A 288,358-nucleotide genomic window follows, 5' to 3' on the forward strand; every position below is an offset into this window, starting at 1 on the left:
CAACTACTTTGGATGACGTCAGTGGGACGTTAAAAATATTCCTGCCTTTGTACTTCGGAATACAAGTTGCATTTTTCGGTGCCATATTCGAGTTCTGTAGTAGTTACCGCAGTACGCTTCCTGATCGAACTAGAATACCAGCCTACATCAATAATACGATGAAATTACTGCTCGAAAACATGTTTATTTACCCAACTATTGTTTTGAACACAGCTAATGTACGAGTACAAACTGAAAACTTCAAGATTCATAAAAAAGGTACTTGATTCTAAATAAAGTTATAATGGGGTAACATTTCATGAGAGTATTCATCTTCTTTCCCCCTCCCATTTCAATCTGGACAACATCCGCTTGCTACTCTGTTCTTGGGATCACTTCGTTCGTCGATTAGATTCGTAAAAACACTGCGTGCGTGTGTAAATCCCCATTTTGTCACACATTTTTGCCACTGTTTGTCAGTAACATACTGTCTCAGTAGAGTTTATTATAAAGGGCAATCAAAAAGTTTGCGTTCGAAGGTCGTACAGTCCAGAATCGGTATTCCAATCAGGCAAAATCGCCTTGAGCATTGAGGCAATCATTCCACTGATGCAACAGGTTGAAGATGCCCGTTTGGTAAAACACCGTGTCCTGCTGCATCAAGAAGTCCGTAACTGCCTGCAGAGCATCCTCGTCAGAAAGAAATCGTCGACCGTTCAAGGCCTTTTTTTATGGGACCGAAGGCGAGAGAGTTGCAGAGAGAAGATAAGGACTATAGGGCAGATACTGGTGAGTCCACCACATGTGTTGGCGTAACTTCAGCGTTACGACATTTGCCATATGGGCACATACGTTATCATGAAGCAGCAACACCCCTTGTCGCTCCATTTCACTTGGTGGTTTTTTATAGACATGCTGCCCCCTACACATTCATCATTCTCCAATGGATTCCCGCCGGTGTTTGTCATTCGGCAACCAAGGGAAGAATAACAGCATCTGGTGATAATGTCGCCATAATTCACGTTTCCGCATTTACCGCGCACAAGTCAGAAAGAGACGAATGCCACTCTAGACCGTTGCCTACATATAGCTGCTTCCACACCCACATCGGAGTCGTGCTGCGTAGCATAAACGCTGCAGCAACGCCCTCAAACGAAAACGTTTTGCTGTGCCCTTATAGTTACACTTTTCTTGTGACATACATCCTCCTTATGAGTCTTTAGCAGCACATCTCTCCTATGTCTCCATAAAACTGCAGTGCATCTCCCCTGTGACTTCACAAAACTTTTTTTATACTTCTGATTGGCAACCCTTAGTAAAAAGTGATTGTTTACTCCTCTGCAAAGATGTACTTATTTCTAAATCTGAGTTACACATGATTTACTAGTGAGCTAGTTATTACTCTCACGAGTAACGGCGTTAGATACACCAGCCTAATAGCATTCAGCACCCCATTTCGCCCCCATGACGTTCGTGCTGCGTCATGCTATGAGCTTCACGAGTCATTGAAAGATTTGGAGAACCACCCTGATCCATGAACACTATGCCGCAGCTCACAAATCACGAGTAGTCGGAATGGGATCGAGGTCTCTATACTCCACAAACCGTCTTATGAGGGGGCGGAGTCTAGTTAGTGTACCACTGTCACTTCCCCTTTACCAGTTCTAGTTGTGAATGGTGCGCGGGAAGAACGATTGCTAGGTAAGTCCTCACGTGAGCTCGAATCTCTCTGATTTCATCTTCACAGGCTTTCCGCGAGATAGCTGTATTAGATAGCAGGATACTGGTTGGCTCTTCTAGGGACCTACGCTATCAGACGTTCGCAGTAAACATCACTACGATGCACGCCTCTCTTGTAGTGTTTGCCACAGAGTTGGGTGAGCATGTTCGCGAGGTTTTCGTGATTACTAAATACACCTGTGAAAAAGGGTACTGCTCTTCTTTGGATCTTCTCCATTTGCCACATCAATCCAACCGGGTAAGGGTCACATACTGCGAAGCAAGATTGAAGTATCGGTCGAACGAGGTTTTTTTAAGCTGATAATTCGACCAATGGATCTGCCTAGCATCTGCCTTTCCTCCGATTAGTTTCATGTGGTCGTTCGAGTGTATATCGCTCCGTCAGCATATTCCAGATATTTAATGGCTTTGAGTGTTGCCGGTGAGGCCTGTCTGTGCACCCTCCGTTTTGACTCTACGTGTAATAACTGTACAGAATTTAGAGATGAATAATGTTTACATTTTAAGGTACAACCATGCCCACCGACGAATTCTTACTCTTGTTAAACAGTTTCAGCCACGTGGAAGGGACGGCACTGTGGGCCTGCGGGAAGCTGGATGGGTGTGTAGACGTATTGCTGCTCATGTCGGGCACAATGTACCGGTGGTGTGCCGCTTGTTTCAGCAGTGGTCTGTGAAAGATTCCCACACCTGTAGAGCAAGTTCTCGACGTCCGTATAGTATAGACGTACGTGTAGATCGACGCACTGTGCGGGTAGCTGTGTCCGATCAAACATCATCCAGCGCCGGCCGAACATCACCCAGGGACGAAATGCGAGCGCATGTTGCACCTTCTGTGTCATCAGGGACCTGGGAAAAGTCTGCGTGCAGTAGGATTGAGACCGTGCGCGCATGTGGCCTGGCTACCGCTGACACCACGACACCGCCAGGCGTGGCTACTCCGGTGTGAAAGAGTTGGCTGGAGTATAGATTAGCGCCCCGTTGTTTTCAGTGAGAATAGCAGGTTCCGTCTGTAATGGACGTACACGTGTATGGCGTAGACCTGGTGAGCTGCCTATTCCAGAGTGGGACGCACAGGTCCCATCCCAGGCTTCTTGGTGTGGGGGGGGGGGGGGGGGGGGGGGACCTTCAATTGCAACTAGCGGTCACATTTGGCGTTTCTGCATGGTAAAAGGTAAAGTAGCGAGTGCCTGCTGCATCGCACAAGCTGTTACCCAACGCTGCTGCCATTTCTTCGACAGGAAGATGATGTGCTTTTTCAGCAGGACAATGCACGTACACATACACAAATGCTGCGACACTACATGCTCTTCGTGGTGTACAACAACCGCCCTGGCCAGCAAGATCACAAGATGTATTTCCAAACGAACACTAATGGGCCACATTGAAGCGGGGATTTACTAGTTCGCCACGGCCTACAACAATCATTGCCGAATTGCAGCAAAAGGCACAAGATGCTTGGGACAATCCGTCAGAGGATGCCCTTCGGCACCTCTATGATCGCTTACATGCGAGAGTAAATGCCCACGTTGCCGTGAGAAGGAGCACACTGTGTATTAATGAGACTGTTTGGGCATCTTTTGCTGTGACAAGTGTGTATCATTTGGTTTGAATTTGTCATCGTATACTCCTACAATGATGAACTATCATCTTACTTGTCAATAAAATGACCTTGTCCTTGAGGGTTCCGGCTGTGTATACAGGGTGGTCCCGAATTCATGGTACAAACTTTAATGGTAGGTGCAGGACATTGTAACAAGGATATATTGTATAGGAATGTATAGTCCCAGGTGACGCGGTGAGGCGTAAACAGGGGAAATAACGGCCGAAAGGAAAACGAAAGATTTTATTGAAATCGTTGTTGACAAGTGTCATGTTTACAGTAAGTGTTCAAAATTGCGTCCACCATGAGCGATACATGCTTGACAGCGTCGGTGCAGCGATTGGCGTACACGTTCAAAGATGCCTGGTATTTCACGCACACCTGCAGCAGCTACAGATATGCGAGCAACGAGATCCTCATCTGAGTCAACTGGAGTCTCATAAACAAGACTCTTAAGATGTCCCCATAAAAAGTAATCGAGGCAAGAGAAATCAGGAGATCGGGGTGGCCAAGGGACTGGTCCACCACGCCCAATCCATCTAGCACCAAACGTGGCATTCAGGTAATTCCGTACAGCAGTGCTGAAGTGTGCTGGCGCTCCATCGTGCTGAAACCACATGCGGTTACGAATGGCGAGCGGAACATCTTGCAGCAGTTCTGGTAACACTTCTTGCAGAAAAATAAGATAGCTTTCGCCACAGAGTCGCGTGGGTAGTAAGTATGGCCCAATCAAAAAGTCGTTCACAATACCAGCCCACACATTAATACCGAAACGTTGTTGATACGCATGTGGACGCGTTGCATGTGGATTATCTGTTGCCCACACATGGGAATTGTGCGCATTAAAGACACCCTCGCGTGAAAATGTCGCTTCATCTGTAAATAGCACATGACCTACGAAATCCGGCTGCAACGCACATTGCTGCAACAACCACTGGCAGAAGTTCACGCGAAGAGGATAATCTGCCGGATTCAATGCTTGTACTTTTTGAAAATGGAAGGGGTGTAAGCGATTTTCATTTAACACTCTGCATACAGTCTAATGACTCACATGTACGTCACGCGCAACAGTTCTTGTGCTTGACTCGGGTCTATCAGCCACTATGTTCAAGATGCGTTCTTCCAGTCTTGGAGTGCGTACAGCTCTTAATCGACCAGCGTCATGTCTGTTGACGTCGAACGTACCTGTTTCACAAAGTTTACGATGTAACCGTTGAAAAATTCTATGATCCGGCATTCGTCGATTAGGATACTCCGCGCGATACATTCGTAACGCAGCTCTGGCGTTACCATTTGCACGGCCGTACATGTAATGCATGTCTGCTTTTTCTGCATACGTAAAGTCACCCATCGTCTACGGCAGCACAATTGTGTATGGCGCTTGTCCCTACTGCGATACATCATGTTCATCTACTGCCCTCTACCGGCAGTGACACCAACCGATCACTCCATTTCTCTTTCCCCTGTTTACGCCTCACCGCGTCACCTGCGACTATACATTCCTATACAATAAATCCTTGTTACAATGTCCTGTACCTACCATTCAAGTTTGTACCATGAATTCGGGACCACCCTGTATACAATACGTTAAATTTCTTTATCCTTCTTCCCTGATGCTGTCTAATCTTGCTAAAATGGCCTCCTGACTTACAGCTTGCTTTCCTGACCGTGATGAAGCATCAGCCCCGTCTTGTACATACAGGAGTAGCTTTACCATGGTCCTGTTTACAAATGTGCGTATATAAGAGTTGTGGATATACTCAAGAACACGAATTTTATTGAATAAAACCCAGTGACACAGATACAAGAATCTCATTGGCACAGCTGGTGAGAAAGAACTGATATGAGTGGAAAAGAGAACGTAAACTAATCAAATTGGACAGGTTAGTGGACCAACAGCCATCGGTGGTCAACAGAAGAAAATCACACATAATAAATGCTGAAATATCCGGGAAATGAAGGTGAGTAAGAGACAGTATCTGTAAAATGATACTACGCTGACAAGAAATTTTACGGGTTTCCTGAGATGCAACACAGATGACTCCGAGGTCCGAGTGCGGTTGTACTTTTGGGCTATTATCACAATACTCTATGTACATCCTACACGGACGAACAACAACATGCTTAAAGTCTTTGATCGTTGAAAACCGGCATCCTTTCATAAACTTCTGAGATTCAACACGCAGGAAGAGTGCTACAAAATGTTGCCTAAACTGATGGTCCATATGGCCAGGAGGCTGACTGTACCTGTCGCAGAACCCCTCTGTAACACCAAAACTCAAATCCTTCGGTTCTCTTCTGTTCCGGTTTTCCTACAGTCCATTTTTCACTACCACACAATGTTGTGCTCCAAATGTACGTTCTAAGGAACTTCGCCGGCCGGAGTGGCCGAGCGGTTCTAGGCGCTACAGTCTAGAACCGCGAGACCGCTACGGTCGCAGGTTCGAATCCTGCCTCGGGCATGGATGTGTGTGATGTCCTTAGGTTAGTTAGGTTTAAGTACTTCTAAGTTCTAGGGGACTGATGACCTCAGAAGTTAAGTCCCATAGTGCTCAGAGCCATTTCAACCATTCTAAGGAACTTCTTCCTCAAATTAAGGCCTATGTGTAATACTAGTACACTTTCTTTTGCGAAAAGTTTTGTGTGTCATTTAAAAAAGGTTTCAAGAAACTCTTCAGTACAATCACAAATTTGGTCTGACATTCTGTGCGCTCTTACACTGTGCATTTGTTGACAGCGTGGAGTTGTATCAGATTGCTTCTGGCGATCAAGAAACATATCATTAACCTGCACATGCACATTGCTCTCGAGAGTGTCCAGATGTGTTCAGCGGATTTGGAGGCAAGCGATCTGGATGTGAAGAAAAGGCCCCGCCCCCATCTTCATGGAGTGTTTCTAGAATTATTCTGCTACAATTCAGGAGTGATGGAGTGTTTCGCTGATTCAGTCAAAACGGAAGCGGCTAATTTAGCAGCAGATCCGCCCTCTGTTTTAGCTGACAATGAGACTAACGTGGTACCGATTTAATACATACAGATTCGTATACCATTTCTGAACCATTATAGCGTCCTACATAAATTGTAATGGTTCAAATGGCTCTGAGCGCTAAGGGACTTAACATCTGAGGTCATCAGTCACCTAGAACTTAGAACTACTTAAACCTAACTAACCTGAGGACATCACACACATCCATGCCCGAGGCAGGATTCGACCCTGCGATCATAGCAGTCGCCCGGTTCCGGACTGAAGCGCCAAAACCGCTCGGCCGCCGCGGCCGGCATAAATTCTAAGACCTGTCTACGTTACCTCTTTGTTTGAGATGGAGATCAAATCATGTAGGTTTTAGTACAATCAAAGTAAGCTTTGTCAGACGAAAAGATGACGCGAAGTATCTCCGAAAATTTTAAGTAGTCACTTATCGATCCATATCGAAGAATATGCACGAGAGTACGCAGATGCCAGTCTCAGGATAGGTATTCCGTACAGAACTCAAAAGAGGTAACACAAGCCAAATTATAGGTACGACAGAAGTTCAGCAGAAGTGGATAAAGAGATGTCAAAGGTCGAGCGAAGTAGTATTACGCAAATGATATGAAAGCAGTTCACTTTGATTGTAGCAACATCTATCTTTACCGTTGATGGCAGTTGTTTACTTTCTATAACATTTGTTTGCTTTCGGTTTTGTGCACCACATCGACCACAAATGCTCTATGATTAATTACCTAGCTAAGAGTATTATGCTATGATTATCTTATAAATAAGTACCTAGACCATAGCAGATCGGGTACTGCATAATACAAGCCAACATAATGTTTCACAAATAATGAGAGAATAGGGAATCTTTGCAAGAGGATTCTGTATCTACGTAAAAAAATTGAGGCAGGTGTTAACACTCAACTTTAAACGCAGACAGGTCAAATGATGAGCAACAGACGCAGAAACATAAGCTCTGATTAACGTTTTCATTACCAGCAACCTTAGCGAGTGAACAGATGTGAAAGTGCAGTCCCACACACATTTTATAATTGTATTGACGGAAATCATTCTCTTTGTCAATGGGCGGCTACATTTCATAACTGAGTAGTAATTCTAAGAATGTTCTGGTTTCGGCTTAATAGAAATTTGATCAATTTCATTGTAATTTTTGTTTCTATAACTAACCATTGTCAAGTGTAAGGAAGAAGTGCACAGGGAAATGAAGAGAATCAACCGCACAGCAACTGATTATAAGCAAAGTGGAGAAAGCCTAGAGCACGTCAGATTGTACGAGTATTTAGGAGTAGTGCTAAGAAGCGTGTAAAATGGGACGATTACGTAAAATAAATATTAGGGAAGGCGAATAGAAGACCTAAATTTGTGGGAAAAAACAATGCGTCTCTACATGAAATCACATGTAAGACGCTAGTGCGACCAATTCCAGAATACTGTTCCAGTGTTCGGAATCCTTATCAAGTAGGCATGACATCAGACACCGAACGATTTCACGGGCACATTGCTTGGGTCCTAAGAAGTCGGTAGAGCTCATACAAAAGTCTAGAAGGAATGTTCGGGGAACTTAAAGGGGAATGCTTGGAGCAAAGACGACATAATTCTTGAGAAACCTTGAGGGGTAAATTTAGAGACCCTATATTCGAAGTATACACGACCTTTATGCTACACCAACGTATATCTGGCATAGGCTTTAGATGTTTAAGGTAAAATAGATTACTAGGAGTACAGAGGTATAGAGACAGTCATTTTTCCCTCGCCGATTACACCAGTGGAATGGGTTAGAAAATAAATAATATTGATACGTTGTACCGTCCAACGCGCTGCGCATAGAAGCTTGCGGGAAATGTAGAGGCGCGAGGGTGTGCTGAAACATAATGACTATGAATTTTTTTTCTGTCCACAAAGAGGTTGTACTACATGTCACGCGTATTATTCGATCGAATTCCCCACTTCGCTGACGCAAGTTGCATACCTTTGCCACTAGACGGCTCCGAATGGTAGCACGTAACATGGCGGTGTTTAACGTAGCTACGTCGGTGCATGAGAAATACTGTGCTGTAATCGAGTGTCGAATTCAAAGAGTTTGTCCACTCATGGAGCACCCTGTCCTTCAGCATGACAAACCCATACCGCACACGAGCACTACTAAATGTGCAACAATCTGGCGGCTTGGGTTCTCTCTGATCGAACATCCTTCATACAATCCCGATTTGGCCACATCCGATTTTCATCCGTTTCCAGAACTTAAAAAAATAGCTTCGAGGGCTTCCCTTTGATAGTGACGAAGCGGCTCAAGCAAAGGTGAGGTTGTGGCTATGTCAACGAAGTCAAACAACCTGCGGTGACGGTATCAGCAATCTGGTCTCTCGCTAAGAGAAATGAGATTATTCCAATGGTGACTATGTTGAGAAGTAAATACGCAGAAATGAAAAACAAAGATGGAGAATGTTAAAGAAGTTTGTTTTATTTGAAACGCTTTAGGAGTTCGCATAAGATATTCGGACGTACTACTTTTCAGCACGTCCTCTTATGTAGATACTATTCACTTAACATTGCTCCATCAATCGACGTTGGTAGAGACAATTCTTCATTAAAGAAACAGAGCTTTCTTAACGGTGAATAGGAATAAGACGTGCCAGCTCTGTCGGAAATATATAATAGCTGACGTGCAGGTTGTGCGACTGAAGCGGCCTGTGCGATGATTAACACACAATGACAGGTAGTGCCAGGGTGCGCCAGGGGTGTGGCCAGGACTTTGTCGCTCGCCAGCCGCCAAAAACAGACGTCATCGTATTTTACTACCTCCGCTGGTGTTCGGACTTAGATGTCACCTGCATTGAAACGATTTTTATCTCATAAAAATATAGAAATGGACAAAGATACACTTACTTGTGTTTCAAACAACACGATCTTCAAATCGCACCACTTTAGGTGTGCCACATCGGCACTTTATAATGAATAAAATATTTTATCATCGTTTGTCTTTCTCTATCCGCCTGTTGCTTTTTACGCACTGAAACAGAAAAGGGCAGCAGAGTGGTCAATAAGACTGAGCCTGCCAAGATCTCCAGCGATCTCATGTCGATTGACGGCGCTGTCAAGCAGCAAAGGGAACAAAGTTCACATCAAAATACGTCCGGCGCTGCAATAACGCAGTTACTAATGGTACATTACGTTACAGGTTACATTATTATTGATGATTATTGAATTAATACATATTTGCAAACATGGATGACTAGTTTACAGAACTTCACGTAAGCTGAAGCACAATGGTCCGTTAACCTTTCCAGAAGCGAACGAAGATGGTTTATGTCTTCAGTGAAGCATATGAAAACGGTTGTTAGCAGACAGCATCAGTCAACATGCAAAACCTTAGCAACCATTCTTCGGCGTTTGTATGATCATAGGTTCTTTCAGAGAGATGAACAAGCTGGGCGGCTGAGGGACGTTGGGTACTGCAGCTCTGGAACACCAGATTCTAAACGATAACGAGACCAACTACAGAACATGCTCCAGATATATGGCCCATCAGCATTGATTAAGCCAAAGGTCGTTGCTGTGTGTCCTACATGAAAGCCATACAATTCCTATGATATATTAGGTCTTCTGGGATTATCATATTGTCTTTCTCGGGGAAGGTTTCGTCACTGGTTGTTGTAAGAGATCAGCATCTTTATGGAATTTCTGTTGTCAGTACTCTGCATGAGTGAAGCGACCTCTGGTACAGATGCCGTCATAAACGTACACAATTGTCGTAAGTGGGCTACAGAAAACCCTTGGGAATGATAGGATCATCGCATCAGCGACGGTTTGGCATCAGTGTTTGAGCCTTCGCGGCCTCCTACCTGAACTATCTGTTTTGCCACAAACCCTTGTCAGAATCACGCATGTGGGATTCTCCCTGCCGCTTTTGCAGGAGAGTGGGCCTTTAGTAAAAGGACAGGTAATGTGGCTGATGCAGTATGGAGCACAAGCCCACTTCCGTACCTGTGTTCATCAACACGTCTACATACTTCTTAGGAGATGCATAGGACAAGGAGGTCCTTGTGTCAGGCTAACTACATCACCCCTCGATTTTTAGTCGTCGTAGCATCTGGAAAGTACTGAGAACGCTAAAAGAGTTACTGACAGTGGAGACAGCATGTGTCTGCAGCATCTGAGCACTTTCTAGCTGCAGCCCAGAACATTCGAAAGAGTGACTGAGTCCATGATGGGAGCTGTTGTGGCACAGGGTTTGGGCGGAGTGGAGTTTGACTATGGTTGTGCAACCGTGGGCTTATATTTAATATTTCCTTTATGAAACAATACATTACAACACAGAGCCCATTTCCTGCCATTTGCTCCCCGCCTTTGTACCTGGGCTCCGCCCTGGCCTAGTGTTCATCCGTAAGAAAATTCATTTCCCAACAATTCTTGCCTACATACGCGTAACGTTACAGACTTCAGTATTTGTTAAATACAAGTCTATACATGCGGGCACATTTTACGGTTCTCCAACTTACTGCATAATATCATTCTACATAGCAAACGTTCCATACGATAATATATTTTACTCCGCTGACTGCAATGAAAAGTTTTTGGTATGTCCTTCATACGATTCCAAATGGCAAAAAAGAAGATGAACAGTTTCGGTTTGACGGAAATTAATGTCACATAGGCCACAATTTAAAACTAGAATCATATGTTTCATTGATTTCTGCCCAGTAGCTCTCTGCACAAATGCTGAAATTTTCCATTGGGGATACTTAGCTTTTTCACATGGAATGCTGTCTCAAACATTCACTTTCTTGTTGCTGTATTCCAAAGAATTCCTGTGATTTTGTGTTCAATCATTTCGCCCTCGGTGACAGAATAACTATAATAGTTTATACCAGGAAGAAGACTTCAGCAACTTTAAATACACTTCAAACTAAGATGGAAAACAAGTAGATGGCTTACACTCTGGTGTCTAGCCTGCTGAGCGGTCGACAGGTGCAGCTCAGGATTCATCGCACACAGCCATGTGGGGAAGAAATTCTCAGCTTTCCATATAAAATTTGACGCCTTTGCACTCAATTTCAAGAAAATTTCACGAATCTAATAATACAATAGACCAAAATAATATGCCACCGCAACAGAAATACAGTAATCTTGTCTCGTAATGCGCAAAATTAGTGTACAGCTGAAGTTACGCTTAAATACCTCTACACAGGATATAAAAAAATAATTTTGCATCGACACAGGATAGAAAATTAACATACAACTGAAGTTAAGCTTAAATACCTCCATACAGGATATAAATAAATTAATCTCGCTTCGACACAAAATACACTCCTGGAAATTGAAATAAGAACACCGTGAATTCATTGTCCCAGGAAGGGGAAACTTTATTGACACATTCCTGGGGTCAGATACATCACATGATCACACTGACAGAACCACAGGCACATAGACACAGGCAACAGAGCATGCACAATGTCGGCACTAGTACAGTGTATATCCACCTTTCGCAGCAATGCAGGCTGCTATTCTCCCACGGAGACGATCGTAGAGATGCTGGATGTAGTCCTGTGGAACGGCTTGCCATGCCATTTCCACCTGGCGCCTCAGTTGGACCAGCGTTCGTGCTGGACGTGCAGACCGCGTGAGACGACGCTTCATCCAGTCCCAAACATGCTCAATGGGGGACAGATCCGGAGATCTTGCTGGCCAGGGTAGTTGACTTACACCTTCTAGAGCACGTTGGGTGGCACGGGATACATGCGGACGTGCATTGTCCTGTCGGAACGGCAAGTTCCCTTGCCGGTCTAGGAATGGTAGAACGATGGGTTCGATGACGGTTTGGATGTACCGTGCACTATTCAGTGTTCCCTCGACGATCACTAGTGGTGTACGGCCAGTGTAGGAGATCGCTCCCCACACCATGATGCCGGGTGTTGGCCCTGTGTGCCTCGGTCGTATGCGGTCCTGATTGTGGCACTCACCTGCATGGCGCCAAACACGCATTACGACCATCATTGGCACCAAGGCAGAAGCGACTCTCATCGCTGAAGACGACACGTCCCCATTCGTCCCTCCATTCACGCCTGTCGCGACACCACTGGAGGCGGGCTGCACGATGTTGGGGCGTGAGCGGAAGACGGCCTAACGGTGTGCGGGACCGTAGCCCAGCTTCATGGAGACGGTTGCGAATGGTCCTCGCCGATACCCCAGGAGCAACAGTGTCCCTAATTTGCTGGGAAGTGGCGGTGCGGTCCCCTACGGCACTGCGTAGGATCCTACGGTCTTGGCGTGCATCCGTGCGTCGCTGCGGTCCGCCCCAGGTCGACGGGCACGTGCACATTCCGCCGACCACTGGCGACAACATCGATGTACTGTGGAGACCTCACGCCCCACGTGTTGAGCAATTCGGCGGTACGTCCACCCGGCCTCCCGCATGCCCACTAAACGCCCTCGCTCAAAGTCTGTCAACTGCACATACGGTTCACGTCCACGCTGTCGCGGCATGCTACCAGTGTTAAAGACTGCGATGGAGCTCCGTATGCCACGGCAAACTGGCTGACACTGACGGCAGCGGTGCACAAATGCTGCGCAGCTAGCGCCATTCGACGGCCAACACCGCGGTTCCTGGTGTGTCCGCTGTGCCGTGCGTGTGATCATTGCTTGTACAGCCCTCTCGCAGTGTCCGGAGCAAGTATGATGGGTCTGACACACCGGTGTCAATGTGTTCTTTTTTCCATTTCCAGGAGTGTATAAATGGGCTCCAAAATAATATGACAGGTAGTATCTGCCTGTGATTAACTTTACAAGTGTGCACCAAAAAAGGGATAAACTATTTTCTACCAATTATAACGCTACAAGGGCCAACTAAAACAAACCAGGACAAGGATCTGACTCACTATAATCATCTACTTTATATTATCACCAATGTCTGGCCCAACAGGCAACGCAACTACGTGGAACAACAACAACTATATCGATGACGAGAACATGCAGATAAGCCAAAAAATACAAAAACAGAAAATGCAGGTAAGTAAAAGATACAATAATAGAAAATGCAGAAGCAAAAGATACATTAAGTATTACTAGTGCACTTTCATTGACGAATGGCCTCACCATATTTACAATTTCGCAATTAAACAGTTACACTCTGTGTCACCATGGCCTTGCCAAGCAAAACGCTAGACAATAGTTGTAGCACCATTCAATCCCTCACAGTCTTTCATACAACAAACTGAATAAAGCCAACTTCACCTACCCTGGCACACACCACTACAGTACAATGTAGTCAGCCAAACTCTGACAAGTACAACTGCTTGCAAAATCAGTGCCACTTCGTGCTCTGCACTGTCTTGTCGTAATCAAATTCTCCGGTGTTCCTCCTCATTGACTCTGAGCTGCCGTCTTCTCCTGGACACCAACAACAAAACGTCGTGCGCTACCCCAGCTCGACTATATCCACATTACGCTCCGCACTGACCGCTGCAGTATACTGCTGCTGTTTTCATGTCGCTCGCAGCTACACTGTTCTGTCCTCCCCAGAGTTTGTCTTGCTTGGTGGCCGTTCACGAACTCTTCCATTGCGACGCCTTCAGTATATAACTGCGGCCAACGTGTTGGCCAGCCACGTTGATGCAAGCCCAAGTCTGGTGGGTGGGCCAAAAACGCCCCGATGCTCTCCTTGCTGCTGGCTGCACAGACGCCAGAGAGATTTGTTGAATAATGTTTATTCCAGAATGGAAAGCGATCTTACAATAACCAATCATAGTTTACACAGAAAGATAAACTTATGAAGTGCAGGAGTTTAGGAGATTGGTAGTAGAATCCGCTAGTTAAATAGTCGTCCAAGAAGCATCAAAAACTATGTCCATTTCACAAACACAATACATGAAATAATCTAAAACTCAAAATAATTCAGAGTTCAGTATAATTTACACAGTAACAAGCGAGAGTAACGAGCATGATCTCACATTTTTTCTGCTCTTAGCTTCGGTAATGCAAGCAGAAAAGTTAAAGATGTGCACTGGAGCACATTCAGACCTCGCGGAAGTAAGAGTCCCTTCAAAAGTTAAAGTATTGTAGCGGCCGTTCACCGCTCACAATCGGTCAACTAGGCGACCGAATCGGCAGGTCTGCCTTCTTCAAGAACTCGCCAAAGCTGGTGCGATACGATATGGCTGCTGCCACTTCTTACTTCAGACTCCCGCTCTTACTGGTGACTGTTTCCAACGGCGACTCCTTGGGCCAACCACACCGTCGTAAAACAAGCGTGACCAGTCCACCATAGAAGGCTCCAGTCAAGTTGGTCCTGCTTCCGCCAGAAACAAACTGCGCCTTCACTAGAGCACCACTGTCCATTCCTCAAGGGACAGGCAGCGCCCTCTTTCTAGCTCGCAATCATCACCAAATCGGAGGAGCAGTACAGCGGGCGATTTAAAATCGGTGGGACGCAACTAATAATAACGAAAATTTTCAGTAACGGTACAGTTTACATATTAATCATCAAGATAAAGATATCAAATATCGGTTTTGCAGACGCAATTACACCATTTTTGGACACAAACAATTTTCTGAGAAATACAGTGCCAAATATTTACGTCTGACAATTAAAGACTACCAATGCGTTTAAAATGAGATTTCTCTGAAGCTCCCGCGACGAGATTAATCTCTGCTGCTGTTAACCCAACTTCATTCACAAGACGAATGAGCTGAGATTTATCACCTGTTTCGATATTACACGTATAAGTAACTGGAGTAAACTTTGGTACATCATTCGCTGTGTGTTTAAAACCTGGCAAAGACGAACATTCAAGCATGAGATTGCATCTTACAGTACCCATTTTATTTATTTCCTTTAAGAACGGTATAAACTACCACGCTGCATAGTATTCAATTTTTTACAACAACTGAAAAATTGTTCCACTTTCAAGACATTTTTTACTCTACAGTTACATGCAATTTGTCCCTGCAGAAAAAGGTCTTCTGGAGCCAAAAGTAAAATTTTTTATTTGTTTGGAAAACAACGCTGACGTCTTTATCTCGCCAGTTAATAGTCAGATACTGCGGGCTGTTGGACTTTTCATTCAGTTTTAAATTTTAATAGTTTTAACACATGTATACATACATCTGATATACTGTACGAATTGCACAACCAATTATGTGTAGTTAATAGTAAGGTTATGTAAACTCTTATTTTATGAGCCTCTTGTGACTCTTTACGAGAATGACTTCTGCACTTCGAAGTCATCGCCTGCTACGATGAATGTGACTTCGCCCAGGAAGGTGGGAAGCTATCCCGTATGTGTGTATGATATTCCACGAATATTTAAAAACTGAGAGAGTTGGACTTAGGTCATTGATTAACTCGCACACGCAGGTAACTTTCGTTACAGCAAAAAAGTTTTCCAACGGCGTCTTGAAGCAATGTCTCAACCAAGGTCAGAACAGAAAAGTCACATGAACATCTGAAGCAAAGTAGTCTTGGAATGCATTTGCTTTATTGCGCACTTTCGTCATTTCCTGATGCATATTCTGCTGAGTATTTTCTCAAATCATCATCCCACACGAGCAAACCAATTTCGTATTTACCTGATGTTACTCGCACATAACGTAATTGTGCTATGCACAGCTTCATTTAAAAAGAATAGCTCAATAATGTCGTAGGGTCCAGCAGCATACATTTGCTTTCATATCCAGCATCTAACTCGCTGTAAATAATAACCTTTAGCTGTGATCCTGCAATTAAATAGCCTGCTAGTTCACGCACACAAAAATCCCGCATCGACCCACGCCCGTATTTGAAACTTCGTCCATTCAGGAACTCATTATGAAGTCGTGTCTGCTTCGCCTCACTCCAGAATTTGGTCAGGAAACAACTCTCAGACACTTCATAGGTGGTAAATGAAACACACATTTAAATTCGCCCATGACTGTGCTTTGTCCTGAAGATGCCTGTTCGCTAACTTAAAATTTGTCTCTTTAGACATTCCTCGCACAAAACCGTCTCTGTATGCAGCAATAAAATCAACTGGTTGGTATTTTGCATCATTTGCAAAACACTTTGTCGTTCCTGGATCATCCCATGGGACACCTATCATAGTAGTAGCCTGAATCCCTTCTAAAGAGTTTAATTTTGCCTGTACATCTTGTTCCCAATGTAGAGCTTCATTATTTATTCCTGATTCAAATTTTTGCCTATTTTTAATTACCTATTTTCACACTCTATCATCTACATGACACATTTTTAACAGACTTATTGGTCACTTCCTCAAGAGTTTTTTGGCTAAGTACACAATTCTTAAAATTGCCACCCAGCTCGTCCTGTACCTCTTGCAATTTATCCCCAAAATAATTTTCTACTGCGTCGACTCTGGTGTTAACCACGCCAACCTCCTCCGAAATTTCCCCCACGTGTGCCTATAACCTTTAATTTTGTGTCAGTCATCGATTCATTATCTGATTTAGTCTTTCACACAGCTGTTTTCACTCTTTTGCTTGAGCGCGCCACTCAAAAAGTGTCTGTCTCCACTTTACTCCAGCCGTGTTCTGCCACTGTCTAATTCTCAATGGCTGAAGGCCATCCCCACCAAAAATGCATAACTCTTAAATTCTGCAGAAGTGATTTTGGCTCAACTTGTCCACTTTCCACACTAAACTAACATATTAGAAAATACTAAAATAAAAAAAAATCGTTATAAACATTCGGTCACACTCAGTACATTCACAATTAATTATTTACTGATGGTTTGTTCATAAATAAATAAGGTAGCATTCTTGCACAAGTGAGCTCATATTAAATGACAACAGAACATCGTTAAATATTGTATAAATGATTATTTATGCCTGCTTCGCGGAAACGTCTTCACTCTCTTTTCGGTAGTGGTGTCAGCTAACAAATTAAAATGCGTTTTCAACATCAATTGTAATCATTTTTAAATAAAGTTGTTGGAAAAAATATTAATATATTCTTTAAATAACTACACAAGTAGAACAAGATATGAGACATTCATGGTGCATTCAGTTGCTGTGTTATTGTGGAGGATACGATGTTCTGATAAACATTTGCTCAATAGAAAAGATATATGAACATAATAAACCAATAAACAAAATAGTTACAGATACAAACCTTTCAAGGATGATAGCTATGGTGAAATGCTACCATCTGAGATATCATTTGATGAAATCACGTGGAGTATGTAGAAATTTTCTAAGGTCATTGTGAAAATATATATACACTATAAAATATAAACTTTTATAGTTTTTAAGTTATTGCAGATAATATAGTTTCATTAAATACACGTCATTTTTTTAGATCGCAGATGTCTTCAGATTTGCTCTATTATTAAGTTGTGATTTATTACAAATTTCTAAGAGCTGTAAGCAGGCATGTTTCAGGCTGTCTTACGTTCTGCCATTTCTGGAGCACTGTCCGTCCTCCGGCTAAGCAAGCGACTGCTGTTCACACGCCCTTTGGTTTACCCATTTCCTGCCACACGCTCCCCGCCTCTGTACCTGGGCTCTGTCCTGGCCTCGCCGCCTAGTATTCATCCGTAAGAAAATTCATTTCCCAACAATTCTAGGCGGCCGAATAACTTGCCTACGTACACATAACGTTACAGACTTCAGTATTTATTCAATACAAGACTATACATATGGGCACATTTTACGGTTGTTCAACGTACTGCATAAAATCATTCTACATAGCAAACGTTCCACATGATAATACATTTTACTCCGTTGATTGCGATGAAAAGTTTTTGGTATGTCCTTCTCACGATTCCAAATGGCAAAAATGAAGATGAACAGTTTCAGTTTGACGGAAATTAACGTCACTTAGGTCATACTTTAAAACTAGAATCATATGTTTCATTGGTTTCTGCCCAGTAGCTCTCTGCACATATGCAAATATTTTCCATTGGGGATACTTTGCTTTTTAACATGGAATGCTGTCTCAAACTTCCTTGTTGCTGTATTCCAAAGAATTCCAGGGGATTAGCGTTCAATCATTTTGCCCTCGGTGACAGAATAAATCTAATAGTTTATACTAGGAAGAAGACTTCAGCAGCTTTAAATGCGCTTTCAACTACGATGGAAAACAAGTAGATGGCTTACACATTGGTGTCTAGCCCGTTGAGCGCTCGACAGGTGCAGATCTGGATTCATCGCACGCAGCGATCTGGGGAAGAAATTCTCAGCTTTCCATTTAAAATGTCTGAGTTACTCGACACAAATGTGGACGGAGATCGAGTTTATGCGCTCGGGTTTCGTCAAACTAAGTGCTGCTACAAACTGGTGGCGCAGTACAGCATACCATATCTCTTACTGGTTTCAGTATCCATAGTTACAAATTGCTACACAAAAGCATGGTTAAGAGACACGAAACATTATTAACCACTCCGCTCACATGAAATTCGGAAATACTATAGGGCGTCATTCAGACTTAACGATATTAGTCACTGCTTTGCAGTTGCCTTTCCGTTGCTCGTGAGTCCAGCTTTCTGCATTCCAGCACATCTGACGCGCAGATACTACGGACGTTACCACTCTCTCACAGACACTTGACGTAATGCGAACATCGTCACTCACTGAATTTGGGCTATTAACTACGTCCTTGTTAGACTACACTGAGAGTTCATAGAAGAAATTCCCCAACTGTCACCAGATAGGTTGGTTAGTTTGGGGAGGGGGAGGAAACCAAACTGCGAGGTCATCGATCGATCTCATCGGGTTAGGGAAGGATGGGGAAGGAAGTCGGCTGTGCCCTTTCAAAGGCACCATCCCGGCATTTGCCTGAATCGATGGATGACTTAGGTTAATGGGGATGCCCAGTGACCTATTTTCCCCCCAAAATTTGAACTTCCCGCCAAAATTTGACCACCAGTTACTTAGGTTATTGGAGGTAGCACAAGGGATGTTTCTCCAGCCAAAATTTTCCCTTCATTTTCTTGGGGAGCGGAGGGGATAGGGTAGAGGATGGGAGTGGGAGTGGAGGGAGGGGGTTAGGTTAGTGGAGGTAGCCCAAGTGACCTACTTTCCCGCCAAAATTTGAAGCTTCCACCACAATGTTATTGCAATGTGTGCCACATCTATGGCTGCCATCTTGGATACGCCACCTTGAATAAATTCGGCAACAATGCCGAGTGGTTCAAAAATGGTTCAAATGGTTCTGAGCACTATGGGACTTAACATCTATGGTCATCAGTCCCCTAGAACTTAGAACTACTTAAACCTAACTAACCTAAGGACAGCACACAACACCCAGTCATTACGAGGCAGAGAAAATCCCTCACCCCGCCGGGAATCGAACCTGGGAACCCGGGCGCGGGAAGCGAGAACGCTACCGCACGACCACAAGCTGCGGACAATGCCGAGTGGGTCCACGTCCTTGTTGCCCTACTAATGGCGTTTCTGTGCTAGCAGTTTCAGTTCCGTCAAATGTGTAATGAATCCATTAATGTTCCACTGCAGTATGGAAGCCATTTTAACAGTGAGGTTTTACTCCTTCTTTCGCTTTCTCGTTCCACTATGGTGGCGAGACTGCAACTGAAGGGGTGGGTGGATGCGTCCGTTGTGGAGCTCGCCTCAGGCAAACGTCGCTGCCCATACTGGCGATGATATGATCATTGTCAAATCCATCACATAGCAACAAGCTCGTGTGGTCCAATGGTTTTTAAGTGGATCGCTTTGGCCGTTTGACCTTCCTGCTCAGCTTGGATTTTGGAGACTGTTGAAAGGCTGGCGTGACAGAGACACTGTAGTGGATGTCTTCTGCCATCTGCCATGAGGGTTTGCTATTTACGCTGACATTATGTTCAGTAACTTTCAGTTCTTCAGCTATAGGACGACTGGGCTGAGCGACCAGCGGCGTTGGCTGACAGCTCCATTTACAGGTGCAGGTAGATGTGCCTTGCTCAACCATCATAATCTGGGTGCTAACAGTGACCTTCTGGACAGGCTGGTCCAGTGCTGAGGCAGAAGACTTGACGAAACTATGGCATCTGAGTGGCCTTAAATTCCTTCTTTGCGTCCGATTACGAAACGCGTTGGGTGACTTTAAATTTCTGAATCTTCTTTTCTTCAGCGAAAATAGGACAGGCCTGCCCCAAACCGGAATTCAGCTACCTCAGCAGCAAAATAACCCATGACGGTCGGAGCAAGGAAGACATCAAAAACAGACCAGCACGTCAAAAACGGCATTCCTGCAATGGGAAGTCTACTAGTATCAAACACAGGCCTCAATTTGGGGAAGAAATTTCTAAGAATGTACTTTTGGAGCACAGCATTGTATGGTAGTGAAACATGGACTGTGGGAAAATCAGAAAAGAGGAGAATCGAAGCATTTGAGATATTGTGCGACAGAAGAATGTTGAGAATTAGGTCGACTGATAAGGTACGGAATGAGGAGGTTCTCCGGAGAATCAGTGAGGAAAGGAATATATGAAGAACATTAACATGAGGAAGAAACAGGATGGTAGCGCATCTATTAAGACAACAGGGAATAACGTCCACGGTGCTGGAGGAAACTGTAGAAGGTAAAAACTGTAGAGGAAAACAGAGGTTGAAACACACACAGCAAATAATTTGAGGACGTGGGTTGCTACTCTGAGATGAAGAGGTTGGCACAGGAGTGGAATTCGTGTCGGATCGCATCAATCCAGTCAGAAGACTGATGATTCAAGAAAAAAAATTGTAGTTGACGACTGAGACACTCCCGATTGGTTTGGATATTACTAACCAGAGAGCAGCAGCCTATTAAATGAGTTATACTGTGCCCTACATATAAGGCACTGATTGGCTAATAGTGCTGTGGGAGTTGTTTCGTATCTGTGTTTCGGCTGCTGAATTATGCACTAACACAATCAATAAATTTCTAATGTAATAACACTCACTACGGTGTTTCGCTGTAATTAAGTGTTACATTCTTGATTTTACGCAAATGTTTGGTAGTTACTCCCTTCGCCCTTACAATTTAATTGTGGTTTTACTTATAATAGGTTTCTCTTTGATATCTTTACAAGATAGCATGAAGTAGCACAAACACACCACAGTCCTCATTGAAATCTAACTATAAGTCGCCGGCGCGGTTGACGCGAAACGCGTAATCACGGTGCGCTGTAATACTTAATAAAACAATTCAGAATAAACTCTTTTGTCATGATAAGGAGATTGCTGTGGGTCAAAAATCCGCGGCGTCGGGGACCAGCTCAGTCGACAATATGTGTTACGGGCGGCCTTCCGCCAGCACACCACGTCCTGCTCCGTCAGAGTTCTTTTAGCGACTGTTGCCCCCACACATTGCCTGCACTCCACTTAACTAACAATTGCAGTATCTGTCGCGCTTGTGGCGGTCAACTATCGATATCTAGGCTACCACAAAAGAACTGTTTATCATGTGATTAGAAAGTGATGAACATCTTGGACAAGTCACATCGTATCATTATTTAAGGTTAATACTAAAAAGTCATCATGCAAAATTAGTATTAGGAAGGTAAATGGGAGAGTCATATGGTAACCCAATTCATCTGTAAAGAGAATCACATACGAGACGATAGTGTGGCCAATTGTAGAACAGTGTACCAGTATTTAAAATTCTTATCAAAAATGTATGACAGCGAGGATAGTGATAATTCAGAGATGCGCTACTAGCCTTGTACCAGATCGGTACAGCCCATATGGAAGTGAAACAGAAATGCTCGGAGAATTTAAATGTGAGTCCTTGGAGGAAAAAGAAGTAGTTCCTGCGAAATCCTGTTGGGTGTATTAAGAGAATGGTTCAAATGGCTCTGAGAACTATGGGACTCAACTGCTGAGGTCATTAGTCCCCTAGATCTTAGAACTAGTTAAACCTAACTAACCTAAGGACATCACAAACATCCATGCCCGAGGCAGGATTCGAACCTGCGACCGTAGCGGTCTTGCGGTTCCAGACTGCAGCGCCTTTAACCGCACGGCCACTTCGGCCGGCTATTAAGAGAATACTACGCGGCATTATTCTGCTACCATATAATATCCCGCGTACGGATCATGAGATGAAGAGAACAAAAATTAGGGCGCGAATTGGGCCAGACACCTTTCCCTTGATCTATACGCGAATAAAATTGATAACATTAGTACGAAGTACTCTCGCCACGCAGTGTACAGTGCGGAGTATTTATTTAGGTATAGACTTAAGTTCAAGGAAGCCCTTTGGTAGATTCCAAGAAGTAATTTAGGGCCAATAATTATGAAGTAAGGTAGAGGAACAGCTATCCGAATATCTATTAATGTAACTTCGGTTAATCGAAAGTATTCCAGCAGCAAATTTTGCCTTCGTGCTGTGTAGAAACTCAGCAGGCGCTAGGGCGAGCAATTCAGCTTTTTACCCCTCGCTGTGAACTGACATTGTTGTTCCGTGTGCAGAGTGGAAGTCTGAACCTTCTGTTGTCATAAATGGTACTGCTGTTGCACCGTTCGCAATGGGAACTTAATTCAGAAGCAAAAACAAACATTGGACTTCTTTTTCTAAACAGTGAATCTGTTTTAATGACCATTATGAAATTTTCAAACTACGCGTGTTATCTCTAATACATGTATTTTAATTCACTGTTTCTTTTTTTCATACTCCTACGATCACTGGTGCAATAAGTTTTCCTAACTGAACGGTTATCCGAAACATCAGTTATATGAACACCCGGGCGTCTCGAGCTGTTTCGTATAATCGGCATTATTCTATATTACGGTTTCCCATGTGAAGTGCAATATAGCATGCCAAGAGCGTATCACGGCTCTCATTTTGGGGATAGAAGGAGAGGGGGCAACTCATATTAGTTTCACGGCAAATGGCAAAAGAAAATAATGGGTGTATCACAGAGGGCTTCTCAGCTTTGAAAATTCATGTTTATTTATTCATTTAACTTGTTGTTGTTTTGGTCTTCAGTCCAAAGACTGGTTTGATGCAGCTCTCCATGCTGCTCTATCCTGTGCAAGCTTCTTCATCTCCGAATGACTGCTGCAACCTGCGTCCTTCTGAATCTGCTTACTGGATCCATCTCTTGGTCTCCCTCTACAACTTTTACCCGCCACACTTCACTTCAGTACCAAAGTGGTGATCTCTTGATGTCTGATAATGTGTCCTACCAATAGTTCCCTTCTTCTAGTGAGGTTGTACCTTAAATTTCTTTTCTCGCATATTCTATTCAGTACATCTTCATTAGTTACGTGATCCACTCATCTGATCTTCAGCATTCTTCTGTAACACCACATTTCGAAATCGTCTATTCTTTTCTTGTAGAAACTGTTTATCGTCCACGTTTCCCTTCCGTACAGGGCTACGCTCCGCACAACCACTTCCTAAAAAGATTCCCTAACACTTAAATGTATATCAATTGTCAATCATTAGTTATTTTATTGCCCAAATAACACAACTCATCTACTACTTTAAGTGTTCAAATGGTTCAAATGGCTCTGAGCACTATGCGACTTAACTTCTGAGGTCATCAGTCGCCTAGAACTTAGAACTAATTAAACCTAACTAACCTAAGGATATCACACACATCCATGCCCGAGGCAGGATTCGAACCTGCGACCGTAGCGGACGCTCGGTTCCAGACTGTAGCGCCCAGAACCGCACGGCCACTCTGGCCGGCTACTTTAAGTGTCTCGTTTCCTAATCTAATTCCCTCTGTAGCACCTGATTTATTTCGACTACATTCCATTATCCTCGTTTTGCTTTCGTTGATGTTCATCTTAACCCACCTTTCAACACAATGTCCATTCCGTTCCTCTTCCAAGTTCTTTGTTGTCTCTGGCAGAATTACGATCTCATTGGCACTTTTAACTAACAGACACTGTGTGGTGTCATTTTATAGCAAAATACATAACATTTTTTACCTTGTACTCGAACAGTTTCAATGTGACTTCTGTTAGTTGCAAGGTAGATTCTAGCTCTGGGCTCTCGTAGGGAAGCCGGTAAGGATGGAACGAATACGGTAACCTCGATGAATTCTCAGATGAAAAGGTCAAGAGGTGTGAGGTCCGGCGAACGTGCGGGCCGTGCAATTGGCACACTCCGCCCATCCAGTTATCTGGAAAGCGGATATTCAGGAAATCCCGGACACTGGAACGGTACTCTGTCGGCGTGCCATCTAGCATAAACTATACGCTACGTTCTTGGTCATCATCGTCAATCAGGGTGCTTAAAAAGTTTGTCTCACTTGCTCTCGAGTCGTCAAGCACAACAGGATGACGTGAGGATCTGCTGTGTCTTACTTGAGTCAAACTTCATCTGTTTTCCTTCATGATGACACCAAGACTAAGTCTGTAGTTCGAATGAATAAGGTTGTACCAATCTTCAAAATAGTAAAGCTATTCTTGATACACACCGTAATTTTGAGATCTCACGACAGACCCTTCTGTGCACACCTGCTACCAGTCCACTCCGTAATGCACCTTTCTTCAAGCTGATATTGAACTGATATGTCTGTCTGTGTGGCGCGGCAGAATTCAGGTTCGGTTTGTACAGACTGGTACCTTCCGCTGGGTACGGGAGTGTAAACGTATAGTGAGGTGACAAAAGTCATGGACTACCGATCTGCACAAATACAGACGGCCGTAGTATCGCGCACACGAGGTATAAAATGGCGTTGCATTGGCGTAGCTGTCATTTGTACGCAGCTGATTCATGTGAAACGTTGTCCGGCGTGATTACGGCTCAAGACGGAAATTAACAGACTTTGAACGCGGAATGGTAGTTGGAGCTAGATGCATAGGACACTCCATTTCGGAAAACGTTAGGGAATACAACATTCTGAGATCCACAGTGTCAAGACTGTGCCAAGAATACCAAATTCCAAGCTTTACCGCTCACCACGGACAACTCAGTGGCCGACAGCCATCACTGAGAGCGGCGGCGTTTGGATAGAGTTGTCAGTGCTAACACATACGCAACCCTGAGTGAGATAATCATATAAATCAATATGCGTAGTACGGTGACCGTATCCGTTAGGGCACTGCGGCGAAATTTGGCGTTAATGGGCTGTGGCAACAGACGACTGACGCTAGTGCCTTTTCTAACAGCACAACATCACCTGCAGCGCCTCTCGGCACGTGATCATATCGGTTGTACCCTAGACGACTGGAAAAACGTGGCTTGGTCAGATGAGTCCGGAATTCAGTTGGTAAGAGACAATGGTTCGAGTGAGGCGCAGACCCCCACGAAGCCACGGATCCAAGTTGTCAACAAGGAACAGTGCAAGCTGCTGGTGACTCCACAATGGTGTAGGCTGTGATTACTTGGAATGGACTTAGTCCTCTAGTCCAACTGAACCGTTCATTGACTGGAAATGTTTATGTTCGACTACTTGGAGACGATTTGCAACCATTCATAGTCTTCATTTTTCCAAACAACAATGGAATTTTTACGGATGACAATGCGCCACATCATCGGGCCAAAATTGTTCGCGATTGGTTAGAAGAACTTTCTGGACTATTCGAGCGAATGATTTCGCCACCCAGATCATCCGACAGGAATCTCATAGATCATTATTGGACATTAGCAAGAGGTCAGTTCGTGCTCAAAATCCTGCACTGGCAACACTCTCGCAATTTTGGGGGGCTGTAGAGGCAGCAGGGATCAGTGTTTCTGCAGGAGGCTTGTAACGACTTGTTGAGTCCATGTCACATCAAGTTGCTGCGCTACGCCAGACAGTGGGAGATTGGACACGACATTAGGGGGTATCCCGTGACTTTGGCTCCTCAGTGTACAGGGTGGTCAATTGATACTGACTCGGCCGAATATCTCACGAAATAAGCGTCAAACGAAAAAACTACAAAGAATGAAACTCGTCTAGCTTGAAGGGGGAAACCAGATGGCGCTATGGTTTGCCCGCTAGATGGCGCTGCCATAGGTCAAACGGATATCAACTGCGTTTTTTTAAAATAGGAACCCCCATTTTTATTACAAATTCGTGTAGTACGTGAAGAAATATGAATGTTTTAGTTGGACCACTTTTTTCGCTATGGCTCACAATTTTAGACGAACAGTTGGTAACAGGTGGGTTTTTTAAATTAAAATACAGAACATAGGTACGCTTGAACATTTTATTTCGGTTGTTCCGATGTGCAACATGTACCTTTGTGAACTGTGGTACAACTAAAACATTCATATTTCTTTACGTACTACACGAATATGTAAAAAAAATGGGGGTTCCTATTTAAAAAAACACAGATGATATCCGTTTGAACTATGGCAGCGCCATCTAGTGGACCAACCATAGCGCCATCTGGTTTCCCCTTCAAGCTAGACGAGTTTCGTTCTTTGAAGTTTTTTTCGTTTGACGCTTATTTCGTGAGATATTTGGCCCGGTCATCAATGGACCACCCTGTATACGGTTTGAAGCAGCTTCTGCTAGGACCTTTGTTCCGAGCGCAATGGTCGCATCATTCAGTCGCGTTATGCATGCGCTCACGCTGATTCACCGGCACAATGCCGCACATGCGTGTGAGAAACTACCGTAACCGGGGAAGTGTTTCCTCCGCGCCGCTGGCGGGTTATGTTATGGTCACCCTCCGGGGCGGTACAGCGGACGCGTCGGGGCGGTGAATGGAGAAAGCTCTGCCGGCCTGCATACCGGCCGTGCTCCTCCCTCCTCCCGGCACTCGCCTGCGCCTTCGCTGTCGCCCTCGCAGTCGTCTTCGGCGCCTTCGAGGTTCCCGCTCGGGGCTCTCTCCGGCGGGACTGGCACTCCGCTATGGGACGCCGCGGCCGCCGGACGTGGTTGCGCATGCGCACGGGCATCGCCAACTTGCCGCTGCCACTGCTGCTGCTCGTCATCATCGGAGTCTGCCACTGTTCAGGCCAGCAACAGGTGCGTGCCGCTCTTTAGCGAACGATAGGCTGATAATGTGTGCTTCCAAATACATTTACGTACAGAATGAAGAAGTATTTCTGGTCAAACAGTAATAGCAGCTATAGTGTATTAATTACGCCGTAGAACTCGAAATGGTGTTAAAGAGAATTTGGCACTTACATTTGGCAGCGAGAACTTTTGTTAAATGATTGTTCCAGTTTACAGCTGGGCAAACCACTTAATAAAGCTGATAAAAGCATTTATGGATGTTCTGTGTTTGGGAAACATGCTGAACAAAAACGCGCAGTCTCTACCAGGGTAGTTCGCGTCTCATCATTAGAGCACTAACTGCTTCTTAAGTGCCGTAACTCGTCACAGTCTTCAAATCGTTTAGGAGTACGACGCGAAACTTTAAGGATGAATAGACGGGAATTTATATCCTACTCCTGCAACATATGTGTCCAGCATCTAGTAGCACTTCACTCTGTAGCAAACGTACGAAATGCCACAAAATTGTTCAGATTTTCGTGGTCGCTTGTTGACATATTGCTTGTTGGCCTTCGTCTCGGAATCTTCAAAATGGCTCAAATGGCTCTGAGCACTATGGGACTTAACATCTGAGGTCATCAGTCCCCTAAACTTAGAACTACTTAAACCTAACTAACCTAAGGACATCACGCACATCCATGCCCGAGGCAGGATTCGAACCCGCGACCGTAGCAATCGCGCGGTTCCAGACTGTAGCGCCTAGAACCGCTCGCCCACTCCGGCCGGCTCTTGAAATCTTCTGCTGAAGTTTGTTTGCTCATCCTCTTCTGACGTCTCGCTAGTACGAGCAATGGAGGGCGAATATTTGACAATGCAGCCACTAATGACGGCAAAATGTTAGGGAAATCATTGTCGGAAGACCGTTAGACGAAGGTCAACAGGCAATAAGTTAGGAACTATTACCAACTGCGTAAGGCAACTACGTTCACATTTCTATATAAAACATATGTAATTAATAGCCATAATTGCGTGATGTGGTGCTAATGACCTCTATAATAAGTGTAGGTGGAAGAGCAGTTTCTACTCTTGTAAGAATCAAGCGTGCCACGGCGTATCACATGAAGTAAAACCACAAAGACACAACCCAGGAGATAAGCGTTACTTCTGTACACTGAAACAACAACTAACTTTACGCGAAACGTAAATTGTTTCTTTCCGTTCTGTGCCATTTTGCTCACACTCTCTAGCATTACAAACCGTTACTGGTAACCTACGATGACTATACTCATATTCATCTGTCTATACGAATACTACTCACCATTCCTATACCTTCCATTCCAGATTACCTGTAATTGTGACACCCGGTACTTGCAACCAATTGGTCCTTTTGTAACTGTTCTTTACTTTTAGTCTCAAGTGAGCAATTCTTTTTGAGCCTTAGCACTGCTACGATTGCTTATAACAATGTGACTCCAGTTTTGAAGTTTTCTTTCGCCCCACTTGACAAGCGATATAAGTATTACGGGGTGAGAAATTTCTTACCTTTCATAAACTACTTTTAATAACTTTATCATTCTTCATTTCTCTAATTATCCTCAGTCGGAGTAGATTTCACGTTCTCTGTCTTGTTCTCCTCCGAAATCTGAAAAGTTTTTCAAGTTTACTTTGCCGCTGTTTTCCTCATGTCTGAAAACGCCGTGAGTGTTTACTTTTCTTAGGTTACCGAGATAATATAATTTTCATGATTACCGCTTTCACTGCTAACCCTAATATCAGAAGTACGTCTCTTCTCAACCCTTTGATTATTATCACGTATCTCTACTTCAATATTTCTCTTTTCGATGTACTGTCCAATAAGTAATTTAGAAGTGTTAGATGAGTAAGTGTTGTTTACGTTTGAATGGTCCCAAAATGTGAAAGAGCTTGTATTTTAAAACTTTTATCGAAAAACTCTTTTGTAATTACCCATAGTCCTTAGTAGAGAGCGTTAGGTGTATATCAATGAACAAATACACGTCATCTGTCAGAATTTTGCGCCACGGAGTTGAAACACCAATCCGCTCAAACGAAACTACACTTATTAAAACTGATTTCCAATTGGCATTAAACACGTTCCCATTAAAACATTTTTCCATTAATTTAATTCATTTTATGATATGGCATTAAGGATATTTTTCCGTATTATCTTTTGTACATAACAGAAATGTAAAGTTCACCCTTTTTATATTAAGGGCGCAGTGCGCATTTTTTTAAACCAGCGTGAGATTGAAGGAACCGCTAATATATGATCTAAATGCGAACATATATTATCATACTTTACAGTCACTGATGAGACGCCATGTAGGCAGAACGTGTTACAAATCGAAGAAAACCGTTAGTAAGATGCGTATTTTACAATTTCCATTACGACACCTACTCAGTTAACTAGAGAGAAGGCTTGATGGAAAAAGAAACAAAGCGAGAATTACCTAAACGACTGCCGATTTATTGAAGATACAGAGTGCCATTCCAGTGATTATTTTGCGTCTGCCTAACTCGCTAGCAAGACTCAGAATTCTGCTCGCCCTCTCACTTGGCTGGAAGCGCACTCTAAATTTAAAGCAAGCGACACATCGGCGGTGGATGTCGCTGCACACCTAACGGTTTGCCTTGCGGTGGTCGGAGGTGCGCTGATGTCTGAGCTACATTCAAGAGCGCACTGATAGCATGGAAACCCTCCAGCTCACCAAAACAGTTTCATAAATCGTAGTCGGTTCGTACGCATCTATCTGGAAACGAAAAAGTCACAGCGAACAACGTTATTTGTTTGTTTATACCCAATATTGTCCTCATTTACCGTAAATATTACGTTAGCAAGAGAATTATCCAGCCACACGATCTTTCTCAAATGAGCATCTTGGTACGCAATAAAGATCAATTTTACGAGTAAATCCACTTTTTCATTAGTCCCTTACATAACCATCCATGAACGTGGATACTGGTTTCTTAGTCAGTGGCCACCACTAGCTTCAAACACTCGTGTTCAGTGCAACTAAATATTCAACAAAGCTTGCATTATTCGTTGAAATGTGTGTATGGCACAAATGGCTGGCAGTCCTCGCCTGGTACAAGTGTTTTTATTTGACGATATTTCTAAAAGATGACTATAACACATTATACTATTGTTAATTGAAATTTAGATGCAGTGTCAGATAATACTCTTCCAATGTCGTCGCTTGCAACGGGACATAAAACCTAAAAATAGTTTTTCTGTGACATAGTAATGTATAAAATGAAAACTAACATTATCAGAGTAATAGTGCATGCGTATCGCAATGAAATGACGACTTTTGCGATGGTGCAGTCTTACTACACATCCGTAGACACAGCAGTCGGGGAAATTTTGTGACAAACGACAACTGAAATCCTAATATAAAGACATTTTTGATTGAAGACAGTATTTCATGCAGGTCCTATCAGTAGTCTCTGTTAGCAGACAGGAAGAAATTCTACAGAAGTAATCGAATTATTGAACCAAGTGGCCGGAAGCTTAAAGAGAGATAAATGGTAGATTTATGCGATAGTAGCTGCTTTATAGTGAATGCCTTGAGTAATGCCGCTCTGGTGTCACATTTTTCCTCTTGGATTCGTCTGTCACAGTGGCCACAAATAACTGATGGGTGAAAGGTGTTCGAACAAAATTCTACGTACGAATATAATTAAGCAGTAATACCAAGCAGCCGTGGCACATGTTGTACAACGAACAGAATTAACCGTGTTTGTGAAGAGCATTGGACGGAGAGGTCTGTCTCCACTTCTAAATTTCCGCAGTTCCTTATGAGGTCAGTAAGCTAACACAATTATACTTTTTGATAATGTGTTCGTGACTGTGAGAGACAGATTTTACAAAAAATAACTGAAAATACTAATAATGACTAGTACACACTAATAAATGAAGTGAGTGTTTTATTGTAAAACTAAAACTAGGATGGTCAGATGGAATTATTGTTTGTTTGTGTGTGTGTGTGTGTGTGTGTGTGTGTGTGTGAGAGAGAGAGAGAGAGAGAGAGAGAGAGAGAGAGAGAAATCGTATTCAAAGAAGACAGTAAAAGAATGCAGTAGAGCGCTTAAAAAATGCTTAGCAGATAAAGTTCACGCATAGTAACCTGAGCTGCAAGATGCCACATGTGGTGGAACTAGCAGACCAGTTCGACGACATACCTGTTTGGACGAAGAGCGCGTGCGTTCCAGTGCCAAACAAGCCGGGTCAGTGAGACATCAGGTGACCGGGAGAGCGTGGAAAGTTTGCAACATGATAGACGTAATTGTGAGGGAATATATCTAACAGAAACTGTTTTCATCACTCCTAAACGTGGCCTCTGGATACTGGTCATGTAAGAAGAACAGGATTGTGCCACTGCACCATTTGGTCTAAGCCCAAATGCAAAGAAACTGACCATTACGGACATTCGCTTCAACGATACGCCGTCTCTTCTACATATTACTGTCTTACCGTGTTTCCAGTTTTTCATTCTGTCTTCTTCTATTCATTAACAACTGTCGTGCTGCCCGATCAACGAGTGATAATGTTTAATTTTGCTGTCCGCTTCGAGGTCCGCTGACGACTTACAATAGGCGCAAATCAAAAATACAATCGCTTAGCTTAAGCATCTAACATCACCACAGCTGTACATGAGAAACGACAGAAGTATTCAATGTGTCAAGCACACACCACCCAGTGCCACAACGAAAATGAGTACATTAGAATTCCTCGCAGTAGGAATGGCTCAAATCAACTCAGATTCTGAGTACACTGTTCGTCCAAAATTGTCAGAGACTAATTTCATTCCTGGCCTATAAGCGACGCCTGGCCTATAAGCGACGCCTGGCCTATAAGCGACGTCAGCACAGTAACTACGGTGGCGACTTGAACTAAGAACTATAAACAACAGATATGCATCCAACCAGTTAGTTGTGAGCTGTCAGTGTTTTAGTAGTGGACGTGCGGCCGTAGTGTGTCAATATCGTTGTGTCACAACTCACAATGGACCGACATCTCTAGATCATGCGCTCTCAAGACATTATCCAAAATGTTTTGAAGAAGAAAAAAAAGTGTGCAGAGTTTGTCCCGCACACCGTCACTCACTCCCCACCCTCTGTCCCCATTCTCCCAACAAAGAACCGCGGAACCGCGTGGACGCCTGCCGCGACATGGCTGAAATATCAAAATGGTTCAAATGGCTCTGAGCACTATGGGACTTAACATCTGAGGTCATCAGTCCCCTATAACTTAGAACTACTTAAACCTAACTGACCTAAGGACATGACACACACATCCATGCCCGAGGCAGGATTCGAAGCTGCGACTGTAGCGGTCGCGCGGTTCCAGACTGAAGAGCGTAGAACCGCTCGGCCGCACCGGCCGTCGACTGAAATATCGAATGTGGACAAAGTCATCACAGATGATTAGACTTAGTATTATCAATAGGAACCTACCTCGAAACGACGAAGCGCAGAAATTCACATGAAGAGTCAACGTGTTGTTGATGTAACTTACAACGAGACAATGTGGCACGTGAGTTGAACATTATACCAAAAATGGATTTTCCTGACAGTTTTACGTGGTAGTATGCACGTTCTGTGCGTCACGCTCGAGTAGGGCTGGGGGCAGCCTATGTAGGGCACCTGCGGCATTAAAACCACCATCTCAACTTCACTTTTTTTTATTAATCCAGCCTCTAAATTTTTTGGAACTTCACTGCAATAAGAGGCTGCAAAACGCTGGAATATGCAGAGGCAACGCAGTGTCCCTCGAGTTAACGGAAATGTCAGTGTTGTAGCAGTATCAGCCCATGAAAAGTTGTCAGAAGAAATTAAAACGAGAAAACAAGCGCCAGTATGGCGCGCTGACACCAAAAGGAAAGAATGACAGATATCGAGAAGATAGGTTTTTTATACTGGGATATTTTGAGTGGTACAGGGCATGTTGCTAAGACAACGATGAGAGAGTGGATCCAGCGCAAAGAACAGGATCGTAAGCAGCGATGAGCTGACGCTGACCCCACGCTATGTCATCACACTGTGTAACGCCTGTCATAGTGTTCATGTGGCCACCAGGGACTGCAAACCTACGTCCACACAGTTGTCTTGGTGCTAGACAGCTGCACATTGTAAACTAGGCTGTTGGCACACGTGCCATTACCTCGGCTTCTATTGCCCAGAAACACGATCGCCACAGACTATAATGTGTCTGTTGTGCGTGTGAGAAGGCCTTACTCGAGTGTCGGACGCAAAAATTTTCTGTTTTTTTTTTTTTTCGAGTACATCAACAATAACATCTACACTGCGCAAGGCACCTTATGGTATGAAGCGCATGATGTACGAAGGCACTTCCCTCCTATCCTGTTTTTTCGCGAATGATCCGCAGGAAGAATGAATGTCGATAAGCCTTCTGTGTCAGCTGAAATCTAAGCTTTCTGTTCAAGCTCTTCTGGCGAGGTACACCTAGAAGGAAACTATGTATTGTTTGACTCTTCTAGGAACGTACGCTCTCGTACTTGTGACAGTAAACCATACTGCGATGCACAACACCTCTCCAGTACTATCTACCACTGAAATTGGACGAGTAGCTCCGTGACAGTTTCGCCCTTATTAAACGAACCAATGATGGGACCTGCTCCTCTTCAAAGAGTCTTTCTATATCCGATCTGTAAAGGGTCCCATGCCGAGGAGGAATATTCAAGTATCGGTCGAACGAGATTTCGTTAAATTTGTTAATGTTGAGGGTCAACTGCCAATCCACGCACCAAGCGTCGATGCTATGCAAGGGTTCTTGCAATTCGATACAGTTTCCTGGAACTGCTCTTCTCTGTATATAACAGCCCCTTCCACGAAACACCTCATGGAACGTCGTTATCCATCAAGTCATTTACATGTATTTTTAACAGTGATGGGCCTACAACACATCTACGGGGTACGCCAAAAGTTGTTTTTACCTCCTAAGGTTTCTCTCCGTTAAGAATGATGTACTGTTTTCTGTTTGCTAGGAACTCTTCGGTCAAACCTAAAAGCTCGTCTGATACTTCGTACGTTCACACTTTGTTCATTAGCAGACAGAACGGAACTATAAAGCCAGTCTTCTAGACATCAACAAACATTGCATCAACTGAGCGCCTGTATCTACTCCCTTCTGGGTCTCGAAGACGAACAGAGCGAGCTAGGTTTCACAGGATCGTTGTTTGTGCAATTGATGTTGATTTCTACAGAGAGAATTCCGGTCTTTGAATGCATTATAATCTAGGTATAGCTGCGATCAAAACGAAAATTGTTTGACTACCACCGACCTTTACTTGGCGTGGTACTATTAGAAGTGGTGTGCCATTGCCTTCCTCCGACCTATGAACTGACTAAGACAGGCAGTTACTGGGACATCTGAAGTTTAACATGCGCTCCGAACTACAATAAAACTCGTGAACGTACATTCCCAGATATGAATGAAATAGTAAGTGTCAAATAAAAATCAGTGGACCGGCTGGGGATTAATACGCGGGCATAAACTGTCTTCAAAATTGCTGCAATATATCGACGTTAGCGATATAGGTCTATAGTTTTCTTTACATCTTTTCGACGACCGGCCGCGGTGGTCTAGCGGTTCTAGGCGCTCAGTCAGGAACCGCGCGACTGCTACGGTCGCAGGTTCGAATCCTGCCTCGGGCATGGATGTGTGTGATGTCCTTAGGTTAGTTAGGTTTAAGTAGTTCTAAGTTCTAGGGGACTTATGACCACAGACGTTCAGTCCCATCGTGCTCAGAGCCATTTTGAACCATCTTTTCGACGAACCTCCTTCAAAACGGGAATGATATGCGTGTTTTACCAATCATTTTGAACGCTTCACTATTCCAACGCTAACTGCTTCTAACAGACGAGTAAGTTCTTTCGCACAATTTATGTACGACAGGTGTCCAATAAGTGATACAACACAGTTTTTTTCAAGGCCGAAAAGTGGAATTTGTTGTGGGTTATCGCGGAATATTCTCGCTTCAGCCCCTACAGTTTCATGATTTCCGATAGGTAGCGGCGCTATACATAGCCTTCAAAATGGCGTCTGTAACGGAGGTGCATTCCAAGCAGAGAGATGTCACTGAGTTTCTTTTGGCGGAAAACGAGAGCATCGCACGCTTCCAGAGGCACTTGCAGAATACCTACGGAGATCTGACAGTCATGAATGCACGGTGAGTGTAGGGCGAGGCGTCTTTAATCATAGCAACAATGTCACACACACCTGTCCGATCTCGCACGAGCCGGCCGACCGGCTGCACACAGCTGTGATTCCTGCGGAGTGTTCGTCGCCAAAAAAATGCAAACGAACTTACGCTTCTCTATGACAACACAAGGAGTCACACAAGTCTCACACCAGAGAGGGACTGTCCTTTCTCATCCACCCTCCACCCGGATCTCGCACCCACGGACATCTCTTTGGCCCACTGAAAGATACACTCCGCAGGAAGCAGTACGTGGGCGATGGGGAAGTTATTGATGCAGCAAGGCGTCGACCAGTAGAGTGGTACCATGCGGGCATACAGGCATTCCCAGTAAGGTAGCGTAAGGTCGTCGCATTGAATGGAGATTATGTTGAAAAACCTGTTTTTGTAGCAAAAAGAGTCGGTAATAATATGGTATAAAGAAATCATGAATAAAATCTTACTGGTTTCAGAAAAAGAGACATATGGTGCATAGCTCGTAGGCTCGAATAGGTATCACATCAGCATTAGCTGCACTTCCTCTGTTGAGCGATTTCATTTTCTTTTTCTATCTCGCGGTCCTCTTCAACATGCCTTGCAGTAATTGTTCCTTACATGTTACACACAACCTTGATAATCTCAGTATGGCAGTCTACATTGTTGGCCGGAATTGCTGAAAAAGTCATGTGTCACTTTCTAAGAACGACAAAGATAGAAGATTGGATCTCGACTTCCACATATTCTGTGGTAACTTCTGCATCGTCGAAGTTTTACTAATTTATATAATACGCTTCATTCTACAGAAATGCGCTTTATTCTAAACAAAATATTTCAGCAGAATAAGCCCTCATCACATGTGGCAATACACGTACAAAAATCTTCGATCGACGATAGTTACCACTGATTTCCTGGCCTGCTCTTTCGCTTGCCACGTCGCTAATCGAACGGGGAACACGGATGACGGAATTGTTCGTCACGGAGCTCCAACAACCATTGTCTATACGTTGTCGTGTCGCATACCAACTAAGCCGAGAGAGATTCTTCAGGAATACATCGAAGCGCTCCTTCATGCGACAATGTTTAAAGGCTTTGATTCAAGCTCATATGGGCCTTACACCATACCAAATTATCAAAACCAGAGATCATCTACAATTCTGTAATCCACGCTGTTTATTTTTGTGGCCGTAGAGTCCATAGTTTCTTTACAACTGCTATAGGCATTTATCTTCAACACGTCATTTGTGTATTAATAAGTACCAAATAACAGAATGTTTTGACGCAGTCTAATATTGGACTCTAATTAGGGAGGACAGTGGTTCAAATCTCATCCGACATCCAAATTCATATTTACTGATATTTCCCTAAATCGCGTAAGTTGAACACGTCATGGTTCCTTTGGAAGGGAAGGGACGATTTCCTTCCCCAATCGGAGCCTGTGCTTTTTCTTTAATGGGCTTGTCATCTAAGAGGCGTTATGCCCTGATATTCCATTTCTATTTCCCTTTTAGGGTTCCGTGCCTCAGTCTGAAAAAACGGAACCTTTACAGTATTTTTTATTCTCCGTCCGTCCGTCCATCCGTCTGTCTGTCTGTTTCCTCAGGAACGGCTGGTCATATCCAGTTCAAATTTAACATAGTCCCTTGGCGGTGTAAAATTTTTGAGCTTCTAAGTCAAGCATAAGATACGGCGATTTATGTCGCATGTTTTGAAACTCGCACACTCACTCACTAAATAACACCCGACTGTCGGATGTTATTGCCAAAGATATATATATATATATATATATATATATATATATATATATATATATATATATATATAAATGTGTGTGTGTGTGTGTGTGTTTGTGTGTGCGTTTATGTGTGTTTGTGTGTGCGTGAGTGTGTGTGTTTGTGTGTGGGGTGTGGCTGCTTGTGTGAGAAGGATGATTTTTATCTTATCATTTCTTTTATTAAGTGTAGTAGCGCCTCTGTACTGATGTGTGTCTCCTCATTTATCACATGGTTGTTTTCAGCGACGGCTTTCTGGTTTTGGAAGTTTTCTTGCATTTGTATAAGGTATTTCTCATGGTTGTTTATTCTCATTATTTTCAGTTCTTGTTCCATGTTTTTGGATGGTGGTTATGGTGTTTTAAATGTTCTGAAAATGTGGAATGGTTTGTTTCAGACTTCCAACACCTAGTATGTTGAACCTTGTTTTATGATTCCTGCATGTCATGCCTATGTATACTGCATCAGAACTTTGATATTGAAGTTAATATATCCCTGATCCCTGGAATTTATCCCTCTTGGTAGTTGGTTGGCTTACGTGTGCTGGAAGGATTTCCCCAGTCTTATAAGCTATTTGGAAGCCCAGTCTCTTTAGTATGTTTTCCGCTCTGTGTGTTAATTTATATGTGTAAGTCATAGTGTACCATCTGCTTCTTTCCTGTGTGTTGTTGTCATTGTGTGTGTTTGTTGGGTGTGTTTGTGAGTTTGCAATTTGTGGGTTATCTTGTATTCTGGAAGTGTTGTGTTTGTTTTGTATTTGTGTTTTTATTTTTTCATGGAGTCTGAGTACTACATATGTGTCACACCCATTGTTCCTAGCTATTTGCGTGACTGTACTCATTACTTTTTTATAGTTTCTCTTGTCGAGTGGGATCCTGTTTGATCTATATAACATATGTCTTAGTGTAAGGCGCTCAGTCCGGAACCGCGCGACTGCTACGGTCGCAGGTTCGAATCCTGCCTCGGGCATGGATGTGTGTGATGTCCTTAGGTTAGTTAGGTTTAAGTAGTTCTAAGTTCTAGGGGACTGATGACCACAGATGTTAAGTCCCATAGTGCTCAGAGCCAGTTTTTTTATGTCTTAGTGTTGCAAGCTTCTGGTTGTGGCGATGATTAGGTGTGGAATGTATTATTGTATCTGTACCTGCTTGTTTTCTAAAGATGTTAAATGTATGTTTGCCGTTTTCTTTTATTCATGTTATGCCAAGAAAATTTATTTGATTTTCTTTATCTTTTTCAGGTCTGAATTTTATATTCTGATGTGCTTTATCGATTTCTGAGCGGTGTTCATCTATTGTTTCATTTGGCTCATCTACCAGACAAATAATGTCATCCACATATCTGTACCAATATTAGATATTAAGACTTTCATTAATGGTTATCTTTTCAAATATCTGATTTTCTAGATGACTGATAAAAATGTTTCCTATGTCCCTGACATTGGGGATCCCATGGACAGTCCTTCACTTTGTAGGTAATATTCATTCTTGAACGGGAAGTAGTTTTGTCCAGTTGTCCGAGCGTATTTGTTATTTCTTTTGCTGCTTCTGTGGTGAGGCTGCTGTAGGATGTGAAATTTTTTTCAACGATTTCTATTTGTTTCTGTGATAGGGATGGAGGTATACATATTTTCTATGCCGAATGAAATCAGTGACGCTGTGTGTGGTATCTGTATGTTCTGGATGTGTTCTATTAGCATTCCTGAGTTTATCACTGTTCTGTTGTATGAGAACGAAGTCTTACGCGACGGCACTTATATGTAAAACACTCTCAGTTTTCTTGCCGCGTCAATTCGGGATAAAATCTCAAGCTTTCGACGGTAGCCTCCATTGTCATCGTCAGGAGCAACTGACTCTTGTTCCTGACGATGACGTTGGAGGCTATCGTCGAAAGTTTGAGATTTTATCCCGAATTGACGCGGCAATAAAACCGAGAATGTTTTACATACTGTTGTGTTGTTTTCTATTTTATAGTGTTTTGTAATAAACTTTTGGAGATGTTTGGCTATGTGGTATGTTGCGGCTTTCCTATAGTTAATAACAACACTCATTGGAGTACTATCTTTATGTATCTTTGGTTGGCTGCGGAGTGTTGGTGCTTGTGGGTTTTTCTGTGTTATGTACGAGGTATTTCTGTTTGTCTGTGAGTGTGTGTTCAATGTTATTCAGTGCTCGCTTCAGGTTTGGCTGGTATCGTGTCGTTGGATCTGACTTCAGTTTTTGTATGATGTTGGTATTTATGTGATCCTTGGTTTTTGTGATGTATTGCTCTTTGTCCATAAGAACTGTTACATTTGCCTTGTCTCCTTTTGTGTTACTGTTTTCATGGTGGCTGCTTCTGTTTGGTTGTTCTTATTGTGTGTCTGCTGTGTTCATTTTATTAAGCCTTTTATTTCTTTTTTAACTAGTTCTGGTTCAAATGGCTCTGAGCACTATGGGACTCAACTGCTGAGGTCATTAGTCCCCTAGAACTTAGAACTAGTTAAACCTAACTAACCTAAGGACATCACAAACATCCATGCCCGAGGCAGGATTCGAACCTGCGACCGCAGCGGTCTCGCGGTTCCAAACTGCAGCGCCTTTAACCGCACGGCCACTTCGGCCGGCCAACTAGTTCTCTTGTCGGTCCTATGTTTATTTCACAATTATTTTGTATTTCTCGCGTGTAAGAATTTGTTCGGTTTCTGCTATGAGATTTTTGGTTGTTTAACTTGCTATTGGTACAGTTCAAATGGTTTAAATGGCTCTGAGCACTATCGGATATCTGAGGTCGTCAGACCCCTAGAGCTTAGAACTACTTAAGCCTAACTAACTTAAGGACATCACACACATCCATGCCCGAGGCAAGATTCAAAACTGCGACCGTAGCCGTCGCGCGGTTCCAGACTGAAGCGCCTAGAACCGGTCGGCCACACGGGCCGGCTGTTGGTTCAGTATTTCAACCCTTTTTCCAAGAGCATTTATTTCTTTTTCGTGAAGTTGAGTCTCTGTTAGATTAATTATAGGTGTAATTGTATTTCTTGTTGTATGTTCGGCTAGTCGCAGGAACTACTGTAGAGATTTTGATACGAACATGGAACTCCCGGGACCGATATCCTGCCATTATCGATGTGGATAACAGGCAAAAATCGTTGATATTCTCGTTTCCAGGATGGATGAAAGTTTGTACAAAACCCTCAGTGTGCGAGTTCTACTGGCACTTGGACAACTGATTTAATTAAATATGTAGTCAAAAGTCATTTCATGCTGATGTCTCCTTCTTGCGATTTTCGTAATCTCTGCAATATTAATGCAGTTCTCCAGTACAGTCTAAATAGATGTCTTTACGTAATAATAATCCGCTTCTATAACACACCGTAAACCAGTACGACAAAATGATGTTGTTAAAAGGTTTGGCATATCGTAGACCCTAAATCTGTAATATGTGGAACTTTATCGCCCACATCACCCAGGTTGTATGACCCCACTGATTTATTAGAGAAAATGATGAAAGATAAGCACCTAAAATTCTTATTATTCCTGTTGATTCCTCTGTGTGTTTCACCGAGTTACAGTAGAGTGAAAAAAAATCAATCAGGCTGTATGTTGCTGTATGTTGCTGATGTCTGATGATTTTACACTGAGTTGAGTAAAGTCATGAGACGGCCATGTGCAAATATACAAATTGGGGTAGTATCACATACACAAGGTATAATAGGGCAGTGCATGGGTGTAATTGTCATTTGTACTCAGATGATTCATGTGAAAAGGTTTCCCACGTGATTATGGCCGCACACCTTTAATGAACAGACCGAATGCCGCCCGGTGGCGTTGCAGGTACGCAACGCTGGAAAGAAAGTGTATAAACGGAGCAGATTTATTTATTTATTTAGCGTATGGCAAGTACAAATCACGTATGAAAAATCTAAAAGTACATAACACACAAAACAGTTACAATATCACAAACAAACATCTAGGTTAGAAATATAATCGATTGCACTGTTAGTCGCATCCATGAAGTCCCTTGTTGGCCCAGGGTAGGCCCTCAGAGGGCATTCTACCACGATATGGTGAACTGTCTGCCTGTCAGCGCCGCAGTCGCACTGTGGTGATGGCACTATGCTCCATTTGTACAAGGAGTCCGCACAACGTCCGTGGCTCGTCCTGATCCTGTTAAGGGTAGACCAGATTTTGCGGGGCAAGTCAAAGCCCCGAGGTCTGTTAGATGTTCCCAATAAGGTGTTAACCTGAGGCGGTGTCTTTTCCTCCCATTCTTCTCTCCAGCGGTCCTCAAGAATAAAAGCGTTCTTTACCAGATCTTTGGCACTTGCGAGAGGGGGGGTGTCTGGATTTCAATCTATTTTGCTCAATTCCATTACTCAGGGTGTGGATAGGAAGATCTGGGCTATTTTGGATTTTTCGACACTCCCTGACAAGTGCGTGTTCTCTGCGCAAATGTGGCGGCGGGATATGGCTCAATACAGGCAGCCATTGGACAGGAGTTGACCTGATCGTTCCAGAGATAATCCTCATCGTTTGGTTCAAGACTGCATCCACCTTCTTGATGTGAGCACTATTTAACCATATTGGGGAACAGTACTCTGCTGCAGAATAGACAAGTCCTAGTGCAGAGCTACGCAGAACGGAGGCAGTGGACCCCCAACTAGTGCCACAAAGCTTTTGGACAATGTTGTTTCTAGTTCTGACTTTTTCAGCAGTGTTTACAAGGTGTTGTTTATAGCTCAATGTTCTATCGAGTGTCACGCCCAGATACTTTGGTGTTCTATTATATGGAAGAATGCCGCCATCAAAGCGGATCTTGAGCTCTTTGTTTGCTAATTTGTTATTCAGGTGGAAACAAGTGGCCTCTGTTTTGGATGGGCTGGGTTGGAGCCTCCAGTCACGGAAGTATTTTCCTAGAGTGGTCAAATCGCTGGATAGTGTGATCTCAGTTTCCTCCATCACTCGGTGTTGTGTGGCCAAGGCCCAGTCGTCCACATATCCGAACATTTTGGATCTCATCCTAGGCATATCGGCTATATACATGCTGAAAAGCAGTGGAGCCAGTACTGAACCTTGGGGCAGGCCATTATTAAGTCTCATGAATTTACTTCTGTTGTTACCGATGACAACCTGGAATGGTCTATTGCAGAGCATTTCGTTGATAAGGTTAGCCGTTTTTAGACATGGCACGATGCGGAGGAGCTTATAAATCAGGCCCTGTCTCCAGACAGTGTCGAACGCCACCGTCAGGTCAACAAATACCACTGATGTTTTTTGCTGTCTTTGGAAGCCCGCCTCGATGTAGGTTGTTAGAGCGAGGACCTGATCCGTGCAGCTTCTTTTCGGCCGGAAGCCCGCCTGTTCTACCGGTACAGCCTCCAGGATGACTTCGCTCATTCTGTTGTACATAAGTCTCTCCAGTAATTTATAGATCATGCTGAGTAAGGCGATTGGGCGGTAGCTCTGAGGTTGGTCACTCGGTTTGCCCGGTTTTAATATGGCAACAATTTTAGCCTTTTTGAGAGTGTGCGGAATTTTTCCAGTTTGCAACACGTTAGAGAAGAATCGCGCAAGCCATAATCTTGCAAATTTACCAGTGGAGCAGAAATTCTGGGTGAATCCCATCAAACCCTGGGGCCTTTCCTGGTTTTATATCGTTCAGGGCCATATTTAACTCTTCGACTGAAAAGGGTTGGGAATAAGATGTATTGTTCTCTGCTGTCGATTTTAGCTCTTTAAGCTCCTTTTTAATTTTTATAGTAAGGGCTCGTTCCTTTGGGGCCCTGGACGTCTTGCTGATGTGAACCGCAACTGTATTTGGGGACATAGCGCTGGTCATTCGCAGATTTTTACCTCCACCTCCACCGGAGCAGAGACTTACTTTAACGACGATACTGCCCGAAAATGGGGTAATCCACTGCCACAAGCGACTTTGACACAGGGCAGGTTGTCATAGCCCGACAACTGAGAACGGGCGTCTAGGAAATGGAAAAATGGAAATGTGTAGTAAGATCTTATGTGACCAAACTACAGAGGTCATTGGTCCCTAAGCCTGCTCTCTAGTTAATCTAACTTAAACTAACTTACGCTGTGGAGAACACACACACTCATGCCCGAGGGAGGACTCGAACCTCCGACGTGGGGAGCCGCACGGACCGTGACAATGCGCCCTAGGCCGCGCGGCTACTCCACGCGGCTTCTAGGAAATGGCGAAGTTGGCCGTCTGTTCGCGTGCTACTGTCTTACGAATGTATGTAAAGAGGTTGAGGGACGTTGAAAGCACGAGTTGGTGACAAGACCTTAGACGTTCCCGCTTCATCACAGAACACGAAGGTCAGACACACGGCTGCTCCCTAAAGCAGTACTGAGAGCAATCTGTAGCAAATCTGACGACAGAGCACGGTGCTGGTCTAGGCACAAGTGTTTCGGAGCTCGCCGTTCAGCGTATGTTGCTGAACATGGGGCTCTGCAGCAGACGACCTACGTTCCTGTCTTGACCCAACGACATCGCCAGTCACTATATCAGCGGGCACAGTTTCATGGAGATAGGACCGTGGATCAATGTAAACCTGTCGCCTGGTTGGATGAGTCAAGTGTTTTGTTATGTCAGGTCGATGATCGTGTCCGCATATAGCGTCATCCAGGCGAATATCGGCTCGAAGCTTGTACTGCACCAAAGGGGCAGTATATGCTATGGGGGACATTCATCTGGGCTTCCATGGAACCTGTGGTGCTAATCAAAGGCAGCATTACAGTTTTGGACTATGTAAATTATTTCAGGTAATTTATTGCATCCGTTTATGCTTAATATCTTCCCCGACGGCGATGGCATCTTCTAGCAGACAATTCTTCCACAAGACCAGAATTGTACTATGATGGTTTGAGGAGCATGATAGCGAACTCACGTCGGTGTATGAGCATCAAATTCGCCTGATATGAACCCAGTGGAAAGCGTATGGGATGCTATGGGAAGCCAACTCCACACAGACGAACCATCGATCCGATATTTATGAGAATTGTGTGAACAGTGTATAGACATCTGGTGCTACAGATCTCCGGAAACCTACCTAGGACTTGTCGATCCGTGTCACGCAGAATCGCTGCTGTACTGTGTCCCAAAGGTGGTCCATCACGTTGTGAAGCAAGGTGATCGTAATGTCGTGACTCATCATTGTATTTCGATGAGTGCATACGCCATAACTATTTCAACTCTGTAAAGCCTAGTTTACATTCGCAGGGCACTTAAATAACACATGATTTAAGGAAGAAAGCAAGTGTGGGATTTAACTTCCTGTCAAGATCAGGTTATTAGAGTCGGAGTAATATGTTGGACTCGACACGATTGCAACACAAAATTGGCGGTCTTCTTTTTTAGGGATCCGCACCTAAACCGGTAAAAACGGAACCCTTATAGTATTACTTGTTGTCCATCTATCTGTCTGTCCAATTATTCAAAATCCTTTTTCTTAGGCACGGGTAGACGTATGAAGTTGATATTTATGTCGCACATTGACGACTACGGTCCATTACCGGTTTATAGAAGTGATGCTTTTAAATCAATGCAACCTGAAGATACAGCCATTTATGTCACATATTTTCATAATCGCAACTTCACTGATCAAAACCTACAGTGTACTTCACGTTGACATAGAATCATGATATTTCGCGAGAAGTAAGATTGTTAATTTGTAATTATATCACACGAAAAAAAATTGTCATTTGTTATCAGACTGTCTGTCTGTCCGTCCGTCTGTTAAGCCCCCTTTTTCTCAGTAACGCTTAGACGTATCAAGTTGAAAGCTGTGTCGTATACTAAGGTCTATATCACGTGGCGGTATGAAATGTAGGCCTGAGCTTCTAAGTTAGTTCAACCAAAAGATACATGTCTTGATGCTCGCAAACTCACTCATCAAAACGTATAGGGTATTTCCCGTTGAAATTTACCAAGAAGCAAGATTTCACATTACAGCCAAAGGAAAAAAACCCGAAAATTGTTAATTTGTAATTATATCACTCGAAAAAGATTACTTTTGTCATTTGTTATCCAATTTCAAACTTTAAATTAAGGCATTGTTGAAAGTCTTGTAATCTCTGTGACCGATATTTTGTCAGTATCAACGTCGATAATGTAAAAATCGTCGAGATTCATAATTCCCGAAATCGGTGACCTGTCTGTATATACAGTTAAGTTTGTACGGAACCCTCACTGTGCGAGTCCAACATGCACCTGGATATTTAAAATAAAAAAAAGAGTCATAGTATTTGCCCGAAGTGACATCATAGGTATGTTAATGCCGGTGTTTTTTAGCCAGTGATCCACCTAGCATGTTACTGATGAATACTGTACATCGGATATAATGGACTGACTTCCAGACAAAGGAAGACAACCGTTCCTACACAGCCACACAGGGACACTGACTAATACTCAGATATTCTTGTCGCGCTGCTGCCTTCCTGGTAAATGCACAGGACGTGTTTTGTATGCGCATACCATGGTCTCAAAAGCCGTTGTTAGCGACCTAACCACAGCTTCGGACAGTTGCATTGGCTTGTGCTCGGAAATGGAATAAGTGGATACCCACCTAAGTCTTTATCATGCTGCCGACAAAACGTATATCTGTCTCTACCGTTCATTCTTTTTATTAGCAAATGAAACCTAACTTGTTTCGACTTGGGTGGATTCCATCTGCAAACAGGTCACATGCTGTTATTTATTTTGCAGGTAGGAATAACTATTACTCTTCTTTTGTAAATGAATTTTAGTTTAGTTTCTTAGTCAAACATGTTCCATCGAATTGTTTTAGACATCTGTATTATCATGTATTATCACAAAAATGATAATTAATAATAATTATTTACTTCATTATATTTACATTGTTTTGAATCGTTTATTATTTACTTTCTAGATCATTAAAATTGTCGAAAACAATTAGATACAATATATTTGGTTAAGAAACAACAATAAAATTCAGTTGCAAAAGACGAATAATAGTTGGCCTTATCTATAATTTAAACAGCGTAGAGCTAGAAACTGAGGAAAAATTGCTGCGACCATTAACCACACAAGTTCATTCATTCTTAGAGTTCATTGAAGATCATGTTAAGGCCTGTTAGTGGGCGCAAATAACGCACTCCTGCAACATAAGCCGGCCGCTGTGGCCGAGCAATTCTAGGCGCTTCAGTCGGCGCCGCGTTGCTGCTACGGTCGCAGGTTCGAATCCTGCCTTGGGCATGGATGTGTGGGATGTCCTTAGGTTAGATAGGTTTAAGTAGTTCTAAGTCTATAGGACTGATGACGTCAGATATCAAGTCCCATAGTGCTTAGAGCCATTTGAACCATTTTTTTGTAACATACTTGGCTAAGCCAACAGGCTATTAGTTTCATACATAAATTCACTGTTCTGGATATATCAATGCGAGACATGTCACCATCTTCAGCTCTTCCTCTTTCATAAACGAAAGCTGGTGATCCATCACACTATCCTCTCAACAGTCTGTCTCCATTCTTCCCCATCTTTCTCATCTCTGAGTAGCTGCTTCCATGTTTGGTGTGTCTTCTCCTTTATCTGGTCCATCCAAAGCCTCGATGGTCTTCTCTGCAATCTTTTCCCATCGACTTTGCATTGAATGATCATCTTCTCCAAGTTATCCTCCTGTCGTCGCACTGTGTAACCAAGCAACTGATGGATTCGCTGGAAACAAAGGCTGGAAAACCTATTCTTTATCCAGAGTTCTTTGATTGTGTTGTAGGTCGATTTGTCCACCCATGTGATTCTCAGTAACATCCTATATGTCCACATCTCAAATCATCAATCCTTTTGCGGTCCCCTCAGTTATTGCCAACGTTACCACTCCATAAAGGAAAACTGGGAACACCAGAGATTAAGCACTCTCAGTTTGGTTGTCTGGTTATTGCTCGATGTTTCCAAACCGCTGTCAACTTCGATGCAGCATCCCTATCCTGAAAAATTGCACGTCGTATTTCCTGTGTAGAGCCACCCTCTTTTTGAACCATTGAGCCCAGATAGACAAAGTGATAAACTTATAAACTGAGAAGTGTCAAATCGCTACATAATTACCATCCATAATTTCCAGAAAAACTGATAATCATATTTTGCTGTCAAAGTAATCCTTCTGAATGCGAATGTTACGGTGCATGTTCATAAATGTTAGCGGAACATACTGAAATTCGAAGTAGAGTCGCTAATATTTTTCGTATCATCGTCGTTTCTGTATATTGCGGTGGCCATTGTGATCTAGCGGGTAAAACACTTGACGCCGGCCCTGGAGCTCCGGGTGCAATGTATGGTAGGGGCGGATATTTTTTTCTTCTTCCACTCCCTCCAAGACACTCCCAGGCCCCCCAGCCTGCTATGAAAATGTGGACCTGGGATCCTTTCTGGGCGTAACATACGGGTGTCGTTGGCTTTTCTACCATGGCCTTAGCGACCTGTGACGTCAACGTGGTGTTTCCGATCACAAATATTTTATCTGCGGGTTTTCCGACCATCACAGGAAGCTACAACTGTGGTTGAGGCTCAGCCAACCGTTTTGTACTAAGAAGACTCCTTCACATTTTATCCAGGCTTACGAATGGCTGTGCACGTAGTACACAATAATGTTTAAAAGTTTTATTTTTATTTTTACCGTTCTAATTTTGTTTTCTTTTTACCACTTTTTTCTTTTTTGAATATATCTGAAACGAAATTTTGAAACTTCATTCTTATTTTATGAATTTTAATTTCTCACTCAATTTTTTGTAAGAAACTCAGAGATTTTAAACATCATCTTAACTCCACCACTTACAGTGTCTTTTAATTTTTGTCGAGATGTACGTATATTTTTCTTCTTTTTCCAAGAGGCAAGCAATTCCTCCTTCAGCTTATTTATCAGAATGCGTACGTTCAGATGTTTTTGATTTACTGAAGAATTTAGTTTCCTGTGCCAAACTTCGACTGTGTTCATGCTCCTGTGCCGCTGTTTAAGAACGTTACATATTTCAGTTGATGTACTATGATTTTTCGTCCATTGATTGACCATTCAGACTGCGAATTTCATGACTTTTCCCAACTACGCATTGCCTCCGTTATTGCCATCCATGTTCACCAACACTGTTTTGTGGGAGATGTGTCACAGCAGCACACATGCTGCAAAACCATCAGCCTCCTACTCTAAGCTTGTATTGCTCCTTTATTCCCAGTTCCTGTGTTTTCTTCCATAGACATTAGTTGAAAATTGCAACCTGAAACGGATGCTTTAATTGTAGCCATTTCAAAGTCTACCACTGCAGTATTCAGTGAACACCCACGCATCTTATTCTTCAATCCAGAAAAAAGGTTTTCATGTGTACTCTCTAAGACAAAAAACATACTCTAGGATCAAAAAACGGACGCACCGCGAAGGAATTAGCTGGATGTGACGGAATCCCACCTCTGCCTGTGGTGTCTCCAGACATGTCTTCGTTGGTCATCGGGCTTCACTTCGAAGCAGGACTCATCACAGAAGTCAATGAGATTCCAGAGCGACGATGTGTCTGGAGACGACATGGACAGCCCTGACTGTTGCCCGCCATACAGCTCGACAACCAAGAGTGATGGTCAGGGGGGGGGGGCAGGGGGGGGGGGGGGGTGCCGTTTCTTTTCATAGCAGGACCCCTTCGGTTGTCCCGCGCGGCACCCTTCAACACACCTCTACGTCGACGATGTTTTGCGCCCCGTTTTGCTGTCCTTCATGACGAGCCACCCCGGGCTTAAATTTCAGCGAGATAATGCCTGCCCGCACACGGAAAGAGTTTCTACTTCTTGTCTTCACACCCTACCTTGGCCAGCAAGCTCGCTAGATCTCTCCCCATTTGACAACGTTTGGAGCATTATGAGCAAGACTCTCCAGCAGCTTGGTGATTTTGCCGATCTAAAGCGCCAGTTTGACAGAATTTGACACCATAACCCTCAATCAAAGCCAAGACGAATAACTGCTTATATAAGGTCAGAGGTGGACGAAAGCGTTATTGACTTGTAGAACTTTTTTGCTTGAATAAATCATTCAATTTTTCTGAAATTGTAATCATTTGTTCTTCTGTACATGTACATCGCATCTGCCGATTTCCATCCTGTTCGGATAAACTCCTTCATAGTGCATCTTTTTTTTATGCCTTACAATGTACATCAACAGAACTCGAATCGGCTAATTTTGAATGAGTATGGAATGTTAGTGATCGCTGCTACAAGCAGATTACCACACGACACGAATTAAAATGTAAGTACGCATTAATGGCTTATATAATAATAGTGAGATCATAATATTAATAATCAAAATTTCTGTCATCTTTTGAACCATAGTCGTGACAAAACTACCTGCTGGGACCATTTTTAACAGGGTACAGCAGAAAATTTACTGATAAGCTATCACAATCTTTGTTGTTGTTGTTGTTGTTGTTGTTGTGGTCTTCAGTCCAGAGACTGGTTTGAAGCAACTCTCCATGCTATTCTATCCTGTGTAAGCTTCTTCATCTCCCAGTACCTGCCGGCCGTTGTGGCCGAGCGGTTCTAGGCGCTTCAGTCAGGAACCGCACGACCGCTACGGTCGCCGGTTCGAATCCTGCCTCGGGCATGGATGTGTGTGAAGTCCTTAGATTAGTTAGATTTAAATAGTCCTAAGTTCTAGGGGACTGATGACCTCAGATGTTAAGTCCCATAGTGCTCAGAGCCAATTGAACCATTTTGAACCCAGTATCTACTGCAACCTACATCCTTCTGAATCTGCTTAGTGTATTCATCTCTTGGTCTCCCTCTACGATTTTTACCCTCCACACTGACCTCCAGTACTAAATTGATGATCCCTTGATACCTCAGAACATGTCCTACCAACAGATCCCTTCTTCTAGTCAAGTTGTGCCACAAATTTCTCTTCTCCCCAATTCTATTCAATACCTCGTCATTAGTTATGTGATCTACCCATCTAATCTTCAGCCTTTTTCCGTAGCACCACATTTCGAAAGCTTCTCTTCTCTTCTTGTACAAACTATTTATCGTCCATGTTTCACTTCCATACATGGCTACAGTCCATACAAATACTTTGAAAAAAGACTTCCTGACACTTACATCTATACTCGATGTTAACAAATTTCTCTTCAGAAACGCTTTCTTTGCCATTGCCAGTCTACATTCTATATCCTCTCTACTTCGAACATTATCAGTTATTTCGCTCCCCAAATAGCAAAACTCATTTACAGCTTAAAGTGTCTCATTTCCTAATCTAATTCCCTCAGCATCACCCGATTTAGTTCGACTACATTCCATTATCCTCGTTTTGCTTTTATTGATGTCCATCTTGTATCCTCCTTTCAAGACACTGTCCATTCCGTTCAGCTGCTCTTCCAGGTCCTTTGCTGTCTCTGACAGAATTACAATGTCATCGGCGAACCTCAAAGTTTTTATTTCTCCTCCATGGGTTTTAATTCCTACTCCGAAGTTTTCTTTCGTTTCCTTCACTGCTTGCTCAATATACAGATTGAATAACATCGGGGATAGGGTACAACCCTGCCTCACTCCCTTCCCAACCATTGCTTTTCTTTCATGCCCCTCGAGTCTTATAAGCGCCATCTGGTTTCTGTAAAAATTGTAGATAGCCTTTCGCTCCCTGTATTTTACCACTGCCACCTTCAGAATTTGAAAGAGAGTATTCCAAGTCAACATTGTCAAAAGCTTTCTCTAAGTCTACAAATGCTAGAAACGTAGGTCGGCTTTCTTTTATCTATCTTGTAAGATAAGTCGTAAGGTCAGTATTGCCTCACGTGTTCCAGTATTTCTACGGAATCCAAACTGATCTTCCACGAGGTCGGCTTCTATCAGTTTTTCCATGCGTCTGTAAAGAATTCGCGTTAGTATTTTGCAGCCGTGACTTATTAAACTGATAGTTCGGTAATTTTCACATCTGTCAACATATGCTTTCTTTGGGATTAGAATTATTATATTATTCTTGAAGTCTGAGGGTATTTCGCCTGTCTCATTATATCTTGCTCACCAGATGGTAGACTTTTGTCAGGGCTCCCAAGAGTGTCAGTAATTCTAATGGAATGTTGTCTACTACCAGGGGCCTTGTGCTGTGTCAAACTCTTCACGCAGTATCATATCTGCCATTTCATCTTCATCTACATCCTCTTCCACTTCCATTATATTGTCCTCAAGTACACGGCCCTTGTATAGACCCTCTGTATACTCCTTCCACCTTTCTGCTTTCCCTTCTTTGCTTAGAACTGGGTTTCCATCTGAGCTCTTGATATTCATACAAGTGGTTCTCTTTCCTCCAAAGGTCTCTTAAATTTTCCTGTAGGCAGTATCTATCTTACCCCTAGTGAGATATGTCTCTACATCCTTACATTTGTTCTCTAGCCATCCCTGCTTAGCCATTTTCCACTTCGTGGTCTTACTAATAATATAATAGCAATAAATCAACGCATAGCTCTAAAGAACGTATTGTGTTGTTGGCTTTATTATGACAGAATACGGAAATGAACAGAGAAGTAAATTCAGATTAGTTGCCGCTAGTGATATGTTTCATTCCATAGTTATTCGTCGTAAATATGATCCACGTAACATGTAAATAATCAACTAAATAACCGTCCTAAGGACTACTCTCCTCCGAGAGTTCTAAAGTGGTCGACTCGCTCGATAAATAAATCGGCATCTGTAATTATTTGTAACTTGTATAGAGTGCGGTATGATTTAATTAAGGACGTCCGCGCATGATTTGGTACCACGAGTTACAGCTAAGTTTCAGTAAGGAAAATTGTTTCCTCCAACAATATCCGAAACAGCTGCTATTAGGACGATCATTGACTTATAATAGTGAGCTCTAATGTGTCAGTAGTAAGGCACAGAACAAACAGCTGAGTAAAACAAGACACATAAAAAGGAGCAAAAAAAGTATGATTCTGGAATGAAATCCGACACTATTAGCAGGCTGAAAGGATGAGTGTTTTTCCTTTTGTGCTCTGAAAACGATTGTTGATGTAAGGTACGGAAATTTCAAAGTATGAGCTCGCTTTAAGATTGTTCAGTTACTTCCGTGATATGGAACATAGTTTTGGGTAAATTTTAAACTTGGACACAAAGCATTCATCAAAGGTCGTATGAGAACAATAAGTGAGTCACATCATTATATCTCCTGTAGCAAATACTTAATAAATTATGATTACTGACAACAGTCTCGGTTTGCCTATAAAGTCCGATTAATAATGAATACATAATCCCCGCGCAAGATTAACTGAGCGGTCTAGGGCGCTGCAGTCTTGACTGTGCGGCTGGTCCCGGCGGAGGTTCGAGTCCTCCCTCGGGCATGGGAGTGTGTGTTTGTCAATAGGGTAATTTAGGTTAAGTAGTGTGTAAGCTTAGGGAGTGATGACCTTAGCAGTTAAGTCCCATAAGATTTCACACACATTTGAACATTTTTGACTACATAATCGATAAAATTACAATGTATTTCACTTTGGTTTTGTTGTTGTGGTGTCTTCAGTTCGTAAACTGGTTTCATGCAGCTCTCCACGCTAATCCAACCCGTACAAGCCTCTTCGTCTCTGCATAACTACTGCAGCCTACATCCATTTGAATCTGTTTACTGTGTTTAGCCCTTGATCTCCCTCTATAACTTTTATGACCCCATGGTCGTCGTCAAATATAGGGTGTCTAGGAAACCTGCTTTCTCGGATCGCTTAGGCAACATTCAAAAAGATCGTATTTATGAGTTTTATTGCAAAAAAGTAAATGACGATACTTAGCTTTGACAATTACACAGAAGTGTCGCAAGTAAAGGGCGACATACGAAATGGGCAATATTCTTCAGTACAAACCATCACAAATCTGTGCTACATAGACAGTACAAGCGAAGTAACGAGCGTTGACCCTTCTGTCCAAGTCATTAGTCTCGAAGCCACTATTGAACTGGGACGGCGCCAGTCGGTCGCGGCGCTTATGACCTCTTCACATAAGGGCCGCTGCTGTCGCATTGTCGTCCTGGAGAGGGGTCGGTCAGCGTGCGATTGGCTGGCGTCTTCTCACAGCCATCTCTTCTCTTCGTTCCCGATTGGCGTGCCTGCGCTTGACTTTACGCCGTAAGAATAATTCTTACAACCTACACTTTTCTCCATCACCAGATTAACAATTCCTTGGTGCTTCCGGATGCGACCTATAAAACCATCCCTCCTTTTAGTCAAGTTGTGCCACAAATTTCTTACTCCCCAACTCTATTCAGTATCTCCCCATTAGCTAACCGATCTATCCACCTAAACTTCAGAATTCTTCTAAGCACTATATTTCAAGAGCTTCTATTCTCTTCTTGTCTGAACCGATTATCGCCCCCGTTTCACTTCCGTATAACGCTACACTTCGGACAAATACCGTCAGAAAGAACTTCTTGACATATAAATTTATAATCGATGTTAACAAGTATCCCTTTTCCAGAAATACTTTTTTCTTTAGTCAGTCTTCATTTTATACCCTCTCTACTGAAAAATGAAACTTAGCCATCAGCAGTTATTTCGGTGTCTAAATAGCAATACTACTTCTATTGTCTCATTTTCTAATCTAATTTCCTCAGCATCGCCCGATTTAGTTCGTCTACGTTCCATTACCCTTGTTTTACTTTTGTTGGCGTTCACCTTGTGACATCTTTTCAAGATACTGTGCACTTCGTTTACCGTCTCTTCCAAATCCTACGCTGTCTCGGACAGAATTACAATCATCAGCAAATCTCAAATATTACTTTTGCACAAAATGAAACAAAAAAAACCATCAGTACACACTTTGTTTACATCAAAAGTACATAATAATAAAAGTATTTTTTTAAATACGTGCCTATACTGCTGAGTCCATCTGCTACAGCATTCACTTTGAGAATGGTACGCTTCTTGGTCCGACTGGGCAGATGTGGACCCTGACAACAATCTATTGGTTATGAACTGTAGATTAAAACTGAAGAAACTACAAAAAGGTAGGAATTTAAGGAGATGGGACCTGGATAAACTAACTAAACCAGAGGTTGTACAGAGTTTCAGGAGGAGCATAAGGAAACAATTGACAAGAATGGGGGAAAGAAATACAGTAGAAGAAGAATGGGTAGCTTTGAGGGGTGAAGTGGTGAAGGCAGCAGAGGATCAAGTAGGTAAAACGATGAGGGCTAGTAGACATCCTTGCGTAACAGAAGAAATATTGAATTAAATTAATGAAAGGAGAACATATAAAAATGCAGTAAATGAAGCAGGCAAAAAGGAATACAAACGTCTCAAAAATGAGATCGACAGGAAGTGCAAAATGGCTAAGCAGGCATGGCTAGAGGACAAATGTAAGGACGTAGAAGCATATCTCACTAGGGGTAAGATAGATACTGTCTACAGGAAAATTAAAGAGACCTTTGGAGAAAAGAGAGCCACTTGTATGAATATCAAGAGCTCAGATGGAAACCCAGTTCTAAGCAAAGAAGGGAAAGCAGAAAGGTGGAAGGAATATATACAGCGTCTATACAAGGGCGATGTTCTTGAGGACAATATTATGGAAATGGAAGAGGATGTAGATGAAGATGAAATGGGAGATATGATACTGCGTAAAGAGTTTGACAGAGCACTGAAAGACCTGACTCGCAACAAAGCTCCGGGAGTAGACAACATTCCATTAGAACTACTGACAGCCTTGGGAGAGCCAGTCCTGACAAAACTCTACCATCTGGTGAGCAAGATGTATGAGACAGGCGAAATACCCTCAGACTTCAAGAAGAATATAATAATTCCAATCCCAAAGAAAGCAGGTGTTGAAAGATGTGAAAATTACCGAACTATCAGTTTAATAAGTCACAGCTGCAAAATACTAACGCGAATTCTTTACAGACGAATGAAAAAACTGGTAGAAGCCGACCTCGTGGAAGATCAGTTTGGATCCCGTAGAAATATTGGAACACGTGAGGCAATACTGACCTTACGACTTATCTTAGAAGAAAGATTAGGGTAAGGCAAACCTAAGCTTCTAGCATTTGTAGACTTAGAGAAAGCTTTCGACAATGTTGACTGGAATACTCTCTTTCAAATTCTGAAGGTGGCAGGGGTAAAATGCAGGGAGCGAAAGGCTATCTACAATTTGTACAGAAACCAGATGGCAGTTAAAAGAGTCGAGGGACATGAAAGAGAAGCATTGGTTGGGAAGGGAGTGAGAATGGTACGATGTTGTTCAATCTGTATATTGAGCAAGCAGTAAAGGAAACAAAAGAAAAATTTGGAGTAGGTATTAAAATCCATGGAGAAGAAATAAAAACTTTAAGGTTCGCCGATGACATTGTAATTCTGTCAGAGACAGCAAAGGACTTGGAAGAGCAGTTGAACGGAATGGATAGTGTCTTGAAAGGAGGATATAAGATGAACATCAACAAAAGCAAAACGAGGATAATGGAATGTAGTCGAATTAAGTCGGGTGATGCTGAGGGAATTAGATTAGGAAATGAGACACTTAAAGTAGTAAAGGAGTTTTGCTACTTGGGGAGTAAAATAACTGATGATGGTCGAAGTAGAGAGGATATAAAATGTAGACTTGCAATCGTAAGGAAAGCATTTCTGAAGAAGAGAAATTTGTTAACATCGGGTGTAGATTTAAGTGTTTCTGAAAGTATTTGTATGGAGTGTAGCCATGTATGGAAGTGAAACATGGACGATAAATAGATTGGACAAGAAGCTTTCGAAATGTGGTGCTACAGAAGAATGCTGAAGATTAGATGGGTAGATCACATAACTAATGAGGAAGTACTGAATAGGATTGGGGGGAAGAGAAGTTTGTGGCACAACTTGACTAGAAGAAGGGATCGGTTGGTAGGACATGTTATGAGGCATCAAGGGATCACCAGTTTAGTATTGGAGGGCAGCGTGGAGGGTAAAAATCGTAGAGGAAGACCAAGAGATGAATACACTAAGCAGATTCAGAAGGATGTAGGCTGCAGTAGGTACTGGGAGATGAAGACGCTTGCACAGGATAGACTAGCATGGAGAGCTGCATCAAACAAGTCTCAGGACTGAAGACCACAACAACAACAACAACAACAACATTGCTCAGTCCATCTGCTACAGCATTCACTTTGAGAATGGTACGCTTCTTGGTCCGACTGGTATTACATTACCTTCTAATTGTGCTTAGGTTAGTAGATCGGCTGACGAAGTTAGACGGAAATGTGAAAAACAACACAGTCTGAAAGCGAAAACTTCGATCAACTTTGATCGAAAGCAAAATAACGCGCGCGTGCAAATGCAACTTCATACTGTGCAAGTGTTTTCAGGAACAGAGGAGGGTACAGTGTATCATCTGACTACTCTCACAGAGGTGGTGGTAATCACAGTCACACTATGGGAAGCACTGATACAGTAAAAGCTGATACATGTAATAATGTTTTTATTTTTTGTAGGGATGGAAGAGCAATGCGAGGATCTAATCCTAAACATGGTTTTACAAACCTGGATCGTAAATGAAATGGAACACAGTACAAAGCGTATGCATTTAGCCCTTCTTTTGTGTTTTGTCTGTTCGTAAGAACGTGAATGTGATCCCTTAATGTGAAAGATAGGGTTGATAGATGAGATAGAGAAGATCCAACGGAGAGCAGCGCGCTTCGTTACAGGATCATTTAGTAATCGCGAAAGCGTTACGGAGATGATAAACTCAAGTGAAAGACTCTGCAGGAGAGACGCTCAGTAGCTCGGTACGGGCTTTTGTTGAAGTTTCGAGAACATACCTTCACCGAAGAGTCAAGCAGTATATTGCTCCCCCCTACGTATATCTCGCGAAGAGACCATGAGAATAAAATCAGAGAGATTAGAGCCCACACAGAAGCATACCGACAATCCTTCTTTCCACGAACAATACGAGACTGGAATAGAAGGGAGAACCGATAGAGGTACTCAAAGTACCCTCCGCCACGCACCGTCGGGTGGCTTGCGGAGTGTGGGTGTAGATGTAGAAGATGGATCGACTAAAATCGACTGATCAGTTACTTACCATGAAAGAAAGACTGAATGATCCAACGAAACTAGACAGCTTAACGAAACGCGAGTTTTCTGCACTCGACACGGCACTCTTTGAGACTCGCGACCGGACCCCGCCTTTTGGGCAGAGCTTGGCGCACCCCTGCGTACCGTTGCCGCACCCGGAAGCGATTCCCCACGCCCGGCCACGGCTGCAACTACAGCTCCGTTCCGCGGCAGTGATTCAGCCCTGGCGAATTGGACGTCTCTCTGCTCGCGGGTCGGCCTATCGCGATTTACACGCCGCCCTGCAGCGTAGATCTCTACCGGAACGGGAATAACTGACCGCCAGTTCAGGTTTTTCTGGCCCCAATCCTATCTGCCCGCGCGGTTATTCCTAAAGGTGACGCGTAACACGAACGGTCGCTTACATTTACACCATTTAGCCCACACGGGAATCCCTTATTCCACACGACTGGCAGAAAACTTCGACTTAATGTCTTTTTTTTAATACTTAGCATAATCTATCATTTTATTTTCGGAGTCCTATCGGTGTATATGCAGCATTCATAGAATAGACGCCGTATAACAGCTGGAATACGTTTGTAGCTTCTTCGATGTACCATCACCCAACGAGATCGTACAAAATGTACACATGCACTTAAAAACTTGCTCGCATTTCGGAGCTATGAAATGGACAGAAAACCAGAGGTTTTTTAAGCAAACCTACTCTGTATGAAGCTTAAGATAGGCGCACCATGGGAGACTGGTTTGACCTAATAAAATTAAAATGGAAAATTTACCGGTTGTAAAAATCAATTCTACAGTCGGGCACTCTGTTCTGTGACTCAAGCATGTGTAAAATCATGTGTAAAATCATTTCCTATCTTCCATTAGAGTTTTAATTAACAACTTACTTTGTGAGGGCTTATATGTTGAGGGAGCAGTGCATAGAACTACACTGCTGTCGGTAACTACGCTGCGTCTGGATGCATCTCTGTCTCGATATCATAGAAATATTCACAGCATCATAAACAGAGGAGAATATTGTGGGCGCCAAGGTCTTTGAATTACTGCATGCAATAAAACGTGAGCCATAACAATAGAACTTACTTCACGCTTAGATGTCAAAGTCGTCAAGAATATCTACTGCAAGCGTTGCACGGTTTATAGCGTATTGTATGATATCCGTTGCCAGACAATTTCTGCTACGTCCTGCAGATGACCTCTACATATTAATGTCACACTCCCAACTTATGATGAAACCCCGATAGAAAAGGGCAAGAACATGGGAAGAAGAAGAGCATATTGCACGCAATTGTTATAGTAGTGAGAAAAGAAAGCAATATCATACGGCATGGAAGACCGCTCAATTGAAAATGTTTTTCTCCTCTCACGCACAATGGCTCCTTTCCTACACGAAGAGTGAGTGTTGTGTCTTACGTGTAGGTGCTGAATGTAGGTGACTACAGTGGATGTATGTACAGTGTAGTTTCGTGTTGCGTTGTATGATAATAGAAGAAGAAACAGGGTGAAATCCAATGTCGAAACATACCCTACTTGAGTTCGTTGATACAAGATATCGTAGAAAATTATCACTGACTACTGAAGCATCACTTGGTACATACAAACACGAACAGTTCTCCTAAAGTACGACGTTCAACATTAACACAATTACATGTTCCACTGAGACTTCGACTATCACTGACCAGCTACATGGCGTTTGTTGCTGAAGCATAGGTCACAAACTGGGGCAAAGCACTTCCTAGATCATCTCTATAACGACCTCAGTACGAGGGCGCTGCAGAAGGGGATTGCAAATTGCAGAGAGCCCTCGCTAGTGTCTGTGGTATCGATTCACGTTGACGACTTTGGTGTGCTATCATGATCTTTAGACGATACCAGACATTTGGAATCGGTAACCTCGCAAAGGGTCACATAAGGCTCCACGTTTTCAGTGGACCATACAACACAGAAATTGGACAGCAGCTGACTGGTGGCATGTACTGTGGTCTCACAAGTCGTGATTTTGTCTTTTTTTCAAATTCAAAATGCACCGATGGCCCAATGAGGCATTTAACCTGCACTACATGTGTAGATCAGGATAAAGGTGATTCTTTGACATTTTGGAAGCGTTTTTTGTACTAAGAGTTGGATCCATTCATTGAGATACTGTAAACATGAGGCAGGATGTTTATTCCAACATTCTCGGTGAACATGTGTTACCCTCGTACATTCTCGTGTCGACTGTAATGTGGATGCTTCCATCTTCCAAGATGACAACAGGTATATTGATGGGGTTGCATGTGTACATTCCAGGTTCGACGAACATTAAGGCATCTTATCGTACTTCTACTGACCGGTTTAATCACCTGACCTTAATCCTATGGAGAATGTCTAGAGCTATTTGGATCTTTGAGTGAAACGCAGCAGTCAGAATCACCACAATCTGGTAGCTCTACAAGATTTAATCATCAGACGGAAATGGCATACCTGGAAACCGCAATGGCACACCGAATTGAGATCATTAGCAGTGATAGAGGTGATGCTACAGGTATTAGCCTGATGTCTTCTGGGGGAGACATAATCTGGGATATGTCACCCTCTTTGGCATCAATATGTCTGTGGCATATCGATATACCTCTGATTTCTCCGAAAAACGAAAGAACAACTAAGATGGGGGCTTCACGTCCCATTGACGGAGGCAAGCTCGTGTAGGCCGAAGTGTACCACTCTCAAAGAGGCAATCCCGACTATCGCCTTAATTATTTTATGGAAAGACGGAAACTGAAATCTGGATAGCAGCAGTGGGATTTAAAACCAGTTCCTACCTAAAGCGAGTTCCGTGCGGTTAAAGCCTTGCGGCATTTCACTTGGTAAGGCACTTAGAATATCGTGACAAAACTGGTTGCCTCGAAAAACTTCCGTAAATATACCACAGATTTGACTAAATAAGTTTTATAACTACGAGAGCTATTAGGAAAGTAGGTCCGATCGATCGCGAAGTGGAAACCACTGTGAAAATCACAAATGTTTCATTTGCAACAGTAAGCTACACTTTGTAGCTACTTCTCTACGTAGTAGCCGCTCCGACTGCTAAGACCTTTGATGTAGCATTGCACTGATTTCCAGACCCTCATCAGAGAAGGAAGTTACACTTGTGATCAAAAGTATCCTGACACCCCCTAAAAACATACTTTTTTCATATTAGGTGCACTGTGCTGCCGCCTACTGCCAGGTACACCAGATCAGCGAACTCAATAGCCATTAGACATCGCGAAAGAGCAGAATGGGGCGCTCCGCGGAACTCACGGACTTCGAACGTGGTCAGGTGATTGGGTGTCATTTTTGTCATACGTCTGTACGCGAGATTTCCACACTCCTAAACATCCATAGGTCCACTGTTTCCGCAGTGATAGTGAAGTGAAAACGTGAAGGGACACGTATAGCACAAAAGCGTATGGGCCGACCTCGTCTGTTGACTGACAGAGACGGCCGACAGTTGAAGAGGGTCGTAATGTGTAATAGGTAGACATCTATCCAGACCATCACACAGGAATTACAAACTGCATCGGATCCACTGCAAGTACTATGACAGTTAGGCGGGAGGTGAGAAAACTTGGATTTCATGGTCGAGCAGCTGCTCATAAGCCACACATCACGCTGGTAAATGTCAAACGACGCCTCGCTTGGTGTAAGGAGCGTAAACATTGGACCACTGAACAGCGGAAAAACGGTACACAATGTGGCGATCTGATGGCAGGGTGTGTGAACGTCATCTGCCGCCGTGTGTAGTGCGAACAGTAAAATTCAGAGGCGGTGGTGTTATGGTGTGGTCGTGTTTTCATCGATGGGGCTTGCGCCCCTTGTTGTTTTGCATGGCACTATTACGGAACAGGCCTACATTGATGTTTTAAGAACCTTCTTGCTTCCCACTGTTGAAGAGCAATTCGGGGATGGCGATTGCATCTTTCAACACAGTAGACCATCTGTTCACAATGCACGGTCTTTGGAGGAGTGATTACACGACAATAACATCCCTGTAATGGACTGGCCTGCACGGAGTCCTGACCTGAATCCTATAAGACACCTTCGGGATTTTTTGGAACACCGACTTCGTGCCAGGCCTCACCTACCGACATCGATACCTCTCCTCAGTGCAGCACTCCGTGAAGAGTGGGCTGCCATTCCCGAAGAAAATTTCCAGCACCTGATTGAACGTATGCCTTCGAGAGTGGAAGACGTAATCAAAGCTAAGGGTGGGCCAACACCATATTGAATTCCAGCATTACCTATTGGGAGGGGGGGGGGGGGGCGCCACCAACTTTTAAGTCTTTTTCAGCTAGGTGTCCGGATACTTTTGATCACATAGTGTACCTGTGGTTTTTGCCAATTCTCTACGCTGATCTGCAGCTTGTGCCAAAATATTGTCTTCGTAACCAGTGGTTCATGTGCACAGAGATGAAAATCAGAGCGAGCCAAGTACGGGATGTATGGAGGGTGATCAAACACTTTCCATCGAAATCGCTGCAGGAGCATCCTCATTGCATCTACAGAGTGCGGGCGAGAACTGTCATGAAAAATGAAATACTTGGCATTTATGCAGTGTTGGATGTATGAAATCAGACAAAATCTCTCAAAGGTACTCAGAACTTTGGTTGGTTGGTTGTTTTGGGGAAGGAGACCAGACAGCGAGGTCATCAGTCTCATCGGATTAGGGAAGGACGGGGAAGGAAGTCGGCCGTGCCCTTTGAAAGGAACCATCCCGGCATTTGCCTGGAGCGATTTAGGGAAATCACGGAAAACCTAAATCAGGACGTCCGGACGCGGGATTGAACCGTCGTCCTCCCGAATGCGAGTCCAGCGTCTAACCACTGCGCCACCTTGCTCGCCCACTACTAGAGACTTTGCCAGCACATCTACGCAAAGCTTCATCCGATTTTCATAGTGGTTTCTATTTCGCAATCGATCGGACCTTACTTTCCGAATAGCTCCTGTAGCTGTGGAAGATTTCGTGCTCCATTCAGCCCCTCTCGTCTTTCGATGAGGGGACGAAAGTCTTCAAAATCCTTGCTGTATTAATGCGTCACTTGTCCATCATCGATAACACAATCTTATCACTATATCTTTACCGATAAGCATGAATGCTTGCATTTCGAAAAATCTGCAGTCCGTTTATTCATAGCTCTGTGTTAATCAAGTTCGGTACCACTGCGTTGTGTATTAATCATCGAATTCAGAATTATATTCCAAGTCATGTACACGCTTAGGAAACACACTTCACTAATTAAAATTGGATTACTGACACTTTATGAGACGTTAATGCAAGAATAATGAATTAAACGAAAATATGCGACACATAACTGTACCTCTGTGATCCACACATCGTACATAGCTCTGTCAAATATGGACATTCATTTTGAATGCGGTAGTGCAAAAATCTAAATTTGGATATCAATTTTTGAAGGCTTTCTTGACACCATACAATATTTTGTTCACGGTCTTGTTCCTCCTACGTAATGGCAGCCACGCGTGAGTGAAATAATACAGCAAGGTGAAAAGTAACCCACCTGACGATGAAATACCGTTTTTGATGCAGAGACTTAATTTTGAGGCCGCCCGGTGTTCTAGGCGCTACAGTCTGGAACCGCGTGACCGCTACGGTCGCAGGTTCGAATCCTGCCTCGGGCATGGATGTGTGTGATGTCCTTAGGTTAGTTAGGTTTAAGTAGTTCTAAGTTATATGGGACTGATGACCTCAGAAGTTAAGTCCCATAGTGCTCAGAGCCATTTGAACCATTATTTTGAACTTACTTTTGATAGTAGCCGCCTCAGAGGTCACAGGACTCAGACCATAGTTTTGCCAATTCTGTCTTCATAACACCCTTTCATGGCTGCATCGGTTCACTGGGTCCAAATTTTTTACAGCCACAAATTTACTGAAATGTGGAAATTTTTGGAGGTTAAAGGACACCAAATTTGGTAAATATGATAGATGTTCGAACAGTTTCTCCTTCATATTATTTTTTTTCCATTTTCCAGATCACATTTGTGAGTGGATTCATTGTCCTGATGAAAGAAGCTTTTTCTTTAATTTATAGTGCTCGCATCTTCTCAAGCATACGTATTTTGAATTCAGAAGACATACATATTATTTTTTGTTACTGTCTGATCTTTCGTAAAGTAGTCTGCATCACTTTTGTAACCCAGAGTTTACTGCCCAAAGCAATTCCGAGAGATAAAATCGACTTCATTTTTCTTCGTGCATGGCCAGGGCTCGCTTTGGTTGCCGTTTATTTTCTGGTATGAACTAGTAGGCTAAAGTATCATTCACAGTAATAAAGCAGCGCGTAATAACAGCTGGACTACCTTTGGTCATTAACCATAAAATGTAGCTCTCATTACCACTTGCATATGCATCAGCATAGTGCTACCTCACAGCCAAACTTTCATCTGAAATATAATGTTCTATTCTTTCTCTGAATCTGCCTACGACATGAGCTAGTTCACACGTATCTCACTGCAGTTAGACCCGTACCAAATACTGCAAGCTATTGATACTTTACTCTGTGGTTGAAATTATGGGATGTCTTTCGGTTGTGTCACGTTCAAACAAATTAAGTCCATATTTGATTGCAATCGTTCATTTCTTTGTTGTTGAAAATAAAAGAGCAAACACCTTTAGAAATCGTGGATAAATGTCCACCGCTCAAATAAATAATTTTGCTACAACGGAGTATTCCTCTTTAATTGTTTGAACGAAACACACGCAACACAGCTTTATGAAGACATGTAAAAAATGGCTCTGAGCACTATGGGACTTAACATCTGAGGTCATCAATCCCCTGGAACTCACAACTACTTAAACCTAACTAACCTAAGGACATCACACACATCCATGCTCGAGGCAGGATTCGAACCTGCGACCGTAGCAGTCGCGCGGTTCCCGACTGAAGCGCCTAGAACCGCTCGGCCACCGTGACAGGCAAGACAAGTAAATTAAACTATTCCGAAAATCTAGGTGACACATGGTTCACGTGATTTCGCAACATTTACAAACATTAGGAACAACATTTCACTAATAGCAACGCCGCCTCTGTGCGAATCCGGCGACCTTTCACCTTGCGCTCGTGACATCCTTACATCACAGTAGTAATTTTTCATATATTTCATAATAATTTCACTTCGGTGCGTTATCGACAGACTATCTACAATCCAAAGATCATGACAGTTAACATTTCGACGGCATCGGTGTTTACTCTCTGATTAAATAATTTAAGGTGTACTAATTTCATACATGAAACGTTTTTATAGTTGAGAATATGAACAACTATCAGCTATACAAGGGAATGATGACAAAGAAAATTTATGCGGACCGGTACTCGAACGCGGTCGAGAGCGATCGCCTTAACAGCTTTGGCTATCCGTGCACGACTCACGGGCAGATCCAAGCTTCCATACGTCGTTGTTCATGCGTCACAACCTGTACTCAGAGACACATTATGTAATTCCCATAAAGGGGGAGGGCATTTTAATTGGAAGTCGCTGCCTAGTATTGGCAGTGTTCTCAAGAAGAACGATACAGTGTCCGAAGTAACACTGCATTGTTCGTCTTAACAATATACGCAGTGTAATATCGTATGTATTATTTCTATTATCTCGTTCACACAAGAAACTCGTGTCAGCGCAATACAGACGCACCATCCCACAATTACGGTAACATCATATACCACAACAGATGAAGTTGCTGTTGCATCGGTGTCATAAATAAATGGTGAAGCTGAAACTGATAATAAATGCCACCCAACCATTTTCTTCTGGCCTGTACTGTTATTAATGACAGACGTGTGCTCATTTCATTATTGTCAAAAGACAATAGCCATCACAGTGGAATCACAAAACGGGGATTCTCATAAACTTCAGCTTCCACTGATCGTAATTAGAGGAGACCTAGAAGCGTAGACTGTTCACACATGACAAGCATGTCTCCACACTGCCTCATAGTCCTTGTACATTCATACTGCCATTCCACATCCTCAGCCCACTCCCTAATATGTGTCAATGTGAACATGAGAGGGCTTAGACTGAAATTCACTTCTACACAGCAATGAATAGTAACTGGACTGGTTTGCCAAATGGAAATATGCATAGAAAGAAGCACAGAAACATTAAAATTATTAGACTGCAGTAAAAAAAGTGGCAAATACTACACAGTATTAGGCTGCAACAGTGCAGATCTTCTAATGCTCACATCAACAGGGCTTTTCCTTAATACACCGTTCTTAAAAACGGAAACTGACTCTAGCTCTTTTCATCGCTCATTTCATTTATTGCATACTGGAAGACCCGCTGCCTATTTTAAAAGGCAGGTCGTACATTCTACAATTTTGCATGTTACAATACATTGTTCCACATTTATTTCCACAGACGTCCTTAAATCGTGAAAGAAATTTATTTTTTGGGGGCGATTGTTGTGTACTGTTAGCGAAGGATGGCACGATGCACTACATCGGCTACTACATATACAGGCAGGCAACTTTGGTAACGCATGTTTCGTTGTTATTGCGGAACTCACAGGTCTCACCGGTCAGGTACATGCAGCGGAATTGACTGCAGATTGCACTGAGCACAACGTTGAAGAATGCTTAGCGACTTTTCGCTACTTCACTTATTATTGGAATTGAAGAAATAATCGAAAGTGAAACCAGACTGTAAATTCTCTTCGCGCAATATACTGTCCCAAATAAAGAAAATCAAAGGAACAATTTCGGACACCTAATTGAATAAAGTGATATGTTACTAAAAGAATGGTATTGAAATCTGGAAGAATTCGAGTTCAAATGGCTCAGAGCACTATGCGAATAAAGTGATATGTTACTAAAAGAATGGTATTGAAATCTGGAAGAATTCGAGTTCAAATGGCTCTGAGCACTATGCGACTCAACTTCTGAGGTCATCAGTCGCCTAGAACTTAGAACTAATTAAACCTAACTAACCTAAGGACATCACACACATCCATGTCCGAGGCAGGATTCGAACCTGCGACTGTAGCGGTCACGCGGGTCCAGGCTGAAGCGCCTTCAACCGCACGGCCACACCGGCCGGCGAAGAATTCGAGTATTCATCACGTTATGACATTAGCATAAAGAGTCGATCACCTCAAGGATACAGAAAATGAAACATTTTCTAAATTTTCAAACCCACTTGTTGATAGATATCTGCACAAACATGTGTCTTTAAAGTACTTCTTATTTCTGGTTTGAAATGCCTTTGTTAGCTCCGAGAAAAGGATAGTACAAGTTCATCTCCTCAGACGCCATATAATAGCATGAAAGTATAATTGAAAAGCTAAATTCCATTTGTTAAATTTAGTTTCGATAATTCGAAATCTTAACGACGATTTTGTCACCCTAAAAAATTTTGTTGCAGTTCTCATGGATGATTGCACAAATACAAACGCTTTAAATGCCCATAAAGACAACTGATTTCGGCGACTACTGTGTGATTCGAATATTCCTCATCAATTTTTGACGAGTAAAGAGTAAAGGTTTAATTTTTTTCTATTTTTCTGCTCTACCAATTAAAATTACGAGGGGGTTCCAGAAGTAATGCACCACATTTTTTTCTCAGTCAGTTTCGCTTGAAAAAATGTAAAACTTGTTGTGAGACATCGTGGAATATTCCCGCTTCGGCTCCTATGGTTTCATGAAGTTCCAATAGGTGGCAGCGCTATAAGTAGCCTTCAAAATGGCGTCTGTAACGAAGGTACGTTCCAAGCAGAGTGCTGTCATTGAGTTTCTTTTGGCGGAAAACTAGAGCATCGCAGTTATTCGTAAGTGCTTGCAGAATGTCTACGAGACATGGAAGTGAACAACAGCACGGTGAGTCGTTGGGCGAGGAGTCTGTCATCATCACAACAAGGTCGCGCAAACCTGTCCGGTCTCCGGCGTCCAACCGGCCGCACATACCTGTGACTCCCGCAGTTCGGGAACGATTCGTCGCCACAAAAATGGCAAACGAACATTTCTTCTCCATGACAACGCAAGACCTCACACAAGTCTCCGCAGTAGAGAGGAGCTCACAAAACTTCACTGGGCTGCTCTTCCTCATCCACCATACATGCTGGATTTCGCTTCTTCCGACTTCCAATTGTTGGCTCAATGAAAGGCATTCTGCGGGAAGCAGTACGTAGATGATGAGGAGGTTTTGACGTAGCAAGACGTTGTCTCTGACGTCGACCAGCAGAGGGGCACCGTATGGGCATGCAGGCCCTCCCAGTAAGGTGGCGTAAGGTCGATCCATTGAATGGAGATAATGCCGAAAAATACGATTTTGAAGCTAAAAGAGTGGGGAATAATGCGGCGTTTTGTAATCCTGAATAAAAAACCTGCTTTCACAAAAAAATATATGTTGTATCACAGTCTTGTGTGTGACTAGAGCCTCCCGTCCGGGTGACCGAGCGGTTCTAGGCGCTACAGTCTGGAACCGCGCGACCGCTACGGACGCAGGTTCAAATCCTGCCTCGGGCATGGGTGTGTATGATGTCCTTAGGTTACTTAGGTTTAAGTAGTTCTAAGTTCTAGGGGGCTGATGACCTCAGATGTTAACTCCCCTAGTGCTCAGAGCCATTTGAACCATTTGAAAACTCAAAAAGTTTTGTATTGTTGCAGCTGCACTTCAGATTTCTGCCACTAGAACGCAAAATTGAGCAGTTAGACATGACTAGAAGGCGTATGCTTTGTTTGAAATACATTCACATCAGTCTGCCATAACAGTGCAACGGCAGTTCTGAACGGAACCAGCTGCTAACTCCATTCGGCGATGGTATGCAAGCGGAAATCGACGGGTCGGCCTGCAGTGAGTGAAGAAACGGTTGACCGAGTGCGGACGAGCAGTCCACAGAAGTTGACGAACAGAGCAACCAGAGAGCTGAACATACCACAACCGACCGTTTGGAATAACTTAAGGAAACGACTGAAGCTGAAGCCTTACCGCTTGCAATTGCTACCAGCCCTGACTCCACATGACAGATGTTTTGAATTTTCGCCACGGTTCCGAGAGCTTAAGGAAATGAATGGATTTTGTGAAAAACTCGTCTTTAGTAATGAAGCATCATTTTCGGTGAATGGCGTAGTGAACAGGCTCAAACTGCGAATCTGAGGGACAGAGAATCGCCGCGCTATCGAGTAACGAGTTCGATATTCACCAAAAATAAATACGTTTGTTGCGCGGTTTGAGGCGTTATGTCACGGACTGCGCGGCCCCTCCCGCCGGAGGTTCGAGTCCTCCCTCGGGCATGTGTGTGTGTGTGTGTGTGTGTGTGTGTGTGTGTGTGTGTGTGTGTGTTGTTTTTATCATAGGTTAGTTTAAGTTAGTTTAAGCAGTGTTTAAGTCTAGGGACGGATGACCTAAGCAGTTTGGTCCCTTAGGAATTCACACACACTTGAACATTGTAATGTGTTTTTTGCAGTCTCGCGGTTTAACGTTTGCGTTCCCTTTTTCTTCCGCGAAAAGACAGTTACAGGACACGTATATGTGAACATGCGAACATGCTGAAAAATTGGCTCATGACACAACTAGAAACCGACAGTGTGGACTTCATATCAGCAGGATGGTGCTCCACCCTACTTCCATCGTGATGTTCGCGAATTCTTGGATAGGGAAGTGGGAAACCGATGGATATGTCGTGATGGGTTTGATCATCAGCAATTCATGTCATAGCTTCCATGTTCCCCCGACATAAACCCCGATTTTTTGTGTGGTATGTGAATGACTCTGTGTTAAGGCCTCCCTGACAACAAAACTACCAGGAACGGCGAGCTTCGTCAACGGTGCTTTTGAACAAATTTATACAGACATGCTGTGCCGAAGGTGGGCAGCATTTGATTATGGACTTGATTTTTGCAGAATCAGTAGGACGGTAGGGGGGGGGGGGGGGCGCACATATGGAGCCCTTGTGTAATATGTCAAAGAAAACTTTTTGGGTTTCCTATGTGTATGCAAAGACCTCTCATAATAAGTCAAATAATACAGCCGCAGCAAATCTTTGAAATCGCTTCAATCATTCATAGTAATCACGCACGGGATGGCCAAGTGGCCAAAGCAAAAGACGCCCATTGTTAGACGGAACATGATATACTGATATTTGAAGCTATCTGAGTGTTGTTATTTCTTAATGCTAGGGCGGCGCTCGAGCGACGATTTAGTGATCAGTTTAAATGCGAACATTTTAGGTTAGGCTTTACCGTGACTGTTATTGATATTAAATGAAACAACATGTTTACTGTTACCAATCAATCTTTATTTATCTCCACGACACTTTTCAAAGGTTTAAACCTCCATCATCAGGTGGATTTACATTTGTTTGTATGACATTTACACAACACACACACAAATGTCACACTAACAAATGTAAATCCACCTAATGATGGAGGTTTAAACCTTTGAAACGCTTCGTGGAGATAAATAGTGACCGGTAACAGTAAACTTGTTGTTTCATTTAGTGCTCGGTGCTGCGTTGTCAGTAATCAGTTTGAAGCTTGTTGTGAATACAGTCCTGTAGAATGCCTTTGTCAGTCGAACAATGAGTGTTTTATTGTTGAAATTGTTTTTGGTTGTAAATCTTTTTTAAACATTACATGAAAGGTTCACGATAAAATATCCACAGACAGCTGCTCCCGCAAAAAATCTTGTGTAGAAATTGATCACTAAATTTAGAGAAACAGGTTCAGACGTTAACGCCAAAAGTGACCGTATAAACAAAGTTTGTTCACCGGAAAATATTGAACGTGTTCACGAGACTGTGGTAAGAAGTCGACAGAAATCAACTAGATGTCTATCGTCCCAACCAAACATCAAACGAACGTCATATTATATACGAGCATACAAAGCAACCGTGATGCAAGCATTAAAGTCTGCGCATTACGCACAACAACAACACTGTTGCAAAAGGTTACTCACGCATGACGCTAATTGTTATCTGGATCCAAAACTTACTTCAACTCATACGAAGCATGATTTCACCTTAGCGGATACGTAAACTCTCAAAACAGACGCTATTGGTCAACAGACAATCCCAGGGAATGCTCTGAAGTGCTCTGTATCATCCGAAAGTAGTCGTTTGGTGTGCTGTTTCAGGCCAGCAGATGGTAGGCCCCATTTTCTTTAACAAAACCATGAATTCTCAGGCGTATGTAACGGAATTTTTGCAACCATTGGTAGCGCCTCTAATGGAGAAAGACTAAGAGTATGCTTTATTCCAGCAAGATGGCGCTACGGAGGTTTTCAAGGTCCATGAAGCTTTCGGAGAGGTACGCACAGTTTCCGCAGGTTTATGGCCTCCCAGATCGCCCGATCTGTTTACCTGTGATTTTTATTTGTGGAGTAATTTAAAGGATAAAGTCTACAGTAACAAGCCGCAAGCAATTGAAGAGTTGTAAACAAACATTCGCAATGCGATTGCGGAAATCACACGAAACGAATTGGCAAAAGTTTCCAGACACATGGTGTGACGTGTTGAGTTATGTATCAAAGTTTATGGTGAACATTTTCAGAACCTTCTGTGAACTACTGACCTAATGGATGTCTGTACATTGTTTTCCGTAAAAATGACTTACTACTCTGTATTCTGTACTTACAATAAACGAGTGAACTGTCTGTATGTTGTTTACAAGACATAAAAGGGGCCTCTACTATTTTGGCCATCCTGTATAAATGACCTAGCAGATAATGTCGGAAACTCCACGAGGTTGTTCGTGAATCGTGCTGTTCTATGTAGGGAAGTTGCACCGTCAGAAAATTGCAGCGAAATTCAGGAAGACCTGCAAAGAATCGACGCATTGTTTAGAAATTGTCACTTCACTCTCAGCATTAATAAATGTAAAGTGTTGCGCATAAATAGGCGGAAAGACCTGTTACACCAGGATTACACGACTGTAGAACAATCCCTTGCAGCAGTCACGCCCATTAAATGTCTAGAACATTGCGTACGGAGCGATTTAAAGTGGAACATGGAACGTTAAATTTCTTGCAAGAAGGACAGAAAAACTGATTCACTCGAAGTATCCTCAGGAAGTGTGGTCCACCTACGAAGGAGGTAACATACAAAACCTTCGTTCGACCGATACCTGAATATTGCTCGTTGTTCTGTGATCCGCACAAGAAAGGACAGAAAGAGGGGATAGAGAAGATCCACAGAAGCACTGAGCGTCTGGTCACATGTTCGTTTTGTAAGCGCCAAAACGTCACGAAGAGGCTCACCTAACTTCAGTGGCAGACGTTACAAAAGAGGCGTTCTGCATCACACTGTGGTTTACAAATTCACTTTTTCTATAAGAGTCCAGCAATACACTGACCAACGGAAAAATGCTACTATCGGAGCACGAAGTATGCAAATACGTTCATGTTTATTTAAAAGACTCGGACTGAAAAATGGGGTACCAGCGTCTCATTCTACTTTTCACAGCACCTTTAATCATTTTCCCAAAATTGTGGCTTGTAGACATATTCGCGCTTTTTTTTAACATGCAATACACATCAAACTCCCACAAGTTCCAATAACTGTAACTCACTCACACCCACTAGTCCATCACTGCAAGTCGCTCATACACATCCAATCGCAGTTGCCCTTTCTCATGGTCTCATTCAGCCTAACCCATTGTCATTACCTCTTTGTGTCTCTGTGTCTTTGTCTCCCATGTCACACCCACTGCCTCCGTAATTCTGTCCTACTGCTACAGTCTCCTCTCGCTACCACTGCCTCCCTCTTACTCTCTCTTACTGCTAATATCTCATTTCGTCCTTCCTACTGCTGCTGTCTCTTCTCACTGTCACTAACTCTCTCTTACTCGTTGTCACTGTCATATATCCTGTCTCTCATTATCACTGGCTCTCACCCACATTCACTTTCTCGTTCTCTTTATTCGTCCCCCACTGGCACTCTTCACTTATTTCCTAGCTCTGTTCTGTCAACTATGTTACACTACCACTGCGACCTGAGGAAGGTAAAGTGCGGCAGCTAGGACCTCACTTTTCAGTGAGAGTCTTTTAAATGAAAAGCAATATATTCGCATTTTTTGTGCTCCGATAGCAGCATCTTCCCGCTGGTTCCCTTCTTTTCTTTGCTGCAGCATGGCATGTAACTCATATGAAAAAGAAATCTATTGGTCAGTAAAATTTAAGTAGTTTAATTACGTGAAACTGAAGTAATTGAAATTGAAATAACGCAGACCGGATTTTACGTGCTGCAGTGCTATAACATGGGGTTACCAGATGATAACAGAGAGCATATTTCTCCGTACTACGTCACTTATTAAACTGTTTTTGCCTCACACCGGATTTTACCTGCGTATTTTACGTATAGAAGTAGGGTAACTTCGAACCCCTACATCTCAGATACGGATACAGATACGAACAAAATTTTTAAGGTCGTTCGTGATCTGGATCTTAGAAATACACCGTAAAAATTAGTCAGCTGCTGTGCATAGCCGTCTTGCAAACCTTGGCTGCCCTTCCGTCCGCTGATAGCGGCGAAAACATAGTAAAATTCAATTTTTGTGTGGTTCTCCAAGGAACCCCCCATGAACTAATGGTGCCTAGACAAGTCCCATCAAGCCAGCCTAGACTACATGAACTAATGGTGCCTAGACAAGTCCCATCAAGCCACCCTAGACTACATCAAATGAAAAAGGAACCAACCGATTTGCTCCATTTGCCTAAGCAGGAGGAAGTGTGTAATGTTTATACTTTGACCTTGTACTGTAGCACAGTAACACTCAGACGATCCTTCTGTTGGGTATACAAACTAAAACATACTGGCAGATTAAAACTGTATGCCGGACCGAGACTCGAACTCGGGACCTTTGCCTTTCGCGGGCAAGTGCTCTACCATCTGAGCTACCCAAGCACGAGTCACGCCCCGTCCCCACAGCTTTACTTCTACCAGTACCAGTACCTCGTCTCCTACCTTCCAAACTTAACAGAAGCTCTCCTGCAAACCATACAGAACTAGCACTCCTGAAAGAAAGGATATTGCGGAGACATGGCTTAGCCACAGCCTGGGGGATGTTTCCAGAATGAGATTTTCACTCTGCGGCGGAGTGTGCGCTGACATGAAACTTCCTGGCAGATTAAAACTGTGGGCCCGACCGAGACTCGAACTCGAACTCGAACTCCCGAGATCGGGTCTCGGTCCGGCACACAGTTTTAATCTGCCAGGAAGTTTCATGTCAGCGCACACTCTGCTGCAGAGTGAAAATCTCATTCCGGGGTATATTAACTGTCCCTACCCAAAGGGCAATCCAAAAAACTTCATCCTACCATTTTATCACCAACAGAATCTGAAATATGAGCATCGAAAAATCCCGTTTTATTCGCGGCGTTTTGGACCATATTTGGTACACATGCTGTCGCATGCATGCCGATTCCTCCTAAGCATATTTCACGTAAAACCGTGAAGATAAAATTACAGAGATTTCAACTTACACAAAATCCTACGAACAATTTTCCTTCCCGCATACCATTCGCGATGTAACAGGGAAGAAGGGAAGTGACGGTGGAACACGAAGCAGCTTCTGCCACGTGCTTTGGTGTCCGGAACATAGCTCTAGACAGAAGACATTCAGACTTCTCCTAGAAGCGCTTCCCTTTCAGTACAGTGACCCGTCGAGATCTAGCGCTTACGTAAGACAACGCAGCGACTCGCCTACGGGTCGCATTAATACTGAGGCAGTATGTCGACGCCGGCAGTGACCGACAAAGTGTGCAAGTAGGGTAGCGAGCGGCAGCCATCCAGGTCAGCCAGACGTTACATTCCGCCGTGACGTCGACCGTCACGCACCGTCGCACGCAGACGGCCGCTACGCATGTGGCGCCAGTCTCCCATGTGTGCTCCTGTTCGCCGTTACTTGACTGCACGAAATACCTTCCTCGGCGCCGCGGAACAGAGCTCTGGACAAGTCCCCATAACGCATACTTGAAGATGAGGGTAATTACATCCAAAAGGTGTCACTGAAACTGTTACGCATTTATGGAGCAGGTCTGTGCCAACGCCAGGAAAGTACACGCGCTTCATCAAATTTACCCATTTGCAAAGGGTGTCCCCCTATGCGGTTTTAGATTCCCACACATGGTTCGCTCGATACGCAGAATAGCTCTTTACTAAAGAAGCAACATAAATTCTGGGTTCACAGAGTTACAATGAGAAATTCATGAACTTATGCGGATTACCTTGGAAAAGTCCTTCGGAAAATCCATCCCTACAGTGTGATGAAGAAGCTCTACTGCTTGCCGTGACACTAAGCACCTTTCGCGCACGCTTCTTGCCAGCTCTTGCCGTCTAAAACCAACTCAACGAGAAAAGGAACAATTGCAGTGAGGCATTGGTAGAGGCAAGTGGACAGTGAGAAAGAGCGCAAAAAAGTGATGTCTGCGAATTTAGTTATCCGCATAGTGAGTTCAACTAGGCAATAACGAACCTTATAAATGCGACACAACGCATACAGTATGCAATTCTAAACTTATTGATTATTTCTTTTTGAATGTTCTAATCACCCTAAAAATGTAGAAAGCAGTACTATCAACGTCTAACTTTACCACTTACAATATCACTCATACACCCCCCCCCCCCCCCACTTCCATTTCTTCATGTCCGAAATCGCTGAAGAACTGATGAAACTCGTATATAATTAAATATGTAATAGTGACTGCTCTTGCCGGCCGGAGTGGCCGAGCGGTTCTAGGCGCGTCAGTCTGGAACCGCGTGACCGCAACGGTCGCAGGTTCGAATCCTGCCTTGGGCATGGATGTGTGTGATGTCCTTAGGTTAGTTAGGTTTAAGTAGTTCTAAGTTCTAGGGGACTGATGACCTCAGCTGTTAAGTCCCATAGCTCTCAGAGCCATTTGAACCATTTTTTGACTGCTCTTATATGCCTATAATTACATTACCAGACATTAAAATTGCATCATGAAGGTGAAATGCAACAAAATGGATATGCAAATGATTAGCATTTCAGCGCAAACGCACACGGTAGCCGCGACTAACGTAATTTACATTTTGCAGCTTCCCCCCTTCCCCTCACATAAGGAAAAATTACGCAGCGGATTTGTTACTCACAAATCGCATTTGAATGTTGGTTATCTGTGAGAAGATCGTGTTATGCCTCGAGTTAAGAAGGAAAAAATGTGGAGTCTATGCGCTCATTAAAGCCATTATCAACGCCATGCAAGATCTCATTGGCCCTATGCGACTAGTTCCCGAGAGGACAGGTACGAAGGCAGCACAGTTTTTTTTTTTTAGTTTTAAAAATTTTAAATGATTTTGTTGTTTTTCAAAATAATCTGCTTCAACATCAACACGTTTTTGTATTCAATGAAGCCAGTCAAAGCAGTGATTCCATTGGTCATGAGGGGCTTCTGAAGCCATGTTTTATAACGTTCCACTACGTCCAATGTCACCCTGATAAATTCATAACATGTCCGTCGATCTTCTTCAAGTATGACGAAAAAGTAATTGCACATATTTCATCCTTAATTTTTGAAAACAAGAAGAAATCACAAGGTTTTGGGAAAAAACGACATTTTGTCCATGGAGTGAGTGATTGATTATTTTGTAAACATTTTTTGTTTATTTATAGATGCAATCACATTCTTATGGCACAGTCATAACCGGTTTCGGCCATACAATGACCATCTTCAGATTCTAAAGGTGGCATACACTGAACACAGGTTCATGCGTTGTCAAAACTCATTCTTATCAGCACTGTGAATTCGTCGGACTTTTTCAGTTTTAGGTTCTGTAGGACACATCGAAAAAAGTAGTTCTGTGTTGTTTTGACACAAATCGAGTTAGCGTTCGACGATCTCTGCTATTTAGTTTTGCGCCCACTACTACGTTTACATGATGATGTCTTTCCATGTTTTGTGTAGGCTGTCATGACTGCTGAAACAGCTGCTCTTGAAACATTCAATAAGTTGGCTGTCTTGGTTACTGATGCTCCCACTAATCGGGACCCCACAATCTGCCCTCTTTGGAACTCTGCTAGGTATTTCATTGCACGTCGACCTCCGATTCTGAATGGAAATACGAAGAGTGCACTACTCGTAAACAAGCTGCACTGACTTTTTTTTCGGACGTCACATGATATCCGTTCAAGTTCGTTTTTGTTGATCTTTCCACTCAGTTATATATATATATATATATATATATATATATATATATATATATATATATATATATATATATATATATATATATAGAGGCCAACGGGCTCTCCGACCGAACACGCTGAGCTACCGTGCCAGCGGACTTCTAGTCCGTACTGAACACGCACAGTCCAGCGCGACACCTGCCTTACCTGGGTTGTTGACTGCCAAACACAACCATCCCATTACTAGCATTGTTCACGTTATTTTGCCTATTCCCTGTATACCTGTATTCTACAAACCACTGTGAAGTGCATAACACAGGATACTCCCAATTGTAACACATATAACACTTTCTTCCCATCCCATTCGCGTATGGAGTGTGGGAAAAGTGGCAGGTTGAATGCCTCTGTGTGCATTGTAATTAGTCAAATCACGGTCCATGTGAGAGTCACACGCAGGAGGCTGTAATATAGTCCGACACTCCGTACTTAATACTACTTCTTGACACTCTGTGAGTAGGCTTTCGCGCGATAGTTAGCGTCTAACTTCAAGCTACGCCAGTTCAGTACTGCTTTCTTTGTATACGTTCGTTATCCACTGTTACTCTATTTTGTTACGTGTGCCCCACACTGGGTAATATTATACGATGGATCGCAATACGGGTGGGAAACATCGACCAGTTAAAACTGATTTTAACTCTGAATAACCAGTATTTTTCTTCGTCTGTTTGGTCTCGGTCATAATAGGTGTTTCTTTTATTTTTTACTAATAGCCGAGTAAAAAACGGAAATATCAATTAGCCAGTGCTAACATTTTTCGTTTTTAAATAAACCGTTCTTTAAAAAAGGAGTAATTTGTATTTTTAAAATTTGTAATTGTTTGAAATAATGCGTTATAATAGAAAATGGAAAAAGCGATCAGTGGTATTTTAATAACAATGCCTACAGCAATGAGTTACATGCACATAGCGTAAGAATTGGTACAGTATTGCTGAAACAATTATGTCCCTGTTGCCGTGTTTCGTGTCTTGAAGTACGCCTTTAGTGCAGTGTGCAAGACTAGCCACTACCTGATCTGTGCGGCAGTTTCTCGCTGTAGTCGCCGGACATCCATTGTACTGCAGAATGGTACCAACCCCAGTCTCGAATCATTTTTACGAGGTGACGTAGCAAACGAAGCACAATGGTTCATTTGCTTTCATAGATTGAATATTTGTCTGACATTTCTACAAAATAATAGAAGAGGAAGGAAATTGAAGTAACAGTAATATATCAAAAACTTATCAACAGGTCATTCTTAGTAGGCAATAAAAAAAGGGTAACTGATCAGCTGCCTGTATCTTCATGACATGCCTTTATCTGCCTTTAACCTTTGAAAACGGACAAATTAACATGAAAAACAACATTCTTCAACGTCAGTTTTCACCCTTCGGCACTGATTATTCGTAACACCCAAATAGTGGTATGATCCCCAATTACAACATGACTTTTGAGCTGCTTTTCAAAAATTAGAAACAAAAGGAGAACATTGGTGATTTTTTTATAATATTCAACCACTGATCACTTTTCGAGAAAAGTAGCGCATGGTGCACGGACTATAGTTCATCCTATTTGCCTATTTTTGAATCTTTGTCCAATTTCTACGTTCATTATAGCGAAAAAATAGGAAAAAACCGAAAATCGGTTATTTCAGAAACCGGTTATTTTGAAAAGTCAGTTTAAAATGGAGTGAAAAAAAAACGCACACACATAACTGAAACCCATTAGCTTCAGCGATAACCCCTATCCCTAGATCGCAGGACAGTTTGTAAACAGTCTCCTTTGTAGATTGATTGGATTTTATCAGTTTCCTGCCAAAGAACCGAATTCCGCTAACTGCCTTAAATACCACTGATCACATGTGATCATTCCATTTCAAATCCCCACAAACTATTACAACCGGGTTTTGGAATTACTTAACTGATTCCATTTGTGACTCAGTGATACTGTAGCCATTAGAAGCTATGTTTCTGCATTTTGTGATGTGCATAACTTTATATTTCTGAAATTTAAAAACAAACTTGCCTACCAAAAAATCACCAATCCAGTGACATGGTCCATGTGATATGCAATATTACCATATTTTCGTAAAACGTTGGTATTTTACTGAGTGAAATATTATTTCGAAAGTCAAGAGGTACTACATCTATCTTATTGCATTCGTTGATGACTTTCGCGCTGCTGTGCGAGAACAGTCCGTGATACGTTTCGCAAGACCGATATTATCGGAATCCAAGCTGGCTGACATGGAAGATGTCATTCTGTTCAGCTTACCTTATTACGTCTGAGCTCAGATTCTAAAACAAATGGACGTCAAGAACAGTGGGAAGTAGTTCTGGGGATTGCTTCTGTTGCCCTTCGCTTTTTTCCAACTGCTGCACATCGTTTTACGTTCGAAGGACACACGTGGGCCTAACTCAGTAGCAAATTCTGTGTGGAATTCAAATAACCCACTGACAGTCAAACCCGTTTTATTTAGCATCTACAAAAGGAAGATACTCTTATAAAGTGCTGTGGTTTCCAGAGGATTCCTCAAGTAAAGCTTTAGTTCAAAGTAGTGGCTGCAACTATGAAATGAATTACGCTTCCAAGAAAGGCCTGCAATTTGAATAATTCGTATTGGGCACCAGATCATCTTGTCCTTTTCACGCAACCCGCTGCACGTAACTGCAACTCATAGGAGTCTAAGTAAAGCAAAATCTGGGCAGGAAAGATAATAAGGACCGGAAAATTGACCAACAGGCACTAAACGATCGGTTGTCCACCTTTCAAGATTCCCAGGGCCAGTTCATTCCACAAGCAATCGTCCTATGTCCGACAAAATAGCTGCCAAACTTCTCCATGATAAGGAACTGCATTACTGTCTTCGCTGACACTTTCTCTCTCAAGGACTACAACGTAAATCTACGTTGGAATGATACTAGGTCACAGAATCCTATAAAGACGCAGATAAGTCAGGCGTGACGTCCTCCAACGAGTTCCTCTTCTGTATAGGAAGGGAAATACAAGCAAATCCGTGGATATAATAAAACTCACAACCGTCAGATGACGCGATCCACTGTGATTCACTGTCGAGTGTTAGTCATTCGAAGACATTATGTCGTGCATGATGTTCACTAAAAGCCCCTTAGCAGCAAACCACTACGTTGAAGATACGCTGTATACAATTGACCTACCGTTGTTGGCTGCTTTCTCTGAAGCAAGCTTCCAACAAGTTTTCTCTCAGATCTTAGATACTGTTCCGTGATATGCAGCAACACTCGATGGTTCCTAAATATAAATCCAATATTTACTGCGTAATATTCTGCAGCTGTGCCGGTATTTCCGGGATGGTTTGGTTATAACAGAAGAGCCTCAGTTCCCTGTACAAATGCATCCAGCAATGTCTTGAGAAATGTTTGCGAATCAGAATGGCTTAAAAGAATGTGTGTGAAATCTTATGGGACTTAACTTCTACGGTCATCAGTCCCTAAGCTTACACACTACTTAACCTAAATGATCCTAAGGACAAACACACACACCCATGCCCGAGGGAGGACTCGAACCTCCGCCGGGACCAGCCGCACAGTCCATGACTGCAGCGCCCTCCAGTGTGTGGAGGTGAGAGTGAGGGGGAAGAAGGAGATGGACTAATAGTAGATATGGATAAATGCATACACAGGCAACGTCGCGTAGTCAGCTAGTTAAATTCAGCTACATTCCATACTTTCTGCTTGTTTTGGCGGATATATTACATTGCATACTTGCAACTGATATTCTGCTCGAAAATACTTGTCAGTAGAACTGATTGTTGATCAGAGACTTTCTATTCTCAGGGCGCATGCTTGTTTTGTATCTCTTTTTACTTAGGATGGCGACGAATAATATCCACAGATCCGGGATATGCTGGTTCGTTTCAAATGTACCTACGAGGATGATCTGTAAGCAGCACATCATGGCACTTCGAAAACCCATTCAACATCACCTCGCCCACTGGCGGTATGGTCTTCGCCCTTTTTTTTTTGTGGAGGTGAATCCATATGTTTCCAGTGCTTGATTTGCACCCAGCATTCGTACATCTACATCTACATCTACATTTATACTCCGCAAGCCACCCAACGGTGTGTGGCGGAGGGCATTTTACGTGCCACTGTCATTACCTCCCTTTCCTGTTCCAGTCGCGTATGGTTCGCGGGAAGAACGACTGTCTGAAAGCCTCCGTGCGCGCTCTAACCGCTCGTACAAGGTGATCAGTCGACTACCCTGTTACTGCTGTCTCGGTTCGGTGGGCTTCGAGTGTGGGTGTGAGGAGTCGCGAAACCCAGCGAGCACCGACCTTTGTAAGTCTCAGAATGTCGTACAAGATGTTGAAAACTGATCTGAACATTGGCCACTATCGCGTCGATTGTGATACGCTGGTCTTTGAGTACAAGAGCATCCAGGTCTATTGCTATTCCTGGTTCTTCACAGAGAGATGGTCTGCCATTTCGTTCTTCGTCATTCAGACTTGTCGAAACACAAGGAAGCCTTGCGCCACCTCACCACCATGTCATATTATGGAACACCGTTGCAGTACACTTGCACCAAACCAGTGTAGATTGTTTCAGTGTTGATTCCTTTCAAATGCAGAAGACGAATTACGGCGTGATGCTCCAGTTTATCAATGAGCTGCATGATTTTGCTTTTGGTCGTTTAGCGGCGTGCTACTATATTGTGGAGCGGGAATTTCAGTGTATGCCAAGACTGCACATATGTAACTGAACAAAAAAAAATTATTGCGTAACTTTAATTTTTCGAAGTGATAACTGAAACTTTATGACTATCTCTCCTTCCATCATATGTGAAACGCTCAATCGTTTGTCGTCTGAACAAAAGTACGAGCACTTATAAATTATGGTAGCACATGACCATCACAGTACACTATAGGTCAAAGTTGCGTATATTGGGCTTTAGAAACACATTTGATACAACAGAGAAAAGAATTAAATGAAATTTTGAAACTGCTGATAAAATTTCAGATGAATGGAGAGCTAGTAATACAATTCTCATGTACAATAAAGAAGGTAAGACAGACCCATCCAATTACGTAAGGATAAATCTACTCTGTTCAGCTCTTAAGCTCATAATAAAAATAATACGATATAAAAGAAAAAAAAGATACAATCCTTGCAGAGGAGCGGGATGGTTTTAGATCCGACAGGTCATGCGCAGATGCCGTATTCATTCCTAGACAGGTAGCACAGATGTCAAATGGCTCTGAGCACTATGGGACTTAACTTCTGAGGTCATCAGCCCCCTAGAACTTAGAACTACTTAAACCTAACTAACCTAAGGACATCACACACATCCATGCCCGAGGCAGGATTCGAACCTGCGACAGTAGCGGTCGCGCGGTTCCAGACTGAAGCGCCTAGAACCGCTGGGCCTCATCGGCCGGCGGCACAGATGTCCATTTTATACAACAGATCGTGTTATCTTGGCTTTATTGACCTACAGAAGGCTTTTGATAGGATTCAGTTAACAGATGTGATAAACCAGCTCTACAATCGGGGCATTATTTCCAACATAAAAATAAAACGTATGAAGCCATTTATTTCAACAGCTACATCTAGGAGAAAAGATACCAGGGTAACAAGCTGTATACCAATTAACAGCGGTATTAGACAAGCTGACTCTTTGAGAGCGCTACTTTTTAATATAATCACGGACGAGATGACAAAGAAGGTTTTGGCCGGTAGTGGTTATAGAATGGCGTGGGGAGAGAGGAAAAAACTGAAAATCATTTATTGTGCTGAAGATGCAACTTGTCACCAAACAGTGGAAATTACCTGTATAAACAGTTGCACATATCTAACATGACAGTCAAAAACCTAAATATGGTCGTACCCACTCAAAAAATAAATGTATGGCCATATCTGTGGAACCTATTACATGCAAACTGAAAGCTGAGGGAAAAGTTATTCAACAGTTAAAGGCATTTAAATACCTTCGTATTGGATTTTCCAGCAAGGGAAATGTCGAAAAGGAGTTTAGAGAACAAGTAGCAAAAGCAAACGAACTGGCGGGGTGTGTAATGATACAATTTGACAAACAAATATCTATCATTAAATGCAAATACAAGAATATAGAAAACAATAGTAAGACTAATTATGACAACGACACTTGAAACAAGACATAAAACATAAAAAACTAGAAGAGATTTGTGAACAACTGAATTGAAAATTCTGTGGTGGATTGCAGGGAAGAGACTGAGAGAAAGAGAGAGAACTGAAAACTTCAGCAAAGAATGTAAAGACGAGCGAGTTGGTGCACTCGTTAGCCCACTGGACTGGCTTTTGGGAGGACAACGGTTCAAATCCGAGTCCGGCCATCCTGATTTAGGTTTTCTGTGATTTCCCTAAATCGCTTCAGGCAAATGCCGGGATGATTCCTTTGAAAGGGCACGGCCGGCTTCCTTTCGTAACCTCCCCCAATCCGATGGAACCAATGACCTCGCTGTTTGTTCGTCTCCCCCCCCCCCCCCCCCAAAAAAAAAAAAAATCAACCAACCAACCAAAGTATGTAAAGAGAGCTCCATCAATGAGTTGGTAAATAAGAGATAGCATGAATGGAACGAACACATAGGCAGGATGGATGAACAGAAGGTTTTGAAGATCTGAAGAAATTAATCACCAGTTGGTAAAAGAGATATAGGCCGTTCAAGGAAAAGGTAGAGTGAGAACCTTAAAGTACAGTAGGATGTAATGAAGGAAACACGCTTTGGAGGAGGAAGAGGACGACGAAGAAGAAGAGGAAGATTGTAGATCACAGCCGATATCAGTAATGGTAAAATTGAACCAGTGATTGCTGTACTATAAAAAAATTACAAATAGGATTGTACACTGTCTGACAAAAAGGCGAAGCACTCAGAAGGGGAGGAGGAAACGAAGCTTCACGCGTTGAGAGGGCATGTGATGATATCGTATCAAATGGTTCAAATGGCTCTGAGCACTATGGGACTTAACATATGAGGTCATCAGTCCCGTAGGACTTAGAACTACTTAAACCTAACTAACCTAAAGACATCACACATATCCGTGCCCGAGGCAGGATTCGAACCTGCGACCGTAACGGTTGCGCGGTTCCAGACTGAAGCGCCTGGAACCGCTAGGCCACACCTGCCGGCTATATCGGATCAGATTTACAAAGAAATTAGCGGTATGAGCTCACTTATCAGCATGGCGTTGGACCTCCTCTACCCTCGATGCATGCATTGATTCGTTTAGGAAGGGTGTCATAAAGCCGTTACATCATCTTCCGAGGCAAACCGGGCCCTAAACTATTGTAAATGATCACTGATATCCCGGATACTGCCACAGGGATGATGTTCATGTCCGAGCTGGTCTCACACATGTTCTGTTGGGGACAGATCGGGGTATCTTGTTAGCTACAGGGCACCTTAACATCAAGCAGACTGTTAATAGAGACTCGTGGCATGTGAAGATTATCTTGTCCTGTTGAAAAATGCACCACGATGTTGCTGCACGAGAGGTAACACATGATGAAGCAGGATGACCGTGCGCTATTACTACCAGCCGTGACATGACGCCCGCTCGACGACTTCCCACAGCATGACACCACGAGTAACAGCGCTGTGCCTCTCCAAAGCATTTTAAGAACAGGAACTCTTCCAAGGTCGCGGCCATACTCGTCCACGTTGGTCATTTGAGGCAGTACAGAACAGCGATTCCTCACCAAACACAATGCGATGTCATTAATCATAAGCTCATGCTTCCTGGTCACGACAACGCTCCAAAAGCAGCTGTTTGTGCAGTGTTGTTAACAGCATCATACGAATGGATCAGTAATTCCCTAGTGGGATTGCTGCTAGTCCCTGAAGAACGGTACGGGATGATACAGAATGTTGCAAGGAGTCCCGAATGGCAGTCGCAGATGTGAGGAGGTTACGATAAGCCTGGTGCACAAAACGACGATCCACCCTTGTATTAGTCAGAGGTAGTCGACCGGAATCGTGACGACAAGTATGCCTGGCCTCACGCTTCCATGGACTCCAACATCGGGCAAGTCACATTCGAATGTCCCTGGAATCTGGATATTGCACTATTCGACCAGACAGCCGAACAGGGGCGCTGACAGCGCTGTCCCACACGGGTACGTGACACTCCGTTTCTCTCACAGTGATCACTCACGATCTGACGCTAACAAGTCCCTTAAATGCCTTGCCTGACCTGGTAATAACATTAAACACAAACAACACTAATGTACTCTGGTGGTCATTCTACCTGTAACAGAGAATTGCAACTCTAATTCTTTACGTACCCGCCGATAGTAAGCACATGTAGGAAGTTACATTGACATCCGACTATGTCTTCTGGGTGCTTAACATTTTTGTCAGCCATTGTACGAGTATTTTAATCACAACATACTCCCACATTTCACTGAACGAATCACTATTTAACAAGCCATTGATGATCAAACGTTCCGTATAACTAAATAGTCAGGAGTCAGCCTCAAAAACCTTTGAAAATATGTCCACAAGATTTCGATTCACGCTGTAAACTGGAGGACTATGAATTACTAAACTAAGAAGGAAATGATATATAAATATTTAAGAAAATTGTTCATGTAGTGAAGTTCGGCTTATTTGTGTGTGTGTGTGTGTGTGTGTGTGTGTGTGTGTGTGTGTGTGTGTGTGTGTCAGCGATCAAGTGTCCGACTGTAGGAGAAAGTTCAAATGAGGGGATCAGCGCAAGACCAGAGAGATTTCGCTTAAGTAAATCCAATGTGTGTGTGCCGCTGTGAGTTAGTAGCAGCCGACATAACGGTGACCAAGCGAGTGGCAAATGTAGCGGTACTGAGTGGCTTCGCAGAATAGCGAGCAGCCCACACGGCCCAACTCGTGAACACTCACCGCAGGTAGACACAGGCTGACGTACTACACCGACGGAAAAAAATCGCAACACCAAGAAAGAATACTGCGACATAAACAAAAGTTGGTGGGCGTGTTTCTACGTCTGAAAGATGTCTATTCAAATTTAGCGCCAGTCGCGTCAGAGTGACACTACTGGCGCCAGTATGAGAAATGTAAATCAGGCTCGCTTCAAATACACGCTGTAACGGTCGTGAATGTTAGTTACCTTTGAGGCTGGGCATGGTGAATTGCTGTTAGACAAGATTGCCTTTAAGGCGACAAAGACGCCATTAGGAAAACCTCACTGGTAGTGTAACACAGCTACGAGAAGCTGGATGCTTCTTCTGCGATATTGCGGAAAGACTTGGTAGGATTGCAGCTACTGTACATGATTTCTGGCAGCGGAGGTCATGAGAATGTCGTAAGAGGATCGGGCTCCAGACGGCAACGTAGTACTACCAAGTGAGACCTTTGTCTTTGGCTTATGGCTCTGGCGCATCGTACTGCAGCTGGAGCAGCAATCTGAGCAGCAGTTGGCGCCACAGTGACAACGAAATGTTACAAATCGATTACTTCAAGGACTCCGAGCCAGACCCTCATTCAACGACCCCAAATCACTGCCATTTGAGATTTCAGTGGTGTCAAGCGAGAGCTCATTGGAGGACAGACTGGAAGCCTGTTGTGTTTTCTGTAGGAGGAGGCCAGTTGAGGGCCTGTCACCATCTGTCTGCGTTATAGACACACTTTACCTACATCTGGCGTTATGGTATGGGGTGCGATTTCGTATGACAGTAGGAGCACTCTCGTGGTTATCCCACGCACCGTGACTGCAAATTTATACGTCATCCTGGTGATTCGACCTGCTGTGATTCCAGGGGTTGTTATCCAACAAGAGAACGCTCGCCCACATACCGCTGTTACAACCCAACGCGCTCTACAGAGTGTCGACACGTTGCCTTGGCCTCCTCGATCATCAGATCTATCTCCAATGAGCTCATACTGGACGGCAACTCCAGCTTCATCCACAATCAGCATTAGCTGTCATTGTATTGACAGACCAATTGCAACAAGCACAGAAATCCATCTCACAAACTGACATCCAGCACCCGTGCAACACAATGTATGCATATTTGCATGCTTGCATTCAACACTGTGGCAGTTACACCAGTTTCTAATGTACCAGCATTTCACATTTCCAATGGCTTATCTCGCGATTTTGAGCAGCAATCTTGCAATGTTGATCACTTATATATGTCACTTAGACAAATATATTCCCAAAATTTCATTAATCAACATTAATTACACTACTGGCCATTAAAACTGCTACACCACGAAGATGACGTGCTACAGACGCGAAATTTAACCGACAGGAAGAAGATGCTGTGATACGCAAATGATTAGCTTTTCAGAGCATTCACACAAGGTTGGCGCCGGTGGCGACACCTACAACGTGCTGACATGAGGAAAGTTTCCAATCGATTTCTCGTACACAAACAGCAGTTGACCTGCGTTGCCTGGTGAAACGTTGTTGTGATGCCTCGTGTAAGGAGGATAAATGCGTACCATCACGTTTCCGACTTTGATAAAGGTCGGATTGAAGCCTATCGCGATTGCGGTTTATCGTATCGCGACATTGCTGCTCGCTTTGGTCGAGATCCAATGACTGTTAGCAGAATATGGAATCGGTGGGTTCAGGAGGGTTATACGGAACGCCGTGCTGGATCCCAACGGCCACGTATCACTAGCAGTCGAGATGACAGGCATCCTATCCGCATGGCTGTAACGCATCGTGGAGCCACGTCTCGATCACTGAGTCAGCAGATGGGGATGTTTGCAAGACAGCTCGGAGGCCACGGCTGCGGTTACCCTTGACGCTGCATCACAGACAGGAGCGCCTGCGATGGTGTACTCAACGACGAACCTGGGTGCACGAATGGCAAAACGTCATTTTTTCGGATGAATCCAGGTTCTGTTTACAGCATCATGATAGTCGCATCCGTGTTTGGCGACATCGCGGTGAACGCAAATTGGAAACGTGTATTCGTCATACTGGCGTATTACCTGGCGTGATGGTATGGGGTTCCATTGGTTACATGTCTCGGTCACCTCTTGTTCGCATTGAAGGCACTTTGAAAAGTGGACGTTACATTTCAGATGTGTTACGACCCGTGGCTCTACCCTTCATTCGATACCTGTAAAACCCTACATTTCAGCAGGATAGTGCACGACCACATGTTGCAGGTCCTGTACGGGCCTTTCTGGATACAGAAAATGTTCGACCGCTGCCCTGGCCAGCACATTCTTCACATCTCTCGCCAACTGGAAACGCCTGGTCAATGGTGGCCGAGCAACTGTCCCGTCACAATAACCCAGTCACTACTCTTGATGAAGTGTGGTATCGTGTTTAAGCTGCATGGGCAGCTGTACCTGTACACGCCATCCAAGTTCTGACTCAATGCCCAGGCGTATCAAGGCCGTTATTACAGCCAGAGGTGGTTGTTCTGGGTACTGATTTCTCGGGATCTATGCACCCAAATTGTGTGAAAATGTAATCACATGTCAGTTCTAGTATAATATATTTGTCCAATGAATACCCGTTTATCATATGCATTTCTTCTTGGTGTAGCAATTTTAATGGCCAGTAGTGTATTTTTTGGTGTTGCGATCTTTCTCTGTCAGTGGACATAGTATGGGACTTGTTCCCAAAAGACGTCTGCTGGCAGAGGGAGGCATGAATTTAATTAAATAAGTATGGCAATAAGGGTGACGACCAGTCGCAACCTTATTGCCCACACTGGGAGACACTGTAGCAGATAGTGACTGGGGAGCAGTTTTATCTACTACCCACCCTCCTCCCCCTACGTAAGTGAATTACCAATAAGTAAAAAACCACATTAAGCAGTATGACGGATGCATCTGTGTGTTATGAGGCTTGTGATGCCGCAGCATTGGTACGGCGCTTGAAATCTTTTCCTTTTACTGGAAGTTTCCTGCTCTGAAGAATATTAACAATAAGACATGTGGGCTTGACATTTGCTAATGAATATCACAGATGTGCTTGGAACTTGCCTCAGCTGACTTCGATGCAGCGCTTTGCTCGATTTATCAAACTATGAGACTCGCGAAGCAACTCTGCCTGGACGACACTAGCAGTAGCGTTTTTGGTGTTCTCCTGTAGCTCTTCCAGTGTGCGACGATTATTCGAGCACACCTGCCCCTTTAATCTTCCCCACAGGTAAAAATTACAGAGAGAGAGATGAGCCGATGGAGCCGGCCAAGAGACAGCACTGCCTTTGCTGGTTGTCCTCTCCTCATCGATCACCTAATACACTCGCGACAAGGTTGTCAACGCAGTGTGTGCTATTGCTCGGTCTTGCTGAAAATATCCATACAGTCGTTCATTTTCTAAACATCAGGGATTGTAGACTATCACCGTTTTCATGCAGAGGTACTGTGGAAAAAGGAAGAGTTGCAACATACGTAGGACTTGGACTCAGAAAAAAATGATTCTTGTGTAGGTCAGGCCTCTGAGGCATTTTACAGGCCTGAGGCAGGTTCATATGAAGCGCTGGTTGTTAAAAGTACTTATGGCTTCTTGTACACTGACTGACTGTCCTGTCTCCCATTTGACAACGTCCCATATAGTTTGGTTTTCTGAAAACGGACTCTCCTTTAATTTTTATAAAACAGACTATGTTCAGTTCTGTACAACGAACAGAGTCATACCAACGATTGATGTAGCACATGAACAGGAGCTAGCAACAAGGATAGAATGCTCCAAATGTCTGGGTATACATATTGAAGAAAACTTGAACTGGAAGTGATGTATTGCTGAGTTCTTCAAGTAATTATGTTCCACTAATTTTGCTCTTCGTATAATTGCTAGTCTTGGAAACAAACGAATCAGCACCCTGAAATATTTTGCATATTTCCACTCAATAATATCTTACAGAATAATTTTCTGGGGCACATCATCACTTAGAAAGAAAGTATCGATCGCACAAAAGCGAGCATTTGTCATATAGGAGGAGTTAGGCATTTTAAACGCACATTACAATAGATATATTCACAAATGGAATTCGTCGTGAATAATCCAACACAATTTCAGAAGAGTATTGATATCTACACCTGCAACACTAGAGAAAGATACACCTTTATTATGCATTATTAATGCTCTCGGTCGCTCAGAAAGACGTTCAGCACGCAGCAACAAAAAAATCTCGTCGTTTGCCCAATAACATAAAATGTTTGACAGGTAGCAAAGCAAGTTTTAAATGTAACGTAAAATCATTTCTCCTAGATAATGAGCAATTTTTTTCCGTGGACGAATTTCTATTTAAAAACCAATTTTATGTATAACAGCATTCCGGTAAAAGAACCGTTCAAATAATCTATGGAAAAGTAACAATAATTAACAGTTTGATGAAATGACTGTGTTACGATGCGGACACCAGACATTGCGCACCAATCACGAGATTATGCAAAGGCTCTTCAAAGTATTTATGGGAGAATACAAAAGTCCTGATTCCACTTCACTCACAATCCACCGGCAGAATCCACCGGCAGAACTCAACACTCGGAACTTCGTCTGGACGCTTTAACACTTGCACAACAATAAATTTGTAAGGATACAAAAGCAGGTCGTTTTTGATAATATGTCGACAGGACGATTTCTTAGTCCCCACTCGCACAAATAAATGGCGTTGCGATTTCGTTGGACATTTTCAGGCTATCCTTCACTATAGCAATGTTTTCTGGTGTTACAACTCTTTTCGGACAGCTACGACTTTATTCGTTAAAGAGCCAGTTTCGCATATATTTGCCACAAGTTTTGTATTGCAGACTTTGCTTGAGGTTTTACATAAACATTTCCTCTTAAACTGTTGCGCAAACACGAACTGTGCTTCGCGTAACACTCGACAACGAACATGTGCTGTTTTATCGTGAGCACCATTTTGTCTTACACTCAGCTGGTCACTAAACACGTCTTCTGCTCGTACTCAGTCAAACGTAATGACACAGCAAAATATTTGAGAAAGAGCATGCGGGAGATGTGCATGTGTAGGCATGTGATAGCAACCGACTGACGCATCAGAATCATGGTTTCTATGATAAGCAGGTCTGCTGTTCATTAACGAACGTCAATTAAGCGCCAGTTTTATTTTGAACATCGAGTATATCATCATCTTATGCTTTTAGTTTTATTTATTAATTGTAGATCTGCGGTTGGCTGCTAATTAGAAATCACTGTAACTGCATAAACTGCAAAGAGCATAAAAGCAGTTACTTTTGAATACATTGTGGGAGTGAACAGTGATCAATGTGTTACAAATATTTACTATCAAAAACAGTCTTGATCACAATTTATTTATTACGGTGACCGGTTTAGTGATTTACCACCACAAGGAGGTTCTTACTCACAGTTCTGAAGATGACCACAATAGTGGTCGAAACCGGTCACCGTAATAAATAAATTGTGATCAAGACTATTTTTGATAGTAAATATATGCATAAAAACAGACTAATGCGCAGTGTAAGATCCAACTTTATTGCACTTCCCAAATCGTAAGGAATCCACTAACCTGCTGGATATGTATTTTTAAAATTACTGTTTGTAGTCTTTTCATGACAATAACAAGTTAAGTACAGGAGGCTGATGCAGGCAGAGTGGATAATTCCGATGATTACAGAGTATACTACACTACCGGCCATTAAAATTGCTACACTACGAAGATGACGTGCTACAGACGCGAAATTTAATCGACAGGAAGAACTTGCTGTGATATGCAAATGATTAGCTTTTCAGAGCATTCACACAAGGTTGGCGCCGGTGGCGACACCTACAACGTGCTGACATAACGAAAGTTTCCAATCGATTTCTCGTACACAAACAGCAGTTGACCGGCGTTGTCTGGTAAAACGTTGTTGTGATGCCTCGTATAACGAGGAGAAATGCGTACCATCACGTTTCCGAATTTGATAAAGGTCGGATTGTAGCCTATCGCGGTTGCGGTTTATCGTATCACGACATTGCTGCTCGCGTTGGTCGAGATCCAATTACTGTTAGCAGAATATGGAATCGGTGGGTTCAGGGGGGTAATACGGAACGCCGTGCTGGATCCCAACGGCCTCGTGTCACTAGCAGTCGAGATGACAGGCATCTTATCCGCATGGCTCTAACGGATCGTGCAGCCACGTCTCGATCCCTGAGTCAACAGATGGGGACGTTTGCAAGACAACAACCATCTGCACGAACGGTTCGACGACGTTTGCAGCAGCATGGACTATCAGCTCGGAGACCACAGCTGCGGTTACCCTTGACGCTGCATCACAGACAGGGGCGCCTGCGATGGTGTACTCAACGACGAACCTGGGTGCACGAATCGCAATACGTCATTTTTTCGCATGAATCCAGGTTCTGTTTACAGCATCATGATTGTCGCATCCGTGTTTGGCGACATCGCGGTGAACGCACATTGAAAGCGTGTATTCGTCATCGCTATAGTGGCGTAACACCGGGCGTATATGGTATGGGGTGCCACTGGTTACACGTCTCGGTCACCTCTTGTTCGCATTGACGGCACTTTGAACAGCGGACTTTGCATTTCAGATGTGTTACGACCCGTGGCTCTACCCTTCATTCGATACCTGCAAAACCCTACATTTCAGCAGGGTATGCACGACCGCATGTTGCAGGTCCTGTACGGGCCTTTCTGGATACAGAAAATGTTCGCCTGCTGCCCTGGCCAGCACATTCTCTCACCAATTGAAAACGTCTGGTCAATGGTGGCCCAGCAACTGGCTCGTCACAATACGCCAGTCACTACTCCTGATGAACTGTGGTAGCGTGTCGAAGCTGCATAGGCAGCTGTACCTGTACACGCCATCCAAGCTCTGTTTGACTCAATGCCCAGGCGTATCAAGGCCGTTATTACGGCCAGAGGTGGTTGTTCTGGGTACTGATTTCTCAGGCTCTATGCACCCAAATTGCGTGAAAATGTAATCACATGTCAGTTCTAGTATAATATATTTGTCCAATGAATACCCGTTTATCATCTGCATTTCTTCTTGGTGTAGCATTTTTAATGGCCAGTAGTGTATATAGTGCAAAAGCACCTAAAAAATGAGTATCTAAAACGCGATAATAACAGCTGTTATAATGCAACCAAACTACTCATAATTAGAGTACTCGACCAATTTTTTTTTCCTCTTGTAATTGCTTAATAACGGTGTTACAGGGTATTTGTAGTTCGCCCACAAGGAAACACCGCCTAAATTGTGAGCATGTAACATCTACAGGGCGATTGCCAGACTATGAATTTCGAAGATCGACCAGTGCTGTTAACAGGCTTATAGCCTTGTAATCTGAGGAAGGAATTTCCGCTCACGCAAAATGCTTCGCGAAATTGCAGTGCAAGCTGGCCGCTTCTGACCTGTACATTCGCTCTATGAAACCGGCTTGCTGCAGCAAATCAGTTCATGCACAAATTGTGGTTCGCAATGGCCGACCGGTAAACCAAAGCGCGGTTCGTAGATTCCTTCACAAAGGTGATCTAGCAACAGAACAGTTAGCTAAAATTCATCCACCTTGAGCGCTGCAGCCTAATCTTCATTCTCTCAAGGAGAAGTTTTATTACTTCTTTTTCTGCTCCTAGACTTTGTTATGAGAAAGGAGTGAATGAAAGAATTTAGTCTATGCCCAATGACGAATTCGTCGCATTGAGAGGAAAAGATGGAAGAAAATGAAACTCTCACGTATAACAGTGCATAAATAATGCTCTCCGCAGACGTGTCGACGTTACAGCATTCGGCTTCGCAAGGTGTACACATATTCAACTGTGATATCACAGCAGCGATCATTTACAAACTCACTAGAATGACAAATTTAGAGATGTGTGATGGTAGACGATAGACGGTTACACGAAAATTATCCAACAAAAGAAAAAGATCGAAAATAAAACAGTAATACAAAAGCGTTGCGCATCTAAGATTTTAGCATAAGGACGTAAGCATGGATGCGGTATGTATAACAACTACAGAGCTTTCCATATAGCGCCAGTAAGCGGTTTCCTGTTGTGAGTCAGGTTGTTCCCTGCCGGCCGGAGTGGCCGAGCGGTTAAAGGCGCTACAGTCTGGAACCGCACGACCGCTACGGTCGCAGGTTCGAATCCTGCCTCGGGCATGGATGTGTGTGATGTCCTTAGGTTAGTTAGGTTTAAGTAGTTCTAAGTTCTAGGGGACTTATGACCACAGCAGTTGAGTCCCATAGTGCTCAGAGCCATTTTTCAGGTTGTTCCGTAGCCAGTTATTCGCGACACGGGGTTTCGTGTACATCTTCATGCTGTTGTATTACACTAATTGATATATGGTACAGATGAACTGGGTATTTTGTAGATGTTCCTCTGTTCAAAACAGTGAATGCATATGTTGACAAAGAAGAACTGAAAAGCGGGTGGAGGCACCACACTGTCACCTTAAGTACAGGTGGGATAATTTCCTGCATGTAGAATCTGCCGTGATCGTGTAGCGTAGTATGAAACATTGCGAATCTTCTATCTGATTGCGGATTTCAAACTCTTATCATGCGGATCTCAATATTCCCGACGTTTTACTGTGCGTTATCTGCGCATATAATATTCAATAATCACAGATTTTCAATTTCTGGAGAGAGTAGGTATCACTTTTCCAGAGTAAAGATGTATATGATATCGTTTGCTTTTCAGCGCAGATGAATGATTTTTTCGCTTGGTCTGTGGTTGAAAGTATGCAGGAACCGTAATCGGTACCAACACCAACAAGAAATCATATTCTTCACCCTCATAAAATTGTAGTAGAGTTTAACAGATATCCTTTCCATTAAGGAAAGTGGTTTCGATAACAACCCAGCAGGAAATTTGTCGGGTATTGTGTTGAGCTATGACTTGTTTACATTCTGCATCAGTTTTGGCGAATCTTATTCGCTGATCGCCTAGCATCTCTCGGCTTATCAAAACATCAGTTCTCATTCCACAGAAACATAGGCAGAAATTTTCTACATATTTCCCCTCTTGATGCCTCCAAAGGGACCACCAATTTGCTACAGCTAATGACATTATACTTCCAGTCGTACAACCATTTCTAAAAACTACAACGAGAAACCATTATGCGAACTTTATACTTTATGATATTGTTCTTATTATTAAATTGAGGTAAATTTTGAGTCAATGTCGTGGTCAGTGACTTCAGATATTACGATGCTTGGCTCTGGCTACCTAAGCCCCGGCAATCTGCGTGTTAAGTGCTGTTTACTATCCGCAACCACTTGTAACTTAGCAGGAAACACTGCCGATGCAGGGTTCTCGGTTCTCATATTTCCTTATATTTTTTAAATTATTCGAGTACCAAAATCAATAGAACGTTACCATAAGTACTGCAGTCTCTAATCCGTGAACGTGTATTTTATGCTTTCCTAGAAAGTCCCTGTTCTATGTTTCAGATTCCAGAGACGCATATAGCCTCACGGAAACACTCTTCAATTTTCTTTTTTTTTTTTCTTTTGTCTAATTTCTGCTGTACTTAGTGCGAGGGCTAGAAACAAAAACTTTCAGTACAGTTCATACAGCGTAGCTATAAGTAAAATTACACAATTCGCAATCACACGACCACAGTTGCCCTTTACTCCACACAATACGAAACCACACACAGTTCCATCCCCACATCCGTTCACATGTAGATACGAATAAAAAATCGACTGTCTGGACTACAGAAGAAGGCAGTACAAAGTACGATATGCTACATCGATAGAGCACCAGAATAATGAAAGAATAATGAGAGATTTGCAGAACTGTAGGAGTAATTAGCAAAACAGCAATTATAGTAAGATCAAAAAGTCTCTTACATCATATGTGGAAGGACGTCAATGTTAAAACTGTTACTAATGATTTATCGGAGAACAATGCACAGAAAATTCGGAAACTACTTGACTAAGGTAGCTGGAAGCGATGCAAGTAGAGCAAGTTAACTAACAGAAAAATAAAACAGAGTATGGACACAATAAGAAAGCGTAAATGAAAAACAAAATTGGCACGTAGCTTAAAGACGTGATGCTCTGAATGGCTATTCTGCAGCGGCCTTTCTCAACAGCTTTCACACGCGTCGCTCTGGGAATTTCCGGGTCTAAGAGCCCTTGCTGACCGCAAGGCTCGTCTGTCTGAATGTGAGACGGAATAAACTCTATTCGGAACAAAAATGAAATAAATGACACTGAGTGTAACGGAAAATGATCGGCGAGTAAAATGGAACAGCTATGCGGGCATTGCTCCTCGGGGCCGCCGACCTTTCATAAAGTTCTACAGCAGATCTGCACGTTCTTACGTAGCTGGTCAGTTACTTGTTTCATGGATCATACTCACGATACCATTACAGCTTAATTGTTCCAAATGTGTCGTTAGTTTGTAAAATCTATTTTGTTTTGTTCCTACCGTTCGCTCGTTTTGTATGTGTTGTTACATGCAAGCTTTTTGCCGGAACCTGGACACCAAATTGGAACTTATCGTAACTCCTCAGGTATAATCAGTGAATACAGGTTCAAATGGCTCTGAGCACTATGGGACTCAACTGCTGTGGTCATAAGTCCCCTAGAACTTAGAACTACTTAAACCTAACTAACCTAAGGACATCACACACATCCATGCCCGAGGCAGGATTCAAACCTGCGACCGTAGCGGTCGTGCAGTTCCAGACTGTAGCGCCTTTAACCGCTCGGCCACTTCGGCCGGCAGTGAATACAGGAAAGTCAGTATACTCGTAGGCTAGCATGACCTAATCTGGAGCAAAATCCAGTAGGTCAAATAAATGATGTACGCAAAACATACACTTATCCTACACTTGTGAAGACATTTCTCTTGAATAAATCACCCATTTTTTCTAAAATAGTAATCTTTATTTGTCTATACATGTACAGCACATCGACCGATTTCCGTACCACTCGTATAATTCCTTCGATGCTTTTTTTTTCCATCAACAGAATTTGACCCATAAAGAAGGCAAATGCCAAAGGACTAGTATGGGTTACTGACGTAAAACACGCATGAGGATAACAGGCGTTTCACAACTATGAAAACCTTAGCGCAATATTTAATGTTTCAGTACGAATTTAGTTTGCGTTAATCAACAGTTGACAATAAGAACAGCGCGTACGCCTGTACATTAGTGAGTTGTGACACCATGTAATTAAAACACTGGAAACGAGTTACATGCCAGCCAAAAGTACAGGGTGGTTCAGCGCACTTCATTTGTTGCTTCATTGGCTCCGAAAGCATTTCCGGTCATCGTGAAATGACTCATGTCGTTACATTGTGGAGGCAGCTCGTAAATTCGTGAACTGATGTCCGATAACTTCGTGGGGATGTGCGAAGAAATTGTGTCACGCTGTTTTGTAGGCATAAAATTATAAAATTTTCTTTCTGATTTATTAATTTACAGGATTTTTTTAAAGTGCTCATATTTATTGGTACTTTAACATTAAAAATGAACTATGTAGTTCTTTGGACTAGTTCATCGAATTAGTTCAGTAAAGAGGACTATCTCAAAAGGAATAGCTCCATAAAAGAACTACTTTGCCGATCTCTATATTCATTTCCATCCCCCCCCCCCCCCCCCCCCCTCGATAGCAGTGCAATCACCATACGACACTGCACATGCATTCACTACACTCATCCACACGAAACAGTTACACATGACAGCCTATACTAACAAGAGAAGTGCCCCAGCTTGAAGAGCTATGACAGAATAAAAATTAGTTTAAAAATCGCAGAAATGTCTGTTCCACCTCTCTTCGTGGTTATTCGACTGTAAACATGTTTGGGTTTGCACACAATTGTTGTTTGAAAGTTAATGATTCTAAAGACTGCAGAAGAACAGGTCGAGAAGCAAAAATACCAAGCGACAGATAATTATCACCATGAGATTCGCTGCTGTCGTAAATGAGGTATTATTTGGATAAAACTGATCATTTACTAACACACGCACTACCTACAGATCATTTCACTGACATCGATTTGTTGTAGAATCATGGAACATATTTTGTGTTCAGACATAATGACCTTTCTAGACGCTGAGAAGCTCATATGCAAAAACCAGCACGGTTTTAGGAAAAAGCGGTCCTGCGAGACACAGCTGGCCGTCTTTGTGCATGATATACAAAAGGCTCTAGATAACGGCTCTCAAGGTGATTCCATATTCCTCGACTTTCGAAAGGCATTCTACTCATTTCTGCACTGTCGCTTGCTCCAAAAAGTGCGCGCTTACGGTCTAGCCGATGATATATGTGATTGGATAGAAAGTTTCCTAACAGACCGAGAGCAGTATGTCGTCCTGAATGGGGAGACTTCAACAGAAACAAGCGCAACGTCAGGTGTGCCCAGGGCAGCGTAATATGTCCGCTGCTTTTTACGATTTACATAAACGATCTGGTTGATGATATTGATATCGGCATTAGACTGTTTGCCGATGATGCTGTAGTTTACAGGAAAGTATTATCACACGAAAGTTGTGAGCAAATCAATGAGGATTTGCAGAAAATAAAGGCGTGGTGTAATGACTGGCAGTTATCTCTCAATGTAAATAAGTGTAATCTACTGCGTATAACAAAGCGACAATCCCCATTAATGTAAGAGTACAAAATAAATGACCAGCCTTTGGAAGCGGTATTATCCATCTGGGTGTGACTATTCGAAATGATCTCAAATGGAACGATCAGATTACACAAGTAACTGGTAATCTGGTTTATTGGTAGAATCCTGAAGCGATGCAGTCTTCCAACAAAGGATATTGCTTACAATACTTTAGTTCGTTCAGTCTTATGAGTATTGCTCATCTGTATGGGACCCGTACCAGTTGGGTCCGATTCAAGAGATTGAGAAGGTCCAAGGAAGAGCGGCAAGATTCGTGACTGGTACATTTAGCCATCGCGAGAGCGTTACAAATCTCATAGAAAGTTTGAAGTGGGACCCACTTGCAGACAGACGACGCGCTAAACGGAAGGGGCTGCTCACTAAATTCCAAAATCCGATCATCGCCGAGGATGTAGGGCATATATAATTACCACCTACTTTCATATCGTGCAATGATCACCATTCAAAGATAAGGGAAATTAGAGCTCGTACTGAGGAGTTCAGACAGTCGTTTTTCCCTCACGCAATCCGGGGAGGGGGAGGGGGGGTAGATAGTGCCCTCCGCCTAGCGGAGTATATATGTAGTTCTAGATGATCGGTTCAGTTGTTGGACCAGAGGACCCAGTCCATTCCATACAAACACAGCCCACACCATATCAGCTTGTACAGTGCATTTTTGACAACTTGGGTCCATTGCTTCTTGGCGTCTGCGCCACATTCGGACCCTGCCACCAGCTCTTACCAACTGAAATCGGGACTCATCTGACCACACCATGATTTTCCAGTAGTCCTGGTCCAACCAATATCGTACGAGGCCAGGAGAGGCGCTGTCGTGCTATTAGCAAAGGCAGTCGCGTCGGTCGTCTGCCACCATAATTTCGTCTCACAGTCCTAACTGCTACATTCGTCGTACGTCCCACATGATATCTGCGGTTATTTCATGCAGTGTTGCTTGTCTGTTAGTACTGACAGCCCTATACAAACGTTGCTGGTCTTGGTCGTAAAGTGAAGGCCGTCGGCCACTGCGTCGTCTGTAGTGAGAGGTATTGCCTGATATGTGGTATTCTCGGCACTCTTCAAACTGCGTATCTCGGAAAATTAAATTTCCTAACGATTTCCGAAATGGAATGTCCCATGCATCTAACTCCAAATACCATTTCGCGTTCAGAGTCCGGTAATTCCAGTCGTACGGCCATAATCACATTGGTCACCTTTTCACATGAATAACCTAAATACAAATGACAACTCTGCCAATGCACAGTTCATTTATATCTTGTGTACGCGATACTACCGCCATCTGTATATGTGCATATCGCTATACCATGACTTCCGTCACTTTACTGTATGTCTACAATAATTATTATAATAATAATAACAGTGATGTTTAAAACTCACCAACTGTTTTCAATGGCTACAAAATAATCCTTCGAAAGACACAGCCACCTGAAGAGTAGAAGCTTCTGTAGTTTTCTATGCATTGAACCCCGCGTGCTGCACGACAACAGGACAAACAGTGAACCAATTTAGAGTAGGTGTCGCCATGATGACGTGCCACCTTGCAGGCCACGCCGAAACTGATGTCCCCACATTGCGCTGTGATCGTTAACGTAAATTCACTTGAGCACGTCGGAACTACCGGCTCCAGTTTCTAACTGGATGTTTTGAAATTACTTTTTTTGTACAAAAGCACGTTAAATCTCTGGTAGTTTTATTTCATGCATCATTTCAAAAATAATTATGGCTCTGCATACCACATGAAACGGTTACCTACTGTACCACTGTGCTAGATAATTCATAAACACAAGGACAAAACGATTCTTTGAGTCACAAAAGTCCCAAACTTTGGTTTGTCATGCCCCCCTTCTGCAGAAAACAAAACTTCCGTGCCCCCCCAAATAAATACAGAGATTTTTATTAATTATCAAGAAACCAGATGGCAGTTATAAGAGTCGAGGGGCATGAAAGGGAAGCAGTGGTTGGGAAGGGAGTAAGACAGGGTTGTAGCCTCTCCCCGATGTTATTCAATCTGTATATTGAGCAAGCAGTAAAGGAAACAAAAGAAAAATTAGGAGTAGGTATTATAATTCATGGAGAAGAAATAAAAACTTTGAGGTTCGCCGATGACATTGTAATTCTGTCAGAGACAGCAAAGGGCTTGGAAGAGCAGTTGAATGGAATGGACAGTGTCTTGAAAGGAGGATATAAGATGAACATCAACAAAAGCAAAACAAGGATAATGGAATGTAGTCTAATTAAGTCGGGTGATGCTGAGGGAATTAGATTAGGAAATGAGGCACTTAAAGCAGTAAAGGAGTTTTGCTATTTGGGGAGCAAAATAACTGATGATGGTCGAAGTAGAGGGGATATAAAATGTAGACTGGCAATAGCAAGGAAAGCGTTTCTGAAGAAGAGAAATTTGTTAACATCCAGTATTGATTTAAGTGTCAGGAAGTCATTTCTGAAAGTATTCGTATGGAGCGTAGCCATGTATGGAAGTGAAACATGGACGATAAATAGTTTGGACAAGAAGAGAATAGAAGCTTTCGAAATGTGGTGCTACAGAAGAATGCTGAAGATTAGATGGGTAGATCGCATAACTAATGAGGAAGTATTGAATAGGATTGGGGAGAAGAGAAGTTTGTGGCACAATTTGACCAGAAGAAGGGATCGGTTGGTAGGACATGTTCTGAGGCATCAAGGGATCACCAATTTAGTATTGGAGGGCAGCGTGGAGGGTAAAAATCGTAGAGGGAGACCAAGAGATGAATACACTAAGCAGATTCAGAAGGATGTAGGTTGCAGTAGGTACTGGGAGATGAAAAAGCTTGCACAGGATAGAGTAGCATGGAGAGCTGCATCAAACCAGGACTGAAGACCACAACAACAACAACAACAACAACAACATCAAGAAACTATTGAAAAATTTGTGATGGTGACGTCATGTAACATGGTGGGCTGTTAATGTATCGAGTCGCAGTTATTACGTCATCAGTCTAGTCTAGTGATTATAAGCCACTCCTAAAGTAAAGAAAGTCATTGGTAAACAAGGAAAAATATTTGCGACCTTTGCAGATTAGTGGATGCGGGCCATTATTTTGAGTATAGCTTATTACTTTCACTCATTATCAAAAATAATCACTCAGTCACGGTGTTAACGAACATCACTGATTTGTACGGCTATAGCGGTCCCCATTGTCATTGCGCATAGGTTGGCATTTATGTCAACGGCGACAGTTACCGAACGGCGACAAACGCCCAGTTCTCAGAACCAGACAAAACATAAAAAATACGTTTTACGAAATAATTTTACAGACTACACAGAAATTTAAAAAATATGAATAAAACAACTTCCTTACCTTGATTACATTCCCCTGCTGCACACCATTTCTTCACCAGTATACGATTTTAGGACTACTCTTCGTTTGCCATATCTAGGATGAACTTTTGCTGTGTCTTCATCCAAAAGAAATACTATTATTAGTTGAAATAACACGCTACACGTAACATCATAATCCATAAGGATCGCACGCCGTGTTTATACTTAAATCAGATTCACTATGTTTATTTTATATTGTTTCTTCGAAATAGTTTTTTATAATTTTACAGTATTACCTACATGTAAGGACAGTTAGGAGAAAAATAACAAGTTCTCTTATAATGTGACGTATTTATTATAAAAGTATTATTTCCACACACATATGGCAAGAAACAAACAAATAAATCAATGTGAAGGATGAGCTTGGATATTTTTTACAAGATTTTGAATTTTTGGCTGAATAGCAGAAACTGCGCAACGTAAATCATTGGCAATACTGAGTTTGCTTCTAAGCTTATTTTTTATCGGCACTACCGCTGAAAATGCTCTTTCGCACAAATAAGTGCTTGAAAATGGTAAATACAGTTTCAATGTTTGTTCTTCTGTGCTGGGATACACCGTGAGATATTTCACCCAAAATAAAGGCTTATCCATCTTCTCAAAGTCGTACTTCGCAGCAGAATCATTTTTAATTTCTAAAACTTCCTCTTGTAGTCTGTCTGGCAACACATCCACGTCAACGTGAAATGGATCCGTCGCTAACCTATAATTAATTTTATCATCACAACTGTTAGGGAAGTATCGTTCGAATTCATCAATGAGGTGCTGCAAATGGTTCGATATTTTACTCTTAGTATCAGTATCCTTAAAATGGTTGTGAAATCGGGCTTCTTCCAGGATTCCAAGCAATCTGGGAAAGCAGGAATAAGTGCAGGCTAAAATTTTACGTTTCCATAGTTGCAACTTATCAGTAAACGCTTTGATGGCATCCCGATGAGAAATTATGTTTGACTCTCCACCTTGTAATTTCAAATTCAATGTGTTTAAAGATTCGAAAATATCTGACAGATAAGCCAATGCAACATGAACACCGGGCTTTCTAAATTCAATTCAGTTTGTTTGTTATTTTCCAAAAACTGCATCACTTCGTCTCGAAGTTCAAATAATCTTCCTAGCATATTTCCTTTTGAGAGCCAGCGTACTTCTGTATGAAATAAAAGTGTTTTATACTCTGCTCCCAAGTCTTCACAAAGAGCCGTAAATAACCTGGAATTTAACGCACTCTTTTTAATACGACTCACGATTTTGATGCACAATTTCAAGACATCATTGAGTTCCTTTGGAAGTGTCTTAGCTGCCAATGCTTGACGGTGTATTACACAGTGGATAGCAGTAAAACTAGGTTTTTTTTTCTCTTACCATCTGCACGAATCCTGAGCGACATCAAAGCATTGATGTGGCGCCGTCTGTGCATACGCTATCAGTTTCAGCCATGATAACTCATTTTTACGAAAGAATTCAGAGACGGCTGCCATTATATGAATTGCTTTTGAAGTTGTCTGTAACTCTGTAGAAAACTGCAACTCTTCTTTAATTGCTTCATTTTCTATATAGGGAACGGAAACTAGCAGTTGGCAACAAATCGCAACGTCGGTACTCTCGTCTAACTGTATTGCGAAAAACTGCGATTGTTTGACGGCCGTAATTAATTGATTTTGTATGTCTTCAGCCATATCATCAATCCGACGTTTCACAGTATTGTCAGAAAGCGGTATTTGTTAAAGCTTTTGTTTACTTTCTGACCCAAGAACAATATCAGCAGCTTTCAACAAACAGGGTTTGACTAGTGTCTCTCCGATAATATGACTTTTCTTGGCCCTTGAAATAAGTAGCGATAACCCATACGAGGCTTCCAGTACCTTTTCTGATGTCTGAGCGAAAGATCCAGCAGTGTCCAACTTCATCAGCTTCAAATTATCACATTTTGCAGCAAAAAATTCCTTCGGCTTCTCTTTCAATGCACCATGCTTTGCCCACAAATGGAGTTCCAGACGAGAAGGTCTCATGAAATCATTGCTCAATACCTCATAGCAAACAACACATTGCGGCTGGTCAACGCCATTTTTTTTGTATAGAAGCAAAACCGTATTTGATATAATCATCATTATATTTACGTTATTTCACGAAACTCATGATGAAGTTAAAAAAAAGAAAACAAGAAGTTAACAGTATAATTTCGCACTAACACTGATTTTACTGAGGCACAACTGTGAAAGATTTCAGAAAAATCCAATACATCAGATGTGTAAACAACTGCAAGCAACCACCTGAAATAAGGAAAGCTACTGTCATCTGTCGCCACCTCAGATGACTGCCTGCGAGGAGTGGAGCGCAGAACGGGGAAGCCCAGCCGCAGCGTAGGTAGTCAGTGCACTGTCTGTCTGCGACCTGGTGGCCGAACAGGGCTCTTGCTGGGAGAAACGGGCTTTTCCCGGATTAGGGCGGTAACAGCCCACAGGCACCCTAAGAATTTGCTACCTGTTCTGCGGTGCTGTTTTGAGCAGTGCAGCCTGGGGTTTTATGCGAAAATCGTTTTCGTGCCCCTATCTTTCGTTACTTATAAACGAAACGTTATAACATGAGACAATATCAACGAATTGGTTGTCAAATTTCACAGTAATTAAGTAAGGTCATGGATACACCTCACACATCCCTGGAGACTGTGTACAGTGCCAAGCAGTTATCTCTGTACTCGTACCAAAAGAAGCCATTATCGCATCAAAGAACGTACACTAATTTCAAACGAAATTATGCCGTATTTCAAAACGGCAGAAGAAATATAACTGTTTTGTCAGATAATTAATCCAAATGAAAGAGCTGTAGCACTAACTGTTCGAAAAAAAAAATAGCCTCACTAATGGACTTCATTGTCTACCTAGCTGGGTTATATTTCATTGTTAGCACTCACGACAATGTTTCCAGAATGGCGTGAAGTACTCTGCTCAGAACGAACACTTGTGCTAGTTTCGCAATCACGTCGTGCACATTTTTCTGGTGAGAAAGGGCATAACCCTGGCGTCCAAATTACGAACCCGCCAGTTCAAAAAAATGGCTCTGAGCACTATGGGACTCAACATCTGAGGTCATCAGTCCCCTAGAACTTAGAACTACTTAAGCCTAACTAACCTAAGGACATCACACACATCCATGCCCGAGGCAGGATTCGAACCTGCGACCGTAGCGGTCGCGCGGTTCCAGACTGTAGCACCTAGAACCGCTCGTCCACCCCGGCCGGCCCGCCAGAAGTAAGTTGTTTACAAATCTGATATATTAGAATTAACGCATACCGCCTTCGTAATTTTGAGAGTTTCTGTATGTGACATTCTAAACGTGACATACTGAACGTTATCTTCAAAAGCTGTATGTTCTAGGATATGTTATAGAGATAGGATTGCGGGAAGTTGGACGCCAAACGATTGCATTTAGCACCATAATCTATCATTAATACCTGCACATTCATTTTTATTCCCCTGCTTAGGTAAGCATTGCTTGTCAGTTTACATACTGACGTCCGTTTCTATACATTTTTCGAAAAAGACTTCCAGTCTCTCATAACGTGGCAAGATATGTAACAAAATGCTTTCTTACAACTAATTCGTTCCGGGAAGAATAAGACTCCTACCGTTTATCGCTGATTTTTATCTTTTATCCATGCCCATCTCATAAGCCTACCAGAAACTTTACTCTCTACTGTTTCAGGTTGATGGTTCGGGAACGAATGCAGTGGAGCCATCTACCAACGGTAGCACCAACGGTAGGACACTCTTTGGCGTCTTTTCGAGGCCAAGCTCGTTGCAGAATGCAGCACCTCCTACATGTTCCTGCAGTAAGTTCACTTTTAATCCACGTCTATCTCTAATGTCGGCACAACGTGAAGTGATTGTAAAGAAACAAGCTGAGAGATATTTATGCATCTTATCATTCCATAAAACATTATACAACAAAAGTCCGGCAAATCAGTCATTCATGGATCACATTCAACACACGGACAGGAACTGTGTAACGAGGTGGCCTAATGGTAAAGATATGGACTCGATTCAGTATGGGCTGTTTCTAGAAGATATTCACTGATTTCACTAAATCACATCATATATACCGTTAAATAGTAAGTATAGGCTTACATAGTTAATAAGTAATATATGTAACTAAATTTCAAAAACTTTATTGACCCAGGGAAAACTTGTTTAATTTATTGCTGCACATTAGGTTTAACGGGGAGCTCAATGGTTATTGGTCTGAAATGAGTTCGGGAAACCTTCTACAAATCACACGAAACCAGTCTGTGTTCTAGATGGCAACTGTTTATTCAGATGCGCAATCAAATCGGAACTGACTCACCTCCTCTCTCGAAAGTAAGCATTTAACCCACATTACTCGCTGATACATATATTAAATGTCGCCACTACACGAAAGATAAAGCACATAACTTCAAACAACACTCGCTTGCGCCGTAATCACTACTCTACAGATAGGGAAGACAAATGATCGTCTTCGGTTTATTGGAAGAGTTTTGGGAAAGTATGATAAATCTGTAAAGGACACCGCACATCAGACGCTAGTGCGACCTATTCCAGAGTACTGCTCGAGTGCTTTTGGGAGCTGCAGCAGGTCAGATTAAAGGCAGGTATCGAAGAAATTCAGAGGGGGGCTGCTGGATTTGTAACTGGTAGTTTAGAACACCAGGCAAGTTTTTCGGAGACGCATTTGGAACTCACAATCGAATCCCTCGAGGGAAAGCGACGTTATTTTTGAGGTACATAACTGAGAAAATATTGAGAACCGGCATTTGAAGCTAACCGCAGAACGATTCTACTGCTGCCAACATACATTTTGCCTAAGGACCAATAAAATAAGATATGGGAAATAAGGGCTCATACGGAGGCATATAGACAGTCGTTTTTTCCTCGCTCTATCTGCGAGTTGAACAGGAAAGGAAACGACTAGTAGCGTACAGCGTATCCTCCGCCACGCACCTTACAGTGGTTTGTGGAGTATGTATGTAGATGTAGACGTAGAATTATATATGAGGCAACGTGTGTAACAGTACCAGAGATGTGTTTTGTTGTCAAAGATATCAGTTCATGCATATTGTTTTCAGTGAGTTGGGTTCTGATGTCCTTCTCTCTTTCTCGCTTTCCTTAATGGATACTTAACATGTTCAAAATAGTATGAATTTGTACTGTCACCGAGAACCAAGTGCAAAAACTTCTCTTCATCTAACATCATTCAGTTACCATACCAGTACGGCGGTTTCGAAAAACTGAGTGATTCTTGACCTGTCGCCCTTAGCTCCCCCAACTGTCACCTTTTGCAACTGCTGCTTCACACGACATTACAATACGCTGCCAGAAAAAAAGGAAAGAAAAACAGTACACCATTTTAGAGGTTGCCAGTTCACTGAAGACTCATTGTTGCAACAGTGCAGAATGGAGTACATGAAACGCTTACATTTATAGATGGCTCAAAAAAATGGTTCAAATGGCTCTGAGCACTATGGGACTTAGCTTTTGACGTCATCAGTCCCATAGAACATAGAACTACTTAAACCTAACTAACCTAAGGACAACCATCCATGCCCGAGGCAGGATTCAAACCTGCGACCGTAGCGGTCGCGCGGTTTTAGACTGCAGCGCCTAGAACCGCTCGGCCACCCCGGCCAGCTTACATTTACAGATCAATAGCATAAGCAGTTCTGAGGTGCCAGATATCGACCCATGCTGAAACCCACATATCAGTACATGGTGTAGCCTCCACAGGCGTCAGTGCAGATGCTGACTTTGGATATCCAGTTGATCGTACAGAAGGCGAACACTGTCCAGGAATATTTTATGCCACATCTTCTCGACCTGTTCACGTAGTTCTGTAAGAGTTGTTGGTTGATGAGTGACATGAGTCACTACTCCTCCCATCACATCACACATATGTGCTCGATTGGAGGCAAGTCCAGAGATTGTGCTCGTCAGGGAAGCTCCTGCACGTTTTGCAGAGCACGTTCGGTTTCACGGGCAGTGTGTGGGCGAGCACTATTATATTGGAACAGCACATCACCTTCCTGGTGCAAAAACAGAAAAATAATTAGTCTAACAACACTCTGCATGTACCGAGTGCTGGTTAGCCTCCCATCTAGAAACAACAAAGGTGAACGAGAATTTTAGCTTATTGTAGCCCAGACTGTACAGCCTAGGGTGAGGCCAGTGTGTCTCGGATGAATGCACCCTATGAGACAGCGCTCACCAGGTCTACATCGTGTGTACAAACGACCATCAGTCATACGCAAGCAGAATCTGCTATCATCGCTGAAGACCACGGATCGCCACTCAATCTTCCAAGTGATCCTCTGACAGCACCAGTCGAGCCGCGCACGTCGATGCTGTGGCGTGTGTGGAAGACGGGCTAAAGTGTGCGTGCCCGTAGTCTCACTGCAACGGTTCGTGTGACGTGTCTGGGTTCATAAGCCCTTTTGTCTGTGCTGTGGTAGCTGTACGATCTGCCACTGCTTTCCTTACAATACGAAGATACTGGTGGGCGTCTGCGCTGCGTGGACGTCGCACTGCATGGACGTCCACAGCCTCTTCTATGGGTGCGAGAATGTTCACGTGACCACTGATATTAGCGTCAATGCACAACTGACGTAGCATGTCCACCTTGTGTGGCAATTCTCCGAGAGAACCATCCCTCCACTTGGAAGGCCACAATTTTCACCCTTGCAAACTCGGTTAGCTGGCTGTAGGAAGCATCAGTGCATCTCCGTGATATGATTGCCTGCTTGCTTTACACGTTTGCATCACAGTGAGCCTTCAGGCCGTGAACATTCCCTATTAAAGGGTAGACACAGATGGCGCTCTGCTAGCTATCCCACTACGCTATCCGTTGGCGGACGACGTTGAAACCATTACCAGAACATCCACTATCCTCCAAGTGGCACATGTCGTCATCGGATCAAAATCGACGTCATTTTTCCAAGTGTACTAGCTTCTTCCTGGCAGTGTAGATGTTGCGGCAACTGTTGCCCATAATCCACATGTTACCTCCAGTGATGAGAGTAAGGGTGTTGTCACCTGGCCCGCGCGGTCGCCTGATTAGACGCCACTGGACTCAATTTTAAAGTCTATGGACGAGCCCTGAAGACTCAAGATCACAGTTTCCAAACTTACTTGCATTAGCGACTGCAGAAGTGTTGTGCACTGCACGGTGAGCATTTTGAACATTTGATGACATAAATGAAATTTTAGGAAATGTTTATGATCACATTCTTTTGTGATTTCTTATTTGTACACGTCACTGATATAATATTACAATGTAAGTGTTTCCTGACATTATACTAAAAGTTATTATTTAACAATACTTATTCCTCAGTTCCTTGTTTCACAAGTTATTCAATTTTTGACAGGCACCTTTCTTTCAAGGTTATGGTAGAAACGAGAGCAGAGTCCGGCACGGAGGTTTTAGACTTTTCAAGACATTCTAAAACATTTATTCTTTTAATAAATTTCGATTTCTAGATTTCTCAAATATTACAGATACAGTGAAAAACACATAAAACACAAACAAGAATGCATTGTAATTCATGTGCGAAAAATGACGTCATCCAAGTGGTGGCCGTTCTTGTCCAGCCATTGTTGCACACGAGTGTAAAAATTGTCCATACACCTTTCAAGCACAACAAGGAAAATTTCTCGAGTACTGACTTCTGAAAGAGCGTCACGAGTCCGCAGTTTTTCAATGTGAACCCGAGATTTCAGGTAGTCCCACAAGAAAAAATTGTTCAAATGGCTCTGAGCACTATGGGATTTAACTTCTGAGGTCATCAGTCCCCTAGAACTTCGAACTACTTAAACCTAACTAACCTAAGGACATCACACACATTCATGCCCGAGGCAGGATTCGAACCTGCGACCGTAGCGGTCGCGCGGTTCCAGACTCTAGCGCCGAGAACCGCTCGGCCACTACGGCCGGCAGTCCCACAAGAAATAATCGCACGGAGAAAGATCTGTAGATCAAGGAGGCTAGTCCACATCCCCATGCAAAGAAAGAAGGCGACCTAAAAATGTTCCTTTTCAACAGCCATGGGTTGTCTTGAGGTATGGGAAGTAACTCCACCCTGTTGAAGCCACACTTTATTGAGGACAGTCTTTTTATCTTCTCAGTTCTGGCATAAAAAATTCTCGCAACATCGTGAAGTACCGTTGTTAGTAGACAGTCACAGTGCGTAAATTTTCTCGGAAAATGTAGAGTCCAGTGATATAAAATCGGGCTAATCCGCACCGCACATTTACTTGCTCACTATGCAGGGACCTCTCGTGAAGTTCCCGTAGATTATTTTCCGACCAGTACCGGCAACCTTGTTTGTTCACAACGCCCGATAAGTGAAAGTAAGCCTCGTCACTCATTAGCAGAAAACCGTCAATTTCCAAGGTTTTCGGCATCCTTTCTGAAAACATATGCCGCCGTACACAGTCATAGTTGTTCAACCACGATTATATTAAAAGGGTAAAAGTGGAGGTCGAAGTGCAAAATGTGGTTAACTGATCTGTCTGAAATGCGCAAAGCGCGAGCATTTTGTACAGCTAAGCGCCGACGACTGTCCTCGACAGCTTGTCGAACTTTATTGATGTTTTATGCTGTTCTAACTATCAGAACACCTCCCCGAGCTGTTCCAGGTGTTACAGTTCCTCTCGTTCTGAAATTGTTGAACCACGTTATTATTGTTGGGCGAGGTGGGACAGCATTGTGTCGACCAACGCTGAACAGATTGTAAAATCTTCGATGCGTCTGCACTGCCGAATGACTGGTTCCAACAAAAGTGCCGTAAACGAAGATATGTTGTTCACTTGACATAAGCTCCATGGCTACTGAAATGAGAACTAATAACGAATGTATATCAACCATAGCGAGAGCGTTAGTTCCCCCCATCACTTAACTTATGGCGGACTCTAAAACGTAAAACCTCCCTGCCTGACCTTTTAGTTCACAGGTAAACGATGGAATGAGCCCATCTTTGTTTGCAATCTTCTGATTTTGACAAAGAGCAGACACACCTTATATTGGCAAGCTTCACTTTAAATCACCAGCATAATATATTCTTGTTGTTGTTGTGGTCTTCAGTCCTGAGACTGGTTTGATGCAGCTCTCCATGCTACTCTATCCTGTGCAAGCTTCTTCATCTCCCAGTACCTACTGCAACTTACATCCTTCTGAATGTGTTTAGTGTATTCATCTCTCGGCCTCCCTCTACGATTTTTACCCTCCACGCTGCCCTCCAATACTAAATTGGTGATCCCTTGATGCCTCAGAACATGTCCTACCAACCGATCCCTTCTTCTAGTCAAGTTGTGCCACAAACTTCTCTTCTCCCCAATCCTATTCAATACCTCCTCATTAGTTACGTGATCTACCCACCTTATCTTCAGCATTCTTCTGTAGCACCACATTTCGAAAGCTTCTATTCTCTTCTTGTCCAAACTAGTTATCGTCCATGTTTCACTTCCATACATGGCTACACTCCATACAAATACTTTCAGAAACGACTTCCTGACACTTAAATCTATACTTGATGTTAACAAATTTCTCTTCTTCAGAAACGATTTTCTTGCCATTGCCAGTCTACATTTTATATCCTCTCTACTTCGACCATCATCAATTATTTTACTCCCTATATAGCAAAACTCCTTTACTACTTTAAGTGTCTCATTTCCTAATCTAATTCCCTCAGCATCACCCGATTTAATTTGACTACATTCCATTATCCTCGTTTTGCTTTTGTTGATGTTCATCTTATATCCTCCTTTCAAGACACTGTCCATTCCGTTCAACTGCTCTTCTAAGTCCTTTGCTGTCTCTGACAGAATTACAATGTCATCGGCGAACCTCAAAGTTTTTACTTCTTCTCCATGAATTTTAATACCTACTCCGAATTTTTCTTTTGTTTCCTTTACTGCTTGCTCGATATACAGATTGAATAACATCGGGGAGAGGCTACAACCCTGTCTCACTCCTTTCCCAACCACTGCTTCCCTTTCATGCCCCTCGACTCTTATAACTGCCATCTGATTTCTGTACAAATTGTAAATAGCCTTTCGCTTCCTGTATTTTATACCTGCCACCTTCAGAATTTGAAAGAGAGTATTCCAGTTAACATTGTCAAAAGCTTTCTCTAAGTCTACAAATGCTAGAAACGTAGGTTTGCCTTTTCTTAATCTTTCTTCTAAGATAAGTCGTAAGGTTAGTTTTGCCTCACGTGTTCCAACATTTCTACGGAATCCAAACTGATCTTCCCCGAGGTCCGCTTCTACCAGTTTTTCCATTCGTCTGTAAAGAATTCGCGTTAGTATTTTGCAGCTGTGACTTATTAAACTGATAGTTCGGTAATTTTCACATCTGTCAACACCTTCTTTCTTTGGGATTGGAATTATTATATTCTTCTTGAAGTCTGAGGGTATTTCGCCAGTCTCATACATCTTGCTGACCAGATGGTAGAGTTCTGTCATGACTGGCTCTCCCAAGGCCATCAGTAGTTCTAATGGAATGTTGTCTACTCCCGGGGCCTTGTTTCGACTCAGGTCTTTCAGTGCTCTGTCAAACTCTTCACGCAGTATCTTATCTCCCATTTCGTCTTCATCTACATCCTCTTCCATTTCCATAATATTGTCCTCAAGCACATCGCCCTTGTATAAACCCTCTACATACTCCTTCCACCTTTCTGCCTTCCCTTCTTTGCTTAGAACTGGGTTGCCATCTGAGCTCTTGATATTCATACAAGTGGTTCTCTTCTCTCCAAAGGTCTCTTTAATTTTCCTGTAGGCAGTATCTATCTTACCACTAGTGAGACAAGTCTCTACATCCTTACATTTGTCCTCTAGCCATCCCTGCTTAGCCATTTTGCACTTCCTGTCGATCTCATTTTTGAGACGTTTATATTCCTTTTTGCCTGCTTCATTTACTGCATTTTTATATTTTCTCCTTTCATCAATTAAATTCAATATTTCTTCTGTTACCCAAGGATTTCTATTAGCCCTCGCCTTTTTACCTACTTGATCCTCTGATGCCTTCACTACTTGATCTCTCAGAGCTACCCATTCTTCTTCTACTGTATTTCTTTCCCCCATTCCTGTCAATTGTCCCCTTATGCTCTCCCTGAAACTCTCTACAACCTCTGGTTCTTTCAGTTTATCCAGGTCCCATCTCCTTAAATTCCCACCTTTTTGTAGTTTCTTCAGTTTCAATCTGCAGTTTATAACCAATAGATTGTGGTCAGAATCCACATCTGCCCCTGGAAATGTCTTACAATTTAAAACCTGGTTCCTAAATCTCTGTCTTACCATTATATAATCTATCTGATACCTTTTAGTATCTCCAGGATTCTTCCAGGTATACAACCTTCCTTCATGATTCTTGAACCAAGTGTTAGCTATGTTTAAGTTATGCTCTGTGCAAAATTCTACAAGGCGGCTTCCTCTTTCATTTCTTCCCCCCAATCCATATTCACCTACTATGTCTCCTTCTCTCCCTTTTCCTACTGACGAATTCCAGTCACTCATGACTATTAAATTTTCGTCTCCCTTCACTACCTGAATAATTTCTTTTATCTCGTCATACATTTCATCTATTTCTTCATCATCTGCAGAGCTAGTTGGCATATAAACTTGTACTACTGTAGTAGGCATGGGCTTTGTGTCTATCTTGGCCACAATAATGCGTTCACTATGCTGTTTGTAGTAGCTAACCTGCACTCCTATTTTTTTATTCATTATTAAACCTACTCCTGCATTACCCCTATTTGATTTTGTATTTATAACCCTGTAATCACCTGACCAAAAGTATTGTTCCTCCTGCCACCGAACTTCACAAATTCGCACTATATCTAACTTTAAGGGGCTCCGGAACGCCCTATACTTGCAATGATAAAATAACGCTTATAAACTACATCTTTCCTCACAAAGTATTTGAGGTAGGAAGTTGAACTTTTTACAGATTATTTATTGGAATATGGGCTACAACTTAACACAGGGATTTTACAAAATTTTAGTTAAGTTATTAAAGATGATTTTTTTTCAATTGTCATGACAATTCACAACATTTTTTTGCAATTTTTTATTTATATATTCAAAAATATACAGTTTTTTGGAAAAAGGCTGTGTTAAATTATGCAGAAGCTACTGTGTAACATTTACTGAAAGTTTGAAACAAATATGTTTGGAAGATCCTTAGAAAACATGTAATTAGTATGAGAAAAAAAAAGTTTTGCGAATCGAGCGACAAAGATTGGATTAACTTTTTAGTGCATTCCAGGTCCCTAGGATGGATTATCTTCATCCTCTGCAAACTCCTCCTCCAGCTTCCTCTTGTTCCTCCTCCTGTTTACTCTTGCTTGTATTTCTAGACTCTTTACAGCCCTGTCTGCAGCTCGAAGGCGTTCCTTGTCTAAAGCAAGCATCGCTCGTTGTAGTGTTCGTAGATTTTGCTACCATTTTCTTCAGTTGCAGTTATTGCAACACTGTTCCAAAAGGTGGTCATGTATGAACACTTATCACATTTCAGTTGTATTTCACAAGCAAGTCCTACGTGCTTTATTATGGAGACTTCCAGACCAACTTCACTACAATGAATACATCTTACACAGTTTGAAAAAATTCCTTTGAGAACCGAAATATCAAATATTTCATTCACATCCGATTCACCCATAAAACATTCATAGTTTTCACTCATTGAACCAAGCTTCTTCTGTGAAGTATTTTCTTTCCCACTTTGACTGCTATGGGCAGGTGTACTTGAGAGGTTAGGTTCACTCACTTGGTTATCGTCTTTATTGTTTACAGTAATAACACATACCTTTGGCTTTCCAACATTTCTCCTTTTCTTAAAAGCCTTTAGAGGGTTTCTAATAACTTTACTTTTACTCATTATTATACTTCAACAAAACAGAGACTCAAGAAACAGAATTAATTACGAATATTTTCGAGATAACGACAGAGTAAATAAACATGAAACAATCGACAATCACACCAGCGATATACACTCCTGGAAATGGAAAAATGAACACATTGACACCGGTGTGTCAGACCCACCATACTTGCTCCGGACACTGCGAGAGGGCTGTACAAGCAATGATCACACGCACGGCACAGCGGACACACCAGGAACCGCCGTGTTGGCCGTCGAATGGCGCTAGCTGCGCAGCATTTGTGCACCGCCGCCGTCAGTGTCAGCCAGTTTGCCGTGGCATACGGAGCTCCATCGCAGTCTTTAACACTGGTAGCATGCCGCGACAGCGTGGACGTGAACCGAATGTGCAGTTGACGGACTTTGAGCGAGGGCGTATAGTGGGCATGCGGGAGGCCGGGTGGAGGTACCGCCGAATTGCTCAACACGTGGGGCGTGAGGTCTCCACAGTACATCGATGTTGTCGCCAGTGGTCGGCGGAAGGTGCACGTGCCCGTCGACCTGGGACCGGACCGCAGCGACGCACGGATGCACGCCAAGACCGTAGGATCCTGCGCAGTGCCGTAGGGGACCGCACCGCCACTTCCCAGCAAATTAGGGACACTGTTGCTCCTGAGGTATCGGCGAGGACCATTCGCAACCGTCTCCATGAAGCTGGGCTACGGTCCCGCACACCGTTAGGCCGTCTTCCGCTCACGCCCCAACATCGGGCAGCCCGCCTCCAGTGGTGTCGCGACAGGCGTGAATGGAGGGACGAATGGAGACGTGTCGTCTTCAGCGATGAGAGTCACTTCTGCCTTGGTGCCAATGATGGTCGTATGCGTGTTTGGCGCCGTGCAGGTGAGCGCCACAATCAGGACTGCATACGACCGAGGCACACAGGGCCTACACCCGGCATCATGGTGTGGGGAGCGATCTCCTACACTGGCCGTACACCACTGGTGATCGTCGAGGGGACACTGAATAGTGCACGGTACATCCAAACCGTCATCGAACCCATCGTTCTACCATTCCTAGACCGGCAAGGGAACTTGCTGTTCCAACAGGACAATGCACGTCCGCATGTATCCCGTGCCACCCAACGTGCTCTAGAAGGTGTAAGTCAACTACCCTGGCCAGCAAGATCTCCGGATCTGTCCCCCATTGAGCATGTTTGGGACTGGATGAAGCGTCGTCTCACGCGGTCTGCACGTCCAGCACGAACGCTGGTCCAACTGAGGCGCCAGGTGGAAATGGCATGGCAAGCCGTTCCACAGGACTACATCCAGCATCTCTACGATCGTCTCCATGGGAGAATAGCAGCCTGCATTGCTGCGAAAGGTGGATATACACTGTACTAGTGCCGACATTGTGCATGCTCTGTTGCCTGTGTCTATGTGCCTGTGGTTCTGTCAGTGTGATCATGTGATGTATCTGACCCCAGGAATGTGTCAATAAAGTTTCCCCTTCCTGGGACAATGAATTCACGGTGTTCTTATTTCAATTTCCAGGAGTGTATATTGAACCATCACAGGTTAGCCACAACACATACTTTATCTCACATCACTACAATGTACCTGATGAACACAGACGTTAATAATAACACCATTTGACAGCAGTTTAAAAGCGCCACAGTGGGTCACGCCCATGTAGAACACATTTCAAAAAAAAATTTAAAAATATTTGTCTTCGGAATTGAATAAATTATATATCTATTAAAAGGTAATAGTCTGCAGATTCAGAAGACGCAAAAAAGTAAAAATTGAACTTTTCATGATTTTGAGCCTTTCCAGAGCCCCCTAACTTATCCATTTCCCTTTTTAAATTTTCTAACCTACCTGCCCGATTGAGGGATCTGACATTCCACGCTCCGATCCGTAGAACGCCAGTTTTCTTTCTCCTGATAACGACGTCCTCTTGAGTAGTCCCCGCCCGGAGATCCGAATGGGGGACTATTTTACCTCCGGAATATTTTACCCAAGAGGACGCCATCATCATTTAATCATACAGTAAAGCTGCATGTCCTCGGGAAAAATTACGGCTGTAGTTTCCCCTTGCTTTCAGCCGTTCGCAGTACCAGCACAGCAAGGCCGTTTTGGTTAATGTTACAAGGCCAGATCAGTCAATCATCCAGACTGTTGCCCCTACAACTACTGAAAAGGCTGCTGCCCCTCTTCAGGAACCACATGTTTGTCTGGCCTCTCAACAGATACCCCTCCGTTGTGGTTGGACCTACGGTATGGCCATCTGTATTGCTGAGGCACGCAAGCCTTATATATTAATAATTATTGTTGAAATGATATTTTGAACCATTAGAGTTGATAAGACCAACGCTAGTATTTCATTAAAGGGGGTACCACAGGCATATATTTGTAAATTAATGCAGCATTTTTTCCACTGAGGCTGTTATTTATTTAAACTTTGCTTTCATTTCATAAAGGTTTTATGCCACTGTCCAGTGATTTATCTGACTCATTTACTATTTTTTTCGAAAGAACAATACAACTAAGCTGCAACACGATCCTAAAAAGAAATTTAATTCACAAATCATGAAAACCTGTAAAAATAGACAGGTTCCCCTTCACAGATAAAGAAGCATGAGAATATCTGATTACAAATCCTAGAAGCACATGGGTGCACAACCAAAAATTCATAAAAGCTATGTGCCTATCTGACCTATTGTTAATAATATTGGCAGTCTATCACATATTTTATGCAAAAAACTCAATAATTTATTCACAAAATACTATACATATGAGAAGAAATATGCAATAAAGAACACACAAGAATTAACTGATCAAATCAAAATATGGTATTGGTATTCCTAATAATATTAAACTTGTTTCTTTCACTCTTGTTATTCTTTACACAAAGTTTCCTTAAAAACCATAGATATAATTGAGACTAACTTAATTAAATGCAAGAAACTAGGTCCAGCTTTGATTTGTGATCTTATTCAGCTGTTGCAGCTTACTCTATCTTATAACTGCCTTAGGTTTCAGAATGATGTATCTCACAACTGCACAATTTAATCACAAGTAACTCCATGTCAAAAACCTTGGTTGACGTATACCCTACACATTAACCACACTGAAGAAATATTTTCTGCAAAATTTGAACAGATAACTGACCAAGTCAATTACAACAAATGTTATTTTGGTGACAACTTAGTCCTGTCTAATGCTACGGAGGAGGATAATATTCATTCACAACAAAAATAACTAAATAGTAAGGATGATAAGACAAAATTCACCATTTAAGTTGAAGTAAATAACTGCATTAACTTTTTGGATGTTTTAATAATGAAAATGGATTGTTAGCAAAAGTTTGAAATTTTTAAAAACCAACAACTGCAGACACATTGATGAATAATATATCAAACCAACTAGCAATGCATAAGATATTAAGCAAAAGCCACCAATGATATTAGTCTAGAGAGAGAAATGGTGAAGAAGACTGATTTAGCAGTTTTCTAATATTACAGCGATCATTTAAATAAAATATCTCAAATTCTTAAATATACGAAAACGAAAATTGGATTTCACACGGGAAAAATATTACATTTATTATAAAACACATCGTCCATAGAAGAGAACCATTAAATAATCCGGAATATATAAAATTGGATATGACATGATACACTCAAATTTAACAAAACTAATCCAATGCATACATGAAGTATCTCATACATAGCAGCCATGTCCCAAAAGATGTAACATAAATTCCAAATCCTTCACCATGCAAAGAAGGCGAAGGAAATGATTATTCTAGAGGTAATTGAAATTTATAGTAATTTAAAAATCAACCACATATACCTACCAACAAACAAACTGAACTATATACCTGAAGATATCTCGATAATCCAAAATAGCAATTCCAGTCGTAGTCCCCACATTAACAGATACGACTAATTGTTTGTAGTTACCTCATTAACACATAAAGTTATTCATAATGTCGATATACTAAGTGAAATTTTAATTTTCCAACTAATTTTGGTACACCTTCTTAAGACCACTCTCACTTTTCTTTCTTTGATCAACATTGAACTTATCTATATTTCCGGCATTATGTGCAAAAACTATGAAAACATAAAGAACAACTAAAATTTTTGTAAACCAAAACGAATGGAAACTCAATTTTGTTTCTATTAATGGTAACTTTCCTAGGTAACTGTCTTTCCTCTATTTTAGTTACACATCATTCTGCTTCCCATTTCGTAGAGATAATATAATTGCTTTTAGATACATATAATAGCTGAACAATGGCTTAAAAAGCTGAAACCAGTTGCGAAACTACAGACAGTTTAAATAAACAGCAGCCTCACTGAGGAAAAAAAATGTCTCATTCATTTATGAGTATTATCTACCGAATCCTCCTCTGTCCTTAACTATGCTTCCTGGGAGCCACTGATAAATATTGAATTTTATTCATAAGAAAAATCACCATTTCTTAATACTTGCAAATTTGTCAAGACAAAAATAAATTCGAAGTAGTGCCTGTAGAGCTGTAACTTTACTCATATTCTGTTGCAGTGCAATGTACTATCTCGTAAAATGTACGCCCTTACTCTTAAACTTAAAGAGAAATATGATGTACGAGAACAAAAACAGCATATTAACAGTCTGTGTGACCCTGTTCTACAGAGAAGTCAGACAACTGCAACAAGGTGAAAGGAACGTGTTGTTGCAGCTTGTGGTGAGCGGAATGACGGATCGCGCATCGTCGGTGGGCAGGCGGCTGACGTGAGCGAGTTCCCTTGGATGGCGCGGCTCACGTACTTCAATCGCTTCTACTGCGGAGGCACGCTCATCAATGACAGATATGTGCTGACGGCGGCGCACTGTGTCAAGGGGTGAGTCCTGCCGCCTGCTTCTGTTAAGGGATAATGTGTGAACTCTCGGACAGTATGCTTTTTTTTGGATTGAACCCTCAAATTTTGACGAAGAGTTCGTCAGTATCGCTGAACGGTGGGACTGTCAGAAGCAAAGTATTACAAATAACCTTACTAACTGATCTCACACACACACACACACACACACACACACACACACACACACAGAGAGAGAGAGAGAGAGAGAGAGAGAGAGAGAGATAGAGAGACAGAGAGAGACAGAGGGGGGGGGGGAGGGGGGAGAGAGAGAGAGAGAGAGAGAGAGAGAGACTTAATTTAATTTGTGCATTCAATTTAATATTAAATGTTAATGCAGGGATGCATCCCAATCCCTGCAAAGCATGCAGACGCAGGGTGTCCCAAACTTTTAAGGGGCTCCGGAAAGGCTCAAAATCATGAAAAGTTCAATTTTTACTTTTTTGCGTTTTCTGAATCTGCAGACTATTACCTTTCAATAGATACATAATTTATTCAATTCCGAAGACTACAACTATTTTTAATTTTTTTTTTGAAATGTGTTCTACATGGGCGCGACCCACTGTGGCGCTGTTAAACTGCTGTCAAATGGTGTTATTATTAACGTCCGTGTTCATCAGGTACATTTTAGTGATGTGAGATAAAGTATGTGTTGTGGCTAACCTGTGACGGTTCAAAATACACTCCTGGAAATTGAAATAAGAACACCCTGAATTCATTGTCCCAGGAAGGGGAAACTTTATTGACACATTCCTGGGGTCAGATACATCACATGATCACACTGACAGAACCACATGCACATAGACACAGGCAACAGAGCATGCACAATGTCGGCACTAGTACAGTGTATATCCACCTTTCGCAGCAATGCAGGCTGCTATTCTCCCATGGAGACGATCGTAGAGATGCTGGATGTAGTCCTGTGGAACGGCTTGCCATGCCATTTCCACCTGGCGCCTCAGTTGGACCACCGTTCGTGCTGGACGTGCAGACCGCGTGAGACGACGCTTCATCCAGTCCCAAACATGCTCAATGGGGGACAGATCCGGAGATCTTGCTGGCCAGGGTAGTTGACTTACACCTTCTAGAGCACGTTGGGTGGCACGGGATACATGCGGACGTGCATTGTCCTGTTGGAACAGCAAGTTCCCTTGCCGGTCTAGGAATGGTAGAACGATGGGTTCGATGACGGTTTGGATGTACCGTGCACTATTCAGTGTCCCCTCGACGATCACCAGTGGTGTACGGCCAGTGTAGGAGATCGCTCCCCACACCATGATGCCGGGTGTAGGCCCTGTGTGCCTCGGTCGTATGCAGTCCTGATTGTGGCGCTCACCTGCTCGGCGCCAAACACGCATACGACCATCATTGGCACCAAGGCAGAAGTGACTCTCATCGCTGAAGACGACACGTCTCATTCGTCCCTCCATTCACGCCTATCGCGACACCACTGGAGGCGGGCTGCACGATGTTGGGGCGTGAGCGGAAGACGGCCTAACGGTGTGCGGGACCGTAGCCCAGCTTCATGGAGACGGTTGCGAATGGTCCTCGCCGATACCCCAGGAGCAACAGTGTCCCTAATTTGCTGGGAAGTGGCGGTGCGGTCCCCTACGGCACTGCGCAGGATCCTACGGTCTTGGCGTGCATCCGTGCGTCGCTGCGGTCCGGTCCCAGGTCGACGGGCACGTGCACCTTCCGCCGACCACTGGCGACAACATCGATGTACTGTGGAGACCTCACGCCCCACGTGTTGAGCAATTCGGCGGTACGTCCACCCGGCCTCCCGCATGCCCACTATACGCCCTCGCTCAAAGTCCGTCAACTGCACATACGGTTCACGTCCACGCTGTCGCGGCATGCTACCAGTGTTAAAGACTGCGATGGAGCTCCATATGCCACGGCAAACTGGCTGACACTGACGGCGGCGGTGCACAAATGCTGCGCAGCTAGCGCCATTCGACGGCCAACACCGCGGTTCCTGGTGTGTCCGCTGTGCCGTGCGTGTGATCATTGCTTGTACAGCCCTCTCGCAGTGTCCGGAGCAAGTATGGTGGGTCTGACACACCGGTGTCAATGTGTTCTTTTTTCCATTTCCAGGAGTGTATATCGCTGGTGTGATTGTCGATTGTTTCATGTTTATTTACTCTGTCGTTATCTCGAAAATATTCGTAATTAATTCTGTTTCTTGAGTCTCTGTTTTGTTGAAGTATAATAATGAGTAAAAGTAACGTTATTAGAAATCCTCTGAAGGCTTTTAAGAAAAGGAGAAATGTTGGAAAGCCAAAGGTATGTGTTACCACTGTAAACAATAAAGACGATAACCAAGTGAGTGAACCTAACCTCTCAAGTACACCTGCCCATAGCAGTCAAAGTGGGAAAGAAAATACTTCACAGAAGAAGCTTGGTTCAATGAGTGAAAACTATGAATGTTTTATGGGCGAATCGGATGTGAATGAAATATTTGAGATGTCGGTTCTCAAAGGAATTTTTTCAAACTGTGTAAGATGTATTCATTGTAGTGAAGTTGGTCTGGAACTCTCCATAATAAAGCACGTAGGACTGGCTAGTGAAATACAACTGAAATGTGATAAGTGTTCATACATGACCACCTTTTGGAACAGTGTTGCAGTAACTGCAACTGAAGAAAATGGTAGCAAAATCTACGAACACAACAACGAGCGATGCTTGCTTTAGACAAGGAACGCCTTCGGGCTGCAGACAGGGCTGTAAAGAGTCTAGAAATACAAGCAAGAGTAAACAGGAGGAGGAACAAGAGGAAGCTGGAGGAGGAGTTTGCAGAGGATGAAGATAATCCATCCTATGGACCTGGAATGCACTAAAAAGTTAATCCAATCTTTGTCGCTCGATTCCCAAAACTTTTTTTTTCTCATACTAATTGCATGTTTTCTAAGGATCTTCCAAACATATTTGTTTCAAACTTTCAGTAAATGTTACACAGTACCTTCTGAATAATTTAACACAGCCTTTTTCCGAAATACTGTATATTTTTGAATATATAAATAAAAAATTGCAAAAAAATGTTGTGAATTTTCATGACAATTGAAAAAAAATCATCTTTAATAACTTAACTAAAATTTTGTAAAATCCCTGTGTTAAGTTGTAGCCCATATTACAATAAATAATCTGTAAAAAGTTCAACTTCCTACCTCAAATACTTTGTGAGGAAAGATGTAATTTATAAGCGTTATTTTAACATTGCAAGTATAGGGCGTTCCGGAGCCCCTTAAAGTAATAAGCATACTAATAGTAGAGGGTTATAACTGAGTAGCCTAATTTGAGATAACAAACTAGTGATCGAAATGAATATTTAACTTTTGATTGACAAAGATCTGCACCTCAGAGCAATAACTTAAAACTCATAGGAACTGTTCAAAATGTGTTCATTATAGATGCATAACTTTTAATTGTTGTCCTATCAGTACTCTCTCCACTATTATTCGACGTTTTTATTTCAAAAGCAAGTTGACTGGTTCTTATGGATGAATCTCCTCCCAAAAGACCTATCACCACTGTTCAAATTCTGCTGTACGAACCTTGACCAGCTCTCTTGTAGCTTGAACGACCCAGTTCCTATCCATGGCGAAAAATTTCTCTGAACTGATATGACATATTTTGTTAATCTCTCCGTTTGTTTTGCGAATCTCTCTGCTGCACATTCGTTCGTTATCTGTGCCCTACATCCAGTTGGACCATACATTAAACACTTCCAAATTACTCTCAAAAGTAAAGCTCCGCGTTCGGTAGCCAGCCTTGAGCTATGAACATATAATAAACGATTTCGTATTGTTTAAGACAGCTCCAACAAATTCAATGCGGCAGACAACTGCTTGCTATGAGATATAAGCAGTTTATGAACAAGTGATACACGCGCTTTTCATTCAAGAACGTGCACCGCCAGAAATATTCATTTCGTACCATTGACCCCTACAGTAAGATACTCATTTTGTGATTCTCTACAGCGTTTATACTTTTGGCCCTAAAGTTTGAGACACCCCGTGTACCTGCTGATTTTGGCATGTGGCCCTGACTCGTAGTTCCTAGTGCTACCACACTAAACATTCGGAAGATGTTTAATTCAAGACTTATGTTGTTGTTTATAAAAATACCATAATTTATAACGAAGAGAATAATAATTAATAGATCTTGTTAAATAAAACGACATTAAAATTGCATATAAACAGCGTTACAATTTACAGGATGCTAACTATAACTGTTTACTACGTACCACACGGTGTAGATGAAGGCGGGACGAACAAATTGATACTAGGTACTTGTGGCCTCTCAAGCCGGAAAACCCTCTGAAATTGGCTACAAAACTCACCTAATTTATAGTACCTGCGCACCACGCGAGTTTTTGACGGGAACATTAATAATACTACACTAACAAAACGTAAAACTGGCTTTTGTGTAAATATTACCTCAAAACACTGAGAATTTAAACAACATAAAATTAACAATTACATCATTTTGTTTGTCTGGCTTTCTCATTACGAAACTATTGCGCTTGTACTAACAAAATGTAGAATTGGCGTTCGTGTAAATGTTAGCTCAAAACGCTGAGAGTTTTAACACCATAAAATTAACAATTAAATCGGCCTTCTTACTACGAAACCACTACGCTTGTACGAGTTAAGTGTGAACTGAATTGTGTACATAATTAGTTTTTGCATACCGTTTACAAAAGCCTCTCTTTTACTATCCTCAAGGCAAAGCTGAAATAATAATTTTAAAAAAATTGCCGACAAAGCCAGTGGCGTAAGTGAGCCAGAGAATATTGAAAAACCCACGCGGCGCGCATACGCTGTAGCTTAGATCAATTTGAGGTGGGTTCTGGGCTTCATCGCAAGTTTCCTGCATCGAACTGTTCGCCTCGACATCCCCTACTCCACTGTGGTAGACTGCAAGCAGTTGGCATTTATATCCTGTAGAAGACCAGAACAGTTCTTGCCGTAATACGCCATGCTATGATAATATATTAGCCTATAACATGCATTATATGATTGGCGGTTAGAAACGAGCATGATGGAAACAAATCCATAAGAGCAGCGATACGTATCTGAATGTAACTAATTGGTACTGAACCCAAAACCTACCAACTAGGCCTGCAAAGGACTCAACATCCGTACAGGAAAGAAAATAAACAAGCAATGAAACGAATTAGGAAGTGCCCAATCGGTAAATATTTAAGTGATAAAATCATCACACAATAACAAATACATGAGTTACAACAACCCTGAATCAGTACGCCAACATGTAGGGGTTGGACAAAAATATGGAAGTTATTTGAGAGAATCTACTGAGTAGCGAACTTGAAGGAGGGAACGTTGAGAAAACGCTGTGCACATTTTTCTGAAAGTGAGAGATTAGCATTCCTTTCTCAAAAGTTTAACAAAGACTGCTAATGAACCAAAGATGTAATGCAACGTGTTGTAACTGAAGTGGTGTCCCTACGGAACCAAATTGCTGAGGTCATCGGTCCCTAGACTTATACACTACTTAATCTAACTTAAACTAACTTACGCCAAGGATAACACACACATCCATGCCCGAGGGAGAACTCGAACCTCCGACGGGGAGAGTCGCGAGAACCATGACCAGGCGCCTGAGACCGTGCGCGGCTAGCCCGCGCCGCTTTGCAAGCGAAATGGGCAACCTGCACGTTAAATGAATTATGTTCTTCTTGTGTCTTCGTTCAATGTAACACATAAATGAAATGCACTGACAGAAATATCTTATCCGACAGGTTCATGTGGTTCATGATAAAGGTGACTTTCGGCGAGCATGACCGCTGCAACTCGACAATGCGGCCAGAGACTCGCTTCGTATTGCGGGCGTTCACAGGAGACTTCAGCTTCATGAACTTCGACCACGACATCGCGCTGCTCAGACTCAACGACCGGGTTCCCATCACGCAGGACATTCGACCCATCTGCCTGCCACCAAATGATGGTAAACACAACGCACACTGCTGATACGCTTTAACACTCACCAATGACTGAGGTCATTTTAGTCATCTATAAATAACTCGTACTAATCGTATAAATAATTGAAAATAAGTAATACAGTAGCTTTACAAACAAATGTCATTTATCCAGATTTCGCTTACATATTAATTTGATTAATTTTCAGCAATCATTCGGCTTGAATGTCATTTTTCATTAAGTTTAATTCAAGTTTCATTAACATGAAGGACGTTACAAACGATGCCTATAATCTTCAATATTCATTATAATGTGGCTTTACGATCTCCACCCATTGGGCGTAAGCCGACAACTAGACGAATATGAAGCTTGGTGCTAGAAATATTAGTCAGTAGTCTCAAAACAACAAAACTACATAGTTTCTGCCTTTGTAGCATAACTGTCTGCTCCCAATTTTACATTGTTCTCGGCAAGTCTGCTTTCTAAGCAAAGTAAAAATTATAACGTTATTCGTTGGGGTCACACTTATTAGATCTTGCGACAGTACTTCGTTGTGCCCGAACTATTAGCTCTTGTGACAAATTTCAACAGCAACAGCACTCCATAACAACGCCTAAAAAAATGGTAGTCAGTTAAATATGGCCTTATCCTTTTTCCAACCGAAAATAATATGTTATAAATGCTGCGTTTAGGTGCAGAGTAGCTGTCTTAATTTGGTTTAATACGCCGAATGTGCTTGCATTAGAGCCCTTGAAATTACACAGTGCGCGCGCCACCATTTCTTCTGTTATAACGATGACTTCGGGACAAATGGAAACATTCAGCTCGTATAATGAACGAAGTTTACGAACATATACTTTGTACTGAGGTAATTCAGAAAAAGAAAACACAGACAAAGGTGATGACGGAAGTAAAGGAACTTGGCCAAAACATTTTGAAACAATAAGTTGCATCGCACTGCTTGTCTTAGTTGCCAACTTGTAGGAATCATTCCTTCGACTCTAACTGTAACTTTTTGAAATTCTAAGACCAAATAACAAGAAATGCATGACTGGTCGACATCAAAATCGCTGTTATCTCTTTTCTTAAACCAAGTCAAGTTCAACGGCTCCAGCATTCCACAAAAAAGGAAGATTAAGTTTTAACGTCCTGTCGACATCGAGGTATTACAGACGGAGTACAAGCTCTGAATGACTCAAGTTTTAGAACGTATATCATTCGTGGCCTTCCGTAGTACCCATCCCGATTTTTGCCTGGAGCGATATAGGAAAATCCAAATCTGAATATCCGGACACGGATTTTAACAGTCGTCCTCCCGAATGTGATTTCAATGTTCTAACCACTGCGTAACTTCGCTCGTTTCCTACCTTCGACTGACTGTAGCCTTTTTCAAAGGAAAGATGATGTTGGTGAAAATCGACAGTTTTGTTCAAAATTGCTCTCAGCACTATGGGATTTAACATCTGAGGTCATCAGTCCCCTAGAACTTAGAACTACTTAAACCTAACTAACCTAAGGACATCACAAACATCCATGCCCGAGGCAGAATTCGAACCTGCGACCGTAGCAGTCTCGCAGTTCCGGACTGAAGCGCCTAGAACCGCACGGCCACCGGGGCCGGCACAGTTTTGTTCACTCACGTTATAATCCAAGTGTAAAGGGGTTCTTCGCTTACCATCAGCATAACATCAGTATAGAAAGCATTACGAGCATTCGTTTAGAAAAGTTTGCTTTGGACAGAAAGCCTTACAGCATATTTACAACAATCACGATTTTATACAGACTGAATAAAAATTCGTTGCGTAGAATGTTGTATGGAGAACAACGAGACTGGTTCAAATTTGAACATAACCTGTAGTAAAATACCCCGAACTCTCAAGGAACTGCCGTTCCTTTCAGGAAGGAAAAGATTATTTCCTCTTCGTACTTCAATGTAGTTTCATAAAATGATCACCATCGCCGACTTCAGAGCAAGAAAATCGGAACACCACACACGCATACATCACATGTAATACCAGTGTAAATAGATGCACTTGGAAATAAATTCCTGCAATGCATCGTGATGTAAATTTAAAAAAAAACTTAACTGGTGCTGGTTTTATTATTACGTAAAAATTATTTCCAAGCCTTAGCACAATGTTATTTGCAGTGATGGTTTACAATCCAAGTCCCGTATGTTTAAAAAACGGATTATCTTTTACTTATGAATATTAAGGTGGATAACAGTTATAGAAATAAGTAGCACAACTGGAAACACTTACGAAACGGAGCATTTGTTCACCTTCGCTACTGTGGAATACATCTCTTCTACTGAACAAGAGCTCATAGCTCTTAAGCTATTCATTTAGAGCACATATTTACTGGACTTCTTTGTTTTGGTCAGAATTATATGATCCAAAAAGTGAAAAACCACAGCGCTTGCATTAGAAGAGATGTGTTTCGCAATATCGAAAATGAACTCGTGCTAGGTGCTCATTTTAAATCCCACGCTACCATCTTTGAAAGTTGCCTGCTCAACAATATTAACAACAGTATCGGTGCATGTATTCCCCTGTCAGAGGTATTAGAACGATTTTCGCTTATAACTTTCGACTCGGACGATCCCGGACCAGAACCTTTAATTGAAATGGATTCATTTACTTTTCTCCATCATCCCAGAAAGTTTGTAGTAGAATCACCCTGTATAATCTTCCACAATTCACATACTGACCTTGGGCTGTAGATTAACTTATTCTTGTGTACAGCAATACAGTTTTAATACAGAGTGTGGACAAAAACATTACCAAGCCTAATGCAGTGAAGGAAACGCGTTGGTAGTCAAAACGGCTTCCAGTTGCCTCGGAATGGATAAATAATAATAACGTGGTTTTCAAGGAAATCCTACAGTATTCTTCCTGCAAAATAGTGGCAAGTTCAGGTAATGATGACAACGGTAGATAGCTATATCGCACACTTCTCTTTAAAGTACACCACAAAAGCTCCATAATACTGAGATCTGTTGACTTTGGTAGGCAGGGCATATGAGACAGTTCATCCTCCTGCTCACAAAACAGTACCGGACGATGCAAACTGTATGAAAAGGCGCTCTCTCGCCTTGGAACACAGTGCCACCACTGGGGAACAAACAATGTACCAAGTAACGGACCTGATCAACCAAAATGGTCACATAATCCTTGGCAGCAATGCAACGTTGCAGAAGCCAATGGAATACCACGATATGGCTGCCCAATCATCACTCCGCCAGAAATTGGAAACAGTGTGCAACAAGACTCATCCGACGAAACGATTTCTTTCATTCCTCGATACTCCAGGTTTTATGACTTTGGCACCACGTTTTCTTGTAACGGGCAGTTGCATCCCTGACGAACAGTTTTGGAATTCCACCTCACTCTGCAATTCCCTGCTTCTAGAGCCCCTTCGTGTTGTTTTGGTGCTGATAGGATTTGCGAGTGCCACATTCAGCTCTATAGTGACTTTTGCAGTTCTCGTCCTCTTTATTTTTCGCCACAATCCTCTTCAATGACCGTCTCTCATGATCACTCAACAGACATTATCGTCCGTGTTGTGACTTAGCAGATGATTTTTTTCCCCTTTCCCGGTATGTGGTATAAGTCTTCGATATGGTGGCCCTTGAAACACCAAACATTCAGCTACCTTGGTTACGTTAGCGCCCACCATACGGGCACCAACGACTTGCCCAAGTTCGAAGTCACCCTTGCCCAAGTTCGAAGTCACAGCTCCGATATAAAGCACGTACAACTAAACAGAACACTGTTCCGACTATGATTGACGCTTGCAACATTTTGAGGACATTGCACATGTGCCGTTCGTGGTGAAACACAGTAGTATAACCTGCAGGCTTAGCTAACTTCTGCATTTATGTTCAAGCATGGATTTCTCGCGGTATTTCAATATTTTTGACCAAGCTCTATATATTTAAAAGCATACTACATAATTTCTTGTTTTACAGAGAAGCTGTATGAAGGAACAAAAGCAGTAGCAACGGGATGGGGAACCTTACAAGAAGACGGAAAAGCTTCTTGTATACTCCAAGAAGTAGAAGTTCCTGTCATGACCAATGAAGAATGCCGCAAAAACACAAAGTACAGAGAATCAATGATCACAGACAACATGATGTGTGCTGGGTACCCCGATGGCATGAAGGACTCCTGTCAGGTAACTTAACTCTGAATCTGTTAACGAGTAACAATGAATGCTAATTTAATGTTTTAATATATCTAACGATGTTGATCACAGCCTAAGAGACGTCTCCATTCTCAGTTTTGACAGAGAGTATTTTCTGTTTAACGCCACTAACGTTTTGTTTAATTGTGTGAAATCCAAGACTACTTTGATTTCCTTATTTAAAGAACGATTTTCATTTACTGCGTAACAATTATTTTCATGAAATGACCATTAAACTTGGTAAAGAAGTTTAACTGTCACACCATACTCCCAAAACAATTTAGGCGTCACTCTCGAATCCTTCATGTGGTGTGGTGTACGAGCTTGAAATAAGCTAATATATGTTTGGGTAATTGAAATCATAAAATTCATATAAAGCTGCATCCTGTCGTTTGCAGTTCCACGAGCGCGCGTTAAGTTTACAGCATATCACTAGCATTCATAACTACGACGTTTAACTCAAGTGATACTGTAGTTTCAGGCACACTACAAGTATTTTAAAAGAATGCCGCACATGTTTACACGGGGCGTTCATTTACTGGTTCGGTATCGGACAAGCGCTGGCTGCATCTGAAGAAAATGTTCAAATGTGTGTGAAATCTTATGGGACTTAACTGCTAAGGTCACCAGTCCCTAAGCTTACACGCTACTTAACCTAAATTATCCTAAGGACAAACACACACACCCATGCCCGAGGGAGGACTCGAACCTCCGCCGGGACCAGCCGCACTGCATCTGAAGAAAATAGTTGGCATTTTCCTAAGGGTCGGCACTACAGATGTGCGGCGAATAACAATATCCCTCAGCAAAGGAGTCCGGAAAGAGGGTGGGAGCAATATGGAGCACTTGTGCCCTCCCTGCCCCCCCCCCCCCCTTTCCTCCAGAATCTGGAGCACAAGTTTTTATTCATTACAGAATTCTCATTCACTTATAGAATTGAATGGATAGTCATCAATTCTGTGGGAATTTTATTCTGCCGCCTTTAATAGTTAGTTATTATGGTATGCCACATCTCAGAGTCGATCAATTCATTTACATCGAAACTGACTATTTATGAGTGTTGCCCCATGCCCCTCGTCTCTGGAGAAATTTCTGGGGATGCTGTGAGGCCATTGTAACCGTGGCCGAAACGTTACTTTCTACAGTACAGTTTTTTAAATTATGACGTGGTGCCGTACTCAGAAAACTTTTATATTAACTGAAGCTAATAGTTTCTTTTTTTTATTAACGATGGGTTTGTTCCTGACAAAGGAATCAGAGCATTCGGTTGTGAAGCAGCAGAGAAAATCCTGTGTGAAAGAGGAGTTTCATCCCTTTCCGTTTGCAATTTTCACTTGAACCACTGTCTACGGAAGAGAATGCAAGAACCGGGAATAACGGAGGAATACAGGAATAGAGACATGTCTGACTGCTCTGTGGCACATGTTTGCTGCAGTGGCACATCTTCCACCAAACAGTGTTTATGAAGCGTAGATGGTAATAATGGAGGAAATGATCAGTGTAAAAAAGGTCGCGAAATTCGCAGACTATGTAGCCAATCAATGGTTGGAACATCCTAATATACCAACTGAAATGTTTTAATTAGCGGCACAGGACCACGAATTCTATCGATGGTGGTTGACACAGGGAACTCATCAACAAATCAAAAACATTCGACTGGATACTTTCTGATAAATAGGCTGAAGCAGGAAGCAGTAGACGCTGTATCTGAAATTGGAGAAAGGTTCCATTGGCCTGCCTCTTAAAAAAGAAGTAAAAGATACATAGATCTTGATCAAAGGTTAAAGGCATTATAAGAAGGCATAATGATTCGGGGGACTTAAGAAAATGTTGAAAATATATAAGATTCTTACAAAAAATTGGACGAGAAATTTAAATTCATAAAATAAGACGATGTTTAACCATTTGCTGAACTAATGTTACAAAAGGAAAAAAAAACAGGTAAACATAAATAAATTAAAAAGGTAAAAATAAAACATTTAAACATGCCTATGCAATATGCTCACAACCAATCCTAGACCTCCATAAAATGTGAAGGGATATTCTTATTGCAAAGTCGGCAGAGACGCCCGTCCCCCTTTTGAGGCTTTCTCTGGCGGGCGGAAAACCCACAGCTAAAAGATTAGTGGCTGGAAACAGCACGTCACGGGGTCGCAAAGCCCGCGACTATCTAATGACAGTGCAACGGTCTGCCAACATAAACGCCACAGGAATTAATTCAGTCTGTCCTCAGTATCGATATGGAGCTAGTAGCTGTGTTTGTTTGTTTGCGACGTCGAAATTAAAAGAGAATGCAGAAAAAGTAGATGTTCTGGGTACATCCCTTCGCTGCTGATCGAGACATCAACAAGAAATTTCACGCATTGTCCAATGATTTATGAAAATATAGAGTTAAATTTTTCTGTTTCGTGAGAATGTCAGTACGGTCATTTGACATATTTGTGGATAGATCCCTAGATGAATTGAAGAAAAGGAACATTGTTTTATGGAAAGTTATCTCGCTAGAGGTAAAGATTTTTTGGTCTGTCTAAGCAGTAGCTAATTATTTGTGTTTTGCTGTCGTATTTAAGTTTTAGTTGTAACTAAGGCATGCACAGAAGTGGTTTTTCAGTTTTTATTTGAAAAGTACCTTATAATAAATTAGCTGTCATCCACCCTCTGCACTCACATTTTTGTTATGATGAGTGTCTGTGATTAAGCTTTTGTACGTGCAGTAATGTCAACTGCCGTCATGTGTCATGTGTCTGCTTGTTTGAGTAACTTAGCTGGTGATGTGCGACCTCTCACCCCTCTAGCTGCTCCCGCTATAAATGCACTGTTCAGCAGTTTAGTCGTGAAAACGTAAGAGGCAAACACACTTCTGCACTCTTACTTGTGGCTGCGATCTCATATCAGTTGTTTTATTATGAGGATTGATAGTAAGCGAGTAACTTATTGTATGTGCAACAATGTCAGCTTCCCTCACATTTCTGCTTGTTCAAGTAAGTATAGCATAGCCGAGCGCTGTATATGGAGTGGAGTGATCATCTATTCATTATACAACGCGTATATTACACAATAAATTTGTTAATATCTTAACATAGCTTTTTTTTTTTTTTTTTTTTTTTTTTGGGCGGGAGACTTAAACATCTGAGGTCATCAGTCCCCTAGACTTAAACCTAACTAACCTAAAGACATCACACACATCCATGCCCGAGGCAGGGTTCCAATCTGCGACTGTAGCAGCAGCGCGGTTCCGGACTGAAGCGCCTAGAACCGCTAGGTCACAGCGGCCGGCATAGTTTATGTTCACTGACGTAAGAAAACATGTTCCATTCCTTACTTCACTCTCTCAGGGGTTGATTCTACAGTATCCTGTTTTTCCTCAGAGTTCGAGCTATGCCCATAACAAATTACATCGAAATCGGTTTGGTGGTTTCTTTGAAAAAACATAACTAACAAAGTTGCTTTCGCATTTAATAATATTATTATGGAAGTTTGGATTAAACACACTGGGGATTGCATAACCATTGTCTTCTGTTACCTGTGACTGCTCTCACATAAGTTACCTGTGACTGCTCTCACATATCAGTAAAATGAAATGCGTTCCATAAGTAATGCGGCCAAATTAATAAAAAAATCATTTATTGAATTATTCGTACAAACAATCAAAAATTTTCAAAATAGCACCCTCTCGCGTCGATACACTTCTGGAGGCGGTGTTTCCATGCTTGGAAGGCATCCTGGAATGCCTTTTCCGGAATGTCCTTTAGAGCTGATGTAACATGCGCCTGGAGGCTTTCAATCGTGTCCCAATGTTTTCATTTCATGACTCCTTTTAACCGAGGAAACAATAAAAAGTCGGCGGAAGCCAGGTCAGGACTGCAGGGCTGGGGAACCTGTGACTCGGCGCGTTGTCGTGAACTTTCCACGTGTTCTCGATGTCGCTTCGGCAGCGCGAGACCCTCCTTTTCAGTCTTCTAAATAGAAAGGTGAGTTCACTGTAGTCCCGGTAGGTACGAATTTGTGATGGACAATGCCTCTGACGTCAAAGAAGACAATGAGCATGGTTTTGATCCTGGACCTGCTCATGCTTGCCTTCTTGGGGCGCGGCGACGATGGGGTGTGCCACTCTGAACTCTGCCTTTTTGTCCCAGGGTCGTACTCAAAAATCCACGACTCATCACCAGTGATAACTGAGTTTAAAAAATGAGGATCATTTTCATACATTTTCAACATTTCTCGGCACCGATGCGCTCGCATGTGCTTGTGTTCGTCGGTCAATACTTTTGGGACGAGTTTGGCACACACCTTTCTCATGTTCAAATCTTCGGTCAAAATGCGGAAAACGGTTGTTTTTGACATGTTTAGAGTTTGCACTATCAATTGAAGGCTCGGCCGTCTGTCAGAGTTCAAACAATCGCGCAAAAGCGTCACATTTTCGTCGACTCGTGCGGTTGATGGCCGTCCACTGCGAGGTTCGTCGGTGATTTCCTCTCGGGCCTCCATGAATGACTTGTGCCATCGGAAAACTTGTGATGTGGACAAGCAATCAGTCCCAAAGGCATGCAGAAGTAATGGAAACGTTTCGGTGGCGGACTTCCCAAGTTTAAAGCAAAATTTGATGGCGTACCGTTGCTCTACAGAATGATCCATTGTGCCGTGTTACATAAACTCAAAACGGGGTTGACGGAAACGCACGTCCTGACTCTCCGGCAGCTTGAAGCCGAATGAGACAAAGAGCGTTTTGAAGCTAACACCCCCCTCCACTTGGCCCAGCCGGTTACAACACGCTGTGGTGTACCGTTGCGTCAGAAAAAAATTGGTCGCTTTACTTATGGAACGCACTCAGTTATGCATATGGCTTTATTGGCCATGCGTCCCTGTTCGGGATAGTACTTTTATCTGACGCCACTTCGGTGCCTTGCACGTCGATGATGATGAAATGCTGATGAAGACAAGAAACACACACGCAATCCCGAGTAGAGGAACTTCAACCTGGCTGGGAACTAAACCCGGTACCCTGTGAGTCAGCAACGCCAACCACTTTTTTTTAATTCTCGCGCTATATTCTTCAAAGCGTCATTTTTCCTTTTTTTCCCTCTTCTTTTTGTCATTTAATCTTGATTCTGGAAATTAAATCTCTTCACACCGAAATGGAAAAAATTAAATAAAAAATTTAGAAAGTCCCTTCTTCGAGATTCTGATATTCGTTCTGGTCCAATAAAGACCATTAGCGTTCCAATATCATCGTCGGTCCTCCTCACTGAAATCCAGCTTACGTACTTCGTCGATATAAAACAAATGAGAGATGATAAAAGAATTCTGGAACTACTGAATTTTTTCTGTCGTGCCTGTGTCTCATCTTCCCGCATTGCTGTTGCAGATAAGATTGGTAGTCTAATACAAACGTATTAGCTGTGGTGATAAAGTAATGAGTGAAATGGTTGGTATGTACCAAGCATATAATAGACGTTTTGTCTTTATGACATGCGCCAGTTTAGTTGGAAAATGACGTTGAAGACGATGGTGGTACAGCTCGTTCTGGTAATTAAAGCCAATTTCTGCCTTGTTAACGACCAAATTCGATTGGAAAAAAATGATCTCTCTACGAGGGTACCCCATAACTGACACTTTCTGCAGAGAGGATTTGGTGTCAGACTGATGTGCAGTTTCACTCTTGTCGAAACCTTCTCATAGATTACATCCAATCAAGAGCATCCGACACCTGACAGTAGCTATTTTTGATGAATACTTTGCCAAATTCTGCTCCAGTCTTTATTCCTGTAAAGTGGGTGTACTGTTGGATGCTGAAACGCTTGTTAGTATAAAAAAAGCCGTGGAATGATGGAGGGATTCCTCCCCCATGTAACATGCCATAATGAAATACGACTGCACATAATGCAGTAGAGGTTCTGTGGCTGGCATGAATATTGGGGGAGACATGTCAACGGACCACACAACCACGGGCTGTCGATGGAAATCAGTAGTTTTGTTATGATGAGTGATGACAACGGCACTAAAATAAAATGTGGAGCCTATGTAATTATTAAATGGCGTTAAACTGATGAATAATAAAGGTAAATGGTTTGTAGTTTCGTACAGCCAAATTTTGTAACATCTGTACGTGCAATAACATCAGCTGCTGTCGTCAACGATTTTTCTTCTTTAGGGTCAGTCACATAATATACACTATGTGACCAAAAGTATCCGGACAACTGGCTGAAAATGACTTACAAGTTCGTGGCGCCCTTCATCGGTAATACTGGAATTCAATATGGTGTTAGACCACCCTTAGCCTTGATGACAGCTTCCTCTCTTGCAGACATACGTTCAGTCAGGTGCTGGAAGGTTTCTTGGGGAATGGCAGCCCATACTTCACGGAGTACTGAACTGAGGAGAGGTATCGATGTCGGTTGATGAGGCCTGGCACGAAGTCGGCGTTCCGAAACATCCCAAAGGTGTTCTATAGGATTCAGGTCAGGACTCTGCGCAGGTCAGTCCATTACAGTCCATTGTCTTGTAACCACTCCGCCACAGGCCGTGCATTATGAACAGGTGCTCGATCGTGTTGAAAGATGCAATCGCCATCCCTGAATTACTCTTCAACAGTGGGAAGCAAGAAGGTGCTTAAAACATCAATTTAGGCCTGTGCTTTGATAGTGCCACGCAAAACAACAAGGGGTGCAAGCCTCCTCCATGAAAAATACGACCACACCATTACACCACCGCCTCCAAATTTTACTGTTGGCACTACATACGCTGGCAGATGACGTTCACCGGGCATTCGCCATACCCACACCCTGATATCGGATCGCCACATTGTGTCCCGTGACTCGTCACTCTAAACAACATTTTTCCACTGTTCAATCGTCCAATGTTTACGCTCCTTACACCAAGCGAGGCATCTTTTGGCATTACTGGCGTGATGTGTGACTTATGAGCAGCCGCTCGATCATGAAATCCAAGTTTTCTCACTTCTCGCCGAGCTGTCATAGTACGTGCTGAGGATCCTGATGCAGTTTGGAATTCCTGTGTGATGGCCTGGATAGATGTCTACCTATTACATATTACGGTCCTCTTCAACTGTCGGCGCTCTGTGTCAGTCAACAGACGAGGACGGCCTGTACGCTTTTGTGCTGTACATGTCCCTACAAGTTTCCACTTCACTATCACACCGGAAACAGTGGACCTGGGGAAGTTTAGGAGTGTGGAAATCTCGCGTGCTGACGTGTGAGACAAGTGACACCCAATCACCTGACCGCGTCCGAAGTCCGTGAGTCCCACGGAGCGCCCCATTTCGCTCTTTCACGATGCCTAACGACTACTGATGTCGCTGACTTGCAGTACCTGCAGTAGGTGGCAGCACACTGCACCTAATATGAAAAACGTATTTTTCTGGGGGTGTCCGGATATTTTTGATCACATAGTGTATGTGTGATAACAACATGATTATTACAGTAGCTGCACCAAGTAGCTGCTTACAATAAGTAATCTTTATTCACAACAGACATTTCGGCTTTATCGCTGTTTTCAAGTAAATGCGATTGCAATTTTGGTGAGAACATGTATGAATGTGAACTCATTTGTATTAAAGTAGCTCTATTGTAATCACGTCTTTCTGGGCGTGTGGCAGCTGTAATAGCTTTTACATTGGATAAACAGGAAGAAATTTTATGAGATATACAGAATACATGAGAGAGAGCGAATATATTCAATCGAGCTTCTTTCTACGCTTGAAAAAACAAAATCGCACTGCTGATACGATTGAAAATGCACTCCAGATTCTGCACAGAATACCAAAAGGTGTTCCAACGAAAATTCTTGAAGAATTGAGAACCTATATGCACACGAGAAAAATAACCACATGAAATATTAAACGAACATACATAATTTAGAGAAAGTACTACCTCAAAAACTTTATTGAACTTTTAGAACACGAAACTGGATAATTCGGAAGTAACATATACAACAACCAAAAATAATCGTACCAAATTGTAGTTAATAAAATAATATCGCTGTTCATCTGCACAATCATTGTAAACATATAGCGTCGTAAGAGTGGAGCTATCAAAAACTACTGTCACATCGTAGTTAACGTTTTATTTTCAACATCCTGACATCATTTACCATCTTATTAAAACAGTGACAGTTATAAGACAGTCCACTAACGACGAAATATGGACGTCACTTCAATCTAGACGTGAGTACAATACAGCTACTTTAATACAAGTGACATTCACATTCATACATGTTCTCACCAAAACTGTAATCGTAGGTACCTAAAAATGGCGATAAAGCCGAAACAGTCTGTCGTGAATAAAGATTACTTATTATAAGCAGCTATTTGGTGCATATACTTAATAACAACAGTTACCCTCGTGTGTCTGCGTGATACCCGCGGCTACGCCCACATATCACAATCAAATGCAGCTTCACTGAGAGCCACCCGTGTTCTACACGTGTTTATCGTACAGCACTCAAATGACACCGTCCTTGAGTATTCAAGTGTCTCAAGAGCTGTAAGAGAATCATGATACTCAGCGGCTTAAATGCGACAGGCTTGTGACTGATATTAGTACGAAATAGTGGATTAAATACGTTGAGGATTGTATCCATTACATTGAATCATTTTATATAGAACATTTTCACAAATATGGCAAAGTTCAAAAGTCAAACAGGAAACAGCTTTTTCAAAGAATAATAATGTCTCCGTATTTCGCATTATATTCTTCATCAGTAAACGTACTACACACTTTCTTTAGTAGCCTATGTTACTTTTCAGTGTTCAAGCTATCGTCATACCAAATTTCATCAAAATCGCTTCCGCTGTTTAATCACCAAAGCGTAAGAGATAGTTGCTTTCGTATTTATAGCATTAAGCATGTAATATGGATCCAAATTCAATTTACAAATATTTTAGACAAAAAATAGAAAATCTACCTCATTTGTTTACATCCGGCCGCTGTGGACGAGCGGCTCTAGGCCCTTCAGTCAGAAACCGCGCTGCTGCTACGGTCGCATGTTCGAATCCTGCCTCGGGCATGGATGTGTGTGACGTCCTTAGGTTAGTTAGGTTTAAGTAGTTCTAAGCCTAGTGGACTGATGACCTCAGATGTTAAATCCCATAGCGCTTAGAGCCACTTGTTTACGTATCTTACTTCTTAAAAAAAATCTACATCATCTGATGTATCGAACCCAATAGCATCACTTGCTGCAGCAGGACATGTAGTTGTGCTATTTCTATCTCAAGTAAGTTTTAGTTTCTTGTCCCAGACAGTAATGTGGTTTGTCTGTGTTGTAAGGTTCTTGTCATTGGAGTGGAGTATCGCGTTATTAAAAGTAGTTTGAATGTGCTAAATATGGTTCTCGAGCGAGACGTCAGACATCGTTGTGAAAACTCCACAATATTTCGTCGGCGTAACTGACCGACCTCTTCAGGTGAGACGAACACAATGCCCAGGCTATGACTGAAGCTTCCTATTTATGACAATCGGAGAAGAAGCTGCGCGGGCGTGGACGCGCCAAATTTCGGTGACCATTAGCGCAGATATGCAGGTCGGTAGCGAGAGAGACAATTACGCCACCTGTCGGACGATGAACGCACGCTCAGAGGCCTGTCAGTCAGGCTGTGCGCTGCCTTCGGCCGCCCCAGCGCCCTCCGGCGGGAGCCGCCTGCCGAGATACAGGCGCGTGTCCCTCGCCGTTGTCAACCAAATATCTATGTCACTACCGCAGCGTCATCCCTCGTACGACCAATAGTTCTTTTTTGCGTTCGCTGTCATTTTAACATGGCCAGCGCTGTGCCTTGCTGAGTTGGTATCCTGGGTTCCTGTTAAGTAAATTGGTCGAACTGGGAATTTTCACTGCTTCCTTAATAATGCTGTCCCAGCACGAAGACGTCGACGACAGAATTTCCGTGTTTTTGTATTTACTCTATGTTCCGTACTGAGGCAATGCTCAGCCCCTGCAGATTCTCTGGCTGGTCCAGACGTGTTTGTCGTCGCCGATCAACACATCTATCATCTACTGTGCGACAGATTTGTCCTATGTATGACATCCCACAGCTACAGGAATCTTACGGACACCAAGCCTTCTTAAATCAACACTGAAGCAATGGGGAGTCTGTTGTCGCTACTTTTTACGTGGACTTGTCAACAGACCTATTCAAACATGACATTCTGTATAACAATTTAAATTAGCACCAACATGAAAATGATACATTGTTAGGCTTGATAATGTCTATGGTTCATAGCCATTCTAGCCTACGAAATCGAACTGTAAAAAATCACAAGAGTAAAAAATTTGTGACATTCACCCTAGCCAAAACATAAAATACTGGAATTTTTTGGAACCAAATTACAGTGAAAGCTTCTAAAGTCAAACTCTCTTAATAAAAGAAGACCTTCATTTGATAATCCAGCTTGTACACGAGGTATGACATTCAGGGTGACTTTTCAATATGCATAAAAAATCAAATGACTTACAGATGTTGATGAAACAAACTGAAAAGCTATGTAGCATTTTTCATGTAATTTGATATTTAGTAATCTGACACTACTTTCAAAAGCATCAAATTGGAAGGACATGAAAATAATTAATTCACTCACAGAACGATATTATTAGTAATACTCCTTGGAACTGTTTCATCTAAGCAAAGCTCGTTGCTCACGAAATTTTTGGAAAACTTCAATAGGGAACTAACTGAAAGAGCGTCGAAACTTTGGAAACAATATAAATCCTCCAGGCCTGGCCGATAGAGCTACTTGGCAAATGAAACACGCACTTCATTGTACATGGTGGTTATAATTAAACTTTGCTACGTTAGAGGACCCCCATGAGAAACGAGTGATCACAGGACGATGAAACGTTTTGGAAACATTTGTAACAACCGGTATAAGGCAAAGGCTGAAGAAACCATTGAAACAAATACGTTTTAATTTCCACATTATAGGGTAACATTTGTTAATTCTGTACCACGTTCAAATTCCACATTACAAAATGTTGCTCAGTATGATGACCATCTGCATCCACAACAGCCTGAAACTGCACTAGAGATTTCTCTACTGCAGCTTGAAACATCTCGGGTGGGATGTTGGCTACCTCCCTCGCTATGCTTATCTTCAATCTCCAACATGTGTTAGTGCCCCATTGATAAACCATGACCTTCACTTGACTCCACTGCCAGAAATCATCTGAGTACATGAGTAGAAATCTGGAGATCTTGGTGGCCACACGACTGAACGACTGACAAATGAATCGGTTTTCTCCATATGTGTTACGGAGTCGCCAAGTGACCTCATGAGCAATGTTAGTTGGAGCTCTATTGCGCGTCAAAACGGCTGAGTCCGAAGCACCTCTCTCTCATAGAGCAGGGATCACATGTTGGCAAAGCAGATCACAGTAATATGTGCCATTCATACTGCATGTCGTTGGGGCCAAAGTTCCTGAAAGAAAAATGAATCAATCATGAACTGTGCCAGAAGACCACTCCACACAGTGACACTTTCACTATGCAGGGGAGCTTCATGAACGTCCGTTGGCAGGACTATCCCCAAATGCGACAACTGTGAGTGTTCACTGCCCCAGAGAGCATGAAGTGCGCTTCTTAACTCCACAAAATGTTCCAAGGCCACAATCGTCAACTTGAACCCTTGCAAGAGGCATAAGAGCAGAGTCTACTCGAAAGTCTGCACCACCTGGCAAAAGTTGGTGAGTAATACCACGTCTGCACCACGTGGCAAAAGTTGGTGAGTAATACCACAACTGTTCACAGCACTTTTCGAATGGTGGACCATGAAATATTCAGCTGTCGTGATACAACTTGTGCCCTGCTTGAAGATCGCACACTGCATCTAGCATTCTCAGCCATGGGAACAGTAACTTCTTCAATAATTTGTGACGCAACTGGCCATCGGCCTCTCCCAGGGAAACATGCCAGAACATTCGATATTCAACAGCATTCCAAAACACTCCAGCATGTTCAGGAATGTTCCACAATGATCCAGGATGTTCTGGAATAGTCTGGAATATTCGGAAAGATTCCAGAGTGTTTGGGATCATCCCAGAACATAGCAGATAATTGTGGAACATTCCAGATACTCTTGAATGTTGTGGAATATTCTGGAACATTGTGGACAGTTCTAAACCTTTTTGGAAGGTCCTGAATTCGCCACTAGTGGGCTGGCCTTGGTAGGGGTATATAAAGGAAGACCCGTCGTGATTTCGAACGACAGGAACCGAAAAAGTAATGCAGTGAGTGAATAAAAACAAACAGTGAAATGTGAGTAGTCAGATTGATACAGTGACTGAATATAAATCGAAAATAAAATGTGAAAGCTGTTTAAATTGTACTTAGTGTATTTGTTAACAAAAAATTATTTGATTTATATTTTAAACAATGCCCAAATGTAAAAGAAAAGGAGATTTTTGCCAGTTCTGAAGCAAAACGGCGAAAACAAAGAGAACACCGAAAAATGAGAGAGACGAGGAGCGCAAAGCACGTTTAAGTTCCCAACGTACGGCAATGAGCACCGTGTGAGAAGCAGAGAAATGAATGAATTGAAGAATCAAGAACTGCGACACAATCTTATAATAAAAGACTGCGAACTCAAGCCAGCCATGAAAACATCACCCTGCGAGAAGCACGGACGAGGACAAGTAAACAGTACAACCTAACAAATAAATCATTCCACTACGACCCTACAAAAGAATATAACAAACACAAATATGTCTTAATCGGAAAAATGGTTAACATCTGCCAATTTTACAACGCGAAAAAATTCAGTAGAGAAAAACCAGAAATCTGTTGCATGAATGGAAAAATTCGATTATTACCACTGGAAGCACCTCTGTAGGAATTTTTACATTACATGACCGAGGAAACTCCAGAATCAAAACACTTTTTCAAAATATAAAACGGTACAACGCCTGCTTCCAAATGACTTCTTTCGGTCTCACTTCGATCAATGCTACTAATCCGATCATCCAAGGACAAATCTTTCATAACATGGAAGAGCATAAATTCTGCTAATATATTTCATCGGAAACGAAGAAACAGAAATTGATCAACAAAGCACGAATATCAGTGGATTGAGACGGACGAGAAGTAGACCAAGATGTACAGGGGATCTTACATAAATACAATCAACTGATTCACATATTCAAAACAACACTAGACTGCATGATTTCTGACGGCTATAAAGTTATAATTCGAGCCGACAAAAGACCATCTTGAACATCGATTCAATGCACCACAGATAAACGAAGTCGCCATCGTAATTGTGGACAATGAAAACACCAGTAGTGATATAACCTTTACAACAAAGAAGAGGACTGTATTGCAGAGGCACACGGCTCATATGATGCCCTCCAACATCCATTAATATTTATGCACGGAGACGACGGATATAATTTTAATGTGAAACATATCCAACATGAAACAGGCGTAGAAACGAGTAAAAAAGTCACTTCCAAGGAGTTCTATGCTTACCGCTTGGTGATCAGGAAATTGGAAGTTTGTGGTCAGTTCCTTTGTGACCAAACTGCTGCTTAATCCAACTGAAACTAACTTTACGCTAAGGATAAATGGTTCAAATGGCTCTGAGCACTATGGGACTCAACATCTGTGGTCATAAGTCCCCTAGAACTTAGAAATACTTAAACCAAACTAACCTAAGGACATCATACACATCCATGCCCGAGGCAGGATTCGAACCTGCGACCGTAGCAGTCGCGCGGTTCCTGACTGAGCGCCTAGAACCGCTAGACCACCACGGCCGCTAAGGATAACACACACACCCATGCCAGAGGGTGGACTCGAATCCAATGGCGGAAGCCAAGCGAACCGTGGCAAGACGCCCCAGACCACGCGGCTATCCCGCCCAGATACAATTAAACGTACAAGCACGTTCTCAACACTAGCCGTTTATTGCAACAATTCCTAGTAGGTATGTATGCAGAAACAAAAGCGGAATAGATGGTTTACATAACACTGAAACAGATGAAACTACGCACGGAAGAATACATCCACCTTCGAGACGCAATCATAAATGACGGTAACAGTGGCGATATTGGAACACTGGTAATCTTACACTCATCATACATAGGATGTCACACATGCGCGAATACACTCAAAATGACATGACCCACATAAGAAAATATAGACTACCTGACCTCTTCATAACATACACCTGCAAGTCGTCATGGCCAGAAATCAGAGAACTAAGAAACGGACATACCCCCATGCATCGACACGACATGGTAGGGCGAGTTTTCCGACAAAAGCAATTGAGATTTACTGAAGTCATCACAAAATACCACATCTTTGGAACCGTTAGATGCTGGATGTATATATACAATGGGATGTCAAAAACGAGGACTGCCTCACTCGCACAATCTCATATGGTTACACTACAGAATTCATCCCACAGATATCGACAGAATCATCCAAATTGAATTTCCCATTCCACAAGCAAATTCGGAACTGTGCTACATAGCAGTGAACAACATTTTTCATGGAACATGCGAACCTTTTAAACCCCAATTCGCCACGTATGAGCGCTAGAAAATGTAAAAGCAAAAAAGTAGAAATGCCCAAAACCATACTTGGATGACACACAAATCGTAATTGATGGCCTTCCCAAACACAGAAGATGAGCACCCAAAAACGGTGGTTCACAGCGACGAACTGCAAATATATAATCAGTCGGAAGTACCACATAACGCACTATTTTCCAAAATGTTCCAAGCACACACAAACGTAGAATACTGCAATTCAGTGAAATCCATCAAATATGTCTGAAAGTATATGAACAAAGACGGTGTGACATGGCGGTATTTCAAATAGTCAAAGATAGCGAACAACAAAACAGAAACGAGATCCTCATGTACCAAATTGGAAGATACATCAAAAGTAACGAAGCAGCGTGGCTAATTTTCGGTTTTCCCATACACGAACGCGAACCAACAGTGCAACATGCAGAAGTACATTTGGAGAATGGACAGATAGTTTACTTCACGAAAGACACCGCCAGAAAAATTGCAAGCGAACCACCTCAGAACACATCATTAACAATTTTTTACAAACTGTGCCAAACGGATCCTTTCGGGAAAATATTATTACATGTCGACGTCCCTAACTATTATACGTGGAACACAACAAGAAAAATCTTTCAATGACGAAAACAAGGAATTCCAGTAGAAGAGCATCCAGGAATCACGAAAATTGGCGCACCAGGCCGAGTATACAACGTACATCCGAACAACATCGAATGTTTCTATCTCCGAATGTTGCTACACGAAATACGGGGACCAACAAGTTCCACAGATCTCAAGATTATTTACGACTACTTGTGCCAGACGTAGAGATGCGGGCCAACACTTTGGACTAATGGAAAACGACAACCACTGGGAATCAGCATTACAAGAAGCCTCACTCACAGCTGCAGCTGAACAAATGAGAGATTTACTCGCTGTAATTCTAACAACATGTAACCCATCGAATCCAAAATAGCTATGGGACTCCTTCACAGAGAGTATAAGTGATGACATACTCTACCAAATCCATAAAGCTCATCGTGGACTGACCGTGGAATTCAATGACAACCTCTTCAATGAAACACTCATTCGCCAAGAACCAACCTAAATGTTTAGCAATAAACAACCAGACCTTAGGACAAATTGGGATGCACGCACAAAAAGAAAGATGCTATTAGTGTGCTAAACTTCGAAGTTACAAAAGAATGAAGCTACAACATCAACGAACTACTTCAGTACACTGCTCACAACAAATCACTCCTCAAAGATAATCAAAAGGAAATTTACAAAGTTATTATGGACCGGATCGACAACAAAACTAGCGGAATTGTTTACTTGGATTCAGCAAGCGGCACCGGCAAAATGTTTCTAGTAAATTTGTTGCTGAACAACACATCGCACTTGCACTGGCAGCATCCGACATTGCAGCCATACCTGTGGAAGGAGGATGCCTACAACTACCGTTGAATATAGCCGAAGAACAATTGCCGGTATGTAAAATCTCGAGAACGGATGAACTTCTGAAGCAAGTTAAAATTTTCTTCTGGGACGAATGAACAATGTCACATAAAAAATCACTGGAAGCCATGGACAGAACATTGAAAGACTTGATAGGAAACTCTGAGGTGATGGGAGGAGCTCTACTCATACTCTCAGGAGATTTTCGACAAAGATTTTCTGTTATCCCCAAGTTAACACCAACAGACGAGATCAGTGCATGCTTAAAAAACAAATCACATCTCTGGCCACACATTCAAATACTGCGATTAACAAAAAATATGAGAGTTGAACTATTGAAAGACAAAACGACAGCACACTTTGCTCAGCAACTTTTACAAATACGCGAAGGCACAGATCCTGCTGACCAGACGACCGGCCTCATTAAACTTAATGCAACATAGCCACTGCTGAAAACGAAATCTTCGTCAAATTTATCCAAAACTCATTCACAACTATACCAATCCGACTGGGTATTTTAAAGGGCAATTTTGGTAATTACAAATAATATTGTCGACAATATCAATTTCAAAAGAAAATTCCCGGTGAAGATAGAATATACAAATCGATTGACATGACGGTAAATGTTGAAGTAAGTATGAACTTCTCCACAGAATTTCTAAACTCTCTGCAAATACGAGGAATGCCAATACACTGCTTTTGACTTAAAATTTGATCTCCGATCAAACTACTCCGAAATCTCAACCTACCAAAACTATGAAATGGAACAAGGATGATCGTCAACAGCTATCGAACATCATCATCGAAATCGAACTTATGACCTGAAAGTACAAAGGACACACATTACTTATCCCCAGAACACCACCGAGCTCTGCTGAACTGCAATTCAAATTTAAAAGACTGCAATTTCCAATCAAATTAGCCTACAGTTTTACAACTGACAAAGCGCAAGGGCAAACTTTAGAATATTGCCCCACAATATCAAAGGTTCCTGCTTCTCTCACTGTCAACTGTATATAGTTTGCTCTCATGTAGGAAATTCGAAACATTTGTACATATATACGCCAGATAACACAATGAAAAATGTTGTTTATAAACAAGTATTACAAACAGTCGTAAGTCATAATATGTTTTCAATATTTTTTTATGTCTTATACAAGTATTGTAAATAGTTAAAACATGTTATCAATAAAAAGTTTTTACTTATTATGCTTTAAAGTTTATCCTTTTACTCCAACCACCACACAATCTCATATCAACTTCCTTTGCAAAGCTGGTTACCCCAACTAGTGGATTGATACCCACGAAGAGCAGCAGCACTATTGCTATTGTTTGTGATAAAACAGCTTTACAAGTAAATTCTGCTCCCTTGCCCGGACCCATGTTAACTGTCTGTAACTGTAAAGCACACTGATTCTTGTGTTTCAGCACTATGTTGCTATACTGTTACTGGCAAATCCTGACACCGACACCGCTAATAACACAAATCCTGCAGCACTCAGTCTAAGCAATACTCCTCCTATAAAGCTGTTTTATCACAAACAGTAGCAATAGTGCTGCTGCTCTTCCCATATAGTAAATAGCTTTCTGTCTACACTGGCTCAGTAGCAAAACACTCTGTACATATCTGTCACATAACAGTATTGTCAACACATAACACAAAGACACACCAGCAGTTTCCAAAGGTCATTCCTATAAACAAATGCCTTAACATAAATTACTGATCAAACAGTTGGTCAAACAAAAAAGTGGAGGAGAAATCTTTGTCAGTAATTTGTCCGTAATTTTTGGAAGTGACTCATCAGTAAACTTCGAAATATCACTCTGTATACTATAAGGTCTTAAGCAAAAATACTATGAATCCAGATAATATAGATCATTTTCACTTCATAGAAATATACTGTGCACATAGATAGCTGTATATAAACTTGGCCATTGCAATATCACCTGTCTTATGAATGTAGAGTTACTTTCATTTATAAGGTGTTACACTAACATTAACAATGGTTCAAAATGTTAACTGATATACGAAAATCATATAGTATGTTACACTTATCATTTAATGACTATTGGATTTAAATATTCTGTTGTAGGGTGACAGTGGTGGACCTCTTGGCAGGGAACGTGATGACAAAAGGTTTGAACTCATTGGTAAGTTTCTACATAGACCACACTGTTATTTCTAAATCTGGCCTCCAATACAATAAAAAACGTTAGTTTATGGACAAACAAAATTCTAAATAAGATATAAATAACAATGAGGAAAACTCTGCAGAACACTAATAGGGTTACTGTAGGATTAAACAAGTCTATAGCACTAGGTGAACATTCACTTTTATCTCTCACTAGAAGAAATGTCAAATGTGAAAGATACAGAGTATATGCATAAACCACTGTGACGAGGGGTGCAGTGATAAATTGTTATTAGAACAACACTGTTAAATAGATCCTCACTTTTTATTCATGGAACATTCCACACAACAAGTGTTTGAGGCCAGCGGAGGAGTTTCCCAATTTTTTGAGAAAAAAATTTAAGTACATTTAGTTCACAAATCTGAAAAACAGGACTGAAAGGCAAAGGTCCCGAGTTTGAGTCTCGGTCCGGCACACAGTTTTAATCTCCCAGGAAGTTTCATATCAGTGCACACTCCACTGCAGAGTGAAAAATCTCATTCAGGAGTGAATAGTTTCTGAATTTTAAATTTACACTGAAAGGCTTCCTTCTGACCTACTTCTTTGATTCTACATAACAGTTGATCACTACAGTTTTAAAGCATTTTGCTGCCTGCCTTATTTCTTTGTATATATTATCATAATTTTTTATTTCCACCTTTTAACTACTTTCTGTTTATTTAATTTCTAATTTTTTAAAAATATTATGAATTGTGTAGCGAGGTACAATGAAACCTGAGAAAAACACATAATGCTAATGGTGTACATAATGCTGTCTTGTATAAAATTAATTATACTTTCCAAACTTTTTGCAGCTGGGAAATTACACTCACTTAGAGAAAAAAAGAATAATGATTTTCCTGGATTTTCCAGTGTGCTTCAAAATGCTTTCTTAAATACTCAAAATAAGTCCCACAATGAGACTGCTTTACATTATATCATCACTTCCTCATCAGACCAGAAGGGTATTATCTCCTGCACATTGGTACTAGTAGAATCCTAAACCATTCATAAATTAACATTTGTGAAAATTTAAAAAGGATACATGTGACTGTAGCTAACCCAACACATCTCTGCTGCATAACAATATACAAATAATTTGGATTACACAACTGTTCATGATCCCAAAGACACTTGAGACTGATGTGAAGTCTGTAAGTACTATGTCAGAGCTTACGTATGTTGTAACACATCTCACCAATATACGTCCTGGAAAACCTATTACATATGGTTTTACGGTGGGTAGCGTGAAAGCTTTAATTACAACCTCAAAAAATAAAGTTACACACTTAATTTTTTGTTTGTTTGTGTTTATATGTCTGCAAACAAACATAATGTTATTTACGTCTCTCTCTCTCTCTCTCTCTCTCTCTCTCTCTCTCTCTCTCTCTCTCTCTTCCTTCCTTTCTTTCTTTCCTTACCCTTGAGGTGACAGCCGAAACTTTATGACTAGTTTAGAAGATAATTGAACAAATTGCTGACCATCATCTCCTAGACATAATATGTGCTTGGAATATTCACTCAACTGTCTTTATTTATGATACCCATACTAACATTGAGCTGCTGATTTTTGAGTTATATAATTCTAAACTATGCCATGTGGTTATTCGCCATAATCAACTATAGAGTACATTGAGCAACTTAAATAATGTACATGCAGGAGATCCACTTTGCTAACCAACTGAAGAAGAAGAAGATTCAAGAAGACTAGCAATAATTATACTGATTTCAAGACGCATATGCTTGTCTAACAGAACAGAAAATGAAATTTCTCTTGGACAGGTGTACGTCTCAATGTCATTATATTTAACTATTTCTAGTATCTTCTTGAACCACCATGTTGTAAAGATGGCACAGGGTTCTCTTTTATGTGTACACTCTAGTATATTTGTTCAGTGTACTCCATGGACAGCTGATGTGAACAGCCACATCGGGAGGTTTGAGTTACGTAACTCCAAAATTGATAACATAAGGCATGTGTGATCATCTTTTAAGATAGCTGAGTGCAATATTTTAGTTACATATTATTTGCAAATACTGATGAACAATTAACAGTTCTTCCAAATAAAATATTTGCAAATACTGATGAACAATTAACAGTTCTTCCAAATAAAAATCAATTCACAGATAAAACGTTTTCCAACACATACAAGGCATGACACAGATGATATATAATGAAGAAACAGTCAGTCTTGTTTGCAGATATGAATTTGTTATTTATTTATCAATGACACATTTTGCCTGATTTAAGTGTGCTCAGATTGGCCGAATGTTAGATGGTCTTGGTACATGGGATACCAAGCATGTCGAATGTCTCAGTAAATAATCAGCCTCATCAAACATTTGGAAATGCTCCATAATGTCCTTGTTGAAGCATGTCACTTAGTAAAATGAATGCACAACAGGATCAGGACTACACAGATCTGTCATCATACAAACATGTCAGAAGTGTAATTGTTTATATCCGGGCCATGCATGTAGTACCTGGCCAGCGAGGTCACCTGATCTCTCCCCAATTGAGAATGTTTGGTGCATTATGGGCAGGGCTCTCCAACCAGCTCAGGATTTTGACCTTTTAGTGTGCCAATTGGACAGAATTTGGCACAATATCCCTCAGGAGGACATCCTAGAACAATCAATGCCAAGCCGAATAACTGCTTGCGCAGAAGAGGGTCAATGCGTTATTGACTAGATCAATTTATGAAGCCCCTCCTCCTGAATAAATCATCCAGTTTTTAGAAATTGTAATTGTAGTAACCAAGTAACCCACAAAACTAATCCAAGTAACATAGATAAGGCTTTATTCATAAATCTATAAACAAAAACAGAAATGAGCCTCTCACAACTCCACACATAACAAGACAAAAGGATCGTACAGAAGGTGCAACAAAAGCAATACACAGAACACCTGATGCGAATGGTATGAACTAGAAGAACGTATAAGGGTGAGTCAGCACTGCTCTGAGCATATATGGGCACAAGTCACAGGTCGACACCATGGCGGAGACTGTGCTATATGCATGCTTCCTACAGGCAGCCTCTAATGGCCGGATGGCTGGCCCAAGCTTAAACAATAGTGATTGGTTTAAGAACACACGCACACAGTAACACTACACTCAGTGCACTCACATGTACATGGGTTAAGAACGGGATAGAGTAGTAATCAGTTATTTGTCTGTAGGTGTCCATCACATCTACCAATTTCCTTCCCATTTGGGTAATTCCTTCATGGTGTGTCGTTATTTGTTGTCTTAGAGTATAATTTGCAGTGTACGAAGTGGGATTCTGTTTGTACTCACTTTGGTTATTCAATGTGTGACTGTCATGGAAGACGGCCTCATTTGAGAGAAAGCCATGGATTTAGTGTGGAACAATTTTATCAGTCACAGGAACACATTTGCTTCAAAGTATTTGAGTCCTCTACTGAACCTATTTTTAGAATGTGTTGTGGATATAGTAAACTATATAAAAACAGGCCTGTGAAAGGAAGGTTTTTAAAAAATTGTGGATGATATGAGATCTGAATATACACAGTGAAACAGAATGACATTCATTAACTTTCAGAGATCATTGGGGATTACCTTCAGTATAAAGCCACATCCACACTTGACATAAATTCAAGGTGCAAAGCAGCACAAGACAGAGCCAAACTGTGGAGAACAGAACAGCATGTTCGTAGTTGTGCAGAATGTTCCAGTATGTGTGCACGCACTACAATAAAAATTCAAAACGAGATACACCATCCAAACAGAGCGAGCGTGAACAAACCATTTCCTTTGATGTACCGACACTGCACAGATCTTGCTTGTTGTTGTGCAGATCAGCATGGTATGAAGTCAGCAATGATCATGTAATACCTCTTTCTCGGTTTTGTGTGGCACAGTGAGGCCGGTTTGAGTGCGGCTTAAGAGTACCAGCTCGTTACAGAGTTATTGCATTTCGTTTGGTTTCTTGTATCTGTATTGCAATAAAAATAGTGCACAACAGCGCACATGCCGATGGTATCCACTGTGTGTTGTTTCCTTTCACTTAAGGTACCTGCCATTGACAACAGTAATGCCCTCTTTAACTTGCTACCCACAAGTTTGCCGTGATGTACAACAGTACTATGGGTAGGTTTACTGATGAGGAGTTGGTTGATATGCACCTTGTGTGTGGGTTAACTGAATGTTATGGACGACCAGCATAACAACATTATGCTGGGCTGTTTGACATGGATGGCAACCACAACAGCCAGAGTATGTGTTTCATATGAGGACTGTTTCATTGCCGGCCGGAGTGGCCGAGCGGTTCTAGGTGCTACAGTCTGGAGCTGCGCAACCGCTACGGTCGCAGGTTCAAGTCCTGCCTCAGGCATGGGTGTGTGTGATGTCTTTAGGTTAGTTAGGTTTAAGTAGTTTTAAGTTCTAGGGGACTGATGACCTCAGAAGTTAAGTCCGATAGTGCTCAGAGCCATTTGAACCATTTTTTGATTGTTTCATTACTCTGATCTTTGTGTTGTATGATTTGCTGACTGCATGTTACAGACTTCTTCACTGTTGTAAAGGTATTTACGCAGAAACAACGGTGATTGCAGTAACAAACCAAATAAATCACAATTACATTATTACTCTGTAATGTGCCGCTGGACACTATAGGTCCATTATACAAAAATACTCAGAAGTTATTCATGAACAACCTCTGAAAATTTGTCAGTACAGTTCTGGTTCACCCTGTACATATTTGTTGTATTATTGTCACTATAATCCGTATGAGGATGCAACAGGCACATTTTAAAATAAATGACTTCAGCTTTAAAAATTAAAAAATAAAGAAATAAAGCTAATAAAAAGTATGGAATAGAAAAATTAATGAAGTTGGTATCAATTTTAATTCCCCCCATAAAATTGCTTTTTAGTCTCGAATGAATCTGATTCGTCTTGCAAAATATAATCTGTATTTGAAGCTTACTTAATAATTCAAAAGTACTTTCATGTAGATAATGTCCAAAAATCTGCATGAATTCAAGAGTCTTTCAGAGCCAATGCTATGTAAAAAGCTGAGTTTTTAGTGGTCACTTAATAAAGAGTAGACATCGAGCACAAACTGAGGTGGAATAGGATATTAGGGTAGCTGTGATCCGTTCGATTTTGGGATGCAAACAGCTGTGTAGCGAAGACCAACTCATATATCCCATTAACACTATAAATGATGAAATGATAAATCTGTTCAATAAATAATGTATGAATTGAATATATATTTTGCATTTATTACTATATTTTTAAAATAAACTAACATGAGCAACCCCCCTCCCATGAACCATGGACCTTGCCATTAGTGGAGAGGCTTGCGTGCCTCAACGATACAGATAGCCGTATCGTAGGTGCACCCACAACGGAGGGGTATCTGTTGAGAGGCCAGACAAACGCATGATTCCTGAAGACGGGCAGCAGCCTTTTCAGTAGTTGCAGGGGCAACAGTCTGGATGATTGACTGATCTGGCCTTGTAACACTAACCAAAACAGCCTTGCTGTGCTGGTACTGTGAACGGTTGAAAGCAAGGGGAAACTAGAGCCATAATTTTTCCCGAGGGCATGCAGCTCTACTGTATGGTTAATGATGATGGCGTCCTCTTGGGTAAAATATTCTGGAGGTAAAATAGTCCCCCATTCGGATCTCCGGGCGGGGACTACTCAAGAGGACGTCGTTATCAGGAGAAAGAAAACTGACGTTCTACGGATCGGAGCGTGGAATGTCAGATCCCTTAATTGGGCAGGTAGGTTAGAAAATTTAAAAAGGGAAATGGATAGGATAAAGTTAGATATAGTGGGAATTAGTGAAGTTCGGTGGCAGGAGGAACAAGACTTTTGGTCAGGCGAATACAGGGTTATAAATAAAAAGTCAAATAGGGGTAATGCAGGAGTAGGTTTAATAATGAATAAAAAAATAGGTATGCAAGTAAGCTACTACAAACAGCATAGTGAACGCATTATTGTGGCCAAGACAGACACGAAGCCCACACCTACTACAGTAGTACAAGTTTATATGCCAACTAGCTCTGCAGATGACGAAGAAATTGAAGAAATATATGACGAAATAAAAGAAATTATTCAGATAGTGAAGGGAGACGAAAATTTAATAGTCATGGGTGACTAGAATTCGACAGAAGGAAAAGGGAGAGAAGGAAACATAGTAGGTGAATATGAATTGGGGGTAAGAAATGAAAGAGGAAGCCGTCTGGTAGAATTTTGCACAGAGCATAACTTAATCATAGCTAACACTTGGTTCAAGAATCATGAAAGAAGGTTGTATACATGGAAGAATCCTGGAGATACTAAAAGGTTTCAGACAGATTATATAATGGTAAGACAGAGATTTAGGCACCAGGTTTTAAATTGTAAGACATTTCCAGGGGCAGATGTGGACTCTGACCACAATCTATTGGTTATGAACTGTAGATTAAAACTAAAGAAACTACAAAAAGGTGGGAATTTAAGGAGATGGGACCTGGATAAACTGAAAGACCCAGAGGTTGTACAGAGTTTCAGGGAGAGCGTAAGGGAACAAATGGCAGGAATGGGGGAAGGAAATACAGTAGAAAACGAATGGGTAGCTTTGAGGGATGAAGTAGTGAAGGCAGCAGAGAATCAAGTAGGTAAAAAGACGAAGGCTAGTAGAAATCCTTGGGTAACAGAAGAAATATTGAATTTAATTGATGAAAGGAGAAAATATAAAAATGCAGTAAATGAAGCAGGCAAAAAGGAATTCAAAGTCTCAAAAATGAGATCAACAGGAAGTGCAAAATGGCTAAGCAGGGATGGCTAGAGGATAAATGTAAGGATGTAGAGACTAATCTCACTAGGGGTAAGATAGATACTGCCGACAGGAAAATTAAAGAGACCTTTGGAGAAAAGAGAACCACTTGTATGAATATTAAGAGCTCAGATGGAAACCCAGTTCTAAGCAAAAAAGGGAAGGCAGAAAGGTGGAAGGAGTATATAGAGGGTCTATACAAGGGCAATGTACTTGAGGACAATATTATGGAAATGGAAGCGGATGTAGATGAAGATGAAATGGGAGATAAGATACTGCGTGAAGAGTTTGACAGAGCACTGAAAGACCTGAGTCGAAACAAGGCCCCCGGAGTGGACAACATTCCATTGGAACTATTGACGGTCTAGGGACAGCCAGTCCTGACAAAACTCTACCATCTGGCGAGCAAGATGTACGAAACATGCAAAATACCCTCAGACTTCAAGAAGAATATAATAATTCCAATCCCAAAGAAAGCAGGTGTTGACAGATGTGAAAATTACCAAACTATCAGTTTAATAAGTCACGGCTGCAAAATATTAACGCAAATTCTTTACAGACAAATGGAAAAACTAGTAGAAGCCGATCTAGGGGAAGATAAGTTTGGATTCTGTAGAAATATTGAAACACGTGAGGCAATACTGACCCTACGACTTATCTTAGAAGCTAGATTAAGGAAAGGAAAACCTACGTTTCTAGCATTTGTAGACTTAGAGAAAGCTTTTGACAATGTTGACTGGAACACTCTCTTTCAAATTCTGAAGGTGGCAGGGGTAAAATATAGGGAGCTAAAGGCTATTTACAATTTGTATAGAAGCCAAATGGCAGTTATAAGAGTTGAGGGGCATGAAAGGGAAGCAATGGTTGGGAAGGGAGTGAGACAGGGTTGCAGCCTCTCCTCGATGTTATTCAATCTGTATATTGAGGAAGCAGTGAAGGAAACAAAAGAAAAATTCGGAGTAGGTATTAAAATCCATGGAGAAGTAATAAAAACTTTGAGGTTCGCCGATGATATTGTAATGCTGTCAGAGACAGCAAAGGACTTAGAAGAGCAGTTGAACGGAATGGATACTGTCTTGAATGGAGGATATAAGATGAACATCAACAAAAGTAAAACGAGGATAATGGAATGTAGTCGAATTAAGTCGGGCGATGCTGAGGCTATTAGATTAGGAAATGAGACACTTAAAGTAGTAAACGAGTTTTGCTATTTGGGGAGCAAAATAACTGATGATGGTCGAAGTAGGGAGGATATAAAATGTAGACTGGCAATGGGAAGGAAAGCGTTTCTGAAGAAGAGAAATTCGTAAACATCGAGTATAGATTTAAGTGTCAGGAAGTCGTTTCTGAAAGTATTTGTATGGAGTGTAGCCATGTATGGAAGTGAAACATGGACAATAAATAGTTTAGACAAGAAGAGAATAGAAGCTTTTGAAATGTGGTGCTACAGAAGAATGCTGAAGATTAGATGGGTAGATCACATAACTAATGAGGAGGTGTTGAATAGGATTGGGGAGAAGAGAAGTTTGTGGCACAACTTGACTAGAGGAAGGGATCGGTTGGTAGGACATGTTCTGAGGCATCGAGGGATCACCAATTTAGTATTGGAAGGCAGCGTGGAGGGTAAAAATCGTAGAGGGAGACCAAGAGATGAATACACCAAGCAGATTCAGAAGGATGTAAGTTGCAGTAGGTACTGGGAGATGAAAAAGCTTGCACAGGATAGAGTAGCATGGAGAGCTGCGTCAAACCAGTCTCAGGACTGAAGACCACCACAACAACAACAACATGAGCAAATTAACTCTGTGTTTCAATTCAAGTACTTCTGTCCCTTTGAAAAAGGTCTTATGTCTTCAGGACACCGAGAAACACAACAGTTTGGCACTCACTGAACTACACCATTTTGATATGGTGGCAAATGTTCAACCCGTCCTCCATAATAATATATGGCAATCAAGATTGCATTTTATATCCAATGGCACCCCAAGCCCTCACACTTTTGCTCATATCAGACAGCACTGTAAGATATTCTGGTTTCTCCACAACTGAAGTCAGTGCTACAGTATGCATGCCACTATACCAGACTGCCATTAGTCCAATGTCACACTGTGTAAAATATCAACAAAGTCAGTTTCACAATTATTTCAGCAGTCCAGCAATGATTCAACATTGCATATATGTGCTGCAATTTGTCCAGTATTCACTCATCACTACATGAGAGCCTTATCTTTCCACTGGTTCTACACACACCTCGCTGTCATAAGAGCACACCCAGTATGACCCAAATTCAGTTTTGGCATGGAATGACTGTGTTGACTCAGAAATATAAAATTATTGACTTGATGTCACAGCTTAAGTGAGAATAGTTCAGAATATTTAACAGAAATGACAAAAAAATATCAATGATATAACAGCACAATTCTGAGCCATTCTAGGAAACAAAATGATGGTAACAAAGTTGCCAAATATATTCTATAAGATTGTTACATTCAAATTACACTAGGGACAGGAAGAATATGTTCTTACAGCCAAACCTTCTTGAGGTACACAGCTTGCACGTCAATAACACAGTGCAGTCAGCCACAGAGTTGACATGGGGCCAAATGAATAGATCAATGAGTTTATTTTCACTTCTATAACTAGGATAAGAGGAACAGCATAGTTACAAGTAATACTCAGATTCACTGACTGAAACTTGAACAACACAAAATAAGGGCAGATGGGAATTCTTTGAGTGGCCTTCCTCTTCAGAAACTGTCAGAATTATTTTTATTTTTTGTTTTAACCACACTGGATACTGACAAGGCCATTTATCACAGCAAATGCACTGTAAACATTATGAGGAGGTAATATTTTTTGTGCTTTTGACCATTATAGACTCAAAAATAGTTTTTCTAGGAAAGCTTTCATTGGCACTATCCCAAAGGCTACAAATAATAAAGTTTCAAATCAACAAATTGAATTTTGTGGTATATTTACTTGTAACGATCAAGGAAGTGGTCTTAAAACTCCACGATTAAATGAAACCAACCAATGTGCACAGTGTGAAATTCAGGTCTAGCCTCTGCTAACATGAAGAGTGAAACAGTTGACACCAGAGAATATACACTCCTGGAAATTGAAATAAGAACACTGTGAATTCATTGTCCCAGGAAGGGGAAACTTTATTGACACATTCCTGGGGTCAGATACATCACATGATCACACTGACAGAACCACAGGCACATAGACACAGGCAACAGAGAATGCACAATGTCGGCACTAGTACAGTGTATATCCACCTTTCGCAGCAATGCAGGCTGCTATTCTCCCATGGAGACGATCGTAGAGATGCTGGATGTAGTCCTGTGGAACAGCTTGCCATGCCATTTCCACCTGGCGCCTCAGTTGGACCAGCGTTCGTGCTGGACGTGCAGACCGCGTGAGACGACGCTTCATCCAGTCCCAAACATGCTCAATGGGGGACAGATCCGGAGATCTTGCTGGCCAGGGTAGTTGACTTACACCTTCTAGAGCACGTTGGGTGGCACGGGATACATGCGGACGTGCATTGTCCTGTTGGAACAGCAAGTTCCCTTGCCGGTCTAGGAATGGTAGAACGATGGGTTCGATGACGGTTTGGATGTACCGTGCACTATTCAGTGTCTCCTCGACGATCACCAGTGGTGTACGGCCAGTGTAGGAGATCGCTCCCCACACCATGATGCCGGGTGTTGGCCCTGTGTGCCTCGGTCGTATGCAGTCCTGATTGTGGCGCTCACCTGCACGGCGCCAAACACGCATACGACCATCATTGGCACCAAGGCAGAAGCGACTCTCATCGCTGAAGACGACACGTCTCCATTCGTCCCTCAATTCATGCCTGTCGCGACACCACTGGAGGCGGGCTGCACGATGTTGGGGCGTGAGCGGAAGACGGCCTAACGGTGTGCGGGACTGTAGCCCAGATTCATGGAGACGGTTGCGAATGGTCCTCGCCGATACCCCAAGAGCAACAGTGTCCCTAATTTGCTGGGAAGTGGCGGTGCGGTCCCCTACGGCACTGCGTAGGATCCTACGGTCTTGGCGTGCATCCGTGCGTCGCTGCGGTCCGGTCCCAGGTCGACGGGCACGTGCACCTTCCGCTGACCACTGGCGACAACATCGATGTACTGTGGAGACCTCACGCCCCACGTGTTGAGCAATTCGGCAGTACGTCCACCCGGCCTCCCGCATGCCCACTATACGCCCTCGCTCAAAGTCCGTCAACTGCACATTCGGTTCACGTCCACGCTGTCGCGGCATGCTACCAGTGTTAAAGACTGCGATGGAGCTCCGTATGCCACGGCAAACTGGCTGACACTGACGGCGGCGGTGCACAAATGCTGCGCAGCTAGCGCCATTCGACGGCCAACACCGCGGTTCCTGGTGTGTCCGCTGTGCCGTGCGTGTGATCATTGCTTGTACAGCCCTCTCGCAGTGTCCGGAGCAAGTATGGTTGGTCTGACACACCGGTGTCAATGTGTTCTTTTTTCCATTTCCAGGAGTGTAGAAAGGAACATCAAACCCTGACAGAATTTTCTAGCATAGGTGCAGTCTCTAACAATCTCAATGTCGACAGGACAATCGCTCCTTATCTTCCTTAGAATATGCCATGAGTAAGTGAAACTGGCATTTAGTCTACATTAATAGAAATAACAAAATGTTTCATCTACTTGTAATGACAGCAATATCACCACTGCTGGTGCACTGCCAATAAAAGTAGAAGCAAAATGCATCTGATGAATGAACTTGTCCACCTTCAGTACACTTAAGAAAGGGAGAGAAACTAAAGTAACAACAAAAGGTCCACAAAGCTGGGTGTGGGGTAGAGTTTCTATGCAGTGCCTTGCAATTTTGCTCTTAATTTAATCCCTGCTGATTTCACATTAACGAAGTATCTAATCAGAATATTTATTTGGTGCAACTGTGAGTACAATCTGGTAGGTTAAGTTGTACTCCACTTGAAACTGAATATGGCTCAGTCAGTGACAATAATTTTAATTTCCAACACCTGCTCACAACATTTGCAATTGGTTCCAACCTGCTCTGACTTTTATGTTGCCTGCTTCATGAAAGTTGTCAGGACAGTGTTGTGACACTGACAAACTGCAGACATGAGCAAGTGTTCACTGTTGTTGGCTATTAACTATTCTTAGCTGCATGTTGCTCACTACAGTAATTCATAAAATAAAGTAGAGCTTATTCTACTGAATAGCTCAATGGCAACTACTCCACAAGTGAAATAAATAAGGACTAGGATGATATTACACAGTACCCCCCGTGAATGAATATGACAGTACAGATGGACAGGTGGTATTAAAAGATATGAACAATGTGCAGATGCTCCTCATCGACGAAGCCAAGCTACAGTTATTATTCAAAAGTGGAAGTTGGCTGCATCACTGAAGCTACACTAAATTTCTGCCAGGAAAAGAATTAGTCAATTGTGTGTGAATATCACTGACACTTCTGTAGCAAGTGAAGACGACAATTAGAATAAAATATTCACTTTCAAAAAAACTACCAGCAACTCACACACCAAACAGTTTCGCTGTCCTACTGTCGGACAGAACTGGTGGGTGGTCCAAAAATTGTGGGCATCTGTGACCTCAAAAGATTTGTAACAGAGAGTGTACAGCAGAAGGCCTCATGTCCATTCAACTAGCATGCAATTTATAATATGGGTCTAGCAAATGTGCTGGTGCAGCACATATTAGTTGACTCGCTATTTTGTGGCAAGTAAGATCCAAACACAAATTTTCACCAGAAAATGGCATAAGTTGCAACATTTTGAAAATTGAGAACAGTGTTCATGGGCAGGTGATTGAGAGGCTGCATGCCTTAACTTTATGGTTCATCTGACTGGATAGGATCGAACCCAGCCCATTAGATTTAATTACACCAGCCATCCCAAGTGTGGGTTTTAGATGCGCCCTCATCTTCATCCCAGCAAACTTTGGACTGATCAATGGCTTTAATTTTAGTTGAGTATTTGATGATTAGGATTTTAGGACAACTATGAGAATGACTGTTAGATATAACTTGGGTCGTACATAGACACAGAACCCCGTTAATGCTGATAAATGAATATTCTCATGGGTTTCATGCAATTCTTCTGTGAATGTGTCATTGTTAGTAGCTCAGCAACCCATTAAACATCTGTATCCTCTCTCTATGGTAAGATCAAGGTGGCAGAAACTTGTAGCACCAGCAACTGTCAATACTTTGCTTCCAGTCACCTAGTTCACAGAATTCCATGTGACTTAAGCACCATTTCACTCCAATGTGTCAGAAACATCAGACTAATATGTCCAACAATGGGAAATCCACGATGGAATGTAACAATATTGTGAAAAGGAACTTGCAACTCACCATACAGCAAAGGTGCTGACTCGCAGATAGGCACAACAAAAAGACGGTCATAAATTTGCTTTCGGCCAGTATGGCCTTCATCAAAAATAGATGACACACACACACACACACACACACACACACACACACATTCACACAGACGCAACTCTATCTCTCTCTCTCTCTCACACACACACACACACACACACACACGACTGCAGTCTCTGGCAACTGAAGCCACACTGCCACTAATATGTCCAATCTGTTGCATCAATTTCTCTATTTTTTGTTATTATTGTTGAATGGCTGTCCATACAACAATCAGATTTCAAACACCATCACAGATTTAGTTTTGCATACACACTGAGTTACAAGTCTGTACTAATTGTACTTCTCTTACCACTGAAAGATAAATGCATACTGATATGAAAAGTAAGGATCACAAAATATAAGACTTTTGTTACAAAAAAGAACTTATGGATATCTACACTACCAGGTTTACAAGCAGACATGCAACTGAAATCCTCTATTGAATAACATAAATCTTATTGCTGGTATTGGTTACTGAATCTACGATGACAGAGATGTAGATAAAAATGTGTCAAGACGCAAAGAGTTTAAAATGCTTTGGGAAAATAAAAACAGCATTAAAAAGCACAGATCACAAAGACAGTTTTTATTACTGGCTACGATACTTGTAGATGACTATTTTCCATGTGTTATGGTAGAAGAAAATTGACCCTTTTGTTAATTCCTAATGTTGGTCCAAATGGCATATCAGTATTTGATTCCTGGAAGTTATTTTTGGGACACATGTGAGTTGACAAAATCTTACTAGCATTGTGTCTCCTTGCATTTTGTCTTGTGTCACAGACAATAAAGATTTACAGATCAGCATTAATGGAAAAGCAGGGGTCTCATGAATTGATGGGCAGTCTAAAGTTGTAGGATTAGGACCAAGTGATGCTTTTAAATGTATTTTCCAGCTCCTCAAAGTAAATTTTGACAACTGTTTCCCATCAGAAACCTTAAAGAATCCCTTAGATAAACTATAAAACAGAAGAGAAATAGGCAGAGACAAAGCAAGGGACACTCCCAGGCTGGAAAACATTAAGTGTTGTTTTGCTGCTAAATGGTTGAGTTAAAACAGTAACAGATGACAGGGTCAAAAACACGTTTCATTGCTATTATCTGAAAGCTAAAAGAATCTAAAAGGAGGAAGCAGAAGCAGACAAGAAGGCATATAATGCTAGGTTCATTTCTGAAGACCACAACCATGTAAACTGGCCTGAGAACTGGTTAACGAACACAGAAAAAGACCCAATGCTCCATTGCAAACTTTCAGCCATGATGATTTTATCAAATATTTTATTGATCCAGAATGAGATTTTCACTCTACAGCGGAGTGTGTGCTGATATGAAATTTCCTGGCAGATTAAAACTGTGTGCCGGACCGAGACTCGAACTCGAGACCTTTGCCTTTCGCGGGCAAGTGCTCTACCAACTGAGTTACCCAAGCACGACTCACGCCCCGTCCTTACAGCTTTACTTCTGCCAGTCCCTCATCTCCTACCTTTCAAACTTTACAGAGGCTCTTCTGCGGACCTTGCAGAACTAGCACTCTGAAAGAAAGGATATTGCGGAGACATGGCTTAGCCACAGCCTGGGGGATGTTTCTAGAATGAGATTTTCACTCTACAGCGGAGTGTGTGCTGATATGAAACTTCCTGGCAGATTAAAACTGTGTGCTGGACCGTGACTCGAACTCGGGACCTTTGTCTTTCGCGGGCAAGTGCTCTACCAACTGAGCTACCCAAGCACGACTCACGCCCCGTCATCCTCACAGCTTTACTTCTGCCAGTTCCTCGTACCTCTGCGAAGAGATTCTGTAAAGTTTGGAAAGTAGGAGACAAGGTACTGGCAGAAGTGAAGCTGTGAGGACGGGGCATGAGTCGTGCTTGGGTAGCTCAGTTGGTAGAGCACTTGCCCGTGAAAGGCAAAGGTCCCGAGTTCGAGTCTCGGTCCGGCACACAGTTTTAATCTGCCAGGAAGCTTCATTTTATTGATGTTGTTGGGAATAACATAGCTGAAGTACCACATTTATAAATTAATATTACAAGCAATATAAGCATTAGCAATTGTTGCACCTTCACCAGGAGGAAAAGAGCTTCCAGAGGACCTACCAAAAACTGTGAAAGATTTTAAACACTCTGTCAGCACAAATACATATGGCATGGCATGCTTTTCTGAAGGATAGTGTATCTGATACTGCTGAACCTTTGGCTGCTGTCATTAACCAATGCCTTGAGGCTGGTATTGTTCCAGACCTCTTGAAACAGGCAAAGACAGCACCAGTGTATAAATAAAGTGATTCTAACAGTCCATCCAGCTGTAGACCAATTACTTCAATACCAATACTAGCAAAAGTGATTGAAATTATTATGAAGAACCAACTGTTATGTTGTTTTGAAGACAACAACCTCTTCGTGGTTAACCACCATGGATTTAGAAGAGGGGAATCCACATTTACTGCAATGCTTGCTGTAATAACAAAAATAATGGAAGCATATCAAGAAAAGAATGACATGGCCTTAATTCTTTGTGATCTAAGCAACGCATTTTATTACATCTCTCAGAAGATACTGTTGAAAAAATTAAAATCTCATGGAATAAAGGGTGTCGTTTTTAGAGCTCTGACTCTTACCTGACAGACGGCAGAGTGTTTGTATCCAGCAAGTGATGTTTCACGAAATGGCACTGGAACATGGTGTACTGCACGGCTGCATACTTGGCCCTCTGCTCACTTTAATATTTGTCAATGACTTAAGTTGTGATGGTCATAGCCTACTCTTTGCAAAAGACAGAACATAAATGACTAACAGTAAAATTCAGCTGAGGCACTAAAGGATGCTAAAGCTTTGTTTGAAACAACCAAAATGTGGTTCAAAGCAAAATAAAATGAAACTGAATGAAGATAGAACCAGAAACTATATACAGCCTTGGTGACGGTGGTCCCATAGCAAATGTTGATTGTGTAAAACTCTCAGGAATCACAACTGACAATAAGCTGATGTGGACAGAGGACACAGCGTATGTGTGTTCTAAGCTCTCAAGAGTAATTTATCTCCTCAAGAAGCTCAAATGTGTGATAACAGATTAGTACTCAATGCAATATTTTATGCACTGTTGCACAGCCACATCACATATGGACTGCTGCTGTGAGAACACTCTGCTAGAAGTAAAACCATGTTGCTCCTACAAAAGACTGTAAGAATAATATCTTCCAGCAAGAAATTTGACCACTGTAGACCATTTTCATGCAGGCAGGAATAATTGCAGTATTTGGCCAATATGTTCTCAACTCTCATGTCAATATAAAAGAAAATCAAGAATTCTTCTGCAAGAGACAAGAGATTCACAACCACAAAACACAAAATAAGGCCAACACTGATATTCCAAGCTGTTGCCTAAGCAAGGCACTGGACAGTTTTCCCAAAACAGCCACCAAGAAGTCAACCATCTATCATCAGACATTAAAACGTTGCCACTGAGGATGTTCAGAGCTAGACTGATGTGCATGCTCAAGCAACACCAACTATATTCTGTAAATGAATTTTTCTCTACAAGTGGAACTGTACACTGGTCAATATGATACCAGCACATTTGAACCCAAAACTGGAAACATTTAAAAGGTGTGAAGTGTTGTTTATAACCACTGTTTATATCAGTTTGTGTAATGCATCTTGTCTTTTATCTTAGTTTTAGTAGTAGTTTCAGTATATAATCATTATGATATGACACAACTTGTCTGGCCATGGTCAGTGAATTATGTCGACTTAGTAACATTAACATTAATTCTATCCTCAACGACACATGCACCTTTCTGCATCTTAATTTGTTTAGGTGCTGTTCTATACATGCTCTGAGTTTGAATTCAATTTGACTACTATTGCTGCAAGTTGTAATTTTCATATACAAACATTATATCTCAATCACTCTTATTTTGTCTCACTATAATGCAGAATATGCTGACACTCGAATCCCAATTTTATCATTAAGAGTTTTAGATAATATATCATTATGCAAGTAGTATGTATGTATGAGCACAACTACCCATTACTTTAGACTTTCTGAACTGAAGCAAAAGAACTTTCTCATTGCAGTAAACATTAATGTATAGTCTAGTACTGTAAATCTGTTGTCTGACATTAGAACACTTCAGGTAATGAAAATATGCAAATCAAAATATTTCACATAAGCTGTAACTAATTCATTTTGCACATTTCTTTGCAGGGGTAGTTTCCTGGGGCAATGGCTGTGCACGTGCTGGTTATCCTGGTGTTTACACAAGAGTCACACGTTATCTTGATTGGATTCGTGTAAATACAAGAGATGGTTGTTATTGTGACCAGTAAACTTGAACAATGCGGACTTTTAACTATGCACATTTACTGTGATCAAAAACTGGAAACATTCTCCATGTAGAGTGAAACACTGGTACATCATCAAACACTTCAGCCCATCAACTAAATAGAAGAAAAATATCTCAGGGAAATAAAAATTATGTGCCAACAGAAAACCATGCTCCCTAAATCAACACCATTCATTAAATATGACAATAATTGTAAATCAGCATATGGATACAGATATTCACTGTTATCATAGTCAGTAACTTTGTTGGAAATATGATGCTGGGACAATATGCAGAAAATTGCCATAAAGAAATCCCCCTTGGTACAGGAGTACCAGTATCCCACGATATGACCACCATGGTTCTAACATTGACAGTTAACATCTCTCTCCTCTATAAAATAGTTTTCAGGCTAGGAGATTGGTCTTACATGAAAAATTAACTAATATTGATAAGCAAAGTGTTTCAGCTGAACTGTAGCTATTATGAACTTGTTATAGGGATGACCAACATATATAGAGTTTTAAATTAACAGGAAAACTATTGATCAACTTGCCAACTGAGAGGTGGAAGATGAATTGTTCAGTGATTTTAGATTCCTTATTTATTTATTTATTTTCATTTTATGTATTTATATGATGATCAATAGAGAGAAGAGCTTAATGTGTTTCATATGGAACAATGATCATGTTATTAACTTTCAATTTCTTACAATTACTTTTGTAATAAATACAATGAAAAACCTACGTGGAAAATAAAAAGTTATACAAAGAAAGATGCCAATTCATCATATAAAGCACTGGACAGTAAATGGATAGAGAGTGCGTTGATTCAGTAGATCATCTACTGGAGTTCCTATCAGCACCTTGTTACGTCCCTGTTCAGTAGTCAATGCCAGTTCTATAGGATGACTGGTTCTCCTTCCACAGACTTTTTTTTTTACATTTCTTTGTTTACTTTAATAACAATAATGATCTGAAACAATGCCTCCTTAATTCACATTTACAAAACATATATAGTGCAGTATCTTAACTGTTACTGAAGAAGTACAACTTACTTTAAAGGGCTGTATTCAAAATTTCAAAACAATAATTTTCTTCCGAATAATACGATTTGCAAACGCAAACAGTACTTTCATGGTGCTGAAAATGTGTAATATTCATTGTAAAATATTTTTTTTATCATCAGTACCGTTCTATTTAAACAAAAATTCTTTTCTGCCTCTTTTACTTCATTTCGCATTCTTTGTTATATACTACCACACACTTGATCTTTTCTTTTACTATTTTCAAGATAAATGGTTATACACTATTATCTGAAGCACAGTGAATGAAATTAAATTATTGAGAACTCCATATAATAAACTAGTGACATTATTTACACGATGCCCATAATTACAGGACCAGTTTCAAAATGCTGTAGAAAGAGGTCCACTGCTCAAAATGACCGACACCAAATTTGAGCAGCATATTACTGATGCTCATGGAAACATCATGGAACAAAACAGTTTTTACGAAAAGTTGACCAATACATGGCCGAATTTCACACCAGCAGATGCACAGAACATGGCTACTCCTCAGTCTGCGTACAAGATGGTCAATGTGACTGTCTCCATGAAAGATTGCACGTTGCTGGTAAAGCCCTTTTACAAGAACGGTGACTGTGCACCAAAAACCCTGAAGAAATTCTATACATTCAAGGGCATGAAAAAGAGACTGGTCCAATGTCTGCTAAGGGTCTGGGGAAAATTATTACAGAATTCTAAAAGACAGATTCTTTTGGAGGCCAGTGTGGCAGAGGGAAGGAAGAAGTTGATCCAACATCTATCCAAGATGTGACTACAGCATTGCAAGAATGGCTGAGCAGTGCTGTGCAAACATGCAGTGCACAGGGAATTGCCCAAAAGCTGGATATGGCTGCAGCACGGTGCTTACAATCCTATGAAACATCCTGCATTGCTATCCATATAAAATCACCTATGTTCAGGAGCTACTTCCTGCTGACTACCAGCAAGACAAATGTTCACTCTGGAATTTCTTGCTTGCATGGGAGTGAACAATGAATGCCCATGGAACATTTTGTGGACAAAGCCCATTTCCATCCCTAAGGCATGTTATTATGGAGAATTGCATTATATGACCACTTCATTCTGCAAAGGCAACTGTGTGGAGAAGGTTTTTTCTAGGAATTTTGTTTTTATGCTATTTTTTGCTCCAGGACAATTAAAAACCGATGTCATTTTGCTTTTTAAACAGTTTTAGGCCTCAGAACAATCAAAAACTGATTTTTTCCATATGGTGCGCCACAACCTTGCTGTCATGGATGGGCTTACCTGCCTAACAGTGCCATAACTGTTGACTGCTGGACTTTAGCAGTTATCGACATTGAACAGTATGGATGGTATATTGTGTTACTCAAACCATAGCTATCATACTGTGATTCATCTGTCATTTATAGCTGATCGCATTTACTTTAAGACACTTAAAGTGCTGTCTATTGATAAAATTTTCATTGAACTTTTTTTTCTGTGATGTTTCCCCGTTTGTCAACAATATGCTGCTCAAATTTGATGCCATTCTGAGCAATAGTTCAGCTTCTATAGTATTTTGAAACTAGAGATTTAATTATACACTCTGTACACACGTGAGGATGGATCACCAGGAAGAGGTGCTCAGCACTACACAAAGCATTGAAAGCATGGTTTATCTTATGGCATAAGAGCCTTTGTCAGAGTTAACAAACACAAAGAAGACTCATACGAACAGCCCTTGTTGTTCGTGAAGAGACTCAGCTGGGCTGACTATGGGCTGAGTTAAGTGTGGGGAAAAAGAGGTGGACATGGAGTTCAAAGAAGGGTCAGTGTAGGTGGAAGTTAGGAAATATCATTCTAAGGTGGAATTAGTAGCTGCATGCTATGGCAGATTATGGTACAGATATGCTGGGAACATAGATGAAAAGTAGGAAGGAGAATACTATGGAATAGTCAAATATAGTAGGAGAAAGCAGTAAAGGAAACAGTACAGGAAACAAAAGAAAAATTTGGAGTAGGAATTAAAGTCCATGGAAAAAAAAAAAAAAAAAAACTTTGAGGTTTGCTAATGATACTGTGGTTCTGTCATTAGACAGCATGGCTGGAAGAGCAGCTGAATGGAGTGGACAGTGTCTTGAAAGAAGGAAATAAGATGAACATCAACAAAAGCAAAATGAGGATAATGGAATGTAGTCAAACTAAACCAGGTGATGCTGAGGGAACTAGATTAGGAAATGAGACACTTGAAGTATTAAAGAGTTTTGCTATTTGGGGCGAAAACTAACTGATGATGGTCAAAATGGAGAGGATATAAAATGTAGACTGGCTATGGCAAGGAGACCGCAACAATAATAACAACAACCACCCTAGGAGAAAGAGCATGGGAAAGGTTGGCACAGAATAGATGAGAAAAAAAAGCAGAGATATTTAGTGCCTGGTGCGGGGACACTGGGTTGGAATAGGATAGAAACACAACAGATGGAGAGGGAGAAAAGGAAAAAAAAAGATAAAGACTACCAGGGATTGACAGCAGAGAGATATGGGAACAAGGGATACGTTGCAGGAGATTATCCAGTTGTGCAACTCACAAAAGTTAGTGGTTGTGGGAAGAACACAAACATCACACACTGTGGGGTAGTCACTGAAGTCAAGAAAATTGTTTTGTGCAGCATGCACAGGGTAGTCTAGTTGACCTTTGACCAAAGACTGGCAGTGGCTGTTCACTTGAGTGGATAGTTTATTGCTTACTTCTCTTAATCAAATACCTTTCATTGGTATAAGAAAAGTCCATACAATAATGTGGCTGTATTCACATGTGGCTATGACTTTGATCCCCTAAAATAAGAGGTTTGGGACAGGAGTTTTACTTGGATCTTCCATTGGGATATGATACACTGCAAGGAGTTAGGAGCACAAGAAGAGGCTCAGTGGGTGGCTGAACACCACATTGTGACACATGGAAAAGATTGTACTGGGTGTACATCACATTTTACGACACTACAAGAGGTAGTCAGGCAACGGTAGAGAACGTAATTTAATTATTCCTGCACTGGGTGCTATCAAGTGATGAAGGGGACAACAATGGTGGTGCTGGACATCTGGCATTCAACGGTATGGTGTCACCAGCACTCTTACTGGATACCAACATAAGCATCTCATGGTTTGAATAACGTTTGTTCTCACAAGCAAAATTGCTGTGAAAATCCCCAGGAACACATATTAGCAGTTTTATTCACCATTTCAGGCTATATATATGCTTCATCACTGATAAACTCAATTGATGAGATATAAAAATCCATCAATCATTTTGTGAAAACATCCTTATGACACTATAAACAATGACAAAATATTCAACACACTGTTTTCACAGTCAATGGGTTAATCAGTGTACACACTCACCCTGGCATTGTCGTATGTGTACTGTACTGTATTGTACTGTACTGATACAAATTTGAAATGCATGAAATGCAACTTAATCACTTGAGAAACTGCCAAACAAAAACCAAACAAAAATCCTGTAACTATTGGTAGTAGGTGTATGGCTGAATGCCTCACTAAAAAAAAAAAAAAAGTGGCCGAGCCACCCACTCACTCAGAGTTCATAGTTCATTAGCATCCTTTCCCCAACAGTAAACAGTAGGTAGTAGACCAGACAATTCTTAGTATTCTGAAATGTTTTTTGTACTGTTGTCTAGGTCAGTGAACCGGTCTCCAACCAAGCTGAGGGTTGTCATTAACATCACTTCCTTGCAGTTGGTGTTGTTGGCACGAAGCTCACTGCACCTGGGTGGTCTATTTGAGTGACCGGAGTTTCCAGTTTTCTACCTCCAACTACTCGTCTTCTCATTGAAACACTGTCCTTCTTTGCAACAAGAAGACAACAGCCTGAAATGGGATAGCATATCGAATTGCAGCACGTCCTCTATGTACTTCCTTGGCTGCTTAGTTTGCTACATTATTTATCCATATCACGATGTGACCCATCACCTGTTTGCCTTGGTTTTGGATCTGCTGTAATGCATCCTGAATAGTTTGAATCATTTTCTCCATCTACACAAGTTTGTTGAACAGATTGCAGGGCACTGTGTGAATGAGAGAATAGAAAAGCAATCTACTGTGATGGCTTCTCACCCATTCCAGTGGTTTCATGACTCCATATACCTCAGTATCAGAATTAGTTAGTTTTTCTGGGAGGCAAACTCTGAAGATTTTATCAGGGAAAGCACCTGAAGAACCAGGGTATTCCCTTGCTTACATACATCAATAAATATAACTATAAAATCGTGATACAATCTTAAAACTGAAGAAAACCAACTTTTAAAATGAACTCTGGAGTAAAATATTTATTGTATTCTGCTTAAAATCACTTTGGCCCTCTGAAGTTGCCAATGCAACAATTAGTTCCGTTCCTGGCTCCTTATCCTGAAGTCCGATGCATCAACATCCACATTTCATTCTTAAGCACACAAATGGCTTGGTCGTTTGTGACTAATTCCTGAACATCCATTCAAAATTTTGACAGTCCACCATATGAAATACCAGTGACTGGTTGTTAGCATCTCACTTAGACAGAGAACTTACATTACTAAGTTCCGGTAAGATGGGCATAGAGGAATTATGGACAACCTTTAAACAGATTTTAAATTGTAGTCTGGAGAACTATCTGCCTAGTAACAAACAACAAAATTCAGAAAATGCTAAGGAAGCACAGGCTGTTACACTGTTGGTTCAAAAGAGAACACGCAAATGTCGACAGGCAAAGAGTAATAGAAATTCCTGGACCTGTGGAAAGATCTATGTGAGAAGCCTACAACAACTACCACCATCAGGCTGCAGCAAAAGATCTGGCTAAGAACCCGACTAAATTATGGTCTTATATGAAATCCCTAAGTGAGTCTAACGCTTCCATCCAGTCAGTCATTACCAGTCTAATGTGGAAGTTGAAGACAGCAAAATGAAAGCTGAAGTTTTAAATTTTGGTTTAAAAAATCTTTCATGCAAGAGAATCATATAAATATACTATTGTTTGAGCATCGAACAGACTCCCATATGAATGACGTAGTAATAGGAAACACTGGTGTAGAGAAATAACTGCATGCGTTGAAAGCAAATAAATCATCAGGTCTCAATGGAATCCCAGTTTCATTTTACAAATAGTACTCTATGGCACTGGCCCCTTACTTAGCTTGCACTTATCATGAATCTCTCTCCCATCACAAACTCCAAAGCAAATGGAAAAAATGCAGATGTCCTATATATAAGAAGGACAAAAGAACAGACCCACACAATTACAGCTTAATATCCTTGGACAGACCGGCAAAATTACAGACTACTATCCTTAACATCGGTTTGCTGCAGAATTCTTGAATATATTCTGTTTGAATGTAATAAATTTACTTGAGACCAGAAGCTCATGTCCACTAATCAACACAGTTTTAGAAAGCGAAACACAGCTTGCCCTTTTCTCACATGATATACTGCAAACTATGGAAGAAGGGCAACAGGTAGATTCCATATTTCTAAAATTCCAAAAAGTATTTGACACGGTGTTCCACAACAGACTGATAATGAATGTATGAGCATATGGAATAGGTTCCCATATATGTAAGTGGCTTGCAGACTTCTTAAGTAATAGAACCCAGTACGTTGCCCTCAGCGGCAAGACCAGAGACAAGGATATCATCCAGGAAAGTGTGATAGGACCGCTATTATTTTCTATGTATATAAATGAGCTGGTGAACAAGGTGGGCAGCAATTGACGGTTGTTTCCTGATGATGCTGTAGTCTACGTGAAGGTGAGTAAGCTGAAGGACAGTAGGAGGACACAAGCTGACTTAGAAAAAAATTCTAGTTGTTGTAGTGACTGGTAGCTAGCTGTAAATGTGGAAAAATGTAAGTAAATGTGGATGAATAAGAAAAACAATCTATAATGGTCAGATACAGCATTAAGAGCATCCTTCTTGACACAGTCACCTCATTTAAATATCTGGGCATAATTCTAAAAATTGAGATGAAATGGAATAAGCATGTGAGGATTATGGTAGGGAAGGTGAATTTCAGCTTCGGTTTATTGAGAGAATTTTGGGAAAGTGTCATTCATCTGTAAAGGAGATCACCTGTTCTTGATGACTGCTTGAGAGTTTGGGATCCATACCAGGTTGGATTAAATGAAGACACTGAAGCGATTCACTAGCGTGCTGCTAGATTTGTTACCAATAGGTTCAAACAACACACAAGTATAATAGAGATGCTTCGGGAATGCAAATGAGAATCGTGGAGGGAAGGTGATGTTCTCTTTCAGGGACACTATTGGGAAAATGTAGAGGACTAGCATTTGAACAGAACAATTCTACTACCATCAACATACATTTCATGTAAGGATCACAAAGATAAGCTACAGCAAATTAGGGCTCATATGGAGGCATATAAACAGTCTTTTACCCTCTCTCTATTTGCAACTGGAACAGAAAGGAGACGACTAGTAGCGATACAGAGTATTCTCCACCATGCAACTTTTGACGTATGTATTTAGATGTAGAATTGACAGAAGTCCCCATTCACGAAGATGGAGAAGGGTATTGTATCTCTAAGTGGTGTCACTCACTTTTTCCAAGTCAAAAAACATAATAAATGGAAATAGTGTTGTACTGCTGTCTCCAGCAGAAATTACCAAGGGTGGAGTGGAACCATCTGAAACCACAGTGGGAGTGGTTCATGAAGTTTGGGAAATAAAGGACTGTCTAAGGTAATGGCTGATCATTAACTTAAGATATTTTTTCCAATACATTTGGTGAGACAATGCTGTAGTAACTGTTAATGCTGGTATGATCCTTGCCCTATCACAGCAATTTTACATTACACCATACCATGGACTGTACATATATATGTATTTTTATCCTTCCAACCCCTTTGGAAGAAAAGGCATCCACATCGCAATAGTTTCAGAGGACCTTTTGGTTCAATCAAAATTCACTGTCTTATTCCTCTCCTGTCTCAATCCAGAGTTTCACGCCAGCATCATTACCATGCACTTTAATGCTTTTTTTCATCAGAGAAAATTACCCTGCCCCACTCCTCATAGATGTTTGCAAACAGAATCTTGTCTAGAATATGTTTCTTAGCATTGGTTTCTTCTTGAAATTTATATCTGAAAGTTGCTTAAGTACTGCTTGACCTGAAATATTATTAAAACCTTTAACTTATGGAAGCAATATGACGCAAAAAAATTTTGCCACATTTTCTGCATGGAGGTCGTAACCAATCTTTAAAAACATAGTGATGTCATAACAAGTGTGTTTCATAACAATAAACACGCACATTATCAAAGTGAAACATAGCTTACTTCTTTCCCTTCAGACCAGTTTTCACAGTTCCGCAACTGTGAGAGGACACAAAATGTCACAAGGGAGAACTATTATGCCATCTAGTTACATAATAAGTTATTGGCACAGACAGTCTTTCTCAAATTATGTCGTTGTTGTTGTGGTCTTCTGTCCTGAGACTGGTTTGATGCAGCTCTCCATGCTAATCTATCCTGTGCAAGCTCCTTCATCTCCCAGTACCTACTGCAACCTACATCCTTCTGAATCTGCTTAGTGTATTCACCTCTTGGCCTCCCTCTGCGATTTTTACCCTCCACGCTGCCCTCCAATGCTAAATTGGTGATCCCTCGATGCCTCAGAACATGTCCTAGCAACCGATTCCTTCTTCTGGTCAAGTTGTGCCACAAACTTCTCTTCTCCCCCATCCTATTCAATACCTCCTCATTAGTTACGTGATCTACCCACCTAATCTTCAACATTCTTCTGTAGCACCACATTTCAAAACCTTCTATTCTTTTCTTGTCCAAACTATTTATTGTCCACGTTTCACTTCCATACATAGCTACACTCCATACAAATACTTTCAGAAACGACTTCCTGACACTTAAATCTATACTCAATGTTAACAAATTTCTCTTCTTCAGAAACGCTTTCCTTCCCATTGCCAGTCTACATTTTATATCCTCCCTACTTCGACCATCATCAGTTATTTTGCTCCCCAAATAGCAAAACTCCTTTACTACTTTAAGTGTCTCATTTCCTAATCTAATTCCCTCAGCATCACCCGACTTAATTCGACTACATTCCAATATCCTCGTTTTACTTTCGTTGATGTTCATCTTATATCCTCCTTTCAAGACAGTATCCATTCCGTTCAACTGCTCTTCCAAGTCCTTTGCTGTCTCTGACAGAATTACAATGTCATCGGCGAACCTCAAAGTTTTTATTTCTTCTCCCTGGATTCTAATACCTACTCCAAATTTTTCTTTTGCTTCCTTTACTGCTTGCTCAATATACAGATTGAATAACATCGGGGAGAGGCTACAACCCTGTCTCACTCCCTTCCCAACCACTGCTTCCCTTTCATGCCCCTCAACTCTTATAACTGCCATTTGGCTTCTATACAAATTGTAAATAGCCTTTCGCTCCCTATATTTTACCCCTGCCACCTTCAGAATTTGAAAGAGAGTGTTCCAGTCAACATTGTCAAAAGCTTTCTCTAAGTCTACAAATGCTAGAAACGTAGGTTTTCCTTTCCTTAATCTACCTTCTAAGATAAGTCGTAAGGTCAGTATTGCCTCACGTGTTCCAACATTTCTAGGGAATCCAAACTGACCTTCCCCGAGGTCGGCTTCTACCAGTTTTTCCATTCATCTGTAAATAATTCGTGTTAGTATTTTGCAGCTGTGGCTTATTAAACTGACAGTTCAGTAATTTTCACATCTGTCAACACCTGCTTTCTTTGGGATTGGAATTATTATATTCTTCTTGAAGTCTGAGGGCATTTCGGCTGTCTCGTACATCTTGCTCACCAGATGGTAGAGTTTTGTCAGGACTGGCTCTCCCAAGGCCGTCAGTAGTTCTAATAGAATGTTGTCTACTCCCGGGGCCTTGTTTCGACTCAGGTCTTGCAGTGCTCTGTCAAACTCGTATCTCCCATTTAATCTTCATCTACATCCTCTTCCATTTCCATAATATTGCCCTCAAGTACATCGCCCTTGTATAGACCCTCTATATACTCCTTCCACCTTTCTGCTTTCCCCTCTTTGCTTAGAACTGGGTTTCCATCTGAGCTCTTGATATTCATACAAGTGGCTCTCTTTTCTCCAAAGGTCTCTTTAATTTTCCTGTAGGCTGTATCTATCTTACCCCTAGTGAGATAAGCCTCTACATTATTACATTTGTCCTCTAGCCATGCCTGCTTAGCCATTTTGCACTTCCTGTCGATCTCATTTTTGAGACTTTGTATTCCTTTTTGCCTGATTCATTTACTGCATTTTTATATTTTCTCCTTTCATCAATTAAACTCAGTATTTCTTCTGTTACCCAAGGATTTCTACTAGCCCTCGTCTTTTTACCTACTTGATCCTCTGTTGCCTTCACTACTTCATCCCTCAGAGCTACCCATTCGTCTTCTACTGTATTTCTTTCCCCCCATTCCTGTCAATTGTTCCCTTATGCTGTCCCTGAAACTCTGTACAACCTCTGGTTTAGTCAGTTTATCATCTCCTTAAATTCCCACCTTTTTGCAATTTCTTCAGTTTTAATCTACAGTTCATAACCAATAGATTGTGGTCAGAGTCCACATCTGCCCCTGAAAATGTCCTACAATTTAAAACCTGGTTCCTAAATCTCTGTCTTACCATTATATAATCTATCTGATACCTTTTAGTGTCTCCAGGATTCCTCCATGTATGCAACCTTCTTTTACGATTCTTGAACCAAGTGTTAGCTATGATTAAGTTATGCTCTGTGCAAAATTCTACCAGACGGCTTCCTCTTTCATTTCTTAGCCCCAATTCATATTCACCTACTACGTTTCCTTCTCTCCCTTTTCCTTCTGTCGAATTCTAGTCACCCATGACTATTAAATTTTCGTCTCCCTTCACTACCTGAATAATTTCTTTTATCTCATCATACATTTCTTCAATTTCTTCGTCATCTGCAGAGCTAGTTGGCATATAAACACGTACTACTGTAGTAGGCATGGGCTTCATGTTTATCTTGGCCACTATAATACGTTCACTATGCTGTTTGTAATAGCTTACCCGCACTCATATTTTTTTATTCATTATTAAACCTACTCCTGCATTACCCCTATTTGATTTTGTATTTATAACCCTGTATTCGCCTGACCAGAATTCTTGTTCCTCCTGCCACCAAACTTCACTAATTCCCATTATATCTAACTTTAACCTAACCATTTCCCTTTTTAAATTTTCTAACCTACCTGCCCGATTAAGAGATCTGACATTCCACTCTCCGATCCATAGAATGCCAGTTTTCTTTCTCCTGATAATGACGTCCTCTTGAGTAGTCCCCGCCTAGAGATCCAAATGGGGGACTATTTTACCTCCGAAATATTTTACCCAAGAGGATGCCATCATCATTTAACCACACAGTAAAGCTGAATGCCCTCGGGAATAATTACGGCGGTAGTTTCCCCTTGCTTTCAGCCGTTCGCAGTACCACAACAGCAAGGCCATTTTGGTTAGTGTTACAAGGCCAGATCAGTCAATCATCCAGACTGTTGCCCCTGCAACTACTGAAAAGGTTGCTGCCCCTCTTCAGGAACCACACGTTTGTCTTGCCTCTCAACAGATACCCCTCCATTGTGGTTGCACCTACGGTACGGCTATCTGTATCGCTGAGGCACATAAGCCTCCCCACAAATGGCAAGGTACATGGTTCATGGGGAAGTCAAATTATGTAGACATTAATAAATATGAAACAGTGTTTCGATAAGATTTCCAATCATGTTGAGTTCACTGTATGTCTATATTCAAATCCAGCAAATAAAAAAAATCCTCATTATAAAAATATTATTTTAAATTGGTTGATAAAAGATTCTGACTGATGTACGGTTCTAAAAGTATCTACATTCAAGCAGAACATTGAGCAAAGTGAAGTGAGACATGAAAATATTGCATTCAAAAAGTGGGGAAATTTTTCTGAACAGCAGTATAATACAGAAGTTAGTCTTTTTGGCTCCCAGTGTTACTTTTGGTTGGTCAATACGGGTGAGATGAGTCTTTGATGTGTTAAAAAAATAGGGCACGATTTGTATATAAGATTAGGTTGTAGTTCCAGTCTACGGAGGCTGCCTGTCACAGCACCTGCAGCATCCACAGACTGGCAGACTATATGAGAGGGACATTTTGGCTTGAAATGGTTGCCATCTTTCAAAGTGGAGGTATTGCTGTCGGTTTTCAGGTTTGATGTGAGGTAGACGTTCCTGTACTTTCCATTACTATACACAAATGAGTTTCTTTGTAATAAGCTTCATTTTAAAGCTTTTTATTGATAGTTAGTCATGCTCCACCTGCAAATATAGCTTGACATTCAATGTGATGGGATGGACAAAATGCATCACATCTGAATAAAAGCTGCAAGATTAATGTAAACTACCTGGCACACTGGTCAGCCTTAATGTGGTTGTTAGACAGTTTCTTTTCCACATTATTTATGCAAAACAAGGGCTGGTTCTCCAACTCAGAAACACAAAAGGTGAACACTTAAAACCAAGAACACACACAATAAACAGACTATGTGACATAAAGGACTTAAAGGTAACTAACATCTGTGTGGACAGGAAGTGCCTCCACCAGCAGAATGAAAATAATTGGCAAATTGTGGGTTTGCATTTCCCCATCATTATACAACTTAGAAGGATCAGAGGGGGAAAAGGGTTGGGGCACAGTAAGGCATTTATGAGTCAGCTGTTTGAACTCATACATGCACAATAATCTTAAAGAATGTCAGATGAGTCAAGAAACAAACGTGATACATGATGCCATAGAAACAGTGTCCAGGATTTTTAAAACAGATGATCCAAATTAAATTCATGTTTATTTCATGAAATATAAATTAGTTAGGAACAACTCTTTTATATATATGGGAAAAAGAGGCTTTTAAACACAGGTTATAAATGTACATTGTGTCCTCCCATTGTCACACAGCAAACATCTGAGAGAAAGCTGAACTTGTCCCCAACATGAAAAATCATCTCTTGTGTTACTGAATTCATTGCAGCTGAAATGCAATTCTGTAGTTCAACCAGAGTTGCTGGTGGAGGTAAAATGCGAACTGCTTCCTTTACAAGAAAGGACTGATTCAAAAAAGCTAAGACATTAGGGTGTCAATGGTGCACTGATCCACCGTACTGAAAAGTAAGTCTTGCACAGCTCCATCAAATTGAAAAATAAGTCTTAGGTTGAAGAAAATAGCTGTTATTCAAACACATTCAGGTACATTATTCCATTGATAGTGCCATCTGCAAAAAAAGAATGGCCCAAAAAACATGTTTTGTGATAAGGCACAAAAGATGTAAAATTACACTGAGTATATCAGTCTGCTATTTAATGGGGATTCTGCAGACTCTTTATTGAACACTATGTGTATTCACCTTTTCACTAATATGAAATATCACTCTGTCATTACAAATTAAGCGTGGAAGAACCATTCATGTTCCCATTATCATGACATGTCACCACAGTATTCAATATGCGTTACTTTGTTATTTTCAATGAAATTCTGCACAAGTTGTAAAAAGGAAGAGCTTGTACACCAAATGGTTTCTCATAACTACCCTGGTGACTGAAGTATTCCTAGCTCTACTGGTTGACATACTTTTCACTGGAAAGTGCATGGCAGAGTGTACTTAGCATGGTGCTGCAAGTTAGGATTTCTTCACACATTAATTTCTGTGCCACTCTCCTGTGAGTCAAACAAAACTGTGACTGTTTCTGCTGTCATTCTGTGCACACACTCTTGTCCCCTTAATGCTATCACATATGGACCCCACACAACTATGTAATATTCTAAAATGGGGACAAAAAGTGATTTATACACTAACTGTATTTTCTCATTACCCCACACCAAACTGAAGTTACCATTCATTGCTGTACTTCAAAATCCTGTCAAGATCTGACTCAATATTTCTACAGGTTTTTTCCAGATAGTACTTCATTGTACAAAACTGTATCAGCTGAAAAACATCTGAGCATGGGTCCCACTAGCCTTTCTCGGGGGACATCCGAAGTTACTTTGACATCTGTTGACGAATCTCCATTCAAGAAAACATGCTGCATCCTCCCCACCAATAAATCTTCAATCTCTTTGGAAATTTCCCTTGAAACCTCCATACAATTGCACTTTTGATAATAAGTGTACATGTGGTACTGTGTTAAATGCTTTTTGGAAGTCAAGAAATACTGCATCTACCTGACTGCCTAGATACATGGCTTTCAGGATGTTTATTTGAGAAAAGCCCAAGCTGAATTTCATATGACCAATGTGTTTGGAATCCATGCTGGACAGGAAGGAGGAGGTCATTCTGTTTGAGATGCCTCACTAAATTTGAGCTCAAAGTCTGTTCTCAGATTCTACAACAAATGGGTGTTGCGAATATTAGACAGTAGTTTTGTGGATTACTTCTGTTGCCTCTCTCATAGAATGGTGTCACCTGTGTTTTCTTCCCACTACTTGTCAGGTTTTATTGTTTCCTCTACAGTATATTATACAAGGGGGGATCAAATATAAATTGGATTTTTGTTCCTGAACATCAACAGTTGGTAGGACTGGCCCCGCACTTCTGCTGTGCTTAGGCGGGACTGTTGGAAGTGAGGAGAGCATGCTGTTAAATATTTCCTGTCGTTTCATCAGTAATGCTCACGATGTCTGAGCAATAAGTGCACCCCTCCATTGCACAATACATAATTATCAAATTTCTTGCTCATGAAGGAGTTGCAGCAGCTGAAATTTGCCAGAGATTGACTGCACAGTTCGGTGATAAAACATTATCAAGGATGCTTGTTTGCCTGGCACAAAAAGTTCAAGGAAGAACAAGAACATGTGGTAAATCAGCAACACAATTGCAGTCCTGAGACCAGCATTACGGATAAAAACATAAGTGCAGTTAAAGACATTATTGACAGCAATCAACGGGCAAGAGTGTCAGAAATTCCACAAAAAGTCGGAATCAGTTATGGGAGCTGTCTAGCAATCATCACAAATGACCTGCAGTTCCGTGACGTGTGTTCCAGATGGGTCCCTAAACTTTTGACTGAAAATCCGAAGTCGAGATGTTTGAAGGTCTGTCAGAGGCTTACACCAAGGTTTGCAGGAGAAGGTGATGCATTTTTGAGTCGGATCATTACCTGCTATGAAACATGGGTTTGCCACTACACTCAAGAATCCACATAAGCCAGTAAGGAGTGATGGAGGAAAGGGGAGGCAGCACCAGTGAAAGCCACAACTTAAAGACTGTCAGCTGGCAAGATTCTTTCAACCGTTTTCTTCGATCTGCAAGGAATTTTTCTGATTGATTTTTTGCATGAGCGATGCACAATCAATGCTGCTTACTACTGCAAACTGTTGAACAAGGCAAGAGTTGCATATTGAGACCAATCGATTCGAAAGGTCATCCTCCTCCACGACAAAGTGCGACCCCATACCTCAGCTCTTACTGTCTCCAAGCTAGAAAAAATGCACTGGACTATACTTGATCATCCTCCTTACAACCCAGACTTATCGCCCTACAATTTCCAATTATTCAGACCACTTAAAGAAGCTCTCCGAGAGCGACGATTTGAAGATGAGGAGAGTGTGGAAGACTTCGTGCGCAACTGGCTGATGGCCCTCGTAGTTAAAATATGGTCTAACACAGCCACATATTCTGTATAGAATTTGATACGGATTCGGTCAGGCCTTGAAGATTTATTTGGTTTTAGCAATTTCAGTTGTTTCTCAGTGCCATTTATACTAATGTCTATATTATTCAATTTTGCAGTTGTATGATAAATGTAATTGAGCAACAGTTCTGGATATTCCTTTTGAAAGACATATGAAAATGGAGTTAAACATTTCTGCTGTTATCATGTGATCCTGTATCATCCATGAGTGTATGGACACTAAATGTAGTAAAACAGTTTTTACATATGGCCTGGGTTTGTTCTGATTTTGTGAGAAATGTTTCAATAAGATTCTAAGGTGGTTATCACTGACAGCTTCGGCTTCACATATCTTGGACAGCCATGTGTGGTGGACAGGCTAGCCTGCTGCATACTGTCTCAAGGTGGCTGGGCACTCTGGCCCATCACCCCACATCAGTATTTTGAGGCTGTGCTGACACCAGGTTGGTCTGTTTAGTGCGGCTGTCCCATTACAGCCAGCCAGAAGCTCGTCTGCTGTGACTAAGTGCAGGCCACAATGCTCACTCTGTGTGCTATGGCTGTGTACATCTAGAAGGTCAAAGTTTCACATGACCCACCCATGTGAGTAGGAAACCCTAGAGCTGAGAGAGATATTTTGCTACAGCATAAGTAGTCACATGTACTTTTACACTTCCATACAAGAGACAGAACAAAATATAATTAAAATATACTTCTGTTGTAAACATAGCTATCACAAAATATCTCATCTACGTATCAGTCACAAAAAGCAAGAAGCTAATCCAAAGATATCTCAATCTCCTAACATACCTCTTCCAAGCACTTTTTCCCTTCTACTATACAAAAGTTCACACATTGACACAATACGATAGAATGAGTAGATCCTCATTATTTTACTTAGGATAGAAGTGTGATTAAAGCATTCATCCATTACCACTTGGTGATTGCAGAAGTTATTTCCAGATTATACCCCACTCAAACCAGGTCAATATAATTCCAACTAAAAGAACATAGTGAACTTTTGTGAGCTGCACTTCTTTGAATTTTTTCCATGTCCTCTGTCAATCCTATCTGACGCAGATCCCACACTGTACAGCAATGCTCCAGAAAAGATGGCGGACAAGTGTAGCATAAACAATCTTTAACATATCTGTTACATTTTATAAGTGTTCTACCAATAAATCACCATCTTTGGTTTACTTTTCCCACAACATTGTCTATGTGATCATTCCAATTTAATTTATTTGCAACTGTAATCCCTAAGTATTTAGTTGAGTTTATAGTCTTTAGATTTGTGCGATTTATCATGTAACTGAAATTTAGCGGATTCCTCTTACTACTCAAGTTAATATCTTCACACTTTTCATTATTTAGAATTAATTGCTACTTTTTGCACAATACAGAATCTTGTCTAAATCTTATTGCAATTCACTTTGATCACCTGATGACTTTACATAACTGTCAATGACAGCATCATCTTCAAACACTCGAAAAGGGCTGTTCAGATTGTCTCCTAAATTATTTATGTAGAACAGGAACAACAGAGGGCCTACAACACTTCCTTGTGGAATGCCAAATATTACTTCTGTTTTACTTTATGACTCTCCACCAGTTATTAAGAACTGTCGCCTTTATGACAGGAATTCACAAATCCAATCACACAACTGAGATGATACTCCACAGGCACGCAATTTAATTAGAAGTCTGTGAGGAATGGTATCAAAAGCCTTCTGGAAATCTAAAAATATGGATTCAATCTGACATCCCTTGTTGATAGCACTCACTACTTCATGAGAATAAAGGGCTAGTTGTGTTTCACAATTATGATATTTTCTGAATCCAAGTTGGTTATCCATCAATAAATTGTTTTCTTCACGGTGATTCAAAATGTTCAAGCACAGTATATATTCCAAATGTCACTGCATATTGACATTAATGATCCAGGTCTATAATCCAGTGGATTACTTCTATTTCCTTTCTGGGGTATTGGTGTGACTGTATAACATTCCAGTCTTTGAGTAGGGGTCTTTCTACAACCGAGCAGTTGTTAATGATTGCTAAGTACGGAGCTAATGTATCAGCATACTCGGAACTTGCATGGACCAGAAGCCGTACCTTTGTTAAGTGTTTCAAGCTGCTTTGCTACACGGAGGATATTTATTTCCAAGTTAATCATTTTGGTAATTGTTCTTGATTCAAACTCTGGAATATTTACTTCATCTTCCTTTGTGAAGAGATTTTGGAAAATTGTGTTCAGCAACTCTGCTTTAATGGCACTGTCATCAATAACAGCACCATGGTTATCGTACAGTGAAGGTGTTGAGTGCGTCTAGCCACTGGTGTACTTTATATACAATCAGAAACTCTCGATTTTCTGCCAGATTTTGAGACACACTTTCATTATAGAAACTATTAAAAGCATCTCATATTGAAATATGTGCTAAATTTTGAGCTTCTGTAAAACTTTGTCATTCCTGGGGATTTTGTATTTTTTAAATTTGGCAGGCCTTTTTCATTGCTCCTGCAATAGTACTCTGACCTGTTTTGTGTGCCTTGGGGGCATCAGTGCCACCTCTTATTGATTTGTTTGGTATATCTCTATCTCCACTGCTTCTGCTGCCGAAAAAGCAACAGTTTTTATGACAATTTTTAGTTTATTTTTCAATCAGTTAATTATGATCCCCTCTACAATTATGTTAACCGGACAGTCACATCTTGCACTAGGTTCAAATGCTTCATTTAAGATGACAAATAAAATGAAACACCACAATTTCTTTTTCAAAAGAAAAGTGCAAAAGAGAGAGATGAATAACGGTTTATTGCAAGAAAATCAAAGTAAACAAATTTTAGTGATCAATTGTTTGTATTTCTTCTTAATTTAGTCCAAGTCAATGACACTATGAGACAGTACACCCATTTGGGATTTATTTATTTATGTATCCATCCTTTGGTCACTGTTTAGAGTGATATCAGATTCATCAGTATACATTTACAATTTTAGCTGCAGTTCAAATAACAATTTGAGCCTATATATTATTAATTTATAATAGAATTACACATATGTGTAAAATAATTAATGACTACATTTAATTCACTACATCTAGGCAACCAATTACAATTTCTGCTGCAATGGACAAGCCAGAACAAAAATTTATAGTTTACTTTTCATTTACACAGTATAAGTAGTTCAGTTCTCAAATTATTGCTTCAATACTGCAAAATCTTTCTAATTGTTTTCGACTGGTCTCAAAATATTCTTTGACACATACAAACATGCCGTTTTTAAGTACTCTCTTAGTTCTGTTTTGAAAACTGGTAGCGCTTTTGTCCTTTACAAACTGCTTGGTAATCTGTTGTATCACAAGCACCCCATTTCAACAGGGTATTTATTGGCCAGTTGTAGTTGGATTCTATAGATGAGATAGTCATCTTTTACTCTTCTGCTGTAATTGTGTAGTTCTCTGTTTAGAATTGGCATACAATTTAATTTTAAGGTACATAATAGTTTCAGATATACGAGGGCCGTTCAGAAAGTAACATCCGGTTGATTTAAAAAAATACACCAAGTTAAATAAAAATATTTTAATATATACATCTTACAACTACATCTTTGCACTATTTTTCTACATAGTCTCCATAGCGATTTAGGCACTTATCGTATCTCTTCACAAGCTTTGAAATTCCTTCTGCATAAAAATCACCCGCTTGTGCCTGGAGCCAGCCTGTGACCACATCTTTGAGCTCTTCGTCGTCATCAAACCGCTGTGACCCGAGCCATTTCTTCAAATGCATGAAGAGGTGATAATCACTTGGCGCCAGGTCTGGGCTGTAAGGTGGATGGTTGATAACGTCCCACTTGAAGGACTTAAGAAGGGCCGTTGTTCTGCGAGCAGAGTGAGGACGGGCGTTATCGTGCAAAAAAACGATACCGGAAGTCAGCATACCACGGCGTTTGTTCTGTATAGCCCGTCGTAACTTTTTTATTGTTTCACAGCACACGTCTTGATTAATGGTCGTACCACGTTCCATGAATTCAACCAACAACACCCCTTTGGCATCCCAAAACACCATTGCCATCAGTTTTCTGGCAGAAAAATCTTGCGAGGCTTTTCTTGGTTTGGTAGGCGAATTTGAATGTGCCCACATCTTTGTTCTTTTGTCTCAGGGTTCGCGTACTTAATCCAGGTTTCGTCACCGGTCACGATTCTGTTTAACAATGGTTCTCTTTCGTCCTCATAACGTGACAGAAAGTCTAATGCAGAGGCCATTCTTTGAGTTTTGTGGTGGTCGGTAAGAATTTTGGGCACCCACCGTGCACAGAACTTATGGTAACCCAATCTTGCTGTCACTATCTCGTACAAGAGAGTCTTAGAAATCAGTGGAAAACCAGTAGACAACTCCGACATCGAGAAACGTCGATTTTCACGAACTTTTGCATCAACTGTCTGAACGAGTTCGTCAGTCACCAATGATGGTCTACCACTCCTCTCTTCATCAAGAACGTTTTCTCGTCCACTTTTAAATAAACGTACCCATTCACGGACAACTCCTTCACTCATAACTCTTGGTCCGTACACGGCACAAAGCTCACGATGAATAGCTGCTGCAGAATATCCTTTGGCTGTAAAAAACCTTATGACAGCACGCACTTCACATTTGGCGGGGTTTTCTATTGCAGCACACATTTCAAACTGCCACAAAAACTAAACTAGCGCAGGTACGACGTTCACTCGACCACGGCTTGATGCCGACTGACCTGTTGAGTGCGTGAACGCACAGATGGCGTCGCTACTCCCCCCACAACCCGCACTGTGACCAATCGGAGGTTACTTTCTGAACTGCCCTCGTAAGTGTAGAGTGCATGGTCATATTTTTATATTCTTTGAATTTGCTTTTACGGGAGTATCTTGGTGATAGCCTTCCAATACATCTGACTGCTTTGTTTTGCAGCAGTCTCTTCAAATGCACATTTGCTGCCCTGTCCCATGTTATTATTCAGTATAATAACTGTGGATAATGTAGTCTACAGTACATCTTTAACAGTGTATCATCAACTATGTGGGACATTTTCTAAAGTGAAAGTACACTGCTGCTTATTTTTGAGCTGATCTTTCATATATGATTTTCCCAAGTGATAAGTCTGTATACTGTCAATCCCAGGAACTTACGACTATCATTTTCTGTTAGCAGTGTGTCCCTAAGTCTTATATTTAATTTCTCTTAATTTGTTGCTTTCTTTGCAAGAATTTGTTTTCTTTTCATTTCTAAATAGCTTGTTTTCACTTAAATATTCATTTGCCCTTTCTACATCCATGACAGTTTTTGTACCTAAATCATTTATTGAGCTTTTACTTACAATGAGGGATGTACCATCTGCATGCATGGTTACATTTTCTTTTACTGATGCTGCTATCCCAGACTTTGCCACATGAAAATCAGAGTAAAAGATCTCCATCTTATTTTTACTTTGTATCTTAATTCTACACTTTGTTCTCTGTTTTCTGTAAATGACTTTATTAAAATGGCTGCATTCACCTGATACCACATCCGTGTAGTTTATCTATCAGAGTAATATGGCATACACCGTCATAGGCTTTTGCGAGATCATGAAATATGCTACAAACTTACTTTCATTCTTCCAAACCTTTGATTGTATGGGTCATGAAACTTGCCACAGCTGTTTTTGTAGACTTCCCTCTTCTAAATCCATGTTATGCTTCATCCAGGACTTTTTTCCCTGTGAAATTTATAACTTGGTTTTAACAGCTATTTCTACAATTTTTGATAATGTGGGTGTCATTGTTATAGACCTTTAGTTCCCCAGATCCCCTTGTCACCAACTTTGTAAATTGGCACTACTTTACTCTTTTGCAGACATGTGAGAAACAGTCAGTTCTCCACTTCCAAATTTAATAGGAATGTCACATGCATAACTAGGTACTGTGAGTAGAGTTTGATTACTTTTGCAGATATTCCATCTATGCCCTCTGTGTCTGTAGGTTAGCCACAGCCAGTTGCATGGCTAGTTTAGCTGCTTATAGCCCAGCGGGCTAGCCCAGAAGAAAACTGCCTGGCCAGACAGCTCAGAGTGGGACCTGACAACACCTAACCCAGAAAGCCAGACTGATCCTAACATGCTGTGCAAGTCAGTTTATCTGAGGTTGGCTGACATGGGTTGGTGGCAAACAAAGTATGCCTCTGACATCCTGATAGCATATCTTGTTTCATTCAGAATCTCTCTAGTTATAGCTCTATGCTTAATTTTACACCTTTTACGCAGTCTGCTTCTTTAAAAAAAAAAATTTTACAGTGATAATACGTTAATATACCATGAAGCGTCCTTCCCATCATGGAGTGTTCTACTAGATAGATACCTATCCAGTGCACGGGCAACTATTCTTTTAAACTTGTGGTGAAGTTCTACAAGACACTGCCAAGAGTTAAATGTGGTGACTTGGCACGACAGCCAAGCCACTCGGAGGTAGCCGAAAGGCACGCGTTTAAGCTCACGCAGACTGGCGTGAGGTCTGGAACAGGACAATGTCTTGAGAATTGCAAAGAAAGTACGTAGTTGATGTAATACTTAACTTTAATCCATAATTGGTGTACATCACTCTTGTTGATACATTAATAACAATCTCAATATAAACTGGTAATGGCGCCTTGCTAGGTCATAGCAAATGACGTAGCTGAAGGCTATGCTAACTATCGTCTCGGCAAATGAGAGCGTATTTGTCAGTGTAGCTTCGCTAGCAAAGTCGGCTGTACAACTGGGGCGAGTGCTAGGACATCTCTCTAGACCTGCCGTGTGGCGGCGCTCGGTCTGCAATCACTGACAGTGGCAACACTCGGGTCCGATGTATACTACCGGACCACGGCCGATTTAAAGGCTACCACCTAGCAAGTGTGGTGTCTGGCGGTGACACCACATTAAATGTTTCAAATTCCTTGGTGATACATAAAATTACTGCCTCTTTATCCAGTTAGCTGAAAATATAAATCTTTCACTCTGTTTTAGATGTCCTTCACACTTTGGAAACTATCAGTGCTGCAAATGTCACTTGGTCACTGAAAATCAGTTTCAGCGTGGACATCCACAAAGATATCAAGTCTATTTGTTGCCATTAGATCCAATATATGTCATGTGAAATTTTTTTTTACTGTCTGTCTTGACTGCACCAGTTTTTTTTTTTAAAAAAAAAAAAAAAAAGACTGGTTTCAATTCAACACGAACCATCCGCAGATCTGAAGACAAGTGTATTACAATTAATCAACAAATATTCTATGAAATACATAATATTATCATACAGGGTGTATCAAAAAGAATCACCTGATTTAAAAAAAAAATCATAACTATTATGTTATTTGAGGTATGTGCACAAAAATGTACTGTTGGAAAGAGCAAACACTCAAGTTTTACATGGTTCCCTCTAGGTAGCAGCAGTGAGCAGTGTGCGCCCACTTCAGTTCTAATAAAAATGGTAGAGCAACAGAAAGCATTTTGTATTCTACGTTTTTCAGTGCGGATCAGTAATAACTGTTCAGCATGTCTTTCATACTGGGTATGGCGTGGATCCTCCTATAGCACAGAGCATTACACGATGGCATGAACAATTTCGAGAAACAGGTTGTTTGAGTAAGGGCAAATCAGCAGGCCATCCCCGAATGTCTGACACAGATGTCGAACGCATTTGCCATAGTTTAACAAGGAGTCCACAGAAATCCATTTGCCATGCAGTTTGACAGCTCAACATGTTCCCGATGTCTTTAGACATCTGGTGTGTGTTGCGTAGACGTTTTCACATGAAACCATGCAAAATTCAGCTACTGTAAGCTCTTTGTGAAGGTGACAAGCAACAATGGGTGGAGTTCTGTACTTTTGTTCTTGGCAAGATGGAGGATGTCAGTTTTCTTCCACACTTGGAGGCAACATTCAATTTAAATGGAAAGGTGAACCATCATAACGTGTAAATGTGGAGTACAGAGCAACCACATGAAATTGTACAACTCCAAAATTTAATGTGTTTTGCGCAGTTTCACAGGAAAAGATGTATGGTCCATTTTTCTTTGCACAAACCATGTATCTCAATATGCTTGATAACTTTCTTTTCCAACAGTTGAAGACTGATTTGAATGACATTTACCAACAGGATGCGACATAACCACACTGGCATCTGGAAGTGTGGTAATTTTTCAATCAAAGGATTACTGAAGGATGATTGAGCCTTTCATTACTGGGATCCAAGGACCTGATTGTATGTGATTATTTCTTGTGGGGGTTTATAAAACACTCTGCTTATGTGCCTCCATTACCACCAACAATTAATGAACTGAGACACTGCATAACAGCAGCTGTGGAAGCAGTAACTCAAGATAGGGTTGGGTTGTTTGGGGGAGGAGACCAGACAGTGAGGTCATCGGTCCCATCGGATTAGGGAAGGATGGGGAAGGAAGTTGGAAATGCCCTTTCAAAGGAACCATCCTGCAATCTGAATACCGCATAGACATATGCCATGTATCTCAAGAGGGGCATATTGAACAACTATGAAAAGGTACGAAAAAAACTTTTTGAGTTTCCATTTCATAAAAAACAAAATTCATTGTATATGTTTATTAGTTTCACAAATATAGAAGAGCCAAATTGAATTATTCTTTTTGATACACCCTGTATAATAATATTATTAGCCTTTACATGTATTGCAACATATCTGACTGTATCAGTTACAAGAGTACTATATCCAGCTTTCAATAAAACTTACACCCTATGTCACAGGATAAAATAATAGTTTGGTACAATATACATTATTAATATAACCCACAATGCTGCTGCCAACAGAAGGCTTCTGGTACATTTTCCACATTTGAGTATAACACATATACCCACACTGAATTAATAATTATTTTTGTTGGCGAGTGTTGAATCCTGTCTTGACGTCAAATATGTGGGGTCTAGGAAATCACCTTCTCAGATTGCTACACAAAATTCAAGTTTTATTATGAAATGAACAATGACAATAGTTAACTTTGAAAGAAACACAGAAATGTCGCAAGCAAAGGGCGACGTGCACATAATCTTGATGCTGCTGCAGAAGTGGGCCGCAACCAGTCAGCATGGCACTTGTCCTCTTCGCATAGAGGTCACTGCCATCATGCTATCATCCGGGAGAGGGGTTGGTCAGCGTGCAATTGGCTGACGTCTTCTTCACAGCCCTCCCTGCTCTCATTTCTGACTGGCATGCCAGCACTTGACTATAAGCCATAACATTCCTCCTCCCAAGGCAATGAACCATCGTCATATAGGGAGCTCAACAATGGCAGGGGAGCCAGGAGTGTGGATTCTCTGAGGGACTGGAAGCTATGGCTGCAGGGGACATCAGGCTTCCAGTCGTACCTCGCCATCTGGCCTTCTCTCTGGTGGAAATGTCCCCCGGAAAATGACCAGAAGGGAACACATCCACCTACTGAGGCCCATAACCAGATGCAGAAGGTGTTGGCTGCCCGTCTCCATGGGGTCGTCCCATGATGTTGTAATGACACCCTCTGGTGGCTGTTGTGGCCTCGCTGTCCTCTTGATCCATGAACCTGGGGGAAGAGATACAGAAGGATCACTGTGCACGTGACAGTGGCAAATTTGATTGTGATGTCGGTGCTGCAATCTGTCAGGCCATGAAATGAGCTACATGCATGCGCCAAGTCGACAAACGATCGCACCTTGCACCCACCATCTTCTGCTGCTAAAAACCCTGTAAAACACATCAAACAGCGTGAAGCAACACTTGCGGCCCTCCTTCGGTGCCTGTTGCTGAGGAGGGTGGAGCAGTGACCGATGTCTGTGGCCACAAAGCAATTCCCCTGGACATGATCCATCTCATGGATGCAAACGATAAGAGGCGAGAAACAGTTGCAATGCTTGTTCCCTGGCATGTATAGTGCGAAGTTTGGCCATCTGCTGCTTGAAGATTCTGACAAAACATTCCGCTTCGCCATTCGACTGTGGATGGAATGGTGCACTGGTTAGATGCTGTATGCCACTGCATTCACAGGATGTTTCAAATTCATTTGACGTGAATTGAAGGTCGTTGTCTGACACTACGACTTCAGGCAAACCTTCAAGGCAAAAAATAGAGGACAATGCCTGAACTCTGCTCCATGACTGAGTTCATTGGCACAGCAAAAGGAGTCTACGACAATCAACCAACGAGTGTTCCAAAAAGGTCCCGCAGTGTCTATGTGTACATGTTGCCATGGTGATTGCGACTTAGGCCAAGCAGAGAATTTTTGTGGTGGAGTCAACTGATTTTCTGCACATGCGTGACATTGTGACGGCATCTGTTCTACTTGGGTGTCCATACCCTGCCAAGTACACTGTCAACATGCCAACTGTTTTGTATGAACAATCCCCCCATGTCCGTGGTGAAGTAACTGCAACACATCTTTTTGCAAAGTTTTGGGGATCAATACACGTGACTGTCAACTGTCATTTTGAACAAGAATCACACCTTGCTGTACAGTGAGGCTATGCCGATGTGCAAAGTATCGGTGCACTACAGAGTTCTTTATGCTATGCAATGAGTGAGGCCAGGCTGTGCAAATGTACTCGAAAAAAGTTTAAATCTGAATCGCTTCCGTGGCCTGCACAATTTTCCTATAGTTCTGAGGAAAGGAGTGAAGCAATTCAGAATCCTGAGCATTAATGTGACAACAAGATGCTGCAGAAGCACCAAAGTCTGCATGAGGGCCAATCGGAAGATGTGAAAGTGCGTCCACATTACCATGTTGAGCCATCAGATGATTCACAATCTCGTACTGGTACTGAGACAACAACAAAGCCCAACTTTGCAATTTTTGGGCAATTCATACAGGAACCGGCTTCATTGGATGAAACATGGACTGCAATGGCTTCTGATCCGTCACTAAGTACAATTTTCTGCCATAAAAATAATGATGTAATTTGGTGACACCATACACAATAGCCAATGCCTCTTTCTCTATTTGTGAATAGTTACTCTGAGCTTTGGAGAACACTTTGATGCGCAACACAACTGGTTTGTCAGGATCAAAGTGAACCAAGCCTCAATCACTGAGCAATGAATCTCTAAGCTTCGGAAAAGCTTCTTGGCTCTTATCTGTCCAAGCAAAGGGAATGTTCTTGTGATGCAAGCAATGCAATGGAGTTGTGATTTGTGCAGCATTCAGTATGAACCGAATATATAGTTCATTTTCCCTAATACTGACTGTAATTCTGTGACATTCCGAGGAATGGGCACGTCCCGTACACCTAATAAATGCGACTCAAGAGGATGTACACCTTGACTGTTGATGACGTGACCGAGATACTGCAACTCAGCTTTAAGAAATCACACTTGCCAAGTCTACACTTTAGTCCTGCATCAGATAAAACACGAAACAAAGCATCCAAATTTGCAATGTGTACTTCAGGTGTATGACTTGCTACAACAATATCATCCTAATAGTTTGAACAGTTTAGTACTTGAGCAGTCAGCTGTTCCAAATACCGTTGCAAAATGGCAGGCGCGGAAACACTGGCAAAACACAAACACAAATGTCTAAACAAGCCCAAATGAGTGTTCACAACACACATCGTTTGAGATACTTCATCCAGTGGTATTTGAAGATATGCGTCGAGCAAATCAATTTTTGAAAAGTAGTGACCAGTGCCTACTCTGTCCATAAGATCTTCTGAGTGTAGCACTGGATTAGTATCAATCACAGTTAGTGGGTTGACAGTAGACTTTTAAATCAATACAGAGCGAATGTGACCTGAAGATTTGGGGGGCAAAACCAGTGGACTTGCCCACTGACTAGCTTCTATGGGCGGAATAGCTCTACTATCTTGCAATTCTAAGTTCCGCCACCTCTTTGTGCAGTAATGCAATGGGAACAGTTCTGGCCCGGAAACATTTCAGCTGAGCATTGTCTTTCATAGTAATATATGGAACAAAATCGTTAGCCTTGTCTAAACCTTAAAAAAATGTTCCAGGAAATTCTTTCAGCAAGCTAGCTACACTGTTCTTAGCATTGAATGCAGTCATGGACAACACACTGTCCTGAATTTGGAAGCCAAACAAATCAAACGAACCAAAGCCAAATATGTTTTCAAAATCATGTGATTGTAGCACAGTGAAAGTCACAGTTCACATATGCAAGCGACACATGGCAGGCAAAGTACATTTTCCGAGAACAGGAATGTTCTCTCTGTTACAAGCTGTCAGCTGTGTGCTAGTTTTGGACAGGCATGGGGAGACCAACAGTCCACATGTGTTATGATTCAGCAGTGTACAGAGGCACCCATGTCCAACTGAAATTTCACACATTTTCAACTAATATGCAAATGAATAAGAAGTTTGTTGGACTAGCATAGCACTGAAGAAACTGAACTGAAACATCTGTGTTAGCTGTGTTGCATCGATTGCTTGCAGCTGAGGCACCTGAGCAGCAGTGGGTGAGGTGGGTTGCTCACTTCGATAGACAGACAAGGCAAGCAATAAAAATAAGTTCACAAGCAAAGAAAATTTCTGCAATGGCCACTTGAAAACACTAAGTAACAAAAACACTGTTCTTGGTGTTGTTGTGGTCTTCAGTCCTGAGACTGGTTTGATGAAGCTCTCCATGCTACTCTATCCTGTGCAAGCCTCTTCATCTCCCAGTACCTACTGCAGCCTACATCCTTCTGAATCTGCTTGGTGTATTCATCTCTTGGTCTCCCTCTACGATTTTTACCCTCCAGGCTACCCTCCAATGCTAAATTGGTGATCCCTTGATGCCTCAGAACATGTCCTACCAATCAATCCCTACTTCTAGTCAAGTTGTGCCACAAACTCCTCTTCTCCCCAATTCTATTCTATACCTCCTCATTAGTTATGTGATCTACCCATCTAATCTTCAGCATTCTTCTGTAGCACCACATTTCGAAAGCTTCTATTGTCTTCTTGTCCAAACTATTTATCGTCCGTGTTTCACTTCCATACATGGCTACACTCCATACAAATACCTTCAGAAATGATTTCCTGACACTTAAATCTATACTCGATGTCAACAAATTTCTCTTTTTCGTAAACGCTTTCCTTGCCATTGCCAGTATACATTTTATATGCTCTCTGCTTCGACCATCATCAGTTATTTTGCCCCCCAAATAGCAAAACTCATTTACTTCTTTAAGTGTCTCATTTCCTAATCTAATTCCCTCAGCATCACCCAACTTAATTCAACTGCATTCCATTATCCTCGTTTTGCTTTTGTTGATGTTCATCTTATATCCTCCTTTCAAGACACTGTCCATTCCGTTCAACTGCTCATCTAAGTCCTTTGCTACCTCTGACTGAATTACAATGTCATCGGCGAACCTCAAGATTTTTATTTCTCCATGGATTTTAATTCCTACTCTGAATTTTTTTTTGTTTCCTTCACTGCTTGCTCAATATATAGATTGAATAACATCGGGGAGAGGCTACAACCCTGTCTCACTCCCTTCCCAACCACTGCTTCCCTTTCATGCCCCTCAACTCTTATAACTGCCATTTGGTTTCTGTACAAATTGTAAATAGCCTTTCGTTCCCTGTATTTTACCCCTCCAACCTTCAGAATCTGAAGAGAGTATTCCAGTCAACATTGTCAAAAGCTTTCTCTAAGTCTACAAATGCTAGAAATGTAGGTTTGCCCTTCCTTAATCTAGCTTCCAAGATAAGTCATAGGGTCAGTATTGCCTCACGTGTTCCAATATTATTACGGAATCCAAACTGATATTCCCCGAGGTCGGCTTCTACTAGTTTTTCCATTTGTCTGTAAAGAATTCGCGTTAATATTTTGCAGCCGCGACTTATTAAACTGACAGTTCAGTAATTTTCACATCTGTCAACACCTGCTTTCTTTGGGATTGGAATTATTATATTCTTCTTGAAGTCTGAGGGTATTTCGCCTGTCTCATACATCTTGCTCACCCGAAGGTAGAGTTTTGTCAGGACTGGCTCTCCCAAGGCCATCATTAGTTCTAATGGAATGTTGTCTACTCCTGGGGCCTTGTTTCGACTTAGGTCTTTCAGTGCTCTGTCAAACTCTTCACGCAGTATCATATCTCCCATTTCATCTTCATCTACATCCTCTTCCATTTCCATAATATTGTCCTCAAATACATCGCCCTTGTATAGACCCTCTATATACTCCTTCCACCTTTCTGCTTTCCCTTCTTTGCTTAGAACTGGGTTTCCATCTGAGCTCTTGATATTCATACAAGTGGTTCTCTTTTCTCCAAAGGTCTCTTTAATTTTCCTGTAGGCAGTATCTATCTTACCCCTAGTGAGATAAACCTCTACATCCTTACATTTGATCTCTAGCCATCCCTGCTTAGCCATTTTGCACTTCCTGTTGATCTCATTTTTGAGACTTTGTATTCCTTTTTGGCTGCTTCATTTACTGCATTTTTATATTTTCTCCTTTCCTCAATTAAATTCAATGTTTCTTCTGTTACCCAAGGATTTCTACTAGCCCTCGTCGTTTTACCTACTTGATCCTCTGCTGCCTTCACTACTTCATCCCTCAGAGCTACCCATTCTTCCTCTACTGTATTTCTTTCCCCCATTTCTGTCAATTGTTCCCTTATGCTCTCCCTGAAACTCTGTACAACCTCTGGTTTAGTCAGTTTATCCAGGTCCCATCTCCTTAAATTCCCACCTTTTTGCAGTTTCTTCAGTTTTAATCTACAGTTCATAACCAATAGATTGTGGTCAGAGTCCACATCTGCCCCTGAAAATGTCTTACAATTTAAAACCTGGTTCCTAAATCTCTGTCTTACCATTATATAATCTGTCTGAAACCTCTCAGTATCTCCAGGCTTCTTCCATGTATACAACCTTTTTTTATGATTCTTGAACCAAGTGTTTAGCTATGATTAAGTTGTGCTCTGTGCAAAATTCTACCAGGCGGCTTCCTCTTTCATTTCTTACCCCCAATCCATATTCACCTATGTTTCCTTCTCTCCCTTTTCCTACTACCGAATTCCAGTCACCCTTGACTATTAAATTTTCGTCTCCCTTCACTATCTGAATAATTTCTTTTATTTCATCATACATTTCTTCAATTTCTTCGTCATCTGCAGAGCTAGTTGGCATATAAACTTGTACTACTGTAGTAGGCGTGGGCTTCGTGTCTATCTTGGCCACAATAATGCGTTCACTATGCTGTTTGTAGTGGCTTACCCGCATTCCTATTTTTTTATTCATTATTAAACCTACTCCTGCATTACCCCTATTTGACTTTGTATTTATAACCCTGTATTCACCTGACCAAAAGTCTTGTTCCTCCTGCCACCGAACTTCACTAATTCCCACTATATCTAACTTTATCCTATCCATTTCCCTTTTTAAATTTTCTAACCTACCTGCCCAATTAAGGGATCTGACATTCCACGCTCCGATCCGTAGAATGCCAGTTTTCTTTCTCCTGATAAGGACGTCCTCTTAAGTAGTCCCCGCCTAGAGATCCAAATGGGGGACTATTTTTACCTCCGGAATATTTTACCCAAGAGGACGCCATCATCATTAAGCATACAGTAGAGCTGCATGCCCTCGGGAAAAATTATGGCTGTAGTTTCCCCTTGCTTTCAACCGTTCGCAGTACCAGCACAGCGAGGCAGTTTTGGTTAGTGTTACAAGGCCAGATCAGTCAATCATCCAGACTGTTGCCCCTGCAACTACTGAAAAGGCTGCTGCCCCTCTTCAGGAACCACACGTTTGTCTGGCCTCTCAACAGATACCCCTCCATTGTGGTTGCACCTACGGTACGGCTATCTGTATCGCTGAGGCAAGCAAGCCTCCCCACCAACGGCAAGGTCCATGGTTCACACTAAGTAACAAAAACACTATAACTGGCACTGTTAATGCAAGTAAACACACCCCTGCAACGAAAATGATAAAGCAGAATTAAAGTGCCAGCACAACACAAAAGAAAATCCATGGTCACCAGGCACTGGGTTCTTATTAATATTCGTCGCCAATGTTCAATCCTGCCTTGACGTCAAATATGTGGGGTCTAGGAAACCTGCCTTCACAGATCGCTAGACAACATTCAAACAAATTGTTTTATTATGACATGAACAATGACAATACTTAAAACAATTAAACTCCTCCCGGGCAGGTCATGAAGGCCCAACAGTACCAACCAGCCACTGTTTCATCCTCAGGTGACAAAACTTAACTTTGACAATAACACAGAAGTGTCGCACGAGCGAAATGGAAATAAACACTGTCCTTCTGTATATTATAGAAACAAAAATTTTTTTTAATAATTTTTAATTTAAAATATAGATGGCATCCATATCCATGGCACTGCTTCAAACCTGCCTTCATTGTGGCTTGCTTCCTCACACAGTCGTTGTTTTGGTGTTGTGTCATGAGCCGACCGGTCGTCTGCAGAATACACCCATGTACAGAGGCCACACAGGAGGGCCTCTTCACTGACTTCAGACAGGTACACATGTTCCAGCTGCCCTGCTGCATACTCTCTCCTACCGCTTTGGACATTTGATGCAGCAGGGCAGCTGGAACATGTGTACCTGTCAACCTAAATGCAAATGGGAAATGGCCAGCATGACAACCAAGGCAGTGATGGCTTGACACCCTGCATGAAGACAAAGATCTCAGGCCTTCAACCTGATCAGGCACAATATTGCCAACAATATTGGCTACAACCAGCCAAAAGAGCAGACCCTGCCAGCCCGCGTGACAAACGCTAAGGAATATGATTACATTTGACCCTACACACATCTGCATCCCAAAACTTATTCCTTCAAAACTAGATTCAGGTAGCACACATACTCTCAGAACAAAACTGCATTTGATATACATATGGCAACTTTAAAGCACTTAACCATGAACACTGATCGACTGGACGTCCAACATAAGAGCTCAAATGAGACAATTTCATAATCTCATGGAGGAATTCAAAATTTACATTCACAAAATTCAAGATGCAAAAATATAATTCTGAATGAGAAAAAGGAAGAAAGAAAGATATGTTTTTATAATGTCTTTGACCCTTGAAAAACTACAAATTTCAACTAACACCAAGAACAGTATTTTCACCAAACAAATTTTTTTGTTAAATCGGTGTGGGTGTGTATGTTTTATTCAAATATGATAGATATACCAGGTACCGCCTCTCAGTAGTAGTCTTGAGGATTATTTCAATAATGTTATTTTATTCTGTGACATGAAAATTTTGCTGACAGTTGAACACGTTACTCTCTTAACCGATACACTCATGTACATTTCATATTTGATGATGGTATGGACAGGTTACTCTTGTAACTAATACAATCAGGTATGTTCTGGTATGTATGATATTTGATGATGGTATTGATAACATGATGTACTTGTTGTCTGGATAGGAAGTGCCCAAAATAAACAAATTACAATTCACAAACTATTTATTATATTGGTGTGTTGCACTTCTCTCTTTAAATCAATTTCAGTTTACCTCCATAATTTTACAGGACAACCTAATTATTAAACATGAGGCCGGTGTCTGACACGGGCAAGTGCTGACAGCATCATTGTTTGCATAGAAGGTTTGCAAGATAATTAAAACGATCAGCCTTTAATGTCAGGGTTTCTGACTGCTATGAGCAAATTCAAATTAATAATTAAGTGCAATACACGTTCGGTCACTGCATCTCTTCACAACGATCTGCTGACTGTTGGATCCTGTCTGTAACAAATTACTTAACAAAAAGAAATCACGTGAGTTATCGAATTGGAAGGAGGTAAATTTAAAATAATTACAAGAGTCCTTACAACATACCACATTTAATTACTACAAAAAAATTATTATAATGCAACTTATACAGCATGGCTGTTCGCTATCATAGCCTGCATGAGAAAGACAAAGTAAGAGAGCTTGTGCTCTCCAGTACAGTGTCACAGAATACAATTATTATTATTATTACTATTATTATTATTATTATTATACACAGAAATTATTCAGGGTGTATTCGTAGTCAAGGAAAAAATAATTCCCGGATTTCCCAGTTGAAAATACACTTTCTCCCGGATCAAAATAAACTTTTTCCATGATAAGTGACAGTATACTTTTCCTCAGAACCGTAAAACTTATCAATACTCTGAATACCAGCATAGAATTTCCCAGCACTTTAGAAAACGAAACTCAGGGAAAAAAACATGTTTTGGAAAGATGTTTGATGTGCAGCTACATGTACACTGCATGTTTTTGAATTACGAAGTATAAATTAAATTTCTACCAAACACCGCATGTTACTTTCTGAAGCATTGGAATCAAGATTGCAATGTGCTTTTGTAAGTCAGTCATAGCTCATGTCACGTGATCTCGTCAGCCGATGACACTGGATATTCAGAGCATAGGATACATAACGTAGTCAGGCAATAGCAACATCATTGTTAAGTAGCACAAACACACAAATAGGAAAACTTAATGGTTTAAATTAATGTACATAGTGTTGCTACAAGAAAAGAAAAGCTTTCACATTAATATTGGTCTCTAAGATTAATAATCTGCAAGAGAAGCTAAGCTTTCATATATAATGTTGATCTTTAAGATACATTACTCAAATGAACGACGACATAAATGTCTGATCTTTTGCGCTTGAAATTCTTCTAATGGTTGTCCTCAAACAGTTGATTTTTAAATTGAGAGTCAAACGCTCTGTGCGAGAATGTGCGATGAATTTCTTACATCATGTAGTGCATCTCGCATAAAAGGAAATTTACTTTGAAAGTAATGCTTCTCAAACAACCATTCACAATATTTTGCTACGACCTGTTAGAAATAGGTTTGTTTCATCAGTGCCAGAAAGCGCCAGATAACAGGCGTCACTGCGCTTGCTCAGCTACGATGACGCAGGAAGCACGTATGTTTGTACTTGTAAAACATCAAAAGATCTTACATTATGTCGTAAAAGAAACAACACATGACAGGATACTCCAAGAGCATTGGAATTTTGTAAACCATACTCAAATGCATTATTCGGCTTAAAGTGCTCTTTTGTATGTCCAGATTGGGATGTAATTTTTCTTGGGAGTACCAGTAGTGTATTATCTCATGTTTGTTCTTTATTATGGCATAATTCCATAAGTGCTAGAACATGAAAACATGCACTTGAAATGCAGCAAACAGTTGGAACTAGCCAATAGTGTGGAATTAAACACTTTGTTTCAAAGAAATTGGCTACCTGAGGGGAAAAGATTAATATAAGCCAAATTTCTTTAGCAAACCGACAAAAATAGCTTCATTGTTCTGCAAGCCGATCAATGCTTAACTGTCCCAAAGGGTGGAAATAAAATAAAATCTGGAACTAATAACACATTTTAGCCTTCCGTAATTATGTGAATGTATTCTAATTCACTTGATAGCTCCCAGCCACAGAAATCCATTTTGTTTTCATTTGACGTGAGAGCAATAAATGAAGAGGCAACAGCAAAATCACTAAACCTAAACATGGGTCACGTGGAGACTACCCAACTTCCCACTACCACTCAAGACTGCTCTGTGCATCAGCCCCAGATCTACAATATTTCCGAACCGGGTCATTAATAGTGGCGCCTCCCTACCCTCGAGCGTTTGAGGTAGGACGCCAAAAATTTAAAAAAAAATTACTTTTCAAAAATATGTTCACTTCGTAGTGCACATCTTTTTGAAGAGTCTGACACATAAAACATATGTGTCTGAAGAAATGTAAGATTTGGTCACAGCAAGCGCCATCTGGCATGGTGGCCATTGCCGGTAGTTCTGATACCCTGCAACGACAAGCAACGATTCCTAGGTATATGTGCGGAGGTAACAGCATAGGTATCAGAACTGTAATACCTGTGTTGTCAGGGGGCTCGACTAGATAGATACATAACAGTCCCATAACATGGACGGGCTACACGTGGTGGTTACCTAGTGGTGGAGGAAGACTACAGCAGGAAAGGAAGAGGCAAAGGGGGGGGGGGGGGGAGGTATCCATGCCATTGATGCAAGGAAGAGCATTCTTCCCAAAATGGCACACACTACAGAAGGAAAATTTAGGAGTGGATGTCAAACACCAAAGAGGAACCAAAAACATGAACAAGGAACGATGAAATAGAAAAGGCAAGGTGAGCAACACTGGAAGGAAAACACGATACCAGGTGGATAGCCAGGTTGACATAAATAAGAAAACTGGGAGAGGGGAAGGAGTGGGGAGAGGGGAAGGAGCAAAGACGGGGAGGATGGGGCACAGGGAAGGAAATGCAGCCCCCCGTGTGCACCATGCACAAACTCACAAAAGAACTGTGAGCCCCCTGGGGGAAAATCACTACAAATCTGCAACAGAGGTGGCAAAATGCAAGGTCAATAAATGTAATCCACCATGAAAAAGTCATCACACCAGAAATAAATTCTGAAAAGAAACACTGCTGCATTGTAACTCCTCCTTACACATTAAATGCACACTTCGTCAATCCTATGTCAAAAACCAACATCAAGAATGGTGTCAGTAAGGCAGAAGCAGTATTTGATAAATCATCATTGGTTTTGGAGGAAGTGTAGCACTGACTAGCCCAGCCCGAAACTGAATACTACAGATGTCTTCAAAATTTGGAAACAGTGAACCCATGGAGTAGAACAACTACTACGTATGGTGATAGATCCGTGTATATGAACAACACTCTGACAGGAAAATTGACATAAATAACTTCTGTGTATACTTAGATCGAGAACTGTCTGCTTTGGCAATTCCTGACGCTAACTTAATTGTTGTTTCTGTGTACTGTTCCCCATGTAGCAAATTTTGAAAATTTCATCAGCCAACTGGAAAGCTGTTTGTGTTATTTAGAACACCTAGAAGCAAATGCTGCCTTATATGAAGACTTCAATACTCACATCAGCAAAGGTAGTGATAAGGAGAGATTTTTTACAAACTTAACGAGCAGCTATGGACCTTTTGTGGGTTATCTAGTGACAGGAGGAGACGTCTGTCCTAATGCAATCATCACAAAACTAAACAGCTGGAACTATGAAGTAAGTGTGGTTGACCCTACGACTGTACATCCCAACACAGTGCTCATGAAACTATGGACCAAGTAAGTACACAATAAATTCCCAACTGACATTCAAATTACGTGTTCAGAAATAGGATTATTACACAGAAAAATTTCAAAGATTTCAAAACTAGTGTCTTCTACAGACTGGCACCAAATTTCTGAAGAACTGGCAGTAAATGATACATTCAGTTCCATGTTCCCGACCATTAAAGACAAATTTGACAAAGATTGGACACTCAAACAAATATCTAACTGCCAAATCAACATACACATAGCAAACTGTCATAGTAAAGAGATTGTATACCCCTAGCTTAGCTAAAATAAAATATGCATTGTACAACTACTAAATGATAAAGTAAAATCGGCTAAAGATATTGGCATTAAGGATAGACTATACTGCAGTTATTTACAGGCCAAACAGGTGCACAGGAGAAAGCAGAGAAAGCAAAGAAGGGAAGTAATGCCAGATTTATTCAAGAAGCCCACAATCTTTGCAAGGTGGTGTTGGATCTAGTTAATGAACACAGGTAATAGCCCAACTCTTGCTGAAATTCTTGTAGTCCAGATGAATTTCATGAATATTTCATAAACATAATGGAATGCACAGTACGCAAAGTTCCTGACTTTGCAATAGATCCTGCAACTGCTGTGAAATTTGGAAAAACTCCAAATGGCAAGGTGGTGGAGAGTGCATCCAGTAATGAAAGTAGTAAAAATACTACGAACACTTGGGGATCCGTGATATTTATGGATAGTCCTGTACTACTGTATATTAAAAACTGTTATCTGTGAAATTGCTCAACCATTCACAGTAGTATTAAATTAATGCCTCTGCACTGGGGAATTTCCAGACTTCCAGGCAGTAGCAAGCACAGTACCAGTTTACATAAAAGTAATCCACATGAAGTGTCAAGCTACAGGCCTGTATCTGTAATACCGGTGTTAGCTAAAGTAATTTAATTTATTGTTAGCTAAAGTAATGAAATTTATAACAAAAGATGAGTTATTAAGTTATGTCAAAGTAGACAACCTCTTTTATGACCTCTTTTGTGACATGTAGCACAGGTTTCAGAAGGGCAAGTTAATGACAACACCAGCACTTGATTCAGTTATAAATGTAAGTTGGGGTTTTGAAGACTATAGCACTGGTACTCTGTGACCTTAGTAAGGCATCCAATTGTATCCCATATAAGACCCTGCTCAGCAAGCTCCAACCATACAGTATTAGGAAAGCTGTTCAATAACTCTCAAATCCTACATGAATAATAGACGACAGAGTGTTTCAATGCAAGGAGCACACTCAGGTGAACAAAATAAAAAGACGGTGTGCCTAAGGGACCTGCAACAGGCACACTTTGCAGTTCCCAGATGATACGACTTAGATCTCAAAAGCGGAGAATGTAGTTCAGCATGTTCAACAATCAGTAGTCCTATTCAGTGAGGCCAAGATTTGATTTATGATGACCAACATGAAAATTAACGAAGACAAAACACAGAGGATGATTTGGAGCCTCGGTGAAACTGGAGCAGCACTGGTCGACCCAGCAGCTATTAAGCTTCTAGGCTTTTTCATTGATACAAGTTAACCTGGCAACAGAGCACTAAACATGCATGTTCCAAACTTTCATGGGTCCTATGCCTCTTAAAAAACTAGGAATTGTAATATTGGAACAGTATCTACAAACAATATACTAAGCAATGATTCACAGTCACATCAACTATGGGCTGTTATTGTGGTGTCATTTAGTGGGCTACAAGAATGTTCTTTTACTGCAAAAAAAAGTAATGAGGACCATCACTTCAAACATATTAGTTCTGACTGTTTTCAGCCAATATATTTCCAACTCCATCATTCACACAAAGACAAATCATGAGACATACACAAAGAGTAATGATGTTCTTCAACACAGCATTCACAATACAGTCAGTACTTATAGACAGGCCAGACACAGACTAGTAAAGACAACAACTTCCAATGGTGCTCCAAAAATTATTTAATGCTCTACTGAAGGACATTCAGTGATTACCAACTGAGTAGCTTAGGACTAAAACTTTATGTATATTAGCAGAGCAATCTTTGTACTTATAGACAGGCCAGACACAGACTAGTAAAGACAACAACTTCCAATGGCGCTCCAAAAATTATTTAATGCTCTACTGAACGACATTCAGTGATTACCAACTGAGTAGCTTAGGACTAAAACTTTATGTATATTAGCAGAGCAATCTTTGTACTTATAGACAGGCCAGACACAGACTAGTAAAGACAACAACTTCCAATGGTGCTCCAAAAATTATTTAATGCTCTACTGAAGGACATTCAGTGATTACCAACTGAGTAGCTTAGGACTAAAACTTTATGTATATTAGCAGAGCAATCTTTGTACAGTATTGAAGAGCACTTTTCTGCTGAGAGAACAGTACCTGCCCGAGCTGCAACTTGGGTGACTCGAAAACAGAAGCAACTCTGCTGTTTAACTACATTGTGTTCTAGTATTGGCTGTCTCTACTGTAATCTAGTTCTTAACTTTATGTTTTATAATATGCTATTTAGTATCACAGTTTGCAATATCATACTCATTTTATTGTGGTAATATTATTGTAAACCTGCTGCTGTCTGTCCAGCCATGGGTGGTTAATGACACAGAATTGGTAATAAGGCACTGCTACCATTTCGCAATAAAGAAACAGACAGCTCCAACTGCAGTGGTTGTAACTTGTGGAGAGGTTAGTGAAATAATAAACAAACTCAGTTGCTAATTCCCAAGCAGATCACCAACATTTTTCCAATTTCGTTACTGAACATATAAGAAAAGAGGTAATAATGTCTAAAAAAATTGATAATAAACAAAACATTATGTGAAGGTCACACACAAAATACATAAAACTATCTGTAATCAAAGCTGTCAACACAGTGTCATCCAACAATTACCAATCCATTTCAATTGTCCCAACAATTTCTAAAATAACACACACTGGCAGATGACCCAATATTTTCAGTACAGTACAGTATGGCTTTAGATCTACCCTCTCTATTGTCAAAGTAGTTGACAGCATTATAACAAAAATGTCTGCCTTGAGAATACTTAGCTCAGTACAGCCGATAGATTCACAAAACAGAACAGAAAATTTACATTCCTAGCTTTCAGAACATTGTTCCTTCATATGGGAGGAGAGAGGGGAAAAAGGGGAGAAGGGAAAGAGGATTCAGTTACTCACTTAACAGTAGAATATCTTTGGCTTCCCTCTGACAACTATGCCCCCAGCCTTGCTACCCTCCCTGTTTACCTTTCACTGTTACTTCATAACCTGGGTTGTGAGTAACTGAATCCACTTTCCCTTCTTCCCTTTTTTCCCCTCTCTCCTCCCTGATGAAGGAACAAAGTTCCAAAAGCTAGGAATGTAAATGTTCTGTTCTGTTTTGTGAATCTATCAGCTGTACTAAGCTGAGGTAAGTACTGGCCAGCCCCTCTATCTCTTTGTTAGTATTTGTTTCACATCTTAATATGAGATTTTCCATTAACCATTTAGATTATCTTGAGAATACATCAGTTAAGTTGTGTGACACTGCTGGACATGGGCAGTCATATCAAAACTTAGATTTAGGGAGAATACCCTCCTCCTACTACAGTCATATCATGTTCAGTTTCTATACATGTAGCAAAATATTTCTTCTGAAGCTCAATTCATGGACCCTTTTTGTTGATTTCATTTATAAACGAACTGCCCTCTTGACTGCACTGTGACCACAAGAAGAATAGCTGGTTAAATGGCTCTGTGTGAGCAGTAATTAGTCTAATCATGCTTGTAGGATCCCTATTGGTGTGATAACCAGAGGTTTGTAGCATATTCCTAGGATTGTCACTTTGGATCTATAAACTTTCTAAGAGGGCTTTGATGGAATAGTCTGTGTCTACCTTAGAGCACCTGCTAGTTCAGCTGTACCAGCATCTCCATGACATTCAACCATGGGACGAAAAAACCTGTGCCCATTTGAACTATCCTTCTTTGTATACGTTCAATATCCTCTGCTATTTCTATTTTGAATGGGTCCCACACACTTGAACAATATTCTAGAATGGGTAACTTGGTCATACCGCAGAACTGCCGAAGCACCTAAACAAATCTCTATTTGCAATTATAATGTTCTCACACAAAGATGCTATAAAAGTAAAAGAGCTAGCATACTATGCTTACCTTATTTCGATAATATATGGGGTTATTTTTTATGTAACGAAAGAAGCCAAGCTATTATTGTCTGGGTCCAAAAATGTGTAAAAATAATTATTTATGCTGTAAGTACAATATCATCCTACAGAGATCTATTTAGGAAACTTGAGATACTAACTACTGCTCCCCATTGTACTAATTCCTTAATTTTTTTTCATATCAAACAGCTCAGTTCTTTGAACCAGTACTAGAAATAAGCAAAAATTTCACAAAGATTTAAAGTAACTTTGTTCCGGAAAGGTGTCCATTATTCAAGAACACACATTTTCAATAATTTGCTAGTAGTCACAAAAAGTTTAAGAGGAATCTGTAGAGGATTTATTGGTGGCCACCTCCTCCTACTCCACTGATGGTATTTCTCAGTAGAACCAAATGACGTTTATACCTGTATGTTACTAATAATATCAAATAACGCAAAGTTCAATCTGACTTTTTTACAGATTCAGTACAGTAACTCAGTTACTGTAAATGTGTTGTTAAACTATTTTCTATTTGATAATGCATGGCTACAACTGCCTAAGAATTATTCTATGCACCTCAGTGTACTGAACATATACACACTTTCTGACAAGGTATCTATTACTTTCTAAATGAAAATATGTTCCAGACTTTTTTGGTTTATTTCACATCCATTAGGACCATTCCAGTTGTGACCTGTGGAAAGTACTGGTACATTTGTTTTCCTTTTTACATTATGTATTCTTGTTCTTCCGGTAAATTTTACATCTTGGAGAATCTCCTCAATATGGTTCTACTGGAACAAGAAGTACACCTAATCTAATCTTGTGTGAAACCTCCTTTGTAGACTGCATTTACCTTTATATTTCGCCAGTTTACATCAACATCCATACTCTGAAAACCATTGTGAGCTGCATGGCAAAGGGATGTCTCATTGTACCAGGGTCAATCCATATGAAGTGGTCCAGTGATGGGTGCTTGACCATTTTATTTTTTTCCATGTGATTGCCCTATATTTGAGAAGTTCAATACAGTTTTTTAAAATAATTTATCTTACACCCTTACTGGATGGTGGCCATTTTTATTTGTAGGTGCATGACAATTTTTCAGTCTGGAGACAATAGCGAAAATGTGAATATCTCTGCACTGGGTTAAGTTACAACATTGTATTTGACATGATTGTTTTTAGAAGTGTGTCCTCTACAACATTGTCTATTACACAAAATACCCAACATTCAAAAATAACCAGTCAAAATGACCTCCAAACTTTGGTATCGAAATTGTCAAAAATCCACTTTTTAGGCCCAAAAATAGCAAACAAGCAGTGATTTATGAGAGTCTATTTTTTTCCTATAGTCAGATATCATACACTACTAGCCTCATATAGAGCAAGAACACTTACAAATGTTTCCTTGATTTTTTATGAATTTTTGAAATTTGAAAATTTTCATTTTTTTGTAAAGTTTGGGGTTAGTTATCTCAGGTGGAACTAAATATAAAAATATGATTTTTGCACAGTTTGTCCACTTACACGAGAGCAATGTACTGTAAAAAATTCAAGATTGATGTCTGACTGTGAACAAAGCTATGAATTTTTGATAATGAGGAAATAATTCACGTTACTCTACAACTACTCTACTTAACACTATCATCCAATATTTATTTAGTTTACCTATTTTTAATAATGCTGTATCAAACAATAGGAGCTTTCACTTTTGTTCTATGGTAATAAAAATGCCCATTAACTTTAAGTTTATTGTCAATAAAGAAGTATATTATTGCAGGATGTGGCATTGTTGTAGTCAGTCTGTTCTGAAACCTCTGTTAGAGTTTATGTACATACTTCATTGAGAGTGTAGAATGTGTTATGTGCTTTGTTCTGTGTGTAATTTGTAATTAATTTTGAGAGGTTAACTGGAATGCAATAAATGGATGAACAGTGCTCTGTTGGACAGATACCAAGTGAAGAGTGTCACAAAACAGTTTATGATTCAGTTTCAAAAAACTTGAAAAATGTCAATGACTTTGATGAAGTTTGACAAACTTTGTTTAAATTTAGAGCAAGTGTGAGCGTCATGACAAGAAATATATTCTAAGGTACAACCACATTTTTGGAAGAAAGCACTGTGACCCACTTAAAGTTCATAAAAAGCCTATTACTAAAGGTTTGAGGGGAATAAAACTTGAACATTTGTCCTTGTTATGTGAAAGTGAAACAGCTTCCCAAATGAAACGTAATGTGATTCCTGGAAATTCCCTGTGCCCAAATTACTCAAAAATATTTGTTGTGAATCCAGAAGCAGAACCAAGTCACTTTCTTAATGACATTTATTTTCCTAATGAGGAAGCTGTTAGCATATTGGATTTTGCTTGTTCTGAGTCAGATATGTCTCCTGCTTCGAAAATAATAAAATTAAGTAGCGGAAAAAGAAAATTTTGGATACCAATGAAAAATGTTTTAAGGAAACTTTCAGTGCTTGTACTTACCACAGCAACTACGAGGTCTTATTCTATATCACAGAAGCTGTATGAAGAAATAAGTGTTCTTAACATTCACCACCACGTTTAGGAACAGTCGCATCTCAAAGGATGTTAATTAAAACATTTATTTCAAGTATCTCAAAATAATATAAATATTAATTTTAGTGATGTTTCCCCTTTTTGTATATAATTCAGTACCTTACTTCAATAATAATTGATTATATCCCACCAATATCACACATGAATAGGCAACAGCCGTAAGTTCAGTTGTAGAGTAATGTGAATTATCTCCTCACTTTCAAAAAATCATACCTTCATTCACAGTCAGATATCAATGTCGAAATTTTTACAGTACGTTGCTATCATATAGGTGTACAAACGGTGAAAAATCATATTTTTATATTCAGTCCCACCAGAGATAACTAACCCCAAAATTTACAAAAAATTAAAATTTTCAAATTTCAACAAATCATAAAAAATCAAGGAAACATTTGTAAGTGTTCTTGCTCAATATGAGGCTACTAGTGTATGATATCTAACAACAGGAAAAAAATAGACACTTTTATTTTATGTATTTATTTTTTTAATTTATTTATTTAGTCATCTGTGGGCATTTTCAAATGTATGGATGTTGTCAGTTGCGTACATTCATATATTTATACAGTTGGTTATTACATGTAGTTAAACATTGTGACATATAAGTTATTTACAATCATTTTTGCTCCTTATCAAAATACTGTGAAACAAAAGCTATTTACAATCATTTTGTACTAAGGAATTCACTTATAGTGTAAAAGCAGTGTTCCTGCAAAAACAATTTAAGATTTTTCCTAAAATGGTACATGTTATCTGCTTCTTTTATTTTCTCCGGCAGTTTATTATACAGTTTTACACCTTCATACAAGAAGCTATTTTGAGTCTTATGTTTATTCTTCCTGTCTGGGTGAAGACAGTGACTTGTTCTTGTACTACAGTTACGAAAACTGCTACTTATGCTATAATTTTCTATATTTTTCTTGATGTACACTATGGTTTGGAATATAAATTCACAAGGAACAGTTAGAATTTCTAACATTTTGAAAAGTTCTCTGCAGTGGGCCCACTTACTGCTTTTTGTTATAATTCTTACTGTTCTCTTTTGCATTTTAAATACTGTTTGTAAATTCTGAGCCCTGTTTCCCCAGAAAATAATACCATAAGTGATTACTGAATGAACACAACTGAAGCATACAGTTCTCAAACATTCACTACTGCAAGCGGATACAAGGACTCTAAGTGCATAACGTGTTGTGGATATCTTTTTTGAGTGTTTCCTAGCATGTTCATTCCACTTCATTTGGCTGTCAATGTGCAACCCTAACAATTTTGTTGTGGGTACATCATCTATGGAGATGTTATCTAGTTTTAAATTTAATGGACTCTGTTTTCTGTTCATTCTAAAGCATATTGTATTTGTTTTCTTTACGTTGAGAGTAACTTTGTTTTCCTGAGACCATTTGTGAGCGTCCCTCAGCACTTCAGTGGAATTTTCCAACATTTGTGCTTGTGTCTTACTGGTGATTACTATGTTGCTGTCATCCGCAAATATCTTCTCTCCATGGCTGATATGTTGCCATAAATCACTGCTTATTTGTTATTTTTGGGCCTAAAAAGTGGATTTCTCAAAATTTGGATACCAAACTCTGGTCATTTTGACTGGTTATTTCTGAATGTGGGGTATTTTGTGTAATATACGATGTTGTAGAGGACACTTTTCTACTTTTCTAAAAACAATCATGTCAGTTGCAATGTTGTAACTTAATCCAGTGCAGAGATATTCGTATTTTTGCCAACGTCTCTAAACTGAAACATCATCGCATGCTTAAAAACGAAAATGGCTGCCATTCAGTAAAGGTGAAATGTAATTTTTTTTTTAAAAAAAAAAGCTGTTTTTGAATTTCTCAATTATAGGGTAAGCAATCATCTTAATTTTTATTGGACCACTTCATTTGGAGTGACCCACCAGCTATTAGGTTTTTCCATTCCATTCACATATGGAGCATGAGAAGAATGACTGTTTAAATGTGTCTGTATGCACTTAATTAATCTAATCTTGTCCTCACGGAGCAATATGTAGAGGGCTGCAGTATCTTCAGGAATCTGCCAGTGGGCCAGACAAACCTGTGACATCTGTGCAGGCCTTCTCTGTATACATTCAATGTCTCCTGTTAGTCCTATTTGGCACAAGCCCCACTCACTTCAGCAATATTCTAGGATGGGTCACAGAAGTCTCAGACTAACTATTTTCCATAGTACTCTACAAATAAAATGAAATCTGCCAAGCAGCTTTACCTATGACTGAGCCTATCAGGTTATCCCTTTTTCATATCCCTATAAAGTGTCACAACCAAAAATCAAACAATTGAAAACCCAGGATGGAATGTAAGAATGGTACTATGGCTTCAGCTGCCAGAGACTGTGGTCGTGTGTGTGTCTGTGTGTGAGATCTGTTTTTGACAAAGGCCTTGTTGGCCGAAAGCTAATTTTGTGCCTTTCTTTTTTGTTGTGCCTATCTGCAGCTTTGTTATATGGTGAGTAGCAACTATCCCTTTCATAAGCTCTACACCCAGGTATTTGTATGATATTGTAATCTTAGGATTACACATATTTTCGGTTTGTGAAGTGCACAATTTAACATTTTTACACGTTTAGAACAATTTGCCAATCTTTGCACCAAGACTTGACTGAATATCTGTGCAGCTTTTTTCACACATCACGTCGATATTATATAGAGAACTGCACCCATCTGCGAAAAGCTTAAGGTTACTGTTAATAGTGTCTTGTGAGACCATTTATAAACAATGTGAACAGCAAAACTTCCTTCAGTCAAAACTTAAGTTACTTCTACATCTGTTGTCCACTACCTACGTAACTTTTAACGACTTGGTTTGTGCCTCGATTAGACACTTAAGTAGTGTGCAGCTAAGTTAACAGTTAAACATGCAACCATTATCGGGCGAATCTTTTCGTTTCCACATACTTTGGTTAATAAAATGAATCCTTATGTTAGGGCACTGAAAACGTGAAACAACAAAGATATGTTACTTTGAGCAAAGAACGCTACAGCCGTGTAGTACACAATGATAAAATTGCTCTGATGTTGCAGAAAGTATGGGCGAAATTATCATCCATTTCATGAACCCCAAAACTTTAAAACTCTGAAAATCTACATGAATGACAATATACTTCACAGCAACTACATGACCTAAGTAGCATCCTCCCATGTGGTCTAGTGGCTAGGATAGCTGGCTTTCACCCAGCAGGCCCGGGTTCGATTCCCGGCATGGGAATTTTTTTTTCTTTACAGAATCATATACGATACTGCATAAACCATCACGAAAGCAGTCGCACTGAATGCAAACAATTAAAAACAAAACTTACTGTCTACATTTTTACCATCTGGTAACATCACTCTGGCAGCTGTCACGAATTATAAGAATATGTGTTCTCATTGCCCACCTGCTGGATATGGTGTTCTATGGAACTATTAACCGGCGACGTAAGCATTTGCGCATGGGCAAAAGTAGCTAACGACATATTTAAATACAGAACTAAATGTCACATAGGACCCCGTCGTGTTTGAATCAGGAAATGTTTTTGTGACAGCTTGTAATACAATCAGCTTTTGTAAACATGTAATATTTTTTTTAAAAAACGAATTTGCAATCTTCGCAATACAAGAAGTAGCTTCATGTGGAATCAATAACTTTAACATAGCTTACAGGTCAACTGTGTTCATCAGACTACTGCGGAGTTTTCGCTTATCCATTGAAGTTGTGATGCATGTATGGGAGCTAACACGCAAGTTACCGGTACTGTATAATGACAATACACGGGAAAAACAATGTTCTCCCCTGCTGCCGGCCAACTACTGCAACAACCAATCTCTCAAGATAGGTGAAATTCAAGTTAGAGTTTTGCCTAATTTAATAACCTTACCAATTTTTTTCTGATTAGATTTTCGTAGCAACAAATTTCGTGGTTAGAATTCGCAAGAAGACGCAAATAGAACATAACATTTCTCCTTGAGGGGGAAAAAAGAAAACTTATTGCATTACATGCGACATAAACGTAACTACCAAACCTAACTTGGTGCTGTTCTATATGAAAAACAATTTCAATTGCGGCACAGTAGCTGTATTCCAAAACTGTAGGGAGAAATTACTACAAAGTAACGTCATATTCTCTGGTACTTTTTCATAGCTGATGTAGGGCACATTGTAAGACGCCGTTTCTCAATTTACTGACATTGTTGATAATCATAAAGAAGAGCACTAAATGTGGAACAAAATTAGCAACAACGGGTTCTATCAGCACCATCTAAGAAACCCTGGTTCTACCACATATATATTCGGTGCCAGGACACATATTCTGTGGTCTTGGGTACTACGGAATATAAATGGCTGACCCAGGCAATCACAAAGCAACGTTTGCATTTCGTCGTCATGAATAACGCTAATGAAACGGAGCAAATGTGAACCTTGGATTACAGACAGGAGGATCTGGTTTTATAAGTTCCTGCTCACATTCGTTGGAAATACAGAAGCGTCCGATCTTACCCGTCGGCTTTGACCCATGACGTCACAAATACCGCGGAAACGACTATAAACAATTCCAATATGGCGGATATAAAAACATCGCATACGTATTGTAAACACTGAAATACACAAGTTTCACAAAAAGCCTAATGACTGTGACGGGACAAGCGTGGGAAATTAGGGGTTTTTGGGTGCGGAGAAACTAAATATACAGAAATGTAGCCACCGACCGCCATTCAAAACCACGCAAAACAACGAAATAAATCAACATCACAAAACTGACCAAATACCAAAAAACACATTCCTATCCATAATCGGACACTTCCCTTAACCTATATAGCTCAACAGAACCTACCGATCACATCCCCCAATAGAAAACTAAGAAACGAAAGCTTCCCTTACACCTACATACATCGGCACTTATGCAGTTTAGCAGGTACGGAAAAAATTTTTCATTTTTTTTCAAAATTTGATCATCATGTGTCGTTATGCGGTGGGGGGAGTCTGCAGTGCCCCCCCCATCCCCCCACAGGCTTCATTAGTGTCAAATCAATATTTTCGAATCATAGGCGGCCGCTGCCGCGGCCGCATTCCAAAAAAAAACTCCCAACCTAACCTCAAGTGGGCTACGCTACAGATCAATATGTTCATCAAATTGCTTCATATTACGTATACATGTTCATTAGTGTCAAATCAATATTTTCGAATCATAGGCGGCCGCTGCCGCGGCCGCATTCCAAAAAACAAAACTCCCAACCTAACCTCAAGTGGGCTACGCTACAGATCAATATGTTCATCAAATTGCTTCATATTACGTATACATGTTCATTAGTGTCAAATCAATATTTTCGAATCATAGGCGGCCGCTGCCGTGGCCGCATTCCAAAAAAAAACTCGCTTCAAATCCAACACCTGAGCAACAGAAAACTGACCCCACCACACGAAACAAACGAAAACCATGAACACACCACCAGAGAGCACGACAAACAAAAACAAGACATCTACAAACACGCCACAATCGCAAATCAAACTCCGCGCCGTAATGACGTCACACACAACACGCTTACGTCACGGGTCAAAGCCGACGGGTAAGATCGGACGCTTCTGTTGACCCCATTCGTTAAATTCACCAACTAATGTTGAAACTATCTTTTACAATTACCTCCAAGAGCTATCACAGACCAGTCTATCACCTGTAAACAAAGACTGCGGGAGAGGGCGAGAGTACTATTACACATGAGCAGAATAACGTCTGTTGTCAACAAAACTGTAAATTACAGCACCGGTATCCTTTCGCTTGGAAACATACGAAGCAAGCCTTCAAAATTAAATCATTTGAGGGGGTATCAATGCAGTAAACTTTATACCGGCAAACATGACATCTTACAGCAGAGACTAACACATAAGACAACTTTGTACATGCATTTACTTGTAATCAAAGCGCACTTCGAAACACATTCGTTGCGAGTCGTATGCATTTTGTAATGACCCTGCATAGCATTTAAATAAAAGAACAATTTCGATACGCACTTTGAGGAAACAAATAAAAATATACAATGCTACTTACGTGATAGTAATGGAATACCGGTACCCTACAACACATTAATCCTACACCTCCATTACGTAACGAACTATCGTCTCATTGACTGCTTCCATTTTTCTCTTGTTTTCATTGGCGCTTAAAGCATTGTTGAATTCGTGGTGCTTAGTCAGAGAGTATGAAAGCAAAGATGTTATTACTCGTTTTTTATTAATTTATTTTTGGCTTCTAGCATGCTGTACATACATTATAGACATCGCAAATTAAAAAGAAATTGCAATCATAGGAAAGTAACATTTAACAATCTACATCCACACCATTTCATGGATGAGTCATTCTGTGAAATGTGTCGATGAGATGAGTGCCAACCAGACCGGTCTTACATTAAAATGTTTGGCACAATGCCAATAACCTGGCATCATCACACACTCCATGGCTTGCACTTAAGTAGAGCAGGACAGACACACTTACGTTTGCATTCACACTGAAAAAAATAACAGTTTCAATATCCCTCATTCCTTTTAGATTTTTGTGTCTAGTTGTACTATAAATAGTGACATATATTGTGAAAAGGTGAACAACAGTCTTGCAAAATGCTCTAAATGTAATTATCACCTTCAGAAACCAAATCATGAAAAATTTGGTACTGAGAGGGACTGTTACGAAGATTACAGATTATTCAAAAAGGCCGGCCGGAGTGACCGAGCGGTTAAAGGCGCTACAGTCTGGAACTGCGCGACCGCTACGGCCGCAGGTTCGAATCCTGCCTCGGGCATGGATGTGTGTGATGTCTTTAGGTTAGTTAGGTTTAAGTAGTTCTAAGTTCTAGGGGACTTATGACCACAGCAGTTGAGTCCCATAGTGCTCAGAGCCATTTGAACCATTTTTTTTTTATTCAAAAAGATCTGATTCAACGTGATAAATTTGTCAACAAAGTGCAAGGCATGAACAGAGTTAATAAAACCAAAACCGTCCTTATAATGGGCAGCATTCAGTCATGGGGCAGGCATTGCGCAATTATTACAGGTATCACTGGGTAAAAATTATCAAGTTACTGACATCATTAAGCCTAACGCTGGACTCATAAATGCTGTAGAAAATTCCATGTAGAATCTAAAAACTTAACGATTAAAGGAGACCATTCACTGAAAAGCAGAAGCTTTGAGTTGTCTTTAGGCACACACAAATGAAAGAAAACTTGCTAGCTTTTGGAGTTATCCTTCGTCAAGCTAGAGCAAAATAAAATAACACACACATACACCCTATGCTCCTGTATGGTGCAAGCTAAACTAACAGTGCCAACTGCCTTTTTTTTTTTTTTTTTTTTTTTTTGAGTTGCTTGTGGTGGCGCTAGTGTCAGGAGGGCAGGTAGGGGGAGAGGGAGGCAGGAGGCATAGAAACGAACTGGGGGTGGATGGCTAGTGGCTCAGAGGGAGATAGCCAGTTTGGTAGCTAGGAATGTAGAAGGGAGGGGTAGCAGGTAGAGACCGGTGGAAGTGGCTCGGGCTGAAGGTGATGTGAGAATGTGAACTGGGAAGGGGTGACAGAATGGAGGAAGGGGAAACTGTTGGGTTGTTGGGTGGAGGGTGGAGAGCAGTTGGTTACCTGAGATTGAGACCAGGATGATCATGGGAGAGAGGGTGTGTTGCAAGGATAACTCCCATCTGTACAGTGCAGAGAAGATGGTGGTGGAGGGAAGGCTCCAGATGGCTCAGGAAGTGAAGAAGCCACTTCAGTGAGGATGTTGTGCCCGTATGCAAGTTGCGCCATGAGACGGTCAACTTCGTGATACCTGTAATAATTGCGCAATGCCTGTCCCATGACTGAATGCTGCCCATTATAAGGACGGTTTTGGTTTTATTAGCTCTGTTCATGCCTTGGTGACCATTCATCCTGGTGCACAGATAGTAGGTTTTGTATTAACACAAAAGGCTGTGCAGTGTTATCAGCAGAGTTGGTATGACATGGCTGCATTCACAGGTAAGATTGTGACAGGACTGAAGTAGGAGGAGCTGAGTGGGTGGACTAAGATGCTGTATAGGTTAGATGGGTGATTTGACACAACTTTGGGAGGGGTAGGAAGGACCTGGGGTAGGATATCCCTCATTTCACTGCAGGATTAGAGATAATCAAGGTTCAGCTGTTCCAATCCAGGGCAGTAACGAGTGAGAAGGGGGCGCTCCTTCATCACTGATTATTTTTGGTATATGGTGTGGAAGGATTGAGGGTACATGAGGATATGTCACAGAAAATGTTTCTGGACTAGGCATAGAGGGGTAATGCCTCTATGTGAAGGCCTTTGTGAGGCCTTCAGAATACTGAGCAAGGGAGTTCCTGTCACCACAGATATGTCTTCCACAAGTGGCTAGGCTATGTGGAAGAGATTTTTTGGTGTGGAAGGGATGGTAGTTGTCAAAATGCAGTTATTGGTTGTTAGTGGGTTTAACGTAGATAGTTAAGTGGAAAGACCCATCAAATAGATGGAGGTCAATGTCCAGGAAGATCACACATTGGATAGAGGAGAACCAGGTGAAGCGGATAGGAATAAAGGCGGAATAAAGGCGTTGGGGTTGTGAAGGAGGGTGAATAAGGTGTCTTGGCCCTGAGTTCAGATCATGAAGATATCATCAGTGATTTTCAACCAGGCTAGGCGTTGTGAATTGTTACCTTTAGAAGACAATAAACAGGCTGGCATAGGAGGGTGTCATGCAGATGCCCATGGCTATGCTGTAGATTTGTTTGTAAACCTTCCCTTCAAAGGAAAAGTAGCTGCAGATTAGTAAAATGTATAAGGAATGAGGTAGTGGGTTTGGAGTGTGAATGAAGTTGAGAGAGGTAGTTGGTATTGGCAAGACCATGGGCATGATGTTTGTTAGTGAATGGAAAGTGACATCAACAGTGACGAGTAGGGATCTGGCAAGTAAAGAGGTGGGTATGGATGATGGAAAGTCAGAGAAGGAAGTGGTTAGTGTCTTTGATGTGGAAGGCTAGGTTTTGGGCAACTGGTTGGAGATGTTGATAAATAAGAGCGGAAATTCTTTCAGTGGGAGCATAGTAGGCAGCTACAATGGATCATGTAGGATCATTGGGATTATGGATTTTTGAGAATAGGTAGAAAGTGTGTGTGTGCAGGGTGTTGTTGGAGTGAGGAGGGATATGGACTCAGTGAGAGGTTGTGGGAAGGGTCTATGGATTTCTGTAGGGATACAAAGTTATGTTGAACTTCTGAGATTGGATCACTCTGGTCGAGCTTGTAGGTGGAGGGGTGAGACAGTTCACAGAAAGCTTCTGTAAGGTAGTCACTGCAACTTATCACAACAGTGGGGCAGTTTATGTTTGTATGGAGGATAGTTAGGAGTGGATACGTTTTCAGTTATGTGTGGCTGTCTTATCTTCTGCCAAAAGATTAGCGTTCTATGGAAGGGGCCTGGGGAAGGATGGTGAGGCCAAATTGGAGGTATGGAATTTCAGGGAGCGGACTAGAGGGCGATTAGGTGGGAGGCAGGGGTTAATGGTTGGATGGTGGTATGAATTGGAAGAAGAAAGGTTCAGTGTTGGTATTAGATTGGCTTCTGAGTGGTTTAATGCAGTCTGCCACGAATTCCTCTCCTGTGCCAACCTCTTCATACCATAGTAGCACTTGCGACCTATGTTCTCTATTATTTGCTTGCAGTCTGCCACGAATTCCTCTCCTGTGCCAACCTCTTCATACCATAGTAGCACTTGCGACCTATGTTCTCTATTATTTGCTGGATGTATTCCAACCTCTGTCTTCCTCTACAGTTTTTATCTTCTACAGATCCATCTAGTACCATGGAAGTCATTCCCTGATGTCGTAACATATGTCCTATCATACTGTCTCTTCTCCTTGTCAGTGTTTTCCACATCTTCCTTTCCTCTCCGATTCTGTGCAGAATCTCCTCATTCCTTACCTTATTAGTCCACCTAATTTTGAACACTCGTCAATAGCTTCCATTCTCTTCTGCTCCGGTTTTCCCACAATCCATGTTTCATTACCATACAGTCCTGTGCTCCAAGTGTACATTCTCAGAACTTTCTTCTTCAAATTAAGGCCTATGTTTGATACTAGCAGATTTTTCTTGGGCAGGAACGCCCTTTTTGTCAGTGCTAGTCTGCTTTTGATGTCCTCCTTGCTCCATCTGTCATTGGCTATTTTGCTTCCTAGGTAGTAGAATTCCGTAACTTCATCTACCTCGAGACCATCAACCCTGATATTAAGTTTCTCGCTGTTCTCATTTCTGCTACTTCTCATTACTTTCGTCTTTCTTTGATTTACTCTCAGTCCATATTCTGTACTCATTAGACTGTTCGTTCCATTCAGCAGATCATGCAATTTTTCTCCACTTTCATTCAGGATAGCAATGTCATCAGTGAATCATATCAGTGATATCCTTTCACCTTTAGTTTTAATTCCACTCCTGAACCTTTCTTTTATTTCCATCATTGCTTCTTCGACGTAAAGATTGAACAGCAGCGGCGAAAGACTATATCCCTGTCTCACACCCTTTTTAATCTGAGCACTTCGTTCTTGTTCGTCCACTCTTATTATTCCCTCTTGGATCTTGTGCACATTGTATATTACCCGCCTCTCCCTATAGCTTACCCCTATTTTGCTCAGAATTTCGAACATCTTGCACCATTTTACATTGTCAAACACTTTTTCCAGGTCAACAAATACTATGAACATGTCTTGATTTTTCTTTAGTTTTTCTTCCATTATCAACTTAAATTGCGTCTCCGGTGCCTTTACCTTTCCTAAAGCCAAACGGATCTTCACCTAACACATCATTAGCTATCTTTTCCATTCTTCTGTATATTATCCTTGTTAGCGACTTGGATGCATGAGTTGTTAAGCCGATTGCGTGATATTTCTCCTTCTTGTTGGTTCTTGTAGCCTTCGGAATTGTGTGGATGATATTTTTCCTAAAGTCAGACGGTACGTTGCCTGACTCATACATTCTAAACACCAATGTGAATAATCCTTTTGTTGCCACTTCCACAATGATTTTGAAAATACCAATGAAATATTATCTACCCCTTCTGGCTAATTTGATCTTAAGTCCTCCAAAGCTCTCGTAAATTTTCGTTTAATACTGGATCCCCCATCTCTTCTAAATCGACTCCTGTTTCTTCTTCTATCACATCAGACAAATCTTCCCCATCATAGAGGCCTTCAGTGTACTCTTTCCACTTATCTGCTCTCTCCTCGGCAGTGGAATTCCCGTTACATGCTTAATGTTCCCACCTTTTAATTCCACTGAACGTTGTTCTGACTTTCCTATATGCTGAGTCATTCCTTCGGACAATCACTTCTTTTTTGATTTCTTCATATTTTTCATGCAGCCATTTTGTCTAAGCTTCCCTGCACTTCTTATTTATGTCATTTCTCAGCGACTTATATTTATGTATTCCTGAATTTCCCTCAACATTTTTTACTTACTTCTTTCATCGATCAACTGAATTATCTCTTCTGTTACCCATAGTTTCTTCGCAGTTACATTCTTCGTACCTACGTTTTTCTGTCCAATTTTTGATATTTCCCTTTTTGGAAATGTCCACTCGTCTTCAACTGTACTGCCTTCTGGGCTATTCTTTATTGCTGTATCTTCAGCCTTAGAGAACTTCGAGCATACCTCATTATTCCATAGTAGTTCTTTATCCCACTTCTTTGCATATTGATTCTTCCTGACTAATCTCTTAAACTTTAACCTACTCTTCGTCATCGCTAGCCGGGATGACCGAGCGGTTCTAGGCGCTACAGTCTGGAACCGCGCGACCGCTACGGTCGCAGCTTCGAATCCTGCCTCGGGCATGGATGCGTGTGATGTCCATAGGTCAGTTAGGTTTAAGTAGTTCTAAGTTCCAGGGGACTGATGATCTCAGAAGTTAAGTCCCATAGTGCTCAGAGCCAGCCTACTCTTCATCACTACTGCATTGTGATCTGAGTCTATACCTGCTCCTGGGTACGCCTTACAATCTAGTATATGATTTCGGGATCTCTGTCTGACCATGATGTAATCTAACTGAAATCTTCCGGTATCAACCGGCCTTTTCCGAGTATACCTCCTCCTCTTGTGATTTTTGAACAGAATATTCGCTATTACTAGCTGAAATTTATTACAGAATTCAATTAGTCTTTCTCCTTTCTCATTCATTGTTCCAAGCCCATATTTTCCTGAAACCTTTTCTTCTACCCCTTCCCCCACAACTGCATTCTAGTCACGCATGACTATTAAATTTTCATCTCCCTTTATATACTGTATTACCCTTTCAATATCCTCATGTACATTCTCTGTCTGTTCATCTTCAGCTTGGGTCGTTGGCTTGTAGGTGTTAGTTTGCTGTTGATTCTGATAAGAACAACCATATCACTGAAATGTTTACAGTAACACACTCTCTGCCGTACCTTCCTATTCGTAACAAATCCTACTCCTGTTATACTATTTTTTGCTGTTGATATTACCCTGTACTCACCTGACCAGAAATCCTTGTCTTGTTTCCATTTCACTTCACTGACTCCTACTGTATCTACATTGATGATGATGGTGATGATTGGTTCGTGGGGCGCTCAACTACGCGGTCATCTGCACCCGTACAAAGTCTCAATTTTTACACAGTCCAATATTTACTCAGCCGAATCTAGTCACTGTCACGAATGATAATGATGGCGAAATGATGGGGACAACACAAACACCCAGTTCCCGGGTAGAGAAAATCCCCAGTTCAGCTGGGAATCGAACATGGAACCATGTGAATATCTACATTGAGCCTTTGTATTTTCCTTTTCTAGATTTCCATTTTCTAGATTCTGTACCACGTTCAAGCTTCTTACATTCCACGCCCCAGCTCGTAGAACGTTATCCTCTAGTCGATTATTCAATCTTTTTCTCGTGGTCACCTCCCCCTTGGCAGTCCGCTCATGGAGATCCGAATGGGGGATTATTCCGGAATCTTTTGCCAATGGAGAGATCATCATGACACTTTTCAATTACAGGCCACATGACCTGTGGATACACATTAAATGTCTTTAATGCAGTGGTTTCCATTGCCTTTTGCATCCTCATGTTGTTGATCATTGTTGATTCTTCCGCTTTTAGGGGCAGTTTCCCACCCCAAGGACAAGATATTGCCCTGAACCTCTGTCGACTCCTCCATCCCCTTTGACAAGGCCGTTGGCAGAAAGAGGGCGCCTTATTATGCCAGAAGTCTTCCACCGCCAATGCTGATTATTAATCAAAATTTAAACAGCGGCAGGTTTCGAACCCAGGACCGAGGACATTTTGACTACTAATCAAAGACACTACCCTTTTTTTTCTTTTTACTTTTATTATCAGAGTGACTTGGCACTATCATGTAACTTCAGTAGACCATAGTCCAATCATCATGTAATATAAGCTGCAAATGGGAGAAAAAAATTAGGATAACAAAATACTAATAGAAGGAGAAGGGGAAAAAAACCGAGAACATAGCCGAAAAACCACCACCAAGCTCTCATGATGTATACAAACAATTTTTTTAGTGTGTTAGATTTTTTAATTTTTGTTGAATTTTTATTTATTATATATATTAGTTGTTATATTAGAATATAAAAGGAGAAAGACCAACGAATCAGATTATGTTCTAAATAGCAAACTAAAAAACATTCCCATATGATTTCAAGGAGTATATATGCTCGTGAGTATATACACTTCATCTATCCAGATTTTACAATTAGAACTGGAGCGACACAGAAGCAAAACACTAAACAAAACGAGCAGGTAAACTAGAAGTGAACAAGTCGAAACAAATCAGATGGGAAACATACATAACAAGGAAAACACCTGTCATCGGAAAAATGAAATAGCTAACACCTTGCCGACGGAAAACAAGATTCGACATGGCGAAGAGGTCTCGATCTCGAGGCATTCGGAAGCATGTCCAATTGGCAGTGATCATGTACTGCATGAAGTTCATGTGATCTTCGCCTTCTACAACATAATGAACGAAGTGCCCCAGTAACCACATGACGGTATGGGCTTTCGACCGTGGAAAGAAGGAAGAATCTGGTAGCAATATGATGTCCGTAGTATATAAAGTCTCCGAAGATCGAGTAAGGAAGGCCAATTGCGTCCTAATCCAAGTCCAATTTGTCATATGGCCTCCACAAGTAAAGCGATGTCGAATCCTATCTGTAGACGTACAACGACTACATAAATTTGTGTCGCTAAGACCAATACGGAGAAGTCGCTCGTTCGTTGGAATGAAGTTACTGGCTACCTTATACCAAGGGGACGAGACGCGACCGGCAAAATCGGAAGACCGATACTGCACCAAACTGTTGCCCAATTTGTTTGCGGCGATCCTCTTTCAACGAGATTCGGACAAGGCACTGCTTTACAACAAGTCTATAGGAATTTCATGGTGAGGACGTGTCATCCACTAAATAGCTCACCGCAAGATAGAAGTCACGTGGGTGTTTTAACTTATAATTTATGCGAGCAACATCAACAGGGGGTTCAAGACTAGCAGGACGGACACAGAGAAATAAACGAGACGTGAATGTGTTAGTTTGGTTCAAATGGCTCTAAGCACTATGGGACTTAACATCTGAGGTCATCAGCCTCCTACACTTAGAACTAATTACACCTAACTAAGCAAAGGACGTCACACACATCCATGCCCGAGGAAGGATTCGAACCTGTGACCGTAGCAGTCGCGCGGTTCCGGACTGAAGCGCCTTGAACCGCTCGGCCACAGCGGCCGGCTGTGTGAGTTCTTGAGTTATCAAAACAGTACGTCGCACATATAGCATCTGCGTCTTCCTTCATATGTCAGACAGGCCCAATTCTCCAAAAAAAATGAGGCTTCGTGACTACTTCACACCATAAGCAAAAGATATGGCTGTTCCATAAGAAACGACCAGACAGTTGCTGTAGTTTCTTCGCCATCATCGAGGGAAGCTGATAAACTTGGGTCACGCAATAAGCTTTGAATAAGACATATGTAACCAGTATTCGGACTTTCTGGAGCAAAGTAAGAGAACGTCTTTCATGCTCTAGTATCGGTCCGTGTATTTTTTTCGTAACGATCAATGATGATACCGAGAGACGTATGCCGATCCACCGCAGTAGCCCATGGAACAAAGGCGTCATCAAAGTCCCGCAAAGTAAGAAGCCTACATTTACCTTCATTAAGTAGAGCACCTGAACTCCGACAATAATCTCCGGTTACACCCTTCAGTTGAGGTATCTCCGCAGAATTGCGGAGTAGAACCATCACGTCATCCGCGTATGCACGAACAGCTATAGTCCCTCCGGAAAGCGTCCAACCTTTCAGTTGGGATGCTAGCATCCGAAGTAGGGGCTCCAGAGAAAACACAAACAAAGTCATTGACAGCGGGCTTCCTTAAGGCACTCCCCAATGGATATTTATCAGGGACGTCAGTTGGCCATTAACAACCACCGAAGCTGAAATACCTGTAAATAGATTTGAGAGACTCGCCGCGTGTCAACAGTAAAACCAACTGCCTCCAGAATCCGAAGCAAAAAGTCGTGGTTAACACGATCAAATGCCTTATCAAAGTCTAGGAAAGCAAGGACACAAGGGACGTACGTGACAGCAGCAACCGAGACCACGTCACGATACTCGACTGCAGGAGTAAGAACGGTACGACCAGGGACGCAGCTTTGATGTTGGCGACAATCATCTCCATAAGAGCCGACATCCTACTATTAACTGTCCTCGCCACAGTTTTATAATCAAAGTTTAACAAAGTAATTGGGCGAAAGCTATCAGGAGAAGCTGGTCCAGGGCGTTTCGGTATTAAAACAATTTTTCCCACTTTGAACGAGGTCGGCACCACTCTACCCTGTAGCACATCGTTCAAAAGAGTCGTAAAGGTAGCACCCAACAGAGGCCAAAAGCGCACGTAAAATTCCTTGAGAAGTCCGTCCAGACTCGGAGACTTTCGAAAAGGCGATCCCACAATAAGTTTGTAAACTTCCTCATGCTGAAATGCAGCTAATAGCGTTTCATTATGCTCAGGTGCAATTGTCGTATCCAAGATGCTGGCTAGTGAATCGAAATGGGTTGCACTGAACACAACTGGACTCATTGACGTCGTAGATGTCTACATAGTATTGGTGTAAGGCACGCACTACGTCAGCTTGCTTGGATATGATACGTCCATTATTTGTAGTGAGAGAATGTACACAACCGCGTCGGCGACGGGTGTGATGCCGAAGCAAATGATATAAGGAAGTCAGTTCTTTCGTCACCATTGATCGTGGTTTGGATAGCATTTTCAACCCTTCCATTTGTATTCTTTTCAAGGTCAACAATTTTGCCTTTACAAGCCTAACATCCGCTGTTCGAAGAGGGGCGTGATCCGCAGCACGGAATAGTAATATTCGTAAGTTCTCCGAAAGTCTCGCGCTTTGGCAGCACAAAAAAGCATCAAAGTTTGCCTCAGCCTCGGTTTTGCCAGCTGTGTACACCAGTCAAGGATAGAAGAGTACTTCCCAGTGGACCGTAGAGTACGGTCCCACACGGCTCGCATCACGTCATCGAGAGATGGTTCAAGGTGAGCGATGTTTAACATCCTCGGAGAGCGAAACAATTTAACTGGTTGCCGTTCTACATTGAGAGTTGCAGTCACAGCAAAGTGATCCGTAAAGGAAGCTGGGATGACTTCAACATTAAGAATGCAATCGCGCAGGTAGTCTGATGAGTAAAACCTATCTGACTACTAGAAGTCGCAGTAAAGTGAGTAAATTTAACTAACGTCGGGTATTTACATATCCAGACAGACGTCTTTCAGGTGTAAGGATGGGACCAATTCATGTAATGCACGACAGAAATTAAAATTTGGAGATTGATCTGCAGGACGCAACACACAGTTAAAATCTCCACCCAACAGAATACCCGGAGGACTCTTACGCAACAAATAAACACTATCCTCTTTACAAAAACGCGAACGATCCACTGCGCGAACAGTGCCAGAAGGAGCATATAAATGAACCAAGGTAAGATTAAGAAGTTGACAACCTATGCACCTGCCAGAATCCTACATTTCCACCACAGCGATAGGAATGCCTTCACGAAAGAATAAGGCGGTCCTCATAGAATATTCAGGTGCTACCTTAAGGATCACACGAAATCCCTAAATAACACCTCCTGTAAGAAGACTATGTCCGCACGTGAATCATAAATGAACTGATTCAGCGAAACCAATCGCAGTTCCGATTCCACACGATTAACGTGTAAGGAAAAAAACGTGTAGGCTTGAGTAATCGATCACAGCTGTACAGGACTGTACGGAACGTCCGAGCAGAATTAGGTAGACAGTTGAGAGTCAAGATCCACAGAGGAATCAGACATCAGGGATCAAAAGCCCCGTCATCACAACCTTTTTTCTTAGATTTCTTACGTGCCAACGCACGGTCAGGTTGTATACGTGGCATGGAGGCCTCTGCAGACGGAGGTGTGGGAGGGGTCATAGGCACAGCTTCGTGCCCCTCAAAATTAGGGTCATGTAATACAGTTCCAGTCACTAAGGCTGAAGCATTCTGTGGAACTGCCAATGCAATAGGTTATACTATGTCGCTAATTTTATTTTCCTCGAGACTGTAGTCGACAGATTCAGGAAACGGTCGGCGGCTGAAAACGAAGGAGCAGGAGGACATTGCATCTGCTCAGAGTGTAACGGAGGACAAATATAGGCAGTTCAGAAGGAGCCACTTCGCCACCACGAGGGATGGTGGAGATAACTTCTTCGCCACTCACCGTAACATGGACGGGAGGTGTCGCAGCATCGAGAGAAGCAGGGGACATGGTCCCGACGGAGGTTCGAGTCCTCCCTCGGGCATGGGTGTGTGTGTTTGTCCTTAGGATAATTTAGGTTAAGTAGTGTCTGAGCTTAGGGACTGAAGACCTTAACAGTTTAGTCCCATAAGATTTCACACACATTTGAACATTTTTGAGCAGGGTACACAATCGATGCGGAAGAGGTTGGCGCAGAAGGCACCATCAGCATCCTGAGTGCGATGTCTCTTGTTTGTCACTGTTACACGTTCTACCCTGGGGGCAATAGGATTCTGAACATGTCGCGGAAGTAAAGGCGGAAAGTCACTGACACGATTATCAGAACTGAGTGTATGTTCATTGTGTTCCGAAGCAGAAGTAGATCCGACGGCGGGAGGGGAAGGAACAAGATCAGCAACCGTCAATTTGCGACGCTGCACTAATGACGGCTTTAATACAAAACCCATTTGATCAGAGTTCACATGAATTGTATCGACAAGCCAATAGTGTTGCGTTGTTTTATCGAAAGTAAAGCTCACAGTACCTTTTCTTGGAACACACGTGGAAACCGTGCTGGTCATAGCGGAGCGGCCGACGCCGCTGCAAGTAGACGAACACAGAGAGACAGTAAGGCGGAACGGAGGCGCTACGACTCACTCGGCAGACACAACAACACTAACGAGGAAAACTCCACACAAGCGAGGGTGCGGCAAGTGAAATAAACAATAACCTTCCCGCTCGGCGCTCGAAGCGGAACTATACGAGACCACAGTTGCCTTGGTAATATTACATGTGAAAGAGGCTCCTTGCGAGAGGAACTTAATAAACAAGACCATATAATAATAATAATTGGTGGTGCTGGAAATAGTTTAGGTTACATCCAAAACGATATAGTTGAGAAAGATACCTGTAACATTGCTGTGAGAAGAACACACACCAATGCTTTCAGCGTTTTGATAGCCATGGATGAAATATTCTGTGAAACATTTTGATGAGGAGATCAACAGAGTTTTGTGGCAACCGTGCTGGTCACACAATGGAATTGTTGACAGTGTCGATAAGCTACCAGCAGCACACATGCTATGACTTGCATTTAAATAGATCAGGGGAAAAAGCTTATTACAAACAGTATCACCAATAGCATTAGATATGATACAAGCAAGACAGCAGCCACCTAATCTCAGCGCTTTCTGATATTCATCATGGATCTTTTTCAGGGTAAAATAAACAGTAACACACAGTGTAAAAGTGGTAGAAATAAGGACTCTGATCACCATCATTGATTAAAATTATTCCATCAGAATATAAGGAATCTGTTAAATAAAAAGGAAGAGTTACTGCTTTAATTCAAGATACAACAGGTTTCAGGAAACAGATGTTAATGTACTTAGGTTAACAGAGTATCACCTACGAGCTGCAGAAACTGAGCAGATAAATTTAGAAAATTACAAAATTAGATCTAAATATTGTAGAACCATCTTAAGAAAAGGAGGTGTTGCAAGTTTTATTCACAATACTCTTAGGTCAAAGGCTGTACTGAACAAGATTTTGAATGATGTGCAGTCAAGCTAGCACTATCAATAGAGCACCAGTAAGAAATATTCCAAAGTTCCTTGCTCAGCTAGAAACTGTCCTTATAAAACCTTACAAGAGCACAAGTAAGGTTATGTCATGTGGATTTTAGCATTGATTTGGTATCAACCAATACCATCCATAGACGGTTAGAAACATTGGTGTCTTGCATTATCTTACACCCTGTGATCTCATTCACAGAAAGGGTAGCTGACTGCAGCAAGAATGCCACTGACACTATTTTCGTGGACCCCATGTAGTATTATGATATAAAAATACAGGTTGTAGTAAATGTCCCATCTGATCATGATGGTCAAATAGCAATCCTTCAATGTGGCAACAGAAAGGAGTTAATGTACTCACCAAAGCTAGACACATTAGAATAATAAACAATGAATCCACCAATATGCTTAGCGGTAGTCTACAAGAGGAATTATGGGAAAAATTCAACCATGAAGACACTATGGATAAGAATTTTAGTCCATTTTTTAACCTGTTTCCCATACACTTGGAAGCCAGCTCCACTCCCCCCCCCCCCCAGACAAACCAAAACTAAATCAAATGTGAGTATGTGGAAAGACTAAATAACATCTGGGATAAGAATATAATGTGCCAGAGAAGGGGACTTTACCTAGAACAGAGGAACAGTGCACACAAAGCAGTAAAATATATTACAAGAGATATTGTAAACTTTAGACTGTGTAATAAGGAAGACCAAAAATACAAATTATAGCCAAAATATGTATTATGCACGGTAAATTAGAAGGTCAAACAACAGAACGAAAACCACATGGAAATCATACAATCTAAACAGGCACAGGCAGTTCATAGAAAATGGGATAGACCACAACAATCTGAAAAGGGCAGACTTTGAATTCAATAAATTTTTCCTTTCTGTAATGAAGAACATGGGAACATAAAACATCCAGCCCTCTCAGAAGGTATAGATCTGATGATTTTTATAATTTCATTACCGGTTGTGCATTTGAAGTGCAATGCCTTTGTTGGTGTATGTTGAGTAAGATAAGTATAGATATCTCACCCAGAAGATCGAATAACTCTTCTGTTTCGTGCTAAAATAATTGAGTAGATTATAGATATACTTATCTTACTCAACATACACCAACAAAGACATTGCACTTCAAATGCACAACCGGTAATGAAATTATAAAAATTATCAGATCCCTAAAAGACAGAATGCTCTCCTGGGCATGACAGAGTATCTGCCAGGGCGCTAGAATTACATGGTGACCTAATCAGCAACTTATTGTGCTATTTACTATACCATATATGAAAACTGGGGTATTACCTACTAGATTAAAACACTCTATAGTGATGCCAATACACAAAGGATGTGGGAGACGTGATATCTATCTCTCTGCCACCAGTTCTTTCAAAAATATTTCAGAAGGTAGTGTTCAGACAGGATATCGTTTTGAAACTATTCATAGTTAATTAAAGTGATATTTTGCTACTTTATTTCTGTAAGCTATGTTGTTCAGTGTTTTATTTAATAAAAATAATATGCGATACATATATTTTGTCTTATAAGATGTGTGGAACTAAATACCTTATACCTTTCCTTGCACCAGTGTACCCTACTTACTGCATCATTTTACCCGGTGAAACCTTCCCGTCTCCTCTATGTCTCTTTCGTTACGCAACCTTCCCTTCTACAATAACCTATGAAACCTTCCCTTAAGATTTCTATCTCTTGATTAATAATAACAAATGAAATCTTCCCTCTGAAATTAATTCTCTTTCTCAATCTTCGCATACAAATTTAAATGCTGCTGATTAAAAGTTATTTTCTGATTATTTCGACGAAACATAGAATGTGTCGTCGTCGTGGCCCTCAGTCGTTATCTGCAATAACCCAAAACTGTTCCTTACCTTTTTTACTGTTACTGGATAGCCATCTGACTGCTACATCGAACTGCGACATGAATATACTTACTCTGTTTTACTATACTCTATTAGCTTCTGGTGGGCTGTCATAATAAGTGGCTGTATTTATTACCAAAGCTGACGTTGTTCTTTAATAACAAAGCTGACGTTATTCTTTAACTAATTTGACTGAAGTTATTAATTTCACTGAAGTAACGTAATTCATAGTTAAGCTTTTTCTTGACAATAATAAAATTTTGCAAAGTTTTACGTTGATGGTTTTTGGGATGGATTACAATCAGTAATGCAATATTGCTGGCAAAAATTAATTATATTCTGAATGAAATGATTTTACAAACGTTCAAATTGGACTTGCTTTTTACAGTATTCTTACAACTAGCGTTGCGCAAACATTCCTTCAGTAGTCTTGAGTTTCTCAAAAAAATAATTCAATAATATTAGTTCCTCTTATGATAATAGTTGATGCCTCTGTACATCCGTTTATAATCGCTTGTAAATCATAGCTGATGGCTGGCAAGCACACCGCTCCTCTCAACCTCTCGCTTCAGACCTGCTACCGACTCGCCAGTCCTGACAAAACTCTACCATCTGGTGAGCAAAATGTATGAGAGAGGCGAAATACCCTCAGACTTCAAGAAGAATATAATAATTCCAATCCCAAAGAAAGCAGGCGTTGACAGATATGAAAATTATCGAACTATCAGTTTAATAAGTCACGGCTGCAAAATACTAACGCGAATTCTTTACAGACGAATGGAAAAACTGGTAGAAGCCGACCTTGGGGAAGATCAGTTTGGATTCCGTAGAAATATGGGGACATGTGAGGCAATACTGACCCTACGACTTATTTTAGAAGCTACACTCCTGGAAATGGAAAAAAGAACACATTGACACCGGTGTGTCAGACCCACCATACTTGCTCCGGACACTGCGAGAGGGCTGTACAAGCAATGATCACACGCACGGCACAGCGGACACACCAGGAACCGCGGTGTTGGCCGTCGAATGGCGCTAGCTGCGCAGCATTTGTGCACCGCCGCCGTCAGTGTCAGCCAGTTTGCCGTGGCATACGGAGCTCCATCGCAGTCTTTAACACTGGTAGCATGCCGCGACAGCGTGGACGTGAACCGTATGTGCAGTTGACGGACTTTGAGCGAGGGCGTATAGTGGGCATGCGGGAGGCCGGGTGGACGTACCGCCGAATTGCTCAACACGTGGGGCGTGAGGTCTCCACAGTACATCGATGTTGTCGCCAGTGGTCGGCGGAAGGTGCACGTGCCCGTCGGCCTGGGACCGGACCGCAGCGACGCACGGATGCACGCCAAAACCGTAGGATCCTACGCAGTGCCGTAGGGGACCGCACCGCCACTTCCCAGCAAATTAGGGACACTGTTGCTCCTGGGGTATCGGCGAGGACCATTCGCAACCGTCTCCATGAAGCTGGGCTACGGTCCCGCACTCCGTTAGGCCGTCTTCCTCTCACGCCCCAACATCGGGCAGCCCGCCTCCAGTGGTGTCGCGACAGGCGTGAATGGAGGGACGAATGGAGACGTGTCGTCTTCAGCGATGAGAGTCGCTTCTGCCTTGGTGCCAATGATGGTCGTATTCGTGTTTGGCGCCGTGCAGGTGAGCGCCACAATCAGGACTGCATACGACCGAGGCACACAGGGCCAACACCCGGCATCATGGTGTGGGGAGCGATCTCCTACACTGGCCATACACCACTGGTGATCGTCGAGGGGACACTGAATAGTGCACGGTACATCCAAACCGTCATCGAACCCATCGTTCTACCATTCCTAGATCGGCAAGGGAACTTGCTGTTCCAACAGGACAATGCACGTCCGCATGTATCCCATGCCACCCAACGTGCTCTAGAAGGTGTAAGTCAACTACCCTGGCCAGCAAGATCTCCGGATCTGTCCCCCATTGAGCATGTTTGGGACTGGATGAAGCGTCGTCTCACGCGGTCTGCACGTCCAGCACGAACGCTGGTCCAACTGAGGCGCCAGGTGGAAATGGCATGGCAAGCCGTTCCACAGGACTACATTCAGCATCTCTACGATCGTCTCCATGGGAGAATAGCAGCCTGCATTGCTGCGAAAGGTGGATATACACTGTACTAGTGCCGACATTGTGCATGCTCTGTTGCCTGTGTCTATGTGCCTGTGGTTCTGTCAGTGTGATCATGTGATGTATCTGACCCCAGGAATGTGTCAATAAAGTTTCCCCTTCCTGGGACAATGAATTCACGGTGTTCTTATTTCAATTTCCAGGAGTGTAGATTAAGAAAATGCAAACCTACGTTTCTAGCATTTGTAGACTTAGAGAAAGCTTTTGACAATGTCGACTGGAATACTCTCTTTCAAATCCTGAAGGTGGCAGGAGTAAAATACAGGGAGCGAAAGGCTATTTACAATTTGTACAGAAACCAGATAGCAGTTGTAAGAGTCGAGGGACATGAAAGGGAAGCAGTGGTTGGGAAGGGAGTGAGACAGGGTTATAGCCTCTCCCCGATGTTATTCAATCTGTATATTGAGCAAGCAGTGACGGAAACAAAAAAAATCGGAGTAGGAGTTAAAATCCATGGAGAAGAAATAAAAATCTTGAGGTTCGCCGATGACATTGTAATTCAGTCAGAGACAGCAAAGGACTTAGATGAGCAGTTGAACGGAATGGACAGTGTCTTGAAAGGAGGATATAAGATGAACATCAACAAAAGCAAAACAAGGATAATGGGATGTAGTCGAATTAAGTCGGGTGATGCTGAGGGAATTAGATTAGGAAATGAGACACTTAAAGAAGAAAAGGAGTTTTGCAATTTGGGGAGCAAAATAACTGATGATGGTCGAAGTAGAGAGGATATCAAATGTGGACTGGCAATGGCAAGGAAAGCGTTTGTGAAGAAGAGAAATTTGTTAACATCGAGTATAGATTTAAGTGTCAGGAAGTCGTTTCTGAAAGTATATGTATGGAGTATAGCCATGTATGGAAGTGAAACATGGACGATAAATAGTTTGGACAAGAAGAGAATAGAAGCTTCGAAATTTGGTGCTACAGAAGAATGCTGAAGGTTAGATGGGTAGATCACATAACTAATGAGGACGTACTGAATAGGATTGAGGAGAAGAGAAATTTGTGGCACAACTTGACTAGAAGACGGGATCGGTTGGTAGGACATGTTCTGAGGCATCAAGGGATCACCAATTTAGTATTGGAGGGCAGCGTGGAGGGTAAAAATCGTAGGGGGAGACCAAGAGATGAATACACTAAGCAGATTCAGAAGGATGTAGGTTGCAGTAGGTACTGGGAGATGAAGAAGCTTGCACAGGACAGAATAGCATGGAGAGCTGCATCAAACCAGTCTCAGGACTGAAGACCACAACAACAACAACAAACCGACTCGCTTCACATCTCGCTTACTACTGACTTCCTATCCTACGAACGCTAAAGTGCGGCCTCTCCTGCCAACAATGCTTTTTGGTGCCGACAATCCCTGCTACCATTACAAAATGTATCAATGCGCGGCCTTTCCAGCTCTTTTCTTAAAATGTATCCATACGCAGTCTCTCCCGCTTTTTTAAAAATTATATCAATGTGCGGTCTCTCCTGCCAACAATACTTTGGTGCAGACATTCCCTGCTACCACAATTATTTCCAGCATGACAAATATTAATTATTCCTACTTAATCCTATTAATAGAATTTAAACATGTTTTATAAATTGTGGTCTGACAATAGACAATATCAATGTACACGTCTTACACCCGTATGTCGTGTAAAATGACCCGTACAAGATGTGTGCTGAAAAACTCTGTGAGGAAGTCTTGTTCGTAGTGCTTTTCGAATCGTGACTAGAAAGCTTGTTCTTATCATGATGCAACACGCTATCCTTCCAAACGGAAGGTCACATTCAGGCAGTGTGTCTGCGCTGTAACCCTGGCACAGCAAACAGCCTCCACAGTGCGATCATTCGGCCGCGACTACGATGTCAACAGGTGCACACAGTTTTGGCGAAGCCATTCACAACTACACAAGCCAAATCCCGCATCTCCGTATAGCGGAAATCTTCTCCTGACATTAGTAGTTCAGTTACGAGTGTAACAAAAGATAATTAAGTCACAGGTGGACACTGCTGCTTCTGTTTCCCCGATTAATAAAGAGACGAATGACAGCAACCTACTTCTATTTCGTCTGTCCACAATGAACAAGAAATTCCAGTCCTTGACGTGTGTAGTTTACCAGCAACTTTTAGTGAAGTGACAAAGTGTGTTCGTTTCATGTTCTCAATTCTAGAAACAGTGAAAAAATTTTTGGGTGGATTTTTTTTTTTTTCAAGCTGTGTATACAAGACAGTGCTTCAGACTAATTTTTGTAACTTGTATAGTAAGTACAAGGAATTGTTTGAATAAAGTTTAGGTAGAGGTAAGGACACTGAAGTGCACATTACTGTCAAAGGCAAAATGTGCAGCCGCGATTCTTTCGTGCACGGCCTATCCCCATCCAATGCATGAACAAGTTGCTCTGATAATGCACTGATGGACAACAATGGGGTTATCCAACCCGTCTCCACAAGTCAGTGGTAATCAACCTTAGTCATTCTCAAGAAGCCTTCAGGCAGTTTACGCCTGTGTGCCGATTTTAAAGCAGCAGTAAATCCACAAACTGTCATGAATTCTTTTTCCCTTCCAAGTCCAAAGAAATTGTGGCACACACGGGGACAGGACAGTTACTATTCAACGATTGATTTGCGTGAGGCATAAGAGTTGGTTCTCTGATGGACCTATTGCTATTCCCCTGAAAACTATGAGCAAAGTGTAGTGTAACTACAGTCAGGAAGAAAAAGAGGTACTTGCCATTGTCTATGGTGTTACGTAGTTCCACCCGTATCTGTAGGGTCGGAAGTTCTATTTGCTGGCACAACACCAGCCTTTGATGGTGTTGTTCAATCCTGCAAAGCCTGTCCCACCCCATGCAGCGCAAAAATTGCAACATTGGTCTGCGATATGTCTGGGCATGAGTTGCTGTACAGGCCCAGTGCCCAAGATTCGAACGCTGACCTGTTACCTTAGTTACTGCTCACTAGTGACACAGCGTTTGATTCGTCTGAGGAATCGTGTTTTCAAATCGATTCTTGGGATGTCTTCAAAAATTTTCCTTCAGTTTTCTCTGCTTCTGATGCAGCTCTGCAGGTTGTTTTCAATACGTGTACCAAGGGTGACCATGTAGTTTGAAAGAAATTCACCACCCAGTGGCGCGTCGCTACTTGTTATGCGCTATTCGCGCGATTAAGTGTTCTGCTGTTGCTTACTGAGAATGACGACGCGTCGGTTGCGATTCCTCACTCCCTCCAGCTGGAAGTTTCGTCTTTATTGCACCAAGGTCATTGGGGCATGGTTCGAATGAAGCAATTCGCCAAACGTCATTGTACTTGGCAGGGAATGGACGCTCAGATTGAGCAAATGATACTTCGTTGCAATGTTTGTGCGGGTCAGCAGTCAGCTCCACCACAACGCTTTTTTGGGTGGTTACGCCCATCTGGACCGTGGCAACGCATTCATATAGATTTAACAGGTCCCTTCTGGAACCCAAGAGAGTTGTTGGTGATTGACGCGTATAGTAAATTTCCTTTCGTTGTCCCCATGACATCCATAACTACTGCAAGTACGATACTGGCTTTGTATGTTTTTTTATGTTGAAGATCTTCCACAGGTCATTGCCTCACACAATGGAACACAATTCATGTCAGCCAATTTCCGGTAGAATTGACGCGGTCGTAGACGCCGTACCCTGTTGTGTCTTCTGTGGTCACCTCGAAAACAATTCATTCCGTCAGGTACGATTAAGTTTCGACCGCAAGATGAAGTCTTTAACAAAGTTTTCGGAAAGAAAAAGAGACACTGCAAAAACCATTGGACGTCCTTGTTACATCATCGAAGGCTCTATGGTCTCCAGTGGGGCCACCAAAACTAGCAACAGTGCATTTCTGAGTATGTCAGAGATTCTGCTGCAGAATGTTTGTCCACAGCTCCGGCACGTCGCTGAGGTTTGCACCAGCTGTAACTTTCGCCTATCCGATAGTCACGGTAGACACCATTCACAGTGATGACCATGGAGGTCGACGCCCCACCATCGCCACCCTCACTGCCATTGCTGGGGCCCGTCCAGCTGCCAGAATCGACGTCCGTCCACACAACGACCCCCGAAAGTCATCGCGCCGCTTCGGATCATTTTGATATTCATCCGACCGTGGCGTCTGCGTCTCTGGATGTAGGCATGCATCCTGCAACTGGTTTTTGGCTGATATTCCCGGTCGCTCTCACGCTCGATGTCGGGGCGTAGGAAGGGAAGCGCCATCTGCAGTCGTTACCTTTCCTGCCTTCTCATTTGCGTCCGCATCCATTCCTCTCTTTCGCTTTTGTCATGTGCGTCCAACCTACCTGGCGATGGTGCGGAGGATTCGGGGGGTGGGGGGTGTGGGGGGGGGGAGGATTATGGTATCATTCAAAGATCGTGGTGACGTAAAAAATCGGCACCTCGCATCGATGCAACAAAAGATAAGAATTTGTCACTGCGTACTGCAACGATGAATGGGAGGCTCTGGTGAAGCCACAGCCTCTTTCAGCTTCGCAGCACCACTGCACTGAGACGCCGATATACAGCCGAGCGAGGAAGGCAAACTATCAGTGATCAATGGTTAAGCCGACAACATCGCCTTAGAGGAGGCAGCTATGTGTTCCATGTCTTATGCTAAACTTTAACTGTGAATATTATGTCTGCACTGCTCAGCCAGAACATTATGGACACCTACCTAATAGCCGGTATGTCCACCTTTGGCAGGATAACAGCAGCGACGCAGCACGTCATGGAAGCAGTGAGGCCTCGGTAGGCCGCTGGGGAGTTGGCGCCACATTTGAACTCACAAGTCACCTAATTCCCGTGAACTCGAGTGAGGGGGGCGATGATGTCTGGCGCCTCATTAAATCACATCTCAGATGTGTTTGATCGCGTTAAGATCTGGTGAGTTGGGGGGCGGTATAGCAATTTTAACTCGACACTGTCTTCCTCGAACCACTCCATGACAATCCTGGCTTAACGGCACGGTCCATTATCTTGATGAAAAACGCCACTGCCTTTGGGAAACATGAACACCATGTAGAGGTGTATGTGGTCTGCAATCACTGTACGATACCCGTTGGACGTCATAGTGTCTTGCACGAGCTCCACTGGATCCATGGAAGCCCATGAGATTGTTCCCCAGAGCATAATGGAGCCGCCTCCAGCTTGTCTCTGTCCCGCAGTACAGGTGTCAAGGAGCCATTCCCCTGGAAGACGACGGATTCAACCCCTCCCATCGGCGTGATGAAGAAAGTATCGGGCTTCATCAGATCATGCAATGCTCTGCCAGTGCGCCGACGTCCAGAGCCGATGGTCATGTGCCCATTTAGTCGTAGTTGGGTATGTCGTGGTGTTAACATTGGCACATTCATGGGTCGTCAGCTGTGGGGAGTGCTCGGTGCGCTGTGTGCTCAGGCAAATTTGTACTCTGCCCAGCATTAAAATCTGATGTTACATCAGTCACAGTTCGCCTCCTGTCTGTTTTATCAGTCTGCCCAGTCTGCGACGTCCGACATCCGTAATGAGTGTGGCCGTCCAACCCCACGATTTCTCGACGTGGATCAACCTTGGTTTCGCCATGCGTTGAAGACGCCACAGCAATCCTCGAACACCCAACAAGTCGCGCAGTTTTTGAAACGCTCGTACCGAGCCTCCGGACCATCACAATCTGCCCTCGGCCATGCTAAGATAGATCGCGCGCCTTCCACGTTCTACACACGAACAGCACGCTCACTGATACTACATGCACCGTGTGCCCGTGTCTGACTAGCAGACACTTCTCGCCAGGTGACGCTGCTATTGCCTGGGCGGGTTTATATCGATAGTAGATTGGTGGTCATAATGTTCTGACTGATCAGTGTATGTACTCTAAGTGAAGAGTCTTCTAAAATTATCAGGATCAAGTAATACTTGAATATTTAAAAAATGGTTCAAATGGCTCTGAGCACTATGGGACTTAACTTCTGAGGTCATCAGTCCCCTAGAACTTAGAACTACTTAAACCTAACTAACCTAAGGACATCACACACATCCATGCCCGAGGCAGCGCGGTTCCAGACTGTAGCGCCTAGAACCTCTCAGTCACACCGGCCGGCGTTTAATATTTAGAAACAGTTGTAAATACTGAGATCATTCCTGTGGAAATGAATTATATAAAGTTAAGTAAATCTTCATATCTATCTAGTAATAGAGTGTATTAATATTTTACACCTTCTAATTTCCATTTTCCCTCCTTTCATGGCTAGTAAAGAGCCCACAGTTGTACTGACAGTTGTATTTTCGTCAGGTACAGCATTTGTTATCTGAAGAACGGCTAGTACCCATTTCAGCTGATGCAAATCCGATTGCAAAAGTGCGTACAGGAGGCAAGATGGTCAACCGGAACTGCGTACGAAGGAATTGCTGGGTCACGGGGTGCGAGCAAAGGAAGTGTGATGTACCCGTTTCCACTTGGAACAGCCCCTGTTCAATCAAAGACAACTAAATTTGGTGAGCACATTTCACAACACTGCCTACTGCTGCGCACTTGTGCCCTAGAGCTGAAGTTGCAGTCAGTTTTTTACTTGGTGTTTGCAACTCTTTCGAACAGAGTTGAAAAGAATTGATTACGAATTGGTTCACGCTCAATTTCTTCCACCTGCTAATTTGCTTTTGTTATCATAGGTTGGAATTAGACGTTATTTGTCTTACGTTTACATTGATCATTTATTAGCTTGAGTGCCGGTGAGTAAGCGGAAAACAGATTGGCACAGCTGGTCTGATCTTGATCAGTGAATGCAATCGGTTGGATAGTTGGTTTGGAGAGTAAAGGGACCAAACTACATGGTCATCAGTCCTCGTTTTCAAGATTTTTATTATGTGACCGTTGTAACTCGTCCTGGGCAATGCTGTACCTTTGCTTAATCCTATTCGGTTAGGCTTCTGTCGTCAGCACAGTTTCCTGTAAGTTTCAAATGTGTGTGAATTCCTGAGGGACCAAATTGCTGAGGTCATCGGTCGCTAGACTTACACACTACTTAAACTAACTTACGCTAAGAACAACAAAGACACCCACGCCGGAGGGAGGACTCGAACCTCAGGCAGGAGGGGCTGCGCAATCCGTGACATGGTGCCTGTAACCGCGCGGCGTAAGCTTCAACATAGCTGCGTAACACTTGTACTAGCTTTACCAGGACGTGTTGTTGCAGTTGGTTTATTATTCAAGAGTTAATAGCTGTTGCTGTCAGAAGCCCTGTTGTTTTAACTTATCCTTATTCTTAGTTGTGGGATTTATATCATTTATTAATATCGTGAAAAGTTATGTTAAATATATATTTTTGGGCACAGGCAACGTAATTTGCTGTCTCTTTAAGAGAAACGCGCTTTTGTAAACTAGTTATTGTGTATTCGCAAAAAGTAGTCGTTTTAGAAGTACCAGTGACTGAGCAATTTGGTCAGCTGCTGTAGCAGGGTGCATCCAGTACTGTGAACTGGTGGCGGGTTGGAGCCCTGCTCACATTCGGTTGTCTGTTAAAGGAGAATAACTGTACACTTGCTGGCACTACACACCGAAGAGTCAAAGAAGCTGGTACACCTGCCTAATATCGTGTAGTCCCCAGCGAGCACACAGAAGTGCCGCAACACGACATGGACTCGACTAATGTCCTAAATAGTGCTGGAGGGAATTCACACCACGAATCCCGCAGGGCTGTCCATAAATCCGTAAGAGTACGAGAGGGTGCTATTCTGAACAGCACGTTGCAAGGCATCCCACACTTGCTCAATAATGCTCATGTCTGTTGAGTCTGGTGGTCAGCGGAAGTGTTTAAACTCAGAAGAGTGTTCCTGGAGCTACTCTGTAGCAATTCTGGACGGGGAGGGTGGCGCATTGTCCTGCTGGAATTGCCCAAGTCCGTCGGAATGCACAATGGACATAAATGTATGCAGGCGATCGTATAGGATGCTTATGTACGCGTCACCACGTATCTAGACGTATCAAGGGTCCCATTTCACTCCAACTGCACACGCCCCACATTGTTACAGAGCCCCCATCAGCTTGAACAGGCTCCTGCTGACATCCAGGTTCCATGGGTTCATGAGGCTGTCTCCATACCCGTACACGTCCATCCACTCGATACAATTTGGAACGAGATTCGTCCGACCAGGCAACATGTTTCCCGTCATCAACCGTCCAATGTCGGTGTTGACGGGCCCAGGCGAGGCGTAAAGCTTTTTGTCATGCAGTCATCAAGGATACACGAGTGGGTCTTCGGCTTCGAAAGCGCATATCGATGATATTTCGTTGAATAGTTCGCATGCTGATCCTTGTTGATGGCTTAACATTGTAATTTGCAGCAATTTGCGGAAGGTTTGCACTTCTGTCATGTAGAACGATTCTCTTCAGTCGTCGTTGGTGCCGTTCTTGCAGGATCTTTTTCCGGCCGCAGCGATGTCGGAAACTTGTTGTTTTGCAGGATTCTTGATATTCACGTACACTCTTGAAGTGGTCGTACGAGAAAATCTCCATTTCGTCGCGCCGAGTATAACACCACGTTAGAACTCGTTTAAATCATTATAACCTGCCATTGTAGCAAGAGTAACCGATCTAACAAGTGAGCCAGGCACTTGTCCTATACAGGCGTTGCCGACTGCAGCGTCGTATTATGCCTATTTACATATCTCTGTATTTGAAAACGCATGCCTATACAATAAATCTTGTGATTGTATATGTGGATAGTGTAAAAGCGTATGACTGTGTTCCTCGAATCAAGATATGGGAATGTTTGGGAAACCAAAAGGTGCCAAAGTACCTGATCGACAAAGTCAAGATGCTATACCAAAAGTGTTACAGCTGTGTCCAGATAGGCGTACGATCAGAATGGATTGAAACAAAGAGAGATGTCCAACAAGGAAGTGCCTATCACCACTCCTGTTTGTAATAGTAATGGACAAGATCATAAAATCTATTAAGAAAATAGACAGCGAACCAAATGCTCTGGTTTTTGCTGATGATTTGATAGTATGCGGAGGGACAGAAGCTGAAGCATAGAAGAAACTTAACGAATGGAATAGCGCATTCAAAAATTTCGGACTAAAAATGAGTAAAAATAAGACAGTATAAATGACTATTAACAGGCAAGGAACAACCTCAAATATATTTCTAGAAGGAGTCAAAGTAGAATCTGTTTCACATTTCAAGTACCTAGGAAGTATGATCTCGAAAGGCAACACCATTGAGCAGGGAATAACAGGACACAGTAAGCGTCCAATTTTTACAGTCAAATCAGAAATCTTCTCTGGGATGATAAAATGCCAGGAAAAGAAAAAGCTACCATATACCACAACTATTTTGTACCTATCCCAACATATGGTTTAGAAATATATACCCTACTAAACAAAGACCGCAGCAGAATCAGGCAACAGAAATGAGATTCATTAGAACTACGAATCAAACAACTAGAAAGGAAAAAATCAGGAATGAGGTGAACAGAAAAGTAACTGGTACTGAGGCCTGTGTTACCCGTGTCAAGGAAACGCAGCCCTCGGTGGTATGGGCACATAATGAGAATGAACAGCCAAAGACCTGCCAAAAGGTATTTCAATCTTCCTCGTAGGAAGAAGGCCACGGGAAAGACCAAGAGAATGCTGGACAGGGACTGTAAAATCAGATGTGAAGGAGACAGGGCATAAACGGGAAGCTGTCCTGGAACAGAAGATCTATGAAGATAGAACGAGATGACGAGCGCTTGTACGCCACACCCGGGAAACTGGAGTCGGAAAACAATGACGATGATGATGATGATGATGATGGTGCCTATACCAATTACTTTGGCGCTTCAGTGTAATTATATTGTACATCCTTGGGCCGTATTTTATATTTTGTTACTCATGTGGGCAGTGCTGGTTTATTTTACTAAAATTATTATCGTGCAAATTATGTTTGAGAGCCTAGCGCTGTCTCTCCCCGCGCGCCAACTCACTGGCCACTTCAAGTAGCTCTTGTATCTAACGTACACAATTACTTTTTGGTGGTATTACAATCTCTGCCAGGAACCAGTGTGAAATATTGCTGAAGAACTGGTAATACAGCGTTTCAAAAGCATGCAATGTAGTGCAGGGAAATGCTAAGGAATATTGCTGGACAGTTACTAATCGAAGGTGTAGAGTGTAGAATATTCTCCAGAACTGAGTTTTCAAATCGGTAAATGCAGGCACTGGGCGTATCAGCTGTGGGTTAAACGCTGTCCTTGCGGCAGGAAGGGAGGGTGAAGTAACAGGTCAAGTACTTAAGCTGGCGCTAGGAACATCACTGAGCGGCTTGTATACCTGCGGCCACGAGTAGTCCCAGCCGGCAGTAGACCAAACTGGGGGGGAGGGGGGGGGGGAGAGGAGGAGGGGGGGAGAGTATAAAGTATTTTTAATATTTTGGAAGATGGATACCAATTTGTAAATAGCCGTAAGAAAGTTCCAGTTTCGAACATGTTAAAACACGCGTTTTTCTTAACCATTTTTTTTAAAGAAATCCACCTGACTACATTACATTTTTTTCCTCTCTCTTGCCCTGGGTATGGGTACCCTTCGCACCAGGGGGTGACAGCATTAAGCAGGGTGCGTACGTTCAACACGACAGCGCTGACAGAAAAAGATGACGCGGCACCTGATGCTCTTATAATTTTTTTAATCAGCTGTTGAGCGTGCTAGTAACGTTACAGAAAAGAATGGCCGATACTGATACAGACCCAATAGATTTCATTTCACCAATGGAAATATAAGTTATAACTGACATGGAGGGAATTAGCAGGGAGCTAACACTAACAGCACAGAATCTTTCAATTAAGATACGTAATCGATAAGAACTTTGTACGAGGAGGGAATGGGGCTAGCATCTCCAAGTGTTGTATCATTAGAATAAGTGAAAGTGGAACCACTGGAAATGAATGTGACTACTTCAATGCCTGCAGGCATTGATGTCGCTCAAGGAAAATGACAGCTGAAGTTATAGAGCAGATGGTTTCAGAAGAAAAGTTGGAATGACAAAATGCGTCCTTGTTGTCACTAACTGAAGCATTAGATAATATAAGATGGAAATAAATGGGTAAAATAAATACCAATGTGCGACTGAAGTAAGTAAAATGAATTCCAACGTGCAAATCAAAATAAGTTAAGTTAATTCTCATGTGTCAACAGAAATGGCTAAGTTAAATTCGGGTGTACACTGAAAAGCAGTTTGCCAAATATCGAACAAAATTAGACCGACCGAGATGGCGCTATAGATTCCAAAGGGAAGACAGTGAAAAGATTGCAAGCTAGCAAAACTGTCTGTCGTACTTTCACGACGCAAAAGTGTTTAAATTTGAGTAGGCAGTGGTCCCAGAATTGAGTAGTATTAGAGATAATGCTTGATCAAAGCACGAGTCGCATGGTGGGCGCTGATTGAACAGCACATAACTCATTTCAAACAAAACAGCTGGCACATAATAAAGTAGTTGACGAGAAACTAATTAAAACTGGCAATGAGATTTCTAAGTTTTCAAGAACTGTGTTAGATGGAAGCTGCATTTATTCGTTGTCAAAACATTAATTATTTGAAGCTGCAAGGAAATGTGCATTCAAAACTATTCAGACAGGAATTTATGAACATGTTACCGGTATCGTGACCGGCACGCGAACAGATTTATTTTGTAGCAGGACATTTCAGGGGTGACACTGATTGATGGGTGAATGACGTAGCTAAAGGTTGTAATGATTTGCAGAAGTTCAAGGACAAATTTTTTAAGAGTATTGCTCTTCAGAAATTCAGTGAGAATTGCTTGTAGACTTCTGGAGTGGTAATAACTATCGATCAGATCACGGCACAATAAAAGAGTTCGGTAAGTACTGATGGAAACAAATTAAGTATCTTGACGAGGGCATGCCTATAGGACTGTTTGTTGTTGTTGTTGTTGTGGTCTTCAGTCCTGAGACTGGTTTGATGCAGCTCTCCATGCTACTCTGTCCTGTGCAAGCTTTTTCATCTCCCAGTACCTACTGCAACCTACATCCTTCTGAATCTGCTTAGTGTATTCATCTCTTGGTCTCCCCCTACGATTTTTACCCTCCACGCTGCCCTCCAATACTAAATTGGTGATCCCTTGATGCCTCAGAACATGTCCTACCAACCGATCCCTTCTTCTGGTCAAGTTGTGCCACAAACTTCTCTTCTCCCCAATCCTATTCAATACTTCCTCATTAGTTATGTGATCTACCCATCTAATCTTCAGCATTCTTCTGTAGCACCACATTTCGAAAGCTTCTATTCTCTTCTTGTCCAAACTATTTATCGTCCATGTTTCACTTCCATACATGGCTACACTCCATACGAATACTTTCAGAAATGACTTCCTGACACTTAAATCAATACTGGATGTTAACAAATTTCTCTTCTTCAGAAACGCTTTCCTTGCCATTGCCAGCCTACATTTTATATCCTCTCTACTTCGACCATCATCAGTTATGTTGCTCCCCAAATAGCAAAACTCCTTTACTACTTTTAGTGTCTCATTTCCTAATCTAATTCCCTCAGCATTACCCGACTTAATTAGACTACATTCCATTATCCTTGTTTTGCTTTTGTTGATGTTCATCTTATATCCTCCTTTCAAGACACTGTCCATTCCGTTCAACTGCTCTTCCAAGTCCTTTGCTGTCTCTGACAGAATTACAATGTCATCGGCGAACCTCAAAGTTTTTATTTCTTCTCCATGAATTTTAATACCTACTCCGAATTTTTCTTTTGTTTCCTTTACTGCTTGCTCAATATACAGATTGAACAACATCGGGGAGAGGCTACAACCCTGTCTTACTCCCTTCCCAACCACTGCTTCCCTTTCATGTCCCTCGACTCTTGTAACTGCCATCTGGTTTCTGTACAAATTGTAAATAGCCTTTCGCTCCCTGTATTTTACCCCTGCCACCTTTAGAATTTGAAAGAGAGTATTCCAGTCAACATTGTCAAAAGCTTTCTCTAAGTCTACAAATGCTAGAAACGTAGGTTTGCCTTTCCTTAATCTTTTTTCTACGATAAGTCGTAAGGTCAGTATTGCCTCACGTGTTCCAGTGTTTCTACGGAATCCAAACTGATCTTCCCCGAGGTTGGCTTCTACTAGTTTTTCCATTCGTCTGTAAAGAATTCGTGTTAGTATTTTGCAGCTGTGACTTATTAAGCTGATAGTTCGGTAATTTTCACATCTGTCAACACCTGCTTTCATTTGGATTGGAATTATTATATTCTTCTTGAAGTCTGAGGGTATTTCGCCTGTTTCATACATCTTGCTCACCAGATGGTAGAGTTTTGTCAGGACTGGCTCTCCCACGGCCGTCAGTAGTTCCAATGGAATATTGTCTACTCCGGGGGCCTTGTTTCGACTCAGGTCTTTCAGTGCTCTGTCAAACTCTTCACGCAGTATCGTATCTCCCATTTCATCTTCATCTACATCCTCTTCCATTTCCATAATATTGTCATCAAGTACATCGCCCTTGTATAGACCCTCTATATACTCCTTCCACCTTTCTGCTTTCCCTTCTTTGCTTAGAACTGGGTTTCCATCTGAGCTCTTGATATTCATACAAGTCGTTTTCTTATCTCCAAAGGTCTCTTTAATTTTCCTGTAGGCGGTATCTATCTTACCCCTAGTGAGATAGGCCTCTACATCCTTACATTTGTCCTCTAGCCATCCCTGCTTAGCCATTTTGCACTTCCTGTCGATCTCATTTTTGAGACGTTGGTATTCCTTTTTGCCTGTTTCACTTACTGCATTTTTATATTTTCTCCTTTCATCAATTAAATTCAATATTTCTTCTGTTACCCAAGGATTTCTACTAGCCCTCGTCTTTTTATCTACTTGATCCTCTGCTGCCTTCACTACTTCATCCCTCAAAGCTACCCATTCTTCTTCTACTGTATTTATTTCCCCCATTCCTGTCAATTGCTCCCTTATGCTCTCCCTGAATCTCTGTACAACCTCTGGTTCTTTTAGTTTATCCAGGTCCCATCTACTTAAATTCCCACCTTTTTGCAGTTTCTTCAGTTTTAATCTACAGGTCATAACCAATAGATTGTGGTCAGAGTCCACATCTGCCCCTGGAAATGTCTTACAATTTAAAACCTGGTTCCTAAATCTCTGTCTTACCATTATATAATCTATCTGATACCTTTTAGTATCTCCAGGGTTCTTCCATGTATACAACCTTCTTTCATGATTCTTAAACCAAGTGTTAGTTATGATTATGTTGTGCTCTGTGCAAAATTCTACCAGGCGGCTTCCTCTTTCATTTCTGTCCCCCAATCCATATTCACCTACTATGTTTCCTTCTCTCCCTTTTCCTACACTCGAATTCCAGTCACCCATGACTATTAAATTTTCGTCTCCCTTCACAATCTGAATAATTTCTTTTATTTCATCATACATTTCTTCAATTTCTTCGTCATCTGCAGAGCTAGTTGGCATATAAACTTGTACTAGTGTAGTAGGTGTGGGCTTCGTATCTATCTTGGCCACAATAATGCGTTCACTATGCTGTTTGTAGTAGCTTACCCGCATTCCTATTTTCCTATTCATTATTAAACCTACTCCTGCATTACCCCTATTTGATTTTGTGTTTATAACCCTGTAGTCACCTGACCAGAAGTCTTGTTCCTCCTGCCACCGAACTTCACTAATTCCCACTATATCTAACTTCAACCTATCCATTTCCCTTTTTAAATTTTCTAACCTACCTGCCCGATTAAGGGATCTGACATTCCACGCTCCGATCCGTAGAACGCCAGTTTTCTTTCTCCTGATAACTACATCCTTTTGAGTAGTCCCCGCCCGGAGATCCGAATGGGGGACTATTTTACCTCCGGAATATTTTACCCAAGAGGACGCCATCATCATGTAATCATACAGTAAAGCTGCATGCCCTCGGGAAAAATTACGGCTGTAGTTTCCCCTTGCTTTCAGCCGTTCGCAGTACCAGCACAGCCAGGCCGTTTTGGTTATTGTTAGAAGGCCAGATCAGTCAATCATCCAGACTGTTGCCCTTGCAACTACTGAAAAGGCTGCTGCCCCTCTTCAGGAACCATATGTTTGTCTGGCCTCTCAACAGATACCCCTCCGTTGTGGTTGCACCTACGGTACGGCTATCTGTATCGCTGAGGCACGCAAGCCTCCCCACCAACGGCAAGGTCCATGGTTCATGGGGGGGGCTATAAAATGTGTGCCACCGTTCTATATTCGGCGTAAACTGGTTTCAGCATTGTGCGCTAATTTTGAAAATGATGTATGTTTCCTCGAAAGAGTGGAACGCTTCCATTTAAGTAAAGCCTCACAGAAAGTTTGCAGCAAAGATATGTGCTATGCCTTTCCCACAAAGAGAAGCAGTGCAGACCCAAAAAATAATGTTCTGTGTCCAGAGTAGATGGAGGAACTGACGATCTATGTTGTGGTATACTGTTAGCCACATTCATGTTGGAAGAGCATTATAGCTTGTTGGAATGAGTGATGAAGGAATATAAGTGAAACTAAGGGAAATCGAATTGGTTAAATGGAGATAACGTTTTTCAGGGCATGTCATTAATATGGAAGGCATAGCACCTGGAAACGGAAAACTCAGAGCTGTAGAAAAACAAAAGGCAATTCCGTGCTATGTTCAGGCTGGTTGTCTTAATTGTTTCTACACAGTCTTTTAATAACCTAGTTCTGAACCTGATGCTCAAAAAGGATGCAGTATGGTTCTTTCCTTTCTGACAACTAAAAGCTAGGGAAGTAATTAAATTTTGATAAAAATGTGAAATACTTGAATAAAGGTTTGTCTTAGGAAAGACACGCTACAAATGCGATGCCACGATGCAGTTAGTAATATTACACACACTGAGAAACAATAAAACTTTCCACCCTACTGAACCACCGTCATTTACGTTCTTAAGTCATCGCACATCATGATCTTTTGATGTGTCAGGCCTTGGTGGCTACTGAGCTTCATCACTGTTTCAGGGCTCATTGACCTTGAAAACACTATACTGACTTCCATGCAAGAAGTGGTAATGCTTATTAATTTGGAACCGTAAGAATAGATCCACAGGTTAGACTAATGGAGAGTAAAATATTTGAATGGTAAGATGGAGGATCGACAGTTTTGCTCTCAAACAATATGTGATCAATTTCCTGCTACATATACCTAAAAAGTATAATATCGTTAAATAAGATCAATCCGATAGTAGGAAAAGGTTCCTGCAGTTAATGCAGATATCATGAACAAAGCACTATCGCTTGTTGCTTGATCGACATTACGAACATATATCTCCTACTCATTCCACTTTACATTGCTTTGCACTCACGGCTTTGATACCTTCCAAATGTGCTTTTTACTCCTGCAAATATTGGTGCTTTTTCCTTGTAAGACAATTATGGTATTGTAAAACTGGCTGGATTTACTGTGCAATCAGGCAGCACATACCATACAAATATATGTGGTGTCCCGGCCAGACACCACACTTGCTAGGTGGTAGCTTTAAATCGGCCGCGGTCCATTAGTACATGTCGGACCCGCGTGTCGCCACTGTGTGATCGCAGACCGAGCGCCACCACAAGGCAGGTCTCGCGATACGGGATAGCACTCGTCCCAGTTGTGCGGACGACTTTGCTAGCGACTACATGGACGAAGCATTGCTCATTAGCCGAGCCAATAGTTAGAATAGCCTTCAGCTAAGTCAATGGCTACGACCTAGCAAGACGCCATTAGTAACATTGCATGTATCTAAAGAGTCTCACTTGTATCGCCACAATCTCCAGATGTACCAAAAGGATGGATTAAAGTTAAGTATTCCAGAAGCTACGTACTTTTCTTTATAGCAGTCATTACGTATCCTGTTTCAGACCTCACGCCATCCTGCTTTAGCTTAGCGCGTGCCTTTCGGCTTCCTCTCATTGTGTCTAGGCTGTCTTGTCTAGACACAACAATATAGGTATTGGGAAGTTGCTGCAATTTAAATGTTGTGACGTGTGAGGGTACACTGAGCTTGCGACATACCGCTTTGGATGTCAGAATTCCAGCATCGGTTGGAATGGCTGATAATCAGATCGCACTCCAGAGTCTCGTTTCCATGGGTGACCCGAGTAATTATGAGGCATGGGTGTTGCATTTCACAAAATATGACAGTTTGACGATCTAACTATGAAATGAAACAATGACCTGCATTAATTCCTGGTTATTATAAAATTCCGTGCTAACATATGCACAAATAATAAATTATTACAGGATCTACTCGATCACTAAAATGCAAAGAATACGAAAACTGACAGTTACTGACATGTTACAATATTAGTCTAACACTTGAATATCCCGACAAACACCGGTTAGTTTATGTGAATGGCAATCTATGCACCGAGTCCCACTCACTTAATGGTGATAGCTCCACACGCAGGGACACCTCACTCATCCTGCCGATTCGACTACCTAGTGCCAAGTGCAGGACAGTAATCGCAATTCCCACCACCAGTCTGCTACTTGTGATGTTTCTGCAGTCACAGCCTATGTGACCCAAGTTAAATTAGTGCGTAATTTAAAAATGCAAGTAGCACATCTGTACTTCAAACAACGACGAAAAATAGCAGGAAATTCAAAATTATGCAAAGTTTAAAATGAACAATAGCCCGCACCTAAATTCTGCAGGAAATTTAAAAAATATCGTAGTAACGTGCCTAGATCATAGCCAAACTGCATTTCTGCCACGAACTCGTCGATTTCATGTTTATCACCATGAATCCACTACATTTCAGAATGGACCACACTTATTCAAAGCAGCAAGTTGAACCGTAACTCTCAAAAACAGTGCACATATATGTGATTTATTTCACGATAGTAACAGTCTGTAACGTAATTTTATGCAGCTTTTCTTCAAGAGAAACAGTCGGCCCAGAACTCGGTTCTATCTAGCGAAGGGACGCTGAACTCATTGCTCAGAGACATGCAATAGCACTAGTCTGTCCGTAAACAGATTCCGGAGACATCAGTTTTGTTGGTCGCCGGGCCAGCCCCAGGAAGCCACCCAAGATGCTATGTGATGCAGGCGTGCCTTCTGCCAGCATATTTCATGTGGCGCAGTAGCCTTGCAGTCACATGAGCGCGCACTCTCTGGGGGCCTGGAGGGACCTCACAGCACCATGCGGCAGCATCCCTTACTGATTTCTGGAAGATCTTCCTGACAATAATGGATCGATGGGAAATGACACTTCTTTCTGTTAGTAAGGTTGGGCGTAGTGCATACAGCAAATATTTGAATTTTTGAGTCAATTAATACTGAAATCAGCAAAATAAATGAAATTTTTACCTATATCAATAAATTTTGCATCAAAGCTACTACCTACTGTTACACTCTAGTCTGGGGTATACCTACCTGTTATGATCCTAGCAGGATATCTCTGATTTTGTTCATCTGTTGTCATGCTTACTTCATAAGCATTCCAAGCAAATCTCTACAATTCTATGGTACCTCCTTTACAGTACATGGAAATTTCGGAGAACCCTTGCAAAAATCTAAGTCCTCCATACATTATTCCTAATATTGCTTTTATGTGATCGGCTAATTTTTTTACGTTAAACCTACCCCTAACGAAGAACCAAACCTAGTTATTCGCTCTGTTTTCACTCAGCAAACGAAATGGCATCAAGTGTTTACGAAGTTCTTGTTAGATTCTAGTTTGGCAGGTGCGATTTTTTTCAGTCATTCTGAAGAGTTGAGGAATGAACTGTCAGTGAAATGTGGTTGGTAACCGCACTGAACACGTGTCAGAACTCACAACATTATCTTGGTAGTGATTTAATACCATCGTATGGTCTTTAGGTCCTCATTTTAAATTATCCAAGCAGCACTGCATTGGTCTGATGGACACATGCCTATAACCGCTGTGTGGACACTTAACATAGGGGTTGAATTTCCGAAAACAGAGAAACACATATTTTTTATTTCTAACTGAGAAGCCAAATTTAAATTTTCAAAGCTTTTGCTTTAACAATAATTTCCTAATAAAACATTTTCATAAAAATTCACATCCCCTATGTCACCCACTTAGGGTTTCAATAAATAAAAAAAAACAATGTTCATAGATGTAGCTTTAAAAGTACTGCAGTAGGTCTTTAATAACGATATATTAAAAAAAAAAAAAGCGTTCATCCATTATTGCAACCTCACAGGGTTAAATTTCCGGAAACGCTAAAACACGTTTCTTATTTTGTTTCTGGCCGAGAAACCAAATACCAATTTTCGTATGTCTAGTTTCAAAATTGCCTTAATAGCGACATTTATTTCGAAAAAACCTTCATCCCCTATTTCACTGCCACAGAGTTGGAATTTCGAAACCTCCCTTTTCAAACGATGCCTACAGTACAGCAGTTAAGTTCCTTTCGTTAGCGGTTTGGCTTTGCGATGATGAGTGTCAGTCTGGAGATTGCCTTTTGTACACAGAGATTAACCTCTGTTCATTGCTACATAAACTGAAATGTTGTGGGACATAATCGTTTCCTCCATCCTAGGTACTAGTGATATAGTATTTGACAATAATTTTAATTTGAAGCGCCTAGAACCTCTCGGCCCAACAGGCGGCAAGCTTTTATTAGTAAAAAAAAAAGTCTGTATAAATATTGTATGCAGCCGCTGGGAACATTTGAAGATTTTTGATCGTTATATTATTGCCGAAAGAGGAAGAGTCACTCTTTGTTTTCTAGGTCTTGTCCAGATCGGACGTATGTGGCACACCGCCATTAATACTATATTATTTTATTAATACTTGACACGTTGAAACCAAACGGCACTCGTAATTACATAATGTAAGTGCCCTTTAAATTGTGTTTTATTTCGGAATATTGTTATTACTAACCTATGTATGTTTTATTTTGTGTCGCTAGTCATTGTAAGATTGTTGGGTGACTTGGCATGGCAAAAGGTTCCGTACTTTTAAGCAAAAATGTCGTCCAGCTCGATCCACCGTCGTCATAGGTTGCTGTTTTTTTCACGAAGTACGAATCACCACAGAGAGAAGAAACACGGTTAAAAACATATGTACGCACCTTTAACGAAAATGCCACGCTCAAGCGCCGAGAGTATGTATGAAACACATTTTACCAATCCGTAAACTTAATTGATGTCTATTTAATATTCATTACTGTAATTCATTGGCCGGCCGCGGTGGTCTAGCGGTTCTAGGCGCTCAGTCCGGAACCGCGCGACTGCTACGGTCACAGGTTCGAATCCTGCCTCGGGCATGGATGTGTGTGATGTCCTTAGGTTAGTTAGGTTTAAGTGGTTCTAAGTTCTAGGGGACTGATGACCACAGATGTTAAGTCCCATAGTGCTCAGAGCCATTTGAACCTTTTTTTTTTTTTTTTTTTTTTTTTTTTTTGTAATTCATTGTGTGGTCTCGATTCAGTTTCGAATGAACCACAAAAAAAAAAAAAATAAATAAATAAATTGGCGACTTCGTGTCTGGACGCATTATTATATGTACTATACTGTCGTCCTTTTGTTAAATGTTTATTGGAAACTACAAACGTGATACGAGACTGGAATACATTGAAGTAAGTCAAATTGCTGGGTGTATTTCGACATCTGAAATTACGCCGCAATCGCGGATACAAGGTAAGGAGGAGGAGGATATTGGTGTTTAACGTCCCGTCGACAACGAGGTCATTAGAGACGGAGCACAAGCTCGGATTAGGGAAGGATGGGGAAGGAAGGCGGCCGTGTCCTTTCAAAGGAACCATCCCGGCATTAGCCTGAAGTGATCTAGGGAAATCACGGAAAACCTAAATCAGGATGGCCGGACGCGGGATTGAACCGTCGTCCTCCCGAATGCGAGTCCAGTGTGCATACAAGGTAAGGCACCGCATCTTTACATCAGCAATCTTGCCCATAGCGTGCTTGGTAGATCTATCACAATTTTTCGTTTCCTAGGAGTGTTTTTAAGCTACATCGCTGTTTCCAAAATTATTTTCATTATTCATACAGTGCAACAACAGTTTTATCAGTTCACAATATGGCGGATTTCGTTCTGTGCGACGTAATATGGCGTGCAGCCATTAGTATTCAAAATTCCACCATTACTTTCGACAATTTATTTTCTTGTTCAGGCATTGTCGCACAGCGAGATTAATTTTTACATTTATTCTGATTACCCATACGAATAAAGATGGAGAACCAGAGACTGCAAACACAGGCGCAATACGACTCTGACACGCCATTAAATATTGAAGGTGACGTTACGGTTGACTCAAATACTAACGAGCGACATATTATTGACTATTCTCGTGATGCAAATTTAGAAAATAGACCGTCTGCCAGTAATATGCCTAAATCTAGTTCCGAACCCATTTTGGTGTCTGACGTCATGTCTAACGACGTGGCGGGGGCTGAACAGTTGCACATCACTAGTATTGCCAGAATGTTCGATGCTATTATGAAACAAATGACACAACATAAACAGGACACTGAAGCACGTATCGACCAACAGGTAACGTCTATACGCGCCACTTTGAAAACAGCTCATGATGAGATAAAAACACGACATGGTGAAAGTAAATCAGATTTAACGGCACTTAAAACGTCAAACGACACTTTGTGTAGCCGTGTTGAGGAGATAAATAATAGACTGACTGGACAAGTGTCCGACCTCAAAGTGAAATTTTCAGAGCTTTGATTACAACAAGAAAACACAAATAAATATGTGACAGATATCCAAGCACAAGTAAACAGTCTCAGTAAAACATGCGAGTCTGTAGTTACTCATCTTAAATCTGATCCGGCAGTGCATGATATAAAAACAAGGTTGACACAATTTCTCATCAATAGAGAATTTCACAATTGGATAGAGTAAAATGACACATATTTTGACGAGTGCTTACAGGAAAAATTGCCTGCTGTGGTCCACGACACTGTCGCGGAATTAATAAATAAAAACATACTCGTAATCAGTCAAGCAGCACAATCTGCCGCTGCGCAATCGAAACACTCTGACAATTACGTATAACCAGTGTGCAATGACAGTAACAGCAACCAAAACACACAGTTTGGCAATGAAGACAAGTACATTTATGACGCATTCTCACAGCACACTACGTACTCACAACAGTAGTACGCACCTCGACATGACACACTGCATTGCAGTAGTGATAATTATCAACATTTTCCTTGTCATTCGCCAGTCGAACCTTATAGTAATCATTCTGAAAGTAAACATTACCATAATTCCAAGGCAGAGGAGAGCCTCATAAAACACAGACAGTTTCAGCCATTTATACCTGAAAAAAGAACCGTACATCCTGTAATCTTTCTTAAAGCCCTCAGAAATGCATTTCCTCGTACGTGGAGTTAGAGGATATCTTATGTTTTCGGTTATAACCAAGGCGACATAGCTGTATGGGCGTGTAATGAAGCCGACACATGCGTCACGTACGAGCAATTTGAGAGAGCCTTTTTATCTAAATTTCGGTTACAGTCTGTATAGGAACTACTTCGTAGGCAGATTGTGGATCCTTAACTATTCAATCATAACCACAGCAATTTGCGCCGGTAGTTTGAGAAATGTTTAAATATGAGACATTTCCTTGACGAGCCGGGTGCAGATCGCGACATCCTCCGAGCATTGAGGGCAAGGCTGCCGTTTAATGTCAAAGAAAAACTTCTGTACATCCCAGACAACGACGGAGAGTATTTTCTCACAGTGCTCGATTCTGTTGATATGCTTTACGAGGACCAGCGTTCCATACGGCAAAACAATTATTACAATGTTTACACCAGCGCCATGCAAAATACGCAGGCCAGCCAAGCCAATTCCGGCGGGCGGCTGCTGTCGGACACGCAAGCCAACAGAATCAACCGCTTCAAATGGCAATGTATATACACAACAGAACCAACATGCCCAACACAGCACAAACAGCAGTTATAACACTTCTTACTCTACTGGCGGCAATCCAAATAAGAGACCGCGCAACAACAACTACAACGGTAATGATAATTATCAGAATGGTGTTAAAACTTTTAAGAGACACAAAAATAACTATCAGTACTCACCAAACCATCAACAGAGCTGGAGTAACAACTACGCTGCCCAGTGTCAAAACACTGCGACACAACCGCCGCAAAACAATAATGCAGGCCAGTGGCAATTGACGCCGCCGCAAATGCAAACTCAGAACTGGAGACCTGGAGGTGAGTCAAAACATGAAAACGCAACGACCGTCACAGTTCGGAGACTGGAATAAACAATTCCCAGATGTAAATATTATCAAAGTGACTAGTGATACTCCACCTCCGTCTGTGTCTGCATCCACTATAAATGTGACAACGTCATATTAAAAACAGTCACTACTGTGCCCCAGGTCGTGGCTGTGGAAGAATTGGGGGGCGACTTCAATTTAAATTTATTATTTGACACATCCACTTTGCAACCGCACAATGATCATGTACCATCCAGTTGTATACAGCAACCATTATTATTCGTAAGCTATAATCATGACCAAAACTTGTCTGATGAACTGTTACAAGAGAACACACAATGTCGTTCATCATCCAATGAAACTGTTTTGGCCTCAACTACTGCTGTTGTGGGTGGTATTTCCATTACTATTATTCTGGACACAAGAGCGGCTGTTAGTGTCTTGTCCTACGATTTTTACAAAAAACGTGTGGGTTTGAACCCGTACCAGAGTATCCTGTCCAGAAGTGTAAAATATTAACTGCCGTAGGCAATAAGTCATCTAGGGTTGAGAAACAGGTATTTGTGACAGTCAAGGTAGGTAATGGAATCGTACAATGGCCATTCCTCGTCGTCCAGAACCTGGTCACTAATTGTATTTTAGATTTAGATATATTGTGCGAGAAGAACAGTACTATTGACTTCTCCCAACGTAAATGTGTATACTTAGAGATACGGGCAGTGAAATTTCAATTGACCTGGGTACCAGGACTCTGAAGCACGATAAATATTGTGGAGGGTACAAGATTCACCTAATACAGGACACTGATGATGTTGACACACAGACACACGCTCCCGATGCCGTGTCTGAGGACTTGAAAACATTAATTAGTAATAATTAAGGCTGAAATACTAAATGTCTTTTTCCAGAGCTGTTTCACAGAGGAAGATTGCACTGTAGTTCCTTCTCTAGACTGTCGCACAGATGACAAAGTGTACATATCGCAATAGATAAAAGATGGATAGAAAAACAATTAGAATCGATCAAAAGAGAAAAGGTCGCTGGACCTGAAGGGATACCAGTTCGATTTTACACAGAGTGCGCGAAGGAACTTGCCCCCCTTCTTGCAGCGGTGCACCGTAGGTCTCTACAAGAGCTTAGCGTTCCAAAAGATTGGAAAACGGCACAGGTCATCCCCGTTTTCAAGAAGGTTATTAGGTTAGTGTTGTTGAACGTCCCGTCGACAACGAGGTCGTTAGAGACGGAGCGCTAGCTCGGGTTAGGGAAGGATGGGGAAGGAAATCGGCCGTGCCCTTTCAAAGGAACCATCCCGGCATTTGCCTGAAACGATTTAGGGAAATCATGGAAAATCTAAATCAGGATGGCTGGAGACGGGATTGAACCGTCGTCCTCCCGAATGCGAGTCCAGTGTGCTAACCACTGCGCCACCTCGCTCGGTGTTTTCAAGAAGGAACGTCGAACAGATGTGCAGATCTATAGACCTGCATCTCTAACGTCGATCAGTTGTAGAATTTTGGAACACGTATTATGTTCGAGTATAATGACTTTTCTGGAGACTATAAATCTACTCTGCAGGAATCACCATGGGTTTCGAAAAAGACAATCGTGTGAAACCCAGCTCGCGCTATTCGTCCACGAGACTCAGAGGGCCATAGACACGGGTTCCCAGGTATACGCAGTACTTTTTGACTTCCGCAAGGCGATCGATACAGTTCCCTACAGTCATTTAATGAATAAAGTAAGAGCATAAGGACTATCAGACCAATTGTTGATTGGATTGAAGAGTTCCTAGATAACAGAACCGAGCATGTCACTCTCAATGGAGAGAAGTCTTCCGAAGTAAGAGTGATATCAGGTGTGCCGCAGGGGAGTGTCGTAGGACCGTTGCTATTCGCAATATATATAAATGACCTTGTGGATAACATCGGAAGTTCATTGAGGCTTTTTGCGGATGATGCTGCAGTATATCGAGAGGTTGTAACAATGGAAAATTGTTCTGAAACGCAGGAGGATCAGCAACGAATTGACGCATGATGCAGGGAATTGCAATTGAATCTCAATGTAGACAAGTGTAATGTGCTGCGAATACATAGAAAGAAAAATCCTTTATCTTTAAATGCGAACATTTTAGGTTAGGCTTTACCGTGACTGTTACTGACATTAAATGAAACAAGTCCACTGTTACCAGTCACCGTTTTATTTATTTCCACGACGCGTTTCGAAGGTTTACATTAGTAAGTATTACATTTGTGTGTGTGTTGTGTTACGATTTTTGGAGGAACATGTGGCACTGCCTAGTGGAGAAACAAGACACTATTTCAGAATATGGTTTAGGATTACTTTTGACAAAAAAATCCGAATGGGGGACTATTTTACCTCCGGAATATTTTACCCAAGGGGACGCCATCATCATTTAACCATACAGTAAAGCTGCATGCCCTCGGGAAAAATTACGGCTGTAATTTCCCCTTGCTTTCAGCCGTTCGCAGTATCGGCACAGCAAGGCTGTTTTGGTTAGTGTTACAAGGCCAGATCAGTCAATCATCCAGACTGTTGCCCCTGCAACTATTGAAAAGGCTGCTGCCCCTGTTCAGGAACCACACGTTTGTCTGGCCTCTCAACAGATACCCTTCCGTTGTGGTTACATCTACGGTACGGCCATCTGTATCGCTGAGGCACGCAAGCCTCCCCGCCAACGGCAAGGTCCATGGTTCATGTTAGAACTACTTAAACCTAAATAACCTAACAAGGGAACCTCCCCATCGCAGCCCCCTCAGATTTTGTTTTAAGTTGGCACAGTGGATGGGCCTTGAAAAACTTAACACAGATCAATCGAGAAAACAGGAAGAAGTTGTATGGAACTATGAAAAAAATAAGCAAAATATACAAACTGAGTAGTCCATGTGATAGATAGGCAGCATCAAGGATAGTCTCAACTCAAGAGCGCCGTGGTTCCGTGGATAGCGTGAGCAGCTGCGTAACGAAAGGACCCTGGTTCAAGTCTTCCCTCGCGTCAAAATTTTACTTTCTTTATTTTCGCAAAGTTATGATCTGTCCGTTCGTTCATTGACGTCTCTGTTCACTGTAATAAGTTTAGTGTCTGTGTTTCGCGACCGCACCGCAAAACCGTGCGATTAATAGACGAAAGGACGTGCCTCTCCAATGGGAACCGAAAACATTTGATCGCAAGGTCATAGGTCAACCGATTCCTCCACAGGATAACACGTCTGATATATTCTATATGACAATGGTGACGGCATGTGCGTCACATGACAGGAATATGTTGTCGACCCACCTAACTTGTACACTTGGCGAATGGGTAAAAAGATTCTTCTACCTTGGCCGATTTAGGTTTTCTTGTGGATGTGATAACCACTCCCAAAAAAGTGATGAAAACGTAAGAGTTTGTCACATAAACTGCAACAAATGAATACAAAAGTTTCACAGTCGCACAGTTTTCCCTGTGCTCTGTCAAAACATATGTTTTTAACGTTTTCAAATTTTTCCGTGTGTAGACCGTCAAATCCTGCATATGTCCAAGCAAATCTGAACATGTCCTGGAATTTTGGAGAGCGAAGTTGATTATGTGTGAGTGCCTGAACTTTGATAATTGACACACGACAGTTACCTCGCATCGGACGGACGGACGGACAGATAATAATTATCTGAAAAATAAAAAATTAAGGTTTTCACTCGAGGGAAGCCTTGAACCAAAGACCTCTCGTTCCGGAGGTGCTCACGCTAACCACGGAACCACGGCGCTCTTCTGCTCTGGTTATCCTTCATGCTGCCTATCTTGCACATGGACTACTCAGGTTGTATATTTTGCTTATTTTTTTCATAGTTCCACAAAACTTCTTCCTGTTTTCTCGATTGATCTGTGTTCAGTTTTTCAAGGCCTTTCCACTGTGCCAACTTATAACTAAATCTGAGGGAGGTGCGATGGGGAGGTTTCCTTGTAAGGACATCACACACATCCATGCCCGAGGCAGAATTCAAACCTGTGACCGTAGCAGCAGCGCGGTTCCGGACTGAAACGCCTAGAACCGGACGGCCGGCTTAAAGATTGTATCTTAGTGCTTTTGCGTACTCACTGTAAGCCGTCTGCTCTTCAGCGGCGCAACGCTAAGTGGCGTCTGCTGTACGACGGTTCTTATATTATTGTCAGCATTCCGCATCCTGGTGCATATCTGCTGCGGCATCCTAAAACAAACAGAATTATTAAACTGTACGCTCACCGTGATCTTAGAGTACACCGAGCTCAACAGTAAACACTTCTATGGATCATGCTTAAGTTATACACAACTATCAAATACACGTACCTCACAGTACTTCTACAGAGAAGCTACTTAGTATAAGAGTTATTTCAGCTGTTCTTGTCAGCAGTAGAAGAAGAAAGAAGAAATTCGTCTTCGCAGAATACTTACAGCAGCGACTTAAAATTTTAAAGAAAAATTTTATATTATCTTTTGTACAGGTGTGAAGAAGATATATTTTCAACCTATGAGGGTGACTATCTGCGCCGTCAGTCTTCGACTACTAAGGACTGATTGATGTGAATACTTAATCGTTCTACACCTTTTCACTTTCACATTGAAACTGCTTGGATACGCATCTCACAGTTGAACACACACACTTACGAGTAGCTAAGGCCATGCTTACACTGCAAACTTAACACTCGTGCCGCGATTTTTTTTGTGTTTGATGTTAGTTCATTGCTTTTGTTATTTGCTTATTTGTAGTTGTGCGCTTGGTTTTATTGCTGGTGTGGGATGTCGTGTCTAATCCTGCTTTATTTCAGTGACATCATTTGCAACAGCAAAACATAGATCAAAACTTGTAATGATTTTAAATACTGTAAATATTGTAAACTTATGTAAAGCTATGTGAAAAACATTTCTATGTGACCAATCATACTTGTGTGAAGACAAGAGAAATATGTTTCTATGTTTATGTAAATCCAATTTCTAATATGTTTATATCTCGTATTTGCACCTATGTAAAACATGTATTTATCTGTATTTAGGTAAAGCTAAATGATATATGCTCACTTGTATATGTTACCTGTACTTGTTACATGTGTCCATATGGGAAATTTTTTGAGACTTGCGTAACTCGAAACTATTTGTGGACGTTTACTATACGTCGCTGAACTTGTATCTATGAGGAAACTGGTCTACATCTACATCTACATCCATACTCCGCAAGCCACCTGACCGTGTGTGGCAGAGGGTATCTTGACTTGAGTACCTCTATCGGTTTTCCCTTCTATTCCAGTCTCGTATTGTTCGTGGAAAGAAAGGTTGTCGGTATGCCTCTGTGAGGGCTCTAATCTCTCTGATTTTATCCTCATCCTCATCCTTCGCGAGATATACGTAGGAGGGAGCAATAACTGCTTGACTTCTCGGTGAAGGTATGTTCTCGAAACTTCAACAAAAGCCCGTACCGAGCTACTGAGCGTCTCTCCTGCAGAGTCTTCCACTGGAGTTTATCTATCATCTCCGTAACGCTTTCGCGATTACTAAATGATCCTGTAACGAAGCGCGCTGCTCTCCGTTGGATCTTCTCTAAATATCCTATCAACCCTATCTGGTACGGATCCCACACCGGTGAGCAGTATTCAAGCAGTGGGCGAACACGTGTACTGTAAACTACTTCCTTTCTTTTCGGACTGCATTTCCTTAGGATTCTTCCAATGAATCACAGTCTGGCATCTGCTTTACCGACTATTAATTTTATATGGTCGTTCCATTTTAAATCATTCCTAATGCCTACTCCCAGATAATTTATGGAATTAACCGCTTACAGTTGCTGACCTGCTGTATTGTAGCTAAATGATAAAGGATTTTTCTTTCTATGTATTCGCAGCACGTGACACTTGTCTACATTGAGATTCAATTGCCATTCCCTGCATCACGCGTCAATTCGTTGCAGATCCTCCTGCATTTCAGAACAATTTTCCATTGTTACAACCTGTCGATATACTGCAGCATCATCCGCAAAAAGCCTCAGTGAATATCCGATGTTATCCACAAGGTCATTTATATATATTGCGAATAGCAACGGTCCTACGACACTCCCCTGCGGCACACCTGACATCACTCTTACTTCGGAAAACTTCTCTCCATTGAGAATGACATGCTCTGTTCTGTTATCTAGGAACTCTTCAATCCAATCACACAATTGGTCTGATAGTCCTTATGCTCTTACTTTGTTCATTAAACGACTGTAGGGAACTGTATCGAACGCCTTGCGGAAGTCAAGAAACACTGCATCCACCTGGGAACCCGTGTCTATGGCCCTCTGAGTCCCGTGGACGAATAGCGCGAGTTGGGTTTCACACGACCGTCTTTTTCGAAACCCATGGTGATTCCTGCAGAGTAGATTTATAGTCTCCAGAAAAGTCATTATACTCGAACATAATTCGTGTTCCAAAATTCTACAACTGATCGACGTTAGAGATGTAGGTCTATAGTTCTGCACATCTGTTCAACGTTCCTTCTTGAAAACGGGGATGACCTGTGCCATTTTCCATTCTTTTGGAACGCTACGCTCTTGTAGAGACCTACGGTACACCGCTGCAAGAAGGGGGGCAAGTTCATTCGCGTACTCTGTGTAAAATCGAACTGGTATCCCTTCAGGTTTAGCGGGCTTTCCTCTTTTGAGCGATTTTAATTGCGCAGAACCGCATAATTGAAAAAGCCTATTCATGATATATTGCTATGTACATAGACGTGATTAACTAGTTACGTTCGAAATTTGTTTACGAACTGTTAATGTAAAGCCGTGTTACGAATTGTTTGCGTACAGACTCGTCAACGGACATTTGATCTACGTCACAACTACGTGTGTACGAATATTTGTATATCGCTTGACAGAGTGCGTGAAAAAACTGTCATAGTAAAGTGGGCCGACACTTTTGAGCGCATCGAAAATTGACATTTACTGAGCAGCATCGCTGTATATTTGCATCTCTGCACGTCTGAATAGCAAGTACTGGTTACCTACTGCACCTACGGTCGCTTTGTTCCAAAACGAGGAAGACCACTCGACGGGTGGAGGAATTTTGGACGGGTCCTCAGGAAGCGAAATGTTCTCGGAAATGATGGATACTATTACCTGGTCTAAACTAGGATCGACGCTAGAATTGAGGTCCTGCTACCATGCCTTCACGAACTTATATTGTGGAATGACAATCCACCAGCCTTCTATCAGGCGATGTACGACCCAGGACAAAAACAAAAAAACCGTGATGTCAGTCTAAATAAACAGTGTAACCAGTGCAAAAATATAAACTGTGCTACGAGTGGTAGCGCACTCGCATCTGTATCGAAACTACGAACTGTAACATTGAACTGCCATAAACAATGCTCGCCTTTGTAATATTATCTTATGTTTTTGCTTCGTGGAACTGTGAACGACGACACGTCGTGAAAAGGCGTTATATCTGAAACAAAAAGACCAAGCGCAATACTGTGCGAAAGAGACTATCAGTAATAAGAATTTGTAATGTCATGGTTAACGAATGTTGTAACTTTAGGATTTTGTACCTGTTTTAGATGTTAATCCAAATTTGTAAAATCCATTATGATAAATCTTGCGACGTCTTGTGGACATGAACACACGGACAGAGTATAAACTATGTGTCGTGTGATGAACTCGCTTCGCGACGCCCGCGCATGCGCGGTAGACTCAATACTTACATAAAACTGTTAAAGACGCAAGCGCCACATTCAGACATTGAAAATCTGATTTGCGTTAATACTATGTTATGATGTGTATGTTATATATGATAAGTGTTTGCTTTAGACTGAGTTGCTCGCCTGCAGGTGTGTCGTTTCGCCTCGCAACTCAGGGGGCAGTTTAAAGCTACATTTGCATGCTGAGCTTTTATTAAAAAAAAAAAGACTTAATTATAAGTAACCCGCCCTTTTTGCACATGATATCTTGCGAACCATGGATGAAGGGCATCAGACGGATGCCATATTCCTTGACTTACGGAAAGCGTTTGACTCGGTGCCCCACTGCAGACTCCTAACTAACGTACGAGCATATGGGATTGGTTCCCAAGTATGTGAGTGGCTCGAAGATTTCTTAAGTACGTTGTCCGCGATGGTGAGTGTTCATCGGAGGTGAGGGTATCATCTGGAGTGCCCCAGGGAAGTGTGGTACGTCCGCTGTCGTTTTCTATCTACATATATGATCTCTTGGATAGGGTGGATAGCAATGTGCGGCTGTTTGCTGATGATGCTGTGGTGTACGGGAAGGTGTCGTCGTTGAGTGACTGTAGGAGGATACAAGATGACTTGGACAGGATTTGTGATTGGTGTAAAGAATGGCAGCTAACTCTAAATATAAATAAATGTAAATTAAAGCAGATGAATAGGAAAAAGAATCCTTTAACGTTGAATACTACATTAGTAGTGTAGCGCTTGACACAGTCACGTCGATTAAATATTTGGTCGTAACATTGCAGAGCGATATGAAGTGGGACAAGCATGTAATGGCAGTTGTCGGGAAGGCGGATAGTCGTCTTCGGTTCATTGGTAGAGTTTTGGGAAGATGTGGTACACCGCCTTTAATACTACATTATTCTATTAATACTTGACGAGTAGTTACATAATGTAAGTGTCCTTTAAATTGTGTTTTTTTCAGAATGTTGTTATTACTAACCTATGTATGTTTTATCCACAGGGAGAAGAAACACGGTTAAAAATACATGAACGGACCTTTAACGAAAATGCAATGCTCAAGCGCTGAGAGTATGTATGAAACATATTTTACCAATCCTTAAACTTAATTGTTATTTAATATTCATTACTATAATTCATTGTATGGTCTCGACATAGTTACGAATGAGCCAAAATAAAATTAACTAAAAGTTCCTGGGAAAAATGGGTATTAACAGACCACAAAAAATGTAAAAAAAAAAAATTGTGTGATGTAACTACAAATAAACAGCTTTCCGATTTTTCCCTTTACTTGTACTGTGAAACTTCACTTCTTGCCAAATTTCATTATTCTAGGTCAACGGGAAGTAGCCTGTAGGTTTTGATGAGTGAGTTTGTATCAAACACCGCCATGGGGCCATAGTCCTTACTATTTGACATTAAGTCCAACATGATACCCCTATCCGTACATGAGAAAAAAGGGTCTTAATAGACAGACAGACAGACGAACGGACAACAGTGTTATACTGTAAGAGTTATGTCTTTACCGATTGAGGTACGGAACCTCCACATCACATCCAAAACTAATTCAGTCGCTTGAAAATCTGCAAAAAAATGTAGTAAATAATTCAGACTATTGAATGGAAATCTTATCTGAAGATGAGTACTGCTCGAAATGTGTACATTCGACGAATTGGGTGACAGCATACTCCGGCACTACTGAATTTCTTTTCTCGTGCCTCGTAAATAGTCATACAGTCACAAAAATTAGCCTGTAATTACGCCGTGTGTCGATATTTCTCAACATATTAAACAGCGGACAGTAGCATGATAATTAGTGTTAGGCCTTCGTGGTACTCTCCTATGAGAGTAACTGTCACTTCTTTCATGCACTTCTCTATGCATCTGTACAACAACGGCAATTCATCATTTCAGTTACAAATAACCAGATGTGTAAAAACGGGAAAATAAATATAATGCTAAAGCTTCTATCTTTAGGTAACAACGGCAATTGATCATTTCAGTTACAAATAAACAGATGTGTAAAAACGGGAAAATAAATATAATGCTAAAGCTTCTATCTTTACGTAAAGTGTAAAAAGACGGAACTATCCTGAAGTCAGGCGACTGTCCTAGCTTAAGGTTGAGAACTTGCGCAATGTGGTAAGCTCACCCCAGAGCTAATTCTGTTGCATGGGTCATAAACCATATAAAACATAGACCGCGCCTGTCCCTGTCTCTGGCGTGTTAAGGCTTGAAACCAACATCTAAGTCACGTGACTCTGGTCAGAAAACAGTTTCTGTCTTGACGCGCTGTGTGAAGCGGAGCTGACAGTTACAGTTTCTCCCATTTATAACTGAAATCAAGCAATGATTTTGAAAATTCAACGAACATGTAGTAGTGCAGTTAACGTAGTTTCTCCGAAATCCCTGATAATAAAGCAATGGTATCGTTTTTACGTGTGATCAAGTCGAAACGTATTGACAGTTCTTTTTAACAAGCGACAGAATAATTGTTGTTAAGTGAATACTCTCTTTCAAATTCTGAAGGTGGCAGGGGTAAAATTCAGGGAGCGAAAGGCTATTTACAATTTGCACAGAAAGCAGATGGCAGTTATAAGGGTCGAGGGACATGAAAGGGAAGCAGTGCTTGGGAAGGGAGTGAGACAGGGTTGCAGCCTCTCCCCAATGTTATTCAATCTGTATATTGAGCAAGCAGTGAAGGAAACAAAAGGAAAGTTCGGAGTAGGTATTAAAATTCATGGAGAAGAAATAAAAATTTGAGGTTTGCCGATGACATTGTAATTCTGTCAGAGACAGCAAAGGACTTGGAAGAGCAGCTGAATGTATTGGACAGTGTCTTGAAAGGAGGATATAAGATGAACATCAACAAAAGCAAAACGAGGATAATGGAATGTAGTCGAATTAAATCGGGTGATGCTGATGGAATTAGATAAGGAAATGAGAGCCTTAAAGTAGAAAATGAGTTTTGCTATTTGGGAAGAAAAATAACTGACGATGATCGAAGGAGAGAAGATATAAAATGTAGACTAGCAATGGCAAGGAAAGCGTTTCTGAAGAAGAGAAATTTGTTAACATCGAGTATAGATTTAAGTGTCAGGAAGTATTGTATGGAGTGTAGCCATGTATGGAAGTGAAACATGGACGATAAATAGTTTAGACAAGAAGAGAATAGAAGCTTTCGAAATGTGGTGCTACAGAAGAATGCTGAAGATTAGATGGGTAGATCACGTAACTAATGAGGAGGTATTGAATAGGATTGGGGAGAAGAGAAATTTGTGGCACAACTTGACTAGAAGACGGGATCGGTTGGTAGGACATGTTCTGAGGCATCAAGGGATCGCCAATTTAGTACTGGAGGGCAGCGTGGAGGGTAAAAATCGTAGAGGGAGACCAAGAGATGAATACACTAAGCAGATTCAGAAGGATGTAAGTTGCAGTAGGTACTGGGAGATGAAGAAGCTTGCACAGGATAGAGTAGCATGGAGAGCTATATGAAACCAGTCTCAGGACTGAAGACCACAACAACAACAAGTGAATACTCTTTTTTGGCACTGTAAATTCTTGCAGCATTAGTTTTCTAACGATTTATGTGCTTAATGTCAAGTATTTAAACAAAATAATCGCATATAATTTCTGACTTTTTCTCGATCCAGTACAGGTACCGAAACGATATCAAGATAGGAAGCGTAATGTATTGAAAAATGTTGATTATACTTGTATAGTGAGCTAGACATTAACCAATATCTCAAATCTTAGTCATTCATCAAGTTTTGCATCCAATGACCAACAGCCATCCTAACTTTCAACTCATGGTAATTGTAAGTATTTTGAAATAGTTTTATTTCAAAATTGAGATTTTCATCCGTTCGTGAAGTGTGTAAGGTCAAAACAAGACTCTTTTGAACATATATTCACTGAAGAATTGTAATTTTCTTGTTTGTAAACAGAACCGTGGGTACGTTTCACCTGGCCACAGGCAAGCGATAACCTTCACATTTATGGCAGTAATTTCGGAGAAATCAGATTAGCTGCACTACTACAGGTGTAATACCAATAAGGCAAGTTATTTTCTCGTTAAAAATCCATGCTTCATTTCAGTTATAAATGAGAAAAAACAGTGTCAGCTCCACCCCACACAGTGCGTTACAGCAGAAACTCGTTGTCCTGCCCTGAGTCACGTGACTTAGATGTTGGTTTCAGTGTAATGATGTCACGCGTAGTCTATGTTATCTGTGTTCTATGGTATGGAAGAGCTGAAAGAAAACTGACAGTGGGGCAGAGATACTGTGTAGCTGCTGGCAAGGGAGATGATAGCTGAGATCTATCGAAAAGGAAGCTACGCAGATATTAACAGCAAAATGTTTGGTCTCCTTTTGAATGCTGCGTAGTTTTATTTCATGTGCTGGTTACTAGGTGAAGGTGAGAAAGAGTGGGAGAAGTATAAACAGGTATACGTGGTTATAACTAAGATACTGGACGTCTGAGACAGTATAATGCAATATGGATAGGTGGTGAATACTTAATATGAGAGGACAAGTACTCGCAAGAAAATTACAAGTACCCCAATGAAGCACGCAATGCATGTGGAAGTCACTCGCTATCCCGTCACTCCTACGGCATCTGAGCCCAAAACAGACTAAGCTGATTAAATAACCGAATGTTATCTACATACAACTCACAGTCATTCATGACTAGCGCGATTTGTCTGGAGTTTCCGCTACTCATGCTACGCTGAATTACATCGTGACAGCAGGACTAGCTTTTAACTTATTTTAAGTGGAAACAATTGTCTACATTTTTTAATTACACATAGACAAGACTGACTTCCCGCTACTATAACAGTGCGTTCAGCTTTAGATATTTTTTCTAAGATTATGCCGTGATGCATTAATGTTTCTTACTGGGTTAAGTATACCCCATGGAATACAGGACAAGCAGCTTCATGAAGTTTTTTATTGATCAACTGTTAGTGCGATGCGATCACCTACAACTTCTTACTTGTTAAGTTTTAGTTCAAGACCTAGGTTTTGAACGGGTTATCATGGCTCTGCCGAGTTTTAACATTCTTCATGTGTTTCGTCAAACTCTTCAGGCCCTGGCAGGCATGGCTTGTCGTAGACGTTACTGCCACTTTCTGGGACCTCTTTTTTCGGCATGTGTATAAAAATTAGGGCTCTGTTCGAACACGATTCGAACTGTTCGAACAGTTTATGTCACAATTCAAATAGGGAAATCTTGGGTTCTGTTCGATCTTTTGATCGGCCTGCCATCTAGTGCCTTTCGTTGGTACTATCGCAACTACTTGTGTTAGAGTTTTTGATGCACTATTGAATTTAATAATAAAAATAATTGACGAAAACGGTCTGTAATATCTTCTGCCGTTCAGGTCATGCGTGACAACAGTGAATAATAAATAAATAAAAGATCGCAATCATGATTCTGTCAAATCCTCAAATTTTAGCTCGTCCCGCGATCTAGTGACGTCTGATGGTACTACCTCCAAGACCGGTCTGGCTACTGTAATTCATATTCGCAATTTCTCACTTTATTACGATATATTTCGTTTGTTCGACAGCTTGTCTTGATTGTTTCATCTGAATGTTGCCGTCTTGCTTTCAAACTGATTAAAGTCTGGTAACGTTTTTATCTGTTATTCTACTATGTGAATAGGGATTGAATTACTCATTTGCAACATACTTCGTAAATCATTACCGTTTCTCATAAACAAATAAAATATTATACAGGATTCAGTCAAGTACTGTTTTTTGGAGGACACATATTCGGCTTTGTCTGTTACCTTAACAATCAGCATAAATATTTGTATGTCAACACGTATTGGCACTAAATGGGAACTCATGTAAATTCGTTCAAACACAATAGGATTTTGTGCAATGGTAGGATTTAACGCTATTTCCTCCAACATTTCATGAAAGTGTCAAAATTTAAGAGGAGACGTAACTTATTGTTGTGGCTTATTCGTAGTTTCTCTTGCACTCGCGTAGCGCGAATCAACACGAGAGTGTTCGAACAAACCCGATACTGTATCGAACGATGATAGGGAAATCTTTGAGCCCGTTTTCGATCGCCAGTATCGTTGCCCAGCCCTAGAAAAAATGTTGGCAGTGGTAGTCTGAGGAAACCAAGATCATGGTTTTAAGTCATAGGACACACCCAGCTACTTACATGATTACACATATAAACAATAATATTGAAATCGGACTCGCGGTAGCAGATGCTACTTTTTACTTAGAGATAAGAAATTTCAGAACATTAAGACCCGAAGGTGGGTTAATCCCTTTGTGAGAAGAGTTAACGAACATCAAATGATATGTAGCAGACGTAACCACAAAAGTGGTTAAAAGGTTAACATATAAATTTAGAAGTTATTATATGATTTGTTACAGAGAAACAGAGCTCGGAGGAAATGCATTCTTCGGTTTTAATGTAAACAAGGAAATTAAACACTGTACTACAAATATTGAGGGAATCTAAACATAATAATAAGACTTGAGCTTAAAAATAATATAGAAATAAATCCACAGCAGACCCCACTACAAGACTGCTACAGGTTATTTAATGTGAAAGTAGAACAAAAACTAAACGGTAATTCTGTAATGGGAGACTGAGCATGACGCCAGAAATTCATACCTTATTAGCATATCTGTAAAAGGACAAAATGTTTCTATTTAATAAATTCCTCTAGAATAAAACAAATTTTGACAAAATAAAATATAATAAAAAATTAAATTTATTGAAATTTTATAAAATACTAGAGAAATTTCACAGGTTGTAACGGATATAAGTACGTCAGAGTTGCAAATGATCGTAGACTTCTGAGGTGCAAAGTAATAATAGATACAAATCTAGAGCGAAAAGACCCTGCAGACAGTAAAAATGTTGTAATAATGAGGAAGGCCAATGAAAAGAAAATTTAAAATTGAAAAAGGCACCTATTAGACTAAAGAGAAGGTGAAAGTTTCCACTTATGACTACAGGAATATGAAAATTTAACACGACTATTCTAAAACAGGTGTGAGAGGATATGAATAGGATAGATATCACCTTTCATCAGGTATTAAAGAAGTTGCCCCAGTATCTAAAATCACAGGAAAAACAGTACTAACATTAAAGGAATTATTGTCATACACTGAAGCGCCAAAGAAACTGGTATAGGCATTCGTATTCAAAAACAGAGATATGTAAACAGGCATAATACGGCGCTGCGGTCAGCAACGACTATATGTAACAAGTGTCTTCTCAGTTGTTAGATCGCTTACTGCTCCCACAATGGCAGGTTATCAAGATTTAAGTGAGTTTGAACGTGGTGTTATAGTCGGCGCACGAGCGATGGGACACAGCATCTCGGAGATAGCGATGAAGTGGGAATTTTCTCGTACGGCCATTTCACAAGTGTACCGTGAATATCAGGAATTCGGCAAAACATCAGATCTTCGACATCACTGCGGCCGGAAATAGATCCTGCAAAAACGCGACCAACCACTATTGAAGAGGCTCATTCAACGTGACAGAAGTGCAATCCTTCCGCAAATTGCTGCAGATTTCAGTGCTGGGCCATCAACAAATGTCGCCGTGCGAACCATTCAACGAAACATCATCGACATGGGATTTCGAAGCCGAAAGCCCACCCTTGTACCCTTGATGACTGCACGACACAAAGCTTTAGGTCTCGCCTGGGCCCGTCAGCACCGACATTGGACTGTTGAAGACTGGAAACACGTTCCCTGGTCGGACGAGTATCGTAGCAAATTGTATCGAGCGGATGGGCGTGTACGCGTATGGAGATAACCTCGTCAGTCCATGGGCCCTGGATGTCAGCAGGGGACTGTTCAAGCTGGTAGAGGCTCTGTAATGGTGTAGGGAGTGAGCAGTTGTTTTGACATGGGACCCCTGATACGTATATATATACAACCCTGACGGGTGACACGTACGTAAACATCTTGTCTGATCACCTGCATCCATTCATGTCCACTGCGCATTCCGACGGACTTGGGCAGTTCCAGCAGGACAATGCGACACCCCACACGTCCAGGATTGCTACAGAGTGACTCCAGGAACACTCTTTTGGGTTTAAACACTTCCGCTAGACACCAGACTCCCCAGACATGAACATTATTGAGTGTATCTGGGATGCATTGCAACGTGCTGTTCAGAAGAGATCTCCACCCCCTTGTACTCTTACGGATTTATGGACAACCCTACAGGACTCATGGTGTCAATTCCCTCCAGCACTATTCAGACATTAGTCGAGTGCATGCCACGTTGTGCTGTGGCACTTCTGCGTGCTCGCGGGGGCCCTACGCGATATTAGGCAAGTGTACCAGCTTCTTTAGCTCTTCAGTATTTATACATTTCAACAGATGGATCAAAACATAAAACTGAATAAAGAAAACAACTACGTCTTGTAAGTGTGCAAAGTGGTGTGTATAAATCCATTGTAGGACTGAAGGAAGGAGAGGCGCCCGGAGATAATGGTGTTTTAAAACACATGTTTGAGGATGGAAGAAGAATAATACAAAAGGTATAAACAAAATTATTTGCTGAATGTCTTGAGAATAAGACAGCCTCCCAAAACCGTAACATTATCGTAATTGCTATACTTAAAAAAAAGGTGATGGACGAGACAAACACCTATACACCCCTCAGCCTGAACATCAGTTATAGTAAGGCAAATACAAAGTGTTTTCACCAAATTTAGAAGTACATTACGGAGATTAATACTGAAGACATAAAACCAGTTGAATTTTTCACCACGTAAAAGACATGAGAAGACATGAACAGGGGAAAAAATTTCGTAGAATGGTTTTGGTGAACTAAACACAGTTTCCCATTGCAGAGAAAAAAGCATTGTAAAGATTAACAATGAACCGTTGAACCTGTTGCTTAGTTTTTATATTTAGGACAGTTGAAGGACAGGGAATGATCCGAAAAGTAGAGCAAAAATGACCTAGCATACTTTGCGTAAACTCAATAGAGGTTCCACAACCAAGCAGCGTGTATTACCATTTTAGACTTGCGACAGCGAGACGTGGATTTCAGTGCGAAAACAACTCTGAAACGTGTAATTCTGTAGTGGGAATTTTTGAATAGGTAGGGAAAGAAATAAATGTATGAGTGAACAATCAGGAATGGGAGACATAATTATGCTCGTAATGAAACTGAAATGGAAGTGGTCACGACTTGTGAGAATGATAGATGGACGCAGGAAACATTTTTATGGATTTCAAGAAAGAAGAAATGACTGGGACGACGAACTGATGTGTAGAAAATATATAACATCGGAAAACAAGCAGGAGTTGAGATGCAAAAGTACCATATTAAACGATTGAAGTGCAAGAGACATGATTTTAAACGGCTTATAGCAGATTTATTTGATTGGAAATTGGTACAACCCGTAAGATCGATGTGTCCTGAGGGTACCGAAACACACACAGACGAGTAAGTGCAAGAGCTAGGAGGTGCTGGCCGGCCGGTGTGGCCGTGCGGTTCTAAGCGCTTCAGTTTGGAACCGCGTGACCGCTACGGTCGCAGGTTCGAATTCCTGCCTCGGGCATGGATGTGTGTGATGTCCTTAGGTTAGTTAGGTTTAAGTAGTTCTAAGTTCTAGGGGACTGATGACCTCAGAAGTTACGTCCCATAGTGCTCAGAGCCATTTGAACCATTCTTAGGAGGTGCTGGAGGTAGAACAGTCGATCCAATGATGGGCGAGTTTACTCATGCAGATCTGTACACTGAACGACGCATTACCGGTAGTATTAGTAGCATTAGGAAAGAATCGTGAATGAATGAATAAGCGACAAAATGGGAATGGACGACTTCTCTGTTGTTTTATTGTTTGTTTCGCACATAATTAGAACTTCACACCATTCACTGTTACTCCATTATGTATCTTAAATCGTTACAGAATAAAAATCGCTTTTAATAAGTAACAAAAATTATTTGATCGCGTAACTTCTGCGCTTTTATATAACCAAAGCAATTACTTTTGATGCAAATACAGTCTACATGCAAAAACATAAAAATATTGTCATTTTGTGTTCAGTAGAACATTCGTCATAATGATCAAAGCCAAGAGTTTCCCCTTATTGTTGATAAGTGCGAAAGTTGTTTATGAATAACGGAAACATGTTTTACATAAGTTCGATGAAGTACTAAAGCTATGTTTGATATATTTTTGGTTTGAGAAAATTGCGTTTTGTAGCGCTATATAATAAACTTATATTGTTCTCTTTATTTTTATTACAACATTCCTCTGGTTCACATAAAAAACAGTTTTCGAATAAAACCGGAATTGAACACTGACAGTTTCAATTTCGCTATAAATAGTGTTTACTTATAAGTAACGGAGAAGAGGATAACTACGCAGAACAAAAAATGTTCCGTAGGTTACCTGGCCCTGTATGTATCCTTACTCGGTTTCTAGACGGTTCATCGCTTCCGGGTTTAGGGAATCTAGTGAGACTGATCACATTCGTAATGAAACCGATCGTTATGAGGTAACGCCTGACAGGTACGCAACACACCTACTTACAGTTTACGCGGGTGCTACCGTAACTGAGCAAAATTACTAAGTAAGCTGTAGCGGTCTACACTTACTTATGACGGTCTACAGCAGCCTTTGGTAGTTTTACAGCTCTAGTCTGTAACAATCGTAGTTATCAACCCTTCTGCACTGATGTGCCCTCATGACATTCTATGAAATCGGTCTGAAACACAATCTGTGTTGGAGAAACAGAAGCCGGATGTAAATATTGCGACACGCTCTATCAATGTGTACTGGCGTCACAAATGTGCCAGAATCTAGCGAACGTCAGGCACAGCTTGTCCACAATGCGTTAAATAAGGTAGCTGAACCCCATTTGGCCTACCTAAGGAAAATGACATTTTAATATTTTTGTGAGCGGTAGTAAATCATGACAGTTCGCTACAATCTAAGGTACATCAAATTGGATATGTAATATTATGATGTGGAGCAGGTAAAGTGATTGAGGGAGTCATAAAAACAAGTATAAAAATGATTGATTTTGGGCGTATTGAATACACTTGTTCCCAATACAGGCCATTTATTTCTTTTAGCAACAGTCTAGCGAACCCGGACAATGCTTCCCAAATGCTAAATATTTATGGGAATTGGATATCCGTCCTAATCTTGTTCTTCCTCCCGTCACTCTATCCTTCTCCTCCTCCCCCACCCCCTTGGCCCATCTCTTCCTCTTCCACCTATCTCTGTTCATCAGCTCCCCCGGCTTCCTGTACAGCTCTTGTCCCACACTATCTCTTCCTCCCTCATCCCTCCGTACGTATCGTCTCTCCCCTTCTTTATATCCATTTCTTCCCTCCTTATCTGTCCATCTCCTCCTATGCCTCTCTCTGATTTTATTTATTGTTACTGCTAACGGAACCTTGTTAGGCGCCAGAACTCGAAACGAATGGGTAAATCGGCTGGAATAATTAGTACACGGGGTATGAGAGAGACCTTTCCAGCTGCTGGAGCTGTGAGGATAGTAGCTTTAATGACAGCGTTTCGCATGGTTTTAATCTACGAGCAGGCAAGATTATAAAGTTAGACGTAAACAGAGCTTCCCTGTATTCTGTAATTGTGCAGCAATCCTCGCTTAACTGAACGACTGATGGCACAATGCCGATTCATTTCACCATCAGAATTTCCGAGGAAATAAATTATAAATGACTGATCAGTATTCACTGGAGGCAACAATGCCCCTACACTATGGTGAATTTGTCCTTGAATCTATAAAAACGAAGAAAAATTATTGATTTATGAGCCTCGGTGAAACTTTGTGACTCACTGATGTTTGTCTGCGTGATGTGTTTGTGATGTGATGTGTGTTGCGATCGAAAAAGAGTTTACCTTAAAATTTGAGTTAAAACCTGGTTCTTCTATAACCTTCGCCCCACATAATGTCATTAGGAAGAAACTTTTGTAGTTTTGTATACTCTGCAAAATGCTTCAATTGAGATTATTCGCCAGAAAGCAATGGTGCCAATGGCTTAGGTGGCTGTGTCGGCAGTGGCAATTTGACCCTTCTGCTCGAACAACATAATCCTCGACCAGAGCATCAGCGGCGTAATCGACTGTTGGATCACATTTGAACGCCAAACGTTCTGTCTGATTTGTCGCGTTTGGCCGTCTGTTTTGTCGACGTTCCAAATAATTTTGTTCGTAAGTTCCAACGGGGAGAGTCGAACTCGACTGTACCCGTTGTTGCGGGGTCCTCACGGATCACCTTGGAGCAATTCTTATTCGATTTGCCTCCAAACGCTGTCTACGCTCTTCGTCAGCTACTAGACATTCGCGTGAGAACTGCCCGTCACGCCAAGCTATTTGCTTTTTCTGTAATAAAAAAGGACATGTTCAGAGTGTTTGCCAGAAAAAGCTCAGACCGGACACTCGCAACCATTCCAGGCCCTTTGCTTCGCGCCGGACTCGAAGCACAAATACTCAGGATCGTGAACCTTCGCCCATGGACATTCATGCCGTTCATTCCACTCCGCCCAGTGCAACTCTCTCTAACAGTGACTGTGTTCGTCCCACAAATAGTGTGCGTCGACATCGCCGGAAATCGCGTCAGGTTCCAAGTGCTTCTGTACCAGTGTCTGTTCACGTTGCACGAGACAGTCGCTCTTGTCGTCAGCAGGGCAATAAACTTTTTGTAGATTTGGACATTCATTGCCACGTGATACCATTCCAGCTCGATACCGGAGCTGCTGTTTCACTAATCAAGCACGACACGTACCAACAACTGGGCACACCTCCGTTGCGTGCCGCAAATGTTAAGTTAAATAGTTATTCCGGTCAGAATATCCCTGTGTTAGGACAGTGCAGCCTTCTTGCAACATACAAGGGACAAACAAAACTTGTGTCTATTTACGTCCTTCGTTCTTCTTCTGCTGTGAACTTGTTTGGTTTAGATTTATTTCAGTTGTTTAACTTGTCTATAGTCAATCAGGTCCTATCAGTGAACCAGACTGTGCCTTCAGCCAGTGTTTCTCGTCTCTGTGAAGAATTTGCAGACATTTTTGCACCGGGCCTAGGTTGCGCTAAGAACTACAAAGCACATTTGGAACTGAAAGTAAACGCGCAACCGAAAATTTTCAGAGCGCGCACTGTTCCCCACGCATTGCGTGATGAGGTCGCAAGAACATTACACGATTTGGAATCACAAGGTGTGATTGAACGTGTACAGACTTCTCTCTGGGCATCACCCTTAGTAATTTTGCCAAAACCTTCTGGAAGCCTGAGACTTTGTGTGGACTTCAAGGCAACAGTGAATCCACAACTAGTGATTGCAACTTTTCCTTTACCCCGCCCGGAAGATCTGTTTGACAAACTGTGCCCGGGTAAACATTTTTCGAAATTGGACCTAGCAGATCCGTACTTGCAACTACCGGTGGACGAAGAATCCCAGCGCGTTTTGGTGGTTAACACGCATCTTGGTTTGTATCGATTCAAAAGACTGCCATTCGGGTGTGCATCCGCCCCTGCATTGTTTCAGCAATATCTGCAAACTGTTTGTGCGTCGGTCCCTACTGCAGCAAACTATCTGGACGATATTGTGATCTCCGGAAAGACGGAAGAAGAACATTTAGCCAATCTCAGAACATTATTTCAGGTCTTGCGACAAAATGGTCTTCGCTTGCGGAAGGACAAATACGTGTTTTTTGCTCGGGACTTACCCTATCTGGGCCATGTACTCAATGCCCAAGGCATACATCCCAGTCCAAAGCACCTCAGTGCCATACATCTACATCTACATCTACATCTATACTCCGCGAGCCACCTTACGGTGTGTGGCGGAGGGTACTTATTGTACCACTATCTGATCCCCCCTTCCCTGTTCCATTCACGAATTGTGCGTGGGAAGAACGACTGCTTGTAAGTCTCCGTATTTGCTCTCATTTCTCGGATCTTTTCGTTGTGATCATTACGCGAGATATATGTGGGCGGTAGTAATATGTTGCCCATCTCTTCCCGGAATGTGCTCTCTCGTAATTTCGATAATAAACCTCTCCGTATTGCGTAACGCCTTTCTTGAAGTGTCCGCCACTGGAGCTTGTTCAGCATCTCCGTAACGCTCTCGCGCTGACTAAATGTCCCCATGACGAATCGCACTGCTTTTCGCTGGATCATGTCTATCTCTTCTATTAATCCAACCTGGTAAGGGTCCCATACTGATGAGCAATACTCAAGAATCGGACGAACAAGCGTTTTGTAAGCTACTTCTTTCGTCGATGAGTCACATTTTCTTAGAATTCTTCCTATGAATCTCAACCTGGCGCCTGCTTTTCCCACTATTTGTTTTATGTGATCATTCCACTTCAGATCGCTCCGGATAGTAACTCCTAAGTATTTTACGGTCGTTACCGCTTCCAATGATTTACCACCTATGGCATAATCGTACTGGAATGGATTTCTGCCCCTATGTATGCGCATTATATTACATTTATCTACGTTTAGGGAAAGCTGCCAGCTGTCGCACCATGCATTAATCCTCTGCAGGTCCTCCTGGAGTACGTACGAGTCTTCTGATGTTGCTACTTTCTTGTAGACAACCGTGTCATCTGCAAATAGCCTCACGGAGCTACCGATGTTGTCAACTAAGTCATTTATGAATATTGTAAACAATAAAGGTCCTATCACGCTTCCCTGCGGTACTCCCGAAATTACCTCTACATCTGCAGATTTTGAACCGTTAAGAATGACATGTTGTGTTCTTTCTTCTAGGAAATCCTGAATCCAATCACAAACCTGGTCCGATATTCCGTAAGCTCGTATTTTTTTCACTAAACGTAAGTGCGGAACCGTATCAAATGCCTTCCTGAAGTCCAGGAATACGGCATCAATCTGCTCGCCAGTGTCTACGGCACTGTGAATTTCTTGGGCAAATAGGGCGAGCTGAGTTTCACATGATCTCTGTTTGCGGAATCCATGTTGGTTATGATGAAGGAGATTTGTATTATCTAAGAACGTCATAATACGAGAACACAAAACATGTTCCATTATTCTACAACAGATTGACGTAAGCGAAATAGGCCTATAATTATTCGCATCTGATTTATGACCCTTCTTGAAAATGGGAACGACCTGCGCTTTCTTCCAGTCGCTAGGTACTTTACGTTCTTCCAGCGATCTACGATAAATTGCTGATAGAAAGGGGGCAAGTTCTTTAGCATAATCACTGTAGAATCTTAAGGGTATCTCGTCTGGTCCGGATGCTTTTCCGCTACTAAGTGATAGCAGTTGTTTTTCAATTCCGATATCGTTTATTTCAATATTTTCCATTTTGGCGTCCGTGCGACGGCTGAAGTCAGGGACCGTGTTACGATTTTCCGCAGTAAAACAGTTTCGGAACACTGAATTCAGTATTTCTGCCTTTCTTCGGTCGTCCTCTGTTTCGGTGCCATCGTGGTCAACGAGTGACTGAATAGGGGATTTAGATCCGCTTACCGATTTTACATGTGACCAAAACTTTTTAGGGTTCTTGTTTAGATTGTTTGCCAATGTTTTATGTTCGAATTCGTTGAATGCTTCTCTCATTGCTCTCTTTACGCTCTTTTTCGCTTCGTTCAGCTTTTCCTTATCAGCTATGATTCGACTACTCTTAAACCTATGATGAAGCTTTCTTTGTTTCCGTAGTACCTTTCGTACATGATTGTTATACCACGGTGGATCTTTCCCCTCGCTTTGGACCTTAGTCGGTACGAACTTATCTAAGGCGTACTGGACGATGTTTCTGAATTTTTTTCATTTTTGTTCCACATCCTCTTCCTCAGAAATGAACGTTTGATGGTGGTCACTCAGATATTCTGCGATTTGTGCCCTATCACTCTTGTTAAGCAAATATATTTTCCTTCCTTTCTTGGCATTTCTTATTACACTTGTAGTCATTGATGCAACCACTGACTTATGATCACTGATACCCTCTTCTACATTCACGGAGTCGAAAAGTTCCGGTCTATTTGTTGCTATGAGGTCTAAAACGTTAGCTTCACGAGTTGGTTCTCTAACTATCTGCTCGAAGTAATTCTCGGACAAGGCAGTCAGGATAATGTCACAAGAGTCTCTGTCCCTGGCTCCAGCTCTGATTGTGTGACGATCCCATTCTATACCTGGTAGATTGAAGTCTCCCCCTATTACAATAGTATGATCACGAAACTTCTTCACGACGTTCTGCAGGTTCTCTCTGAGGCGCTCAACTACTACGGTTGCTGATGCAGGTGGTCTATAGAAGCATCCGACTATCATATCTGACCCACCTTTGATACTTAACTTAACCCAGATTATTTCACATTCGCATTCGCTAATAACTTCACTGGATATTATTGAATTCTTTACTGCTATAAATACTCCTCCACCATTGGCGTTTATCCTATCCTTGCGGTATATATTCCATTCTGTGTCTAGGATTTCGTTACTGTTCACTTCCGGTTTTAACCAATTTTCCGTTCCTAATACTATATGCGCACTATTTCCTTCAATAAGAGATACTAATTCAGGAACCTTGCCCTGGATACTCCTGCAGTTTACCAATATTACGTTAACTTTTCCTGTTTTTGGTCTCTGAGGACGGACGTTCTTTATCAACGATGATAATGTCCTCTCTGGTAAGCCGTCAGGTATTTTATCGTTTCGCCCAAGGGGGGGTCCCTCTAACCTAAAAAACCCCCGTGTGCACGCCACACGTACTCTGCTACCCTAGTAGCTGCTTCCGGTGTGTAGTGCACGCCTGACCTGTCTAGGGGGGCCCTACAGTTCTCCACCCAATAACGGAGGTCGATGAATTTGCAACCATTATAGTCGCAGAGTCGTCTGAGCCTCTGGTTTAGACCCTCCACACGGCTCCAAACCAGAGGACCGCGATCGACTCTGGGCACTATGCTGCAAATATTAAGCTCAGCTTGCACTCCGCGTGTGCCTTCGCCGCAGAATTTGAAGCAGCTACAGAGTGTGCTGGGAAAAATAAATTACTATAATAAATATGTGCGCAAAGCCTCTTCCATTTCAGCTCCGCTTCATCGCTTACCCCGTAAAGGTGTTCCGTTCGTCTGGACGACGGAATGCGAACGCGCCTTTCGCCAGTTGAAATCGGCGTTGCTTTCTAATACTTGCCTTACGCCATTCCATCCCCAGAAACCCCTTTTGTTGATGGTAGATGCATCGGATTTCGAGATCGGTGCTGTGCTTGCGCACAAAGATGGATCGCACGATCGCCCTATTGCCTTTGCGTCCAAATTGCTCTCGTCTGCGCAAAGAAATTATTCACAGATCGAGAAAGAAGCTTTGGCTCTCGTCTTTGGTGTTACTAAGTTTCATGATTTCTTGTATGGTCGTCACTTTACCATCATCACGGACCACAAACCTTTGACATCGCTTTTTCATCCAAACAAGCCTGTACCTCCACGTACAGTGCAGAAATTCATTCGCTGGTCTATTTTCCTCTCGCAGTACCGCTACGATATCTTGTATCGGTCCACTGCTAAGCACGGCAACGCTGATGCGTTGTCCCGTTTGCCTGTTGCTGAGGATAGAGCATTCGATTCTTCCGAACTTGCTTGCATGTTCATTGATTCGGAAACCGATGACGTGGTCGAATCGTTTCCGATTGATTTTCGTCGTGTAGCTACAGCCACAGCTGCTGACCCTGTCCTTGCTACCGTTTTGCGTTTTGTTGCTACGCAATGGCCCTTGTCAAAGTCACGGATCGAGGATCCGTTGGTTCGCCGATTTTTTGCTCATAAGGAGAGACTTTTTGTACGACGTGATGTTTTGCTGTTGCGTTCTGATAATGATCAGTCCAGGGTCGTGGTCCCACGTTCGTTACAGTCCTCTGTCTTACGGCTTCTCCACCAAGGACATTGGGGTATAGTGCGAACGAAACAACTTGCTCGTCAGCACTGTACTTGGTTCGGAATCGATGCTGCGATTACGAATATGTGCTCTTCTTGCAGGGCGTGTGCCGAACAACAATCCGCACCGCCGCGGAAATTCTTTGCATGGCCAAAAGCCACCTCCCCTTGGCAACGCTTACACATCGATTTTGCTGGTCCATTCTGGAATGCTCGATGGTTGGTTGTGGTAGATTCTTTCAGTAATTTTGCTTTTGTTGTCCGGATGTCTTCCACGACGTCGTCTGCCACCATCCAAGCGTTATCCGCTATCTTTTGCATTGAAGGTCATCCACAGACTATTGTTTCCGACAATGGCCCACAATTCATGTCCACCGAATTTCAGTCATTCTGCAAGGCCAATGGTGTTCAACATCTGACATCCGCGCCGTTTTCGCCTCAGTCAAACGGTGCCGCTGAACGATTGGTCCGGACATTCAAGTCACAGATGTAGAAGTTGAAAGAGTCGCATTCTCGGGAGGACGTGTTATTGCTCTTTTTGTCCTCGTATCGCTCTCAGCCCCGAGATGGTCGCTCGCCGGCTGAGTTGCTCCACAGTCGTCCTCATCGAACCTTGATGTCTTTGCTGCATCCGCCGCATCAGCGGCAGCCACCTGCTTTTGCTCCAGGCGACGTTGTATACTATCGCAACTATCGAGGTTCACGGCGTTGGCTCGCAGGGTGCATTCTTCGCTGCCTCGGCCGCGCTATGTATCTGGTTTTGGGGGCCTCTGGTGAGGTGCGTCGGCATCTCAATCAGATGCGCCTCTGTCGTCGCACGGGTTCTGCCGCTCCCCGTCTGCTTTCAGCGACCGTGCCGTCCGGTCAGCGCCCTGGGGACCCATCTACTGGCTCGCCTCATCCCTAGGTGTTACCGACGCTGCCTTCAATTTTGCCCCATGGCGACGCGCCGCCGCCGCCGCCGCCGCCGCCGCCTGTTCTCCCGCCGGCGACGCCCGCAGTGGACGCTTCGCTGCAGCCGCCAAGCGCCTCCCTGGGTCACGCGCCGCCGATCGCTTCCCGTGACCAGCTGTCCTCCGACATGGACCTCTTGCCCGCCCCGGACCAGATGTCGTCTTTGCCCGTCAGCTGCCCCGCCGCGATGGAGGTCGACCCATCGGCCCCTCCTGTCTCTTTACGGGCGCATACACCGCATGTTGGCGTGTACCCTGGACTAGGTTTTCAGGCGTTTCCTAGCTCCCCTCGGACCGAATGGCCGGGTGCGGGTGGCACAGCCTCGCCTGTTGTTAGGCTCCCCACCTCGTCGCATACGTCACCATGGGGTCCTCCCCACGGCGGGCGGAAGCCTTATAACACAACCGTACGCCGATTTGCGGGGGAGGAATGTGGTGTCACCGCCAGACACCAAACTTGCTAGGTGGTAGCCTTTAAATCGGCCGCGGTCCGTTAGTATAAGTCGGAGCCGCGTGTCGCCACTGTCAGTGATTGCAGACCGAGCGCCGCCACACGGCAGGTCTAGAGAGACTTACTAGCACTCGCCCCAGTTGTACAGCCGACTTTGCTAGGAAAGGTTCACTGACAAATACGCTCTCAATAGCCGAGACGATAGTTAGCATAGCCTTCAGCTACGTCATTTGCTACGACCTAGCAAGGCGCCATTACCAGTTATATTGATGTATCAACAAGAGCGATGTTCTCCAATTGTGGATTAAAGTTAAGTATTCCAACAGCTACGTACTTTATTTGCTAGATTCAAATCCTTTAACTGTTCCAGACCTCACGCCAATCAGCGTGAGCTTAACGCGTGCCTTTCGGCCTCCTCTAGCAACACGGTGTTGGCTCTTCTGCCAACACTTCAGTTACCTCACGCACCCCGACTGCAAATTTATATGTCAATCTGATGATTCGACCTGTTGTGCCGCCATTCATGAACAGCATTCCAGTGGGTGTTTTCCAACATGATAACGCTCGTCGTTCTACAGTCCTCCAAAGCTGGTGGACGCACAGTCCGCCGCCTTCCTGAAATCACCCATTATTACACAAGCGCCCAAAACGAACTTGAAACGTTGTGTGATGTGGTTGGTGTCTGTGAGGGTACTTGTTTCGGTACAGTCGTGCTGCCTCTCGACCATCTCCATCTGCTTGGCCAAACTCAAACACCATGTCGGCTTGTTCCCGACATGATTGCCGGGTCATTCTGCTGCTTACAGCACGCTGTCTCAGTCACACAACCTGTAACGTACAAGGAACACATGGCATGTGGTCAGAGGAACTTTCATTCGTCAGCGCCATCTACCGTTTTAACGATGCACATCTGGACAAATGTTCATAGGATTTTTTTCTTCCCTTTCATGTCAGGAGTCCGTCCCAGTAGTTTGCTAGTTTTATTAATGTTCGCCCAGTATAAAGGTTATACACGTTTGTGTGATGGGAGCGATCTGTCGATTTACTGGAAAGAAATTTCTTCTGAAGCCAAGATCGCTAAACACTATTTGTTCCACGACGACCGGTTTATGTGATATTCGGAAATTTAAAGTGCAATGTGACTGATATGTATGCTCTTAATTTTCTGAAAGTAGGATGATGACTGGAAGCTTCTGTCGTAACCGGTCATCGTGAAATAAATGATGTTTAGCGATCTTGGCTTCAGAACATATTTCCTTCCATTATATCTGAATGCTAAATATATTTAAAAAATATATATGTCTATCCGTAGGTCTGTTAGGGTATCGTATAAAATTTTGAAGTAAATCTGTCAAGAACTTTTGGAGACTTTTGATAACAATGTTAAACATCAACTTATCTTCATATAGGCCTAATAGTATATACACAGTGTGGTCCATTGATAGTGACCGGGCCAAATATCTCTCGAAATAAGCGTCAAACGAAAAAACTACAAAGAACGAAACTCGTCTAGCTTGAAGGAGGAAACCAGATGGCGCTATGATTGGCCCGCTAGATGGCGCTGCCATAGGTCAAACGGATATCAACTGCGTGTTTTAAAATAGGAACCCCCATTTTTGTTATATGTTCGTGTAGTACCTAAAGAAATATGAATGTTTTAGATGGACCACTATTTCGCTTTGTGATAGATGGCGCTGTAATAGTAACAAACGCATAAGTACGTGGTATCACGTAACATTCCGCCAGTGCGGACGGTATTTGCTTCGTGATACATTACCCGTGTTAAAATAGCCCGTTTACCGATTGCGGAAAAAGTCGATATCGTGTTGATGTATGGCTATTGTGATCAAAATGCCCAACTGGAGTGCGCTATGTATGCTGCTCGGTATCCTGGACGACATCATCCAAGTGTCCGGACCGTTCGCCGGATAGGTACGTTATTTAAGGAAACAGGAAGTGTTCAGCCACATGTGAAACGTTAACCACTACCTGCAAAAATGATGATGCCCAAGTAGGTGTTTTAGCTGCTGTCGCGGCTAATCTGCATATCAGTAGCAGACAAATTGCGCGAGAATCGGGAATCTCAAAAACGTCGGTGTTGAGAATGCTTCATCAACATCGATTGCACCCGTACCATATTTCTATGCACCAGGAATTGCATGGCGACGACTTTGAACGTCGTGTACAGCTCTGCCTCTGGGCACAAGAGAAATTACGGGACGATGACAGATTTTTTGCACTCATTCTATTTAGCGACGAAGCGTCATTCACCAACAGCGGTAATGTAAACCGGCATAATATGCACTATTGGGTAACGGATAATCCACGATGGCTGCGCAAGTCGAACATCAGCGACGTTGTATGGTGCGGCATTATGAGAGGAAGGATAATTGGCCCCCATTTTATCGACGACAGTCTAAATGGTGCAATGTATGCTGGTTTCCTACGTAATGTTCTACCGATGTTACTACAAGATGTTTCACTGCATGACAGAATGGCGGTGTACTTCCAACATGATGGATGTCCGGCACATAGCTCGCGTGCGGTTGAGGCGGTATTGAAAAGCATATTTTATGACAGGTGGATTGGTCGTCGAAGCACCATACCATGGCCCGCACGTTCACTGGATCTGACGTCCCCGCATTTCTTTTTGTGGGGAAAGTTGAAGGATATTTGCTATCGTGATCCACCGACAACGCCTGACAACATACGTCAGCGCATTGTCATGTGCGAACATTACGGAAGGCGAACTACGCGCTGTTGAGAGGGATGTCGTTACACGTATTGCCAAATGCATTGAGGTTGACGGACATCATTTTGAGCATTTATTGTATTAATGTGGTATTTACAGGTAATCACGCTGTAACAGCATGCGTTCTCAGAAATGATAAGTTCACAAAGGTACATGCATCACATTGGAACAATCGAAATAAAATGTTCAAACGTATCTATGTTCTGCATTTTAATTTAAAAAACCTACCTGGTACCAACTGTTCGTCTAAAATTGAGAGCCATATGTTTGTTACTACAGCGCCATGCATCAAAAAGCGAAAAACGTGCTCCAACTAAAACATTCATATTTCTTCACATACTACACGAATATGTAATAAAAATGGGGGTTCCTATTTAAAAAAACGCAGTTGATATACGTTTGACCAATGGCAGGGCCATCTAGCGGGCCAACCATAGCGCCATCTGGTTTCCCCCTTCAAGCTAGACGAGTTTCGTTCTTTGTAGTTTTTTCGTTTGACGCTTAATTCGTGAGACATTTGGCCCGGTCACTATCAATGGACCACCCTGTACATATATACACATGTGTATGTGTGTGTGTGTGTGTGTGTGTGTGTGTGTGTGTGTGTGTGTGTGCGTATTACAAATATGTCGCCTATTTTAATAGAATATCGTGTGAAAATCTGAATAAATCTGTCAAGCACATATCGAGATTTCTGGTAACAACATTAAACAGCGGCTTGTCTTTATGTAGTTCTATAGATAATACAGCTATCTATGGATTTCGGTGATATTGTTACGTTGAGTCCTACATGTTTGTTTTAGGTACGTTTTTCAAGCAAGCTTCAGCAATGGGTGATAAATCGGCTGGTACCTGCTTTTGCGAATTTCGTGGCATAAAAAGATTATATTAATTCTCCTGACAACTTCTGATACATCTGTGGCAAATTTATAGTGAAAAGGCGTCAGCGGTAAATCTCACTGTGTCAAAGAAGTTTATATTGGCATAAAGGATGCGGATTAAGACAAGCCATAGGCCCCATATTGGGTGCGTTCAAGTTGTGGGGAAGGTCCCCTGCTTCCTATTCAAATGGGAGAGTCGTGTAAAAGATAAGCACTGGTCTCAAAAAATTTGTTCAGTTAGAATACTAAACAATGGAGGGAAAAAAGTAGTTTTAGATTCAAAGATGGGCCCAAAAAGCTTCTGTCTCCATTTCTCGTAAAACTTGGTATTATGACACAATTTATTTAAGTTATACTAAAAGCATGTGACACGTTCAAGAATGGGGGAAATAATGTACAGTCATGCTCAAAAGTATCCGAGCGACCTGAATTGCACTTCGTCTGATTCGCATGCAACCCACATAACGCAGCTGTCTAGCAGGTCCTCTAATCGCTCCTCAGTACAGTCGTTTGACTATTGAAAATGGTTCCAACAAGTCACCACTAGAAAACACTGCTCTGTATCGCAATAACTCAAGATGTAAAGTTATACCACGATACTAAAAATATCAGGGAACACCTTATCACAGATAAGACCCCCTTAAGGCTTGTAAGCTCACATTTACTACAATAAATGACATACCTGAAATGCTACCACTCTCATTATTGCGACAGATAGGTTATGCACGTCGGAAATTCGTCGTATTCATGATTTCCTCTTCAAAGTAACATACCGTACTTATTATTTAACGCAAAATGACATTGAAAATTTAAGTTATTTACCAGCAGCTAATTGAGAATGTGTATGAACTTCAAATGACACGACGAACCGTCTCGTTCTGCATATGGATTCAAACCCAGGTCATGCAGACTAAACAAAGATTTCGTGACTGATGGAAACTAGCAGTCATTCCTGACTATGCATACAGAGAGTGATATACCTCGATTTTAGACAGTTTCGGTTGGCAAGTATCAACTTAAAATTACATAACGTAAATATTTTTAACGGACGGGAATCCCTATCCAGCATCCATTGACCCTGTTAACGAACTACGAAACATGTTAAATATTGCTTCTTAACAAGTAACTTACTTGAAATGCCTTGAGGTAAGGCTTTGTGTTGAACAGGGATTCGAACCCAGAACCTACTCAGATTGTTATCGAAGCACAATCAACTGTGCATATCGGATTTTCTCGGTAGTCGCTAGATGTTTTGACTGAAATGACGAGAAGAAACATTAATTTTTTTCTTCCCAGGACTCCAACCGACACCTATCGCTGTTATAATCTAGAGAAAACGAACGTTAAATATGGGTTTGTTACACAAGGCAGCGACATGTGAGCATGTTTGAACTAGAAATAATATGACGAAGAGTTCAGTGCTGACTGGGAATCGAACCCCACACATATCGTTGTCGACTACACACAAAGAGACGACAGCTACAGAATTTTTCTCCACCAACATCCTTGAACTTAAAGTGATCTCGCAAATAGTTCTGTGTCTCACTGGGAGTCAAAAACGTCAGATATAGTTAGTGTTGACAACGAATGAAAAAGCATTAAAATCAAAATTATTATCTACCAGCAGATAGGTGCTCTCATGCTAGACCTTGATAATACATAATGAAAACTTTAGTACTGGGCCAGGATTCGAACCCATTCACGCGCAATATGTGGAGATGTTGAAGAATCTGTAGGCCGGCCGCGGTGGCCGTGCGGTTCTAGGCGCTACAATCCAGAACTGCGGGACTGCTACGGTCGCAGGTTCGAATCCTACATCGGGCATGGATGTGTGTGGTGTCCTTAGGTTGGTTGGGTTTAAGTAGTTTTAAGTTCTAGGGGACTGATGACCTACGATGTTGAGTCCCATAGTGCTCAGAGCCATTCTTTGAAGAATCTGTAGTTTTGAACAAACAACAAATTGTAGTCGAGCTGCATTGTCACAAAGGGTGGTCTGAGTTGCATTCCCAGTTCAGAACCAATTTTGTCGACATACAGAAGCTCAAGTAGAAGATGGAATAAGCGTCCTGTGACCCTACATAGCGTTTGTTTCGTCACTAGAAGAAAATAACTAGTATATTAAAGGTTACTGTTAATAGAGTTTCTACATGTCGCCACACCTGACTTTATTGTGGTTCAACCTAACGTCTACTTGGTAGAGAAGGAATATCATGATTAATGTGAATTTCAGACCACAATGCCATTACAACTTTTTCACTTGGCGTAGCCAGAAGAGAATAGAATCTGTCACTCCCTATAAAAAATTGTAAGCAGAAGTTAGAATCGAACCCAGAGCATAAGTATACTAATCTATTAGCAATCAAACAGACCACCGAATCCTCTGCTCAGATCGTCACACTGGAGCAGAATTCTGCAAGAGAGGCTCCCTGTAGTGGTTTGCAGCATGCTTAGTACTTTCATTTACTTGGTTGACTGAATTGCCATGAACTAGCTGCCACAGCTACCCAGTGCATACATTCGACACTGTTTTTTAATCACCGAAATAAAACCACGTAACTGCCACTACACAGAACGGCCTACAGTGTAGGATGCAGAAATTTAAATAGGAAGTGTTCCTTTCCACTTGAGCTACTCTATTGCGCTATCAGTTTGATGGAAATGTCATACAGTGCAAAAGAAAAACTATAACTGTCTGTCTCTCAGAAGTCTAGATCCGGCCATATGCTTTATCTCACATTACTGTGGAATGCGGGTTTCCTG

At 41.8% G+C, this 288,358-nt stretch overlaps 1 protein-coding gene and 2 non-coding genes across 3 annotated transcripts; all 3 read left to right on the forward strand.

The window, feature by feature from the left end:
* Nucleotides 1–27,012: 27,012 nt before the first annotated feature.
* On the forward strand, nucleotides 27,013–165,473 carry LOC126481381 (trypsin-7-like). The gene is made up of 7 exons (XM_050105095.1): nucleotides 27,013–27,135; nucleotides 104,861–104,987; nucleotides 118,769–118,931; nucleotides 124,711–124,916; nucleotides 128,859–129,064; nucleotides 147,142–147,199; nucleotides 164,678–165,473. The coding sequence occupies exons 1-7, from the start codon at nucleotides 27,019–27,021 to the stop codon at nucleotides 164,797–164,799; spliced, it is 999 nt and encodes a 332-aa protein (XP_049961052.1). The 5' UTR covers nucleotides 27,013–27,018; the 3' UTR covers nucleotides 164,800–165,473.
* Trnas-uga (transfer RNA serine (anticodon UGA)) lies at nucleotides 162,340–162,414 on the forward strand. The gene has a single exon. It is a non-coding gene; the product is annotated as a tRNA-Ser (tRNA).
* A 46,044-nt stretch (nucleotides 165,474–211,517) lies between the features above and the next one.
* Trnae-uuc (transfer RNA glutamic acid (anticodon UUC)) lies at nucleotides 211,518–211,589 on the forward strand. Its single transcript has one exon. It is a non-coding gene; the product is annotated as a tRNA-Glu (tRNA).
* The last annotated feature ends 76,769 nt before the right edge of the window (nucleotides 211,590–288,358 follow it).

The sequence above is a fragment of the Schistocerca serialis genome, chromosome 5, assembly GCF_023864345.2.
Source record: "Schistocerca serialis cubense isolate TAMUIC-IGC-003099 chromosome 5, iqSchSeri2.2, whole genome shotgun sequence".
In the NCBI taxonomy this organism is placed as follows: domain Eukaryota; kingdom Metazoa; phylum Arthropoda; class Insecta; order Orthoptera; family Acrididae; genus Schistocerca; species Schistocerca serialis.

Excerpts from the sequence above, each read along its gene's own strand:
- LOC126481381 (XM_050105095.1), top strand. The coding sequence starts at position 27,019 with ATGGGACGCCGCGGCCGCCGGACGTGGTTGCGCATGCGCACGGGCATC. Across the intron at positions 118,932-124,710 it reads GCGGCGCACTGTGTCAAGGG|GTTCATGTGGTTCATGATAA; the intron begins GTGAGTCCTGCC and ends CTTATCCGACAG. Across the intron at positions 124,917-128,858 it reads CTGCCTGCCACCAAATGATG|AGAAGCTGTATGAAGGAACA; the intron begins GTAAACACAACG and ends CTTGTTTTACAG.